Here is a 231723-nt window from a genome sequence, read left to right as displayed (position 1 = left end):
CCCTCGCGATGAACCTTTAACAGTGTCAATTTTCGAAAGGGAACAGAAGCGTTTGCTTCACGCAAGTGTGTCTCAAACACTTATTCAACTTAGGTATCATTACTGGGTACCGAGCGGCAGAGCTACGGTACGAAAAGTTCTTCATAAGTGTTAATTGTGTCGTCGAGTTGAAGGCGGAGCGTACAAAATGCCTCCCATAGCTTCGTTGCCTCGGTCAAGAGTTACAAAATCAATACCTTTCAGTCATATTGAATTGGATTACCTCGGAACATTATACATAAGGGACAATCAAATCAGAAAAAAAGTATGAGTGTGCCTATATACATGTATGGTCACACGTGCAGTTCATCTGGAAACATGACATGACAACAGGGGCATTCTTTAACAGTTTTCGGAGATTCATAGCATGCAGAGGAAAACCTAGGGAGGTTCTCAGTGGCAATGCGTAAGATTTTAAGCTAGCGCAATGTACAATTGAGTTGTTATTGATCTTAATTTTGAAAAGTGATGATGTTTAAATCTACAGTTCATATGAAGGTATTAAATTGAAGTTCATTGTAGAAATCGCTCCATGGATGGGTGGTTTCTATGAAGGACTTGTTGGTTTAACTAAACGAAGAGGCAGAAAATTATTGAACAGCGACCAGCTTATTACTGTCATAAAGGAAGTTGAACCTATTGTGAACTGTCGCCCATTAGTTTATGTTGGAGAGGATATAATATCCAAAATCACGCTGACACCATCACACTTCACATGTTTGGACCCCAATGTCGGGATTCCTGAAATTGAAATATCATCAGATGACCCAGATTTTAAGGTGATAGAAAGTTCAGAGGATAAATTAGTGCAATATGGAAAAAAGGACAGCGGCTTTTGGATTCCCTCTGGAAAATATGGAAGGATGAATATTTAAGTAGTCTTAGGCAAAGAACACAAACAAATCAAAAACAAGGAAAGCATAAAGTAAATGTAGGTGATGTAGTACTGATCAAAGATAACACTACTATAGGTAGCTGGAGGCTAAACAAGTCATAAAACTGTTTGTTAGTTCCGATGGTTTTGTTCATTCTGCAGATATTGAAACTGCATCCAAAAAGTTGCTTAAAAAACCTTTAAGCTAACTAGAACCTATTAAAACTTCAAAACGTCTTATTCCAGAGACAGAGAATATAAGACCAACAGCAAAGAAAGAAATTGATACACGCCCCGAGAGAAAGGCAGCAAATTTAGCGAAATTACGCTTTAAAAATCTTCTTCAGTTTTTATCAAACCATAGATATTTAAAAGCAATACTTTGAACATTATGTATGAACAGTTGAATTATTTTTGAAAATACAGTGTAAATAGTTTTATGCACGAATTATAAAGCATTAAGAATAATATGATTTCATCCTGGAAAATATTGTACTAATAAAATAGGGGAATTATTATTTTATATAACGTGACTGTATCCGCGAATTACTTGGAGCATAGTTATAATACATGGTGATTTTACGCGCGAATAATTTTGAGCAATATAATACTAGTAAATTTTGGCGACAAAAACTTGTGATATCCGTGCAACTAACAGTATTCTGTACTATTGTGTTTCAGTAGCTCTATTGCGGTAACCAATATGTTTAAAAACTGATTACAAATAATTGCTTATTTTTAAAACATAGTAATAGATGGATCGGCACGCGTTTGGCTTTTGGACTTTAAGGACTTTAAGCAAAAGAGGAACTTAGTTAGACACATGATGGAAAACATCACAGCCATCTGGGTTTTTTCAAGTGCCTGTCAAAGGCTGTAAAGCGACAAGCATAAGGAAGGACTATCTTAAAGAACATTTGAAAAGAATACATGGCATGGACGCAGAAAGTGCACGATATAGTTCTTATTTATCTCGTAGAAATGGAGATTTTACATAACTTGCATAGGAAAACATTGACAATGATACTTCAGAAGAAAGTAAATTATTCCTTAAACGTGTTCATGTGAATATTGCCACACCATATAGTGATCTTGAGGAGATTAGCAGTGACAGTCTAAATTCTGAAATAAGGGATGGCGATTTGAGTGAGATAACAGAAGAGGAGTTACAAGGTAGTTCTCATGATAATAACAATAATATAGAGAGAAAAGTGGTAATCGATTTTGATACAAGCATGCAAAGCATCATTGATGACGTGCCCCGTGCAAATTGTGATTATATTGTAAGTGATGACGCGTCCGGTGCAAACAAGGATATTGAAGAACAAAGTGTAAGTGATGACGCGTCCTGTGCAACCGATGATATTGAAGATAAAAGTGTAATTGACGACGTTTCGTGTGCAAAAAATGACTTTGAAGAACAAAGTGAAAGTGATAACGTGTCTCGTGCAGATAGTAATTACATCGTAAGTGATGACGTGTCCTGTGCAAACAACGATCATAATGATGATGATGAACAATATGTAAATGATGGGATGTCTTCTTCTTCCAATGAGATCACAGCAATGAAGACGACACAAATGATGTGCTTAGTGCTAGAAATGATGAGAACATAAATGTTGACCATAGTAAATTATACATTGAAGATTATGATGCAGATGACAATATGTGCAGTAGTATATATGATGGTGTTGGTGGTACAAATTTGGAGGCAAACGATAAAGATATCGATATTATTAATGTACTTGATGATGATGCAGGCCATGAAATAGAAAATAGAGAAAAACAGAATCCTTAAAGAAAGCCCAACACCACAAAATTGAAATTGTTGCAGGCTCGGTTCGTTAGAACCTGTTCATGGACGGTCTAGGAAAGTGCAAGTTACCTCCACGCCCACTAGCACCAGCTGAAGCAGAATTTAACAATTAGACACGAAAAATGGTGAAATTGTGAGTTTATACGGCGTTCATCATGTAACCTTCGATGTGACACAGTAATGTCATTCCATTAAAAGCAGCGACTGGTCCCGAAGTAAAATAATTCGTTTGTGTCCTAAACGAGAAAACAATGGGCGCAACTAAATAAAGTGATTTTGAAAGGGGAGTCTGATGTTATGAAGCCTGTGTATTACAGGCAAGACGTCAAAAGACAAATTAAAAACGCAGGCAACATATCCTAAGGGTGATTATACAGTATTTAACTTAGTATGAATACTGGAAACACCCAAGTTGAAAATTGCCAAATGGAAGAAACTATAAGTACCACATAACATTTATACACAAAAGGTTCAAGGTTCGAAAAGTGTAACATCATTGATTAAATGTACGGAGAGACTTTTTACAGCCACCACACGGCACAAATAACACGGATGTGACAATAAAATAGAGACACACGTTGCGCACAGAAGTAAAATTGGTCTAGGACAGGTTATCGCTTTACTACATATAGAGGTGAAGAACCTGTGTTTTGTCGTGTTAAATATAAGGATGATTACCATTGCTATACAATTCAATGAATAAGTCATAATGCACTGAGAAACTGACTTTTAGTTCAACTGATTTCAAAGAACAAGGGATGTTCTTTATCATATGTTGTTTAGACATTCATATGAGAGATTCAATTGAAACTATATGTATTGAAATGTTAATACATACATTGCTTTGAAACAGATATTGTCAATGTTTATAAATTGAAAGATTTTTTTAAGAAAACATGAATTTGTTTCGTTCATAATGATTAAAAAATATGTTTGCGGTTATGCCTATTTGTTTAAATCTATATGCGCAAGTATGGATTTAATTTTCTTAGAAGAAGATTGTTTCAATTCGTGCATTTTAAGAATATTTAAAGAGCAATATGAACTTTATTTAGTGAAAGATATCATTCCTTAATTTTTGTTGTCCGGAGAGTCATGAATTACACGGTTTTGTATGATAAATACATCTTAAAAGTTACATGGAATTTAAGTTGCATAGGTTTGCTTTTCAACGATCATACATTATGTAATTATTATGTAATTATGTAACTTAATCCAGGTTCGTATTACTGCTAATCATGAGGATTATGTCTGTTTGTATTTGGCGGGAAATTATTTTATTTCTTTTTACTCCAAACATAAGGATTGTGTATTTTTGTATTGGCGGCAATTTATTTCACTTATGAATTACTCCATATCATGATATTTACCTAGTTTTAATGGCATTCATGTCTCATTAAATTGGCGGGATTAAACACTATAAAAGTGAATTACAATATTTGTTAAATAGTGTCCTAAAAGGTTCGTTAAAAGGTGATTAAAAAGTGAAGTTGGATGTAAAAGTGAAAATTAAATCTGAATTTAAAAGTGATTGTTGATGTCTTCAATGTAGTAAAAGTTAAAAGGAAAAGAAGTTTAGAAAATATACTACAACTAACACTTAGTGCTGTATTTTTAGATCATTGCAGATTCCTTCGTGATTTGTTAACACGTGACATTCATATATTCTGGTGGTAACCGTTTAAAGCTTTGAAGGTGTGCGTTGATTTTTTTATTGTCTGCACTGGAAACCAATTAAGTTCTTTAAGAAGAAATGTTATACGGTCATAAAAGCGAGGTTCTGGTAGTGATGCGGATAGCAATGATTTTAACGATATGCCGTTTTTCGGTTATTTTTTAGGTATTCTTAACAGTAGTGCGACGCAGTAATCAAGCTATGCGCGAGGTACTCAATACCGCCACAAGTTACTTTCATGCATCAATTGTCAGATAGATCTGATTTACCTTTTTACCTTATAAGCTGAGCATTAAACATGGTTATGTGTGAATCAATTATGTATTACATTAATAGATGGTTAATTTTCAATTCATCAACGGTAACCAACAAAATGATAGTCAATGTATTTATAGTCATGTGGATATGAGAACAGAGTCTAAGATAAGATTTACATTTGATGGTTGCAATTTTAGAAATGTGTTTATTCACTCATTTTCTAGTGTCTTTGATAGTAGTGTATTTGTTTGAAACAGGCTTGTTTAATAAATGTTAAGATCAAACTTGTTACAAGATGAACAATTGTACATTTACTGCATATATTTACAGTTATTGAGATAATTTAAACGATCACAACTTGTTTTTATATATCAGTTATCTAAAACTCATTGATGCCATCACTATTTGTTGAGAATTGAGTACCGCTCAAGCCGGTGCTAGGGGCGTGAGGGATGTTGCACGTATGCATTATCCCTCATGTACAGACTCAATCAAACCGAGTCTGCAATTCTCCTGTAATTTTGTTGTGATTAATGCTTCCGCGGGATCATTTTGTCTCCAGATTTTTTGTTATTTCAGATAACAACAAAAGCACCGCTTAGGCGGAGCATTATATGCCCGAAAGTTTCTTTTTTTTTTTGGTATTAAGGATGAAACATTTGTAAGGCATGGGAATTAAATACCGTATTACCTCCTTCAAAAAGCAATCCTTCTTTATAGCTGAGGAACCTTCATATATATACAGTTGCTGTTTTTAAAGCACCAGCATCAAGTTGTAATTATGCTCCAAAAACCACAACTTTCAGTGTAAAGATCATTGTGACCCTGACCTTCGACCTTATGACCCTAAAATCAATAGGGGTAATGTATTGGACATGACTGTTCATCCTTTAAAATTTAACAGCTGTAGGTTGATAAATACTTGAGTTATTGAGCGGAAACTGATTTCAGTTTTAAGGTAATAGTGACCATGACCTTTGACTTTGTGACCCCCAAAATCAATAGGGGTCTTCTACCCAATATGGACAATCATCCTATGAAGTTTGAATACTGTGGGCCAAATGGAACTTAGGTTCTGCTCTGGAAACCATTTTCGGTATAAAAGTAATAGTGACCTTGACCTTTGACAATGTGACCCAATATTCAATAGGGGTCTTCTTCTCAATATGGACAATCATCCTAAGTAGTCTGAATAATGTGGGCCAAAAAGAACTTAAGTTATGCTCCGGAAACCATTTTCAGTTTTAAGGTAATATGACCTTGACCTTTGACCTTGTGACCCCAACATCTATAGGGGTGTTTTACCAAATATTGACAATCATCCGATGAAGTTTGAATACTGTGGGCCAAATGGAACTTAAGTTATGCTGCGGAAACCATTTTCAGTTTTAGGGTAATAGTGACATTAACCTTTGACCTTGTCACCCAAAAATCAATAGGGGTCTTCTACCTAATATTGGCAATCATCCTATGAAGTTTGAATACTGTGGGCCAAATGGAACTTAAGTTATGCTCCGGAAACCAAATTGCTAACGGACGGACGGACGGACGTTCCAACATTTTGAGTTTAGGGGCTATTTTCTTTGTTATTTTCTTTGTTTTCTTACGGGCTACTTGCCCCTAAACCCTTTGATCACGGAATGAAGCTATTGATCTCTTTTGTTCTCTGTACTGTTATATAGCCCCTAAACCCAAAATATTTGCTCGGACTGACGGACAGACGGACGGACGCCAGGGGGTATAACATAATATGCCCGAAATTCTTTCGGGCATATCAAAATGAGATATCACAATTTCTTTCTCATACATTTAATTCATATCTGTTTAAAATAAGTAATCTAGTAATTCAAAATCTTGGTAAACATTTTCACTGTTGTTAATTTATCGGTCGTTTTAAGAAATAATTACAGTTTCATACTTTGTGTTTTACTAATTAAAAGCTAAACGATAGGAAAATGTAATGCCTCGATGTTGAAGAATAAAAATAATAAACACATATTTACGTTTTAGTATTCACAAGTCTTGCTATTATTTCGTATTCTTATGAGTACTTATAAATCAATAAGATAATCGTCATCATATAGCTATTCTACTCATAAGTGTACTCGGTCTAAACCCTCACCGCATATCAATAAGTAGCACGTAACCAATACAGTCCTACGCATAAAGCCTTCCAGCCTGCTGAATCTCAGTTAGGGCTTATCAGCTAGTAAATCACTATTAACTGTATGTCTCCAATTAACACGTCCACTGTGTTGAGAGTTTTTTCATAATTAATTGCCCCTCTGTATTCTTATCTAATGGCCCCAACGTTGAAGGATCAAATTTCTGTAGAAGATACACTCACTAAATTTATCAATATTTTTTCTCCCAATGGAATTGTGAAACTTACTTACTTGTAAATATACTTTATAACATACGATAATTTTTTAATTAATACAAAATAAAGTTCAATAGTTAAGTGTCACTGTTACTCATGTTACTGACTGAACCCCCCTCCCGGTCCGTTAAAAAACAAAAACAAAAAACTGTTCATAGATGACTTTTAACTTTTACTGCAAAGTGAAAGACTCTTAAATAAAATGACCAGGTAAGTGATATTTTTTTATTATTAGCTCGACTATACTAAGAATATGGTGAGTTGTCCTGCTCATCTCGGTTTGCAAGTCGATGTCAGCGTCCATAGTTTAAATTAATGTTTATGCACCTATAACTTCTTTATTTCTTAAGGTATCAATTTCCAATATATATTCCTTATCATCATCCACATCATTTGATAAGGTTCAAAACTCTAAAACCAGGATTTCCAGAACTATATCCCCTTAACTTAAAATGATGTTATATTTTACTCTCAAATCTTCATTTCATATTAAAGTATTGACTTTAAACTTCAAACATGTGTTCCTTATCATCAACTACATCATATGTGACAATGCTTTTTTAACTCTAGCACCAATTTTTCCAGAATCATCTCCCCATTATTTTTTTTCTCTCAAAAAATGTTACTTTTTACTTTCATTTTTATTTCTTAATGCATCTACTTCTAACTTCAAATATATTTCCTTATTATGTGTGACAAGATTCATAACTGTAGCATGAATATTTCCAGGATTATTTCCCCCATTAAACTTTTTTAAAATAAAAATTGATATTTAATAACTTTAAACAATAACATGGCAGGCTTCATAACTCTAGCATCAATATTTTCAGAATCATTATCCCTTTATACTCAAAATTTTCCTTATTAAATTCGGACTTCAACAAGAGCTGTCACACAAGTGACGAATTCCCCCGAAAAGGTTTCTTAAGCATGCAGGACTGGTAGTATGAAAAGAAAAGGGGATGAAAGTAACTAATTGCTTAATATTTTTCTTTGTATTATTGTTCCTATAATCTCTAATTGTGATAGCGTGAACCTTCAAAATATAAGTGTGACCTTGACCTTTGAAAAAGGGACGTGGTTCCTGGACACGATGAGATAGTCATTTGTTCCAAGTTATTTCAAAATCCCTCAATGCATGACAAAGTTACATACTGGACATGATTGTTGTTTAAGTGGGGACGCACGGACGGACAAACGGACATGAGCCTTAGCTGTGATACATCGTCCTGATGTGGTAGACATTTGTGCCAAGTTATAATAAAATCTTTCCATGCATGACAAAGTTACAGTCCGGACATGAATGTGTATCAAACTCTTCTCGAGAGAATGAATACCTTCAAACTGTAAGTATGACCTTAACCTTGAAAGTAGGGATATGGGTCTTAATCGCGAAACGTCGTCTTGATGTGGAAGATATTTATGCCTAGTTATTTTGTAAACCTTCGATGCATGACAGTCCGGACACGAATGTGTGTAACTATAAACTCTAATTTTTGTATAGTGAACTTCAAAATGGTAGTGTGACCTTGACCTTTGAGGTAGGGGCGTGATAAGTGGACGCGGCACATCGTCTTAATGTGGTAGACATTTATGCCAAGTTATTCTAAAATTCTTCCATGCATGACAAAGTTACATTCCGGACACAAATGTGTGAACCCATACCTTGACCTTTGAGGTAGGGAGGTAATTCTTGGACGCGACACATCGTCTTGATGTGGTAGACATTAATGCCTAGTTGTGTTAATATCATTCCATGCATGACAAAGTTATAGTCCGGACAGGAATGAAGTGGGGACGCACAGACAGACGGACATCCAGACAGACAGAGGGACGGTGCGATTTTAATATGCCTCCCTTCTGCGGCATACAAATGTTTCTTATCAACACCTATATCAGTTGCGTTTAGATTTATAACTCAAGTCCTGTATTTCTAGAATTATCTCCATTTCATTTTTGAACTAGGGATTTATTGAAAATTAATATATTTCTAAGAATTATCTTTGTTATTATAAATGACATCAACTCTAGACTTAAGATTATTGCCCTTTGTCATTACTTACATTATGCATGACAAGGTTTATAACTCTAGCATCCTTATTTCAAGAGATATTTCCTCTTTGAACTTAGAACTTTACTTTAAAAACTTTATTTACTTTTTGCTTGTATCATTTTGGTACCTTTTTTAAAAAACAAAACAAAAAATCACATTTATCTATTTTCCTACTAGATTGAATGATAAGCTTCAATAATGCTTTGAATCAATTATTATTATTACTAAACATTATTTTGCTCCTTCTGAAAAAAAGAAAAATAATGTAAATCACTAAGGTATGATATGCCTTTAATATGAAAGTAATTTACACAAGTATTTTCATTGTGAGTTGCTAGTGGTTAAAAACCTTTTTAATGTAATCCAACTTTTTTTTGTCTTTAACTATTATTAAAAATTGTATGTACCTCTTTACACTAAAAAGTTAAATCTTTTCGTTACATCTAAAATGTTCGCTATGTCTTCCAGCTTAAACTATACATTCTTGAAACATGATAGGATCATAAAACATTCAAGGGTGCTGCTATCAGTAATACAGTGACAAGCCGTGTAATTATAATTAAATGCTCATCACTGACCAGTACGGAATCCTATTTCGTCCACAATATTTCGCTAGTTACACGCGATAATTATCACCTCTTAAGGGCGAAATTTAGTGCTTAATTTCGCATGTCTTAAATTTCGCGATCACTCTTTTTAACAACATTTCTCGAACAAAAAACAGTGTTTGTGGCCTAAATAGCGCATGTTTTGCACTATTTGAGGCTTCAAAAGGGCTTCAAAAGGGGTGAGATGTAAAGCCTTCTTAACACACCTTTATGAGGTAAAAGGTTACGAGGAACATAACCTTTTTATTGCATCTGCTGCCCTTTATCATAATCTTATCAAAATCTATTATTCGTTTTTTTAGCTGTACCCGCTTAACTTATTGCTAATGACGTAACAAATTTCACGTGCAGACGGTCTGCCGTTGCTAGAGTGCAGGTGCAAAATGACCGAAAGTTACCTCTATATGGATTTTTGGCATAGTAGGAAGTCGGTTGATATTAGATATTGGCACACTTGCTCAAAACAGTCTAATATTAACAATCTTGAGGCAGCATTAATGCACTTTCGATGCATTTTTTTCTATTTAAAGTAAGATATGCAATAATTATTAAGGAATTCTGGAAGGGTTGATCCTTTGATAGCAACGAGAACTTTTTAAACACAGAAAATTGCTGAGTTCGTTCGACTGAGATTTTTTATGAGCAGGAATGAAAATCTGGATTATTTCAGTAAAGTATCGCCGAACTCTGCATATTCTGCACATATAGTGTAAATATAAGTATACACAATAAGAAATATTTAAAATTAAATGTAGTAAATACTCTGTGTTAACTACTTATATTTACTCTGTATTGATAACCAATACTCGTTACAATAAAAAGCAATACTCGTGACACCGGCGGGCAACTCCAATGCAATACTCGGTACACTGACATGTGTATTTATTTTCAAAATGCACCGTCATCTGAGGTTCTATTGTTGATTGAACATTTACAACATAAACATTATCATCATTATCACATTTCACTCGATTCAAGTTTTTTTTCTTTTAAGGAAGCATATGTACAAAAACATCAAATTTGACTGATCCTAGCTCATTTGTCACGTGAGCAAAGAGACGAATTTTACATCCTAATTACATTTCAAAGCTATTTCTCAACATTTTTGGGTTTTCAGTAACTAGAGAAATTACTAGAAAGTATTTGTTTTTCTACAAAATTTATATGAAACCAATTCAAAATGACGAACTATCGCCACTTACTTTACCTTCTTTCCTCGTTGAAAGTCGCGAAATGGGATGAAAGTCCTCATAATATCGAGCAATATCCGGGGTTCGGTATACTGCAGTGAGTAGGTGCATATGCTAATAAGTTACTACAATAACGGTTAAGACTTGGGATTATGTTGGGTTTTTTTGTTGTTGTTTTTTTGTAATGACTTTCCGATATTGTATTTCTCAACAAAGATTATGTTAACCGTCACAAAGGACAGACCGGTTTTTAAACACATTTTTAATGTTCTAATAATAAAGAAGCAGGAATTGTATATGAGCTCATATTACAAAAAACTCTGTGTCGCCCGGAGCGGGGCCAATTTTGACCCAATAGCTATAATTTGAGCTTTATTATAGAGTTATACTAGACAATGTTTCATTCCTGTCCAAATATATAAGCTAAAAATAATTATACATCAATTATAAAAAAATTTAATGATCCCCTGGGAGGAGCCACTTTTGGCCGAATGACTATAATTTGTACTTACATAGTAGAGGTCTACTAGATAATGTTTCAGGTAAAAAAAACTAAGCTTAAGCTCTTTTTGTTTTGAAGAAGACTTACATAATAATAAATACATAATTTATAAAGAAAATCTATGTTCCCTCGGAGCGGGGAAAATTTTTATTTTATGGCTATAATGTGGTTAATTTTTGTACAGGTTCACCAGACGATGTGTTCGATAAAATATCTATGCTAAAGCCTCTATAGTATAATAGAAGGAACATTCCTTTTTTATTATATAGATAAATCCATGACTACCTGGGACGGGGCCAGTTTTGACCTAGGCTATAATTTAAACAAAGTAAGTAGAGGTCTACTAGGTAATGTTTCGTGTCAAAAAATTGATCTTCGCATCTGCTAGTTTAGAGAATATTTCTTAAGTATTTCTTAAAAACGGAAAAGCCATGACACCCCATAACACCGGGCGGGCCAATTTTGAAAAAAGGGGTATTATGTGTAAATTTTTCGCAGAGTCTTATTTGATGATGCTACACACTACATATCTAAGGTCTAGACATGCTCGTTGAGAGAAGAAGATTTTTAAAGATTTTATTTAAAAAATCTATTTATAGCCCATCTAACCCAGATGTTCAATGGAGCAGAACTATTTGAACAATTTCAGTGGAGCTTAATGCTTGTAGCATCATAGGAAAAATTCTTTTCAATTGACTTGGTGGTGTCTGAGTCAGAAGTAATGATGACAGTTATCAAAGAAGGTCAAACAATCCTAAGCGACATGCTGCTACATAACAGGTTAAATTGCAACTGTCTCATTCTTATCTATAATCATCGATAGGAAACAATTTCAAGCAACAGTCACCTTCACCCTGTAGTGTCAAAACACGATTTTTAGAGCAAGGTTATAATTCATTTCAGAACTGCAACAAACACGGCAAATTTCAGTTCTGTAGTCTTAAGAATGAACTATTATGTCATTTATAATGCATTGCGTATTTTCATAATAATTATGTTTATTGACAATCAAGGCTTGTGGTTTAATTAATCTTTGGAATTTATTTAAAAAAAGCAACCAAATAAAACCGATACTATTTAATAATTATATAACAACTGTTAAATGTTGTATGTTTTGACATAAAGGTTTTGTTCAAAAATACGCAATCAAGCGCCATAAATTAAACAGAGCAAAACTATGCTTAGTAAATTGATGATATAATACAATGAATAAGATATGTTTCTTATATTTCATTCGAACGATTTTTAAATGCATTTTAACACAACCGTACTCAATTCGATTGTTTCAAATTAACCTTTTACCCCAAGAGCATATTGCGAAAAATGGCCATTTTCATTGAAAACCCTCCTGTAACAAGTTCAAACTGCTATGAAACTATGGAAAATGCTTCAATACTGATGAAACTTAGCACAAATGTTGACTAGACCTTAGCCTCTGTAACAGCATGCTCAATTGGAAATTTCCTGTTACCATGGCAACGTGGGGACGTCTCAAAATTGCCAAAAATCACTATTTTGCATTGTCTTTTTACATCGAAACTGATTTCAAAGTGCTGCAACTTCTCAATGAATTGAAATAGAGTAAATTGCTTTTCAGCGTCGGGTACAAGTTACCCTAAGATCGTCCTGAGGCCATTTTTAGCCTGTCACATGTCCAAATTTTATTGGCGATGAGGGGGACTGTCGCCCCCCTTCAAACCTCATAACAGAAGGGGGCACGTCCCCCTTCTGGCAACCCCCTGTTGTAACATTTGGATGGGGGACGCTGCCGAAAAAGTGGTCACTTTTTAACAACATTTCTCAAACGAAAAACAGTGTCTGGGGCCTAATTATGGCATTTTTGCACTGTTTGAGGCCTCAAAAAGTGGGGGGGGGACAAAAAGCCGTCAAAACACGCTTATATGAGGGAAAAGGTTAAAATAAGAAATTAAATGACTAAATTCATTTTTAATCAACTATGTTTCCAACAAAAGAGCAATATTATTAATCGGTCATTTTGCGTTGGTGTTATTCAAGGTTATTTATGCACGTTATATGTCGAACTCTAACATTGCAATATATGGTAGAAACATAGTTAATAATAAGACCTTATAATTTCAAATATCAAATATGTATTTTAATAAACGAAGATGTTTACATTTTTATTTATGGCAAGACAAAGTAAACAAATTTGAAAGACCTGAAATTCGACCAGGTAACGCATTGTTGTTCAATATAAATGTCTTCAAATTATGATTATCATCGGGCGCTTTATTGTCGTCTGCATTGTAAAATAAGATCAAATATGTGCAAATTTGTTCAATCTATTCAAAAATGATGTAAATAAAATGCACAATCTAAAGCATAATAAAGGCCGATTTGTTCATATGTTTTGCCAAGGTTTGCTATTCCGATATTTGTTTTTGTATTTTCAAGGTTATAGAAATAATATTAATATTAATAAGGTTTGTACACATTTTTTGGACAAAGCAATTTATCATGCACAAAACATAACGGTATGGTATAAGTATATTAATACAGAACCGTACGTGAAGTACGGAATTTAGATTATCTTCCTTTCTGGAAAACACCATGAAGAAAAGAGTCAAATTCATTTGCAGCGAAGCATTTCTTTTCCAACCCACCCTCCCATTTTTTTTTTTGTGAGACATACATTCTACTTATTCAATGAAATATTTTTGTTCTCTGACACATGATAGGCTTAGTATTCACTGAAGCATATTACTGCCGAAAAGAATTTTAATTTTAGGATTATTTCTGCAAGAATATTACAGCTTATACTTAAGAAGTAAGACTTTCAATTTCATCTTCGTGGCTGCATTGTCAAATGTTTTCTGGAAGGTACAGCATTTGTTAATCGAAGGTGCTATACTGGAAAGAACTTTACTATCTTTACACCAGGCTGTCAGTAACTCATGGTGATGTGTTTTTCAAAATTGTCAAATTTTAAGATTTGAGGGGAAAACTTGAAATGGTGTGTTTTGGAGGCTGCCCGTTGATAGTGATATAAGGCACCTCACTGTTGTTTTTTGTTTAGCAAAATGTTTGCAATCACCAGACTGTCCTGCATATTTAGGCAATGAACATTTTATATTTCATGATGCAGTATCTGATCACCAGGCTGTTTTCATGTGTTTTTTTTTTCAGTTGATAAAGTAGACTTTGTTATGTTGTTTTTGTAGGCTATCAGTTGTGCCTCACTATATTTGATTTCATAATTTGCAAGCAGCCATGCACATAAATTGCCAATACAATTTAAAATAAATTTATAGAAATGATTACATCTTTTTGTTTTTATCAAGTTAGAATGTATTTTGCCCCAACCTGTTGTGCTGATAGTTACTGTGATTAAGTGCTCACACTTAAAGCCTAATCAGTAGTATTTTCTATTTTGTAATATATCATAAGAGTCAATTTTTATTTTTTTAATTGAAAACTATGCAATGTATTACAAATTTTATTTGACCAAGGATAATAAACAAAATAAAAATAATCAATAAAGCATAGTTACTGTAGGTTATAGCATAACGTTTTTGTTTTGCTCTTTTTAATGCTTTTCAGAAAGGTGTTTCGGTGCTTTCATTATTTTTTTTCTATTCTATTTTAAGGGACTGAATTAGGGGTGTTAAATAATCATAATATGTAAAAACTTTGGTTAGCTCCAAAATACTTGCACCCTACTGCATGGGACTTAATCCTGAAAAGGATGCAAAGGATTTTGGATTGTTATATTTGAAGAGCAAACCAACTGTCTAATTGAATGTCGGTTAGTCTGATAAGGTGACTTAAATATTGCAGGGAGCGAATCTATAGGCCTTTTTTCAACATTTAACTGAAATTTTGAAATATGACCTCTTCATAATTGTTGCGACGTTACATTCTTATCGAGCATAGGTTACTGAAGACTCTAACTAATTTCAAAACAAAGATAAACAAAAATAAGTCAATTAATAACACTGCCTTTAAAGCGTTATAAATGATGAGTTTAATCTGACTGTCTCTGCAATCAAGACAACTTTGTTCAATTACAAGACATTCTAACCAAATACTGGTAAATTAATGCAAACTAAGACAAATGAAAGTGGATTAAATTGGAAAGAACCTACCGAATACAAACAACTATTTTAAAACGTGGTGAAAACAAACACACACCTGTGTATTTAGGTTGTTGTTGTATTGTTACTCCTAATTTCTTTCATAGTTTATTTTTCGCATTTAAGTCGTCATTTAATTAAATTTACTAAATTAAAAGAAAAAAATGTTCTGGCTTTTCCTATATTTTATTCAAAACATTAAAAAGAAAAAAAATAATATAAATATAGCTTACATTTAAACTGATACTGAAGCTCAGTTTTCGTTTAGTTTTCTGCATTAAAGAAGAAAAGTTATTTAACTTCGATATTTAAATTTGCAACAACCCTGTTCGATCGATATAAAAAGTTTGTGTTTGTATTTATACCTATAAATAGACTACCTTGACACACTATATTTAAACATATTTACATACCTGAATGTATTTGTGTCCTCTTTTTAATAAATTTGTCATAAACTAAATAACAACCAAACATAAAATTACCTGTATTATACTTTTAAATTTATAAATTTTATTAAACCGTCACATTTTTCAATGACGATACTTCTTTTTTAAGTTTTCTCCATATTAACTCCACATAAAAGTTTACTTTATATCTATTTATCTAGAAAAGTTGACTTTATATTTATTCATCTAGAAAAGTTGACTTTACATTTATTTATCTAGAAAAGTTGACTTTATATTTATTTATCTGGAAAAGTTGACTTTATATTTATTTATCTAGAAAAGTTGACTTTATATTTATTTATCTAGATAACTTACAATGATAAATCCCGTACATTATGAAATATTTACTCCAGCACTTGAGTTGATTGGACTAAGTAATACCTAGTTTACATGACCAGACTATTTGTTCTTATAATTTAACATATAACCTCGAACCATCGATGTTTAATGAGATTGATGTGCACATTGAATATTTATTTTTAACAATTAAGCATCTCATGCGCCAGCAAAAATATATTGTGTTAAAAACCTACTTTTCTCGTTTCAGCACCCTGTTGATATTTTCCTCAGACTACGTCAGTGAACCGCATTTCTTGATTTTAGTTTTTTTTTATTGTAGAGGTATCTATTTATTATTTAAGTATAAGTTTATATCACGTTTATGATTTTAGTAATTAAACTTATTACTATATTTAATTAAAACAATTGTTTAAACTTTGACAATTAAAGTATTAGTTTCCGTAATTCATAAGTTATCATTTATGTTTTTATTTTCAATTTCTGTTAATGTCATCGCCATTGTGGAAATGTTCATACGGTTTAATCTGTTTTTTTTAATAGCGCTTCGCAGTTCGAGGTTAATATATTAAGTGGTAAGTACACGTAGTGTTAACAAACAAAGGCCACGCGGTTTAGTATAATTCTCTACAAAAGACAAAAAATATTTTTAATTTCAGTATAATATGTCCACGTTTGCACAAATATTTTTCATGGAAAATAGAGGAAAATGCCAATAATATGATAATATTGCTGTTAACTTTACGACAAATCATTTATCATTTACTTGTCAATGATAATGTTTATTGACAATCAAATTTAAAAAGACAATGTTTGTATCTTTTTAAAACTTAAGAAATAATAAAATCAGACCGATAGTATATATATAACAACCTTTAAATGTTATATCGTTCCAAAATAGGCAACCAAGCACCATAAACAGAGACATATATGCAAATAAATTGGAGATATAATATTATCAATAAAATATGTATCAAACATGTGCCAAAATCATTTGAACGATTTCTTAAATGCATTTCAGCAAGTATCAACCATATACAATTCGATTGTTTCCATTCAAAATATGAAATTAAATGACTTACGTTAAAATCCATTTTTCATCAAATTTACTATGTTTCCAACAAAATAGCTATATTAGTTACCGATTGTTTTGCGTTGATATTACCAAATATTATATATGTACGTAGTATTTCGAACTCTAACATTGCACTAGGTGAAAGCTAAAGTTGATTACAAACTATTCAGCACCTCCCAAATATCAAATTACACTACATTATTAGGTTTAATTGTTATATACCGTATCATAAACGAATCGTTTTACATTTCTATGCGTCAAATGACAAACTTAACACATTTTGTATGACCAACTGAACTAAACGACATGTTATGTTACGGAAATCAGATAAAATTATGTTACTACTTATCACACGGCTTCCTTATATTGACTCGTTTATGTATCTTTTTTTACATTATGTTGTCATGTAAATGAATACTTTGACATGACTGTCAATATACTTTTTGATTTATATTTTTATTTCTGCAAATTCAAGTAGAATAAAACATATAAATAATATACATATAAGTAAGTTACAAATGTGATTGAATAGGTAACAGATTTTGCTAAATAATTGACATGATTTTATGTATCTAAACGGATGCAACTTGTTTTAAATGTTTAAGATTTTAACATTATAGTAAACCACTAACCTTTAAATGCATCACTTGTTTGATCGTATTCCCCATAAATAGATAAACAATCATGGGAATTTTAATCATAATTATTAAGACTATTTAGCTTGTTCTGAAACTAAATTACCCAAGAATATAATAAAATGCATTAACTTATATGTAAATAATGTCAATTTTGTTAGTTTAAAATTCATTTTTGAAATTGTGCACGTTTGGGTCACACGTTGTAGTCACTCGGCTAACAGCATGGATTTATACAAAACATACGAACCTATCTGATTTGTACGAGAGGCGCGACATCACTGAGCATAAATCATCTTGCCAATAATTTTATGTTTTCTCTTTTGTAAAATTATCTTAATATGATTTTACTGTCATTATTTACTTCCCTGTAGTCGTAATTAGAATACTCCCAACAATGTAGCTACTTATGCTCGACAAACAGTTTGGTAACTTCTGTGCTGTTACTAAGTATATGTACGATTTAACTCTTGCAAGTTTCCAATTGAATGTCTCCAAACTATGACATTATAACTTTTGAATCATTCGGCGTTTATTTTTTTTGTCGTTTACATTGCAGAATAAGATTTAAAATGCACCGCATATTTTTGTAAATATTCTATACAAGTAATGTTAATCTAGGAAACACATTAAAGCGACCGATTTTGTTTATATGTTTTGCCAAGTTTCTTTTTTTTTTCATTTCTAATGTTTTATATTACAAAGTAATATATTGATTAAATTAAACATATATGAGTCCTTATACTTAAACAAGTTTAGTACTATTAAACATTTTGAAACTATGTTTTTGCAATATTTTCCTGATCATTATTTTAAGCTTACAGGTATAGTTAATAATTGGTGAAATGTATCAGAAAACATACCTTTTGTGGCTTCATGCAGATGAATACCTACCGTCCGTCAATTGTGTTTCCTGCGCCGACATGTATATACCGTTACAGCTGTCGACGCTTGAACTGCTGTCTGCCCATTTGATTGTACGGTGTGTAGCTCATGTGAGTTAAAAAACCTTGTTAACATTCTAGTAATTACATTTCTGACTCAATTATCATCAAACGTGGTCAGGATGCTTGTCTAGGTAATTGCTCTCATGAGTTTGAACATGGATCATCTCGGATGAAAAAATAGGTCACAGTAGCTAAAAACAGAAAAATCTTGTTAACACTCTAGTGGCTACTGTTTTGATCCAAATATCCTGAAAATTGGTCTGAAAGATTGTTATGATGATTTCTATGTCAATTTTGAATATGGGTCACCTGGGGTTAAAAACTAGGTCACACTGCTCAAATATGGATAGTCCTTGTTCTTCAATTCACCAACGGTAAACAACCAATGTCCAATGTTTTTTTAGAGTTGAGTGGAGATGAGAACCTTTGCTAATCAGTGTTAATTTTGAACATGTTTATATTCGTTTTATTATGTCTTTAAGGTACGATTATAAATGCGTGGTAATGTTTTGTCCTTAGAAATGACTTTTGATAGTTTAAAAAATAGAAAAGTGTTCATTCTTTCTCTTTTCTAAACGTTTTTGATAGAAAAGGTAGATTTGATACATGTCTTTGCATGTTTTAATATTTCAATCTAGGTTTTGATAATTGAGCAATATTTAAGATTTACATGAGGACAAAAAACAACACATTTTCTTCATACATTTACAGCAGCTATATGCAAAAATAAAAAACGGTCACAAGTTCTTTATGAATGAGATGCATTTATGTTTGCTTCAAATGTGTGACATTAAATAAAAGTATAAATATAATGACGTTATTACAATTTCTTTCAAATACATTCAATTTGTATGTTTTAAAATAAACAACAAATAATTTAAAATTCTTGCAAACATGTTCAAGTTTGTTAACTTGTCGATAGTATTAAGGAATAAAGATGATTACAGTTGATAGTAACCGATATAGATATGAACCTTCTCATTCTCTTTCATATAATACAAACACATACACCTATTTAAAAAGTTCCTTGACCCAAATATGGCATGTATAATGATCGATATCTTGATTGTTCAAGTTTTATTTACAAAACAAACTTAAACTCAAACAATTTATAAAAAAAAATGTTCATGGCTAGTAGCCAACCACTTATTACACTCAGGTGACGATTTTGAGATAATGAATTCATTTTACATGTATATATTTTCAAATCTCACTAGGAAGACCGGATATTATTGAAAGTCAAGCATAAATGAATCAATCTTAATAATTTTTATTCAAATATCTTGCCAAACCCTCATGTACCGCATCCATACCTAGAATGTATTAGTCAACTAAAAGTTTAAATTGGAAAAATAAACTCCCTAAAACACACACTTTAAAGCCAATGTGGTAGTGAAGTCAAAACAACTAATTTAAGGTAGTACACTTCTAATGTATTTTCTCCACTTTGAAAAGTATTTAATTAGGCTAGAATCACTGTCAAGTGTATTGAAAATGAGGGGCATGGGTTCAAGCCCCAGAAGGGCCACCTTTTTTTACTTTTTTTTTCTTTTTAACATTTTTATATGTATCTCTCAGAACCCTTATGGAAGAAAAACGTGTTTGATTTTAATTATATAATTATTGTAGGTATTTATTTGCTGAAACATGACAAATTTAATGGCAAATATGATACCAGATATTGTCATAGTTTAATAAAAATAAAAACTACACCGTGACGGTAAAAGTATATTATATTTTGCAAGACAACTAAATATACATTTAAGAAAAGTTAGGCAAACTTTGAAAACTGCCCCTCATTTTGGTAAACTTAAGGGATATTTTGAATAAGGCTTTTTACATAGGGAAATGGTCAAATAAGTGTTTAAAGTGGGTGGGGTAGGGTTACATTTTTATTTAAACATTATGTAAAACATTTTGTTTAGAAACAATCATTTTGATCGTTTAATTTGTTACCTGAATGTAATGTCATTTTCACATATTTTCTCCCCCCCCACGACATTAAATGACGTTGTTCTACTAGCACCATGTTATTATTGTCCTCAAACAACGTAAATGAACGCCTGAATATAAAAACTTCCCATGACAAGAAACAAGTAGCATTGTAAAGTATAAACAAAAACAGATATAAAATTAACATGTGAATCTTAAAGTTATATTACAAAGTTCATATTTGCATCTACACTAGATCATTTCTAAATAAAAAACATTACATGTTAATAATGTAAAGGGGAAACAACAGTTCCAAAGGAACCATTTTTGACCCTAGGGCCTTTATTTGAACAAACTTCGTAGACACCCACAAAAAGATGTTTCACTCAAATAGATAAATAGATTGTGTACGTTTGTCTCACACGATGCATGTACCGTGGGTAGTGACCTGACTTACAACAAGGATTATAATTACAAAACAGTAGCTTATTTGATTTGTACGAGGGTGTGTAACCCCTGAGGATAAATCATCTTGCGAATAATTTGATTTTTCTCCATAATCTTTCTCTTTGGTATCAGATTAAGCAAAATGAGAAAATACTTTTCCTGTCCTGTCCCCAATATGGAATCTGGATATGATGTTTCATTATAATCCCATTCCCTGTCGTCGTAATAAGTAAATCCCCCAAAAATAGATCAATCAACGGTATGGTCTAGTTTTATCTACGATAAACAGCGCGGTAACTGCTGTGTAGGTAACACATACACAATGAACCTGCACTCCTGTTAACGCACTAAACCTTTGTTGATACTTTGAGACATTTTCAAAAGAAAGCTTATCATCGGGCGCTTAATTGTTTTGTCGTCTGCAATGCAAAATTAGTTCAACAATGTACGGGGTATGTTAATTACATTTTTTTAACAAAATGTTAATCTAATAAATAATCAAAAACATAATGGTGGCCAAATTTGTTTATATGTTTTGCCAAGTTTCTCCATTCCGTTTTGTGTAATATTAGTATTAATTACAGTTTAAATAAAAGAGTACTTACACATAAAGCTAGTTCAGTAGACTAAGTGTTTAATAGTTTGAAATATGTTATAATAGTCATTTTTAAACTGACAACCTATGCATTGTGCATTACAAATTATATTATGACAAGGGATCGTAAGCAAAGAAGAAAAAGTCATAATAACATGATTACGTTTAAGTTTTCTTTTCATTCATTTATTTTATAAAATGTGTTACAGAAATGTGTATCAGAGCTTCTATCATTTTATTCATTCTATCTTTAAACGTAAATATAAACTATATTTTCTATTTCCAAAGAATGTGTCACATACAAAATATCGACCAGACAAAAAATAACCTAAATAACAATTGAACGTGATCCAGAATGACGCTGCTGGCGTTATGCTAATTAACTTTATTATAACGCGAGCTACCTATGACTCGAGAAAACAAATACACTGCACTAAATGAATAATATTCCAATTATCTACTACGTGCGCCAACGATAACTGTACATGCGCTTGCGATTGTACTACGTGGCTGATAACGTGACATGTGATAGATGTAAGGCGATAACAATCATGTCTATTGTTTTATCATCATCCAGCACTAAAGTATTTAGTGGGGTATTGGTCTGAGAATATCTGTCGGTCCGGCCGACTAGCAATCTGGCTCTCTGTACCTTAGGCTGTCTGTGTTGATTAGCATAAATTTAAATAAAACATAAAACAAGATATAATGGCAATAAATGTGTTATACAGTTATAGATATACATGTTGTAAGTACATAATATAGTAACACATATTAAAACTATGTAATTGTGTTAGAACTGAGCAACTATATAATTATGGATGGACAAATTAGATTTATACTTACTATTATGATAAAAATAAAATCGATAACTATGACATGTTGTGAAAGTAAGTAATAAGACATATGTCTACAAAGTATTGAACAGGAACAATTTGAAGACAAAGAACACATAAGCAATCAAATAGAATAGAGTAGATTAAAACAGAATCCCTAAAGAAAGTTATCAAGCCATAAACACTGTATACAATTATTTCAGTCAATTTTATGAGTCCTATCTTATTGAATATTACATTATAATGGTTTAAACATCTCTTTACAATGTTCAGTGATACAGTTTCAGATTTAAAGAAGAAATGTACTAAGATTATAACAAAGTAAAAATATTCAAGAATATATTATGATAATTTACATTATTTGCAATTAATGATTTGTTTGCCATTTTGTCATCATTTGCCACTTAAATGCTACTGCGTTACTGTTTCAGAAACGGCTTTTCAAACAGTATTTTACCTCTTCTAAGTAATGTATCTTGATTGTGAGTGACGTACGTAATGTTTAAATTACTTCATTATTCACCTCACAGTATTTTTCTTTTCAAATACATTTTAAAAATGGTCACGCAAATGAAAATGTAGCTGTTAATTAAATATTCACCTAATAAAGGCACAGTAGTTAACAAGCAGGTCACATTTCTAGATTTGATATAATGCAATGTGATTGGTATTTTTGTAGTCTGGACAAACTACAATATGATGAAATGCTTTTAAAAGTGAAATGTATGTACCTTAATATAAGAAATCATATAACCCCAAATCTCCCACAATTAAAATTGGCGTGGAGACAAAGCACGCTAATTAGCTCGGCGGGGATGCGGGACGAAAACACACTAATTAGCGAGGGCGCGCGGCGAAATTTTATTTATTTAACTTTGCCCCGCGCACCCGCTAATAAGCGTGTTTTCGTCCCGCGACCCCGCCGTTTTATTTCTTAAATCTCGTTCCGCGCCCCCTTGGGGCGAAGTTTTATTTATTAAATTTCGCCCCGCGCCCTCGCTAATAAGCGTGTTTTCGCTGTGCGCCCCCGCCATTTTAACTTGTTAATTTTCGACTTTTCGCTTGGCCGGGTCGCGGGGCGAAAACACGAATGGCACAAATCAGCCACCATACGTGTCTCATACTCGTAAGCGTTCATAATGACTTAACATTCCACGATTTAAAAATAAGTTGATATCCTATTTCGTAAACATGGTTACTATTTCATTCATATTAGATTAAAACGTTGATAATTAATGGCTTATAGCCAACCAGATATATTGTATAAATAACAACTAGAATAAAGAAGGTTAGTGTGCTCCGCCCACATTTAGATATTTTTGAACAAGAGATTACGCAAAAAAACTGTATCAATGTCATGTAAATTTGTGACCAGGTGCGCTCAAGCCCATATACTTAAATAAAAGTAATGGCCAACCACACTGGCCCCAGCCAGCAGTCAGTATAAGGGTCCAATACAACAAAAGGCTGTGATCGAGTATACAATATATATTTCTCAAACCCTGTAAATTAAACAAATAAAACATATTACTAAATAACAAAAGTACAATACATTTATTGATGTATGATATATGAGTTTAAACACATATAACTATATTATGTTATAAATTCACACTGTGGTCAAGTCAGCCAGCCTAGAAATATCTTTAGTCCTTACTTAAAATAATTAATGAACATATTGACAACCTTAAATGAAATTAAACAAAGAAAACATATATTTACAAACCAATTGTGGATCAGGTTTCATATATAGGTAATACACCTCTCCTCACTGACTCTTACTGTGCTCTATTAACTGTAAATGGTTAAATGACAAGTGATAATACAAGATAGTAAATAGTGATGTACCAATTACCAAATTATTAGAAATATAAGCTGCCATCTTGATTACAATGTACATGTCCAATATACATGTTTACACAAATACTAATTTAATACAAATAAAGCATTGCACATTTGTGACTCAAAAAGATGAATCAATAGTAATAAATAAGACCAACCAACCTCAACCTTCAATTTCCAAGAAACACCAAAATAGTTATAATAAAATTGATAAAGTTCAGCAAAGCTTGTTCACTTTTGACTTCTCAGAACCAAGACTTTTGCAAGAGTGAACACTATATCACATGACCACAATAATTGGTTCAAAAACAGCGATAATTCAAATGCTTGACTAATCACTCAAATTTACAATGAAAGGGAGATTATAGACAACTCTGTAAAAATAGAATGCGAAAAGTTTAAAATAAACGAAAAGACCAAAAACACGAACTGGTTACACACTTTTCCTCTTTCTAGAATGACGTCCCGTCATTGCCTTATCATAACACGTAGGGCACAAAATGGGCGCAATTTAACGAAACTATTGCCATTTGTTACAAGCGTAACACTAAGTAACTCCTACGTAACGCATGTGAATTCCGTAACATTTGTAACAAGTTTGTTGCTTGAATTTCTTATCTGTGTAATTTCATTTCACTCGAAACTCTCGTAACATTTGTAACAATGCTTTAACAATGCTGTAACAACCTTGTAACATCTATGCAACCTTATTAATTCCGATTTTTGGTCATTTTCAAGGCTTGTTCTGTAACATTTGTAACAACCTGTAACATTTGTAACAATTATCTGTGAAATTTTCATTTCACTCCAAATTCTTGTAACACTTGTAACAATGCTGTAACAATGCTGTTACAACCTTGTAACATCTATGTAACCTTATTAATTCCGAATTTTGTCCTTTTTCAAGGCTTGTGCTGTAACATTTGTAACAACCTGTAACATTTGTAACAATTATCTGTGAAATTTTCATTTCATTCTCAACCTTCGTAACATTTGTAACAATGCTGTAACAACTACGTAACAACCTTGTAACATCTATGTAACCTTATTAATTCCGATTTTTAGTCATTTTCAAGGCTTGTTCTGTAACACTTGTAACAACCTGTAACATTTGTAACAATTATCTGTGAAATTTTCATTTCATTCTCAACCTTTGTAACATTTGTAACAATGCTGTAACAACTACGTAACAACATTGTAACATCTATGTAACCTTATTAATTCTGATTTTTGGTCATTTTCAAGGCTTGTTCTGTAACATTTGTAACAACCTGTAACATTTGTAACAATTATCTGTGAAATTTTCATTTCACTCCAAATTCTTGTAACATTTGTAACAATGCTGTAACAATGCTGTAACAACCTTGTAACATCTATGTAACCTTATATATTCCGTTTTCTTACCATTTTTAAGGCTTGTGCTGTAACATTTGTAACAACCTGTAACATTTGTAACAATTATCTGTGTAATTTTTATTTCATTCTCAACCTTCGTAACATTTGTAACAATGCTGTAACAACTACGTAACAACCTTGTAACATCTATGTAACTTATTAATTCCGATTTTTGGTCATTTTCAAGGCTTGTTCTGTAACATTTGTAACAACCTGTAACATTTGTAACAATTTTCTGTGAAATTTTCATTTCACTCCAAATTCTTGTAACATTTGTAACAATGCTGTAACGATGCTGTAACAACCTTGTAAAATCTATGTAACCTTATTAATTCCGTTTTCTGACCATTTTTTAGGCTTGTGCTGTAACACTTGTAAACAACCTGTAACAATTGTAACAATTATCTGTGAAATTTTCATTTCATTCTCATCCTTCGTAACATTTGTAACAATGCTGTAACAACTACGTAACAACCTTGTAACATCCATGTAACCTTATTAATTCCGATTTTTGGTCATTTTCAAGGCTTGTTCTGTAACACTTGTAACAACCTGTAACATTTGTAACAATTATCTGTGAAATTTTCATTTCAATCTCAACTCTCGTAACATTTGTAACAATGCTGTAACAACTACGTAACAACATTGTAACATCTATGTAACCTTATAAATTCCGATTTCTGACCATTTTAAAGGCTTGTGCTGTAACACTTGTAACAACCTGTAACATTTGTAACAATTATCTGTGAAATTTTCATTTCATTCTCAACCTTCGTAACATTTGTAACAATGCTGTAATAACTACGTAACAACCTTGTAACATCTATGTAACCTTATTAATTCCGATTTTTGGTCATTTTCAAGGCTTGTTCTGTAACACTTGTAACAACCTGTAACATTTGTAACAATTATCTGTGAAACTTTCATTTCATTCTCAACTCTCGTAACATTTGTAACAATGCTGTAACAATGTTGTAACAACCTTGTAACAACTATGTAACCTTATTAATTCCGTTTTCCGACCATTTTTAAGGCTTGTGCTGTAACATTTGTAACAACCTGTAACATTTGTAACAATTATCTGTGAAATTATCATTTCATTCTCAACCTTCGTAACATTTGTAACAATGCTGTAACAACTACGTAACAACCTTGTAACATCTATGTAACCTTATTAATTCCGTTTTCTGACCATTTTAAAGGCTTGTGCTGTAACACTTGTAACAACCTGTAACAATTGTACCAATTATCTGTGAAATTTTCATTTCACTCCAAATTCTTGTAACATTTGGAACAATGCTGTTACAATGCTGTAACAACCTTGTAACATCTATGTAACCTTATAATTCCGTTTTCTGACCATAAACGGAATAAGTAAGGTTACATAGATGTTACAAGGTTGATACGTAGTTGTTACAGCATTGTTACAAATGTTACGAAGGTTGAGAATGAAATGAAAATTTCACAGATAATTGTTACAAATGTTACAGGTTGTTACAAGTGTTACAGCACAAGACTTAAAAATAGTCAGAAAACGGAATTAATAAGGTTACATAGATGTTACAAGGTTGTTACGTAGTTGTTACAGCATTGTTACAAATGTTACGAAGGTTGAGAATGAAATGAAAATTTCACAGATAATTGTTACAAATGTTACAGGTTGTTACAAGTGTTACAGCACAAGCCTTTAAAATGGTCAGAAATCGGAAATTATAAGGTTACATAGATGTTACAATGTTGTTACGTAGTTGTTACAGCATTGTTACAAATGTTACGAGAGTTGAGATTGAAATGAAAATTTCACAGATAATTGTTACAAATGTTACAGGTTGTTACAAGTGTTACAGAACAAGCCTTGAAAATGACCAAAAATCGGAATTAATAAGGTTACATAGATGTTACAATGTTGTTACGTAGTTGTTACAGCATTGTTACAAATGTTACGCCAACTGGGATTGTAATGAACATTTTTACTGACTTTTAACCAATGATTTCAAAACACATTTAAATATAGGACCTTAAGTGTTACAGCCTTTATATATGTTACATTGATGTTACATACATGTTACTTAGAGTTATTCTTGTAACATATTAGAAGAGTTTCATTAAATTGCGCCCATTTTGTGCCCTATCTCAGCATTAATATGTATTTTGTTTATCATAATAAATAAAAGTACTATTGTTAAATATTTGCTTTTCATTGACACAATGAACGATTTATTTATATAAGATATAAATATAATATCAATTATTATACAAAACAATAAATTATTAATATACTAAAGGTATAAATGCTTATCAGTTGATAATATTGTAGTGTTAGAGAAGTTGATAGCATTAGATGTAGCAGCGTCATTGTAGTGACGTTGAGCCATGACATTTCATGACATCATTGGTGACATCATAGTACTTGACGACAGACATTAGGATAGAGATAGGGCACAAAATGTAATCCTAATGTCTGTCGTCAAGTACTATGATGTCACCAATGATGTCATGAAATGTCATGGCTCAACGTCACTACAATGACGCTGCTACATCTAATGCTATCAACTTCTCTAACACTACAATATTATCAACTGATAAGCATTTATACCTTTAGTATATTAATAATTTATTGTTTTGTATAATAATTGATATTATATTTATATCTTATATAAATAAATCGTTCATTGTGTCAATGAAAAGCAAATATTTGACAATAGTTCCTTTTTTTATTATGATAAACAAAATATATATTAAACATGTAACATAATACACTTACATATGTGAATACAGACAAACCTGTAATAAAGGACATATGACAATATAGACAAACCTGTGATAGGGGACATATATAAATACAGATAAACTTGTAATAAGGGACATATATAAATACAGATAAACCTGTAAAAATACATATCTATATACAGACACACCTGTAAAGAAAAACACAAAATGAACATTTCATTACTTTTCCTCCCCTCTGTCAAAATAATGCGTGCTCGCTGATGAAACTATATAGTTTAAAATGTATGGCAAAAAACAGCTAAAAATAATAAAATACAATTTAATATATCAACACTTGACAATACAAAATAACATAAAATGAAGCTACCACTTCAAAGTTACATCTATTACTTTCTTTGCAACATCCTCATCAACATTATCAAGGACACCTGAAAATGTAATGGCACGAAGAGCATGAAGTTTCTTGTCGAAAGCTTGCGTTCATTGAACGCCGCCTTTCCTTGTTGATCTTGTTTATCATATTTTTTGAATTCCTAACATGACATACTCATTATATTTCTCCGGTGCCTTGCGGTGTCTTTCTGAGCGTCTTGTTGGCTCTGTCGGTAATGTTCGTCTTCTCTTTCTTTTCGGTATGACATCTTCTACTGTGTTGTCAATATTCTCTTGTTCTTCTGTAGTGTCTTGTGTAGTTGTTACTGTGTCTTCTTGTGTATCTGTTTCATCTATATGTAGAGGTTCTTGACATACCATACCATACCTGTATTACTAAGATCATCTTCCTCATGATGAACTTCATCACCTTCAACTCCATCAATATTGGTCTGTGTTATGCCAATGTCTGGCTGATCTTCGATGCTCGGTTCTTCCATCCCTGACTTTGAGTCTCTGACCCACGGGCGTCCCCGTGTAAAACTGTCTGTTAGACAAGCAAAACACCATCCTCATCGTCAGAACTCTCAATGGTGACGTCACCTTCTCTCACTTCTTTGGATGCATCCATTTCATTTCTGTCTTCTGTAACTTCTATTTCTTCTTTGTCATCTTTCATTTCACCACCTCCTGTTTTCCTCACCTGGTAGTTCACCAGATATAAATGATTGCGGTGCAGCTTTCTGACCTTTCCTGTTTCATTTCCTTCCAATTCAAATACTGGTATGTCTTCTATAGGTTGCCTTATTACTGTCAACAGTTCTCTTCATATTTGTCTGCTTTTTTATGTTTTCCTTCTTCTCTAGATAATTTCTTGACTAAAACTTGATCTCCTTTCTCTAGTTTAACTCCTCTAATCTTCTTGTCATAGTAGTATTTTTGTTTCTCTTTAGTTTATTACACAAGACTGTACTATCTCTCTGGTTTTCTTCATCCTTTCTCTAAGTTCTTCAATGTATTTCTGAGTGTGTCTTGTTTCTGGTTCTTCTCCTGCCAATTCAAACATAGCATCTATTGGTAGTTTTGGTTTCCTTAAGAACATCAATTCAAAGGGCGAAATTCCTGTAGATACATGTGGGGTACAATTGTAAGCGAAGACTAATGGATCGATGTATTTTTTCCAGTCAGGTTTCTGCGAGTTCTCCAGTGTTCCCAGCATGCTTAGCAATGTCCGGTTAAACCGCCCTGGACCCGAATTTCCTTGTGGGTGGTAAACTGTTGTGTGTTAGTGGCTGACTTTCTTCGCAAGCATCTGTCACATTTTTTAACCCATTTCTATATACATGAAGTCATTCCTGGCCAAAAGAAACGCTGACGAATTAGTCTTGTTGTTCGTTCTATACCAGGATGGCCAATGTCTGTGTGCATGCCCTTTAAGATGACTCATCTATAGCATTCAGGAACTATCAATTGTTCAATCTTTTCCTCATTATCTTCTTTTTTCCTAAACAAAATACCTCTCTTCACCCTAAAACTCTTGAAATTCATCTTCATTATCTGGTCTTCTTTGGTAAATACAAATTGTCCTAACCACCTCTGTATCCATGTTGCTATCATCATCAACCTTTTGATAGAGATAACGACTTAGAGCATATGCATCTACATTGCTTGTACCAGGACGGTAAAGAATTTCAAAGTCGAACTCCCCTAAGGCTGCAGCCCATCGCTGACCTGTTGCATCTTATTTTGGAGATGTCAGAATGTGTGCCAAAAGGGTTGTTATCAGTATAGCATTTGAAATGTTTTCCTGCTAGGTAACATCTTAACTTGTCCGTAATTGTTCACTTTAAAGCTAAAAATTCGAGCTTGAATGCAGAATACTTCCTTTCTGACTTAGATAGTGAACGGCTGGCGTAAGCAACCACACGTTTACGATCTCCATCTTGTTGGTAAAGAATCGCACCGAGACCAAGGATCGAAGCATCTGTATGAAGTTCGAACGGCTTGTCGAAGTCAGGGTAAGCGAGTATTGGAGGGGATGACAGGATAACCTTCAACTTATCAAAAATCCCTTGCTCGTGCTCTGTCCAATTCCATTCCTTGGTGTTTTCTCTTTGCCTTGGACCTTTCTTTGTAGATGGATGTGGGATCAGTTCCGCAAGAGGACGTGTTATTTTTGCGAAGTCGTTGATGAATCTCCTGTAATATCCAGCAAAGGCTAAAAAAGAAATGTAATTCCCTCTGGTGTTGATGGTGTTGGCCAATTTTCTTACCTTGTCAATAATCTAAGAGGGGTCTGTCTCTATAGCATCCCATGCTGGACAACATGTCCAAGAAAGTTAACTCTTTCCTTGAAAAAGAAACATTTCTCTTGTGCAAGCTTTAAATCACATTCCTTCAATCTTGTCAAAATTTGGTCCAATCTTTCAAGGTGTTCCTCAAATGTGTTACTGTAAACTATCAAGTCATCTTGGTAAATTATATAAGTTTTCAAGTTCATATCCCCTAAACAATCCTCCATGAGACGTTGATATGTTGCTGGGCTATTAGTAAGTCCGAAAGGCATCTTGTTATATTCGTAGAATCCCAATGGTCCAACTGTGAAACTTGTCCGCTCTTTATGTGACTCTTCAACCTCAACTTGATGGTATCCACTCTCCATGTCAATGGTAGTAAAGTAGCGGGCTCCATGCAGAGAGTCATGTACTTCCTCAATTCTCGGTAAGGCATAAGAATCCTTGACTGTTCTTTCATTGAGCTTGCGATAATCCACACAGAGTCTGATCTTTCCATTCTTCTTTCTAAGTAAGACTGTTGGTGATGCGAAAGGTGATTTGGATGGTCGTATAACTCCGGAAGACAAAAATTGTTCAAGATGGTCTCTAACCTCATCAACCATAGTTGGTGGGGTTCTTCTATGCCTCTCTTTGAAGGGAGTTGGGTCTATCAGGTCGATCCTATGTTTAATTCTATTTACATTGTCCAATATCTGTGTCACTTGTACTGAATATGTCTTTATGTCTCATCAATAATTCTCTAAGTTTCTCTTGTTGTAGTTTATCAAGGATGTTTTCCTGATCGATGTTCAATTCTGTGACTATCTTCCTTCTCTTCTTTTCTTATTCTTCTTCTTCAACTCTATCAATAACATCATCTGCAATTGTAACAGGCTGTAACTCACAAAGTGTTGATTTTGGTGAAATGGTTACTGTATTAGTTGTTAAATTAGACAGACTTCTCTTGAGTTTAAATAATTGTAGTTGATGATACTTGGTTCTACATCAATGAAGTCTGGTAAAGCTGTATCACTTGCTTCTTGCATTATAGCTACAGTTGGTTTATAATCAATATTCTTGTCAATGTATCCCGTAATAGTAATTGTCTCATTGGGTTTGATGGTAATCTTGTGAGGCATTGCACTCTTCACTATTCCTAATCGGTTCTTGTTCTGTCTAAGTGTCCTTTCTCTTATTGTCATTGTCCCGAAACATGCGTACCAAGGATATATAAGTTTTGCTACTTGTAAATATCTCTGACCATATTTCTTTTCACAATCTTCTTGTAGTTCGGTGAGAATGTTGGTTCCAATAATGACAGATGCTGTAGTTGGTGTCTGGTGAGATTAAAAATAAAGCTGGTTGTTTCCTATTATATGTGATTCCTTCTGTTTCTATTTCTGTTTCAATGTATCCTTCATATGGTAAGATGTTTCCACTGGCACATTCTATGTATAAAACTTCTGAAACTGGTCTAATTTCAATGTCCTTCAAAGTATCTTCATAAAATGATTTCGATATAACGCTGACTGAGCTGCCTGTGTCCAAGAGTACATTGACGGTATTACCATTGATGTTGATTTTGGCTGTGTAAGTATCTCCAACTAATTTAGGACCTTGATGTTTGCCTGTGCTCATGTCTGGTCCTTCGACGAGAGCACTTATTCTTTTAAATTCTTCTTTATCTGTATTTCCTTGAATCTGTCTGGCAGTCACTAGCATAGTGCCCTTTCTCACCACATCTGTAACATAACAATGATGGAGTATTGTATCCAACTGGACAATCTCTGGCAGAATGTCCTCTTCCACCACATTGATGGCAAGCTCCTCTAAAGGTATTGGTGGCTAATGGTCTTGATTGTTCATAGATGCCTCTTCCTCTACCTCTACATCCTCTTGTGCTATTTCCTCTACCTCTTCCAAATGGTCTGGTAAATTGTTGATGTTGATATGTGTATGCAGGATTTTTCTTATTCAATTCTAGTTGCTCTATTTTCTGCTGAAGTTGTTTAACAGTGTCTTCAAGTCGGTTTAAATCACTCTTCTCATCAACCTTCTGAGCTACATTGCAAGTCTTTGGTTTGGAATCTTGCAACTTCAATTCAGCTTCTAATTTTCTCAGTTCCATTTTAAATCTGTCATAGTCTGGGATTGTGTCGAATTTATACTGTCGCAAATATGATTTCAAGTCCTCGATTCTCAATCCTTGGTAAGCATTGTATCAAATATTGTTTTTATTGCTTGACAACTAGCTGTGTAATTCATGCTGACGTACATCTTCTAAATTTCACAGATGTACCTTGAGCTGTCATTATTCCTTGTGTACATGAATTCAAACTTCCTCGTTCGAACTGTTTCTTGCTTGTCAATACTTCCAGTATTGTAACGATTAAGTTGTAATGCTTAACATCTATCAACTCTTGCTTCACCTGTTCCAGTCTCCTTACACAAATTACTCACTGGCGTAACTTTGAACGCTACTTCTAACTCCCAAGTAAATGTTCATCAAATTTAAGAAGTTGTATGCCTCCTCCAACAAAGATTTCTCCGACCCTCAAAACTGAATGCTTCTCCATCGCGCTTCACCTTAATCTCGCACATTCTCCTGAAAAATATGAAAAGTTTGGGTAATTTGTAGGCTCCTGTGGTATAGGTATGGTGACTGCTACGCGGGAGGAATTTACTACTTAGGTTAATATTAGTTTGATAGGTTTCTGAGAGGTATAGTGCGGTTGCTTGGAGTATCGCTCCAGTGGTGACTCCAGTCTGTGCAATACAGAATGTGCTCTTCCTCATATGTACACCAAATTAATGTAAATAAATAATAGTATGAGCCACACCACATGGCTCCAGCTTTAGCATAATCCAAGTATGAATGTGTCCAGGTACAAACAAAAGAGCTCGTGATCGGTTATACTATGATATATTTCTCAAACCTAGTATATAGAAAACATAATATACTAAATAACAAAAGTAACTATAACACTATTATTAGAATGATATGATATATGAGTTTAAACACTATTAGAACTATATTAGTTTGAAAGTCCACACTGTGTCAAGTCACCAGGCTAGTATACTTTAGTCCTTATAATATTAAATTTGTTAAAATGAACTCTGATACCCTTAAACAAGAGAAACATTAATTTAGCTACCTAATTTGTGGGATTCGGTGTGGTCATATCTTCAGAGTAATTCGCTACTTCTCTGTTACACTTTTTTACGCTCTTCTTGCTCTGCTTGATTTAACTGTAAATGGTTAAATGACAAGTGATAAATACAAAGAATATAAAATAGTTGATGTACCATTACCCAAATTATTAGAATATAAGCTGCCATCTTGATATTCAACAATAGTACATGTCCAAATATATACATGTTTACACAAATACTAATTTGTAATACAAATATAAGCATTGACTCATTTGTGACTCAAAAAAGATGAATCAATAGCAATAAATAAGACCAAACCAACCTCACCTTCAATTTCCAAAGAAACACTCAAAATATGTTATAAATACAAATTTAATACAGTTCAAGGTCAAAGTTAGTTTCATTTTGACTCTCAGTACCAAGAACTTGCTGCAAGAGCTGAACACTGATATCACGATGACTCACAATTAAATATGGCTGCAAAAAACAGCGGTGAATTCAAATGCCGTTTGACTAATCACTCAAATTTACAATGAAAGGGAGATTATAGACAACTCCGTAAAAATAAAATGCGAAAAGTTTAAAATAAACGAAAAGACCAAAAACACGAACTGGTTACATATTTATATTACCGGACTACGTCATTGTAAATAAAGTATATCTCAACGTCAAATGATAGATGTAACAAATATCCTATAATAAGTGATATTTGCTCAATTACGCCGTTTACATGACACAGATATTTGTTTCTAAGATTAAACATATTTTCTCTCACCTGATATATTTATTTAGTTGTATGTTTCCGATCTATAATTGTGAACGTTAAGTATATAATCAGCATCATATGAGGCTTAACATTCAATGTGCATTTAATAAACTACTCTTGGCGTACTTGTCCAACACCCTGTTAACATTGCCCTTGGACATCAAATAAACCGCATTCTGTATTTTTATTAAGTTAAGTTATCTTATCTATTTAATATTCGCGTTTTGTATCCAACACTTTAACTTTATATGATTCAAATATAACCAAGGATATGTTGACATCTTCTTACGAAGTTGTTTAACACTGATGTAACATAGTCCTCCCTGATAGATTATAATAATGTTCTGTTTTAATTACATCATTTCTCTACTTCTTGATTTTCACTCAATATGATGGCATGATGTTTTATCATTCGAAATTAACTTCAAGTTGAACTGTTTCTCTGGTATTTATATACTGTATGCATTTTTAATATACGGGACTTAATGTATAACATGTTTAAATACAAATTATTATTAAACACTCAAATTCGTTTTTGCAAACAAGCCAAAACAAATATTATCTTTATTAAAGACAAATGCAAAAAAAGATGTGAATAGAGAAAGATATATTAATCAATAAATTGATTGGTTTCTTATCTTTAAATACATCATTCATTTGTTCGTCTCCTCCAAAATGCGTTAACAATCAAAAGGAAATGCATTAGACTTTCTTGGTTTACTGGAGAGTTAAAATTGTTACTTCATTTTCATATTAACATTAATCTGAACACGCTTAAATATTACAGGCTGCTTAATGTTTTATTATATGAACGCGATGTTTCCGTAATACAATGTGAACGGGCGTAGAACACAGTATTCGTCTCCTGTTCATTTATTTTATTAGAAGTTAACGTTAGCTGGGTGCTGTGTGTGGCGAAACATGTATGTATCAATTTCTGGTTATTGACCGATACTGTAGTCGAACCGATCTGTTTTTACATTAAGATCGGTACGTCCCTTATTATATATGAATGGGTTGTGCATAGTTATTCAGTTTAGTTACATTTTGCAATTTTAATGATTGCAACTAAAAGAAAGAAAATCAATATGTAATACATAACTTATCTCAAGCTATTTTCGAATTACCTTTGAAATATGTACGTCTTTGTAGAAGTTATCGTAGCGCGAGGTGTGACGTTATTCGAGATATCTGACAATTTTTTCAATTATTAATACCTTTAAGTCGTTCACAAGTTTGTTTTTATTTGTGCACAAACATTTTTTTTTTTTTTACATTGAGTAAGTTTTCTGTACTCGCAACCAATGAAAACTCTTCTTATATCAGTTGGTGCTTTAAACTCGTATACGCTAATATAAACTTATATACAGACAACGGTTTGATAAATAGCTATATAAGCGGTGCAAGACATGCATAAAGCACAAATCCTGGAAACTCGTCCATGCATTTTGTGAATCGATCTGAGTGAAGAAAATATATTATACATATAATTGCTTTTACTTGTCTACTGTTCTGGTCGATTAGTTGAGTCTCTTTAAATTTTCATGATCATCATCTTTTGTTATTGTTATAGGAAGTATAAATTCTTCTGCTAATATAATCTCTCTCAAGTTTCTATGTAAATAGTGTGTAACATCTGACTCCTTATTTCACCCATTTTTATAAATTCATTTTGAGCCAAAACTATAAGCATACATGAACAAGTTTTTTATAGTAAAACACGTGCGTACACGACCTCCCCGGACGCATGGTGGACAAGATTTACTTTAGTATTGATTTATAGCGGTTTTCAGAACCTCTGATATAGACCATTCATTATAAAATTATGTATTAATTGTTGCTTTTGGTAAGATTTGCAGTGTATATTTTCTATTTTAACATTAATGACAAGCTATGGTATTTAATCAATTTCTGGTCTGATTAAAAATCCGTTTCAGCTTTTTAAGTAGCATCAAATTCTTGCTGTAGTATATTAATAATTTAATTTTCGTATACATTGTACTGGAACTGCAAGAAGTTGTTTTTAGATGTTGTATGATCTAAAGCGTGGTGTTGTAATGAGATTGCAGTAGAAGTAATGGTGATACGATTTCTCAATGTGCATACGCGACGTGGACTTTTCGGGTAGTAGTTATTGCACGTCCTTTTCAGTTGCTGATTTCTGGCTGTGTGTTTTTTTTCATAACTTTAGTTTAATTACTCAACCCGATTTTGATAGACTACATTGTTATAATCTGTATATATCTCTACTAGTGATACCAACGGGTATCGAGTGAACAGCAGTGATGTTTTAGCTATTTTATGAAGTTATTTTGTATGGGTTCGGAGCACACTGTATTAAAGAGTACGGTAACACACACAACTTTCTGTCTTGAATAATTCTAAATAAGGAGTATATGAAAATTAATCTAAATTATAATGTAAGTGATTTTTTCTAGTTATACATTATTGTTAAATTTTGGCTATTAGAAATGTAGAAATGCTCTATAGTGAGCACGCCGATTCACCTGGCATACTTGACATTCAAACAGATATTTTATGTTTCAATATGTATTTTGTCTGTCAATTAGAAAGCAATATTGCCGTGCTGTATTTTCTCGAATATATAACTTATTGTAATAATTCCCTATAGTGACTATCTGCGATGTTGGGCTTATTGCTTTCATTTTTTATAATTGTTCGAACTAACTTATTATCATAAAATACGCTGTCTCTTTACTCTAGTTATTGAATAAAAAAAAAGCAACACGTTAGAGTAATGTTTGGAATATATAGTTCCTTGCAAATTAGTGTGTGGCTTTGAATATTATCGCATAATCATAATTTTGTGTGAGGAAAAAACGCTGGGTTTTGAGTGGGCCGAAGTAGGATATTTTAAAGCTCGAAAGATATCTCTATAGTAGTTTTTTCTTGCCACAATGGATATTCTGGTATGACATTTGATTCATCTGCCAGGTCCTCTGAACTGACTAACATTATAGTTAAATTATCAAAATTATCTACATATGGACAAAGATATCCGCATTTTTATGTGCAATCAAAATTAAAAAAGCCGGAAATTTGAAGAACACCATATGGTAACAAGGCTGTTAATATAACGTAACGTAGTTTATACAAGGCAAAAATTGTTACATAAACAAGTAAGAAATTTTAGTAAAAATTATGCCTATCTTTGAACTTTCATTTAAAGATGCTTTAAAACATGAGTTTCATGGATAATATGTGCTTGCGTGTTTGTGTTAAAAAATTAAAAAATATTTTAATCAATCAAAATCTATAAGATTTTCGAGGCTGCGTTCTGTTTAAAAAATAAATAAGTAGGTACGAACCACAAGGACTTCTCTCGATTGTTTCGATTTTTTTATGGCGAACGTTTCTAACTCCCGTAAGAACGTCGGTAGTTCTACCCAGGTGCCGTTTGTATTCTTTACTAATATTACCCAAAGAGGCACTTGTAAAAACTGGAACGTCCGCCACATGATCATGTCAGTTTTAGTGAGCCGTGAAACCAAACCAAAAATGACCTATGATTTACCCTGAATTCAAAAAGTTATTTTTAAGGCTTCATGTCTTTTAAACATTAAAAATTCAACCAGGGCAACTACCATTTTTTATTTGTTGTGTCGTCAGACCCTGATATGCTTATTTGCAAAATCAAAAGTAGTCCGAACTCCTCTAAGGCGGTTACTTAAAAATAAATACCTAAGCGCCGAAAAAAATAAGGAGATCACTGCTTAAGATTGTCAAATGACAGGCACATTAATTTTCAAGCCTTCTCGGGGGGAAGAAAAAGAGTTCCCGATGGTCGAAGATTTCAAATATTGGTAATTCTTTACAGATATACATATAATATTTAGCTCCATGATATTTACATCAGTGTTAAAACCGAAAAAATTTAATAAAGGGCCACTGACCCTAATATTAAGAATGATATTTTTTCTTCAGGCTGTTTCTTTATAACTTCCCGTGGCGAGTGGTTACACGCTCGTTTAGAAAGAGAGAAGTCTGAGTTCAAAATCCTAAGTTTAGGCAACTCATTGTGTTTTTAATTGTTTAAGCCAAAAAGATTGAATTGAAATATCAATTGCAATAAGCCTTTATAGCCAAATTTACTACAGTTATATTACTGGAAACAGCATTGGTGGCAACTATACAAAACAAATTGATTAATAAACTCAACAACATTCACCTTTCTGACATTCTGAAGACCCAACAAATTCAGCGCCCTTCTGTGCTTTGATTTAATTTAAAACATGACCATGATATTGCAAAATTGTACATAGTGACTTACTTATTATTAACAAATTATAAATATAAAATCATTATATAATGTTATCAAGTAATGATATTCTTCAGCGATTTAGGTCATGACCTTGTTTTATTTTTTCAGGATGAAGCGAAAAGACATATCTTACACTTCACTAAAACTAAAAGAAATCAAAAAAACAACAACAACAATAAACAACATTAAACACACCATTATAACAACCTTTTTTTTCTATAGAACAATCATTTTAAACGCAACTACCTGATTATGTGAAGATCGAAGTGTTTAACATACCCTAGGTGATTTTAAATGGGGCACTTACATGGAGGTTTTAAATGTTAAGCGTGATCTCTTGAAATATACTGCACAAACACATATTAACATTTAAAGTAAGCATAATGATACATTGCAAAGCAGGTCCCAGGGTTCTTGTTTAAATTAATAAAATGTATAACTATGAAAAAAAATCACTCACATTATAATTATGCCCCCACTTCGAAGAAGAGGGGGTATATTGCTTTGCACTTGTCGGTCCGTCGGTCCGTCCCGTCCGTCGGTCCGTAGACCAAATGCTTTCCGAGTGATTACTAAAGAACGCTTAGGCCTAGGAACTTCAAACTTGGAATGGTGATAGGTCGTGACCAGTAGATGACCCCTATTGATTTTGGGGTCAAGGGGTCAAAGGTCAAGGTCATATTGACCTTGTAAGCAAAAACGGTTTCCGATCAATAACTAAAGAACCTTAAGGCCTAGGAACTTCAAACTTGGTATGGTGATTGGTCATGATCAGTAGATGACCCCTATTGATTTTGAAGTCAAGGGGTCAAAGGTCAAGGTCACATTGACCTCTTGGGTAAAAACGGTTTCCGATCAATAACTAAAGAACTCTTAGGCCTAGGAACTTCAAACTTGGTATGGTGATTGGTTATGACCAGCAGATGATCCCTATTGATTTTTGGGTTAAGAAGTCAAAGGCCAAGGTCACATTGACCTTGTAGGTAAAAACGATTTCCGATCAATAACTAAAGAACGCTTAGGCCTAGGGACTCTAAACTTGATATGGTGATTGGTCATGATCAGTAAATGACCCCTATTGATTTTGGGGTCAAGGGGTCAAAGGTCAAGGTCACATTGACCTCTTAGGTAAAAACGGTTTCCGATCAATTACTAAATAACCCTTAGGCCTAGGAACTCCAAACTTGGTATGGTGATTGGTCATGACCAGCAGATGACCTATTGATTTTGGGGTCAAGGGGTCAAACGTCAAGGTCACATTGACCTTGTAGATAAAATTGGTTTCCGATCAATTAACTAAAAACGCTTAGGCTTAGGAACTTCAAACTTTGTATGATGATTGGTCGTGACCAGCAGATGATCCCTATTGAGTTTTGGGTCAAGGTGCCAAAGGTCAAGGTCACATTGACCTTGCTAGTAAAAACGATTTCTGATCAATAACTAAAGAACGCTTAGGCTGGTGATTGGTCATGACCAGCAGATGACCCCTATTGATTTTGGGATCAAGGGGTCAAAGGTCATGGTCACATTGACCTTGTAAGTAAAAACGGTTTCTGATCAATAACTAAAGAACGCTTAGGCCTAGAAACTTCAAACTTTGTATGATGATTGTCATTGCCAGCAGATGACCCCTATTGATTTTGGGTCAAGGGGTCCAAGGAAGGTCAAGGTCACATTGACCTTGTAGGTAAAAACGGTTTCCGATCAATAACTAAAGAACGCTTAGGCCTAGGAACTTCAAACTTTGTATGATGATTGGTCATGACCAGTAGATGACCCCTATTGATTTTGGGGTCAAGGGTCAATGTCATATTTACCTTGTACTTAATGACGGTTTCCGACAAATAACTCAACAACTCAAGTTGCCTTGGTTGATATTTTATATTAAACTAAAAATGCTTTTGGTATACACATTTGAAGGTCTTATGTAAATGTAACAACTTGGCTGTCATTAATGAGGCCTACATGATTCATAAAATTTATGCATATAATATTGGTAAGATTTGTAATAACTTAAATTGCTGCACACAACCTATGGGTCACAATAATTATTACCTTGTGTCTAGTCCATGACCAGTAGATACTAGATAACCCTTATTAATTGTTTGTTCACTGGGTCAGAAGTCATGCATAATAACCTGGTCACATGACTAATTGGCTGCCGATAGGGGGCATACATGTTTTACAAACATATCTTGTTTAAATTAAATTTTCATATATTTTATTTTAGAATTATTTCAAAGACAGAAATTGTGTGTGTACAGTATCTTTTGAAATAACAGTGTGCTCCGTTCCATTTCAACATAACTTAATGAAAATATGCTAAAACATCACTGCATTCACTCGATACATTTCGCATAGTAAATATATCAGATTTCACATGTATTTTTCTATGAAATAGCGACAAAAAAACACATGACTTGCTAGAAATCGCTTGTTATGACAAATGAGTGTGTACCGTTTCCCTCGGCCCCGGCTATGAGAAGAAAACTGTACTCGAATGTTCTCAAAAACCATTCAGGGGTTTTCAGAATGTTGATATACCGTGGAAAGCTGATATAATTACGGGTAATCTGCGCCTTATCTGATCAAAATCGGTTAAGTAATAAATAAGTTATGAATAAAAAAAGTCACGTGGTATGGCCACATTGATAAGTTCCTTGATAAGCTATAAAGGAGTGCTACTTTGTAATCTATGTCCGAGGTTAATTATACTGTCACAAGCTGTGTTTATGCATCAGTTTTTAGATATATCTAATTTATGGCTATCATCCTAAGCTGTCTGTACATAGCAATCTGGATAGGGAATTAACCTGTTCATGTCTGAATCAAAGATATGGCAATAACAGAATGATGTTAATATTCAACCAGCATATATTAAATATGTTAAATGTATTAAGAGTTACATGCATGTGGAGATGTGAAAATGATGACTGCTGTTTCATCAGTGTTAATTTTGAGCATATTAAATTTTCATATATTTTATTTTAGAATTATTTCAAAGACAGAAATTGTGTCCTATGTCCATGGTTTTGTGTTTCGAAGTCACGACTGAATGCGTTGTATAGTTTTTTGCTTCTTGATCGAAAAGGTAGATTTGAAACAGGTCTCAAATGGAAATTGTTTTGAAATAGTGTTTGTATTTTTCGAAGTTTTACATTTATAGCAAATGTTAAGATTAAACGCTTTACATGGGGGACAAAATATATTTATCATAGGTTAAAGTAAATCATCTAGTTTTAGTGAGTATCCCCCTTTAAGGTTGTAGTATTTATGGTATTCAATTTTGCACGGATTTTCCGTGCGTGTAAAGTATTGATAATCGTTGTTAAGATTTTTTCATCATTCGAAGTCTTTGCATTGTGCAGTAAACACATACATTACGATATTATAAATGGCTGAATCAGAAGATAGAATAAGAGATAGTTCGTCCTTCAGTGATAGAAATGGGAATACAGATGGCTCTGTAGATGAATATTCCATTGAGCAATTTGGTTTGATGCGCTCTTATTTCGACCAGCATTTCAAGTCATTGAAAAGAGAATTGGGAGAAGAATTACACTCTTCTTTGACTTCCACACTAAAGCGTTTCAAGGACGTTTCGTCATCCAATGACTTCAAGTATCGAAGTAACAAAGAACAGTTTGTTTTCAATCTTGACGTTACTGAGGGTTTGGACGACATTAAAGAGGCTACTAAAAGGGGCGAGCAGAATAAAGTCCTAGAATTATCTGAAGCCCTGCGAAAGAAGGTATTTCATAGAAATAAGCTCAATAGAATTGCTGATAAATCTGCAGGCGACTGGGACACAGTCAAAGAGTACGAGTCAGACGACCTAGCCAGTGACAGTGACGATGATAAACGTCTTAAAAAGGCAGAGAGCAGGGCGCTTGCCAAACTTAAATCTGAGCAGCCACGGAAGCCTGCCAGCGCTACACCTAGCCCAGGGTTTGCTGATCTTAGTGGGTCTTCTACTTCCACTGGTGTTCCTCCTTCAAATACCAACTTCATGCCTAATTTTCGTGGCTCACGACGCTTCAACAGGGTTATCCAATGTTTTTCATGTGGCGGATGTGGGCATACCCGACCGGATTGTCCCTTTCAACATTCTGGACCAGGTGTCGCCTCAACTTCCGTTTCCGGAACCTTGGGTTTCCCTTGGCAATTCGGACAACAACAACCTCAAGTCCCGCAAGTTCATGCAGCTCAAGCAGATCAACAGTCAAAGGCCGCCATTTTCAAAGCAGTGATGAGAAAGATGAGTATTCATATCTAGATATGATTTACAATAATGATAAAGACTTTAAAATATTTTGTTACAAAACAGATATTTTGAATATCAAAATTTATCCAGTCAAAATAGTATTAATAAATGTAGCGATCTTCTAATGTTAAAGGTAGATTGGCGTGATCATTATAGATTTTGGGAAGATGCCTTAAAGGCACCTGCTTTTATTTTGGATGTAATAAAGAACGGCTACAAAATTCCGTTTTTAGAAGTTCCAAAAAGTTATTTCATGAAAAATAATAAGTCCGCTCTTAAACATTCAAAATTTGTCTCTGAAGCCGTGGCAAAATTAGTGAGTTCCGGTTCTGTCTTGAAAGTTAGTTTTGTGCCTTATATTGTTAGTCCTTTATCTATAGCTGAAAATAGCCAAGGTAAAAAGCGTCTTATTTTGGATTTAAGTGTGTTAAACAAATATGTTTGGAAAGAACATTTTAAATTTGAAGACTGGAAAGTTGCATATGAATATCTTTATAAAGACGGATTTATGTTTAAATTTGTTAGAACTTCTGCTTACCATCACATTGATATATCCATTACTCATCAGTGTTTTTTAGGGTTTTCTTGGTCAGAGAACAATGTTAAAAACTATTACGTTTTCACTGTTTTACCATTTGGTCTTTCACCGTCCCCCTTTTTTTTACCAAATGTTTGAGATATATTGTTAAATACATCTGGGAAAATGGGGTCAGGTTAGTGTTATTTCTAGATGATGGCTGGGGTGTAAATAAAGGATCTCCACTAAGGTTCAGACAGCCTAAAACATTTTTTTTTTCCTCTTACATAGATCACCTGGCGCACTTCAAACAGAAAAATATGTAAAAGATAGTTAAGAATATATAATTGGTATCAGAAATGAATTAAAAATAGTATTTTTGGGTTATTTTCGCCCGAATTGAGGGAAGAACGTGTCAATTTTGGGTCATTTTTCACAAGTAAAATGAACGATTGATCTGACATTTTGCGTATATGTACATCAAACTAACATATATTTCTGAAAATCGTTTCCAGTCCCCTCATGTCAGAAAACGTTTAAGTTAGTAAGCACGTTTTATCGTTAATTAGAGTTAAAAGATAATCAAATCAAAGTGAAATTCCGTCTAAGATAAGCCATTGTCATTAATATTCATTCATACACAATACAGCATTGTCACCCCATTTCGTTGAAATAAGTCAAAACTTTTGAGCTTGCAAAAGAGGGGTCGGAGGTCATTTTTTTTAATTGTGTAAACATCACATTTAACAAACAAAATACAATAACGGTATATAAAAACTAACATTGTGGAGAAAATAAACTAATTTAGTTTTTCTTTATAAGCCAGTTATAGTTATTTATTTGCAGAAAATATTTAATAATTACCATATATTTGTGCTTTATGATTGCCGGAATGAAGAAGCAGTCAAGGCTTTAGGAGTTTGCCAAAATGCTCTAAACTTTACTTACCTATATGCATGTATATCATGCCAGTGTGCTGTTTGGACCAATTAAAGAATGTCTGCATAAATAGGCAACAACATTCTGAGAAAAAATGAAGCATTTGGAATTGAATGGAATTGGAAAGCTTAGACATGCTGGAAATGGAAATCATTATAATATCGTCTGTGTACCGCAATCCATTTTCTTTTTCTTCAAGGTTAATAATATTGTGGAAGAAGATGTCAAAAAAATTATTAGATCGCGTGATAAAAGGACTATTTGTATATAAGTATAGACATTCATTTCTTGTAATGAATAATTGGTGAGATTGGACAAGACGCCTGTACAGAGGACAAACACTCGTTATCGTATAATGGAGCTATTCAGAACATTTAACAATGGCTATTTTCTTACAAGACATTGGCCTTTGACAAGTAATTTCGTCTGAATTACACTTAATTACTGTCTTCAGAAGTGTTTATTTTATCATTTACATTACAAACCGTGAACGCGTGACTGGAAAGCAAGTAATTGGAGTTATCATAAATCACGGGGAGGAATCACGCCGTTCGTTACCCAAACAAACAAGATGGCGGATGAAGCCAAAAAGTAGGTTTTTCCCTTTTTTCTCTGAAATTCATCATGTTCTTGTGAAAAGGTACATATAACAACCTTCTACACAATTTTCCTGGCACACAGAAATTTATTTCATGGTGTTTCGTCCCGTACTTCTTCTGAAATGCGCGTCACCAGATTCGAAGCGAGAGAATTTTCCACCGGTTTGAACGTGGTAACGTACGGCTTCTTCACTCAAATTCGCTGTTTCTTTACATATATGTTTATTAACTGAAACCACTGACTTTAAAAATTTGTAATATGTTGTCAAGTAATCATTCTTGCCTATTTTGGCTAGATTTACTGGTGTAAATATTAATATCGGGGCATTTTCCGGAAATGATAACGTATGGCGTATAAAATATCAATGATAACGTACGGCGCATTTTTCTACTTGGTGGATTTCTATTTGTCCAGTCAGCTGATAATAAATTATTTGTATGTAGGAAATGATAGATATTTGAAACAAAAAGTTTGCCATTTCAGAAATAAATTATTGAACAATGCTGCACCATCGGGTATCAATATCTTTCTAGCTGGTGGCATAATAGATATTCGTTGTAAATATACCAAGTAAAACACACGTTTATAGTTTGAGAATATTTTTGTATAAAATGCAGAATGGAAAGAAAAGCCTCCACTTTTAGGAAACATTTGTGTATTGTTGACTTCACATTAAATTTCGCCAGTGCTGTGCGATAATTATGGTATTATCCCCTTATCAGAAAGAAGAAATGCATTCACCAGAGCAAAAATGTTAAAATGGTACAGAAGACTTGATATATTTTCTTTTCCAAAATTACTTTAACAAATTACTGATAAGAAAATCTTAATATTTGAACCACGTCAAACATAAACAAAACGAAAAGTGATTGCGACTAGCTTACACCCAGAGGAGATGAGCCTGTGTTTATACAATCTGGTCGCTCATTAAAAGAAAATTCATAAAAGAGAATAATGAATGAGTATAGGTTCTATATTGAATTTATTGAATTAGTTAGAAAATAATGTTTTGCGATAAAGTTCAATAAATTTATTACATAAGAATTCCAGTTTATTTGACGAAACGTTTTTTATTTAGCGTGACGTTGTGCCACTATGACGTCAGATATATTTGCACGACATATCCGTACAGTTTTTTATACCCCCGCACAACAAAGTTGTAAGGGGGGTATACTGGAATCAGCTTGTCCGTCCGTCCGTCCGGCTGTCCGTCCGTCCGGCCGTCCGTCGGTTTTTTCTTGTCCGCCCAATAACTTAAGATTCCTATGACCCACAGTCTTCATATTACTCATGGTGCTTAGTCATGATTAGTAGATGACCCCTATTGATTTTGAGGTCACCAGGTCAAAGGTCAAGGTCACAGGGGCCTTGACTTTAAAAAGCTTGTCCGCCCAATAACTTAAGATTCTTACGACCCACAGTCTTCATATTACGCATGGTGGTTAGTCATGACTAGTAGATGACCCCTATTGATTTTGAGGTCACCAGGTCAAAGGTCAAGGTCACAGGGGCCTTGACTTTAAAAAGCTTGTCCGCCCAATAACTTAAGATTCTTACAACCCACAGTCTTCATATTACGCATGGTGGTTAGTCATGAAATAGTAGATGACCCCTATTGATTTTGAGGTCACCAGGTCAAAGGTCAAGGTCACAGGGGCCTTGACTTTAAAAAGCTTGTCCGCCCAATAACTTAAGATTCTTACGACCCACAGTCTTCATATTACACATGGTGGTTAGTCATGATTAGTAGATGACCCCTATTGATTTTGAGGTCACCAGGTCAAAGGTCAAGGTCACAGGGGCCTTGACTTCAAAAAGCTTGTCCGCCCAATAACTTAAGATTCCTATGACCCACAGTCTTCATATTTGGTACTAATGTTGATTTTGATTTGTTCATTTTTATACCCCCGCACAACAAAGTTGTAAGGGGGGTATTCTGGAATCAGATTGTCCGTACCGGCCGGTCCGGCCGTCTGGCCGCCGGCGTCCGTCGGTTTTTTCTTGGTCCCGCCCAATAACTAAAGATATCTTGACCCCACAGTCTTCATATTGGCATGGAGGTTAGTCTTGATTATTAGATGACCCCTATTGATTTGAGGTCATCAGGTCCAAAGGTAAAGGTCACAGGGGCCTTGACTTCAAAAAGCTTGTCCGCCCAATAACTTAAGATTCCTTTGACCCACAGTCTTTCATATTTGGGCATGGAGGTTAGTCATGATTAGTAGATGACCCCTATTAATTTTGAGGTCACCAGGTCAAAGGTCAAGGTCGCCAGGGGCCTTTGACTTCAAAAATAGCTTTTGTCCGCCCAATAAACTTAAGATTCCTTTGACCCACAGTTTTCATATTTGGCATGGAGGTTAGTCATGATTAGTTAGATGACCCCCTATCGATTTTTGAGGTTCACCAGGTTCAAAAGGTCAAGGTCGCAGGGGCCTTGACTTCAAAAAAAGCTTGTCCGCCCAATAACTTAAGATTCCTTTGGACCCAAACAGTCTTCATATTTGGCATGGAGGTTAGTCATGATTAGTAGATGACCCCTATCGATTTTGAGGTCACCAGGTCAAAGGTCAAGGGGTAGCAGGGGCCTTGACTTCAAAAAGCTTGTCCGGCCAATAACTTTAAGATTCCTTTTGACCCACGTCCCTTCATATTTGGCAAAATGGGAGGTTTAGTCCATGATTTAGTAGATGACCCCTATCGATTTTGAGGTCACCAGGTCAAAGGTCAAGGTCGCCAAGGGCCTTTTGACTTCAAAAAGCTTGTCCGCCCAATAACATTAAGATTCCTTTGACCCACAGGTCTTCAATATTTGGCATGGGAGGTTAGTCATGATTAGTAGATGACCCCTATCGATTTTGAGGTCACCAGGTCAAGGTCAAGGTCGCAGGGGCCTTGACTTCAAAAAGCTTGTTCCGTCCCAATAACTTAAAGATTCCTTTGACCCACAGTCTTCATATTTGGCATGGAGGTAAAAGTAATAATTAGTAGATGACCCCCTATCGATTTTGAGGTCACCAGGTTCAAAGGTCAAGGGTTCACAGGGGCCTTGACTTCAAAAAAGCTTGTCCGCCCAATAATTAAGATCCTTTGACCCACAGTCTTCATATTTGGCATGGAGGTAAGTTATGCATTAGTAGATGACCCCTATCGATTTTGAGGTCACCAGGTCAAAGGTCAATGGTCACAGGGGCCTTGACTTCAAAAAAAGCTTGTCCGCCCAAATGACTTAAGATTCCTTTGACCCACAGTCTTCATATTTTGGCATGGAGGTTAGTCATGATTAGTAGAATGACCCCTATCGATTTTGAGGTCACCGGGTCAAAGGTCAAGGTTGCAGGGCCTTGACTTCAAAAAGCCTTTTTTCCACCCAATAACTTAAGATTCCTATGACCCATAGTCTTCATATTTGGCATGGAGGTTAGTCATGATTAGTAGATGACCCCTATTGATTTTGAGGTCACCAGGTCAAAGGTCAAGGTCACATATTTGGCATGGAGGTTTGTCATGATAAGTAAAAATGATCCGTATTGATTTTGAGGTCACTGGGTCAAAGGTTCAAGGGTCACAGGGACCTTGTCAAAATAAAGCTTTTCCCTCAATTGCTTCAGAGTGCCTGTCCAGAGTGTATTGATTTTGACATTTTCACATTTGAAAGCATGTTAGAATACATAACTTAGCAAATGCACTGGGCTTAGTAACCTCAGATTTGGCAGGGAGGTTGTCCTTGAGTTCTAAATGGCCACTGTTGATTCTGACAAAGTGGTATGCGGGGATATTCACGCCATGATAGTGGCAGTTCTAGTTATTATAAATGATTTGATCAAAACAATTACATCCAATTCATAAATTTGCCTATCATATTTTGGCTTTTTTTTCTCGCAAACGCCCCAACAAAAACAATCAATCTCTTACAAAATAGTATTGCAGGTATCAGCAATAAAAAAGTGTCATTGAAATTTGCGGTAAACATTTTACCGACCATGATAAAGTTTCAAATCGGATTTGGATTTCGATGTTTTATCCATGTCCGAGAACCCGTCTGAAATCATTAAAGCTAGACCGCTCATGAATGCGCTCAGATGACGTCATTATCTTTATGAAAGAACAGCTGTAAAAATTACTAGACTACTATGATAATAGTGTTTACGAAGTATATGTTAGTAACATATACTTCGTAAACAATATTATAATAGTAGCGTAGTAATCAGTTATTGTTCATCTGTGTTGTTCTACAGAATTTAGAAACTTTGACAGGAGCGATAGCGGCCGGAGAATGTTTCTTATTTCCGTAGAACAGCTACGGATGAATACTAACATATACACTTAGTGTCAAGCTTTATTTGGCTTCATTAATATTTACTTTCTTTCGTCACTATACTTGTCTATTTCACGAACACATTTCTATGAAGCACTATGAAAAATAGAAGTTTATGTAGTGTCCAAATTTATTTCTCACCCAATGAAAGCGCTGTATTTCTAAAAGAAAATCTGTGCGTTAATTTTCAGACGATACTTTATCGAATTCCGTTTATAGTCAATTTCTCATTTTCATAATAATTCATAGAACAACATAGTGACGTAATAAAGTGCCAAAACAGTTTGACGCTTAGTATGTTAGTTTTCATCCGTAGCTGTTCTACAGAAATTAAAACATCCTTCTGTCGCTATCGCTCCCGTCACAATCTATAATTTCTATAGAACAGTACGGATGAGCACTAACATATACATAGATATTTGAAATTTGGGATCAAGTTTCACTTTTGACGAAAGTTTAAGATCACCAAAGGTGGAAAAGTTGCTCTATATTCGACTATGATATGCAAGAAAACATATCACTCGTGATTACCTATCGGATTTTAATATCCATCCCACTGGCACCTGCACAAGGGCTTAAGTTAGCAAGACTCGTTACAGCCCAATGCGAAAGAACCCTTGGATCGGATATTTCTATCCGATACAAAAACACATGACAGATATTATGCAAACACTAAATAATATTCAGTTTCTTTATTTGGTTCTACACATCCTCTTATGTCTGGTAACTGGTAACTTAACATTTCTCTTATATAGAAAATCAATTAAGCAGACAAAAATGCGCCGTACGTTATCATTGATATTTTGTGCGCCATACGTTATCATTTTCGGAAAATGCCCCGATTTTAATATTATCAGCGGTTATTCTAGCCAGAATGGGCATGAATGCTTAGATGCCGACATATTACAACTTTTTAATGTCAGTGATTTCAGTTAATATACATATATGTAAACAAAACAGTGACTATTAGAGAAGAAGCCGTACGTTACCACGATCAAACCGGTGGAAAATTCTCTCACTTCGAATCTGGTGACGCGCATTTCAGAAGAAGTACGGGACGAAACTTCATGAAATAAATTTCTGTGTCCAAGGAAAATTGTGGAGAAGGTTGTTATATGTACCTTTACACAAGAACATCACGAATTTCAGAGAAAAAAGGGATGAACCTACTTTTTGGCTGCATCCGCCATCTTGTTTGTTTGGGTAACGAACGGCGTGATTCTTCCCCTTGATAAATGTTTACCAATGGGAAATGTAGCTTACTTTACATTCCATAAGAACTAAATAAAGACATTTGGACATTCTACAAAAGAATATGTCAAAGTAATTCACACTTTTAAAATGTATATTATTGATAACCGTATATTAAGATCAATAACCAGAACGTGTACTTATAAAAACATGATATCCCAAGTTGAACGTAATAACACAACGTTCATTAACTGTGTCACTTTCGTTAATTTGTTAAGTTACAGATTTACTTCCCTTTATCCACTATGACATGTATTGTTTAAAGAATGCATGAAGAACACCTGTAATCTTTCTTTCTTAAATTTATCAAGGTTGGCTGTAAGCCATTGACATTTTTGAATTGGTTGTCTGCCTGTTAAGCCTTTGTAAATAACACGTGAACAATCAAGATAGCGATCATAATGCACGCGATATTTGGGTACGTTTTTTTACTCTATGAATGAGAATGAGGAAGTTTATTGCCATATCGGTTACGTCCTACTTAAAACTTATGTACATAATATGATATTCCGTCGTCTTGCGTAATCTCATCATACATGTTTCATAAAAACATGGCATATGTTGATCTAGATACCCTTGTCGTATATCCATTTCCCCATACATCTGTCTGCTCAGTGATAAACAGAATATATATAATCAACATGATCCCCCTTGTCGTCTTACATGATCCCTTCATAGATGTTTGATAATAAACAGAGTATATGTTAATCCAGATAATCTTCTGACCATCTCCCACGATCCCTTCATATATGTTTCATATTGAATTGAGTATATGTACAAATATATGATCCCCTCAAATATATGTTCCATAAGAACTCGAGTATGTACATTTAGACGATTTCCAGGTCATCATTTAGGATCGCACTTAGATTTCTTGTAAAATCTACAGTAATATTCATCTAGATAATCTAGATGATCCGATTGTCAGCTTACATAATATCCAAATACATATTCTAACTAGAGCACAGGAACGTTTTATGATCTTTTGATCATTTTAACTGAACTTATAAACATTTTCTTTTGAGAAAAAATAAAAACCTGCATACAGATGCTCAAATAGGCATTACGTGATTCCTTATTAATGTTTTAAAATAAATAGAGTAAAGAGTTGTTAATTTTAACTGACATGTCTACATCTTAATATTGACCAACAAATGATAGGATGGAAATCAATAAATAGATAACAGAAAACGGTTAAAGCTAACAATATTGTCAACCTACAGTGCAATAATATTTTAATATGCATGTAACTTGTTGTTGCGGACATAATGGACACAGACGTTAGATATATTATAATTGAAAAAAAAAACATGCTAAGCATGCCTTGGCATTAGCTTTTTATGCAGCTGGAAATACGAACTACTTTGATTATGAGGTGGTCTTTCTGGACAGCAGATCAACAGGTGTTTCCATTTTTCGTATTATTTTACTTCAGATTCGTTTTAAAGAAAAAACGTAGGAGAAACATAACACTTAAGAAACGAAGAAAGTACTATGTAGAGTACCGAATGTATCGTTATTAAACATTTTAAGCCATTAAGATACTTAACAGGGTCGGGCTTAAGAAAAAATAAATATTTTAGTGACTTCACCCTTAACTCACATAAGGGTAAAGTGAAATTATTTTCTCTCAGCCCATTTACAAGCTGCAATTAAAATATACTTTGTCGTACACCTTTTAAAATAAATGTTTTAACTTTTATAGACTAACATTTTCAATGAATTGATGAATTATTTTATTATTGTCTTTAAAAAGAAGGGAAATTTGAGTCAAACATAAACAACTTATTCTATTCATTGTTGTATCATAGTTTGGAGACCTTTCTGTTAAAAATGTGTCAGGGTTAAATCGTATACATAAACATGCACAGTGCGTTAACTGGAGTGCGGGTATTAGTTACCCGCACTCCAGAGCATGCCCATTGATTGGCTCATTTTTGCTGGGGTTTACATACTGTGACGGCAGAGAAAGGGAAAGCGACAGAAATGTCATATTCAGATGTTCGTTCATTGGTTCATTTTTGCCGGGGTTTCATATTGTGACAACAGGGAACGTGCTTTTATGTTTGACTATGATACAAAAGAGAAAGAACACCAAAACACTCGGCAATCTGATTAATACTCGGGGGCTACGCCCCCTCGTACAAATCAGATAGCCTCGTGTTTCGGTGCTCTTTCTATTACTTATTTGACTTTATTCTATATGCATAATATAACCTCCCTGTTCAAGCTCTTTTTTTGGTATTTATTTTTAACACAAATTAAGTATAATTATATTACCTTTTAAAATAATCTGACTTGGGCAATTTGTGGATATTTGACTTATTGTATAATAAGATACCTACATTTTACATTTAAAGGCATTTTAAAGATAGAATACACTAATAAACATAATTATTATGATATTAATATCCGTTTAAACATTCATACAATTTGCACCCTTGAAAGTTACTTAATAAATTAATTAAGAAGTTACTTCTGATTTTAGAACGAAGAAAAGACTTTAAATTGGCTGGTTGCATCTTCAATTGTGCAAGTTATACTTTTGACTCTCATCATGACATGGTATGCTCTCAGACAACGGCCAATGGAATCTAGGTTATGTTTCAATGATGATAGTCTTAAATCTGCTGGCTGGAAATCTGAAATTCTGCAAAATCTGATATTGACATATGGCAAAGACACGACACAGAATGAAAAGTGATTTGAAACAATTGAGGTGATAAACAATTTTGTTATGCAGGTAGGTAAATATATATGCTATCATGTTTCATTTTCAAAATATTATATCTGTTTGGTTAAACACCATTGCTACAGATTAAAGAAAGGATTTTATATTATTTTCATGTAACTGTTTTCTTAATTTCATATAGTGTCTACTGGCAGTATAAATTCTTATAAGATTATGATATTTACTTGAATCGATACTTTTTTATATTTTTACTTATAAAAAATCAATGCGTGTTTATTACTATTAATATGTTGCAATCAATATAAAACAAATTAAACAATAATCGCAAAACAGAAATACAAAGCAAAAAGCATATACCAACTCATGCACACATACGCATACAGTAACCCAATGTCCAGCCATATTCAAAACGCCGAGATATATCAGCAGATTCAAATCCGTATAAAATTCCATTACAAAAACTGTTGTTCTATTGTTAGTTATAGAACTGGAAATATGCCAACGATGTTCAACTACGGCATGCAGTTTAATAAAAATGAAGATCAAATATTTCGCAACTTTAGTGGATTTAATCTGCTAAATGGGAGTTTATGAGAAAAACAGAAACAGACGAAATTTACAACTTATCCAATTAAGCTTTTTTGGGTAGATGAGGTGTGCATATGTATCACTTTAATTAAAAAAAATCAATGCAAAGCGCTTAATTATTATGTTAACAACTACTAGTCAAAGCGGGTTTTACTTTTATATATATTCACCTCAACTGTAGTACAACTATTGGTGTCGAATTTGTAGTATCAATACAATATAACTTGATTTATTAAAGTATAATATATTAACTTAAAATGTGTGTTTTTTAAGTAGTTGTTATATATCTTTTGAGTTGTGCTGATTGTGATTTAAATACGTTTAAAATACGTTGCCATTCAAAACTTCATAGATGAAAAACAAGCATAATGCTTAAGCACATATAATATGTTTAAAAGATTTTACCTGCCACTTAATTAGTTTTTAAAGCTGTTGTATATAACGGTCCGCAAATCGGTAACATATAAACATTCACTGAGCAAGCTTAATAGAAAATAAACAGGATAGACCTTAAGCATTGGGTTACATAGAATTGATTGTACACTTGGATAAACATTCGTTCAAGGGGTACAGCCATAACTTAATAGTGAATACATTTGACGAGATTATCTTTCACAAATTATGTCAATCATTTCAATGAATTTAGTTTAATCAACGTTGCATTTTGCTGTCAATTTTGTAACAAACTTATCTTTCGATGAAAAAATAGTATCAACATAGAGCCGTTATTTACTTTTCAATGATATAATAAAAATTAAACAAGTGACTGTTTAGAGATCAAAAATGTGTTTTTGTCGGATAGGACTAATTTAAAGTGTTATTTTTGAATTCATTCAGAAATGGTACCAAGATTCTCCGTAAAGAATCTTCAAAAATCTTGTCTGCCTAGTGCCCTGTCCTGTTTTTGTTTGCGGTCTGCCTGGGCTCCTTGCCACTGGTTCTTGTTGCTTGGTCGTGTTGGGGTTGCGTTCATTGAATGCCGCCTTTCCTTGTTGATCTTGTTTATCATATTTTATGTGACTGCAAATTTAACGAAAAGCGTCTTAACAATTCAGTCTGTTGGTAAAAAATTGTATGGTCTTATTTTCTAAAATGATAAATAAATGAAATTTGCGCTGTGCCTTATACATGCACTTAACACTTACATGATAGTGTTTACTGCTACAATAGTATATTAAAGTGACCTTATTTCCATCTTAGGGTATATAGTGAGTAAACGGGTTAAAGTCAAAATACGTTTACATTTTGCCATAATGTTTTCAATATTATAATTCACTTTTCATGAAGTAATAATAACACATATGGCCCAAAGAAATTTCTACAAATATCCATCGAAATTTACCTGTGACGTTCAATTTATAAAAAGAGTTGGGCAGTCTTTTTTATATTTTAGGCAAATTAATATTTTATCCTAAACATTTTCCAATATTCACTGTTGGTCAATCACCATTATAACAGTAAATTTTATGAAAAAATATATAATCTATTCAGCTCAACGTGACAAAGATAAATTGAGCATAATGTCACTCTAAGCAAACACATGTGTGTAATAAGGGTGAATATTATATTCTTCAATTCTGTATAACTTGAAATTGCCTAAGCAAAAGGTTTTCAACTTTTATTGATGAAGTGTTTTTTTGTTTTTTGTTTTTTTTTTCATTTTATTTCTAGCATAAATGGTGATGAGTTAAATGAGTTTTCAGATCAGTGACCGATTGAATTTGGATTACAATGTGATAATATTATATGTTTTTGTATCAGTTGGATGTATAAACTTAATATTTAAGTTGTATGGGAAGAAAATGATCATCATTTATTGGATAATACCCTTGTGGAAAATAAACAATTTTATACAAATCTCGAGGCTGAGGAATGAGATGTTATTTTGTCTCGTCTATTGATGACTTTTTATTGATTGTTGTAATTAATGCTTCCGAGGGATCACATTGTTTCCAGATTTTTATACTTCACAACAGCAGGTGTCAAGTGCTGTGTGGCAGCTGTAAAATGTTGCCCCGTACTTCACTTCACTTCAGTGTTGTTATATTTTTCTGGTCCTTCGGGATCATTGATGCCAGCACTATTAAGTGTTGAGAATTGGGTACCACTCAAGCCGGTGCTAGGGGGTGTGAGGGATGTTGCACGTATTCATTATCTCTCATGTACAAACTAAATCAAACCGAGTCTGCAATTCTCTTATTTTTTGTTGTGATTAATGCTTCCGAGGGATCACATTGTTTCAAGATTTTTATCTAAAGTTATTTTTGATATATCTGTCCAACTACAATGTACATGGTCAAACATTTAGCATGAAATCAAACAAAAATGTACTGGTTTGATTCTAATTGTAAACATACTATAAATATTTGTATTGTGACAAAAGAGTTTTAAGAGCTGTCCCGTCTAAAAGTCGAATAAGACAAAAAAACGAATGTCAAGCTGAATGTTGTGCTGTATGTCTAGCCAACTTCACATTCAAGCTCCACATTCAAATAGAAAAAAAAACGAATGTCGAGATGAAGGTCGTGCTGAATGTCTACCCTTCTTCACATCCCAGCTCGGCATTAAAAAACAACAAATGAATGTCGAGCTGAATGTTGTGCTGAATGTCTAACCAGCTTCACATCCAAGATCGACATTCAAAAGGAAGACAAAAACGAATGTCGTGTTGAATGTTTGCTGAATATCTAGCCAGCTTCACACCCCGGCTCGACATTCAAAATGAAGACAAACGATGGTGTGCTGAATGTCTTGCCAGCTTAACATCCCAACTCAACAATGATTAACCGAATGCAAAGCTGAATGTTTTGCTCAATATCTTGCTAGTTTCCCATACCAGCTCAACAGTGACATCTCGAATGTCGAATGTCGAGATGAATGAATATTTAATGTCGATATCTGTGCCAATTGCATGGATCTTTGATCAAAACATCTAAACAGAGTTTCTTCATTTTTAATTGTTCACAAAAATCAGAACTTACTTCGTTACTTTGTGAGTGTATATATTGTTGTAAAGAAGTAAAGGTTCGTGGTATGGTATATGCTCTTCAGTCAAAACCAATTCATGTGTAGTGGGTGTTATTAACTGTGTACTAATTATTGTCTTTATTTTCTGCTTCTTTATTCAAAGTAGACTGGGATCGATAGATACATGAAACATTGACTCTTATAAATATTAAAACTTTCACAAGTCTTATAAAGTCACAGATTTTAATTAAATGATGCAATATAAAATGTGGAACTAAAATTTAGACAAGTCTCTTCCTTAGAGTTTACCGTTTGCAAACTCTAAGACATGTAATGTAAAATGAAAGCTGTGGCAATTCATATACAATATCAATTTAGACATAGATTTAAGAAAAGGAAGTCTTTTTTAATATTTCAATTTTCGCATGCTTCAACGTACACTCAAAGAAAAAGAAGAATGGATATGTCTAATGATATGTTTTATGTATTTTCACATTTTGTTTAAGACATATCAGGAGTCACCATTGTATGTCCTAAAATTATCTGATTTGCAAATAATTATATTACTTCTGACAAGTAAGAATTCATTGTTTGAATAACACTTTTCGTTTGATCTTAGAAACCTGGAAGCATGAAGCGTCTTATTCAATCCGTTAAAATAACAATCACGTTACATTTGCACCCCTTTATAATTTGATAAAGATGTTATTTTTATTGCAATAACGTTGAATGCTGGCGGTAATAAATACCAATGTGATAAGTTCGTTCTTATGTTTAAACATAATGACATAGTAGACTAGTACCTAAAATGCAATATCGACGTATACTTAGTATAATATAATCAACATCATCGAGTTTGGTATATGGGTTGATATTGATTAGTTTTGTTTTTCTCTGATGAAAAGACAACGTTAATATTGTCCGTATCTTTTTGTTATACAAGTAAACGAAATGTAATTATTAACTATTTAAGGTTTTCTTTTGCCCGCATTCACTTTCATATATGTAATCCTTTTGCAAGTTATTAAGTTGTCAATAAGCTTAAATTGAGAAAATAAGAATTAACGAAGTGTGTCTAAAACGGCAAATTACAAAAATATGACGTAAGTTTTGAAGAGAAATTGACATTGATTTTTTGATTAGTGAATATATGCGTAAGTTGCTTTGTGTTTTTTAGCCGCTACAGAGAGCAATAGACTACCGATTGCATGCACATATATTACATAACTTTATTCCAAATAGAAAGAGGAACATGTTTTGTGAAGCCCGGATATCACAGACAGTTTTAAAATGACAAACAACATTTTCTACCAGTGGTTATATTTAAAATGAAGGCATTTCATCAATGTATGTTACCGTAAACACATCCCATCCCTTAAAAAACACACAGCTGTCTAGTGCTGCTGATGTAAATTAGAGACAATCTTAAGATATTTTAATGCGAACAAAATTTTGATTTACATAATTGATATCGATTTCCTATCATTTCGGTATACCTCGCACACCGATATACATTAGATTTTAACACTAAACATGGCGCAACAAACATTTACGCGATGTTTGGTATGGCAATTTGGCTATATCTGAGTTTTTTATAAGAAAATATTATGACTTCTATACCTCACATTAGTATGCTTTTTTTATGAAAAAGGTAATACAGTGTTTATGATTCCTTCGCCACATTATGTCGGAAAAGTACAAATCTTACATGACATGATAATGTTAAACGACAAAACATTAACTGTTTTTCTGATTATAGCAATACCAAGTGTTCATCCTAAAAATTTATGAAGACATTCTTTAATTTGTCCAAACATCACAGTGGCATAGTGTTCATGTATACAGTTATTTTAAGTTTTTAGCATTTGGGCAAACTTCTAAAATCTTGATTGCTTCTTCATAACAAATATTGTTAAGCACACATATATGGTAATAATTTAATTATTAAATGTAATTTGCAAATGGATAACTTTACCCGCATTTAAAAAGATGGAAAAGATAATTTTATTGAGTTCAATTTTTCCACAGTATCAGCTTTTATATATCAATCCTGTATTTCATTTGCTTTTAAAAAGAAAGGTTCAATGCGGCAAAATGGCAATAGGCTATGTTACAGGTTTTTTATTGTTTACTCAATGAAAAATGACCTCTTATCATTTTTTTGCAAGCTCAAAAGTTTAAACTCATTTCACTGAAGTGGGATAAAAATGCTGTATGAATTGCGTATGGATATAAAATGACATTGGCTCATCCAAGACGGAATTTCACTCTGATTTGATTATCGCTTAACTCTAGTTAATAATAAAACATAATTAAAAAATTGTCCGAATCTATTAATACAACTGTTCTTTTTTAATAATTAGGACTGTTTTACGGTATTATTAACATCATGTTGCGTTATAGAAGCACATTATAAAGCCAGGAACTACTGGAATCGAAAGTCGATTGACCTAAATACGCATACAGTAACCCAATGTCCAGCCATATTCAAAACGCCGAGATATATCAGCAGATTCAAATCCGTATAAAATTCCATTACAAAAACTGTTGTTCTATTGTTAGTTATAGAACTGGAAATATGCCAACGATGTTCAACTACGGCATGCAGTTTAATAAAAATGAGGATCAAATATTTCGCAACTTTAGTGGATTTAATCTGCTAAATGGGAGTTTATGAGAAAAACAGAAACAGACGAAATTTACAACTTATCCAATTAAGCTTTTTTGGGTAGATGAGGTGTGCATATGTATCACTTTAATTAAAAAAAATCAATGCAAAGCGCTTAATTATTATGTTAACAACTACTAGGCAAAGCGGGTTTTACTTTTATATATATTCACCTCAACTGTAGTACAACTATTGGTGTCGAATTTGTAGTATCAATACAATATAACTTGATTTATTAAAGTATAATATATTAACTTAAAATGTGTGTTTTTTAAGTAGTTGTTATATATCTTTTGAGTTGTGCTGATTGTGATTTAAATACGTTTAAAATACGTTGCCATTCAAAACTTCATAGATGAAAAACAAGCATAATGCTTAAGCACATATAATATGTTTAAAAGATTTTACCTGCCACTTAATTAGTTTTTAAAGCTGTTGTATATAACGGTCCGCAAATCGGTAACATATAAACATTCACTGAGCAAGCTTAATAGAAAATAAACAGGATAGACCTTAAGCATTGGGTTACATAGAATTGATTGTACACTTGGATAAACATTCGTTCAAGGGTACAGCCATAACTTAATAGTGAATACATTTGACGAGATTATCTTTCACAAATTATGTCAATCATTTCAATGAATTTAGTTTAATCAACGTTGCATTTTGCTGTCAATTTTGTAACAAACTTATCTTTCGATGAAAAAATAGTATCAACATAGAGCCGTTATTTTACTTTTCAATGATATAATAAAAATTAAACAAGTGACTGTTTAGAGATCAAAAATGTGTTTTTTGTCGGATAGGACTAATTTAAAGTGTTATTTTTGAATTCATTCAGAAATGGTACCAAGATTCTCCGTAAAGAATCTTCAAAAATCTTGTCTGCCTAGTGCCCTGTCCTGTTTTTGTTTGCGGTCTGCCTGGGCTCCTTGCCACTGGTTCTTGTTGCTTGGTCGTGTTGGGGTTGCGTTCATTGAATGCCGCCTTTCCTTGTTGATCTTGTTTATCATATTTTATGTGACTGCAAATTTAACGAAAAGCGTCTTAACAATTCAGTCTGTTGGTAAAAAATTGTATGGTCTTATTTTCTAAAATGATAAATAAATGAAATTTGCGCTGTGCCTTATACATGCACTTAACACTTACATGATAGTGTTTACTGCTACAATAGTATATTAAAGTGACCTTATTTCCATCTTAGGGTATATAGTGAGTAAACGGGTTAAAGTCAAAATACGTTTTACATTTTGCCATAATGTTTTCAATATTATAATTCACTTTTCATGAAGTAATAATAACACATATGGCCCAAAGAAATTTCTACAAATATCCATCGAAATTTACCTGTGACGTTCAATTTATAAAAAGAGTTGGGCAGTCTTTTTTATATTTTAGGCAAATTAATATTTTATCCTAAACATTTTCCAATATTCACTGTTGGTCAATCACCATTATAACAGTAAATTTTATGAAAAAATATATAATCTATTCAGCTCAACGTGACAAAGATAAATTGAGCATAATGTCACTCTAAGCAAACACATGTGTGTAATAAGGGTGAATATTATATTCTTCAATTCTGTATAACTTGAAATTGCCTAAGCAAAAGGTTTTCAACTTTTATTGATGAAGTGTTTTTTTTTTTTTTTGTTTTTTTTTCATTTTATTTCTAGCATAAATGGTGATGAGTTAAATGAGTTTTCAGATCAGTGACCGATTGAATTTGGATTACAATGTGATAATATTATATGTTTTTGTATCAGTTGGATGTATAAACTTAATATTTAAGTTGTATGGGAAGAAAATGATCATCATTTATTGGATAATACCCTTGTGGAAAATAAACAATTTTATACAAATCTCGAGGCTGAGGAATGAGATGTTATTTTGTCTCGTCTATTGATGACTTTTTATTGATTGTTGTAATTAATGCTTCCGAGGGATCACATTGTTTCCAGATTTTTATACTTCACAACAGCAGGTGTCAAGTGCTGTGTGGCAGCTGTAAAATGTTGCCCCGTACTTCACTTCACTTCAGTGTTGTTATATTTTTCTGGTCCTTCGGGATCATTGATGCCAGCACTATTAAGTGTTGAGAATTGGGTACCACTCAAGCCGGTGCTAGGGGTGTGAGGGATGTTGCACGTATTCATTATCTCTCATGTACAAACTAAATCAAACCGAGTCTGCAATGCTCTTATTTTTTGTTGTGATTAATGCTTCCGAGGGATCACATTGTTTCAAGATTTTTATCTAAAGTTATTTTTGATATATCTGTCCAACTACAATGTACATGGTCAAACATTTAGCATGAAATCAAACAAAAAATGTACTGGTTTGATTCTAATTGTAAACATACTATAAATATTTGTATTGTGACAAAATAGTTTTAAGAGCTGTCCCGTCTGGAAGTCGAATAAGACAAAAAAACGAATGTCAAGCTGAATGTTGTGCTGTATGTCTAGCCAACTTCACATTCAAGCTCCACATTCAAATAGAAAAAAAAAACGAATGTCGAGATGAATGTCGTGCTGAATGTCTACCCTTCTTCACATCCCAGCTCGGCATTAAAAAAACAACAAATGAATGTCGAGCTGAATGTTGTGCTGAATGTCTAACCAGCTTCACATCAAAGCTTGACATTCAAAAAGAAGACAAAAACGAATGTCGTGTTGAATGTTGTGCTGAATGTCTAGCCAGCTTCACACCCCAGCTCGACATTCAAAAAAAAGAAGACAAAGTTAACGATGTTGTGCTGAATGTCAGTCAGCTTTACATCCCAACTCAACAATGATTAACCGAATGCAAAGCTGAATGTTTTGCTCAATATCTTGCTAGTTTCCCATACCAGCTCAACAGTGACATCTCGAATGTCGAATGTCGAGATGAATGAATATTTAATGTCGATATCTGTGCCAATTGCATGGATCTTTGATCAAAACATCTAAACAGAGTTTCTTCATTTTTAATTGTTCACAAAAATCAGAACTTACTTCGTTACTTTGTGAGTGTATATATTGTTGTAAAGAAGTAAAGGTTCGTGGTATGGTATATGCTCTTCAGTCAAAACCAATTCATGTGTAGTGGGTGTTATTAACTGTGTACTAATTATTGTCTTTATTTTCTGCTTCTTTATTCAAAGTAGACTGGGATCGATAGATACATGAAACATTGACTCTTATAAATATTAAAACTTTCACAAGTCTTATAAAGTCAAAAATTTTAATTAAATGATGCAATATAAAATGTGAAACTAAAATTTAGACAAGTTTTCTTCCTTAGCGTTTACCGTTTGCAAATCTAAGACATGCAATGTAAAATGAAAGCTGTGGCAATTCATATAAAATATCAATTTAAATACAGATTTAAGAAAGTGAAGTATTTTTTAGTATTTCAATTTTTGCATGCTTCAACTTATACTCAAAGAAAATAGAAGAATGGATATGCCTTATGTTTTATGTATTTTCACATTTTGTTTTAAATATGTATATTGTATGTCCTAAAATTATCTGATTTGCGAATTATTCTATTACTTCTGAAAAGTAAGGCTTTATTGTTTGAATAATAGTTTTCGTTTGATTTCAGAAGCCAGAAAGCACGGAGCGTCTTATTCAATCCGTTAAAATAACAATCACGTTACGTTTACACCCCTTTGTAATTTGATAAAGATGTTATTTTTATTGCAATAACGTTGAATGCTGGCGTTAATCAATACCAATGTGATAAGTTCGTTCTTATGTTTAAACATAATAACATAGTAGACTAGTACCGAAAATAGAATATTGTATACTTAGTATAATATAATCAACATCATCGAGTTTGGTATATGGGTTGATATTGATTAGTTTTGTTTTTCTCTGATGAAAAGACAACGTTAATATTGTCCGTATCTTTTTGTTATACAAGTAAACGAAATGTAATTATTAACTATTTAAGGTTTTCTTTTGCCCGCATTCACTTTCATATATGTAATCCTTTTGCAAGTTATTAAGTTGTCAATAAGCTTAAATTGAGAAAATAAGAATTAACGAAGTGTGTCTAAAACGGCAAATTACAAAAATATGACGTAAGTTTTGAAGAGAAATTGACATTGATTTTTTGATTAGTGAATATATGCGTAAGTTGCTTTGTGTTTTTTAGCCGCTACAGAGAGCAATAGACTACCGATTGCATGCACATATATTACATAACTTTATTCCAAATAGAAAGAGGAACATGTTTTGTGAAGCCCGGATATCACAGACAGTTTTAAAATGACAAACAACATTTTCTACCAGTGGTTATATTTAAAATGAAGGCATTTCATCAATGTATGTTACCGTAAACACATCCCATCCCTTAAAAAACACACAGCTGTCTAGTGCTGCTGATGTAAATTAGAGACAATCTTAAGATATTTTAATGCGAACAAAATTTTGATTTACATAATTGATATCGATTTCCTATCATTTCGGTATACCTCGCACACCGATATACATTAGATTTTAACACTAAACATGGCGCAACAAACATTTACGCGATGTTTGGTATGGCAATTTGGCTATATCTGAGTTTTTTATAAGAAAATATTATGACTTCTATACCTCACATTAGTATGCTTTTTTTTATGAAAAAGGTAATACAGTGTTTATGATTCCTTCGCCACATTATGTCGGAAAAGTACAAATCTTACATGACATGATAATGTTAAACGACAAAACATTAACTGTTTTTCTGATTATAGCAATACCAAGTGTTCATCCTAAAAATTTATGAAGACATTCTTTAATTTGTCCAAACATCACAGTGGCATAGTGTTCATGTATACAGTTATTTTAAGTTTTTAGCATTTGGGCAAACTTCTAAAATCTTGATTGCTTCTTCATAACAAATATTGTTAAGCACACATATATGGTAATAATTTAATTATTAAATGTAATTTGCAAATGGATAACTTTACCCGCATTTAAAAAGATGGAAAAGATAATTTTATTGAGTTCAATTTTTCCACAGTATCAGCTTTTACATATCAATCCTGTTTTTCATTTGCTTTTAAAAAGAAAGGTTCAAATGCGGCAAAATGGCATAGGCTATGTTACAGGTTTTTTATTGTTTACTCAATGAAAAATGACCTCTTATCATTTTTTTTGCAAGCTCAAAAGTTTAAACTCATTTCACTGAAGTGGGATAAAAATGCTGTATGAATTGCGTATGGATATAAAATGACATTGGCTCATCCAAGACGGAATTTCACTCTGATTTGATTATCGCTTAACTCTAGTTAATATAATAAACATAATTAAAAAATTGTCCGAATCTATTAATACAACTGTTCTTTTTTAATAATTAGGACTGTTTTACGGTATTATTAACATCATGTTGCGTTATAGAAGCACATTATAAAGCCAGGAACTACTGGAATCGAAAGTCGATTGACCTAAATTCGCTGTTGGTAGCTTCGTTTTTGGTTCACCATTTCAACACCTGGTAATTTGAATCGACTAAATTTAAATTCAAAGAACATCGCACATATTTAACAAAATTCAAAATGATGATAAAACATGCTTTCTTATTAAAGAAATGTGGACATTATTACGAGTTGAATAACTCGGTTTTTTTAATATATGGTTTATGCTTTCTGACATAATGACATAATTTTTAGACAGTTTATTAACAACCTTCTCTAAAACAGTGCTGAGAACAATAAATGTCTATGGAAATAAAAGAAAATGTCTATCAAATGTACAGCAGCCAAAAAACATCTTAGCTAATCAATAAAATACAATATATTGCTCTTCTAAACGAACACTTCTAACTTACACCTTGGCTAAATAAACACACATCTGCCTTTAGAATTTGAACCTCACATGGCTAAGTTAATTAAGTAAGATTGAAATGTAAATATTGTACGTGGATGTATAAGGGTTAACACGTTTTTATGACGTCAATTGTAAAACTTCATTTAAGAAGACATTAGATTTATTAAGGCTGGGATTCTTGCTTGTAAAAAAACAACAAAATCTGCATAGCTGTTTTCATTGCAACACTCGTTGTGTTCTCCTTATATTCCCCATACCCTAATGTTTCTCAAGTTATGTAATTTACAGCACCTTAATAAGATCACAATATTATTACAATTTTGAATAATGTTTATATTAATGTTGTTTGTAATAAAACATTATCATGTTAAAGTTATTTGATTTTTTTATTGTTAACTTTATCGAATAAAAACCTTTCTTTCACTCATTGTCAAACTATATCTGAATATATGTGTATGGTTTGCACATACATACGTATAAACGACCATTTAAGGTTGATCATTCTAGAATGTACTATTCTTTTCAAAGAATAATGAGAAAAGAACTTGAATGATACTGAACTTTGCATTAAATAAAATCCTGTAAATGACAAATGATCCAATGCTTTGTTAGTCTCTTAATTGTTTTTATAACTTTTTCATAAAGCTTCATCACCGTCATTTTAGATTATAAAACGTTTTGTCAAAATATTCTTGTATTCATTGTCTGAACAATTCGCTAAGAGCTCGTACAAGCAATGTTAAATCTATCAAAATTTATATAAATTTTGTCAGTGTAGTTATACGTTACAGAACGAATGATGGATATACTGAAAATCAAACCCTTAAATTTACGATATTTTAAAACCGAAATTGTAATGGCTATCTTTTCCTCAATAAAATACTTATTCTTATTCTTACAGTTATGGTATTAATAAATCATATCTTGCTGATAGTAAATTTTATAGCGATGTCTTTCTTTCACTTACTTCATATCATGCATGTCAATGCATTTTGAAATTGCTTGTTATAACCAAGACATGCTTCACTTTCAGATAAGATTAATTTTATTTTCAATATATTACGTTATTTATCATCATTTTCGTTTAAAGTGTAATTATCTAGCTTTTTTCTCCATTATGACAATATGTGTATGTAATATCCTTTCATCTTAAGGGACTCTATTGAGGTTTTCTGACATGGAGTCTGGAAAAGATTTTCGATAAAAATGTTTCATTTGATGTTGATATATACCAATAACCTGTACGTTATCTTTCAGATAAGTAGCTTGCTTCGTTTGTTTTCCTGAATTCTAATTGTGAAGAATGACCCAAAATTGCGTTTAACGCTTTTCACTCAATTCGGGCAAAAATCTCACAACAATATGATTTTAATTTATTTCTGAAAATATTTCTTAATTTATCTTTTGCAAAGCTATCCGTTTGACGTGCACAAGTTGGTCTTTGTAAGAAATTCAACTTCATGTTTCTTAAGCTTTTTGGCCTTGGTGGACGAAGATGAAGTGAAATATGTCATTGAAAAAGTCTTTTTTTAAGAATTGATTACAATAAAGACGGTATCGCTCAGTGTTACTCCGTGTTACTTAAAGTTGACAATACTAGTTAGATTAAATTGCAATATAACTGATCAACAAAAGACATTTTTGCTATCGTGTTCCCGTAAAGGTGTCAATTTAAAATATAAAATTTGTTAATTTTATGTTATAATAATATATAAGCTGTGTGTTAGTTCGGATCTATCAATTTTGATGCCTTATCGTTGTTGTTAGTAGTCCTCTTGTAGCATGTAATTCAAATAAAGGAGTGTCATCAAAATAAATGTCCCTAAATGTATTGACAGTTTATTTAATTCCATCAGCTTTATTAGCATAAATATACTTCAAAAGCAAAGCATTATTAAGATTCAACAGAACTAGCACATTTCGTCATTTTATATTCGTTATTGTGAATATATTATAATGGTCATATTTATTGAGATCTAGAAATGAGAACATAACTGAAAACTCATAAAGTATAAGAAGTAATAAAACTATTTACATAATGTGACTTACACAATGTAAGCTTAAGGTCGCGTAAAACATTAAAGTTGGAATACTGAAGAACACACAACGTGTTGCGTGAAATCATTAGTAATTATTTCATGTCAAATTGATACAAAATGATAATGATGTTAGAAAAGTATTTCAAGATGAATCAAACATTTTGTTCAGAAATGATTATTGTTACATGAGAAAACTTGATTGCATTAATAATAACGCTATATTATAAAATCTGAGGAAAGCCTGAAATAAATTTCAATCGTTATTTTTACCAGACATCGTCAATTAATATGTATTTAAAATCAGATGACTTCAACTTGAAGTTTTTTTATATGAGCTTAATGTCAGTTTGTTTCGATCAAAACTGGGCTCTTGCTAATAACTTATTTTACATAATCAATAGTAACGTTTACCAGTGTATTCTTAGCGGTTATTTCAATCGGTTTTATCTATTTTAATACAATGCCATGAAAATTAAGAACTGGCGAAAACATTTTTTAAAACTTAGGACAATTGTATGTAAAACTTCTTTTTCTTGATAAGGTTCAGACATTGGAGTTTTTAATGTCATGTAGATTCATCTATTCTAACGCAATTGTTCACTTTCTGTCAGAGTTAGTCTTTCTATAACTACATCAGTAATACATAGACGTATCGTAAACTACAATTTACAACTGAATACTGTCAAGCATTATTCACATTACAATCATTATGGTGAAATAATGTTAAAGCTTCTCATCTTTGTTATAATTGTAACTTGTAGATCATATAATGACATTTAGTAGAAAAATAAAGTACAATTTTCCTCCATACATTATGTATGAATGTTTTGGAATGTGCAGCTACGCAATTATGTTGTCGTGTTTGTCATTATCAATTATATGTTTTATACTGCACCGTTCTGCTTAGCAAATCCGAGACTACGACATCGTGAAAAGTTAAGAGAAATATGGCTGTTATTGTGAGGGAAATGCCTTTTATTTTTAAGCATGCCAAGCTTGTGGGTAATTTTACTGATCTGTTAACTTGATAAAAGTCATTGAATAAGGTTTTTTTTTAATTGATAGTTCTCTCAAACGCTCATTTACCAGCAGTACAAAATTGTAATCATTGTTTAAATAATGCCGGTAATATTTTATTGTTTTTAAAATATCATTGGCCTGGAAAGAAAATGATTTTCGATGCAATAGAATTTGTAAAAAATCAATTTCAAAATCATTTTTTCATAGTTGTCAAAGCAATTCATTTAATGTTCACTTTGTCATCTTGTTGTTTAGTCTTTTTTATTTTTTTTATCATAAGAAGATTTCGTTTTTAAGTATGTAACCAAATAAACAATGAAACACACAAATAATTTCTTATGCGCAATAATGAAATACGACGGACACTTAATATTTTGAAATAAGTAACAGATGTTACAGTAGTATTTCGTGATGGGAAACGGTTCTTACATCAAGTAGTCACATTTGTTTCTCGTGAAGACAAGAGTTTCTGTCATTAATCCCATTTTGTTGTCTTCTTTTCTGAAGTAGCGCTATCTCTAATGTATAGAAACAGATTTATTACGTTTCACCCTTTCTTTCGAATCTGTACAAAGAAAATAACAAATGGTGTGTAATAGTTCATCCCGTACTCAGTCATATACAAGTGTGAGTTTAAATTACAGGCTATTACATATAATTATGACAAAAGGGTTAAGGTTTTCACTTATAATATGAATTCGTTAATATCCATTGATATTCAAATCACACCAGTTTCCAAATCAAATGAACCTGTAAAAATTAATTTAGTGTCAGAAGTACTACAGGAGGTATCGTGAAGAAGGCGATTACTGTCTAAAAAGAGTAATTACATGTGATGGATGTGGATTCACTTTTTTAACCAGAGTTCTGTCTGGAAGCATCCTTCCTCGCCTTCCCCTTCAAAAGCGATAATTTCCAAGTCAGCCGGGAAGGTTATGGCCATTATATTCTGTGATACATACGGGGTAGTGCTAAACCACTTTGTTCCTTCGAAAACGATAGTGACTGGGAACTATTATGCACAATTACTTAGAACGGAACTCGTGGCGGCAATAAGGAGAAAGCGCCAACATCTACTTAGGTCCGGATTTATATTACATTACGACAACGCGCCGAGCCATTCAAGTCACGTTGTCATGGATACACTCGAAAAAGTCGACGTCGAACTGTTACTGTACCCACCCTACAGCCAGGACCTATCAATTTGTGTCTTCTGGCAGTTTCAAACTTTCAAAAACAGTCTTCGTGGTACAAATTTGAAATTTGAGTAAAGAGAAGAACTGAGGTGTACCGTGGACAGACAGCCTCGGGAGATGTCTCGTGACGGGCTACATCACGTGGCCGAGTCATTGGTCGAGAGATTGGACAAGGTCTGCATGGTACGTTGCTTTGAGAAGGAGTTATCATTTTAGGTACTTGAATGGAATCATTTCCCCGCTATTGAATTAGTTTACGAATGTATTGATGCACCCTTGTATATAAGTTTTTATAGTTTAGAGTATTTGGCAAACTCCTAAACCTTGATTACAACTTAACTCCGAAAATGATTAAGCACAAATTAAATGTTTTCTACGAAAAGATAACTTTATCCGACTTATATCGAAACCATTAATAGGTTTATATTTCCACAGTGTAAGCTTTTATATCAATCTTGTATTTCGTTTGCTTAAAAAGGGTAAAGAAACTAGATACCACATAGGAGTATACGAGTACACATGTTAATGTGACACAGTGGCTACTCATTTACATAAATATAAATATAAGCTCTGGGCCTTTTTGCAAGTTCAGAACTCATTTCAACGAAGTGGGGTAAAAATGCTTTATGAATTGCGTATGAATATAAATTAAATTGGCTCATCTAAGACAGAATTTCACTTTGTTTGCTTATCATTAACTTAATTTATAATAAATTAAACGTTTATGAAAAGTTTGACCGACAATGTTTTTTTTTTTTCTAAATTATTGAAATGGCGACCAGGACCTGCTTTACGATATTATTCACATCATGTTGTTATAAAAGTACATTCTGAAGCAATGACCAGCTGGAACGGAACGTCGTTTGACCCGCATCTTCACTGCGGGTACCTCTTTTTGTGTTTTGCCATTCAATCCCTACAATTTGAATCTACTTCTTCAAATTTAAACACAATCGAGCATATACAATATAATTCAAGAGGTCAAATAAGGAAACATGCTTTCTTATGAAAAAAATTTAGACTTGAGCACGGGTTTAGTAATTCTGTCCAACAGATAAATTCGTTTTTGGAATATAAGGTGTATGCTTTTTGACATAATTATATAATTTGTAGACATTTGATTAACAACCTTCTCTGAAAACAATGCTGAGAACAAAAATGTCTATGAAAAAAAATAGAAAATCAAAATGTCTTTCAAACGTACATCGGCAAAGAAAATCTAAGAAAACCAATGAAATACAATATAGTTGTTTTTAACACTACTAACTTTTAATTTCGTTAAAACTTCTCATGGCTAAGTTAATTAAGGTAGATTGCAATGTAAATATTGCATGTGCATGTATAAGGCTTATCACAGTTTTATGACGTTAATAGCAGAAATACATTTAAGGTATGACCATCATTTTGCAATACCTCCGCTTTGAAGAGTATTCAAATAGGCTAGAAGACTATGGGTTCAACCCCAAGAAGAGTAATTTTTTCTCTTTTTTTTTTCCTTTTAACATTATTTTTTGTCTCATATACGTCTTGGGAAGAAAAAAAAGTGTTTTATTTTAATTATTTAATTAATATAGGTATTTATTGGCTAAATAATGCTAAATATTGTAACATATTTTCAAAGTACAGTCAAAACAAAATCAGGCGGTAAAAGTTTTTAATATTTAACAAGATCATCCAATATACTTTTTAATTTGAAAAAAATAGGGAAATTTTGAAAAAAGGCACTCATAATAGTAAATTTAAGGGATTATTTAATTAGACTCTCAAAGTAGGATACTGGTCAAACACGTATTAAAAAGGGTGGGTAGGGTGATATTTTTATACATATTTCGTAAATTTTGATTAGAAACAATAATTTTGCTTGCGTGGATTGTAAGCTGAATGTTACATATCGTTTATAATCAAAATATAATGGGAAAACATGTTTCATAAAAATGAAATTGTAGATTATCTAAGGGATCCTTATTTCTAAAAACGGTCCTTCTAGCATCCAAACTTAAATAAGGAAACGTGGCCATAACTTGATTACCGTACGGTGAAGTTCTTTTTTAATTTTGCATACAGGTGTCCTTTAAGGTATATATCTGACCTATGCTGTCAATTGTTTAGTTCCTTATAGTACCTGATGGGATTGTCATAGTTTAAAAAGGGTTTAGACCTCAGATTCATTTAAGCAGAGATTATTGCTTTTTGTCACAATGAGTGTGAAACACAACAAATTTGCAATACCCCTTTTTAATTATCTTATATTTTTTATGCTCTGATACTTCTCAAGTAATCTAAATTTATGATACCTCTCATTGAATCACAATTTAATCACAATCTTGAATACTGTTTATATTAATATTGTTTATACATTATCATGTTAAAGTTATTTCGTAGTTTACTTATTGCATCCTTTACTTTTTGGAATAAAGAAACATTGTTTCTCACTCATTGTCAAACTAAATTTTATATACATGATATATGTGCATGGTTTGTACATAAATAAGTATAAACGACCATTTAAATTTGATCATCCTGGGATGTATTATTTCCTTTCAAAATGTTATGAGAGAAAATAATCAAATGATACAAAAATTTGCATTAAATGAAAACGTGTAACTGACGACTGATTCAAAACGGGATATTTCTTTTTGGCTAGCATTTTAATTATACATCTCACAATGGGTTTAATATGTTTAACACTATCAGATCAGTCATGTTCATCTGCAATTTAATATAAAGAATTTATTTCTCATGAAGTTTCATCACCGTCAAACGATATTATGGTTTATCTTTGTCAAAAGGTTCCGTACGCTCATCGCATGTATCGTCTGAATTTCTCGCTAAGTGCTGTACAAGAAATTTAAAATCAAAATATTAAAATCAAAATGAAAATAATATCAGGTTAGTTATAACGTTACGCTAAAGAATGAATGCTGTTTATACTAAAAATCAACCCCTGAAATATCAGTTATTTTGTTTTTCATATTAAGCCTCTAGATCTTTTGATATTTCACGAGAATTATTTCTTTTCCAAAGTGTCTTTGTCTTTTTCTAACATTCTGTTTTCATTATGCAGCATTTTGTTTTCTTTTTCTGCTTCTCTGAAATATCAACATGTTTTACAGTATCTGTATTTGTGTTTGTTTAGTAAGATTAGCTGAACTGATCATCATATATTAATTATTATCAATTTGGTGTCTGGCTGATTCCTCAAATGTTCGAATTCTCTTCAAATGTTTTCCTTTCGTTCAGTCTTCACAAACTGTATTTTGAATGCCTATTTCTAATGTGATGTTTACCGAAATTGATTTGATATATTTGCCTCAAAAAATGATATTTATAACATAGGGATTTTGTTGTATAGCCGTTATATTTAAATATTCCGAATGGATACCGTTATCCGTATCAAAGTAAAACAAAAAATATTGTAGTAATAAATTTGAAATATAACCATCGTCAAAATATGTTCTATCAAATACAAAGTACAAAACCAAACAGGAGAGGACACAAGAGCGAGGCAATTTAATGACAACGGTGTAGGATATGTGAACATGGAGTAGAGGGCGGGCAAACTTTTGAAACATTTTGGGACGCGGACGAAAAAATACACGGAGAAATAAAAACAGTGTTAATACAAAAAGCATGTAGCAATACACATGATATACATCTTAAAAAACAGAGAGGTCGCCGCCTTGGAACAGTCATCAACATAAGCAATGCTGTAAAAACTTTAATGATTAAACCTGACTGTTAGTCTCAAAATGTTTCCGTCCAATCGTTATTTTCATTTGTTTTCAAAGCTGCAGCCATGTAACAAGACTGTTAATATAACAGGCATTTGACATGTCCTCATCCGTTTTTCCTGTTTTCGTTAATGATAACTAAATTAAACACATTCAATTAAAATGTGCATAGTTCGATCATGTTATCATGCTATTAGTATATACAATATAGTTACTTTGAGATATGTATTAATAACAAAGGCAAAATATTTATATCTCAACAATACTGAAATAATGTCCTCCATTACCAGATACAATTTTGTACGGGTGAGAGAAGGTCACAAAAATCCTATCGCTTTTCTCAAGTTTAAAAGCTGCAGCCATGTAACTTGTTTGTTCATATTGGTTGACAGCCATATGACATTGGGCGCTAATGTTTTCTAGTAAAACTGATTCTTTATCTGTTTTATCTGAGATGCGGATAACCTGATGTGAAGCTAGTTCATCATCGGCTGAAATGGTTTTGCTATCTTTCATGACTGTCAAATGTGTAGTGACATGATAGTATCCTGACTTCTGTATATCAATAACTCCCTCTTCCTCAAAATAGTCGAGTCCATCTCCTTGCGTTATGGCAGATTTCCAAAATAACTTTGATTGTTTGTCTTGTTTTACTGAAAAACAAACCAAACACAAACAAATTCAAATAGGTATATCATTCTATTTAAAATCCTAGATTGATTTGACAGCAACTGCAAAGTATTGATTTTCTTAAATAAAATTTATCGTTAAACGTTTACAAAAAGAAAAATATACATATTAACAAACCTGAAGTTTCATCCGTCTTTATGTCATTGAGGTGCAATAAAGCAGGTAATTCTGTTGATACTGTTTTGTTAAAGATGGTAAAGTTAATCGTTCGATGTTCTGTAATATTGACAAAAAGGGGAATTATATAAATTCAAAATTCTTATTATTGTACTATTAACAATAAGTTTTATTTTTAAAATCTTCAGTTGTTACGAAAAAGGACTTCTTCAAAATCATTTACTAACTACGTATATCGCAGGACGGATTATACTTAGTCTAATAGAAATGAAAGTATCAAACATGTTTGAAAAAGAACAAAAACCTTAGTGATAAGACATTACTTTCAGCGGAATTTCAGAGTGATTTTTTTTTCATTTACGAGTGTGATGTAAAAATACCGAAATCAAAACTGAATTCACCGGGTATTTTTTTCTTTTTATGTGTGTTTTTTCTGTAAAAGTTTTTAGTAATTTAAATAGCATTTCGGTTATTTCTATGACATACGTGATAATAAGTATGTCAAAGTGTTATTGTTTGGTTTGCTGTGGCTTTAAAAAGCTTTTGAATATTTTCCGGAGGGTTTGTGGTTAGGACTAAAGTTTAAGTTTATGGTCTTTAAATGGATATGGCGTAATAAAACTTAATCGTAAAAAATGCCATGCATTGGCTTTCGTGACTTCCTTTTTCCGAATATTTGTATAGCGCGAACACTGTACATTTTCGCGGTACTATAATTGATGTCACGTTGTCGAGATCAAAGACGAAATTTGGACACTACTAGTAATATCCCCATTCAAAAACGTGTCTTCCTGTTTGCCGCTCAAAGGACATGTTGTATATTGAAATCTTACTAAGACAGAGTGCCTCGTGGCAATGCATTTATATTGCTTAGCAATAAACAATTGATATGTTTTGATAAGAAATATTAATCCATTCTTATGATTAAAAGTAAATCACGTAGTTATGTAATTTTCATTGTAAATGCATGTGTTTAATCTCTTCGCCATTAAAGATTGCTAAATGATTATGCTATCGATACTGGACGCACATAGTTTATGAAGAGGAACATTAATCTGTACACTCACAAACTTGTTTCTGTTTAAATTAATAGATTTATACATGTATGTAATGGCTGCACAGTGTCATACACAGCAATGATGTGAATGTTATAGATATATATGTGGTATTCGGCTCTAACATCTTTGATCAGCAAAATGCTTAAAAAAAGATATGATATTACGTACGATTACGTCAGTATCAAAGGTGCTCTTTTTATGATTGATATTCGGTTAATCCATTCCAGCTGGACTTTATTGGAAATAACTAACTGACTTAATTAATTATACTTCTGTCACGAATATAGCATGTCACATAAATTAACATTTTGATGCTGTATACTATGATGTATGTGACCCGTTTTCCAAGTACAAGAATTGCTTGTTTGTCAAAAGTTAATACATAAATTTTGTATACACTAAAATCTAACTTTAATGCATTAATATTTTTTTTAAATCAGAGATAGATCTTTAGAAATGTTTTCTTTTGTTTTTTATCGTGGTGAATTTGTAATGATAAGATCGGCTTAACCTACTCTATTACTTGTTTCTTAGTTTTTGAATCATATTGTTTGAGAAGTGTAATAAAGTAGTAGACGTCCAATAATGTTATAAAACAATTAGGCGGCCGTTTTCCAAGACTCCGGAATATCGATATTAAAGCACATAGCTCTTAGTGCGAGGATTTTAGCAGAAAAGTACGACTTTTCGACTGGTAAAACACGCTATGAGATGTTTCATTATTTATAATCAAACGAAAATTTCGACCATGATCTAGATTTGAAACTTACAGTAGAAATTATAACGAAAATAATCAAGTGTTAAAATATAGTGTAAAGATATGACGAACCTGGACTAATATCCGTATCAAACTTGAATATCATCAGCTGTAAAAAGATAATTAAATTACAATCAGTTACAATATTTATATGTATAAAGGAAATAGGCAATTTGTTGGTTTATTTCTTCTTCTTTTTTTTATAAAATCGCAACGTTCTGAACGGCTATTTTAGAATGTTGGTTAACCAAGATGAAGAAATATGTCTTATTCCTGAACGCTTATCGAAGTGAATGTACGATTATTCCGTATAAGAGAGCTTCTTACTGTGAGAAGCACAATTTTTGTTACTGCTTACCACATGTTTCCGTTAATTGTTTCCATGTAAGTGATTACCTTTGAAACTTCGCTTGATTTGGTGATTTGACATATTAAAGGCCTCTTTAAAGGAATTAATTACAAAGATATAAACTATCTTATTTACTCAAATCACGCTAAAATGACATTTGTAAAAGTCCCAGCATGAATTTCTGTATAAATTCCATTTATTTTTGGTTTGAAGCATAAATATATCTATATATGTTGGACGAAATATCGCCGCCGACAGAATCACCGAGTTGTTTTAAAACTAACTTGAACAATAACTGGAAGTTACAATAACAGATATTGTGGATATTGTATGATTGAAACAAACCTAATTCATTCATTTGACGACTTTAACGTTTCCAGAGTTCACTGTGACGTGACTGTGACGACAAATGTGAAATATTTACGCTCTAACCTTACCCACGTGGGTCAAGTTAAAACAAAACACCATTTTATCCTTATAAGGAAAAAAAATTGTTCCTGTGATTGCCAAGTGTATTCAGTTTGAGGACATTTACAGATTAGTGAATGAAAAATTCAAAACGAAGAAATGAACATTTTGCCTGTGTCTCCCTTTAAGAAGAATATACCATACAAGTATAAAAATATTTGATATTGATTTTTATGAATTGCATATATTCTATTAACATAATGCGTATGGAAACGTTGTTTTAGCAAATTTCCGTTCCATGACTTTATAATAGAGATTAAAACTCTTGCATGCGTGTGGTGGTGGTTGTTTTTATTGGTTTTTTTCTTTTCAATTTCTATATTAATCACCTTCATGTTACATGATCGTCATGAACACGCTTAAATTTGTGTAAGTAAAAAATGATAAAACATGGAGTATCTACTAACTTTGTTCAGTTTACGAAACGCAATTTTAAAACATAAACGTATTGCAGGTTCAATAAGTTGCTAATAGACATCAAAGCAAATTAGAAAAAGCAGTTAGTAATACATTGGATATCGTTAACCTGTAACAAAGACGTTTTATCTAAAATATTCAAAAATTTTGAAAATCTAACACGAAAGCATATCTTCACCTACCTGTCGAACAAAACCGTTTAACGCCTCAACTGTTTCAAAGCAATGCTCTTTCTGTTTCGTGTCTTTGCCATATCCCAATGTCAGATTCTGAAGAATTTCAGATTTCCATGTAACAGATTTTAGACTCTCATCATTGAAACATAGCGTAGATTCCATTGGCCTTTGTCTTAGAGCATACCATTTTATGATAAGAGCCATAAGTATAACTTCAAGCACAATTGCAGATGCAACCAAGCACTTAAATATCCTTTTTGTGTCCTGAAATCAGAGGGAACTTACATTTTCTAAATGTATAAATTATATTAAGAAAGGTGCAGAGGGTGAAAATTTCATATATGTTTGAAAGGTTGAACACTATAATGATATTTTCAAAATTGAACAGAGTATAAACTGATGTTTATTGGTGTAAAATCCTTCAATTGCTAAAATGTAAAGTAAAATGTGGGTATTTAAATATAAAAAGACATTTATCCAAACTTAATATTTCTTTAAAATTTAAAAAAAACTTTATTTAAAGAATGAATACGAACAAACGAGCAAAAGGGAGGTTATATAATTTATAAAAAAACAATTATGCTAAAACCTACAATGAACGTTATCTTTATGTTGTAAATGTTTAACTCATTACTCCATTCTTATTCAAGATAAAAATTGAAAATTCAGCATTTTATTTACTATTAGAATGTACGCCGAAGACTATTTGTATACGGATGAAGTCACTCAAGACATAAAATTGTGTTTTTTATTGGAACAGAATACTTAATAACTATATAGTAGAAACCCAACGTCTCTGATTAGATGAAATGTATGTTTTAAGAAATATTTGTTACTGTAGTGTGTGTATGTGTGCATGTTGTGCTGTTGTTGTTGTTTTTCAGCTGTTTATCTCCGTCAACAATGTAAGTGTTATGTTTCTCTGAATGTTTGTCTTAAAAAGAACATTAAGTACAAAATACGACGAATGAAGGACGACATATCGTCCAGAACGACCAAGTAAATATCAAAATTGTTTGTATTACCAGCTGCATAAAAGGCTAGTGTCGAGGCCGGTTAAATTTTAATACAAAAATAGGAAATATATGACAAACTTCGTTGCAACTTTAGTGCAACACAGCATTTAAAACGATTTTTGAAGCCATTTTAATATTAAAAATATATAATCTACTTTATAAGTTTACAGCAGCTGTAATTGAATTGACAGTTATTGATGGACAGCAGCATGACGAACTACAAAATTTTAACGGCGGTCACAAAGTTCATCATCAGCATTTTGCCCTCATATGATGTAAAGTGTTCGGTTTACTTTTGTATATTTAAAACTTGTTACTTAATTAAAGATTAAAAAGTCACATTCTAATCACAATTATTTTATCATACATTTGAATTATATCTAATTGATAATGACCACCTTGTAATAAGTTAAAAAGCAAACACACATATGAACTTTCTAGTATGTAAAGATCTTATTATTTGATGTTATATTATTTTGATTATTTATCAATCAATGATATCACGGTCATCATCTAAATATTATACAGTCACTAACAAGTTAAATGTTGATGCTGCACACCAAAGATGCCGCCAAATGATGCGAACGGTCAATAAGCATTAAAAATCGTTCTCTATAATTACAGTTGAATATCCGAAGCACAAACAATACTTTTCTCCATGTCCTTGGTATGTGCTCGTTGTTATAATAATTTAGTTGCATATTTTTGTAAAAAAGTAAAATCTAATGCATAAATTCACAAAGTAATGCCATGTCTGTAATTCTGAAATGTTTTTCTGTTGCGACAGAGATTTAAACGTTTGGTCGAAGCAAAATAAATTGGAAAATTCGAAAAGTAAAATTGAAATGTTTGGTGAACTAAAATAAATGCAAGACAGAATGTGCCCATAAATATGTCCATTTAGATATTTGTACAAATCGCAAAATGTTCGAATGATTTTGAGAACGAACTTTTCTGCAGTGATCTCCCCTTACTGACAGTAGAAGTGTTTGGCGTACTTTCTTATCGGTTGAGGGAGAACCGCCTCTCTGATAATGGGCGTGGTTTAGGCTTTGTAATTTGTAATTTAATGTTTCGACAAGTGATATTGATCAAAGTTGTCCTGGTTTCCTTCCGCCCCGTCAACGAAAACTTAATGCTAGCATATGAAGCATCATATTGAATTTGGTGACAATTTAAGGCGAACTTAAACAGAGGCGGGACAAATGAAGTGAGTGACTCTGCCTAAGCCGTTACCTCTCTCAACGGTAAAGTTTTAGAACGATCGACTATAGACTGGCTCATTTGCACGCTATTTATCATGTAGATAAAATTAGATAATGATAAAAAGAATATGATATTCAAATATAAATTAGTGTGATTTTGTAAAACAAAAATATACACAAAATCAAGTCTAAAAGTCTCCCCATTGCTGTATGGACATATGCATTTCTACTAGACGCCGCGTGCACGCGGCTTCTAATAAATATACTCGGTCTAAATCTATACCGCATCTATTATAAGCTCGTGACCAATATAGAAATTAACTTCCGTGCGACATTCATAAAGTTTATACTCGTAAGCGTTTTAACATTCCACGATTTAAAAATAAATTCCTGTTGTTGCATTAGGATCGATATCCTATTTTTAAACATTTTTAATATTTCATTGTCATTGGATTATAAGCAAACAATTTAAAAGTATTCATGGTTTATAGCCAACCCAGATATATTGTATAAAGAACAAAAAGAATACAGTTTAATGTACGGTCACCCCATTTAGATATATTTACGAACAAGAGAAAACGCAAAGAAACTTTAAAGTTGTATCTATGTCATGTATATTAATATTTCCTGACTACATCATTGTAAAGTATATCTCATCGTCCAATAATAGATGTAACTAATCTCCTAAATTATGTGATATTTATTCCAGCAGTTGATTTAAGTACCTCGTTGACATGACAAAGATATTTGTTCCCAAAATTAAACATACTTTCTCTCACTTTATGTATTTTCTGAGTTTGCTGTGAACACACCATATAATTGTGAACAGTTAAGCATCTCGTGCGCTCGTCTAAATCATATTGTGATCAAAACCTACTTTGTTCATTCCAACAACATTGTCCTTTGACTACGCAAAATAACCGCATTTTTATTAAGTTATCTATCTATTATTTAGAATCAGTTTAAATATCACTTGAACCTTTATGATTAAAGTTTACAACTATGTTTTATCCAACAAATTGTTACAACTTTACAACTGAAATTTAAACAATGGATTATCCTTATTTATCAATCATGTTGTTATTTTTCTATTGCTGTACTGATTTGCATTTCAAAATATGAATGCATTGATGTTGTATCAACGAAGTTGCCTTGGAAATTCTTTGTTTATATAAAGTTGTATTTAAAAAGATGAGTAATTATAACATGTGTTAATACAAATAATCATTAAAAAATCTCAAATTCATTTTTAGCAATCAAGCCAAAATAAAGATAAATGCAGAAACATGTTAGTAGAAAAATTAATTAATTAATGTCTTAGCTTTGAATACATTAATCATGTGTTCGGTTCCACCAAAATACGTAAACAATCCACAGAAATTCTTTATTGTTTACTGAGAGTTTAAAATGCTATTTAGTTCAATTAAAGCTCAAAAAGCGGTAAAATGGTCCGTATGTGACAATGCAGGGGTGTTTCAATTCAAATGAACGCAAATGGTTTCGTAAAGAGCAAGGTAAGCGAGCATACGGTATTATCTGAATACGTGTACTTTATTTATAGAGTTACGTAGTTGGCGGTGTGATGTAACTATGAATTTATCATTTTACATTGTACTTAAGCAGTTCACAGTTCGGTTTATGGAACCTATATCTTTGTGCACATATAAGCTATTTTTTACATTTACATTGTCGATTGCATTCATTTTTATGCGGTGTCCATTACAATATTAAGTGTTAGGAAACAAAAGATCCTTGAACTACTATCGAAAGAACTATAAACACAAATCACAACTTCCCATGCGTTTTGAATAAATCTTAATGAAATGTCATTTTTTACTTGCTTTGTCGGCAGACTATAATTTTAGCTTTTACTGAAAACCATTTATGCTTATTCATAAACTGATTGTCATTATATCATTTGTGGCTAAATGTTCAGATGCAAATATTTTAGTTTCTAAGTCTGATTGTGAAAATGGAACATACATAAAGTTGTCTTTTAAGAAAATAGGGCTTCAACCGGGTCTCTCCCGGCGCATGGTTGATCAAGCTGCATATTTCATATCGCCGGCCACCGATATGACATCACTTATATCTAATGTTCCAGTTTGAGATTGCAGATTTGTTTCTGATTTGTAAACACATGACATTTCTTACATATGTTCTGGTGATTAACTGTTTAAAGCTTTGTATGCATGTGTAAATATTTTAATTTAAATTTGTACTGTACTTGAAACCAAAGAAGTTGTTTAAAAAGAGATATCATGTGATCGTAAAGCGTCGTTATGGCGATCATGCAAGAAGCAGTGACTTGAACAATTTGCAGTTCCTTGATAAATGTTTGAAATACGCTTTACAGTAGTGCCACTCCGTAATCTATCTATGCGCAAGGTGTTTAATACGGTCACAAGATGATTTGTTTTAATGCATTAGTTGTTGTTGGATATATCTAATTTATAGCTATATACCTAAGCTGTGCATAACAATCTGCAAAGGGAATTAACGTGATCGCCAATATTCATGTTTGAATAAAAAATAACGCCTAAATTCTGTAACATTAACGTGTAATTAATGTTCGAATCACCAACAGTAACTAACAGATACTCAATGTATTTTCAGTTATGTAGAGATGAGAACATGATGAATTTTGTTTTATTAGTGTTAAGTTTGAGCAGGTGGTATTATATCTCGAATGCACGATTAATTGTGTCGTAATTTTTCTTGTTTAGAAATAACATTTGATGGTTTGAATGATAGAAACGTGTTTATTTACTCCATTTTCTAGTGTTTAGGATAGAAAGAGTACACTTGGTCTATATGTTCGTTTTAAATGTGTTGCCCTAGTGTTTGACTTTTGTAAGCTTAAGTTTCCATTAAAATCCTACGCATTATATTAGGGAACATGCATTAACATCATATATTTACAGCATATGTTTGAGATAACTAATACGCTCACAAGTTGTTGCTATGCATCAATTGTGACATATGTTTGCTCCAATTTGTTACTTGAAATGAAAGTATACATTTAATCACGTTATCACAATATCTTTCATTTATTTGTTTTAAAATTATTACATAGTAATTTAAAATTTTGGCTATCATATTTACTGATATCATATTGTAAAGGTTGTAATCCTGTCAATCAAATCAAGAAATAAAGAGGTTTACGGTTTCCTAAAGCTATAGGATAGACAAATACTATTTAACAGGGTCATGACCTCGATATTACAGGACCGCATATTAATAAGTAGCACGTCTCATTCACAAAGTACATACACTTTGTGGGGAAAAATACAATGTTCCTATTGATTCAAATATGATCGATATTTTGATTGTATTTTAACAGGCTTACAACGCTAATAATTAAATTATATATTTATAGTGTTCCTGGTTTATGGCAAACCATGGCAAACCATGATACTTTGTACAGAAAATAGTTTAGAGTATAATTTGGAGATAAGGATTTCATACTATATACCTTTTTTTCTCACTAGCAATACCGGGAAAAATTGAAAAGTAGATTAAATAAATCAAATTCAATAATATGCTATTTAACAATCTAGCCAAACGCTTATGTAGCGCATTCCTGCCTAGAATGTTTTATTATACTTAAAATTAATACATAAAATCACTAACAAATACAATTATATGCCAGTGTGGAAGCAAAGTCGTTAGACTTAAATTTCATGTTATCTCATTTAATCGAAACTATAAGACTTCGGAATGATTATTAAGTCTTTTGTGTACGGTACTTAAATAATACATGTAATAGCCAAAAGTTTTAAATCATTTTGTCAGATATGCATCACTTGCGCACGAGTTGCCCCATTCTGGAAACAAGCCCACTCTGTCTAGTGTCTTTTCCAATTAAATTAAAAAAATCAGGAAAGGATGATCCCTCGGAACCATTTGAAGCAACAAAATAACAAGACAATTTTACAGATTCGGTTTGATAGGTTATTAACATGAAAGTGACGTTATATTTATGTGTCTAGATAACAATGATAAAATCCGATATTATGTAATATTTAATCCAACACTTGACTTAATTAGACTAAGTAATACCTAGTTTACATGACCAGAATATGTGTTCTTATAATTAAACATCGATATTTAATGAGATTGATGTGCACATTGAGTATCTATTTTGAACAGTTATACATCTCATGTGCCAGCAAAATATATTTTGGTCAAAACTTACTTTTCAGCAACATGTTGATATTTTCCTCAGACAGACAGACTGAAGGAAACTCTAAAGTTAATATTTGAAAAATCCCTGTTACCAAAATATAACATTTATTAAAAGCAAATTTCTTAAAGAGGAGATAACTCTTGAATTAAAGGTGCAATTTCATAAAAAATGTCAGCTCTTTTTGACTAATCACAAATATTGTTATATTTGCCATGTTTTAAGCCTATTTGTTACCAAAGCAACCAATATCTTTTCAAAATAGGCAGAAAAGATTAGACATGCATAATCTCCAGACTGCAATCTACCCATATGTCAGGTTATAAAAATATTTCTATTACTTTTTGCGTTAACACTGGGTCCAGTTTATGTGTAAAATGTGCCATATTTTCAGTCTATTTGTTGCCAAAGCAACCAGAATTTTCAACATAGGAAGAAAAGAAAAAGACGTGCATATTCTCCAGACTGCCATCTACCTATATTTTAAGTTTCATAAAAATATTTCCAGTATTGTTTGCGTTATCACTGGATCCAGTTTATGTGTAAAATTTTCCATATTTTTTGCCTATTTGTTGCCATAGCAACCAGAATTTTCAACATAGGAAGAAAAGAAAAAGAAAAAAAATTGCATAATCTACTTACTGCCATCTATCCATATATCAAGTTTCATAAAAATATTTTCAGTACTTTTCAAGTTATCGCGGGATCAAGTTTTTGTGGACTGACGGACTGACAGACAGACAGACGGACGGACGGACGTACCAATATTTCAGGTTTATGAGCTATTTCTATTGTTCTTTTCTTTTGTTTCCTTGTGGGCTAACTATTGTTTCCTTATGAGCTAACTATTATTTACGGAATGAAGTCCTTTGTTCTCTTTTGTCCCAGTGTACCGTTAGTTAGCTCATATACCTAAAATGTTTGTGCGGACGGACAGACAGACAGACGGACGGAGGGTAAACCTAAAGTCCCCTCCGGTAAACCGGTAAGGGACTAATAAAATATTATCAAACATGTGCCAAAATCATTCGAACGATGTCTTAAATCGGTTCAGCAATTGTCAACCATATATAATTCGATTGTTTCAATTTAAAATATGAAATAAAATGACTTACGATTAAATCCATTTTTCATCAACAGTTACTATGTTTCCAACAAAATAGCAATATTAGTAATCGGTTGTTTCGCGTTGATATTACCAAATATTATATATATACATACGTACTATATCGAACTCTAACACTGTTGCACTAGTTGAAAGTACGAAAGACCGGTTGGGACATTTCAGCTTCATGAATTCCCGATTTCAACTTCACAAATTCACGACTTCAACTTCATGAATTCATGATTTCAACTTCGTGAAGTTGAAATCGTGAATTCATGAAGTTGAACTCGTGAATTCACGAAGTTGAAATCGTGAATTCATGAAGTTGAAATCATGCATTCACGCAGTTGAATTCGTGAAGTTGAAATCGTGAATTCATGAAGTTGAAATCGTGAATTCGTGAAGCTGAAATCGTGAATTCATGAAGTTGAAATCGTGAATTCATGAAGTTGAAATCGTGAATTCGTGAAATTGAAATTGTGAATTCATAAAGTTGAATTCGTGAATTCTCGAACCTGAAATCGTGAATTCCGTATGTTGAAAACGGGAATTCACGAAGTTTAAATTGTGAATTCATGAAGATGAAATCGGGAATTCATGGAGGTGAAATGGCCCTACCGGTCTTTCGTATGAAAGATATATAGTTGGTCACTAGTCAGCACTTCCCAAATATCAAATTACTCTACATTATTAGTTTTAAATGTGTTTGACATTTCTTTATGTCAAATGACAAAAAAATGGCATGACCTGCCTGGATTTCGTCCAACTGAACTAAACTACTTTGTATGTTACAGAAATCAGAAATAATTATAAATATACATATAAGTAAGGAGCAAATGATTGAATAGGTAAAAGATTTTGGTAAATAATTGGCATGATTTCATGTAACTAAACTGGTTTCAAATGTGCCAGATTTTAACATTATAGCAAATCACTAACCTTTATACATTATTTGTTTGATCGCATTCCCCCTAAATACAAATAGATAAACAATCATGGGAATTTTACCAATAATTATAAAGACAATTTAGCTTGTTCTCAAACCAAATTACCCAAGAGTATAATAAAATGCATGAACTTATATGTAAATAATGTCAATTATGTTAGTTTGAAATTCATTTTTGAAATTTCTGAGATACGCTGTACAGTAATCTATCTATTCGCGAGGTGACTAATACGGTCACAAGTTAATTTTATGCATCTGTTGTTAGATATATCTAATTTCTAGCTATTTGCCTAAGCTTTGAATAACAATCTGCGTGATCGCCCATATACATGTTTTAATAACAAATATCACCTAAAGTCTATAACATTAACATATGTTTAATTCGATTCACCAACGGTAACCAACAGATAATTCAGTGTATTTTGAGCTATTTAAAGATGAGAATAATAATTATGATGACTTCTGTTTTATAAAATACGGTATTTTATCTCGAATGCACAATTAAATGCGTTGTACTTTTTTTGCTTAAAAATGACATTTGATGGTTTCAATGATAGAAAAGTGTTTATTAAATCCCTTTTCAAGTGTCTTTGATAGAAAGATAGGACTCGGTATGTATGTTGTTTTTTATGTTTAGTTCTAATGTTTGTCTGTTTTAAGCTTACGTTTTCATTAAATAATTAATATTAAGATCGTACACATAATATTAGGAACACATACATTTACGTCATATATTAACAGTATATGTGTGGGATAGCAACGGGGTCATTATCTAGACATAAGAGTGTTTTCTGTCTTAACCAATATCGCATAATAATATGTAGCACGTAACCAAAATAGTGACTCATTTACAAAATACATACTCGTAAATCGTCGACGTAATCATGAGATCATGAGATTATTTATTTTTAAACTTGGACAGTTATAATGACTAATAGCTACGTATTGCTATCTTAATACACAGCAATTTCAATGCTATGGTTAAAAATAGTGACAATGCTCAATTAACCTTTTGCAATGGTGATAAACATTCGAGACTATGGCGCTCAATTTTGACAGACAAATGTCAATTGAAAGCTAGAAGTGTGAAAAACATAATTCTTGTGAAAATGAAAAAGTCTTTTAATTCGGTCATAGAAATGTAACGGGACGCTAAAGTTAAGGTCGTTAGTCGCGTCAGACAGGGAGTCGTTTAATTCAGTGACTTTATATAGTGAGTTACGTTGGGCGGTCTAAAATAAGGTCGTATACGACAGGAAGTCGTTTAAATCAGTGAGTCGCTATGGCAAGCTTGACTGTAATTGAATTTTAAAGAGGGATCAGATGTTAAATCGATGATGACATATAGCTACATACATGTATGTATTAGCTTAAATAGATGATTTACAGATATTCAATACACGGAAGCAATCCTGGCTGTCCAAAATGTTTAATATCATTAAGGAGCAATAAGGCAGGTTTATGTCGGTAGATTAATTTAAAAGATAGTTAATCAAAATCAAACACGACAGGTTCTGAAAATGCAATGAAATATTATGATTTCTATATTTGATATGTTGTTCCAACATGAATTGTCCGGCAAAATTAAGTTTCATGTAATGTTTTGAAGTATGTCAATAATTCACAATTATTATTTTATTTTAACGTCAAAAATTTATTGCATAACAAATCTAAAATATAATGCTTAAGGAAAAATACAATTGAACATTTTACGATATAGAGCGCAACAGACATGCTCAGAAAATAGTATATTATATTACCATTTACACAACATTAAAGCCATTATCAGTCAATCTGTTTGATCGGTTACATTAAATCATTCCTTAAATATTTATTATTTAAGTCAATCACATGATAAAGCGATTTATGTCCGCTTCTAAAACATTGTTAGTTAATCAAAGTGATAAAACATGCGTGTTTACATTACTTCATTTTGTTATTTGAGATACCGAGACTATCTTGAAAAAAATACCCATACTAGCATGTTTTTTGTATCTTCTTGACTATAACATTGTAATAAATGCAGTATAGAAGAAACCAATTAGAACTACCGTTTTAAGTGCACAGTTTCTTAATATATAATTATTTATATGTATGAATAAGAATGAAAATAGGACGAACATGGATTCATTTCGGTATCGTAGTTGGATGTCAACAGCTTTGAAAAAGAAGATGATAACATGAATAATTTTAAAATCATAAATATAGTATATTTCAGTTGTTATTTTTTTTTTTTTTTGGAGGGGGACATTTAAATAATTGACCTCAAGTTAATTTCTATGAATGCAATTGAAATGTGATAACAATGTTTTTTTTTTTATTATTTAAAACATTATCTACAAAGATAAAATGTGAGGGGTCTGCACATTATTTATCATTATTAAAGTGTAGAAATATTAAGCTGTACTATGACCTTTACATATAATGTTTTCATTGCCTCAGAATGTATGTACAATAAACTAAAAATAGAATTATCTAAAGATTATAGTCAGTGTCCTATTTGTAAGATGATAACTTAGCGCTTTTGTTAGCATAACAACAAAAACAATGAATTTAAGTATTTGGTAGATTAAATAAATGAGACCATCGACAAACGGAAGGTATATCATCTACATTTTCGCCTGCTATATTAAGGAAATAGATATCTATTTTAGGTGCAATATTGTACATAGAATAATGCATGGTTCAAGTGAAAATGCGTAGGAATATAATCATGAAGGCCGATAGTCCCGGGTGATTAAATACAAAGCCTTTGAACGATAAACCGTGCACTTTTATATTTTAATGCAAGATACTTGTATTATTATGTAATATAAAAAGGTATTATCTATTTCCATGCAAAGAGAATTGATGAAATATTGTTAAACTACTTAGAGGGAAAGGTATTTTCATGACGTCATTTGGTTCAGGCAATGTCGTGCTAGCATTTCTTGTTTTTCGATGTGTATACATCGTTCAATAATGCGCTTGAGTACCCTATCTGCTTGATAGGGGAAGAATGTTAAGAGTATTAGAATATTAAATTCTACTCTGATTTAAATAAAAAATTGATAGGAAAACATAATGAGTTTGTCAGAAGATTAACTGTATAAGCACTTTTGTTTGGTTTAAACATATGTAGTGGTGGGATTTATGTTAAACCAATACTCAATGAGGTTTATATGTGTTTATTCAATAAAGAATAAAACCTGTAACAAATAAAATAAGTATGAGACATCACATTACAAACAAATATAATACAAGACAAATACATTTCACAAAATACATAAAACACACTATAATACAACAATTCAAATTACAATAAAAACAATTTCACAAATAAATATATACAGATATACATACCAGGCTTGATAGAAAAGATTCGTCAAAATAAATAAATTGAATACAAAATACAATAATTTATTATTAAGCAAGTATTTCTGTAAAGAAATAACTGATAGTTAACTAGTCTAATTTAGATCTTTTCACTTTGAAAGCGAGACAAGGTGTGGTCTGAGTTACTAAGAAATGTTATATTCCAGAACCAAATCATCTAAAAATAACTTGCATACCAAAACCAATCATCCATCACTCAACTTGAAAAACCAGTTCAATCACCCATAACAAAAGGAACAAAGACAAACATAAACACATAACACCACAGTAGATTTGGTTTGGCCGTTAAGGGAAAATAACTACCGTAAAAAGAGAACTTGGCTTAATTTAACCTTATCTACACATATTTTATTCCTTTCAATTTTGTACAAGATGTACAATGCAAATAAATAGACAAATAAAAATAAAAATGCATTTTGAAAGAAAAAAGGGTTGGACCACAAAACATAAGTAATTCAGTCGATGCCTAATACTTAAGTGACATTTTATGTTGATATAACTGATAAACATACAAATGAAAGTATAACAGTATACAGTCTTTTACATATAAAACAAACATTGTTTGACTATTTTATACCATGACGTAATGTATAACTCGCTAAAGCAGTAATGATTCATTGTGTAAAAATTATGATATTTATATATCTTTATGAAGTTTGAAATAAATGTGCTGTTTTAATGGATGTATACCCATGATCCTTGTTTCTCAGTACAAGCAATTCATTGTACATTGTACTAAAATCAAAAATACAAATATGTGTTTCTATATAATTATTTTGACGCTGTTATTCATACAATACAAACATTCATCATTAAAAACAAGCTTTTTGTAGTTAAAACTGTCAAACATGTAAAACGTACTAGGTGTGTGTTTCGGTGCTATATATTGGTATGTAGAGCCGCTCCGTATGATCCAATATTCCCTTTATTATATTATGTCATTCTCACGAGTGAGAATACTGTTTTTAAAGTTCACGAGATGAAATAAAATTACATCTTACACAACAAACAAACACATTTTCTTTTTATTTTATGCTAAAAAAACAAGTTAAAACGAAATTTCCATAATTTTAACGTTAATATTAAAATTTGTTTCCCCCATTGAGAGCCCCATTTAGACGGATTTCACATTAAAAACAAGAAGTCTTGAGCTGAAAAATAAGTCCGCCAATCAAGGTTAAATGACGGTGATATTTATTCATTTTATTAAAAAAATATGAATGATCGCTTGTTTTAATAATAAAAACAAACAATTCTTGTAGGAGAAAAAGTCCAACCATCCATCCATATTTCTGTTACTTACTGCGAATTTATATTAGACCTAGCTTTGTAAAATGTAAGCGGCAGCCATTTTTTAAAGTTGTGTATTTCATGGGAGGAAAATAATTGTGTAAGATTCAGAGGGATATAATTTGGATTTGTTAGTCATACACCTTTTTAAAAGAAAAAAAACTTATTTGAGGATTGTAACAGACAAAAAATAAGTGTTGACAGTAGTGAAAACATTCAGAAAAGGAGCTAGGAAAATGGAAAACTTGGAAGCTTGCTAAGGAACGCTGGGTTGTTTTACTTATTCTACGAGTGATGGCTGTCAATGCTTTTCAATTTTTCATAAAGCATACGGCAGTTATTGCTCGTAGGATACTTTAATATGCCCAAATGTTATCAAGAGCAGTTTTGCATGGGGAAGGAATGTATTTTTCAGACTGTAAAAACGAAACAAAAAAAATTAGAGACGAAATTTGGTAATTGGAATTTGAATGAATATAAGTAAGTTTTCTCTCTTTATTACTTTTGACATTTAAGTTATTTATCTATTTCAGCTTTGCTATTTCTTTTAACAGCCTGACATTGTCAGAATTGTCAGTACAAATAAAATTGAGGTACCACATGGGGAAAATCCTAAAACAGTAGTTTCGTCATTGAAAAAAGTGAAATTATATTTTGATAATTTTCACTGTGAAATTATCAAATATAATTTTCACGGATAAATCAGTAATCCACTGAAAAGCATAAAATAAAAAAATGTCTTTTTCTAAAATTTGTTTCTTCATTCAATTAATGTTGCGTAATGATTTTCTTTATGTTTTATATCATTTTATTTCCAGAAAATATTGTCAAAAGGTAGTTCGCAATGAATATGATAAAAGTGGTTAGGTCGTCATTTAACATGAGATCCACCACACTTGAGATATGATCTATTACTTGATATGCCAACTGTACTTATTTTTACCAGTAAGGACTCTAGAGTTATTCAAATATGATTGAGACTTTGAACATTGTCGAACTGAAATACACGCATTGGAACGAATATGGTTATAATAATTGTAATTGTTTTGTCGATATCTTTCAAATGAAAATATGCTGGATTTGACAGATGGTAACGAAAAGTCTACAACGTTATCCAAATGAGATAGCATTTGTCGTGTGTGTACTAAAATAAATGTATGTTCATTTGCTTAATGTTTATGTATAACTCTGTTACAGCATTGTCTAGACAAAAGTTTGTGTTTATCTTTCATTTACGGCTAGATGTTCATACACTTCGTTATAAAGATGTGAATAAACGGAGTGTCATCCCGATTAACAATGCAATCATTATGTTAATGTGTGGTTGCAAAACAATTTACATAAAATATACGACAGTTTATTATTATATACGTTTAAGCCTTTACAACGGTATAAGCATTGTATTATCAACATTTTAGAAACAAATCAAACGTACAAAACAGAGTTACAAAAGAAAAATCCAAAACAAAACCAAACTAAATTAAAACTAACCAACAGGCAAAAACTATACGGATTCCACAAACATATTTTCTTTCTTACAAATATTATCATTTTGTAACTGTAAGCATTTTATAAATGTAACATTTTTATATGCCCGAAATAATTTCGGGCATATTATGTTTTACCCCCTTGCGTCCGTCCGTCTGTCAGGGCGAACATCAAATGGTCTATGAGCTTATTCCGTCCATAATTTCAGTTAAAAAAGAGGGAAATCCCATAAACCGACTAGTTTATGTGGTAAGATCAAAGAAAGAAACACATAAACCCCAAATGTTGGCACATCCGTCCATCCGTTAGCAATTTGTTTAACGGAGCATAACTTAAGCTCCATTTGGCCCAAATATTCAAACTTCATAGAATGATTGTCCATATTGGGTAGAAGACCCTTAATGATTTTGGAGTCACAAGGTCAAAGTTCAAGGTCGCTACGGTCTTAAAACTAAAATTTGTTTCCGGAGCATAACTTAAGTTACATTTGGCCAACAGTTTTCAAACTTCATAGGATGATTGTCCATATTGGGTAGAAGAATCCTACTGATTTTCGGGTCACAAGGTCAAATGTCAAGGTCACTATTCCCCTTAAACTGAAAATGGCTTCCGGAGCATAACTTAAGTTCAATTTGGCCCACAGTATTTAAACTTCATAGGATGATTGTCCATATTAGATAGAAGACCTCTATTGATCTTGGGATTACAAGATCAAAGGTCAAGGTTACTATTACCTTAAAACTGAAAATGGTTTCCGGAGCATAACTTAAGTTTCATTTGGCCCACAGTATTCAAACTTCATAGATTGATTGTCCATATTGGGTAGAAGACCCCACTTTGTTTTTGGGGTCACAAAGTCAAAGGTCAAGGTCACTATTTTCTTAAAACTGAAAAGGGTTTCCGGAGCATAACTTAAGTTTCATTTGGCCCACAGTATTCAAACTTCATAGAATGATTGTTTATATTGGGTAAAAGACACCTATTGATTTTGGGGTCATAAGTTCAAAGGTCAAGGTCACTATTACCTTTAAACTGAAAATGGTTTCCAGAGCATAACTTAAGTTTCATTTGGCCAACTGTACCTTAACTTCATAGAATGATTGTCCATATTGGGTAGAAGAACCCTATTGAATTTGGGATCACAAGGTCAAAGGTCAAGGTTACTATTACCCTAAAACTGAAAATGGTTTCTGGCGCATTACTTTAATTCCATTTGACCCAACTTCATAGGATGATTGCCCATATTGGGTAGAAGATACCTATTGATTTTAGGGTCACAAGGTCAAGGTCATTCATTATCACCTTAAAACAGAAAATGGTTTCCGGAGTATAGATTTAGTTCCATTTAGCCCACAGTATTGAAACTGCATAGGATGATTGCCCATATTGAGTAGAATACCCCTTTATGTTTTTGGGTCAAAAAGTCAAAGGTTAAGGTCACTATAACCTTAAAACTGAAAACAGTTTCCGCTCAATAACTTAAAGAATTAATCAACCTACAACAGTAAAAATTTATAGGATGAACAGCCGTGTCCAATACATGACCCCTTTTAATTTTAGGGTCAAAGGTCAGGGTCACAATTATCATTACACTGAAAATGGTGGTTTCTAGAGCATAACTTAAGTTACATTTGGCCCAAAGTGTTCAAACCTCATAGGATGAATGCCTATATAGAATCAATGTTGGGGTCACAAGGTCAAAGGTCAGTATCAAATGACCTAACAACTGTCAAACTTCATTGAATGATCTCTTATATTAGGTACATTACTTATATGCCCTGAAAAAATTGCTTATATTATGTTATACCCGTAGCATTATCTCTTACAAGATAACAACTTGATGACGGTGCTTTGAAAACAGCAACTGTATATAAATGAAGGTTCTTCAGCTATTAAGAAGGATTGCTTTTTGAAGGATTTAAACTGTATTTTCTTCCCATGTCTTACAAATGTCCCATTCTTACTAATTAAAAATAAACACTTTCGGGCATATAATGCTCCGCTAAGCGGTGCTCTTGTTTCCTTTATATTTAACACAAATATTTATATTTAAACATTGAATATGCGTAACAAACAATATTGACTTTCTAAACTAAAATAAAGAATAAACACCATTTGTAAGGCCAGACAAGCGTTTATTTCATTACAATTAGCACACAAAATGCAAGTATATAAACGCACAACTTCGTTTTTACCTAACACAAGGCAAATTTGAACGAAAAATTAATTAGTTACTTTATTTCCATTGCAATATGTTATCAAAGATGAAATTATAATCATTAGATAATGATACTACCATTACTGCCAAATTTACAGCATAAGTACAATGATTACAGCCTGAATAATCTTTAATAAAACATGATAGCATAATTGTCTATTTTCAAAATTTAATGATATACGAATTGAAACATTGGCTTGTAATGCAACCTGAATCGTCCAAGACTCACCGCGCGGATACAGTAGGGTGAACGTTTCGGTTGTCAAAAATAGCGTTTTTCGTGCGTCCGTTTTTCGTGTAACGTGCGTGCGTATAGCGTGCAACGTGCGTTTGCTGAAACGCTTTCTCAAGCGTGCATCGTTTACAAGCGTTTAACGTTTATCGTTTTCCGTGTATCGTTTTTCGTTTATCGTGCGTCTGAAAGCGTGCGTTTCTTATTCCCAGAAACGTTTAGCGTGCGTCTGCGATCGTCTAAGAGCTTAAGTACCGTGTTTTGCGTCTGTTACTATTGAGAAGTAAAAGAATTTCTTAGATAGATATATTATGTAAATTTGTTGTTTCTTAAACATGTAAGAGATGTTCTGTGTCCCTGTCAAAGAATAGAAATATTATATAAAGAAGTATTATTGTGATATTTACATTAAAGTTTTAAAGTTTGTGACCTCGCGGTGAATACTTGTCAGATTTCTACATGCTTAAAGCCGAAGATCAATTAGTTTTAATCCTATTTTACATACGCATAAGATATAATTACTAATTAATTGCAACATTTTTGATATTCAATTCAGCAAACAGATGTTTATATGCGTACCAATATATATTAGATACGAGGTTCGTCAGACATCAAATGATGTGATCAGACTAGCACCCACCTCCTTTACAAGTTCATCTTCTGACTTTTCATCAAAGACTGTCCGAATCCTATCCGAATTCTATTTAGGGTGATAATTATTTTAGACAGTTCCTTCCTATTTTTCTTGACGGATTTATATTGATATGTAACAGCCTGGCAGGCACTCGAACCCCTGACACTCGGAATACGATTCCGCGGCTCTTGAGTTCCTCTGAGCTATTCGGCCGCTTACACGTTTTACTTGTTTAAATACTGAATAGTTATAAACCTACTGTGTATGCAAATATTTCTTCGAATTTCCCAGGCTTACTTAGCATTATGAATTAATTTCTAGCTGGGCTATACAAATGTTTGTTCAGTCAAGGGTGAGAAAAAAGTGCATCCTGACATGTACTCGAACCCGTGACCGTCTAAATACTGTACCGCAGCTGTACCGACATTTGTTAATAGTTTCATTATTTGTACATGTATAGTGAACATTTTACTAATTATACATTGTACATTGTACTATTTCTATATTTTGTACAAATAAAAATAACTAGATATTTTCTAGATAAAAAATTCTATGGTGGCTTAAATATAGCATGTTGAACTTTTTAGACATGTAATCACAACAGACAGGCTAAGCCACCCTTTACAAAATTCCCCTATCTGTCAGCTCATAATCAAGCCATAGACTACTATTTTTGTATGTGGCCTGGGCTTTTACTGGTCACTTACAAACCGTATAACACTGATAGCGTACAGATGCCCAGGCTGGTCTGGATCCATGCTGGTCGCAAACCCATTATGTTGCTTTTATCGTGACAGGGCTCAAATATATCTTAATCTTATATGAGGTCAATGATATAACCCACTTTGATAAACATATATAAATTTCTTGATTTTTATTCTGTATATTATCTAAAATCACTTTTAAGGTTTATCAATCCGTAATCATTACTTAACATAATACCCCTTTGAGATACCCGAGATGAGCCTGTGTCGCCCTTTGCTAACTTAAAAGTATATAACCTTTCCATATATAACCATATAATTCTTTAAAGATTTTTCTCAGCTGAGTAAGATAGGTATGCTGTAGTCCCAAGTCACTTGTTTAACTTCCCTCAAGTAAGTTATAAACCTAGACATAACTGATAAAATTCTAACCATAATATACTTAAATATCACCTATGTATTTATATAAATTTACATAAACCCATTTTGCATACTAATATATCTTTTGGGACCTGTACAATTTCAATTGATTGTAATTTTAATTTTCCTACAATATCAATTTTATGTAGGTAGGTCAGTTCATTAAAAAAGGCATAATACAAGATCCCTATGAAAAGTAATGTAATAGATAACTCAATCCAAATCAACTTTATTAATTAAAAGCTTTCATTAGATGACTTATAAAAGAAGATTTCAATAATTGTCCAGGAAAAATATAAATGTTATAGTAAATTTTATCTGGACCCCAACTATTTAAGAAAGCAGTGCCACATAAAATGTTGATACACCGGGTAATTTTACCTTAAACTTAACCTATTAGGAAATGATACAGAATTTTTTATATAACATAAATCTATTATATTAATTAACAAACATATGTAATTGACTAAAATAAGGTAGTCCTAACAAATTTCATTACAAAATATGAGAATTATGGCAAATCTCCTAAGATGCCTAAATGTCCAAGATAGTGCACTAAATCACAACAAAATATGAAAATTTTACCTAATTAAAAGAGCCTTGGAAATTAAACAAAGCTACAAGAGGAACATTAATCTATCATATTAATTAACAAACGTATCTAATTGACTAAAGTAAGGAAGTCCAACCAAATTTCATTACAAAATATAAGAGTTATTGCAAATTTCCTAAGATACCTTACTGTCTTAAGATAGAACACCAATTCACTACAAAATGGGGATTTTTTACCTTATTATATCAGCCTAGGAAATGAAACAGAATTATAAGTGCAACATAAATCTATTATATTAATTAACAAGCATATCTAATTGATTAAAATAAGAATATCTCAATAAATTACATTGAATATTCAAAAAATTATGGCTTATTTCCTATGATGTATAACTATACAAGCTAACACACTAATTCATTAGAAATAGGAGTAATATTACCTGATTATAACCTCATGGTAAATGAATCAAAGTTATATAAGCAACATAGTATTATTATATTAAGTTAAACCAACATCAAATTGACTTATATAAGAAAATCCCAACAAATTTCATTGCAAATTAAGAAATAATGGCTAATTTTCTACAATGCCTTATTAATAACTTTACCACACTAAATCATTGAAAATTTGGGTAAGTTTACCTTGTTATAACCTTTTGGTCACTGAAACAAAGTAAGTAAAGCCAAATAATGTTATACTATCAAGTAACTACTACATCTAATTGACTAAAATAAGAAAACCCCATTGAATTATATTGACAATGACGAGAGATAAGGTAAATTTTCTATGATGCCTATTTGTTCAAGCAAATACATTACATATTTAAAAATGGGGGTAATTTTCCCTTATTATAACCTCCTAGGAAATGAAACCAAGTAAGTAAGGCAACATATCACTATAATATTGAGTAACAATTACATCTGTTTGATTGATATTGAAAAAATCCACCAAATTTCATTGAAAAATTAAAAAAAAAAGGTATGGCAAATGTCCTATAATGCAGACAGAGGTGTTCAGATCCACTATCAGTAAGGAAGTGTTCCCTTCCCTGTCAGGGGACCATTACTGGCATGGTATATGGAATCACAAAAAAGATACTGTAAAACTGATTTTTTTCATTTTTACAGCTCTGAACTATTCACTAATGAGGGGACATAAGATAAGTTAGTTAACATAAACCCGTTTAAAATACATGAATGGCTAACTATCATTTAACCCTTTCTCTGCCAGAGGGTTATTGTTTTATTGTTCACCTATTTGCCAGAGGATTTTCTAAGAAATTACTATATTATTAATTAATATAATTATTATTATTTGTTATTAGTATTATAATAATTATATATGTTTCCAAATCTGTTAGTATAATAATAATTATTGTCGATGGTATAATTTCTTTATATTTATTATTATTTTTATTATTATTATCATTAATTTATTATTATAACTATTATTTTTATAGAAACGGCTAAAGCCGTCCATATGGCAAATACGCCGAAAATAACAGGGACGGCTTAAGCCGTCCCTATGACAGTGAAAGGGTTAATCAAATCACTAAACGATCTAGCTTAGAAGTTGTTAAAAATTTATATGATAAGGATATTTTATTAACGTTTAGAAACAATTTCTATTTTGCGTGCCTTTTAGCTTGCGTATATATCGTGTAGCGTATTTTGTTTTGCACGCGTTTGCGTATTTCGTTTCATAAAGGGTGCGTGTAACGTGTGTTCATATAGCATGTAACGTGCATGCGTTTTTTCCGCAACGTGTGTTTTGCGTGTAAACTGAATCGTTCACCCTACTGTATCACATACACAAAATAAAGACCGTTTAAAGTGAAATAAGAGTAGTTTTTCATTTATACGCCTATAGTACATGTATAACGCTACCATTTAGCCATCTTTACATAATGTTTTTATAACGCTAATGAGGTCATGTCAAATTATATGCATGGATGTGCAATACCATATTTACTGAGTGGCAAAATGGGCACTGGTGTGTGATAAAGCATATTAATACGGGGAAGTCAAAAACCGAGGGTCCGGGCTTTGACTTGCCCGGCTATAGATTACATGTGTATATTTAAAAGAAAATCAAATAAAAAACAATTAAAAAATATATAGAATTCTATACCTATCAATGATATTTTCAGTGTCAGTTCTAGTCGGGGGCCACCATTTACAATGTAACTCAATGATAAAAGGCGGTGTATTCCGATAACGGAATAAATCTCAACTTTTCGGATAAATAATAAACGTCGAGTGTTCCGAGTGAAAAGGGAAGCGGTGCATGTAATACCGAATGACAATTTTAAAAGGGAAAGAAAGAAAGGAATTTTTTAACGACTTCCCCGTTCATGGGCTCTGCCTAATTTCATATTACATATTAAGCGCTGATCAATAAGTTTCAATTTTAAGTGATATGAAAAATATTTTCTGTTGTGCTGTCTTTGTAAATCCAATAATTGTTCTCATTTTTTTCCTCTTGATTACAGTTTCAGACCTAAAATAAAATTGCGTTCTTAATATTTATAAAGATCTATACTAATATATTGTAATGTCCTAGAAATTTTACCTTTTTTAGTGATTTCGCTGATTATTTCTACTTTCACATTCGTTTTGAGAAGCTTTTACTGGCGACAAGACAGTAAATCAATTGCGGTGTCCTAAAGAAACATACAGGACATCAACTTAAATCTACGTATTGTGCCAGCAATTTAATCATTCTTGATTCTGGAAGCTTTTCCTTTAATGTTATCCATTTCCCTCAATGTTATCCGTGGTAGAATCCTGTGTAATCTGTTTTCGTGACTTCTGTCAAAATAGTTAATTCCTTTATTTTACACTCAAGATTATATATTTCGATTGTTTATGATGCAGCCTCACTTAATATATAGATTTGCCGCATAAATCCATCTGAATTTAATTGTTACCACTGTATATTTATAAAAATTTGCAATGAATTTTTCAATGTCGGCCATTTTGGAGAGATTACGTAGTGAATGCAAGGGATAGTTCTTTATCCAATTGCGTATAAAAAGGAACACTTTACATTAACATTTTTACTTTCGATATTAGCGCATGATAGCTTATAAATATATCTAAAAATCATTTGTTGAGGCTGTGACAAAAATTTATTTCGGTGCTAGGTTGAGTGCATTTCAGTTCTTACATAAACTCGTTTAAAATACATTTCTAGCTACCTTCTGGAACATACGATACGTTACAGTACATCCCAGCTACCTTACAGTATAGATCTACATGTATATGATGATCAAAATTTATCGCTTAAACGTTCTACATGTAGCTATAGTTGTTAAAAACTTAAAATGATTACGATGTTTTAATAAAGGTTTAGAAACGTTTTCATTTTGCGTGCGTTTTAATTAGCGTGCGTATATCGTTTAGCGTATTTCGTTTAGCGTATATCGTTTTGCGTGCGTCTGCGTATTTCGTTTCGTTTTGCGTGCGTATAACGTGCGTTCGTATAGCGTGTAACGTGCGTTCGTATAGCGTGTAACGTGCGTTTTGCGTGTAAACTGACACGTTCACCCTACTGTACCTACGTCCATATGTCAAGTATCAGTTCGCTAATGTTGGACCACATATTGCGAAGACGTACGTATTCAACGAAAAATCAAACATATATAGAAATTTCATCAACAATGAATTTTTAATGGTGTATCTGTAAAAAGGTTTTGTAGAATGACGCTCTTTATACAATACATGGTTTAAGACTGTGTTAGTCACGATGCAATAAACACGATTGACCAGTTAACACCTTTCTGAACGCGTGACTGGGTAGGCAAAACCTTAAGCTATTATTACCGAAACTCATGAAATATTTTTTCCGTAGCAGGTTGTCCTTATGTATGATAAATTTTATTACGAATCATAAGGCATATAGAAATATAGTATTTAAAATGTGATAGTGTTTCGTTTTATTTCTCAAACTAAATAATCTAAAACTGATTACCCATTTACTGTCAAATTGTAAAGATGACAACCTTTCGTCCTTATTTTATATACTATAATGTTACTTAAATTATCCTCATAATATAACAGTCAATTTATTCATTGACTATTTCATTTTGTATGAAAATATCATAATGAAAGACATTAGAAACAATTGTTACATGTACAAACCTATCAATGAAACGCTTGACTGTCATAAGTGTCAAATTTTGAATAAATTTGACCCATTTTTACATACACCAACACATAGGATCAATAATAACAAAAACATTGAAACGTTGCAACAATCTAAACGCTTTTAACAAATACAAAAAAAAAAGAAAAAAAAAAGAAAATAATCAACAATGTCTATTATTTCAATGTTTTCAACAGTGTATACAGTTAAAAAAGAATTATTATTAAAACTGTCAGCTACCAACTCGTTGCGAATATATTAAATAAAATCTTAACATTGATGTAAACGAAGAGTGTTAGACTATGCGCATATGAAATATATGAGAAAAGAAAAGATCAGATATGCCGTTTTTACATCTGATGGAAAATGAATTATATTTATACTGCTTCAAAATACAGAATAATCTCCGCAAGTGGCCTCATGACTGGATAATTTGACCAATAATGCCAAATCTAAATTTAGCTTGCTAATGCGTTTTTCTAAGGAGTTTGTGTTTATTGTAGTACAAGGAAATCATGATAGACGAAATAAAAATGCAAGTTTTCAATAAAAATCGGAATGTATCATCTGTGTATAAAATATGAACTTCACAAAAACATGCATTAAAATCCGTTGTTTCAAACACTACAATAATTGTTTACATCCTTAAAACTAATTTACGTCTAGAAATAAATCAGTTTTAATGCCTATCACTGAGCACTTCTATACTAATAAATTATTTTAAAGGACGTCCGTGATAAAAACATATTATGGTGGCTTAATCTGTGGATATGTGATCGTACGATCAATCAATCGATCTTTATAATGGTTTTTGATCATTTATATTATCAGACTGATTATAATCATTATTATTGTTGTTTATGGCTGTAAAAAAGCAATGACACTTAAAGGTTACAAAGCGATTTAAAAACTGAACGTATGGAGAAAGAACTTAGGTGCTCCTCTGTGCATTATTTGAGGTCCGAACGGGCACCTGATTAGAACAACCAACATTTAGTAAGCTCGCTATATAGTTTCTCACTTAAAATAATCCCAAAGGATCCCTGAAAGGCATTCGCATATGACAAGTAGTTCGTAGTCAACTACTTTAAGCATTCGGTCACTAACTACGCTGACAGAATATAAACATACAGGTAGAAAACCAGTTGTATCATTGTAGCAAATGTCCAATTCGTGTTAAAATATTAAAATATTTTTCATAGAGTGTTTACAGTGGCGTATCACGTTGCGGGGGGGGGGCAAGATTTGACCCCCTAAGCGTCTGTGATTAGGTGAACTCATTGGCTGCTGGTAATAGTAAAAACTACATAATGTTAATTTTATCGGACACATTTTGATGAGGATATATTTGACTATCATTATCCTATTTTAATTTTGATATGTGACAATTAACAACCGAATTGGTTTGTTGAACACACTAATTATATAATTAAGCAGTATATATCCTGTCATTTCTGTCATAAATGTACTGAAAAATTAATAACTGCCTTTTGTAACGCATAGGAAAATGAAGACAGTATGGTGTCATTCTAAAACTGTCCAAACCAGCAGATATATAGAAGGAAATGTATATCATCAAATTATCATAGTGTTTGACAAAATAGGAGCGTCTAGACGGATACGTTTTTATCAAATATTAATCTGATTTGGATTATTTCTAAGAACATTTTTAAGAACATACCAATAACATTTAATTTACATGAATTAACTTCTTTTATGTATACATCTTGGTTCTGCTGGACGAAAAGTTGTTGTATTGGTGAGTGTTTATATTTATGTTCAGTTCAATTCCAATACAATCTTGATTTACCCTTCACGTTCATGGTTACCTTTAACTCGAAAATCATTAAACAAATGAATCATTATTCGACAAACCTTGGTATAAACACAATTATTTAATTTCAATGTGCAGTGTTTAAGAAGTATTACGTTGCGTATAATTATGTATTTTGATTATTATTCAATTCATTCAGGTTAGGTTTTGTTGTGCCCCGTCTTCACTTTAGTTTTGTTATATTTCTCTGGTCCTTCGGGATCATTGATGCCATCACTATTAAATGTTGAGACTTGAGTACCGCTCAAGCCGGTGATAGGGGCGTGAGGGATGTTGCTTTTATTCATTATCCCTCATTTACAGACTCAATCAAACTGAGTCTGTAATTTTCATGCAATTTTGTTGTGATTTAGGCTTCCGAGGGATCGCTTTGTTTCCATATTTTTTTGTCTTTAATTTGATTTTTTAGTTATCATCTATGCCACGTCAAGATTTAATCATAATTACGTTTTTTGTTAATCAATAGATACATATTATTTAAGGTTATACATGTGCACTAAAGAAATAATTCCCTCTTTCTTTTGATCAATATATTAAATGTGTGATATGGCTTGGCTATATTTATTATAATTGATGATGTAATTTATTGATTTGTCTGAAACATGGCTTAGTCTGTTTGTTAAAATATTAACATTAATTTAGTTGTCATTAATTCAGATTTGTTTTATTTTCTTCAATAACTATTGTTTATAGGTACCGTAAAATATTCTTCATTTTAAAATAGAGAAAATAAGAATCCCCAAAGAAAGTCCAACACGGCAAAATTGAGAATGTTGCAGGCTCGGTTTGATTGTGCCTGTTCATGGACGGTACTGTCAAGTGCAAACTACCGTCCACGCCCCCTAGCAACGGCTTAAGCAGAATTCAACATTAAAACATGAAATGGTAAAATTTTGAATTTAGAAACATACGCAGATGTGTTCATGAAAAGTAGTTGTATTGTGTTCATTAAGTCATAAGATATTAAGTCATATCATCAATAAGCTATGTAACACATTTTCCATCGGATATAAGTATTATTTGACAATAGATGAAATAAAAATATCAATTTATAAATGGGAACGTTTTCTACTGACAAATATCACAATTGTTGATGACTGTGCATTTAATGTATTACATAGAGCTGATTGTTATTCATGTATACTTTCAATAAAAAAACCGTTATTGTAAATTCTATCAATTATCTTTTGAACCCTTGTGTACAAATATAACGCCCCTACTATCCTATTATTCCATGTGTTTTCTTCTTTTCTTCGCGTGCATAATTTTCTTGGCAACGTGAGGAGACTTAGACCTCTATATCATGACCATGCTTATCGCTATAACGTGTGTGTACGTTTTGCTGTGTGACGGGTTTAAAAAGTGTCCCCGTACATCTAATAAAGATGTTATTTATATTTTCGATCATTGAAGATCGCTCGGTACGACATTATTGGTTTTAGAGTATGATTGTGGTACTTTATTTTCTTTCCAATTTTAAGTTTTTCCTTACAGGGTGGTTTTACTATTCCCTACTTTAATACTCTTAAATCACCATATGGATATGTTACCTGCTTTTTTGTGTTGTCTTTTCACATTTTATCTGTGATATCCAGACTTGATTACCTCTGTTCCTTTTTCTCAATTCCATTATATTTAGTTTGGCCTATTGTTGTCGCGTTAAGGGTTCATGCATATTGTTACTTTGGGACCGCCACATAAAAACACATGCGGATATTTCAAAGTTTTACAGGTTCATTGTTAAATCGTGAATTCAACCTAAGTGCTAGAGTACGGTGACGAACGATTGCACTTTCTAATACCGTCAATCGCCCATAAAAAGAAAGAAACGGAAATGCTAAAGAATGCCCAAACGACAAAAAGAAAATGTTGCAGACTCTGATTAATTGAAATTTTTCATGGACAGTAATGGAAAGTGCAAGTTTCTTTTATGTTTGTTTTCTATTTTATAGTGTTATATTTTTACAAAGAGAGATATGTTCAGTGTTATGTTTCAACATTTTCAGTGAATTCCATGATGTTTTTTTTTTCAAAGTATGTAATAATGCCATTGGAACTTCTGCTTTAACTATTTCCTGGACAATTAATGTGATACTTTTACATTTACGCTGTGCACTTTCCGCTTTTAAAAGACAAACATATTTAATCACATTAAAACTAAAATCTATCTCTTTCCGCTTTCCTAATTTAACATTTCCTTTTAGTGCTGTCTAGACAGCGTGATTTCCACTGACCTACCGCGGCTTTTTATTTCCATTCTTGCATAATGGAATGCCGCCTCACTTCCTACAAAATATGCTGGTAAAAGGAACGTGTGCAGTGTAGTACTCCCAGAACGGTCCTCTGTCCAACAACGGTAACAAGTTCACCACACAAAGTACAAGGCTTTGTAATTAATATGTGTATCTTTCAAATATATAACTGATATTCAAATTGGATTAATAGATGTTTGTCTGTGTTCATTTGCTTTAGTTACTGGAGAAATTATAACATAATTTCTTCAATGAATTGTAAAATTAATAAAAAAAATGTCAATTTTGCTACGCAGTAAATCAATATACTAGGAAAAAAGTGTATCTTACAACTAAGGTAAAAACACCTGGAAATTGTATATATTGTATATGAACGCAGATAGTATTTTAAAAATATTTTCCAATTATTCGCCATAATTTCTTAGAATATTCTAATGTAATATGTTCAAATATCTTTTTACTTTTAATGGAATGTAAAGTACCTACATCTCTCATAATGCTCTTAAATTGGTAGACTTTTATGAAAAGAATTTCCAATTACTTGCCTTCCAGATACCAAGTTTTTTGTCAATGACAGTATATTTTCTGTGATGTGTCCATGTAATTGATGAGAAAATTGTGCACTCTTACTGAGTGTAAACTGAAATATAATTTTCTATGACAAACTGGTGTGTACAATATATTGCAGTACTTTTAAAAACAACAAAGTCAAGTAAAGATCGTATTCTACCAAAACTAAAAGAGCATAATAATTTGGTTTAAATCTTTATTATAAAAGTTGACTTAATAAAACAGTGAAACTTTTAAAGCGTTTGTACCAAATAATTAGTAACGGATTTCAGTTAATAATATGCGAAATCTGTGTATTTGCTTCAAAAGTGGAAAGCAAATATACTTTAAAGGTAAGTTATTGATACTTTACATTTTTATTTTGCAATTCAAACAAATATATGATAAATGATTAAATATGTGAGGTTTCCCTCTCTGCATTTTATTCTGGTTAACAGCATATTTTACTTCATTTTTTGTACTAAGTGTCAAGAAGATAGTATCACCTTTAACACAATACATTACCGCATGTGTACAACATTGGCATATTTGTAATGAAATTTTAGATACATGAATATATAACTATCATTTTAGATAGCAGCCTTTCCCCTATGCAGATACACGCTCGTGCGTTCTTGAAATAATGCAAGACGGATCATGTACGGTCTTTCACCACCATTTAAAAGTTTGAAGTCTTTCTCCACCACTTATGTTTTTAAATCGATGCATGACATTGATAGAATCAGGTTGACTTTATTTCAACAAACTAAACGTGAACAAGCTGTATTACTTAGCCCTGTTGCATTGACATTAGCGTTTTCTCAGTAATAAGTATTTTACTTGGCTTTTCGCACATTTCAATAAATTAAACATTATCACCTATAATATCACTGTTTATATTATTGGTATAATCAAGAGATTTTTTTTACAACTTCTCCAGACAACTCGAGTCCATTTTATCCGACAAGTGTAATTCTGTTTTCATCCTTTATTACAAATAAACGTAAAGGGTTACTGTTGATAAGTTTAGGTATTTAGACTTTGATCAAATATTTAGACAAGGAGTCCTTATATGCACATAACAGTTCACTGCTTTTTTTCAAGAAGTGCTTAATGGCAAATAAACGTTTAGAAATATATATTACAAATTAGCTGAAAGCTCTATCTTTCTATACTCAGTTTCATAAAAATGTGTTCCGTTTGAACTGTAAGTTTGTTGTACTTTATACTTTCAACTGAAACAGTGTAACAGTTAAAACGTAATAAATATCATGTCGATCTATATCTATGTTGAGAATTGTTCTCCATTTCTTGAATTACAAGGTCAATGCTTTCTTTCATAACGCAATTATTTGTAGACAGTGTATTGATGTTTGTCTCAGAAAACAAGAATGAGAACAATTAATGCCAATACTTATTAAAGAAAAGACTGCCAAATATATCTGCTCAAACTCAATTACATAGAGATAAATATATGATAGGTATATCTGCTTTGATGTATGGTTATTACGATTATAAGAAACAAAGTTAATCTGTTATAAGCTACGAATAAAACATCTTAACATATTACTTCTATCAATAAACTAAACTGTAACCACATTCCGTAATGACAGTAATTGGTGATTTGTTCCTAAATAGGTTTTTGTTATTGGGTGTTAATAGATGTCTAGACAAGGGGATGGGGATTGTCTATACCTTAACTGAACACAAAAATGTCAGATAAATACAACAGTTACTTCAGATGTCTCTATGTTTTCACTGATTTATTTCATATAGCAAACGTTTGCTGCAATTTTGTTCCAATATCCTAAGCAGACATTCTATACCCAAATGGACAACTCTACATTTTCTTAAAAATTATATTAATATATTTCCCATACAAATTTCCTTGTAGCCAACACTGACACTTGAGTGCGGTTTATTAAAAGCATGTACAATACGTTTCTGTACAATTTGTAAAATATCGGCTTTATATGTCTATCATTCTTTTCCCCCTTTTTATCATGCTAAATATAGAAAAGGTGTGTCTTAAATTACAGCGTTATAAAAAACATTTCTCCAACGTCAATTATTTTCTGATAGTTTTAATGTTAATATATGTAGATAATGTCATAATAACATTATCTAGTAGACAGTTTACTTTTAATATAATTCAAAGATTAGAAATAAATGTTTAATATGCCAATTTCCGTGAAAGAAAATATTTGCGCCTTACAGTTAACCATTGCGTTTAAAAAAGTTTAGGTGTTATATTTCAGTTCACTGCCACGATTATAGTTTTGGACTGCAAAATAATGTGTGTGAAAACTTGACATGCAGGGATAAACGGAGAATTGCAGCTACCGTTTATTCCTGCGTTATCGTAATTGCTGTTAGATTGTAACATCCGATATAAGCTAAAATCGTTTTTCCTGGTTTGGTTTCATTTGACTTTAACTGTGTTGGTGCGCCGCAAAATCAAACAAAACAAACAAACAAAGTTGACCTGTAGCATTTCTTAGCAAATGTCTACAAATATTTCTAATCATTCAGTGTGGGTAGAACATGGCGTCCCAAATGTGAACTTATTGCTTACTTTTGCATTTGAATTTTGACCTTTTCAAGGAAAGTATTTAGGAAGACAGACCAAGGCCATCATGTCACTCTTGTTTTCTATTAAAACTTTAGTTGGAAAATATTTCGTTAGTCCCGAAGAATCGTATATATCTTTTATAACTATTGCTATTAATGTTATAAGTGATATTTTTGTTTGCTTACTCGTTTGTCTGCTTGACGTATGATATGGTTAGTTGGTTTGTTTTTGTTTCAGTGTTTTGTATTAATGTTTACATGACAATAAGGAAATAGATGTTTCTCCAATACAACTGCGTCAGTGTATCTATAAACTTAGTGTGTAATATTTATTCTAAGCACACAAGCGGTTCTTACATAAGACGAAGAAGGGCTCAGGTTTTACTAAAAAAATCAACAAATATTCATTATTTTGTTTTATGTTACAAGAACCCGTTTACTTATTTTGTGTTGTTTATGTTTTAATAGATCATGTTTGTCGTCATCAAAATTTTTATGTTTTTATTATTGAAATATTTTACATTTAATTATTAATTTGGCATCCTCAAATTTTAATGTATAACAACCCTTTTTTTCTTTTCAGTTATTTTGAGATCACTCGTCCTGATTTACCAATGATTGATAGTCTGCAGAATGCCACACAATACACTAAGTTAATGCAAGTCCATCATTCTATTTGCTCTAAAGACTGTTTTGAATGGACAAACAATTGTTTTGTTTGACATGTGTCATCTGAAACAAAATAGTGCTTATATATGTTTTCGTACAATTAACACTACGAGACCAATGTCTTTGACAACAATTGCCTATATTTTCTCGAATTACTACATTGTTTCCGTATAAGTGTACAGAAACACTTAAAGACATAGGTTTATTGATTTTATATCAGCAAAATATGCCATGTAATCAGTGGATTTTCATTCTGATGAATATTTTTAAAGCGCAAATTACCATATAGGATTTTCTTTCGTTACACATTTAATCGAAGTGTACCATATGTCTACTATATTAGCCAAGCATACAATGTTGTATGAAAGCTCTTGAAATTGGCCTATAGACTTTTTTTTGTTGTTTATATTATAAATTATTTTGCCTTCAAATTGCCATGGACACAATTCACAAAGATTGACATCACATTTCGAAAAGTAAATAAAATAAATGAGAAAAAAAAGTTTAATATACTTCTGCAGAAATAATTTCCATATTGCAAGGCAAATAATATATTTTAAACCGAATGTATTAACCTTAAATGTATCTACCCGATAAACAATAAGATCGTTGATCCAGTTTAATCATCATCTGGAATTATATTATTACAACATTGCATAAAAATTATAAAATGCCACTTTAATATAAAATTAGAATGTGTTACACACCATTAACAATTAACCCTAGGACAAAGAAAACTGATTTGTCATTAAGAATTATGACTGTATGGAAAGACAATTAATCAACTTTGTTTAAAATGATACAAGTTAAACAAGGCATGGAAGAACTAGACCGATAGACCTATGGCTGTAGTTTTTAATGCCGTTGTTTCCCTTTTTATGTTTAACTCGTTTAGTCGTTGAGTTCGCGGTAGGTAAAAATGGGCGCAATGTTTAAGACATTCAATGTAAATGATTGATTTAACACCTTTGAAGACTGTTAATAAACGCCAAATGTTCAAATTCAGGTCTTTCATGATATTTGGCGATATGACTGACTAATGTCTTGTAAGAATAAAACACACATTGTTTTATGTTGTAATATAGCACCATTACGGGGATATTTCTATCGCTATCCCTTTCTCTGTCGTCACAATAATTTATCCACAGAAAAAAATGAGCCGATCAGTGGACATGCTCTAGAGAGTGGGTAACTAATACCTGCACTCCAGTTAAAAACACTTAAATGTATATGTATACGATTTATCGCTGACACATTTTCAACAGAACGGTCCTCAAAATATGATACAATGAATACATAAACCCCTTTGAAGACAGTTAAAGACGTTTCCGGGAGTAGTCACTGCGCACATAAACCGCGCATGTCACTTTCCGTTACTTGTTATTTATTTCGTTTTTTTGCGTTGGGTTTAATTAAAGTTGAGTAGTCTTCAGATAAAAACACAATTACAGCTAAACTGTCAAAATCAAATATAAATCGCCGTTTAAGATGTCTTTGCGAAAGAGGAGTAAGTCAGGTTCCTTTATTTCAAAGAAACGATCAGAAAGTATCGGAAATATCAAGTTTTTTGCCAAGTCCCATGTACCGGAGAGTGAAAATGATTGCGTAACAGAAGTCAACGCTGATTCGGACGAATCATTTCAGTGTTCTGTTGACAACAATGTGGATTAAATTGGCGTCGATGTGCCATCTTGGAGAGAAGGTCGTAGAATAGTTGAACTAGGATATTTAGCGGACAAGTTAAAGTGCACTGAGTGCAGTGAAAACCTTATTCTAAGTAACATTTCAAGGGAAGTGATATATGGATAAGGGTCACTGCTATATATAGACTGTATATGCGGTGTTTCTAATTCTGTCGAGACGAGTAAACGTCACCGTGTAAACAAAAAAGGACCATATTATTGAAAGTGTTTTCAATTATGCACATAAAATTGTGTAAATCCAAACGAAAATATACAAAAAAAGTATATTACTGAAAGGAATTTCAGCAGACTTTTCAAACATAAGTTGAAGTGTAAATTATAATAAAAAATTTTGACTCGCTATTTTCTACCAAAACATTTGTGACATCATAATTTGTTGATATTAATAATGTGGCATTTGACTATTTAAAAAAGTATAAAAGCATGTAATGAATAGAAAAAAATGCTTTATATCATATTTCATATTGTTTTTTCTCTCATGAATACAAGTTGTGAACATCTCATTGAAAGATGTAATAATAACTGAAACAAACAAAAATCATGTTAAATTATTTATTTTATATGAAGAATAATAATTTCTATTAAAGAAACATGTAAGACAAGGAAATCTAGTCCTCATGGTGTTGAAAAATTATGGAAAAATAGATACATTATAAAATGGCTATGTTTTACATATAAAGGGAGGTAATAAAATTGTTGTATGAAAAGACAGCCACTTCTATTTTTATGCAGTCTTAAGAATGTATTAATTATTTTAAAACTTTACATTCTGTACCCTTTATAACTGCTACAAATCATGAAAATGATCATTTAGCCACATTTTACTATTAAAGGGGGGGGGGGGGTAATAACTTGCCATTTTACTCAGAAACGAGCATGGTAAGGCATATATTTCTTTATATTTTCTGTAAGCATACATAATTAGAAATATGGACAAATTCTCTGCGTTAGAATTTATTTTACAGACAAAAATGTCAAAATTTTGTCTGTTTATCAACCCTTCGGTTTAAGTTTTTAGACATAAATTCCATCATTTTTTATCCAATATGTACTGATTTTTATATCTGTTGTATTTTAAAAAGCTCATTAAATATAATTTGAAGAAGAAATCATGACTTTTATGTATATTTCTTGTCTTTTATTACAATTATTGATTATAATTGTCTGAATATCATTTTTTAAAGACATACAGAGTAATGGCCCTTGAAAAAGCGACATTGTGAAAAAACGAGCATGGTGACCCCTAATTTTTTAACCTGATTTTTGTTCTATGTAACCCATAGAACATATGTACAAAAAAAGAAAACAATCTCCGCGTAGAATCTTACTCCAGGATATGTCTTTAATACGTACTTGTTGTTCAATTTACTTAATATGTAATTTGGCGAAATAGCTGATCAAAGACCAATGTCTAGTAAGCGTAATACAGACATTGTTTTATGTTACGATATTGCACCGTAACGATTACAAGTGTGTTTGTCCTCTGTACAGGCGTCTTGTCCAATCCCATCAATTATTAATTACAAGAAATGAATGTCTATACTTATATACAACTATTACTTTTATCAAGCGATCTCGTAATTTTTTTGACAGCATCCTCGACAAACTTATTAACATTGGAGAAAAAGGTCAATGGAATGTGGAAAAAAGGCGATACGAGTTTAATGATGATTTCCATTTCCGTCATGTCTTAGCTGTCGAATGCAAATGCTGACAATTTATGCAGACACTCTTGAATTTGTCCAAACAACACATTGGCATGGCGTACATGTTTACATTTATTTTGAGTTTAGAGCATTTGAGTAAACTCCTAAAATCTTGATTGCTTCATCATAACAAATATTATAAAGTACACGTATATGGTAATAATTTATTTTTAAATGTAATTAGCAAATGGATAACCTATACCCGCATTTAAAGAAGGAAAAGATAATTTTATTGAGTTCAATTTTTCGACAGTATCAGCAGCTTTTATATATCAATCCTGTATTTCATTTGCTTTTACAAAGAAAGGTGATACAAGGGCAATAGGCTATGTTACAGGTTTTATACTGTTTACGCAATGAAAATGACCTCTTATCATTTTTTTTGCAAGCTCAAAAGTTTCAACTCATTTCACTGGAGTGGGATACAAATGCTGTATGAATTGCGTATGGGTATAAAATGACATTGGCTCATCCAAGACGTAATTTCACTTTGATTTGATTATCTCTTAACTCTAGTTAATAATACAACGTGATTAAAAAAATTGTCCGAATCTATTAATACAACTGTTCTTTTATCAAAATGAAGACAAGGACTGTTTTACGGTATTATAAACATCATGTTGCGTTATAGAAGCACATTATAAAGCCATGAACTACTGGAATCGAAAGTCGATTGACCTAAATTCGCTGTTGGTAGCTTCTTTTTTGGTTCACCATTTCAACACATGGTAATTTGAATCGACTAAATTTAAATTCAAAGAACATCGCAAATATTTAACAAAATTCAAAATGATGATAAAACGTGCTTTCTTATTAAAGAAATGTGGACATTATTACGAGTTGAATAACTCGGTTTTTTAATATATGGTTTATGCTTTCTGACATAATGACATAATTTTTAGACAGTTTATTAACAACCTTCTCTAAAAACAGTGCTGAGAACAATAAATGTCTATGGAAATAAAAGAAAATGTCTATCAAATGTACAGCAGCCAAAAACATCTTAGCTAATCAATAAAATACAATATATTGCTCTTCTAAACGAACACTTCTAACTTACACCTTGGCTAAATAAACACACATCTGCCTTTAGAATTGAACCTCACATGGCTAAGTTAATTAAGTAAGATTGAAATGTAAATATTGTACGTGGATGTATAAGGGTTAACACGTTTTTATGACGTCAATTGTAAAACTTCATTTAAGAAGACATTAGATTTATTAAGGCTGGGATTCTTGCTTGTAAAAAAACAACAAAATCTGCATAGCTGTTTTCATTGCAACACTCGTTGTGTTCTCCTTATATTCCCCATACCCTAATGTTTCTCAAGTTATGTAAATTTACAGCACCTTAATAAGATCACAATATTATTACAATTTTGAATAATGTTTATATTAATGTTGTTTGTAATAAAACATTATCATGTTAAAGTTATTTGATTTTTTTATTGTTAACTTTATCGAATAAAAAACCTTTCTTTCACTCATTGTCAAACTATATCTGAATATATGTGTATGGTTTGCACATACATACGTATAAACGACCATTTAAGGTTGATCATTCTAGAATGTACTATTCTTTTCAAAGAATAATGAGAAAAGAACTTGAATGATACTGAACTTTGCATTAAATAAAATCCTGTAAATGACAAATGATCCAATGCTTTGTTAGACTCTTAATTGTTTTTATAACTTTTTCATAAAGCTTCATCACCGTCTTTTTAGATTATAAAACTTTTGTCAAAATATTCTTGTATTCATTGTCTGTACAATTCGCTAAGAGCTCGTACAAGCAATGTTAAATCTATCAAAATTTATATAAATTTTGTCAGTGTAGTTATACGTTACAGAACGAATGATGGATATACTGAAAATCAAACCCTTAAATTTACGATATTTCAAACCGAAATTGTAATGGCTATCTTTTCCTCAATAAAATACTTATTCTTATTCTTACAGTTATGGTATTAATAAATCATATCTTGCTGATAGTAAATTTTATAGCGATGTCTTTCTTTCACTTACTTCATATCATGCATGTCAATGCATTTTGAAATTGCTTGTTATAACCAAGACATGCTTCACTTTCAGATAAGATTAATTTTATTTTCAATATATTACGTTATTTATCATCATTTTCGTTTAAAGTGTAATTATCTAGCTTTTTTCTCCATTATGACAATATGTGTATGTAATATCCTTTCATCTTAAGGGACTCTATTGAGGTTTTCTGACATGGGGTCTGGAAAAGATTTTCGATAAAAATGTTTCATTTGATGTTGATATATACCAATAACCTGTACGTTATCTTTCAGATAAGTAGCTTACTTCGTTTGTTTTCCTGAATTCTAATTGTGAAGAATGACCCAAAATTGCGTTTAACGCTTTTCACTCAATTCGGGCAAAAATCTCACAACAATATGATTTTAATTTATTTCTGAAAATATTTCTTAATTTATCTTTTGCAAAGCTATCCGTTTGACGTGCACAAGTTGGTCTTTGTAAGAAATTCAACTTCATGTTTCTTAAGCTTTTTGGCCTTGGTGGACAAAGATTAAGATATTGACAAATATGTCAATGAAAAAGTCTTTTTTAAGAATTGACTACAATAAAGACGGTATCGCTCAGTGTTACTCCGTGTTACTTAAAGTTGACAATACAAGTTAGATTAAATTGCAATATAACTGATCAACAAAAGACAATTTTGCTATCGTGTTCCCGTAAAGGTGTCAATTTAAAATATAAAATTTGTTAATTTTATGTTATAACGATATTTAACCTGTGTGTTAGTTCGGATCTTTCAATTTTGATGCCTTATCGTTGTTTTTAGTAGTCCTAATGTAGCATGTAATTCAAATAATAGGAGTGTCATCGAAATAAATGTCCCTAAAAGTAGTGTCAGTTTATTTAATTCCATCAGCTTTATTAGCATAAATATACTTCAACAGCAAAGCATTATTAAGATTCAACAGAACTAGCACATTTCTTCATTTTATATTCGTTATTGTGAATATATTATAATAGTCATATTTATTGAGATCTAGAAATGAGAACATTACTGAAAACACATAAAGTATAAGAAGTAATAAAACTATTTACATAATGTGCCTTACACAATGTTAGCTTAAGGTCGCGAAAAACATTAAAGTTGGAATATTGAAGAACACTCAACGTGTTGTGTAAAATCATTAGAAATTATTTCATGTCAAAATGATACAAAATGTTAATGATGTTAGAAAAGATGAATTTCAGTTTCAAGATGAATCAAACATTTTGTTCAGAAATGATTATAGTTACATGAGAAAACTTGATTGCATTAATAATAACGCTTTATTATAAAATCTGAGGAAAATCTGAAATAAATTTCAATCGTTATTTTTACCAGACATCGTCAATTAATATGTATTTAAAATCAGATGACTTCAACTTGATGTTTTGTATATGAGGTATAATGTCAGTTTGTTTCGATCAAAACTGGGCTCTTGCTAATAACTTATTTACATTATCAATAGTAATGTCAACCAGTGTATTCTTAGCGGTTACTTTTATCGGTTTTATCTATTTTAAAACAATGGAATGAAAATTAAAGACATTTTTCAAAACTTAGTACAAACGTATGTAAAACCTTTCTTTCTTGATAAGGTCCAGACATTGGAGTCTTGAATTTCATGTAGATTTATCTATTCTGACGCAATTGTTCACTTTCTGTCACAGTTAGTCTTTGTATAACTCCATCAGTAATACGTAGACGTATCGTAAACTACAATTTACAACTGATTACTGTCAAACATTATTCACATTACAATGATGAAATAATGTTGAAGCTTGTCATCTATGTTATAATTGTAACTTGCAGATCATATAATGGCATTTTGTACAAAAAAGGTAAAATATTCCTTTATACATTATGTATGGATGTTTTGGAATGTGCAGCTACGCAATAATCTTGTTGTGTTTGCCTTTCCTTGTTGATTTTGTTTATCATATTCTAAAAGGTAATACGAGTATATGCTATTATATTCAGCTTCACTCGTCGTTGCAATTATTAAACATCTTTATAAACATACATGGATAAGAGGGAGAAAGATATTACTTTCACCCAATAATCAGACAAAGCATACCACATGGTTAATGAAATTTATAACAAAGTCTCTGTTTTTATATTGATTTTATTTTAAAATTATAATCTTATTCTTGAACATTTAATTTCTGAAGCAAATGAAATGTTTGGATATTGATTAGTTATTATCACAGTTTAAAAAAATCACATCTTGGCATTTTTGTTATTCTCATTAATTTAAGGATCATCAAACAATTTTGAATAGTCAAAGCGTTGCCATTCAACATAGGTACTTACTGATCTTTTTTGCCTATCTTCTTTCATTTTAATTCCTTCCTTAATTAACACCTAAAACAGTTTTAAAATATCCGTGTTTCATCATTCATTTCAAAAAGTCAGATACGAAATGCGCATTGTCAAATATTTTTGCACAAACAGAAGAATATAAATCAATGATATAAAACATATTAGCTTTTTCCGTGGTCATATTTAAAGGGAGACAAACAGAGTATTATCTCCTAAACTTTTAAAATTATTTATAACAGTTATCGTTTATGAAATAACACTTTTTATGACAACCGTTATAATCTAAATATATAAAATGAATGTGCTTAACACTAGTCTGTATATTTAAATTTATCTTACATATGCTTTTTTCACATATAATCATTTGCATTGTTGGTGTTTATTAGAAACAGATAAATATTTTACAGATGGTAAATGATGTGACTATATACAGAAAAACATTTCGGTGAAGGCGAATTTCCTATTTACAAAGATACATGGTAGGTGTTTCCGGGGTAGACAACTAAATGCTATTGAACTGAACATGTCTTTTAATAGAAAAAAGTAAATTTTATATTGATTTGGAAATATGACTGTCATATTTTTTTTATTATTTCCCTTAAATGCAACGAGTTGGAATGTCTGAGCACCTTAACGCTTAGATGTTAGTTTATAATTAAAGGACTTCTAAATATTTATACTGAAACACTAAAAGCTTTTTGTTGGACGGTAACGCATTCTTTAATTATTCTGTATTCTCTTTTGTATCTATATAATATCAGATTGTGATGTGTACGCTAACACATTAAATCTCAACAACGCTGAAAAAATGAGTTCCGTTACCAGATAAAATCTGAAACTTGTGAGAGACAGTCACAAAAATCTTATCATTCTCTTCAAATTTGAAGGCTGCAGCTATAAAACTAGTCTGTTCGCATTGCTTAGCAGGCATTTCACATCTTGACATGGTACTTTCTAGTAGGATTGACTGTTGATCTGTTTTGTTAGCAATGCGGATAACCCGGTGTTTACCTATCTCGTCTGAATTGGTTTTGTTTTCTTTCAAGAATGTTAGTTGTGAAGTGACAAAGAAGTATCCTGTTGTCTGTATAGCAATCATTCCCTCTTCCTCAAGATAATTGAGTCCCTTACCTTGTTTCGAGACAGCTGTCCAAAATATGTTTGGTTCCTTTCCAAGTTCTACAGTAACAAAATACTAAATATTACATGCACTTGATTTGATTCATGTACTTAGAATATGCAATATTGTGAAAGAGATTTGTTATGTGACAGATTTATTTATAAAAAGTCACACTCACAATACGTTGCATTCATTATTCATAAAAGCGTACTCTGTTTTGAAACATCTAATTGTTTAATTTACATGCCTAACAGACATCAGAAATATCTAATATAAATTGTTTAACAACTTTTTTTTATTTTGAGGTGTTTTTCCACTAATTTGCAATAAACAGTATATCAAGTAATGTACAATGAAACTACATTCTCTAATAAAGAGATCGAATCAGTTGATATATTTCTATTATTTGTCATACTTTTTTGTTCAACTTCAGGGTTTACACGGACTATGCACTATCTAAAACTTGAATATATCATTTTAAAATCATACAACATTACTAACTATTAAGCACAAACCTGACACATCTGGTGCATGGACTAATTTTATATCCGTGAGTATTAAAATTACAGGTTTTGGAGATGATATTGTGCAATTTAAGGTGGTTAAATCAAATATAAGAGGTTCTGAAATTGATAACAAACATATATGAGATTAGAATCAAACAACTCTAGTTACAGTTCGAACTAAATATAGAGCTACTCGTAACTTTGTTTGATCGACGTCGCATTTAAGAAATTCTAAATGTAAATAAAATTTTGTATTGTCTATAAACAACATTAAAGCTTTGAGTTAGGCTATTCAAATAAACAAAAGCAATTATTATTTAAAAATGTGATGTAACTTATTATATTCTAGGTAGAAAAAGATAGTTTGCATCTAGTAATTAAAGTAGTTTAAGTGTAGCAACATTGAAACATACACATAATTATAAAAATATATGTTAAATTTTAATTTTCGACATTTTAATACTTCCTAATCTATAACATTTTTACAAGGATTGACTTTTACTCGTTCCAAAATATACGCGTTGATAATTGCCTTTTTCTAATTAAGTAAATTTTAGTTTCAATGTATATATATTATATCAGTATCCTCTTTTGTATTTAATTGTAAGGTTTTAAACTGTTTCAATATAATCATGATAATCTGACTTACCTGGGTTTATGTTAGTATTGTAACGGAATGTCATCTGCTGTTAATGAATGGAAAATACAAATTGCATACTTAAATATACTTTAAATATACTTAAATATAAATAATTTAATGTATCACTAGAAATTGTCACAAATGCCGACACGTGTTATAGATTTGTTTTAAAATGTTTTTGATTATTAAACATAAATCAATAAGATAAATTTAAAAATTGGATTTGAAGTTTCAATGACTTTTTTAAGGGCAATACGTTCTTCCTCACTGAGATTTCTGCACATCTACTCAGTAAGATATCTACCTACATAGCTTCATATTGATACCTTTTATAATTCTCAAGTTTTGTTCCGACAAAGTGAAAAGTGTGAAAATGAACAAAGGGTAATAACTGCATAATTAGTTAGGCATGGTTACGATCTTTTTACACTGTACCTCTACTCAGTCAGATCTATCTACCTACACAATTTGAAGTTGATATCTGTTGTACATTCTGAGTTATGTCCCAGACAAGAGATCCCGGACGGACGGACGGACCGACCACCAGCGGAGTCCAGTACACCCCCTTTAACCTCGTTTGTTTGGGGTATAAAAGTAACACCCGCTTTGACTAGTAGTTGTTAACCTAATAATTAAGCGTTTTGACTGAAAATAATTTTTAATTAAATGATACATATGCACACCTCATCTACCAAAAAAGCTATCTTGAATGAGTTGTAATTTCTTTACAGAATGATGTAAATAGTCCATTTCGTCTGTTTCTTTTTTTCTCATAAATGTCCATTTAGCAGATTAAATCCACTAAAGTTTCAAAATATTTGATCTTCATTATTATAAAATGCATATCCTTTGTAAACATAAAGCGTTCTGAACATATAACTTACAATAAAGATATTATTCCCTCCGACAGATTTTGTAACGGAATTTTATACGGATTAAAATCTTGGCGATTTTAACAAGACTGGACATTGGGTTACTGTATGCGTGCATGCGTTCGTATATGCGTGTTGTGTACTTTGTTTTCTTTTCGTAGCGATTATTGTTTAATTTGTTCTTTATTGATTACAATATATTAATGGTAATAAGCAAGCATTTATTTTTTTATAAGTAAAAATATAAAAAGTATCGATTCAAATAAATATCATAATCTTATAAGAATTTATACTGCCAGTAGACACTATATGAAATTTAAAAAAACCAGTTACATGTACGTAATTTAAAATCTATTCTTTAATCAGTAGCAATGGCGTTTTACCAGACAGATATAATATTTTGAAAAACAAACATGATAGCATACTCGTATATTTACCTACCTGCATAACAAAATTGTTTATCACCTCAATTGTTTTGAAGCACTTTCCATTCTGTGTCGTGTCTTTGCCATATGCCATTGTAAGATTCTGGAGAATTTCAGATTTCCACCCAGCAGATTTAAGACTCTCATCATTGAAACATAACATAGATTCCACTGGATGTTGCCTAAGTGCATACCATTTTATGATTAGAGTCACAAGTATAACTTCAAGCACAATTGCAGAGGCAAACAGCCCCTTAAATGTCCTTTTTGCGTTCTAAAATCAGAATCTTCTTAATTTATATATTTAGTAACGTTCAAAGGTTACAAATTGTGTATCTTATTATGAAACGTAAATTATCCACAAATATCCCCAAGTTAATATTATCTTAAAAGGTTATTATACATACTTACTTCATGTCAAAAATAGATACCAACAAAAGGGCACTCGGGAGGTTATATTATTTATATAGAAAAAAGGTCAAACTATAATGAAAAGAAAATGTTTTTATCTTTGACTCAAATTACCTTTCTTTCTCAATACAAGACTAAAATATTTCTTCAATTCAATGAGAGATGTTTATCTATAAAAAATATATAATCTTTTTAAAAAGGTGTACGACGAGGAATATTTGAATTGCACCAAGTAAATGAAAATATTTTTACTTTGCTCTAAAGATAATTAAAGGTGAACTCACAAAAACATAAAAAAAATCCTTAAGAACGACACTCTTATAAAGTATTTTATTGGAAAAGAATGTTTAATAACTACACAATAGAACAATAGAAACCCAGCATATTTGCTTCATTGTTAAGTGTTACGTATCTCTAAAGGTTCGTCTTTAAAACGAAAAAAAGAAGGAACACCTGCTGACCTGCTGCCAAGAAAGACCACCTAATATCAAAGTGGTTCGTTTTGCCGTGTTGGGCTTTCTTTAGGGATTCTGTATTTATCTATGCTATCGTATTACGAGCTGCATTATAAGCTAGTGTCGAGGCCTGCTGAGTATTGTTAAATGATAATATATCAAACTTCCTTGCCCATTATTCTGCAACACCCAATAAATTTGCATGTATATAACAATATCATTGCACTGTAGGCTGACAATAAATTTAGCTTTAAACGTTTCCCGTTATTAACTAATTGCCATCCTATCATTTTTGTAGGTAAATGTTTATTAACTAATTGCCATCCTATCATTTTTTTGTGTAGGTAAATGTTTAGTTGTAACTAAAATTTTAGATGCAAACATTTTTGTTTAAATTAACAACACTATACTTTAGTTATTTTGAAACAATAAAAAGAAATCAAGTAATGCCCATTTGATCATCTGTATGTAGAAATCTACTATTTCTTAAAAGAACAAGTTATAAGTTCGTTTAAAATAACCGAAGGATCATAAAAGGTTCCTGTGCTCTAGTTCATAGGGACCCAGCAGTGTTGGGATACTGTAAAATAGTAATTCTAGAAAAAAATATAAAAAGTATATATTATAATTATATAGACAAGGGGTTGAATTCGCCAAATCGGTCTAATGCCACTAGTCCAGTATAAGTCAAAATTGAAAAGTCATTTTTACAAAAATCATATAAAGCTATATATCGAATTGCAACTAAATGACATCACTAGATGTTGACAATAACATTATTGTCCCCACCGCTTTTGAACAACAAGCCGATATTTCAGATAGCATGTTGTATTTTCGCTAGGTCGGACACGATCGTGTAACCTGTCCCCGTGTAAAAACGCCATTTCGTTAATTTCATTAACTTCCTCATTCTCATTCATAAAGTACAAACACTTAAACCTATTCAAAAAGTTCCTTTAGACCATAATAGTGCGTGCATTATGATCGCTATCTTGATTGTACACGTTCTATTTACAAAGGCTTAACAGTTGAACAATTTAAAATGGATTATGGCTAAAAGCCAACCTAGATACATTTATTAAAGAACAGAAAGGAACTATTTTAGAGTAAAATTACGTACTCTTATTGCAGTTACGGGTTAAGTCATTCTAAATGTGACAGGTGTTAATTAGGAATTACACTAAGGTGATAATTTGGAGCTACATGTATATACTTTTAATTTTTAATAGCAAGACCGGGTATAAATGTTTAGTACATGTAGTAAATCAGTCTTAATAATTTTCTTTTCCACAATCTTGTCGAGCTCTAGTGTAACGTATTCCTACTAAAAATATAATTCTACTAAACGTTGACAAATCGGGAAAATAAAATCCCTAACTCATAAACCTTTTAGCTAGTATGGTAAGTTGATACAGCTTAAAATTTTATTTTATCTCATTACAATATAAAATAGACCTCGGGATGATTATTAAGTCTTGCGGATGTTAAATGTAGTGTCCTTTTTTGCCCTCTAAAGATATTTCCACCAAAATACGTAAAAAATCGTCGTAAATGCTTTACTTTTTTACTAAGAATAATAAAGAATGAATATTTAAACCAACGGTGGAAAGGTGCTTTAATAGCCTGTCAATTCAAGATTGTTTCTGATTAAAATGAATCGCCATTGATAAAAAAATCAAAGCGGATTTACGTACTTTTGTTCTTCCTAACTCTTCGTAAGTTGAGATTTATGTATTATTCATGGTAATAAGGAGCAGAAATGTTTTAATCTATAACTATTCACGATTTAAATGATTTAAATGGAAACTTACGTTGATAATAAATATAAAACGTGATGCTGATGATGCAATATAAATCCTCCTTACAGTATATACATTTGTAACTTAAGACTCCCGCATATCAGCAGAGACGGATGTATATATCACCATTATAACAGCAAATATTTTTAAATATGTTATACTGAGTCAATACAACAAAATTTAAAAATGAAAAATTAGGCACAATGCCACTTTAAATTTAACCAAGACTTACAAAATTTTGTTTCAAAATTCTCATTTTTACCAGTTTTGACAGTACCGTCCATGAACAGGCTCAATCAAACTGAGCCTGCAACATTTTCAATTTTGCCGTGTTGGGCTTTCTTTCGGGATTATCATTTCTCTCTATTTTATATAAAATACCAAGAATGAAGATCAACAAGACAAAGGCAACGTTCACATGACGTTATGTCTTACATAAGTCTTGTTTAGAGTTCAAATGGCAATGGCTTACATGATACAGAGACAATTATACCCTGAGAACAGAAATAGTTATTCCTTAATTTTTTGAAGTAAATTATAAAGGAAAAATGAATAAAATAATAAAAACGGTGTTCTTTATCAGACTGAACATTCACGGTCCAAAACGCATCTTACACACTAAATGTTATTGATATCGCAAATAATACATTTGAATTTTTGCCAAAGACATGCATCAGTCATTTCAAATTTGCACTAATAAATGTTCTTAGATTATGCCACACTTAAATCATTTTGGAGTAACGTTAGTTTAAACACTTTGATACTAGAATGAATTAAATACATACATAGAATGATGTTTAATAAATTATCTAGCTAGACCTTATTTGAAGTAATATTTTAGATCATTTATAAGGACATTATTTTTTGATGGTATTCCAATATTCCTAAATGAATTATGTTAAATTAAGGACACCAATAAAAAATTAAGCTTTTTTGCCCAATCCCCAAATTAAATTGTAAATATTGTTCACTTGTTAAATGTTTTGTTGAATTAATATGTTTAAACCAACCTGAGCATATATTTCCTGCTTTTTTATATTTTGACGTCTGTAATATTCAAATGTTATAGACTCTGATACCTTGTCAAAATTTGTTTACTTTTGCCTACTGTTTTTTGTTTAGGGCATATGCATTAATCTTTTTGGTATTGATTGAAGTCTCCATTATGACAGCCGTATAAAGTAAAAACATCCGGAAGCGATTTTTAGTGACTTCAGTATTCATTTCAAAACGTTTAATCAACACATTAAACAAGAATTTTTGTTAAATGAACTAGTATGTCATAAGTAATGCAATGCGTATTTTCAAAATATGTTTATTGACAATCAATGTATATGCCTTTACTAAACTGGAAATAACCAGAAAGGAAACGCAACAGATCAGACCGATAATATATAAAATATTTTATCACACACCCCTGCCGACTTTGCGACTTCATTAAAATGGTATTGCACGGCCGTCCATATATTTTGACGTGGCGTTAAGTAATACAAGCACAGTGTAAGACGCGCTAAATGTTCGCGTTATACTATAGGCGCGTCAATAAAATGATTCTTTTTTACTGTTAACAGTCCTTATTCTAGGTATGTGATAATATATTATTTTTTCTGTAGGTGCTTTACTGATTTTACTGTATTCGTTGAATAAATAATAGTTTGCCAGAGGCTCGCATAATATACTAGTAATTTTTTTGAACTCGTGCAATACATTCAGTTTTGAACCTACACACATTCAATATCCTGTATATATAACAACCGTTTATTGTTAACACAAACTTTGACTTGTTCTTAAATAAACAAGAACTCGTCATAAACAGATTAAACACGCTTAGTAAATTGGTGGTGAAACAATATGTATTATGTATGAGGCAAAATAATTCAAATGCATTTCAATATTTCTCTACAATATTCATTTTGATTGTTTTAGAAAATGACTTGCGTTTAAATTCATTTTTTCATCCACAATGTTTCCAACAAAATAACGATATTATTTATCGGATGTTTTGCGTTGATATATATTCACATGTAATATATTTAACTATGCCATGATGACTAAGTATCGTTGATAATTTCGTATACCAACATTGACAACTTCGAAATAATCCAACTGTGGAATACAATACTTATAATGATTTTGTTTATGTACGTGAAGTTAAAAGATCTAAAGGTTAATTCGTTTAATTTGATAAAATATGCCATTCTTTGTTATTAAAGTTATGCATTCGTTATTCAAGTTCAACAGTCCTTGAATTTGAATTTTTAATAATCTTGAACCGCAAGGGTAGTAAATAGGCCATTTCTTTGTAAAAAAAATAATGAAGGACAAACATAAACAAGCTGAACAAATCTAAACAACTTACAATAAAGTTATATAATTACAGAATTCATAAAATAAATAAATCAATCAATAAATAAATAAATATGATGGTTTTTGCCAAATACTTGAAAATTATTTACCTTTAAATACATTGTTTGTTTCATAGGCCAGGAATAATGAAAGATATGGTTAAACTAATCCTTTCATAAACGTTTTCCCGATAAAATAATGATAAACATTATCTACATTTTGAGAAAAAAATCTCAAAAAATCACCTTATGTAAATATTTCTTTTCTATGGAAGCATATTGTGACCAAAATCACGAAAAAAAAAATGAAATATTAAAATGACTTGTTTCAAAGGGTTGTTGGCATGCTTTATGAATTGTGGAAATCATAATTAAATGAAAATATATGTTTACTTCATGTAAAGAAAACGTATTGGTTCATACATAATACATTTTAATTGAAATGTTTATATTTCAGCATGTTAAATGAACATAGAAGGCGTATCTAAACAGGGTGTAATCAAGCTAAAACTGTTGCCTTTTAATGAGGAAGTTGTTGCTGGTAATTTATACATTACCTTTTCTTCTTTACAAAGTTTTATATATTATGTTCATACTTTTTTATTCTATCAATCTAGAAAACTTGGATAAGTCTGATCTAATTTTATTGTCAAAATGCAAAAGAAGTGGTTTGTAACACAGAATTTAAACACAGGTGTCAAGTGCCGTGTGGCAGCCGTAAAAAATAGCACCGTACGTCACTTCAGTGTTGTTATATTTTCTGGTCCTTCTGGATCATTGATGCCAACACTATAAAGTGTTGAGAATTGAGTACCGCTCAAGCCGGTGTAAGGGGGCGTGAGAAATGTTGCACTTATTCATTATCCCTCATGTACAGACTCAATCAAACCGATTCTGCAATTCTTATGTTATTTTGTTGTGATTAATGCTTCCGAAGGATCACTTTGTTTCCAGAATTTTTTACTAAAATACTAGAATTACATTTTACGTCTTCTGCCTTGCTTCATCGGGCCCTTGTAGGTGATTTTCTTGTTGCTCTGTCTTCCTTTAGGACATTGAGTACTTTTGTTATGGTCATTGGGTTTACTTTTATATGTTTCTACATGATCATTTTAGTGTTTTACTTATTTAACCTTTTGTAACCATGACAACTGTTAGAATTTCACTTGGCGGGGATTCATTTTATTTACACTGTCTCGTTTATAGGAACATGGTCGGGCTAAGAGCGAGATTTGGTGCACCATTAACCGGTTTAAACTCCCCAGCAGTCATTATTATGCTGCTGACCGTTCCAAGGCGGCGCCCCTCTGTGTTCCTCAGATGTATGTCTATATTGTTTCATACTGTTTTGGTGACACTTTTGCTTGTGTCCCTTGGTGTTTTCTCGTCTACGGTAAGTATCTTCCCCATTGCCTCTAGTTTTTATTTCTTTGATTAACACCCCCTTCCCCCAGTCTCCTGTCCCCTTTGTGGGCCTATTATTCTTTTCTTTGAATTCCTAATCAGTTACCAATTATTTATCATTTAATGCTTAACCTGTCCGTGCTCTGTCTTTGCCCTGTCCTGTTTTTGTTTGGGGTCCGCCTGGGCTCCTTGCCACTGGTCACAATTGTGGCTGGGTCATATGGGGGTTACGTTCATTGAACGCCGCCTTTCCTTGTTGATCTTGTTTATCATATTTTACATATTCGGAGAGAAAATTAAAACGAGGTGCCTACAAACGAGTCTTCAAAATTACAAGGAAATATTATTGTTTTTAGTTTTTATTACCAGTATTAATGTAAAATAACAAGAATAAAGATCAACAAGGCAAAGGCAAAGTTCACAGGACGCCGCCCCCGGACACACCCAAGCAGGACACCCAGAAGACACCAAACAAGTACCTGGAGTGGACACAAGGGCGAAAGGAGCGGGACATGTAATGTGAAATAATATAAAGAAAAAACAGGCCCATAAGGGAATTAAAGGGAAAAGGGCTGTACGGGTGAAAAGGTGGGGGGGGGGGTAAAAATGGAAGGGGGAGAAAATACCTACCGTCAACGAAAATCCAACAAGACAGACATCACAAAACATGTAAACATCCAAAAACAAGTAACATTACAGACAAGAAAAACACGTGAAGGAACACAAAGGGGTACCGCCTTGGAACGGTCAGTGGTAGTTAAACCACTGGGGAAACTACCACTGGGGAGTTTAAACCGGTTTTAGGCGCGCCAAACCTCACTCTTAGCCCCAATATGTTCCTGAATGACACGAAAATGTATATAAAATTAATCCCCGCCAAGTGAAATTCTAACAATGGTCATGGTTACATTAGACGAAATAAATAAAACACATACAAAATTATGTAAATATGTAGAAAAAGTTACTGCCTAATGACCATTACCAAAGTACTCGATGCCTTAAAGGAAGGCAGAGCAACAGGAAAATCACCTACAAGGGCCCGACGAAGCAAGGCAGAAGACGAACATTAAGACAATTCAGTCCCCAAAGGGCTTTAAGAACTGTCCATCATAGAGTCTCCCACTTGGTCCGTCAGATGTAATCAAAAGAGGAAAGCGTAGCGTCCAACTGTAAAAGGGTTGAACACCAAGCATGCGGTATGCCTTAAAATAATTGGGTCATAACCTCTTTTAATAAACCGTTTGATAATTTTAGTGAAGACGGCAGAAAAATTACTATGACCCATGATCCTACGAAGTTTGTAAACCACATCTCCATAGAAGTCAGGCCTGGTAATACCTTGTCGTAAAAGAGTTTTTAAATTACAATTAAATTTTAAAACTAAGTCTGAATTACGAGTTATTAATAATGATGTATACATGCATTTGTACCACACTTAAGTAATAAATTATCAAATAAATATGTACACGCATCCAAATTTTCCTCAAAATAGAGAAATACAGAATCCCTAAAGAAAGCCCAACACGACAAAATTGAAAATGTTGCAGGCTCGGTTTGATTGAGCCTGTTCATGGACGGTAATGGAAAGTGCAATTTACCGTCCAAGCCCCCTAGCACCGGCTTAAGCAGAATTCAACATTTAACATGAACTTGTAAAATTTAGAATTTTGAAACATCCGCAGATGTATTCATATGGCGGTTATCGTGGAACCTTCAATGTGACACGTTAGTGCAATTGCATGAAAAGCGGCATATGGTCCCCAAGTAAAAAAAATGCGTGTGCCCTAAACGAGAAAACAATGGGCGGAACTAAATAAAATGAAATTTTGTAAGGGGATCTGAGGTTATGAAGATCGCATATCACAGATATGACGTCAAAAGACAAATTTAAAAAGCAGGCAACATATCCTAAGGGTGATTATACAGTATTCAAGTAGGAATACTGGAACCACCCAAGTTGAAAAAGGCCAAATAGAAGAAACTTAGAGTACCACATAACATGTATACACAACAATAATGTCGTTTTGAACGATTTTCAAGGATCGGAAATATAACATCATTGATTAAATGTACGGGGAGACTTTTTACAGCCGCCACACGGCACAAATAGCACGGATGTGACAATGAAATAGAGAAATACAGAATCCCTAAAGAAAGTCCAACACGACAAAATTGAAAATGTTGCAGGCTCGGTTTGATTGAGCCGTTCATGGACGGTAATGGAAAGTGCAATTTACCGTCCACGCCCCCTAGCACCGGCTTAAGCAGAATTCAACATTTAACATGAACTGGTAAAATTTAGAATTTTGAAACATCCGCAGATGTATTCATATGGCGGTTATCATGGAACCTTTAATGTGACACGTTAGAGCCATTCCATGAAAAGCAGCATATGGTCCCCAAGTAAAAAAATGCGTGTGCCCTAAACGAGAAAACAATGGGCGGAACTAAATAAAATGAAATTTTGTAAGGGGATCTGAGGTTATGAAGCCTGCATATCACAGATATGACGTCAAAAGACAAATTTAAAAAGCAGGCAACATATCCTAAGGGTGATTATACAGTATTCAAGTAGGAATACTGGAACCACCTAAGTTGAAAAAGGCCAAATAGAAGAAACTTAGAGTACCACATAACATGTATACACAACAACGCTTATTTGACAAAATAACTTGAATAAAAAGAAACTTTACCGTCTAAATATCATTAAATTAAACGTCAATTTCAAACACTATGAACTGTGGCAAACTGGATCTGCCAAAATGCGTCAGTATACAGCACAGTAGCTATATTCACAATTAAAATCTTCTTACATTCTCATTTAGAAATCTGTATTATGAACACCATTTATTAAAATATTTGGAAAAAAATTATTTCTGAGAAGTTTTGCACCATTATAATGGTTTTGAAGTAATTATCAAGTTTTAAAGCTGATAAAAATCACACTTCTCCAAAGTCAAATTATCATTTTACAATATTATATAAAAATAATCTTTTAATGATTAAAATATATCCAATTTGTAAATGAATACAATTTGTATTATTACAAAACAGATCACTCCAGATAGAAAATGATTAAAATATGATAAACACGATCATCAAGGAAAGGCGGCGTTCAATGAACGCAGCCCCCACCCGACCCAGTGGTAAGGAGCCCAGGAGGACCCCAAACAAAAACAGGAAAGGGCATAAGGCAGACTACGGGCAGGCAAACCACTAATTAGAAACCGATAAGGTACTAAATGAAAACAAATAAATGATTGAATATTAGGCCCATAAAGTCAAAAGGCACAGGTGAAGGGGGCGTGAGACCCGGGGAGGACGGGAGGGAATAGAATAAATAAAAAACAGGGACAAAGGGGAAGATACTTACCCTTAATCAACCTGGTATGGGTCAACTTTGCCCACTATCAAAATAGCTATCAAAATGTTTATTCTATCTTCTATTTTAAATTGACTGTAATTTTGTAAATTTGTTGTCATTTATTAAGTCCAAAACATCTATAGCGAATGCATATCATACCCCACATAGCATTTTTTCATTTACAAAGCCCAAAACATCTATATCAATTGCATATCATACCCCATATAGCATCGTTTTCATTTACAAAGTCCAAAATATCTATATCAAATGCATATCATACCCCATATAGCATTGTGTTAATTTACAAAGTCTAACATATTTATATGAAAAGCATATCCTATTCCATTTAGCCTCATTTTGATTTTTATGGTCAAACAATTAAATAAATTCCTTATTGTACTTGAAGTAACAAAGTTTTGACAAACTGTCAAACAAAATGTGAAATAATGAGGTTATTATACATTTTGTTTGGAACAATACTGATTCTAGTACACTTAAACACAGTTCAAAAATATGTATCATAAATTATATACATATCATATACATATAAGGATTATCCATGACACTTTTTGGCGGGGCCAATTTTGACATAGGGCTATGGTTTGAACAAACTTAGTAGAGGTCTACTAAATAATGTTTCAAGTAAAAACACTCAGATAATGATCTTTTAGTTCAGAGAATATTTTTTTAAGTGTTATTTATAGACGAAAAAGCCATGCCCCCTCCCCTTTGGCGGGCCATATTTGACAAAAGGGGTATTATTTGAATGATTTTCGTCGAATTTTATTTGATGATGCTACACACAACATATCTAAGCTCTAGACCTTGCGCGTAGAGAGAAGAAGATTTTTAAAGATTTAATTTCAAAGATCTATTTATAGCCCATCTAACCCAGATGTTCAATGGAGCAGAACTATTTGAACAATTTCACTGGAGTTTTATGCTTGTAGCATCCTTTGGAAATTTCTTTTAAATTTACTCTCAGAAGTAATATTGGAATTTATCAAAGAAGGTCAAACAATCCTAAGCGACGTGTCGAGATTAGATTGCTATAGGTTAAATTGCAACTGTCTAATAATTATCGATGGGAAACAATTTCAAGCAACAGTCACCTTCACCATGTGGGGTCAAAACACGATTTTTAACAATGTCATAATTCATTTTAGAACTTGCAACCATCACAGCAAAGTCAAATTCTGTAGAATGGACTATAATTATGCCATTAATAATGCATTGCGTATTTTCAAAATATGTACATTGACAATCAATGCTTGTGTTTTAATTAATCTTTAGAAATAATAAAAAATAGAATACAACCAAAATAAAACCAGTAATATATAATAATTATTTAACAACTGTTGAATGTTATTTGTTTTACAAAAAGTTATTTTGTTCCAAAATACGCAATTAATCGCCATAAACAGAGCAAACATATGCTAAGTAAATTGGTGATAATATTTTAATATAATGAATAAAATATGTTAAATATATTTGTCAAAATCATTTGAACCATTTCTTAAATGCATTTCAACACAACCGTACTGAAATCGATTGTTTCAAATTAAAATGACTTACGGTTAAATAATTTTTTAATCAACTATGTTTTCAACAAAAGAGCAATGGTATCAATCTGTCATTTTACGTTAGTGTTATTCAAGGAAATATACGCAGGTAATATATCGAACATTGCAAAATAAACATATTCTGTTAGACCTAAAATCTGTCCAACAGAGAATAATAAAGTTTGTTTAAGTGTAGTCAAACCATTGATAATTCTATTTCTGTTACTAGTATGATAGTCTCCTACAATAACAATAGTCAGGAAGATTCTTGTTTAGGAAGTTTGTCAGTCAAGCAGTCTGCGTGCGCTTCTACTCCAAAGCAGCTTCTTTAGTCTAAATAAAACAAATGTCAGAAGTAATTGGAATTTAGGGGACTTAAATGGCCTTTATTAACAAATGACCTTGATTTTTAAGATTATTTCATTAAATGTGATGAAATTTGCTCTTATTGGTTTTAATACTTGAAAAGAATTTTATAAAATACTTTATGTACGTTATCCTCAACTTGCCCTTGACCCTTAAATGACCTCTATGCATTTGAAAAACGTTTCATTTTGCAATTCTATTTTTATGGGGAATTAAATTCACACTGTGAAAGTTCACTAAGCGTATGGATCAAATGTCACCTGATCTGAAATATGATCTTCATATCCACAATTAAATGATTGCTTTTAGCTTAATTTGGCAATATGTTTGTTATTATGATTGTATTGTATTCAACCTGGGCACGACTACCGTTTCAAAACTTAAAAGAAGTTCATCAATATTTGTTTTTGACCTTAAACGTATCTTGATCTTCTTTGTACAACTGTTTAACATTTTGTTGTTTTTAAAGATGTTATATTGATGTTGTCGTATAATGCCAATATCAACACTTGACGATAGATGTATGGATCTTCATTCGATAACAGTTACTATTTCATTAAATACATTTTCTTAAGTATCTGTACATCTTAATTTGAAATGTATTTTTGAAATTGTGCTCGTTTGTCTCACACGATGCGTAGTGCACCATCGGTAGTCACCTGACTAACAAATGATTCTAATTACGAATCACGAGTCTATTTGATTCGTACGAGGGGGAGGGTCCCTGAAGATAAATAATTCAATAAAATATATTGCGTAGATTTTGACTTTTTCATGCTCTTTCTCTTTTGCATCATAAACAAAAATAAATATGCTTTCCCTGTCCCCACAATATGTAAGCTGTGAATATGACTTATTTTCTTTTATTATCCCATTCCCTGTCGTCGTAATAAGTAAATCCCCGAGCACGAATCAATCAATTTACATGCACTAGTTTTATCTATTATAATAACAAACAGCGCGGTAAATGCCGTGCAGGTAACTAATACCCGAACTCCTGTTAAACGCACTGAACCTTTATGGGTATACGAATTAACTTTGACACATTTTTCAAATTATATGTCTCCCGAGGTATGATAATCATTGGGCGCGTAAATGCTTTGTCGTCTGCATTTTAAAACCAGTTCAAAAACGGGGATTGTTTGTTCTATAATGGAGACCGACTTTGTTTTTTATTATCTGCCAAAATTCGGTATTCCGATCTTGGTTGTCTATTCATTGTGTTAATTACAGTAATAATAGTTGAGTGCTTATTTAGTAAAACTTAATATATTTCAAAATAATGTTTTGATCTCTGTTGATAGTATCAATTGTCTAAACTGTAAACTTTTACTAATTATTTTTAACCACGGGTAATAAGCAAAATAAAAAAAAATCATTGAAATCATAAATACTGATTTAAGGAAATTAAATCTTAACACACCCGGTTGTATTCCGGTTGTATGCTTATTCCTAAGTAGTTATTGATGATTGTAGCAATAAAGAATCAAAATATGCTTCGTATAATATCAAATTTAATTTTCAGTGGAAATTGTGATGGTAAAAGATAATGCACGGTCTTGCCTCAGCAGTAAAGCTGAAAAGCCGACATATGATATCTACTAATTGGTGTGAAATACAACAAAACATTATAAACACATTAACAATCAATAACAATACAAATAGCGTATAAAAAAGAAATAGATCCTTCAATATGTAATTCACTGTAAATAATAAATAAATTCAAATAAATGTATAATTATCATTTCACACCATGGGGCGTCCGTGGCCGAGTGGTTAAGGTCGTTGACTTTAATCACTTGCTCCTTCACCGCTGTGGGTTCGAATCCCGACGGGGACTTTGGATTCTTTCATGTGTGAAAGCTATCCAGCTAGCTTACGGAACGTCGGTGGTTCTACTCAGGTGCCCGTTCGTGCCTGAAATAATGCACGGAATGGCACCTGAGGTCTTCCTCCACCAGTATAAGCTGGAACGTCGCGATATGACCAATACTGTGTCGATGTGACGTAAAACCTTATCAAACAAACGTTACACCATATTTTTGTTCACTTTTAATTCTTTAATGATATGTTTCATTTGTTAAACCAAATTATAAGAGCATTATCTATCAATTTGTTTTATGAGTGTTACATTGTTCATATAGGTAACTTTAATGAAAATGAATAATCAAGGATATAATTGCTTCATACTAACTTTAAAGTATGCTATATATCTGTTAGACATTTTTCTAACAATGACTATGACGATTTTGCATGTAAGAGAAAATGAGAAAAGTAGAAAAGACAAAATGTTGACTTTAATGACTAAAGGCAATTTTATTTGATCAGTTTCTATAAAGTCACAACATTATTTGTAATGCATGAAATTCCTTTTTTATCTTAAGTTATAAACTAATAAAACTAATTTGATTAATTTTGGAAGCAAACAAAATGAATTAATCTTGTTCAATCATTATAAATATATTTTTTTTAATTTTGATGATTTTGTTTTGTTTGATGTTTTCTGTTCATCATTGATATTGAAAGTATTTTCAAAATTACATCGGAATCTAAGAATAACAGTTTGATATCGGTACACACTGTTCTATTTGCCTCCTATTTTTATTTATTTTTCAAGTTGTTTACAATTGCAATTACTTGGAAAACAATCATTTACTAAATATTAACCATTTCAATAATAAACACATGAAAAGCCATTTGTCAATAATTAATAATGTTATGGTTGAAAAAATAATTTAAATCTTCATATAGATTTGTACTCAGTTTCATTTTATAAAGCAGTAAGCAAAATGGAAAATAGTAATATAATTCATTCAAGGACGTTTGCTCGTAAATATGAAGCTGGTACTTGTATAGGATACTAGTCACCCACATTTACAATTGGTTTGTCTATCTGTTAAAGTGTACATATATTCTCAATTAGCTGTATATCAATAAATGGCTTCTTGCTTTCTTACATGTAACATATTTCAACATTAAATAAGACATAAATGAGACAGGCATCGTCTTTAAAGATAAAACATATGTTTGAACAATCATCTTGAGACAATGTTATGTGTAGCACAAATATATACATGTATTAGTTTCATTAATGTCAGTATTTCGTTTTGGATGAAGTTATATTTATACATTCGAGTAATATTAACGCTTAATTAGTATATCATTGTTTGCCGACTTTGAATACAAAATCTGAGAAATATCAATTACAATTAAACGTCTTATATTATTCTTTCCTTTGTCATTTTATAGTGAGACAAACAGAGTATCATCACTTAAAATACTTAATTAATGTGTTATTATTCGTGCTTTAGAAATGAAATACTTACTCAATCATTGAAATGATGAAGCACACTGTATATTTGCATTACGGTACTTGATAGGACAATTGAATGAAATTTACTCTTGTGTTGGCAGATTACTTATTAACAAAGAGAGTATGGGGATGCTTCAGGGGTGAACTACTTAAGGTAATAAATAAAACACTGAACATTTCAGCCGATGAAAATTTACATTTGACTTATAGAAAGACACATGCCTTATCGTTGAAATACTAACTTAATATAAAATTATTCAGCCATTTCTTTAACACGCGTATTTTAAGCATCATTTGTAACAATGTTTAAAAATCAGTTTCTTAATTTCATGTTCACTTAGAGTCGTCATACACACAGATAATGTTTTTTTGTATTGTTAGCTTGTGATATGTAACGTTTGTGTAAGGAAATATTATATTTCAATAATGCTGAAATAATTCATTCCGTTGACAGATAACATCTGAAATGTATGAGAGACAGTGACGAAAACCGTATCGTTTTCCTCGAGGTTAAAGGCTGCAGCCATAAAGATAGACTGTTCGCATCGCTTGGCAGGCATTTGACATCGAGAGCTGGTACTTCCTAGTAGAATAGACCGTTGATCCGTTTTATTAGCAATGCGGATAACTTGGTGTTTACCTATCTTGTCATCATTGGCTAAAATGGTTTTATTTTCTCTCATGATTGTCAGATGTAAAGTGACAAAGTAGTATCCTGTTTTCTGTATAGCAACCATTCCCTCGTTTTCTAGATAAAAAAGTCCCTCACCGTGATTCGAGATAGTTTTCCAAAATATGTTCGATACTGTTCCGAGTTCTAAAGCAACAAAAAAACTAAATATTGCATGCAAGTGATTTGATTCATCTTGTTAGAATAAGAGATTTGTTAAGTGACAAATCTATTAATAAAAAACACAATACATTGCATTCATTATTAAAAAAAACTATTCTATTTTAACACATTAAATTGTTTAATTTACATGCCTAACTGAAATGAGAGATGTCAATTATAAAAAAATGTTAAATAGCATTTTTTTTCTTTTTATTTTATGTTGTTTTCCCATTATTTGTATAAACAGTATACCAAGTAATGTACAATGAAACTACTTTCTCTTATCAAGAGATCGTGTCAGTTGATATATTTCTATTTTTTGTCATACTTTTGGTCAACACGGACTTTGCACTATTTAAAACTTGAATATATCATTTTAAATTCATACAACATTACTCACTATTAAGCACAAACCTGACATACCTGGTACGTGGACCAATTTAATATCCTTGAGTATTAAAATACCAGGTTTTGCTGAAGATATTGTGCAATTTAACGTGGTCAAATCAAATGCAATAGGTTCTGAAATTGATGATAAATATATATGAAGTTAGAATCAAACAACTCTCATTCCATTTCAAACTAAATGTAGAGCTACTGATGACATTGTTTGATCTACGTCTCATAAATTGTGTATTGTCTATAAACAACATTCAAGCACTTTCGAGTCAAGCTATTGGAATAACCAAATAGAATTTTTTTGTAAAAATATGATGTAACGTAATATTATATTCAAGGTAGAAATAAATAGTATGCATCCACTAATAAAAGTAGTTTAAGTGTAGCAACAATGGAACATATACATAATATTAATAAAAGTTTTTTTTTGTACTTCCTTATCTAGAACATATTTACAAGATGGACTTTTACTCGTTCGGAAATATACAAGTTGATAATTGCCTTTTCTAAGTTTTAAAGTATATATGTTATAACTTACATAATATTTTGCATCTTATTGTAAGGTATAAAATTGTTTCAATAATATAATCATGATAATCTGACTTACCTGGATTTATTTTAGTATTGTAACGGAATGTCATCTGCTGTTAATGAATGAAAAATAAGTTTGCACATAGGGAGAATGCAGACGGTTATAGATTTGTTTTCAAATGTTTTTGGTTATTTGTCATAAATCAATAAGACAAGTCAAAAATTGGATTTGAAGTTTTAATGACTTATTTAAGAACAATACGTTCTTTGCGTTTTTAACAAGACTTGACATTGGGTTACTGTATGCGTATGCGTGCATGCGTTGTTATATGCGTTTTGTGTGTTTTGTTTTCTTTTTGTTGCAATTATTGTTTAATTTGTTCTATATTGATTATAAAATATTAATAGTAATATACACATATTGATTTTTGGTAAGTAAAAATAAAAAAAAGTATCGATTCGTGTTGTTAAATATCATAAAATTATAGGAATTTAGACCGCCAGTAGACACTATATGAAATTAAGAAAACAGTTACATGTAAGTAATATAGAATCTATCCTTTAATCTGTAGCAATGGCATTTTACCTGAAAGAAAGAATATTTTTAAAATCAAACATGAAAGCATATCTTCACCTACCTGTCGAACAAAGGCGTTTAACACCTTAACAGGTTCAAAGCAATGTCCATTCTGTGTCGTGTCTTTGCCATATGCCAATGCCAGATTTTGAGGTATTTCAGAGTTCAAACCCGCAGATTTAAGAATCGCATCATTGAAACATAACCTAGATTTAATTGGCCGTTGTCTAAGAGCACACCATGTTATGACAAGAGTCACAAGTATTACTTCGAGGACAAGTGCAGATGCAACCAGCAACTTAAATATCCTTTTTGCGACCTAAAATCAGAAAACAAAAATTAATTTCTAAATTTACACGTAATGTAATTTTCAAAGGTTGCAAACAGTGTGTGAATATTTGAAAAGTCGCACTGTGAACAGATACTTTCAAAATTGTCTGGACAGACTTTAATAAGATGTTTATTGATGAAATGCTTTTAAAAGTAAAATGTATGTACCTTAATACAAAAAGTCATATATCCACACAAATACCACAGTTAAAAAGAATGTAAAATATCATATATGTCAAAAATGGATACCAACAAATGAGCAACAGGCAAGTAATATTTTGTAGATAGAAAAATAAATGAGCTCAAACTCCAATGAACATATTATGATGTTTATCTTTTACTCAATATTCTCTTCTTTTCAAAGAATTTCAGGATTTTGTTGAAAGATGTTAGTGAATAGAAGATATTGCATTTATTATAAAAGGTGTAACTATGTCAATGAATATTTGAATAAGGGTGAAACAAATTCTGGAAACAATGTGATCCCTCGGAAGTATTTATCACAACAAAATTACATGAAAATTGCAGACTCAGTTTGATTGAGTATGTACATGAGGAATAATGAATAAGTGCAACATCCCTCACGACCCCTAGTACCGGCTTGAGCGGTGCTCAATTTTCAACACTTAATACTGCTGGCATCAATTATCCCGGAAAAATATAACAACACTGAAGTGAAGTACGGCCAACTTTTTACAGCTGCCACACGGCACTTGACACCTACTGTTGTGAAGTATAAACATCTGGAAACAAAGTGATTCCTCGGAAGAATTAATCTCATCAAAAGTCACACAGTTTAAATGGGCGCTGTTGTGTTTCTAATTGAATAGAATACTTAATAAATATACAGGAAATATCTGTTACTGTAATGTTGTGTATATGTGTGTGTTTTGTTGTTGTTGTTTTCAAGTTGTTTATAATACATCAGTGTCACCAAGTATAATTATGTTATGTTTCTCTAACGGTTTATCTTTAAAAGAACTTTTAGTAAAAAGATACCTTCAATGAAGGACGGCCTGTCGTTCTGCAGGACCACCTTAATATCAAATGTGTTCGAATTAATTACAAGCTGCATAAAGAGGCTAGTATCGAGACCTGCTATGTATTAATTTAAAAACAGTTATATAACAAACGTCTTTGCCAATTATAGTGCAACACAGCAGAATAAAAAACGATTTTTGAGGCCGACTTAATATTAAAGATATATAATTTACTCTATAAGTTTACAGCAATTGTGTGAAATGACAGTTATTGATGGACAACAACATGACAAGATACAGCATTTAAATGGCGATTACAAAGTTCATCATCAGCATTTTGACCTCAGATGGTGTATATTGTTCCTTTTACTTTTGTTTATCTCAAACTTGTTACTTGAATAAAGGTTAAAAAATCACATACTAGTCACAATTGTTTTATCAGACATATCTGTTTGATAATTACCACCTAGTAATAAGTTATTAAAACAAACACATATATGAATTTATGCCAAGGTCTTGTTATTTGATGTCATATTCGTGTGATTATTTATCAACCAATAATATCACGGTCATTCATAACGTATGTACACTTAAGCGTTCATAATGACTAACATTCTACGATTTAAAAATAAGTTCCTATTGTTGCATTATGATCGATATCCTATTTCTTAAATAGTTTTACTATTTCATTGACTTTATATTAAAACGTTGATAATAAATGGCAAATAGCCAATCAGATATATTGTATAAATAACAAATAGAATATAGGTTAGTGTACTGCGCCCCCCATTTAGATATTTTCGAACAAGAGATAAGGCAAAACAAATTTAAACCTGTATCTATGTCATGTATTATATAATATAAATATTTCCGGACGACTACGCCCTTGTAAAGTATATTTCATCGTCAAATGATAGATGAAATGAATACCCTATAATACGTGATATTTACTCAATTACCCTGTAAACATTACACAGATATTTGTTCGCCAGATTAAACATATTTTCTCTCACCTTATACAGTATATTTATTACGTTTTCTGTGCAAACACAATATTATTGTGAACAGTTAAGCATCTCATGGTCTCGACTAAAATAAATTGTGCTCAAAAACTACTTGGCTCATTCCAGGACCCTGTTAATATTGTCCTTAGACTATGCAAATAAACCGCATTCTTTTCTTTTTTTATTTAGTTAATTATCTATTATTTAATATCAGTTTTAATACCACTTGAACTTTTATGATTAAAGTTAACAACTATGTTTTATCTTTGGCGGTTATTTGGCGATGAACATGTATTTGTTTTTGCCAATAAAATATTTGACTTGACTTGACTTGTTAAAACGTTAAACAATTGTCTTCCCTTATTTGTGAATCATGTTTTTATTTACCATTTCAGTACTTTTGATTTACACTTCAAAATATGAATGCATTGATGTTTTATCATCGAATTTACCTTCAAGTTGAATGTTTTTGGTTATATAATGTAGCATTTAAATACGAGGAGTAATTATAACATGTTTAAATACAAATTATCATTAAACATTCCAATTCGTTTTTGCAATCAAGCCAAAACATATATTCCCTTTATAAAAAACAAATGCAAAAAAAGATGTGACTAGTGAAAGATATATTAACCAATTAATTAATTAATTTCTTACCTTTAAAAGCATCATTCATTTGTTCGTTTCCACCAAAATACGTAAACAATCAAAATACAAATGCTTTATTGTTTACCGAGAGTTACAAATGCTATTTATTACAATTAAAGCTGAAAACGCTTAAATGACAAGGCTGTTTCTATTTTCTCGTAAATAGCAAATAAATGTAAAACGAGCGTACAGTTTCGTGTTCCTTTATATATAGAGTTACGTAGTTAGAGGTGTGACGTAACCATGTATTTATCATGTTTATTGTCCCACTTTATTTGTCATCCAATGGAAACGCTGTTTTTCTTCAAAATATTGAGTGTCAATTTTCATTTTCAAAAAGTCGATACTATATCAAATTCTGTTCATAGTCGCCTTCTATTTGTCATAGTGCTTCATAGAATCGCGTTTGTAAAAATAGTCATTTGCATAAATTTGCACATGCGCTTTCGTTGGCCGCTTTTGAATATTAATTAAGTAAGAATGACATCAAAAGGTCAACCTACATTAATTTTCCATTAATTTATAAAGGATATACCGTACATGCAGTTCAGTTTTAAATCCACTGATACTGCAAATACAAAATGTCAATTAATATTTTTATTACGAATGTAGAAAAAGGTCTTAATTAATTTGTAACTAAGAGGAAACTCACGTGTGTCTATTCACTTTTTTTTCGGTAGACAGAAAGTGAAAGTAGACATTATGTTTTTTTGGAAAATATATTACGTAACCTCGTGTTAACACATGACATTTAGTGCACATGTATAAATCATATACAATATTAGCTAGAATCTACTGAGTATCAGTCATGTCAGTTGTCCAATTCATCAAAGTTTATAAATCATATCAGGAAACAATTATCAAACTCATCAAAAATGTTTTCCGAACATAATTAAATAGAAACTTGCATTAGCCATATGCCGCCAACTGAAACACAAGGGGTACACGGGTCTTCTCGCGCAAAGTAACGTAAATCATGCATATTTATGAGGCCAAATCTAAACCCAACAATTCAGGTAATTGATTAATAAAGTGCACTGGTAGTGACGTAATAAAGTGGATATTAATGAGGCCAAATAAAGTTTGGCACTTAATATCGCTATTGCTCCCGTCGAAGTTTCAAATTTCTGTAAAACAGCGAGGATGAACATATACATATACATAGTTCGCAGTTCGGTTTATTGAACCTATAACTGTAAATCGAACACGATCACATTTACATTATCCGGTCTTCCCATTATGATTTAATGGGTTGTGCAAGTTATTCAGTTATTACATTTTGCATTTTTATTGCAATATAGAAGAATAGAATGTAAACAAACATGCATACGGTATTATCTGAAAACATACTCTTTATTTGTAGAGTTACGTAGCTGGAGGTGTGACCTAACTATGAATTTAATTTAGACCACAAGTCATTCACATTTGGTATATCGAACACTTATAACTTGGTGCACATATTCTTTTTGATTTCATTTATATTGTCGATTGCATTCATGCTGTGCGGTGTCACTACCAATATAAACTGTTAGAAAACTATCACCTAAATTTCTGGCATTAACAGATGTTAATATTCAAACAGCATATATTAAACATGTTAAATGTATAAAAGTTACATGTATGTGGAGATGAGAACATGATATTTATGACTGCTGTTTCATCAGTTTTAATTTTGAGCATATTAATCCTATGTCCATGGTATTGTGACTCGAAAGCACGACTGAAGGCGTTGTATAGTTTTTTTGCTTTTTCTAGTGTCATTGATCCAAAAGGTACATTTAAAACAGGTCTATTAAAATGGAAAATGTTTTGAAATAATGTTTGTATTTTTCGAAGTTTTACTTTTATAACAAATGTTAAGATCAAACGCTTTACATGGGGGACAAAAGTATGTTTACTTCATATACTTAAAGCAGCTGAGATAACTTATTTTTCTGGATCAAATGTCATATATGTTTATCTAACATTGTTAAAACTCTAGTGGTCACATTTTTGACTCAATTATCACCAATCTTGATCAGGATGCTTGTCTAGGTAATTGCTCGAATGAGTTTGAACATGGGTCATCTCAGATGAAAAACTAGGACACAGGAGTTAAAAATAGAAAAATCTTGTTCACACCCTAGTGGCTACTGTTTTCATCTAAATATCCTGGAAATTGGTCTGAAAGTTTATTTTGATGATTTCTATGTCAAGATCGAATATGGGTCACCTGGGGTAAAAAAACTAGGTCACACTGCTCAAATATGGATAATCCTTGTTAACACTCTAGTGGTCACATTTTTGACTCACCTGTCATAAAACATGGTCAGAATGCTTGTCTAGGTAATTGTGTTGATGAGTTTGATGGGTCAGGTGAGCGATCTAGTGCCATCATGGCCCTCTTGTTTTTCTACTTAGCACAGCATATCATTTATTAAATCAAATTTGGGGCAAATATTACTAATCATTACCAATAATCATCAATATAATAATTTATTGACACAGTTCATATCTAGTTAAATACAAAAAAAATAGTATTAAAAGCAATTGTCTCATATTCAATCCATTGGTCAGAACTGAAAAGGTCGACCCGGAACAGACATAAAAAATGCCGGACAGTTCAGCCATGGCCTTTCCTGTTACATATATTGTATTCGTCGTTTTTAAATTGCCAGCTGAAAACAAGTGTTCTGATGGCAAGATATCTATTTTTTATCTATAGTAATCGACAGGAAACAATTTCAAGCATTATTGACATTGATCCTGTGGGGTCAAAACGCGCTTCTTAGCAAGTTCTTTATTCATTTCAGAACTTTCAATCAACATATTAAAAAAGAAATTCATTGAAATGAACAAGTATGCTATTAATAATACAATGCTCATTTTTAAAATATGTTTATTGACAATCAACGTGTGTGTCTTTATCAAACTTTAGAAATAATAATAAAATAAAATACAACCATATCAAACCGATAGTACATATATAAGAACATGTTAGTTTTCTATGTTTTGATATAAATTTCAGTTTGTTCCAAAATCAGCAAGTAAGCGCCATGAATAGAGACAAAATAAGCTTAGTAAATTGGTTTTACAATAAAATCACGAGTATAATGAATAAGATAAGTACCATAAATGTGCCAACATCATTTGAACGTTTTTTTAAGGCAGTCCGACATGTGTCAACCGTATTTAATTTGATTGTGTCACATTAAAATAACAAAAAAAATGACTTACGGTTAAATTTATGTTTCATGTTTCCAACAAAAAAGCAATTATATTATTAATTGGTTGTACTGGACAGTATTCAACGTATCAAAGTACACTAATATATGACAGTGGTTAAATTGTGATATAAAAGAAGTGTTTTACATTCGAAATAAACAAATTGTTATAACCTTTAATTCGTCCAATTACGTATATAAATGAAGTTTATTTAATTGTAGGTAGACTATTCTGTTATGATAGTCACCGCACAATGACAATAGTAAGGGAGATACTGGTTTATGATGTTCATCAGTCTAATTTGAAGAAAATAATGTACTGTTACTGGTTGTAAGTTGTTTATGCATTTGTTATTTAAATCTTTGACAATATTTTAGAAAATATTTAATGTAGGTTAAACTCAACTGGATTTTGACTCTTATATGACCACTTTGCAATTGAATTCCGTTACAATTTGCCATTTCAATGTTATGGGGAAACTAAAGCCACGGTAAAAATACACTTAGATTTCACCTGAACTGAAATTTGATCTTCGTCTTTACAATTAAATTATTATTTTTAGCTTAAATTGGCAATAGGTTTGTTATTATGCATGTATTGTATTCAACCTTGAGCACGACTACCGTTTCAAGACTTAAAGAAAGTGTATCAATCTTTGATTTTGACCTTAAACTAATCTTGATCTTCGTGGTTTAACTTACTAAATTGACTTTAACTTTGTATTAATTAATAAAAAGATTTTACTCTGTCAAACCTAAATCATGTACAAATAAATTGTCATGTTACGAAATTCATAAATAAAAAATGAATAAATAAATAAATTGATTCAATAATTAAAAAGTAAATAAATACAAGTAAATAAATAACGAATGATTAAATAAATAATGCATGTTTTTCTTGCCATATAATTGACATGTTTTTAATGTATCTAAACAGATGTAACGAGTTTTTTACTGTGTCACATTTAAACACTTTAGAAAATTATTTAGCTTAAAATACATTTTTTGTTTGATCAATTTACCATAAATGAGTAAGCAATTAAGAGCATTTTACTGAGAATTACAATGACTGTTTTAACTTCCTTAAAGCTTATAAAGTGAGAAGATAATCATTACGTTAAAATGTCATAGTTATTTTTAAAGGGATGTTTTACGATTAAATCTTTATAGATAAAGAATGGTGTAAAATGATTTTATGTGGTTATCTTAATTGTATGAGCTCAAACTATTAACTAAAAAGTTTATATGAGTTCTCAGGTTAATCATATTGCAAAGACTTTGAGGTTCTTAATGATTTCATTCTGTGTATCATAAGCAAATTTAACAATAGTTTCCTTGGCCCCTTATTACGAAACCCTAGAATGAATGAACTATTTAATGATCGTCTGAAACTGATTCCTTTAGCTGTAGTCGTAATAAGTAAACCCCTTAAATATAGCCAATCAACATGCATTTTTATCCACGACAAACAATGCGGTAACTATAGTGCATGTTGCTTATACCTGCACCCTACTTAACGCACTGAACCTCTGGGTAAACGAAATTATTTGGACACATTTTCAATAGAAACGTCACTAACTATGAGAATCATCGGGTGCTTTATTGTCGTCTGCATTGTAAAACTATTTTAAAAATGCGCAGGGTATTTTTGTTAATTTTTTAACAAATAATGTAAATATAACACATAATCTAAAACATAATGGAGGTTGTTTTTGTTCATATATTTTGCCAGGTTTCGGTATTCCGTAATTGTTGTTTGTGGTTTGTGGTTTGTGGTTTTTCAAGGTCATATATTAAGGATATTATTATCAATTACTGTCATAACAAATCAGTGCTAACACTTAAAGCTTTTTCAATAGTATCTAACATTTAGCGTCAATTTTCTTTTTCTATTTTTAAATTGAGAACTACGTAATGCATTACAAATTATATTTGACCAGGGTTAATAATCAAAACATAAATAATCATTAACAAAATAGAAATAATCATTAAAACATAGTAGGTTATAAATTATGATAACGTTTTTGTTTTTTCTCTGATTTTTTTAAAATACGTTTTATGTCATAGGTTCACTTATTTATACATGTATGTATATGTATATTATAGTTTGCCTGTCATGTTTGTCTACTTGTCTTCTATAGTTGTCATGTGTTTGTTGTGAATTCGTCCTATTAAAAGTCCAATATCTTTAATTTTCATCACTACGTTTCATTCATCCTCATATTAGTCAAATACTAACCACCATTACAGGCCATTCTATCTAACTTTATACTTCATTAGTTTAATACACTACGCATGCGCACTGTTTTGAAAGATTTTGTTGGCAACAGCCGAGATTCTTGATGTCTAATTAAATAATTTGAAAGCGCATAATTTGCGTATTTACAGGTAAATTGGTATATGTTTTGATTCCCTGATTCATACTTTCCATTTTGACATTCATCATTTTCATTTATATTTTGTATTTTGTACTTTTTTTAAGATTTTAATGGCGGGAGCGGCGATTCTTGATTTTCAATAAAATTATTTGAAAGCGCAAATTTTGTGTATTTACATACCCTCTGTCCAGGCCCCAAGTATTTAAACCCACATCAGCCATCAGACCTCCTTATCCTTTGGACTGCGACAATTATAAAAGTGTTTCGGAGCATTTATCTTTTTTTAAATATTTTGGGATAGAATTAGGTGTTAATAAATCACAATATGGAAAAAAACTTTGTTGTTTTAATTAGCAATAATAATTCCTCGAATGAACCTCTGTCGCCAAGTGGCTTCAACTCTATTGCACCCTACCACATGGGATCAAGTCCTGGAAAGGAATTTGGATTCCTTTATTTGAAGAAGCAAACCAGCTGGCTAACTTAACGTTGGTAGTTCTACTAGAGTGAGTTAACAATTTCAGGGTACGAAACTTTAGGTCTTCTTTCAACATTGAAGCTGAAAAGTTGCAATATGACTCCCTCCTTGTTGTTGCGACGTTAACTTCTTATCGTATATACGTTACTGAAGGATCTAACTAATTTCAACACAAACAAAGATAAACAAAAAAGTCAATTAAATAACGCTGACTTTAAAGCTTAGATTCGTTGAGAATAATCTGACTGTTCCAGGTATCAAAACATTTTTGTTCAGCAAACTTTTATACATGTAAAAGTGAGACATTCTAACTTAATAATAGTATTTCAAGGTAAGAAAAATGAAAGTTTATCAAATTGAAAATATATTCCGAATACAGACAATAGTTTTAAAAAGTTTTAACACATAACAGTAATTAGGTTGCTGTTGAATTGTGCATTTTGACTTTAGAATTCCTAAATAATTCATTTCATACATTTCACCCGCAATTTTATAAGATTTTAAACAAAAAGACCATGTTCGTCCAATTTTATAGGTGTTTCCTGTTTTTTTATTCAAGACAATGAAAATTAAAAAATGATATAAATATAGCGTACATTTAAACCGAGACTGAAGCTCATTTTTCGATTAGTTGTCTGCATAAAAGAAGAACATAATTTAAATGTATGAAATTCATAACAACCCTGATCGATATTTTAAATTTGTGTTTGTATTAATAATACCTATAAATGGACTACCTTGACAAACTATCTTTAATGTAAAACATAATTACATGTATATACTTGAATGTATTTTTTTCTATTTTCAATGAATGTGTCATACCCGACAGAAAATTAACTACAATGTACTTGGGCGTGATCCGGAAAGACGTTGCTGGCAATGAATTTTTATTTATTAAACCGTGATTTCTTCCTTTGGGTTGAGGAAGGGTTCAGAGGGTCACGATGAAGAGTGCTAAAAATAGTTTTTTTCACGTTTGCTTAATATACAACATATACTGTCATTTTATACACTTTATATGTATTTTACCAATGTCTCATAACACAAGGAACATACCTTAAAGTTTGGATTGTGTTATATTTGACGCTAATGTTTTTATTGCAGGTGCATAGGTACGTAAATATACGAATTATCTTAAAGCTCCATTGATAAAAAAAAACACTTTTTGCACAATAGTATATATATACATGATATTATAATAACGTAATAGGCTTTTTTGTCATAATTAAATGGATCATCTACTAAAGTATCTTGATTTGTTTTTATGACAACCGTCATTATCTAAATATATATAAATATATGAAATAAATGTGCTTAACGCAAGTGCTGTATATTTCAATTGATTTTACATACGCTTCTTCACATCTAATCATTTGCATTGGTGGTGCTCATTAAAAACTGATAAATACGTTAAAGGTTGTAAATGATTTGACTATATTCTGAAAAATATTCTGGTGTCATTTCTATTTTACATAGATAAAGGTTGGGGTTTCCAAGGTAGTCTTCAAAACGATATAATACAAAATGAAAACATTGAAAATGTAAAAGAACATTTTCGTTAGGAAAATCCGATTGTCATTATACATTAATTCTTAAAATGAAATGTCTAAGTTCTTATGAAACGAGTGTTATTATCTCTTAGAATACTTATATGATTCTGATAAATTCTTAGAGTTAGTTAATCATTAAATGTCTACTTAATATATTCTTCTTACACACAAATAAAGCTTTATATGTATAAATGATTAGAGTGTGATGTGTAAACAAACACATTAAATCTCAACAATGCTGAAATAATGAGTTTCGTTCCCAGATAAAATCTGAAACTTGCGAGAGACAGTAACGAAAATCCGATCGCTTTCCTCAAGTTTAAAAGCTGCAGCCACATAACTAGACTGTTCGCATTGCATGACATGCATTCTACATCGATAGCTGGTACTTTGTAGTAGGATTGACTGTTGATCTGTTTTATTACAAATGCGGATAACCTGGTGTTTACCTGTCTCGTCATCATTGACGGAACTGGTATTGTTTTCTTTCATGATTGTTAGGTGTGAAGTAACAAAGTAGTATCCTGATTTCTGTATAGCAATCATTCCCTCTTTTGCAAGATTGATAAGTCCGTCACCTTGCTTTGTGACACTTTTCCACATTATCTGCGATGCATTTTCATGATCTATAGTAAAACAAATCGGAACCGTTATAAGAATGTGTTGTTAACATAGAGCGCCTTATCTAAGATAACCAAACAGCATATACAGTAGACATAAAATTAATCTATTGCCCTCATCATTTTATCTGAGAATTAATGGGCAACATGAATTTTCCTTCTTTTCTATCAAGAAATTGTTATAATCAGGAGTTTATCAATAACAGTATACAAATAATATATCGTTTAAAAATTACAGTAACAACAAATTGATGATAACTTATAGTTACATTATTATAGCTTATATTATTAAGAGATAATTAATACATAAAAGAAAACCTGATGGTCCAAATGATTTTATATCATTAAGCAGCATTAAGGCAGGTTCTTCTGTAGATTCAGATAGATTAAAGATTGTTAAATCAAACTCAGCAGGTTCTGTAAATGCAGAATGAATGAAGACATGATTTAAAATCTCAGTAGACTATGCATTACTTTATTTCATATGTTGTTCCAAACATGAATTCTCTGTCAAAATAAAGCTTCTTGTAATGGTCCGAAATAAATAAAAAAAATCACAATTACTATTCTATTCATAATAGTCATAACATTTATTCATAAAGCATATAACTACAATATAATGCTTTAGAAAACTACAGTTTCATCTTATGATATAGAGCACAATACGCATGTGCAGAAAATAGTATAATGTAATAATGTACAAACATAAAGGGCATTGCCAGTCAATCTATTTGATCGATAACATTTTATCGTTCCTTAAATATTTATAAGTTCTCTAATGATGAAAAATGCATAAACATTTGTACTACTAAAACAATGTTAACTTAGTTAATCAATGAAAGTGATAAAAACACGCATGTTTAAATCATATCATTTTCATGATCGAGATTCCGAGACTGCCTGATAAAAGAACGCCCATACTAGCATTGTTTTTGTATTTTCCTGACTCACTTTGTAATAAATACATTAAAGTTGAAACAAATTATAACTACCATTTTGAGTGCACAGTTTCTTAATTACATACTTATGTATATGTATGAATAAGAATGAAAAAAAACGACGAACCTGGATTCATGTCTGTATCATAATGGGATGCCATCAGCTGTGAAAAAATAGTAACATGAATTATGTACTATCATTAAATTAAATGTTATAGTATTAAGAAACATAGATATCATACTACGACCTTTAAATATAATGATGTCATTGCCCCACAAGGGAAAGTATGTATAATTAAGATTAAATTATTGAGAAAAAACATGATGACACCTTGTTGAACTATTGTTAGCATTACAAAAATATAACAATGGTCAAATTAAATAAATGAGACAATCGACACACGGAACGTTTAATATCTACATTTTCGGCTTCCATATTTTGGATATACACAAAACACTCGGCAATCTGATTTATACTCGGAGGCTAAGCCACCTCGTACAAATCAGATAGCCTAGTGTTTCGATGGTCTTTCTATTACTTACATAATGCAAGATATGATACTATTATGCAAGAAAAAAATATCTATTTCCATGCCAATTAAAATGAAAATTAAGAAAATCCTGTTGAACTACTTTGAGAAATTTTCTTAATGTCATCTTACTAGTTTATTGACGTCATATCTGACGTCAGATGACGTGTTGGCATTTATTTTTAAGCTACGTATATATCGTGTAATAATGCGCTCGGTTGCCCTATCTGTTTGATAGTGGAATAGTGCGAAGCGTGTTAGAATGTTAAATTCTTCTTTGTTTTAAATAATGTTTTAATGCTAGTAAATAACAATGAATTTGTTAGAAGGACTTATCCGTATAAACATTTATTTGCTGTATTACTTACTAATCAAGTATTTTTCTCAACCTGTGGCACAAATCTTCAAATCTTATATAAAGGTATCACACTATATGAAACTGTTCACTATTAAGACTGGATTATGGTTATTTACGTTTGCAAACGTATATACTTGACCATAAAATCAGGTCATAAATTGGCATAACTGGCAATATTAACATATCGCTTAACGTCGTTATGTCTAAATATTAGTTATATCCGACAACCGATATTCATATTCTTAAAATAGACTCTATGTTTGCAAATAAAATGGCATGTATAATGTGCTTTACGGCAGATTTCATTTATCAAAATATTTACATTAGAACAGGAAGTATACACAGAAGAAAATGTGAAATCAATGTATTACTAAGTTTAGATAAAGACCTTAACCACTCAGGTATTTTATTTTTGTTATCTTTTTTCTCAAAAGAGAATGATAAGTTATGCATGACACATTCGTTATTTTTGTACATGATGTTATATATTTTTCATCCATACGTAGATTAAGGTTCATCAATTTACCAATAAATATTAGCAATCAGGATGTTTTTTACATTCAAAACAGATAATATGCTTAAACAAACTTTATCACATACCCGATTTTGCGACTCCGTAAAAATGGTATTGCACGACCGTGCATATATTTTTACGTGACGCCATTAGCGTTTTACAAGCATAGTGTAAAGACGCGCTAAATGTAAGCGTTATACTATAGACGCGTCAATAAAAAATGACAATTTTGTCACTTTAAACGGTCTTTATTTTGGGTATGAGATAAATAGAATATTAAATTCATGTAAGCTCATTACTTAATTTATTGAACTCGTTAATTTTTTTTCAACTCGTGCAATTAATTCAGTATTGAACTTTCATTCTCATTCAATATCTTCTTAATATTATATTTTGTTCAGTGAAATATAAGTATAAATATAAACTCAGATTGTCCTTAAAATGGGAAACAGTGTACGAGTTGTATTAAACCTTTGAATTATTGCCATAATCCTCGTCGAAAAAAAACAGTATTGTCTTAAATGAACTATTAACTCTGACTGAATGATGCTTTTATGCTTTGAGTTATGGGATAAGCAAATTTATTCTAGTTCAACATGGCGTATGACAAACGTTTATCATTGCGTTATATACGTTTAAAAAACAGGAATATCAAATCGTTTTAAAAGTTGGCATATCACACCTTTGAAACGATGGCCTTTAAGGCGTCCAGTCCTTTAAAACATTTTCATTTCGTTTTTTGTCTTTGCCATATGACAATGAGAAACGCTCGCGAAGTTCAGGGTGCAAACTGTCATCAGTTAAACATAACTTTATTTCAATTGCTCGTTGTCTTCGAATGTACCATATGGCAATAAAACAGATGAGTATTACTTCAAGGATCATTGCAAGACATACTGATCCTATGAACAACGTTTTGCATTCTGAAAAAAAACATGTTACATATTAATTTTGCTTTTTCAAAATTTCATTTTAATGCGTTATCAATATATTTCAAAATAAGATATTATTGTCTACAGTCTAAATAATTATGGTATTTTATTTTTTCCGATTAAATGTTCTTGCATCAAGAATAAGTTAGCATTCCAAAAGGTAGTTCTTTACCTCGTCTACGAACGACATAATTGAGATCTTGCGTGAAACACTATATAACTTGAAAATCTTAATCATAGTTAAACGATTGTTTTCTGTTCATGCACTTTTTATAAATTATCAAGCAAACCATTATCGTGGTTAAAACGAAGGAAGTGATTATTTTTCAGTTAGATATTAAAATAATGTAACTTAAACTGATGTTATATTTACAAAATGAAATAAAAAATGGTTCGGATAGAAATCAATCTGTAACTTTAAAACATGAAGTAAAATTTTTTGACAACACGGCAAACTACCTGTATGAAGAAGTTTTAGAAATGTAGTTACTATGTAAGATACAGTTTTATCCAGATATGAAACAGACATTAAATATGAAGAGATTATGCAGGAAACTACGTATCACATTTTTGTATACTTTTATAGACATATTTTTAAAAAAAATGTAGCCATGTCCTTGAGAAATTGATACACTTGATGAACTATTTTCACGCAACGCATTACGACACCGTGACTTGAGTTAATTTGAAACTTAAATACGCTGGAATAGGGATTTTCACTATTGAAGTATTAACTATCATGTAATAAGCAATCGTCATTAAAATACGTTTATCATGATAATAGAACATTCAAATTCAATTGATTTCGTTAATTGTTTCAAAACCGACACTTTAATATTACAAATCAATAGAAATTAGTACGAAACATAGATAACTTTACTGATACACGGAACATAAAATATAATATTATTAAAAATAAGTGGGAAAGTTTTTTTTTAAAGCTATAGAAATGCATACTTAACGCGAGTTGCTTTAAAAATGGAACCAATCATGGAACGTCTTGGTGAACTTAGTGAACATTAACATTCATTGTAAGTTATTTAACATTGTAACTAAGTTATAACATAGACCTATTCATTTAAAGGAAAATAATAACGTACCCTTAAGGTCATGTTTATATCACTCCAAGACAGAGAGTTCATATGTATATATTTGAGTAATACGCTGTGTAAATCAATTTTACCAATTACAATCACTGAAAAAAAATCCCATAATGCAACTTTTACATATCAGTTCTTCGTCTTTTCTGAGGTAAGGATTTATAAACGATATTTACACTTGCAGTAAAAATAAACTTAAGATAACAAATGAATGAATAAAGGTTTGCCTTACAACATATCTTTTCAAATAATATGATGCCTATGATGTAGTACCCACTAATTCAAAAAATAATGTAAGTTTAAAACTCACAACAAGTAAAGTATGTTTAACAATCACATTAAATAAATTTTAAGTACTTCATATCTAGATTTCCAGCTTCGTGTATCATTGTATTAAGAAAGAAAAAATGAAAGAATATCAGCGGTGCAAACTTGGCTTACAAACTTGTTTAATCCTAAACAAATTAAAGTGTACTGAAATGTCAGTTTGTAACTTATTATTCAAAATTGATTACTAGAAAGGCGGCTGAGTGAGTGAGTCCGATTTTAGATTTATCTCATAATGACAGAAGCATGGTTTTCAGATAACCTTCACATTATAAGGTGGAAAGTGTTTATGCTTTTGACTTATGTGTATTGTAAATTTGAAATTGCCTTGTATTTGCATGTTTTGTTTTTTTATTTAGTGAAATGACTTACTTAATGTTTCGATAAACATATGTATAATACTTTGCACATTTTATACAGTGTTTTCCAACACCTTGTTAAGGTATTTATCATTAAAAATATTAATACTGGAAAAAATTAAACACATGCATCAGCCAGGCACAATGATGACAGTTACATGTCAAATGTCAGTGACTTTAATGTTTAAATTAACATACTTATATCTTTGGCTTGGTTCTGACTAGCTTTTACATACCTCCACGCATCGCATAGTGTCATCTGCACTCAATGTATGACAATATGTTATTTAATTAGTAACAAAAATCAGGAACAGACAGTTTCCTGGTAAAATAACATGATAAGCTATCTTATAAAAGAATAACATTATTTATTTGACAGTGTAAACTATTTATACAATGACGTCATGTGTCACTAATCAAAGCAGTGATTGCTTATTTTGTAAAAATCATGATTGTTAGAATATATGAATTGGAACAAATATTTAGAAAAAGGATTGTATTTTATATTAATCTGTATGACAAAGTAATTTAAAAAAAGATTGTTCGGCTGAGAAAGCATTCTGAAAACATGAAATTTAAAACATGAGTTTGGTTTAAACATATTGAATGCTTAGATAAATCCTAAAATATTAAGATATCAGCATATTTTCCGAGTGTCTACCTTAATGCCGTTTTTAATAATACATGTGGAAAAGGTTTCAAAGAATATCTTTAATTAAAGCGCATACTTCGGATTTTTGTGTGCATGTAAACATTTCTGATCAATGATTTGTATAATTACATAAACATGACATTTTTTACAGGCTTAGTAAGTAAATATTTCACATAATTACCCCTCGCTTTTTTCGTATAGGCCTCTGGGAGTAATTTTTACTGTTAATGCAAGTGTACCGCGTGACTAAGAATTTTGTACTGTTACATGGGTAACAGTTTTTTAACAGTATAAAATCTGGTCGCGTGGTCTATTTACTAAATAAAATGAAATAAAATGGCCGCCATATTATTCTCGATTCATTCTTATTTTCGACGTTAAACCCGATAGGACAAAAACATCATCTTTGGAGTAACTATGACACCCATAACATTTAGTTGTTTGCACCCTGGTGTGCTTTTCGCGTATAAGATAACTTTTTGTTGAATAATCAAAAAGTAAACATATGTTTTCAACGGAAGTAATTGCAATGTAAATAATTATGTGTCAAACTTGAGCATGCAGACGATTTAAGCATGCAACAAAAGATTATTTAACAATTTTAACCAGTGAAACGTTACAGATATTGTGGACAGACATAGGATATCATCATTCTGTTGTCAAAAACCATGCGACGAATATTCTGGAAACAGAAGGATCAGATTTCACAGATCATAACCGTATATAAGGGTTAGTGTTTTGTTTTCTAAATAAAACACAGCTTATTGTATTTTTATGACTAGTAGATTTCATCACTTGCTTAAAGTATAAAAGAAAAAGAAAACTTCTCAAGTCGGCCTAAAGTACACTTGAAACTTAAAAGGTAAGGGCAGTTTAGTTATTGTTACTTTTGGTTTGTTTTTGTTACAGTTAGATTTAGTTCAGATCATCACAGTATTTTTGTTTGGGGTAATAAAATAAATAACACATGGGTTTGCTACGTCTCGGGTTACAGTATTTTCCTCGGGTTGTTATTTTTACTGTTACCCACAAACCCATGTATTATGTATATACTGTCACGGGTAAGACTAAACCTCGTAATCATTTACTGTAAGCTACGCAAATTATAACCCATCTTTCTTCGTACGATATTCAGTTACAATAAATGAACTGACGCCACAAATGCTACGAATTCCATTTGAACGTGACAAAACAGCAGGACGTGTTTGATAAACCGTACAAAATTCTGTCGTGTCCAGACATTTCTGAATTACGTTTGTCATCACATTAAGGCGAGCACCGAACTTTTCTGTTAAATATTTATAACGTTGCTCGGTAATTTCATTCATTTCTTTTTGCTTGTAGGTAAACGTATCTTAAGGTTTTGAAGATGAACGGTGCCGTTTATCATACTGCTGACGGAAAAATAAAGTGACATAAAATATGAGAAAAGTAAAACTTTATTGTGAAGAAGTAAACATGTACATCCGTAGTATAATTATATTATAAACGAGACGCACCTCAGTCAAAACTAAGACATGTATAATGTGTGTTGTAAACTGTATAAAAATAATTATCTAATAGTATTTTCATTTATTTATTTTGTCTGCGTCTCCTATTTTCTTAACTAAATTAGACTGGCATTGCTAGAAACATATGACTTTGAATTTAATAAAAATGAATTATTTGATTAGAAGCATATTTTAAAAAAGTAGCAACAAAACGTCTCGGTCTTATTGACTAAGTTCAAAGATCGAGCACCTAGGCGCCTGGGAGAAATTGTCACATGGGATGAAACTTGTTTTTTTAGCAGAAGCGATAAACGAGTTATAATACCAATTCGTTATATTATAATGTATCTAATTATAATGATATAATAGGAACAAAATATCATTATAAATTATGTAAGTTATGAGTTTCAGTGAAATACTGATTTATGTGTGAAAATTATATTTGATAATTTCACAGTGAAAATTTTCAAAATATAATTTCACACTTTTCAATGATGAGAGTGCTTTTTTTTTCTACGATTTTCCCCATGTGGTACCTCAATCTTATTATCGTTGACAATTCTGACATTGTCAGGGCTGTAAAGAGAAAAGAAAAGCTGAAATTGATAAATAACTGAAATTTTAAAAGTAATAAAAAGAAGAAAACTTACGTCAATTCATTCAAATAACCAATCACCAAATATCGTCGCTATATTTTTGTTTCATGTTTACAGACTGAAAAATACGGTTCCTTCCACATTCAAAACTGCTCTTGATGACGAGTATCCTTCCCGCAATAACTGCCTAATAACTTGACAAGCAAAGACAGACATCAGTCTGAAGAATAAGTAAAAAAACAGCGTTCGTAAGGCAGCCTTTTAAAGATTCCATGTTTTTCAATTTCCTAGCCGCTTTTTGACTGTTTACACATCTGTCAACACTTATTTATTGTCTGTAACAATCCTCAAATAAGTTTTCTTTCTTCTTAAAAGATCTACGGCTAACAAATCCAAATGGTGTCCCTCTGAATCAAACACAATTATTTTCCTCCCGTGAAATACACAACTTTTAAAAATGGCCATTTAACGTTGACTGTCAAACTTATTTTTCATTCCGAGACTTTTTGTATTTTATGAGAAATCCGACTAAAAGAGGTTACCAGTGGGGGGAAAACAGATTTTAATATTAAAGCTAATATCAAGGAAATTACTTTTTATCTTGTCTTTCAGCAGAAAATAAAAATAAAATGTGTTTGTTTGCTGTGTAAGATGTAAATTTATTTTATCTTGTGAACTTTCAAAACAGTATTCTCACTCGTACGCCACTCGTGAGAATACTGTTTTAAAAGCTCACTCGATGAAATAAAATTTTATCTTACACACAAACAAACAAATATCCTCTATGTATACTCAAAATCGTGTGACATAAGGTTTGTTATTTGTTTCGTTTCGTTTCTCAATTCATCATTCAAGAAGGTACACATAGAGGTTCCTAAATGATGGTAAGATAACGTTAAAAGTGCCCGTATCTATCTGTTATACAAGGAAACAAAATGTGATAATAAACTTTATTTTATTTCACACTCGCAAGTTATTACGTTGTCATTTACATTAAATTAAGAGAATAAGAATCCCTTAAGAAAGTGCAAAATAGAAAAATTGACATAAAAATGTAACATAAACAAATATGACGTTGATTGTGAAGAGAAAATGACTTTAAATATTGATTATTGAATAAATGCGAAAGTTTTATTGTGATTTCTTGCCGTTACCGAGATAAATAGATTTTGCGATTACATGTACATAAAGTACCTAACTTTTATTCCAAAAAGATAAATTGATGGTCAAATATAGTCTTTAAAGTGTTGCTTTAACACGTATTTAAGATTAAACAAGGTCTAATAGCTTAACAAACATACCATTTACTTACCACAGTAATGGTGTGACGAACATTTCAGGCGATTTGATCTATAGAATGATTCGGAATATTGTTCACGTTATACTTGAACAAACCTAGGCCTAGTTTCGAGCAATACACAATATAATATACCCTTTGATACTAAAAGTGTATTAGAGTATATTATGTTTATTTCACTGACTTCTTTAGACAATTAATTATCAAGCATGAAATGTGTGTTTATGTGTTTTACCTTATGACAAATCGGCAAAATCTAATATATCGCACCCTTTGTATGATTGAACCTATTCCAAACGACAGTGTTAAATTTAAATGCAATCTTTTGTTTATGTCCGCTTAACCAGAATTTAACATTCAATTCAGGAATTGCTAAAATTCAGATTATGTGACAGTATTGCCTCTACAGGCAAAAGTTAATGGTCGGAAGAGGAAAACATTGGGCGTGTCACTAAATAAGTATAACTATGAAAGAGGGACAGAGGTTGTGAGCCTGAGTATTACAGACAGTTTTCAAAAGATAACCAGTATGTTCTACCAGTGGTTATACATGTTTTTAAGATGAGGAAGGTAAAAAAGATTAGGCACTTAATCAGTGAGGCTATGTTATCGTAAACACATCAAAACACAACTGTTCAATGCGGTTGTAAATTAGAGACAATCTTAAGAAACTGTACAATGTCAAGCACACATTGCACAACGCTGTACAGATTCGGTGCATTTTAACGTACAAAGCACATTCAAATATTACTTGAAATTAGTTGACAAAGCCAAAACAAACATATCGTATTAAAGCCATTCATACATAAATATAACGTAATGTATCAATTTAAATATAAATTGTGAAATGATAAAGATAAAATTTATGCATTAAATGAAATAACGCTCTTGCTCCTAAAGCATAAACCTGTTATCATAATTATATATATGTTTTTTATGCTGTCTGTATTTTATAAATCAATTTCATTTGTTTGGGATTTTCGCTTGTCCGTGCGTGCGAGGGCTCCAATAGTGTGCCACATATAGCTCTAATTTTAAAGTGCTTAGGATATGATAAACAGACTTCATAGGAATATTAATCAGCATGTGAAGTCGTGCACCTGCAGTTTCATTCTGGTTTGTTATTGTCGGACTCAAAAAGAAAGAGCCACGTTTCATCCACTGTGACAATTTCTCCAAGGTGTCTAGGGTCTCGATCTTTGAACCTAATCAATAAGGCCGAGGCTTAATTTGGTCAGAGGAATCCAATGCGCGCAAGCTTTCCTTAACTTTAACATTTCTTTTAAGATGGAAAACACATATGACGGACTCTAGTCTTACTTATCTCCTCCACGTAGATCTTGCATATTAATCAACTGTGACTTTGAAAGTGCTGATGTATTTTTCAGAGATAGCTGAAATTGACCTCCCAGGGAATCACATGTCAAAACAAGATCACCGCAGGGCGGAGCATTATATGCCCGAAAGTTGTTTTTAAGTAAGGATGAAGCATTTGTAAGACATAGGAATTAAATAAAGTATTACCTCCTTAAAAAAGCAATCCTCCTTTAAAGTTGAAGAACCTTCAAATATATACAGTTGCTGTTTCCAAAGCACCACCATCAGGTTGTTATCTTGTAAGTAAAAATGCTATGACGGATGGACGGAAAGACGCCAGGGGTATAACATAATATAAGCATATTTTAGGGCATAATAAATGTACTCAATATAAGTGATCATCCTATGAAGTTTGACGGTTTAAAACAGATAACAATGTTAAGGTCATTTTATATTGACCTTTGACCTTGTGACCTCAATATAGATATGTATCTTTTATTTAATATACGCAACTATAATCTGAAGTTTGAACACTGTAAGTCAAATGGAACTTGTTTTATGCTCAAGAAAGCACAATTTTCAGTGTACAGATTATTGTGACCCTGACCTTTGACCTTATGACCCTAAAATGGCTATTCATCTTATAAAATGTTAGAGCTGAAGGTTGATTAATACTTAAGTAATTGAGCGGGAACTGTTTTCAGTTTTAAGGTTATAGTGACTTTGACCTTGTGACCCCAAAATCGATAGTGTCTTTTTAGCAATATTGACAATTATCCTATGAAGTTGGAACACAATGGGCTAAAGAGAACTTGAGTTAAGCTCGAAAAACCACAATTTTCAGTGTAAAGATCATTATGACCCAAACCTTTGACCCCATGACCCTCAAATCTATAGGGGTCATGTATTGGACATGGCTGTTCATCCTATAAAATTTTGCAGCTGTTGGTTGATTAATACTTAAATTATTGAGCTGAAACTGTTTTCAGTTTTTAAGTTATAGTATCTTTGACCTTTTGACTCCAAAAAGAATAGGGATTTCTTACCCAATATGGACAATATTCCTGTGAAGTTTGAATATTGTTGGCAAAATGGAACATAAGTTATTCCCCGGAAACTGTTTTCAGTTTAAATGTTATAGTGACCTTGACCTTTGGTTTATACAGAATTAATTTTAGTTCGAAACCAATTTGCTAACAGGCGATAGGATGGACGGACAGACGGACGGACGCCAGGGAGTATAACATAGTATGCCCGAAATTCTTTCGGGCATATAACTAGATACACACAATGTTCGTATTAAAAATCAGAATATTGTTTCGTTTCATTACATTTCTTTTTATCTTAATTAAATAATATTAAACATAATTCCCAATTTACTGTCAAATTGAAAAGATGGTACTCTTTGGCCCCTTTTATACAACGTTTTTTATACTTAAATCATCCTCATATTGCACAGTCAATTTTTCATCAAATAATGACTGGCATTTGAATATTCTGTTAATGAGTACTTCATTGTGTATCACCGTATCATAATCAAGGATATTTGAAAAAAAACTATTACACGTACAACAGAAACGTTTCTGTTAAATATTGTCAAACCTTATAAAGATCTTGCAAAACGAAACGCTTGTAACAAGTGCCAAATCTTGTATAACCCGCTTTTACTTACATCTTTTTTCAAATTTAAACAAACACTTCTGATAAAAAAAGTCATTGAAATGTGGCAGCAATTTCAACGTCTCTTACAAATGGGGAAAAAACAGAAGACTGCCAACAACATCTTTTATTGCAATGTTTTCAACAGTTTATGTAGCTTAATAGCCAATATAATTTATAATTGTCATCTAGTTACTCTTTGCGCAATTCCACCAAATCTTAAAATTAATGTAAACGGAAGAGTGTTAGACTAGTTGCATATGAAATAAATTGGGAAAATCATATTGCATGATATGCCGTTTTTGACATCTAATGGAAAATAAAATTAATGATATTTATACTGCTTCGATAAGCAGAGTAATCTCCGCAAATGGCCTCCGGACTAGATGTTTTTGCCAATAATGTTAAAATGCAAATCTTAATTTATCTTGCTAATACGTTTTCCTAAGCAGTTATTTTTGTTGATTGGAGCATAAGGAAATCATGATAGCCGAATTACATGCAAAATTTTCAAAGAAAATTGTAATCTGTGTACGCGTATTAAAATATGAAACACACGAAAACATGGAATACATCCGGTTTCAACACTGCAATTATAATTGTTTACATCCTTCAAACTTATTCACTATTAAATATATAAATAAATGTTTATGTCTATCACGACTTCTAATCCAGTTACCTCTCTGGCGTGGGTTCGATCCCCGGGAGATGCTTTGGTAGTTTAGCGCAGAGGAAGGAAGTCTAGTACTGGTGTAACTCTCCAGGAACGATGGTTAGGAAACTACTCGCCTATATGACTGAAATACTATTGTGAAAAGGCGTAAAATAAACAAAAACATACAAAAATAAAATTATTGTTGGTATCATTTATTTTTCAGACACATTATTAGGTCTGTTACGGTTAGTGTTTGTCAATTTATCAAGATTAGTTGTCATTAATTCACATGGACTTCGTCAATAAATATTGAATACAATCAAAAAATATTCTTCATTTTAAGTCATAACATCAATAGGCTACATTACACATTTTCCGTTACTTCACAGTAGTTGTAATAAAAATATCAATTTATAAATGTGAACGTTTTCTACTGACAAATATCACGATTGTTGATGACTGTGCATTTAATGCATTACGTAGAACTGGTTGTTATACATATATTTCATGTATTGGTATTCGTTGTCATTTCTTTCAATTATCTTTTGAAACCTAATGTGCAAATGTAAAAACCCTAATATCCTTTTAGTAAATGTATTTTTTTCTTCACTTGTATAATTTTCTTGGCCACTTAAGTAGCCGGAGACCCCCACCCATATCATTATTATGCTGATCGCTAAAACGAGAAGTGATCGTTGAAGATCGTTCAGTACGACATAATTGGTTTAAATGTATGCTTGAGGTACTCTTTTCTTTGCGATTTGGAGGTTTTTCTTAAAGGGTGGTTTCAGTATTCCTTACTTGAACTCTATTTCATCATCCTAAAGATATGTTGCCTGCTTTCCGGTTTTGTCTTTTGACATTTTATTTGTGATGTGCAGGCTTAATGACCTTTCATCATCTTTCTAAATTCCATCTTATTTAGTTTTGCACATTGTTTTCGCGTTCAGGGTCCATGTATAATGTTGCTAATTGACCCCATATGAACACATATGCGGATATTTCAAAGTTTTCCAGCTCATGCTAAATCTTGAATTCTGTTGTAAGTGCTAAAAAGAGAGAAACTGAAAGTATTACAGACTCGGTTTGATTGAGCCTTTTCATGGACGTTATTGGAAAGTGCAAGTTTTAAGCGATTCTGTTGCTGTAACTATCAATTTTTTCTTAGGTACTTCAAACCTGACAGATAACCTGAAACCTAAAAGAAATGAATTTTGTTTTAACACTTTCTGAGAATTCCATTTTTTTATCTTCTTTTTTACAAAGGAGGTCATTATGCCATTGGAACTTCTGCTTTATTTTTTGATTTTTCTTAATGGACAGCAGACATATTAACGTGATACTTTTACCTTAAGGCTGTGCACTTTTAAAAGATAAACATATTTAATCACATTAAAATTGAAATAATTATATCTCTTTTCGCTTTCCTGATTTATCATTTCTTTCTAGTGTTGTCTAGACAGCGTGCTTTCCACTGACATACTGCGGCTTGTTATTTCCATTATTGCATAATGAAGTGTCGTCTCTCTTCCTACAATAATTTATGCTGGTAAAAGGAATGTTTAAATTCTTAGAATTATACAGTGTAGTATTTCCGGAATGACATCTGTCCAACAACAGTACCAAGTTCACTAAATGTGAGGCCTATTTTTAAATTTTTCGAACGCAAGTTACTATACATTTCTAATAAAAGCTCTTGAATAAGTTAAATATTATGAAAACTCCTATTACTTGCCTTCCAGATATCAAGTATTCTGTCAATGAAAGTATGTTTTTGTGACGTGTCCTTGTAATTGACGAGAAAATTATGCACTATTACTGAATGTTCCTTACATAAGTGCAAACTGAGATATCATTTCTGAAACAGTTGTGACAGACTCTTGTGTAATATATCTTGAAGTACATTATAAAACAACAAAGTAAAGTAAAGAGGGTATTCTTCCAATAGCTAAAGTGTGTAATAAGGTCATTTCAATCAATATATAAAAAATATTTTATGCTTTTGACTGCATTACTGATCTTTTGATTTCTTTTGTTTTTTATATGCCCGAAAGAATTTCGGGCATATTATGTTATACCCCCTGGCGTCCGTCCGTCCGTCCGTCCGTTAGCAATTTGGTTTCCGGAGCATATATTAAGCACAGTATTCAAACTTCATAGGATGATTGCCCATATTGGGTAGAAAGACCCCTATTGATTTTGGGGTCACAAGGTCAAAGTCACTATTACGGTAAAACTGAAAATGGTTTCCGGAGCATAACTTAAGTTCCATTTGGCCCACAGTTTTCAAACTTCATAGGATGATTGTCCATATTGGGTAGAAGACCCCTATTGATTTTGGGGTCACAAGGTTAAAGGTCAAAGTCACTATGACCGTAAAACTGAAAATGGTTTCCGGAGCATAAATTAAGTTCCATTTGGCCCACAGTTATTATACTTCATAGGATGATTGCCCATATTAGGTAGAAGACCCCTACTGATTTTGTGGTCACAAGGTCAAAGGTCAAGGTCACTTTAACTGTAAAACTGAAAATTGTTTCCGGGGCATAACTTAAGTTCCATTTGGCCCACAGTTTTCAAACTTCATAGGATGATTGTCCATATTCGAAAGAAGACCCCTTTTGATTTTAGGGTCACAAGGTCAAAGGTCAAGGTCACTATTAGCTTAATACTGAAAATGGTTTCCGGAGCATAACTTAAGTTCCATTTGGCCCACTGTATTAAAACTTCATAGGATGATTGTCCATATTGGTTAGAATACCCCTATTGATTTTGGGGTTACAAGGTTAAAAGTCAAGGTCACTATTAGCTTAATACTGAAAATGGTTTCCGGGGCATAACTTAAGGTCCATTTGGCCCACAGTTTTCTAACTTCAGAGGATGATTGTCCATATTGGGTAGAAGACTACAATTGATTTTGGGGTCACAAAGTCAAAGGTCAAGGTCACTATTACCCTATGACTGAAAATTGTTTCCACAGCAGAACTTAAGTTCCATTCTGTTCACAGTATTCAAACTTCATAGGATGATTGTCCATATTGGGTAGAAGACCCCTAGTGATTTTGGGGTCACAAGGTCAAAGATTAAGGTTACTATCACCTTTAAACTGGAAACAGTTTTCGCTCAATAACTCAAGCATTAATCAACCTACAGGTAAAGTACTTTTGGGCATATAATGCCCCGCCTAGCGGTGCTCTTGTTATGTCCATGATATAGTACAGTTTATTAATATAAAGATTTAAATGCCTTTTGAAAACTGTTAATTATACACCCTATACCCTAACTGTAGAATGGTTTAGACTTCAGGTTTATTTGGGCTGAAATATTTATCACAACAGGAATTGCAATAACATTATAATTGCAAATCCCTTGGTGGTCCCCTTATGTTTCGCACACTCTGAATTTCTCAAGTAATCTTAATATTGGATCACATGCTTGAAAATTGTTTATAATAATACAAATTCCTGTATAACTAATTCCATAGTTACTCATTCATAACTAAATCAAATAAGGAAAAAAATCTCTTTCATTGTCAAACTATATTTTTATATATGAATAATATTATGGTATGCAAATAAAAAAAGTATAAACGACCATTTAAATGTGATCATCCTAGAATGTACTTTTTTCTTTTCAATATAAATAATGGGGGAAAACCGGAAATGATACTTAACATTGCATTAAAGGAAAACTTGTAAATGACAAATGCTCCAAGACAAAGAAGTATGTTTTGCTAGAGTCTTTATCGTACAGCTCATAATGGGTTTCAAATGTAAAGATATCAGATCAGCCACGTTCATCTGCATTTTAAAATGAAAAATATGGAGTTATATGTCATGAAGCTTCATCATGTTATAAATTTTTTTTTCAAAAGGTTCCGTACGCCTCCCTCTTGTATTGATTGTCTGAAATATTCAAATATTCATTAAGAGCTCATACAAGAAATTTTAAATGGAAATCAAAATAAAAACATAAATCATATCAGACTGAGTTTAATTATACGCAACAGAACGAATGAATCAAAACCTGTAAAGTACATTATTGTAAAGGCGATCATTTTCTCAGTAAGATACTAATTCTTATTTTAACAGTTATGGTTATCAAATTAATGAATTAAAATATCTTAGTTAAGTGCATTTTATTGCTCTTTTTTACTTTCAATAACTTTATTTCCTGCATGCCGATGCATTCCAAAATTCATTGATATTATAAATTGGAAGTTGTCACCACATCATGCTTCAATTTCAGGAGAAAAAAATCTTTTAAATATTTTACGTCATTAATCATCATTAATCAATAAAATTGTAACCACCTAGTTTGGTCTTTCATTACTGACAATATGTTTTTGTAACATTGTTCCATTTAAAGGGATTCTACTAACTTAAGGTTTTCTGACATGAGGGGACTGGAAACGATCTTCGGAAAAGATTGTTCAATTTGATGTTTATATATACGTAAAATGTCAGATCATTCATTCACTCTGAATTTTCCTGAATAATTATTTTTACTTTCATGTTCCTGTAAAGATGTCAAATTTGAAATATTTAATTTGTTACTTTTACTTTATAATAAAAAAGAGGCAGTGTGTTTTCCGGATCCATCAATTTGATGCCTTATCGTCGTTGTAAGTACGTTGTAAGTAGTACTCTTGTAAAATGTAATTCAAAGAACAGGAGTGTCATCGAAATAAATGATTATAAATGTATTGACAGTTTATAAAATTCAATTACCTTTGTTTACATAAATATACTTCAGCAGCAAAGCATTAATGAGATCCAACAGCAATAACACATTTCTTCAATGTATTTTGAGTATTGTGGATATATAAATATTTATTGTGATCTAAAAAATGAAAATTTACGTTAAAATAGTTTTCCTTTCAATTAGATAAATAATTCGAAACAAGTCTATTTAGTAAACTATACAGAATGATTTTTTTCCCTATTTTTCTATTTTGGAAATGCCATACTATACAGCAGATTAATTATATGTTCAACTGAAAGGCCTATAAACTTACAGACAAAACATACATTTGTCATGACTAAGGTCGTCAATATAACAAACTAACACGACAAACAAGAGCACAGCTTTATAACTCGGCTATCACCGAGGAAAAAGTCACAAGGGGCAAGATCTGGCGAACAAGGAGGGTGAGGAAGCTCGACAACAATTTCTTGTTTCAGATATGCTCGTACAATGGCCACTTTGTGTGACGAAGCATTGTCATGCAACAATCTGAGACCATTCACTGGTCGACGGTTATTGAAATATTTCTTTAATTTATGAAAGACCTTGCCTTTGTAAAACTTGGCATTTACAGATTTACCCTTTGGTACGTCAATTTGAATAGCAGGACCTTCATTGGTAAAGAAAATTATATACATGACCTTTTGACGCTCATGGTGCGTTTTACTATGAAAAGTATTTGACTTCCATTTTTTGCCGATATTGTGTTAATTATCTTTCGCAAGTAATTCCACGTTTCATCGCCAGTGATGAAATTTCTGAAAGATCGATTCATGTGTTTAGAGAACTGTTTCAACAATTGTTTGGAGATTCTTACCCAAGCAAGTGTTTGTTCTTTAGTAAGGAGATGGGGTTAATTATTCTTATTTTAAAATCACGTCTGACAATTGTATGAGTGAGTGGCTCCTACAGAGATACCAACGCATTTAGCTATAAACATAGTCGTAAACCTTGCATCAGTAGCAATCAATCCTTTACCTTTTCAACCATTTTTGGCTAAGTTGCAGTTTTTCTGACGGCGTGGTTAAGGAACATCTTTTACTAAATCAACATCACACTACCGTGTGACAGAAAAATAAAAAAATATTGTTCCCATAAACACGACTTATTTCATTAAGTATGTCCTTTGCCTGCATACCAAGAATACAGCAGTTCTTGATATAAGACCGTATTTTGTCAGTGAAACGAGATTTTTTCCCAACCATTTAACCCTAAGTATGCAAGAGTAGATAGCGTTAATCGATCTATAATCAAAGCTAGACTAAACTGATTTACACATGTATCGTAATAATTGAAAGCTAACACAACCATACATGCGATACATGTAGAGCGTTCGTGCAAAACGTTACTAAAAAGAGATATTGGCCTAATTGCATTCATATTTAAGCAGCCCTCTTAAAATCGTGAGAATGTGAAAAACTTCAAACTGTAGCGTGACCTTGACCTTTGAGGCAGGGTCATACACCTTAGATCTGACACAACGCCATGGGTTCAACATTAAAGCCAAGTTATTTTAAAATCCTTCAATGCATGACAAAGTTACAGTGTGACATGACCTTTAGAACAGTGACATAGGCTTACGGCACGTCGTTTTTATGTGTTTAATATTTGTTTGAAGTTATTGTAAAATCCCCCCAATTCATGAAAACGTTTCAGTCCGGACACGAATGTTGTGGAACGATTTTAATATGCCGTTCTTCGGAAGCATAAAAGTATCAAGTATCAAGACAATACCATAGCACATAACTTATGTTTATAATAATATCAAATTTCATAAGTAACATAATTATGGAAATACAACAAGAAGGTAAGCATTCTTCGACACTTAAAACATGACATGACACATGTTCTAAATAAAATATTAATTTAAGTACTAACAAAACATAATCGTAATTCGTTTGTGTAAACTAACGTGAATGATTTTCAGTCACGTCTAGCAAAATACTTACAATCGATTGAATAATATAATAAGAAATCAATTAGTTTGCTGCAATAAACTGACTTTGTTCCTCCACATACAATTCCGAACATGTATACCCTTTTTGTCTATTGCGTTGGTTATATAAACATGATAGTTAAGTTATGAACACGTGATTACCATTGTTTTGATAGACTAAAATTTACTCGTTTACACTATGTCATCTCTCGACACACTACAGTATATATAAAAAAAAGAAAACATGTTTTTTCAATGACTCTTTCAATGTTCTATTTCCGATTTTTTTTATTGTTGCCACCTTTATAATCACCCTTACAGTCCGAAAAGTGTTACTACCGTTCACTTAGAATGTTTTTGTTATTCTTCCCTGGTAATGAAGTAAATTTAACTTTATCTTCAGATGATGTTAATCCTACAGCAATGTGATAACTCCTAGGGTATACATAGGCATGTCCAAGCTGAAAAAAACAACAACAAATAATAAATAAAATACAAGAAAAAAGATCAATAAGTCAAAGGCAACGTTCACAGGACGCAGCCCCCCACACCCAAGAAGGGCACCAAAACCAAACCGGGAGTGTACATAAGGACAGCGAAAAGAGAGGGACCCGACTATTTAAGGAAAAAAATCAAAATAACTAAAAAAACATTTATTAATTTAATATTAAAAATATTAACATATATGTGTATCACAAAAATGGTTTATGCTATACCAGCTAATAATATATTATATGAAATTTTAGTTACACGTACTCGTCTATTTCAATTCATCAAGGAAAGTGTTTCATTTTCATAGGAAAATTATAACGGTATATTACCAAGTTGCAAAAAGAAAGTCAAAGACAGTACAAAACGTACACAATCTTGAACTGTAAAAATGATTTCTTAAACATTGTTCTGTTTAAAGCAATTTTACTGTGATAAAATTCATGTACATATACACCTTTAGAACGACCGTCCATATAAACTATAACGACTAGATAAATATATATGCCTACTGTACATTGGTCCTCCATTTGTGTTTTGTTCTATATAATTTAATAAATTCTTATGTTTTACTATAATTCTAATTTCTATACACTATATATTGCCTTTTTCTACACACATATACTGTTCTAAAGATGTACATCAATTTGTTATCACTATGTTCCACTTATTTTAATATGTCGTTGCATTTTTTTTATTAAAATTGTTTACGAAGCATTCATTTCACCATCACTTGACGAGAAACAAATTGTTGTATATTACATGTTGTTGTAAATATTAATATGTCCTAAAACAACCAATATTAAACAATAATTATTATATTTGATAAATGACGTTGCTGATGACGTCAAATGCTTTTATTTTCATATAAAATTATTTAACAAATATGAATTATCGCCTGAACAACGACACGCGATTCAGGTATCTTATATCAAATATTTACTGCATTAAAAATAACCGTCAACGTATGATAAATAAATTATGAAAAATTGTTACAACATGGACTGATCAGATCATCATTTTCGTTTTCAACAAACTGTTAACGTCTAGAATGTATGACGACTGATTTTGATTTCTTTATGATGCCAGTTATATGTCTCCAAGATGATGAATTTGGAAGGTAAGGATATGTTAACTTTTACAAGTACAATCAGGAAATTTCAAAAAGAAATCAAAATATAGGTAGTCTAGCTCAATTCAACATTTGTTTTAAAGCTATTAAAGGATCTTACCTCTTTTTTATTGTGCATTAATTTGAAGTATCTGAAAGCATAAAAAAATAGTATTTAATCAATTACAAAATTCTAGATTAAGAATAAATAAGAAAAGTAAGTGTTTTCTGTTCCTAATTTTAAAATATATTCTTTATTCTATTCGTATATGATTTAGAAAACTTGTTTACCTTTGATTAAAATCATTGACAAAGGAATCCTAATATTCAGCGTGATTATTTAAAAATAAAAATAAAAAACCAATAAAAATAAATATTGATTTCTTTGTGTAAATGAAGTGTCAAAAAACAAAAATCTAAATTAATAGATTAAAAGGTAAAGAAATAAATGTCAGTTTTTCTAAAGTCCTAATGAAGTTGAAATAATTTTCCTTGCGTAATATTACAAAACTGTTATTATTATAGTGTCTCTTTATTTTCATCAAGTAATACATTGTTAATTCACTATTTTCAGCTAGTAGAAAACAGAATCACAGATGCAATATAAAACTGCCACGAACATTTGGATCCATTTGACACTTTTCTTTTATTAATGTTTTCTATGCATTCACTAAAACAGAATTATTTTCATTAAGCGTAAAAAATAAAAAATGTGTGTGTTGAAATGCTTTGGCATAATCCTTTTACTATCAAATAAATTTCCATATTTATTGACCTCATTTATTAAGCAGCAATATGATATATTGTAATAAAACTAAACAGCATTAGTAATCAAATTTAGTTTAATCCCATTGAACAGAATAACGAGTATGGTAGAGATTGTAAGAGATGTTGTACATATTATATAACAGTGAATGTCATTTATATTAATTATGGTTATCACAATGTTGTTGAATATAAAGAGATGTTTTGAATATATAATTCAAATTTGTATAAGTTGTGTTTTATTGATTTACCTAGTTTTTTATGTTTTTGTGTGATGGTACTGATCAAGTATTGACTAAGGTTGATACATAAACATGTATTGTTAGATAAATATAAATCTGTAGTGTTTACTTCAAATAAAGTAGGGTATCAGCTGTTTTTAGAAAATCAGCTAAAATATTGGTTCCGTAGCTGCCCCTTTTGTCAAAAGAAGAAAGCGAATAACATATCAAATCTTTTCTGACTGATAAATTTAACTTTAAATAAATGCACGGTAATTTGTTAAGACTAAGAAAAAAAATATATATCTTACAGGCAATAAACAATCAACTAAAATATACAAAAAATAATTGTATCTAACGTTCCTTTGAAGTTTTAATATTCAAAAAATAGCATTATGGAATATTTATTGTATAAAAGTGGTATGTTTTAAAATATACTTACATTTTGTTCGTGCTGGAAAACGAGATCCATATTGAAATTAAAACATCAACATATAAGTGTTTTTTAAAAACATACATTGACGTTAAAAAATGATAAACACATCAATATATATATAAATGAAATATTTATATAAGGATTACTACAGACAGACCAATCTTGTAATATTATTGAAGTTGCATAAGTGATATCAGAGAAGTAGTCAGAAATATGAAAATCATTAAAGGGCCATAACTCTGACAAAAACCACTGACCAGTAAAATGCCGACGATTTAGACAACTAGACTGAGTACTGAATAATCCTGTAAATTCTGGATGAAATTGCCCCGGTATGTTCGGGCAATCGTCTTTGTAGCAGGCAACACACAAACAAACGCACGCATGCACAAACACACAAGGTTATTGACATAAAAGGAGCAGTCATGATAAATTTTTGAAAAAAACAATTCAAGGGCCATCACTTTGACAAAAATCATTAAACCATAAAATACCGACAGTATGAACAGCTAGATTTAATACCGATCATCCCTTTAAAGTGGGGATGGAATTGCACCAGTAAGTACTGAGGAGTAGTTCGGACAAGTTTTGCGAAGGACATACAGACATAAAGGCGACGGAAAAATATCCCTATATGTTGCCACTACTCTTTAGGGGCGATAAAAATACTGTGTGAATTTAAAAGGCAAGTCTGTTTTTGTAAATTTATTTGTTACATTGATGTGGAATTATGATATAAGAAACCATTGTTTAACGTTGTTTAAGATATAATTATGAAAAAGAACATGTTTGACAGCACCCGTAATATATTTTATAGTTGTAATGGTTTGAAAAAAAGCGTTATATTAAAATAATTATAAATTGTTTGGAAGCATGAATAAAGTAAAAATATTAAAGATATAGGTTCCCTTCCTGTTTTGTTTTAACCGATAAATATTTTGAAAACGCATAATCATATATGAAGGATACAGTTTTTTTTTATATTATTGTTACTTTCTATGTAAACCCTAGATCATTGCGTGCTTTACTGGCAAGAATTGTGGTTATAATCTGTCGACAGATTTCAGATGAATAGAAAGTTTTATATTTCACTTCATCGAGATAATCGGGCCTATTAAAATGACATTAAAATTACGTGAGGTACTTGTTTCGTTTTGAAGATATTCTTCGTAAATGTAACTGACAAAATCAACGCCATGCTTACTTATTACTCAAATAATTATTTTGTTTTATTTAGTATTGCCTTTACTGGTTATCCCACATTTTATATATTTTCCAATATGCGAACCTAAATTGCTTCATTTGTAACCAATTCATTATCGAATAATGAAGCAATGGCAATATGTAAATATTAAAAAAAACACCTATACATGAAGTAAATCAATTATAATTATTGATATAGTAGATAAGTTGTTTAAGTGAAGTAACTATTTTTATTAACACAGGTATCTACTGTGCATATCATAGTTTTTACATTAATTCACAAGTACTGTTAGAAGTGTTTGATTTTTTTGTCGCTTTGTATTTAATAGTTTTAAATAATGTCATATGTTGATAAGAAATTAAATTTAAAAACAAACACAAAAAGTACACCTTACACCGATGACAACGATAAAGTACTAATTAATATGTAAGAAGACATTTCTATATTTCATACATATTATATTAATCATACTATTGAGCCATATGTGATAACTACGCCAATAGTATAAACTAGATTAATAATGATCATTGCCATACTCGTGTAACAGGTGTAATAATATAGAGACATTCAAAAGTCATGATAATATGTTAAAGCAACTTAAGCAGTACAAAGACTTTAAAAATGACCATTAGAGACATATTAATTTTATGTACATGCATTGTTAGTTATCTGACAGTCACAGTTAAACAATATTTTTTTGAAATGATTTTTTTCTTTTAATATTAAGATACAGATAAACTAATAAAACGTCGTAGGAGATAGACGCCAAACAATTGAGCAGTTAACTGAAGGGTAGTTTAAATAAGACAAAGGTCAAGAAAAAACATATATGTAATAGACAACCGTAATGTTTGATTTTCAAATAAAGTTATTTAGATTACGCCAGACATTGGCTGTTGGTTTTTAACTGTATAATGTATTGAATGTATTTCCTGTTCATTCATACCCCCTTGCGTTATTATAATAAATATGTTACATACAAATATTTTACACATACCGACGAAAATTCCACAAATCTAATACATCACGTCTTAAAAGAACGCTTAAGGAAGGCAATATATTATTAAAATGCTCTTCTCCTGTATGTGTGTATTAATCAAGTTCAACATTATATAACAATTATAGTGATAATGGGGACAATAATTTCAACAAAGATTAATTTTTGAAGGGCATTCAACCTCGGTTTAAAACAATTCATACACGTACTAGACGAATCATATAAATCAGTAGAAAGTTATCCAAAATTTATTTGAAGTTTTATTAGCATATCAAGCTTAATATTTATCGAATATATATTATATAGCTAAGGAGAATGTACCAGAATGTTATTAAAAGTATACTTACTCCTTAAAACGTCTAAAAAAGAGAAAATGATTTACATTTAAGTTAATAAAATTACAATAAAGAGTACTTGTAAAGACATTTATTTACTTATAACAGACATTTAGTAAAATGACTGGATGAAAAATAAAACTACAAATAAAAAGCTTGTAAAGTGCAGTTTTAATTTTGAGTAATGTATATTGAACAATGTTCCCGACACAATTTTGTAACAAGGACATAACTTCAAAAGCTAACAGGCTGTTGGAATTTTATGCATTCATTCGGATAGTGTATCATGTATAACATCAGTGCAGATTTATGTCATTAATATTACACAGAATAAACAAAATATCAGCACATGATTACCGGTAAAATCGTTATTTATTTTTCTTTCACTTGTTTTTTTTTTTACTTTTATACACTTTTTATGTGTTCCAGCGCATTTTCCCTCTATTTAGGAATTAGATTATATATCTAAAAAAGGTCATTCACCTCCCTCTTAAAAGCTTTAAAAATAGATTGTTTCAAAGACATGTTTAGACATTGTACTCACCCAAAGGAACTGAAAATAGAAAATAAAAATATAAGAATGATAAAAAATCGATATGTTGTAAAAAATAAACGCAGTCGTAATTAATGTAGTAAACATAAAAAAATAAGGAACCATAAACGTATGTAGTACAATCATCATATCCATAACATTTATTTATAACACATAGTTCATCTTAAAGTTTCAAAGAAGATCCTTCTCTAGAATAAAACATATAGGGCACACATCAGTTCATTGCATTTCCTAACACAGGGCGTTATTTTGTTTTCTTTCAATTCTTAACTTAATAAAATGCGTTTCAAATTGTCTTTGCATTTTAAAGTATTAGTGTTGCTTTTATCTGTTTTTTTTTATCTTTTTCATCATGTTTAAGAATTTCCATGTTAATTTTAATAACGTCAGTATATTCTTTGTTTTTCGGATTATATGTTGAAATATATGGTAAAATATTTTGTCCTTTGATGTTTCTTTAACTTGATGTTACGGTGTCGCAGGAATTTTTAATGCTTTCTAAATACCATATGTTTAACTTCAGTCTTTAATACGTTTTTATCAGATACAACCGCGCACATTTTGCTTTCAAGCGAAAAAGAAAAATTGAGTTTGTATATATTTTGGATGATCAAAAATTTAAATATTGTTTAGAATAAGTGTTTTTAAAATATAACTTAGTGATTACATTATTGATAAGAAAGATTTAGAAATTTTACCTTACTTCAAGTTAAAGACAACTCAAAAGATCAAAAGATTTTAAATGACAATTTGCCGAAACAAGGTAAACAATATACTAAACTAGAAATGTGTCGTCATGCCACAGATGCTCCTGCATGCAGTCAAAATTTCAAATGATATAATATTGAGTTCAAATATTGTTGTATAAACTATCAAATTGATAAGTGCAAAGCCCTTCAACTATTCAAAATTCACGCAAACCATTTTTGTTTTGCAAAGTTCAAGGCCATGAAACTTTTCTGTGTTAACCTTTTGCATATTGCTTATTTGTAGCCGAGATAATGACTACATACATATCCAGAAAAGTAAAAGTGCGGAAGTTGAATTTTATTCCAACGCGATATAACAATCATCATCGAACCATGACCACATTGAAATTTGGTCTGCTTATTCAAAAGATGTATCAATGTGCCAAATTTGAGTTGAAAGTATATAACTGTTAAGGAGATAATAAACGGAATCTAAAATATCTTCTTTTTTCAAAGTTATGGGCATAACTTTGTCAAAAAACATAGAACAATTACCAAATTCGAACGGGCCCTGCATATTTCTATGCCATATCCAAATATTAAATTTGAGTTGAATGTGTTGGTGGATAATGGACAAAAACTAAAATGTCTTCTGTTTCTAACTTAAAGGGGAATAACTCTGCCAAAAATCATCAAACCATGGCCATATTTGAAGTTGACCTAATAGATGTATTTCTGTGACGTATCCATATGTTCAGTTTGAATGTGTACAGCTGTTGGAGAGAAAATGAACGGCACAGAAAATGTCTAAGACTTTATTTTTCAAAGTGAAAGTGGCATAACTCTGCCAAAACTTATGAAACCATGATTAAATTCGAACTTAACCTACGCAATTTTTTGACGTATCCATATGATTATGAACTTTTAGCTGAATGTGTACTACCGTTGAAGAGATAATGAACGGAATTTTTTTCTTATTTTGACTCAAAGCGAAATGGGCATCACTCTGCCAAAAATCATCTAACCATGACCAAATTCGAACTTGACCTACGCATCCCTATGATGTATCCATATGTAAAAATTTAGATGAATGTGTACTACCGTTTGCAAGACAATGAACAGAAACGGAACATTTCTTAATATTTAATCAAGGAGTATCACTCGGTCAAATACCATGGGACCATGATCAAATTCAAACTGTGCCTGCATTTCCTATGATTTATACATAAATTATGTCAAATTTAAGTTGAATGTATGCAAACATTACTAAGATAATGAACGAAAACTGTTGATTACGGAATGACGGAATGTCGAAGGGACAGAATGACGGTATATGTTTGGTAAAGCTTTATTTACTAAATTAGAGATTTTTGTGATCGGATTTCTGAGATAGACAAATTTCTACCATTATTCTAGACATGTTTAAGAACATAATACAACAAGTTTGAGAGAGGAAATAAGAACGGCGAGTACATCTGTTATTTAATATATCACGCTTCCGTCCTTAGTAAAATCTCAAATTGTGTTAGAATTGTTGGTATAATTTATGAAATATGATAGTTATGTAAGTATTAGACGACTTACGGTGGTAGATGTTATTAGTTACAGATGATTGATCAGAGTCGATATTTCAGCAATAGATTATTGATGATAGTCGATGTATAAGTTATAGATTATTGATCATGGTCGATGCATTAGATAATGATAATTGATGTTGGTCGATGCATTAGTTATAGATGAATTATTACAGTCGATGTATTTGTTATACTATATGGCGATTGATCTTAGTCAATGAATTAGTCATATATAATTGATGAAAGTCAATTAGTTAGTAATACATGTATATGATTGATCATAGTCGATGAATAAGTTATAGATAATTGATCATAGTCGATGAATTAATTAGTTATAGATAATTGATGAAAGTCAATTAATTAGTAATATATGTATATGATTGATCTTAGTCAATGAATTAGTCATATATAATTGATGAAAGTCAATTAATTAGTAATACATGTATATGATTGATCATAGTCGATGAATTAGTTATAGATAATTGATCATAGTCGATGAATATGTTACAGATGATTTATGACACTAGTTTAACTGTAAATGTATTAGTTATGGATAGTCAATGTATCATTATATAACTAGTATAGGTATAAATCAGTTAATAATGTTAGATTTGCTAACATTTCCGTTCCTGACATTCTTTAAATGTTAATATGTGTCATTCCGGAAAATTAAAATTCCATTTTTACTCTAAAAACAATGTAGCATCACCTTTATACTTTTTAAAAGTTTTATATTGATAAAAACTTGAAAAATATTGATCTTTGATATTTTTTTATTAAAACAACATTTTTTCAATTAATGTATATTTTTACCCTATTATGTAAACTTTTGAAGTTAAAATAGTTTAATAATTTGATTTTTGTATCACATTTCGTCAAAAATCAACATAGAATAAACAATTTGTTCATTTGAAATAAAAGAAAAAGTCAGTTACCACTATTTTGGCAAAAAATATACTAATATTTGATTTTTTTAATCTTAAAATATAAGGAATTGTGCCTGTAACGGTTAGAAATTCATAAGATTTAAAACAACATTACAATCATTTGAATATGATATTATTTGTTTGAGGGAGTAAAATAAGCATATATAGCCAGTATACTTAATATGACAAACATCGTAATCGAGGGAAATATTAACTAATAATATTCTTAACATTACCAATTTAAAGTCACTGTGTAAATTAAACTACAGCTTAGATGATATTTTGAGTATTAAAATGCAAAACCAACTTTGTTTATGATTAAGACGTGTTATAATTAAGTTTGAAGGATAAACATAATCGATTTCCGTAAGTTGTGTATATAGACTAAGTATAAATAGCTATTAACATATAGCCAATTTGTATAGTCAATGAATTGTCAAAAAACGGAAAATACCTGACACTTCTTTTAATTTCAGTTTCTTAAAGTTCAATAATGCTTCAGAAATGTCATTAATTTCGTTTCTTAATTTTTTATCTTTCATATCTTGTTTCAGTTCCGAAAAATACTGGTTTGCTATATGCTTGAAAGTGTGTTGGCAATAGCTATAAGTAATTTGTATGGAAGTCAAAATATGTTTACAATTTGCTACCTTTGCAATACATTAGGGAACGTTTAGTCGTTCTTTTATTTTTAGTTGTTTAACATCTTAAATGCTTTTAATCTAGTATTAAAGCATTATTAAACAAATGTTTGACATTTATTTCTAATGAACTGAAAAATATGAATTTGTGAGGCATAATGTACTTTTAAGCAAGTTCACACATTCGATAAAATTAATTTTTAGTCTCAATGGTATTTTTGGCTCTCTATTAATATGGAATCCATATCTATTTGCATTCAGTTTATGAATAGAGCATCTAAGTGCTGATTAAATAATTGATTTACATGATTGTATCATTTTGGAAAAGAATATACACATATGTGAGAAGTCTGATTCCAAACTGCCTAGAACGAAGGCTAAAAAAACTTATTACGTACTCATCAAATATGAAATTGATCCGATCGCCAACTTTCCATTCATCTCCAGATATTAAACACAGTTTTCCTCCCTGAAAAATCCTTAAGATAAAAAGATCATTTCAAATTATAGGAAAATACAATTTGCTTTTCCCCATAATGTGCATTCCTAATTATTGATTTGCTTACTGAAATGTAAATTTTTTCTAACAGCATTAATGCCCATGCTTCATTGCACATTGCTGCTTATCTAACAAAATTAACATTGCAAATGCGAATTCATGATATTGCTTCATTGCACAAAAGAATAAAATATGTTACCTTTTTCTGATCACACATCAATTGCTTCTTTTTATATTAAAATGTATGCGCTATTACTTAATTACATATTTCTATATATTCAATAGAATCATTTTTCCAATAACAAATAATCATGCTAATATTGCTTAATTACACATAGCTTGTCACTTAACATAATTCATGTAAATGATAACCCAATAACGTTTTTGTCTTTAATTATAAAAAAATGAAACTTTGTATGAGTGACAAACAATTATTAAGCTACTAATTGACGTAGAACACGTTCCCGTGCGATATATATATATATATATATATATATATATATATATATATATATATATATATATATATATATATATATATATATATGACGTAATTTGAGCGTCGCACAAGCGTCAAAGACGCGGTAAGCCTAGATAAATAGCGAGTATATATATAAAGATATAGAATTAGAGAAAGAGAACGGGAAAGAAAATCCATGAATAGTTATGTGAAGTTTACAGTGAATTAGATGTTTCATTTAGTACAGTTTATAAATGCATTTCTAGATAATCGACACAAAGTAGTTATGAGTTATTAAAAAATAGTTATGAACAAGGGTGTATCTAGTGTAACACATTGAAATCATAACTTGCTAAAAGCAAACATAAAAGCTCACGCAACGGACCAAACGCAGGATCTGGCTTTTCGTAAGGTACTCATTCATTTTGTTGACTTTTAGAATCTTCAATTTCATAACAATAACAAGACATGCATTTTTATCAGACGACATATATTTCAGATTGCAAAAGTTAACTATACTTTAAACTGAATCACTTAAACTTAATAAGTATCTTGAACTTCAATGTGCATGTATCTTTATGAGTCTGGCAGAGTTATATTAATTTGATATCATATTCCATTCAATCGCCTTAAAATCTACGGTAAGACTGAATCCTAACAATATAGCAATAAACACGTACTCGCCGTTTGAATGGTATCCGTAAGAATTAAGTCCTAATCCGGGTAGACGATTAGTACGAAAGCCATCCGGTACCAAACCTAAACCTGGAATAGAATTATGTCGTTTGTGTTATGTTATTCTGATAAAATGTAAAACAGTCATACATTGAATTAAAATGAAAACACTCGGAAAGCTTGAATGGCTTACGTATACTATAATGCATATGTGTAAAAACAAACAAAAGAAATGGGTCATGGAGTTCACTGTTGACAAGTCAAATTGATAATCAAACAATCAATTAAAACAATTATGATAAAAAAAATGTTAATCTTCATGAGTTTTTTGCTTATATTGCTGACAGATTATAAAATTCAGCGTTTACTTACATTTTAAAATGAATTAATTATTACTCTAAGTCATTCGGTAATATATTCTAAAGTAACGTTCATTGTTCCATTAGTCATTTTTATTTTTTGTTTGTTGATAGGGTACCCTTGTTTAGCTCAAATTTATCATACAAGAGCGATCAGTTATCTGATCACATGTGTCGCCTCATGATGGCCAATTTCATGTTGGGACAAGTTTTGTGACAGACGGACAGACAGACGGACAGTGCACAACTAGACTTGGTACTGATCATTCCTGTAAAGTTTGGATGAAATTGCACCGGTAGTTTATGAGGAGTAGTCCGGATAAGCTTTTGTGTATCTGGCAACACACATAAAAAACACCTTTTTATCAAAGGGCCAAAACTCGGCCAAAAGTCATTCAACCGGAAATCCCCTGCAATATGCGCAAGGACTTAAGCTACAAATCAATCCTGTAAAGTTCCATTGAAATTGCATCAGTGGTATAAGAGCAGTTGTCCGGACAAACTTTAAAAAAAAATTATTAAAGGGCCATAACTCTGACAAAAATCATTGAACCGGGAAATGCTGACAATATGCACAACTAGACTTGGTACTGATCATTTCTTTAAAGTTTGAATGAAATTGCACCAGTAGTTTATGAGGAGTAGTCCGGAAAAGCTTTTGTGTATCTGGCAACACACAAAAAAACAAGCAATTGTCATAGTATTGCAAGCAATCCATAAGTCCCCTACCAGTTAGAACCCCATCAACATTCTGAAGGGCCATTGGCCATTCACTAATGTTTCAATTTTTCTCTATTTTAAGAAAATTTGTTGGAAAAGTTCTTTAAAAGTGATCACAGGATACAGTTTTTATGAACAGACAGACAGACGGACTGAAAGACACTCTAAAGTTAATATTTGAAACATCCCTGTTACCAAAATATACCATTTTAAAAGCAAAATTCTTAAAGAGGAGATAACTCTTGAATTAAAGATGCAATTTCATAAAAATGTTCAGCTCTTTTTGACTAATCACAAATATTGTTATATTTGCCATGTTTTAAGCCTATTTGTTGCCAAGGCAACTGATATTTTTTCAAAATAGGAAGAACAGATAAGGCATGCATAATCTCAAGACTGCTATCTACCCATATGTCAAGTTTCATAAAAATATTTCCAGTACTTTTTGAGTTATCACTGGATTCAGTTTATGTGTAAAATTTGCCATATTTTCAGTATATGTGTTGCCATAGCAACCAGAATTTTCAACATAGGAAGAAAAGAAAAAAACGTGCATAATCTCAAGACTGCCATCTACCCATATGTCAAGTTTCATAAAAATATTTCCAGTACTTTTTGCGTTATCACTGGATCCAGTTTATGTGTAAAATTTGCCATATTTTCAGCCTATTTGTTGCCATAGCAACCAGAATTTTCAACATAGGAAGAAAAGAAAAAGACGTGCATAATTTCAAGACTGCCATCTACCCATATGTCAAGTTTCATAAAAATATTTCCAGTACTTTTTGCGTTATCACTGGATCCAGATTATGTGTAAAATTTGCCATATTTTCAGCTTATTTGTTGCCATAGCAACCAGAATTTTCAACATAGGAAGAAAAGAAAAAGACGTGCATAATCTCCATACTGCCATCTATCCATATATCAAGTTTCATAAAAATATTTTCAGTTCTTTTCAAGTAATCGCGGGATCCAGTTTTGCGGACGGACGGACTGACAGTCAGACAGACGGACAGACAGACAGACGGACAGACGGACGGAGGGTAAACCTAAAGTCCCCTCCGGTAAACCGGTAGGGGACTAAAAACACCTTTTAATCAAAGGGCCATAACTCGGCCAAAAATTATTCAACCGGAAATCCCCTGCAATTTGCGCAAGGACTTGAGCTACAGATCAATCCTGTAAAGTTTCATTGAAATTGCATAAATGGTATAAGAGAAGTAGTCCGGACAAACTTTAAAAATAAAAATTATTAAAGGGCCATAACTCTGACAAAAATCATTGAACCAGAAAATGCTGACAATATGTACAACAAGACTTGGTACTGATCATTCCTGTAAAGTTTGGATGAAATTGCACCAGTAGTTTATGAGGAGTAGTCCGGACAAGCTTTTGTGAGGGACGGACAGACAGACGGACAGACAGACGACGGAGAAGTGATCCCTTTATGTCGCCACTACTCCGTAGAGACGACACAAAAAGAAATGCAAAATGTCGCGCTTAAGGTAGTGGAAATTTAGACGAATCTACATAATTTTAAGATTCCTTAAGCATTTAAACAATTGGCTCATAATACTTTTGATAAAACGTAATCGTATATAAATTGTTACCCATTCCTTTGCCACTACCAAGGCTCACAATTTCGACTTCAAAATTTTCATTTAAATACACCGTCTTCTTGTCAATAAATAAACCGAGGTCACCTTTTGCCTTTTCAGCATAACTGAAAAGCAAGTATAAGGTTAAGAGTTCCTGCCAAAATGGCAACTTTCAAGAGATGCATGTCAATAAAATAAATTAGTATCCTCTGTTTTCCTTCACACGAATTTTTATATAACCTGGCTATATTTTATTTTCAAACAATATCTACTGATTCCATTTACAGGATTGAGTTGGTCCACAATAGAGGTTCTGTAATAACAAAAATGGTTTATTGAAAGCAGGTAGCATCATACTTCGCAACAAACTATTGATAATTTATCCATGTGTTTTCTTTGTTAAAAGACAGATGCATTTTCATGATGCAATATTACATATTAATTCATGGAGGATAACATGTGCTGAAAGAAATAATTATCATTCATTATAATTTAAAAGCTTATAATAAATCAACATATTTTTTTCAAGAAATATCCAAATAAAACATTAACATGTAACTAACTTATTTACGTTGTGCGCATTGTATACCACTAATCCCTTTATCTTATATTATTCCACATATACGTATATAGTCACTCGTTATAAATACCAAATCTCACTAGGGTGACAAAACAGTATGTTCAAACAAAAGAGATGATGCAATCGAGGTGGTATTATATTTTCAGGATGGACATATTGTTTTACAACTCGCAATGGTTTGTGATATTTATTTCATTATAATACCGAATATTTGATATTAAAAACGATAACATCTAGTTACTAACATTTATCAAGTGGTATACACATAAACTCGTCTAGTGGAATCATATTTCCATAAGTTAGATACTAAATAAGATGCTTTACTTCATCATGTGTAAATCCTAATATGTAAATGATCATGTATGATAGTAATTTATCTTTGTTCTGACAAACTTAGTTCATTTCTTCATGTTTGATGTATTAACAATTATAAGACACCGCGCATGAAAACAGTTATATATTTTGCAGGAAAAAATTATATGATTTATAATAGAACTGTTTGTTTACCCATTAAACACTTACTAGTGAAATTAGTTGTTTTAAGTTACCTGATAAATTCCCCGTCAATACTGAGGTTTTTGCAAACAAGCTGCCTGCCCAGGAACGGCTGAAATCAAAATATAATGCAAAATAAGAAAATTTTAATTTCTGTATTAAAACAAATAAGCACACTTAACATTAACAATATATTCTATTCTTATTCCGTGATGATTTGATTCGTCGTTTGTGTAAATTACAGATGAAAGTTACAACACATGCAGATAATATAGGATACTCACTTGTTTTTTTGTTGAAGACTGATCCGATGTAACCGATGTCGCTCTATTTGCTTTTACTGTTTCTTCTCTAAGTGCTGGTTTATGAAAAAAGAAGGGACACAAAATGAATATAGCAATGTCCAAAGTAATTATAAAAACGTTTATTGAAACATCGGCTTACTGTACACCTTTTAAGAATATTTCTTTGATTAATCTTAAAATTAAATATAGTAAATGTAGCTTTAATTTGATAACATGTTTTATTTTACGCGTTTATTAATAGGACCCGTATATCATAAATATAAAACAATAATATTGTTTAAGCATGCAAGTATCATCCAAAATTATTTTGACGATTAGATATTTACCGGCAGATTTATTTAGTGTATGTATTGTTCCTAGCTTATTACAAGTTTTTATCAGCTGTTCGAGTTTATAGTCACGCTTGAAGTCATACGATTTGATCGTATTGTTTTCTTTGATTCTTTCTAGCTGTTCGTGGACAAAATGAAGATTTTGTTTGTATGACATGGAACTGATGAACAATTTGTAGGGCTGATCAGCGTCAGATTGCAATGTGTCTAACATACCAGTTGTTTCATCAACAAGTCTTTTATTTTCTGTTTCTATGTTTTCGAGATTTTTCATGTCTGCTGCCATGATATCATCACCATATTTAAGCATTACATCGGTATGTCTCCTGATAAGTGATATAATTTTATCACTGTACAATTTGACGTCACGAGAAAACTTTTTGTTGACGTCTTTTACGTGGTCCTTGTTGTGCTTGATGCTTCCCAACATCGTGTTTGCTTCACTGTTATACTTCACTATGTCCTTTTTCAACATTTTGAAATGTTTACTGTCTTTATATCCATCTGAGTGTTCAAGTATAAACTGTACTTTACAGGGTTTGTGGGAGATAACCATACAATCGCCACAACCTACTTGGCTATGTTCGGGACAGACAAATTTGATAATCTCGTTCAAATGTTTAGTACATGTATCAAAGCTTGTTGCATTTCCTTTAATAGATGTTGCCTCGACAGATGAGACACGTGTATGTGACTGATTAAGCTTCCACTGTTTATGTGTATCAAAACATGTTAGACACATTTCTTCTTCACACTGTGAACAGAAACCATCTGAGAATGTCGTTGTCTTGCGCTTCTCACAAGGTGCACAGTAATTACGCTTCTGTTCCGATACCTCCATTTTGCATGGTCAAAGTTCTGAAAATAGCATTTTCAATTTCATATAAATGAGATTTTTTTTACCTAATTCTACATTTCATTTTATAACATGGCGTCGTGATGGATTTTGATTGTCCCTCTGACATTCCTTGATAGAAAATTGCCAAAGTCAAAGTTTGGTAAATAAACCTGGAAACAAATAAATTCCCCGGAAGCATTAATCACAACAAAATTATACGAAAATTGCAGACCCTGTTTGATCGAGTCTGTACATAAGGGATAATGAATAAGTGCAACATCCCTCACGTCCATAGCACCGGTTTAGGATATGTGGCCTGCTTTTTAAATGTGTCTTTTGACGTCATATCTGTGATATGCAGGCTTCATAACCTCAGATCCCCTTTCAAAATTACATGTTATTTAGTTCCGCCCATTGTTTTCTCGTTTAGGGCACATGCATTTTTTTACTTAGGGACCATATGCCGCTTTTCATGGAATGGCACTAACGTGTCACATTGAAGGTGCCTTGGTATCCGCCATATGAACGCATCTGCGGATGTTTCAAAATTCTAAATTTACCAGTTCATGAAATGCGGCATATGGTCCCTAAGTAAAAAAATGTGTGTGCCCTAAACGAGAAAACAATGGGCGGAACTAAATAAAATGGAATTTTGAAAGGTGGTCTAAGGTTATGAAGCCTGCATATCACAGATATAACATCAAAAGACAAATTTAAAAAGCAGGCCACACATCCTAACGGTGATTCAACAGTATTCAATTGACAAATACTAGAACCACCCAACAAGAAAGATGCCGAATAGAAAGAACTCAAATATCACAAGCACAACAATAATGCCGCGCTGAGCAATCTTTAAGGATCTGAAATATAACATCTATGATTTAATGTACGGGGCGACTATTTACAGCCTCCACACGGCACAAACAACGCTGTTGTGGCGACAAAATAGAGAGAAATAAGAATCCCTACAGAAAGCCCAACACGGCAAAATTGAAAATGTTGCAGGCTCGGTTTGAATGTGCCTGTTCATGGACGGTACTGTCAAGTGCAAACTACCGTCAACGCCCGCTAGAACCGCTTAAGAAGAATTCAACATTCAACATAAACTGGTAAAATTTAGAATTTTGAGACATCCGTAGATGTGTTCATATGGCGGTTATCATGGAACCTTCAATGTGACACGTTAGTGCCATTCCATGAAAAGCGGCATATGGTCCTCAAGTAAAATACTGCGTGAACCCTAAACGAGAAAACAATTGGCGGAACTAAATAAAATGGAATTTTGAAAGAGGATCTAAAGTTTTGAAGCCTGCATATCACATATATGAAGTCAAAAGCCGAATATGAAGCAATTGTAAAGTTTTGAATTTGAAACTTCCTGTCAGATTTGTTTAACAAACAATATATGGATCAATTTTCCCATTATGTTTTCCTCCCATAAGTTGTAATGGGGTATTTATCAAATTACATTTAATGGTGTATTTCGATTTTACCCCATTCTAATTTTGGGACATTTCTCCAAATTCCTTAATGGGTTAGTCCCGCTAATGGGAGGATTATAAATCCCTTACATACTTGTAAGTTTATTGTAAGCATACGCAGTGTATAATCATTACATGTGAAAATATTTTTTCATCTTTTATGAAATTAGTGTTTAATCGAACTGGAGCACCAATGGGACAAGTAAACTCCAAAGGGAGAATGGCAAAATCCCATGTGATGCCACCCTTAAAATGCTTGCCGAGTGCTTAATTTCTGTGCTATCTTTTTTATTCTTTATTGAATTTATATTAGAAAAGGTAGTTGCGTTTGCGAAAATTCCGGAGGCTGTTTATGTGTTAGTACAGATTAACTCATCAAATACTTCCTTTAGTTTATGGTAACTATGAAAAAACAATCAGAATAATGACAATAATTGTAAGCGGTGTTCGGTTTATAGAGAATTAATTTTAGTTTAATTGTGTAGGAAGCTATATGATAATAGACGCACTTTCGAATCCGTTCCCGGAACCAACAATGAGCAATGAGAGTAATGATTCTTGATAACGGAAACAACGGTTTGCTCCTGATGGGGTTTGAACCCATACGGCTAGCGACTTCTGCATTACTAGCCGACGGGTTAACCACTCGGCAATGCCGCTATTTCTAAATAACTTTACGTTGAATATATATTTATCTACAATTTAATTGAGAGGAAGTAGAGTAGATATAAACAGAGCTTCATGTAATATGTTTATTTGGAAAAATAATAAAATAAAGGATTATGACCTATGCTTCACATTGAAAGTATATGTCTGAGATTAATATTCTAAAAAGAACTTAACAGTTACCTTAAATTTTACATGTTAACCGTTTAATGTTGTTATATCGTATAATTTATCAACAATAGATTGTTTAAACTATTATATTATTTTCACGCTTATAAATCATTTTAAAGTTTACCCTGCCCTTGAAAAAGTCTACAAACCGTTTCACAATCAAACACACACAGATCGATTTGTTTAAAACATGACATACGACACTTCTTTATTTCAAATCATTGTAATATTAAACCAATTCTTATGGTTTTTGTCATTGATAAGCTTTAGCAGTATAAACTACTGATTTGGAAATATTGACACCATTTTCATGATATAACGTAAATAGACTTACTGTGGAATTGAGAATACATGCTTTTACCAGCTAATATCGTAGGTACAAAAAAACGTTAACAGTAACAGCTTCGAAATAAGCGAAACAGGTGGACTGATATATTGTGATGGGATGTACATTGTGAAGCTAAAACGATAAAAGTTAGTTTGTACCTACAGATTAGTTAGGAAACCCCAATTTGCAAAATTCCGGATAAAGTTTATGATGTAAAATTGTTTTGATAATCATGTACCTTGGTATAGAACTTATAGTTATTTCATGTCGTCATTATAATATTGACTATCATGCATGACAACCTGCGTATCTTGATTATCTGATATATTCTCATGTGCATTTCTTCGTATATTTATGTATATTCTACAAAATATGTTTATAATGGTTAAAACCCGTATGTTCACGAAAGAAAAACAAACAATAATTATCACTGTTCGTTTATATTCTTAGACTTTAAGAAAGATGTTAACGTGGAATGCTGTTCAAAGAACAGTTCATTCACGTAAGAGTAAATGGTATGTGATCAAGAAAGAATGAAAAACATGACATCGTTTCAACATTTCTTTGCAAAATTATATCTTACTATAGGTAAAATAATCAATAATCAACGTAACCAACGAACATTTATATAATATCGATTAGAATGTTTCGGCAATGCTACATTCTTAAAAAGAGTATGACTGCTTTCCTATAATTCATGTTAGCTTAATGTAATTATATAATAAACATTGTTCATTATCAGTTATAGTTCAATCGCCATTACAAGAGCACATCTTTTAAAATGTACCATTAATTCAACATTATTTCACAACGAAAAAAGAAAAATCAATAGTGTTTATTCAAATTTATTCATTTACGAAACGACGTATTTGCATACATCGACAACATGGAATAACTGACTAAACTCCTCTCAACTGTGATACAACTATTGGTGTCGAATTTGTAGTACTGTATCAATACAATATACCTGCTTTAAAGTATTATATATTCACTTAAAATATGTGTTATTTTAAATAGTTGTTATATTAAATCCTTTGAGCTGATTGTGAGTTACATACGTTTAAAATACGTTACCATTCAAATCTTCATAGATGATAAACAAACATAATGCTTAAGCACATCTAATATGTTTAAAAGTTTTTACCTGCCACTTAATTAGTTTTTAAAGCGGTTGTATATAACGGTCCGCAAATCGGTAACATATAAACATTCACTGCGAAATAGAAAATAAACATGATAGACTTTAAGCATTGGGTTACATTAATCGATTGTACAGTTGGGTAAACATTCCTTCAAGGGGAACAGCCATAACTAAATAGTGAATACATTTGACGAGATTATCTTTCACAAATTATGTCAATCATTTCAATGAATTTAGTTTAATCATCGGTGCATTTTGCTATCATTTTTGTAACAAACTTATCTTTCGATGAATAAATAGTATCAACATAGAGCCGTTATATACTTTGAAAAAATCAATAATATAATAGAAATTAAACAAGTGACTGTTTTGAGATCAAAGAATGTGTTTCTGTCGGATAGGACTAATTTAAATTTTGTTGATCTTGTTTATCATATTTTATGTGACTGCAAATTTAACGAAAAGCGTCTTAACAATTCAGTCTGTTGTTAAAAAATGTTATGGTCTTATTTTCTAAATTGCATTTATAACAATGATAAATAAATGAAATTTGCATTGTACATGCACTTAACACTAACATGATAGTGATAGTATAATAAAGTGACATTATGCCCATCTTAGGGTATATAGTGAGTAAACAGGTAAAAGTCAAAATAAGTTTACATTTAGCCATTATGTTTTCAATATTATAATTCACTTTTTTCATGAGCTATTGATAACACATATGGCCCAAGGAAATTTCTAAAAATATCAATGTAACGTTCAATTTATTAAAAGAGTGGGGCAGTCTTTTTTATATTTTAAGCAAATTAATATTTTACCCTAAAAATTTTCCAATATCCACTGTTGGTCAATCACCATTATAACAGCCAATCTTATGAAATATATAATCTATTCGGCGCAACATGACAAAGATAAATTGAGCATAATGTCACTTTAAGCAAACACATGCTTGTAATAAGGGTAAATATTATATTGAAAAGAAACTAAACTATCTGATATTCAATTCTATATAACTTTAAATTGCCTAAGCAAAAGGTGTTTAACCTTCATTGATGAAGTAGTATTTTTTCCATTTTATTTCTAGCATGAAAGGTAATGAGTAAATGAGTTTTCAGATCAGTGTCCGATTGAATTTGGATAACAATGTGATAATATGTTTTTGTATCAGTTGGATGTATAAACCAAATATCTAAGTTGTATGGGAAGATAATGATCATCATTTATTGGATAATACCCTTGTGAAAAATAAATAATTTCATACAAATTCTCGAGGCTGAGGAATGAGATGTTATTTTGTCTCGTCTACTGATGATTTTTTATTGATTGTTGTGATTAATGCTTCCGAGTGATCACATTGTTTCCAGATTTTTATACTTCACAACAACAGGTGTCAAGTGCTGTGTACTTCACTTCAGTGTTGTTATATTTTTCTGGTCCTTCGGGATCATTGATGCCGCCAGCACTATTAAGTGTTGAGAATTGAGTACCGCTCAAGCCGGTGCTATGGGGCGTGAGAGATGTTGCACGTATTCATTATCCCTCATGTACAGACTCAATCAAACCGAGTCTGCAATTCTCTTATAATTTTGTTGTAATTAATGCTTCCGAGGGATCACATTGTTTCCAGATTTTTATCTTAAGTTATTTTTGATATAATATGTCCTACTACAAAGTACATGGTCAAACATTTAGCATGAAATCAAACAAAATGTAAAAAAAGATATATCTCTGGTTTGATTCTAATTGTAAACATACTATAAATATTTGTATTGTGACAAAAGAGTTTTAAGAGCTGTCCCGTCTGAAAGTCGAATAAGACAAAAAACGAATGTCGACTTGAATGTTGTGCTTAATGTCAAGCCATTTTCACATCAAAGCTCACCATTCAAAAAGAAAACAAAAACTGAATGTCGAGCTGAATGTTGTGATGTATGTTTAGCCAAATCATATTCAAGCTCGACATTCAAACAGAAAAAGAACGAATGTCGAGCTGAAGGTTGTGCTGAATGTCTAGTCAGCTTCACATCTCAGATCGACTTTCAAAAAGAAGTCAAAAGCCGAATGTCGAGCTGATTGTTGTACTGAAAGTCTATCAAGCTTCACATCCAAGCTCGACATTCAAAAAAGAAGACAAAAACGAATGTCGTGCTGAATGTTGTACTAAATGTCTAGCCAGGTTCACATCCCAGCTCGATATTCAAAAAGAAGTCAAACACCGAATGTCAAGCTGAATGTTGTGCTGAATGTCTAGCATTTTTCACATCCAAGCTCGACATTAAAAAATAAACAACAAATGAATGTCGAGCTGAATGTTGTGCTGAATGTCTAACCAGCTTCACATCAAAGCTTGACATTCAAAAAGAAGACAAAAACGAATGTCGTGTTGAATGTTGTGCTGAATGTCTAGCCAGCTTCACACCCCAGCTCGACATTCAAAAAAAAGAAGACAAAGTTAACGATGTTGTGCTGAATGTCAGTCAGCTTTACATCCCAACTCAACAATGATAAATCGAATGTCAAGCTGAATATCTTGCTCAATATCTTGCCAGCTTCCCATACCAGCTCAACAGTGATAACTCGAATGTCGAACTGAATGTGTAATGTCGATATCTGTGCCGATTGCATGGATCTTTGATCAAAACATCTAAACAGAGTTGCTTCATTATTAATTGTTCACAAAAATCAGAAATTACTTCGTTACTTTGTGAGTGTATAATTATATAGTTGTAAAGAAGTAAAGGCTCGTTGTATGATAGTGATAATATTTTATTATGCCTGCGCTTCAGTCAAAGCTAATACATGTACAGTGGGTGTTGTAAACTGTGTACTAATTATTGTCTCTATTTTCTGCTTCTTTGTGTTCATATTCAAAGCAGACTGGGATAGATAGATAGATACATTAAACATTGAATCTTATAAATATAATTTTTACAAGTCTTATAAAGTCAAAAATTTTAATTAAATGATGCAATATAAAATGTGAAACTAAAATTTAGACAAGTTTTCTTCCTTAGCGTTTACCGTTTGCAAATCTAAGACATGCAATGTAAAATGAAAGCTGTGGCAATTCATATAAAATATCAATTTAAATACAGATTTAAGAAAGTGAAGTATTTTTTAGTATTTCAATTTTTGCATGCTTCAACTTATACTCAAAGAAAATAGAAGAATGGATATGCCTTATGTTTTATGTATTTTCACATTTTGTTTTAAATATGTATATTGTATGTCCTAAAATTATCTGATTTGCGAATTATTCTATTACTTCTGAAAAGTAAGGCTTTATTGTTTGAAATAATAGTTTTCGTTTGATTTCAGAAGCCAGAAAGCACGGAGCGTCTTATTCAATCCGTTAAAATAACAATCACGTTACGTTTACACCCCTTTGTAATTTGATAAAGATGTTATTTTTATTGCAATAACGTTGAATGCTGGCGTTAATCAATACCAATGTGATAAGTTCGTTCTTATGTTTAAACATAATAACATAGTAGACTAGTACCGAAAATAGAATATTGTATACTTAGTATAATATACTCAACATTATCGAGTGTGGTATATGGGTTGATATTGATTAGTTTTGTTTTTTTTTTCTGATGAAAAGACAACGTTAATATTGCCTTATCTTTTTGTTAAACAAGTAAACGAAATGTAATTATTACCTATTTAAGGTCTTCTTTTGCCCTCATGCACTTTCATATATGTAACCCTTTTGCAAGTTATAAAGTTGTCAATTAGCTTAAATTGAGAAAATAAGAATCAGTGAAGTGCGTCTAAAACGGCAAATTAAAAAAAACTTTCAGCCGATATAGAGTAGATTTTAACACTTAACATGGCGCAACAAACATTTACTCGATTATTGGTAGGGCAATTTGGCTATATCTGAGTTTTTTTATAAGAAAATATTATTTGACTTCGGTACCGCACAATATGTTTGTTTCGTAGCTTTTTATGAAATAGGTAATACAGCGTTAATGTTTCCTTCTCGACATTATGTCGGAAAAGTACAAATGTTACATAAAATCAATTGACAAAACCAAGACTACACTTGGCACAGCAAGGCCATTTCTCTTAGTATTGTATCAATTTATTGTTAAACATCATTTGTAACAAAAAAGATTAATTCAAAGGGAAATTAATACCAAATTTAATGCATTAAAAGAAATAACCTTTTAGCTCAAAACACGCAACTTATTATTAAAGGTAAATAATTGTATGCGCTCTAAATTTCTTCTTAGCGATGAACAAGAAAAATGCAGTTAAATTCAAATGAGATGTAATCGTACTTAATTGTGACCGACGGACGGGCAAAGGCGTTTATTGCTTGTTTAATATGCACGGTATTTTGTACGCGTGACAAAACACGCCATTATCATAACCTCAATCCCGTTGTGGTTTCTATCTCGCTTTCTTTTCTTTTTTACTGGCTCTTTTCTTTGATTGGGTTTTACGTTTAACAAAACAGTGATGTCAGATGGTGACTAATCAGCCTTATTGTTTTTTCCCTTACTTATGATATTTTTCTGGTCCTTCGGAATCACTGATGCCAGCACTATTGAGTGTTGATACTTGAGTACCGCTCAAACCGGTGCTCAATCAAAACGAGTCTGCAATTTTCATGTAATTCTGTTGTGATTTATGCTTCCGATGTAATTATGTAATTATTATAATAATAATAATAATAATATTAATATCATTGTATGCAATCATTACAAATTGATTTTCCCTTACCAGTGCGTGCGTGCGTGTGTGCGAGCGTGTCCGTGCGTTCCCATGTTGTGTCACATGTAGCACTAAAATGCATGATCATTAATCAACAAACTTTACAGGAATGTTGATCAGCATGTGAAGTTCTGCACCTAGTGGTTCACGTGTGTATTTATTCAGTTTTCAAAAGTGTTATAATTATTGCACTTCACAATTTTCTATTCGTGTCGCGCGTAGCTTTATAAGCTTTTTACCAGGAGTCATGAATCTTTACAGGAATGTTGATCAGCATGTGTATTTTTGCCCCTGGGGTTTGCATTGTGAATTTATTCAGTATTTGCCTTACCTTAGTAGAAGATTTGCAATTTTTAACTTGTGTTTTGCGTTTCTCAAAAGTTATTTCACCTAGAGTCATGAAACTTTACAGGACTGTTAGTCGGCAGATGGTGTTGTTGTGCATCTGGGGTTTGTCTTTTCTTTTCTTTTATATTTTTTAAGAATATAATTATGTTAGGATATAAACTTGTGATTTTAAATTCTTGCAGCTCAATACCTAGACAATTCAACATGTCAACATTGGAAAAGAATGACCTCGTCCTTATTCTCCAACTACTTAAGTGTAAGGGGAGTCATGTAGAATTTATTTTTTATGTCCGTCTGTAATACTTTCCTGTTGCACGTCAGAAGACTAACAAAAGGGAGTATCTGTGTCCTATTGACACACATTTCTAGTTTTATAAAGGCCTAGATAGAAGTTAATATAATATCTAAATCAAATCAGCAGCATGATTCTAAAACTTGCTTGTATCTATGTATGTTAGTCAAGTGAAGGTAATAGCAGAGTGACAACTATAATTGCTGCTAAACAATGAAAGTTTGTTTGAAAGAAAATTGAAAAACCTTTTTAAAGAGTGTTCGTTATTGTTAATTTGCGATATAAATAATAACTTAAGGAGCGGTAGCTTAGTGGTTGAGGTCGTCAACATGAGATCCGGCACACCTGAGTAAGGATTTATTACTTTATATGACACCATCCATTCTTAGTACATGTACCAGTATGCGGAATCAATATTGTGCAAATATGATTCAAGCGTTGAACATTATGAAACTGAAATGAACGAAACGAATATGTCAACTGCTTTCTCAATATCTTCCAAATGAAAATATTATGATGCTGGATTTGACAGATGGTAATGAATAGTATGAACAACTTCTTTAGGGGTTCTTACTTCACTCTATTTTATCCAAATGTAATAGCATTTGTCGCGTGTGTGCTTAGATACTAGTATGTTAATTGGTGTATTTATAAAGCATTATCTAGACACAATTTTGTTTATCTTTCATTTACGGCTAGATGTTCTTATACTTCATATAAAGCTGTGAATAAATCGTGTGTATTCCCGATTAACAATGCAATTCTACGTAAATTTGTGGATGAAATACAATTTGCATGAAATATACGACCGTTCATTATTTAATAGGCTAATATATACATAGTCCATTTCAACGCTGTAACGCACGCCAATTTTAGAAACATAGCAAATATACACAACAGACGTGCAAAACATACGTACAAAACAAAAATACAAAACAAAACCAAACAAACAAGCAACTAAACGAAATCCATATGCATATTTCATTTCATATAATTATGTACAGTTTGTAACTGTAAGATTTTTGTTATTGTAACATTTTGTCTATATTAAACACAAATAGATTCAGATTCAAATATTGAATGTCCGTTACAAGTAATATTGACGTAATCATTTGAATTGGGTAAACTAAAACAAAATCACAACACCCTATGCAACGCCAAACGGACGTTAATTTCAACTCTCTATAATTATACAATTTTGCAAATTTAAAAACGCAAAACTATTTGCACCTGGCATAGGGAAGATTTGTTTGAAAACACAATTAAACTCCTTTGTTTCATTGCAAATTTTTTATCAATGATACAATTAATGCAAGTATTCAAACGAATGAGATTATACAGCAATTAAAATCATAATAGTTAAGAATATAACTAGACAGAAAAGTCAAATTTGCTGCAAAATACAATGAATATAGCCTTAATAATCTTATAATAAGTAAAACAAGCCTTGCTTTTTTTCTAAAATTAATATAAAAAGACAGTAGCATGTTATTCTCTATTAGTGTTATCTAGGCAGCGTGCATTCCACTGACATACCGTGTTTATTTAATTTTCATTCTTGAATAATGAAGTTTCGCCTTACTTTCAACAATTTATGCTGGTAAAAGGGACGTTTGAATTCTTAGAATATAGTGTAGAATTTCCAGAATGGACCTCTGTCCAGGAACAGTATCAAGTTCACCAAATACAAGGCTTTGTAATTAATGTGTGTATGTTTCAAATATATAACAGATATTCGAACTGAATTAATAGATGTTCGTTCGTGTTCATTTGTTTTAAAAAATTTTACTTTAATTATTATAACGTAATTTCTTCAATGCAATGTAATTTTAAATGAATTGTAAAATTTATAATAATCTGTCAATTTTGCTACGCAATATATCGACATATTATAATAAAAGTGTATCTTATGTCTAAGGTGAAAAAAAACTGGAAAATAACATATTGTGAACAGTTTTAACATTGGCAAAACATGTTCATTTATTAATATCCAAATATAATGATAATATTGTATATGAACGTAGATAATATCTAAGAAGAATATATGAAAATATTTAATTTTCCGATTATTCGTCAGAATTTCTTACTAGACTTAATCGTATGCCATATGTTCAAATATCTTTATTTAGTTCTTATGGAATGTAAAGTACCTACATCTCTCATAATGCTCTAAATTGGTAAACTTTTATAAAAAGAATTTCAAATTACTCGCCTTCTAGATACCAAGTATCTGTGTCAATGACAGTATATTTTCTGTGAAGTGTCCATGTAATTGAGGAGACAATTGTGCACTCTTACTAAATGATTCTTACATAAATGTAGGCTTTGATATAATTTTCTTGGACGGTTTAAACAGACTGTTGTTTTATATATCTTACGGTACATCAACAAACAACAGTTTGAAGGTAAAGTAATGATTGTATTTCATTACTAAAAGATCGTAATAATCCATTTTATAAAAAATTCTTTATTTAACAGTGAAACTTTTACTGCGTTTGTATCAAATAAATAAGTCACTTATTTCAGTTAATAATATGCGAAATATGTGTACTTGCTTGAAAACTGGAAAGCAAATATACTTCAAAAGTAAATCAATGTAACATTACATTTTTTTTTTTTTTTTGGAATTCAAACAAATATGTAATCAATGAGTAAATGTGTGAAGTTTCACCATTCTGCATTTTATTCTGGTTAACAGCATAGTTTACTTCCTTGTTTGTACTAAGTGTCTATATAGAATCACCTTTCACGCAATAAATTAATGCATGTGTATTTGTTATGACATTTTAGATACTGTAAACTCGTATATTTTTGTTTTATAACTATTGCTAATGTGTTATAACTGCTATTCTTGTTTGTTTATTTGTTGTCTGCTTGCTGTTTGTGTTGGTTCGTAGATTTGTTTTTGTTTTAATGTTTTGTTTTAATGTTTACATGGCAGTTAAGAAATAGATGTTTCTCCAATTCAACTGCGTCAGTGTATCTAATTACCCATTGTGTAGTGATTTATGGAGGCTATTCGTTGTCAAAAATCCAGCCTTTTTTTTGATCTGAGTTGAACAGTTTGTTTACGGACAAAATACGATTGTATTTCTGTGTATGTAAACTCCAACTCCAATGTTGCATTCTTGGATTGAGTTTGCCTATTTAACATTGTAAACATGTATTTCAACAAAATATATTTTGTTAAACGACAAAACATTAACTGTTTTTCTGATTATAGCAATACCAAGTGTTCATCCTAAAATTTATGAAGACATTCTTTAATTTGTCCAAACAGCACATTGGCATAGTGTGCGTGTATACAGTTATTTTAAGTTTATAGCATTTGGACAAACTTCTAAAATCTTGATTGCTTCTTCATAACAAATATTATAAAGTACACATATATGGTAATAACTTATTACTAAATGTAATTTGCAAATGGATAGCTTTACCCGCATTTAAAGAAGGAAAAGGTAATTATCTTTTATTGAGTTCAATTTTTCCACAGTATCAGCTTTTATATATCAATCCTGTATTTTTCATTTGTTTTTTAAAAGAAAGGTTCAATGCGACAAAATGGCAATAGGCTATGTTACAGGTTTTTTATTGTTTACTCAATCTTATCATTTTTTTGCAAGCTCAAAAGTTTAAACTCATTTCAATAAAAATGCTGTATGAATTGCGTATGGATATAAAATGACATTGGCTCATCAAAGACGGAATTACACTCTGATTTGATTATCTCTTAACTCTAGTTAATAATAAAACGTGATTAAAAAGATTGTCCGAATCTATTAATACAACTGTTCTTTTTTAATAATTAGGACTGTTTTACGGTATTATAAACATCATGTTGCGTTATAGAAGCACATTATAAAGCCATGAACTACTGGAATCGAAAGTCAATTGACCTAAATTCGCTGTTGGTAGCTTCTTTTTGGGTTCACCATTTCAACACCTTGTAATTTTAATCGACTACTGTAAATTCAAAGAACATCGCAAATATTTAACAAAATTCAAAAGGTCAAAATGATAAAACGTGCTTTCTTATTAAAGAAATGTGGACATTATTACGAGTTGAATAACTCGGTTTTTTAATATATGGTTCATGCTTTCTGACATAATGACATAATTTGTAGACAGTTTATTAACAACCTTCTCTAAAAACAGTGCTGAAAACAATAAATGTATATGGAAATAAAAGAAAATGTCTATCGAATGTACAGCAGCCAAAAGCATCTTAGCTAATAAATAAAATACAATATATTGCTCTTCTAAACGAACACTTCTAACTTACACCTTGGCTAAATAAACACACATCTGCCTTTAGAATTGAACCTCACATGGCTAAGATTGAAATGTAAATATTGTATGTGAATGTATAAGGGTTAACACGTTTTTACAACGTTAATTGTAAAACTTCATTTAAGAAGACATTAGATTTATTAAGGCTGGGATTCTTGCTTGTAAAAAAACAAGAAAGTGTGCGACACAACAAAATCTGCATAGCTGTTTTCATTGCAACACTCGTTGTGTTCTCCTTATATTCCCCATACTCTGATGTTTCTCAAGTAATGTAAATTTACAGCACCTAAATTTGATCACAATTTGATTACAATCTTGAATAATGTTTATATTAATGTTGTTTGTAATAATACATTGTCATGTTAATTTATTTGATATTTTTATTGTTAACTTAATCGAATAAAAAACATTTCTTTCACTCATTGTCAAACTATATCTAAATATATTGTATGGTTTGCACATAAATACGCATAAACGACCATTTAAAAGTGATCATTCAAGAATGTACTATTCTTTCCAAAGAATAATGAAAAAAGAAGTTGAATGATACTGAACTTTGCAATAAATAAAATCCTGTAAATGACAAATGATCCAATACAGTTTATTTTGTTGTTTTTTTTTTTGTTTTTTTTGCTTTGCTATGGTCTTCATTTTTTATAACTTTTTTATAAAGCTTTATCACCGTCATTTGAGATTACATGGATAATAACACTTTTTGTCAAAATATTCTTGTATTCATTGTCAGTACAATTGAGCTCGTACAAGCAATGTTAAATCGACCAAATATAAATTATGTCAGTGTAGTTATACGTTACAGAACGAATGATGGATATACTGAAAATCAAACCCTTAAATGTACGATATTTTAAACCGAAATTGTAATGGCTATTTTTTCCTCAATAAGATACTTATTCTTATTTTTACAGTTATGGTATTAATAAATCATATATTGCTGATAGTAAATTTTATAGCGATGTCTTTCTTTCACATACTTCATATCATGCATGTCAATGCATTTTGAAATTTTAAAAGATTAATTTTTCTTTTCAATATATTACGTTATTTATCATCATTTCCTTTTAATGTGTATTTATCTAGCTTTTTCTCCATGGTGACAATATGTGTATGTAATATCCTTTCATCTTAAGGGACTCTGTTGAGGTTTTCTGACATGGGGTCTGGAAAAGATTTTTGATAAAAATGTATCATTTGATGTTGATATATACCAATAACCTTACGTTAACTTTCAGATAATTAACTTACTTCGTTTGTTTTCCTGAATTCTAATTTTGAATAATGACCCAAAATTGCGTTCAACGCTTTTCACTCAATACGGGCAAAAATGACACAACAATATGATTTTAATTCATTTCTGAAAATAATTCTTAATTATCTTTTGCAAAGCTTTCCGTTTGACGTGCACAAGTTGGTCTTTGTAAGAAATTCAACGTCATGTTTCTTAAGCTTTTTGGCCTCGGTGGACGAAGATTAAGATATTAATGAAGACAAATTTGTCATTGCAAAAGTCTTTTTTAAGAATTGATTACAATAAAGACGGTATCGCGCAGTTTTACTCCGTGTCACATATAGTTGCCAATACTAGTTAGATTAAATTGCAATATTACTACTCAACAAAAGACAATTTTTCTGTCGTGTCCCCGTAAAGATGTCAATTTAAAATATTGCATTTGTAAATTTTATGTTATAATAATAGATAAGCTGTGTGTTAGTTCGGATCTGTCAATTTTGATGCCATTTCGTTGTTGTTAGTAGTCCTATTGTAGCATGCAATTTAGATAACAGGAGTGTTATTGAAATAAATGTCCCTTTATGTATTGACAGTTATTTAATTACATCAGCTTTGTTTGCATAAATATACTTCAACAGCAAAGCATTATTAAAATTCATCAGAACTCACATTTCTTCAATTTATATTCGTTATAGTGAATATATTATAATAGTCATATTAATTGAGATCTAGAAATGAGAACATGACTGAAAACACATAAAATATAAGAAGAAATAAATCATAATGTGACTTACACAATGTAAGCTTAAGGTCGCGAAAATACATTAAATTTGGAATAATGAAGAACACCCAAATTGATACAAAATGTTAATGATGTTAGAAAAGTATTTCAAGATGAATCAAATTTTTTGTTCAGAAATGATTATAGTTACATGAGAAAACTTGATTGCTTTAATAATAACGCTATATGATAAAATCTGAGGAAAGTCTGAAATAATTTTCAATCGTTATTTTTACCAGACATCGTCAATTAATATGTTTTTAAAATTAGATGACTTCAACTGGAAGTTTTTTATATGAGCTATAATGTCAGTTTCTTTCGATCAAAACTTGGCTCTTGCTAATAACTTATTAACATAATCAAGAGTAACGTCAACCAGTGTATTCTTAGCGGTTACTTTTATCGGTTTTATCTATTTTAATACAATGTCATGAAAATTAAAAACTGGCAAAAACATTTTTCAATACTTAGTTCAAACGTATGTAAAACCTTTCTTTCTTGATAAGGTCCAGACATTGGAGTCTTGAATGTCTTGTATATTCATCTATTCTGACGCAATTGTTCACTTACTGTCAGGGTTAGTCTTTGTATAACTCCATCAGTAATACGTAGATGTATCGTAAACTAAACTTAACAACTGATTACTGTCAGGCATTATTCACTTTACAATGGTGAAATAATGTTGAAGCTTGTCATCTTTGTTATAATTGTAACTTGTAGATCATATAATGACATTTTGTAGAAAAAAAGTACAATTTTCCTTCATACATTATATATGAATGTTTTGGAATGTGCTGCTACGCAATTATGTTGTTTGTCATTTACAATTATATGTTTTATACTGCACCGTTCTGATTAGCAAACCCAAGACTACGAAAGCGTGAAAAGTTAAAAGAAATATGGCTGTTATATCGAGGGAAATGCCTATTATTTTAAGCATGCCAAGCTTGTCGGCAATTTTCCTGATCTGTTAACTTGCTAAAAGTTATTGAATAAGGTATTTTATTACGCACATTTATCAGCAGTACAAAATTGTAATCATTGTTTTTAATAATGCCGGTAATATTTTATTGTTCTTAAAATATCATTGGTCTGAAGAGAAAATAATTTTCGCTGTAATAGAACTTGAAAAAATTCAATTTGAAAATCATTTTTTCATAGTTATCAATGCTACATACATTTAATGTATGTTTACTTTGTCATCTTGTTGTTTGTTTTTTTTATTATTATTTTTGTTATCTTAAAAAACCTGAAGATTTCGTTTTAAAGCATTTAACCAAATAAACAAAGAGACACACAAATAATTTCTTATGCACAATATAGAAATACGACGGACACTTAATAGATTTAATCAAGTAATAGATGTAGTATTTCGTGATGGAAAACCGTTCTTACATCAAGTAGTCACATTTGTTACTCGTGAAGACAAGAGTTTCTGTCATTATTCCCATTTTGTTGTTTTCTTTCCTGGTGTAGCGCTATCTATAATGTATAGAAACAGATTGATTAGGTTTCACCCTTTCTTTCGAATCTGTACAAAGAAAATAACAAATGGTGTGTAATAGGTCATCCCGTACTCAGTCATATACAAGTGTGAGTTTAAAATAACAGGCTATTACATATAATTATGACACAAGGGTTAAGGTTTTCACTTATAGTATGCATACGTTAGTATCCATTGATATTCAAATCACACCAGTTTCCAAATCAAATGAACCTGTAAAAATTCATGTAAAATTTGCATTTTCATTCCATTGTAAATAAATAAAATGTTGTTATTATCTCTTTGACATATTTTAAAACGAATAACAGGTGTTTTCTATGCATTCACGTAACAATACATGTCATAGTGTATCAAGGGATGTAAATCTGTAACTTTACACATTTACGAAAGTGACATAGTTAATGTTCGTTGTGTCGTTACTTTCAACTTGGAATATAATTTTAAATCTGGTTAGTGATCTTAATATATGGTTATTAATGATATAAATTTTAAAAGTAATACTTACTTTGACTTTTTCTTATGTAGTATGTCCAAATGCCTTTATTTAGTTCTTATGGAATGTAAAGAAAGCTACATTCCCATTGGTAAACATTTATGAGAAATCCAATAACTTGCTTTTCAGATACGAAGTATTGTGTCAGTGACAGTATATTTTCAGTGATTTGTCCATATAATGTATGAGAAAATTGTGCACTCTAGCTTATTGAATGTTTCTTCTCATACACAACTACATTGACTTACACTTCTTTGAGATAAATATATGCTAGGTATATCTGCTTTGATATATGATTATTACAAACAAAGTAAAACTGTTATATATGGAAAGGAAAAACATTTAAACACATAACTTTCTGTAAATAAACTAAAATGTGATCATCCGTAATGATAGTAATTGGTGATTTCTTCCTTTTGTTATTGGGTGTTAAGAGATGTCAAGACAAGAAGATTGTCTTATCCCTAACTAAACACAAAAATGGCACTTTAAAGCCTAAGATAACAACGACTCTCAGTGCAGATATGTCTGAGTGTTAATTGATTAATTTCACATAATAAACGATTGCTGCAATTGTGTTCCAAGAACTGCATCACTTTTAATTTGAGTAACGGGCAGACCCTAAGCAGATCCTAAGGATAAACGGATAATTGCAATTACTCTTTATTCCTGCGTGATCGTAAGCAGGTCAGGTGATTGATTTTGACCCCTGGTGTTGCTTTTTAATTGTAACACCCGATGTTACCTAAAATCTTCTTTCTTGTTTCGGCGCCAAAATTGAACATAATTGTGTTGGGGTGCCTTAATATCAAACAAAACGAACAAACAACTTGACAGGTAGCATTTTACTTCTGCATTAAGAATGTTGACCTTTTCTAGCAATGTATTTCAGTTGAGCAATCAAAGGCCATCATGTCCCTCTTGTTTGCTATAAAGAAGTCGTTGGGATAACGTTTCGTGTCTCTATACATCCTAAAGAGTCGTATCTTTTTTGTTCTATTATAACAATTGCTATTAGTGTTTTAATGCTGTTTGTGTTTGTTTAGTGTTTGTTTGCTTGCTTTAGTGTTGGTCAATTGATTTGATTTAGTTTTGTTATAAGGTTTACATGATAGTTAATGTAAATATAATAATTATATCTATTAACTTATTGTGTAACGTTTATTCAGTACACAAAAGCGATTCCTACACAGGACGAAGCATCGTCTAAGCTTTCTTGAATAAGCAAAGTTAATGTTCATATTTTGTTTTTGTTTTATGTTACAAGAAATCGTTTACTTCTTTTGTTTTTCATACATCTTTCAAAATGTTATGTCTGTCTTTTTATCATAACTTTCATGGTTTTATTATTGAATTATCTTTATTTAATTTGGCAGATATCAGTGTCCATACCGACATATTATAACCCTGTTATTTCTATTCTGTTTAGTCGTTTCGTTTGCGGTTTGTAAAATACAAGCATCTTGAAGAATGTAAATGATACAATAAACACTTCTGAAGGCAGAAAAAAACATAAGTAATAAATGTTCAAATTCAGACGAAATCACTTGTCAAAGGCCAATGTCTTGTAAGAAAATAGGCATTGCTGAATGTTCGTATATAGCTCTATTACGATAACGAGTGATTGTTCTCTGTACAGGCGTCTTGTCCAATCTCATTAAATATTCATTACAAGAAATGAATATCTATACTTATATACAAATAGTACTTTTATCAAGCGATCTAGTAATTCTTTTGACACCAATTTAAACAATCTAATTAACCTTGGAAAAAAATATAATGGAATGTGGTAAACAGACGATATTATTATGATTTCCATTTCCAATATTTCTAAGCTTTCCAATTCCATTCAAATGCTGCAATGTTTCTTAGAATGTATGTTGCCTATTTATGCAGACATTCTTAAATTGGCCAAAAGAGCGCAGTGTACGAGGGGTGCATCAATAAATTCGTAAACTAATTCAATAGCGTTAAAACTACTGGTCCGTTTAAAATGAAAATTTAAATGCTGTGAAAACAGATTATTTCAAATCGAATCGTACTATGTGCAGAACTTTGACGTCATCAATTATGACGTCATAAACCGTAAATGACGTCACGTTACGGAAGGCGTCCGTTCGAAAATGGCGTCACACAGCGTCAACGAACAGAGCATCGTTATAAAATTCTCATTAAAAGAACTCATTTCAACGAAGTGGGGTGAAAATGCTTTATGAATTGCGTATGAATATAAATAACATGGGCTCATCTAAGACAGAATTTCACTTTGTTTGCTTATCATTAACTTTATTTATAATAAATAAAACGTGGTTAAAAAGCTTGACCGACAATGTTTTTTTCTCTAAATTATTGAAATGACGACCAGGACCTGCTTTACGATATTATTCACATCATGTTGTTATAAAAGTACATTCTGAAGCAATGACCTGCTGGAACCGAACGTCGTTTGACCCGCATCTTCACTGTTGGTACTTCTTTTCGTGTTTTACCATTTCAATCCCTACAATTTGCATCGACTTCTTTAAATTTAAACACAATCATGTATATACAATATAATTCATGAGGTCAAATAAGGAAACATGCTTTCGTATGAAAAAAATTTAGACTTGAGCACCAGTTTAGTAAAACTGTTAAAATGGGTGCGGTAGGGTAATATTTTTATACATATTTCGTAAATTCTGATTAGAAACAATAATTTTGCTTGTGTGGATTGTTAGCTGAATGTCGTTTATTACCAAAAAATAATGGGAAAACATGTTTCATAAAAAAATGAAATTGTAGATTATCTAAGGGATCCTTATTTCTAAAAACGGTCCTTCTAGCATCCAAAATTAAATTAGGAAAGGTGGCCATAACTTGATTACCGTACAGTGAAGTTCTTTTTTTAATTTTGCATACAGGTGTCCTTTAAGGTATACATCTGACCTATGCTGTCAATTGTTCAGTTCCTTATAGTACCTGATGGGATTGTCATAATTTAAGAAGGGTTTAGACCTCAGATTCATTAAAGCAGAGATTCTTGTTTTTGTCACAATGAGTGTGAAACACAATAAATTTGCAATACCCTTTTTTTTATTGCAAAACTTGTTGTGTTTCCCGTATACTTTTCATGCTCTGATACTTCTCAAGTAATCTAAATTTATGATACCTATCATTGAATCACAATTTAATCACAATCTTGAATACTGTTTATATTAATATTGTTTATACATATCATGTCACAGTTATTTCGTAGTTTACTTATTTCATCCTTTACTTTATTGAATAAAGAAACATTTTTCTCACTCATTGTCAAACTAAAATTTATATATGTACATGGTTTGTACATAAATAAGTATAAACGACCATTTAAATTTGATCATCCTGGAATGTATTATTTCCTTTCAAAATTTTATGAGAGAAAATAATTAAATGATACAAAAATTTGCATTAAATGAAAACGTGTAACTGACGAATGATTCAAGACGGATATTTCATCTCACAAAGGGTTTAATATGTTAAACACTATCAGATCAGTCATGTTCAGCTGCAATTTAATATAAAGCATTTATTTTTCATGAAGTTTCATCTCCGTCAAACGATGTTATGGTTTATCTTTGTCAAAAAGTTCTGTACGCTTCTCGCATGTATTGTCTGAATTACTTGCTAAGTGCTGTACAAGAAATTTAAAATCAAAATATTAAAATCAAAATGTAAACTATATCAGGTTGGTTATAACATTACGCTAAAGAATGAATGTTGTTTATACTGAAATCTGCGCCTGAAATATCAGTTAATAAAACAGTGTTGTTTGTTGTTGTTGTTTTTTGTGTTTTTTGTTGGTAATCAATGAATCAAAATATCTTAGTTAAGTGCATTTGATTGCCTTTTTTCAATAACATTCATACTCTGCGTGTCAATGTATTTACCATAACTCATTGATATTTTACATTGAAAGTTATCACCACTGCATGCCTCATTTTCAAACAAATTATTTTTCCCCAATAACTCACGAAATTTATCATCAAATGTATATGTATATTTTTATCCTATAGAGGCAATATGTGTATGTAATATCCCTATATCTAAACGGACTGAGATTTCTTTTCTGACATGAGGGGGCAGGAAAATAATTTTCCAGATAAATATTCCATTAGTTATATAATATAAATTACTTGTGCTCACAATTTCTGGTCATCCTCTTCCTAAATAGTTAATTTAATTGTATGATATTTCCCAAAATGGAAAATCGTTGGAACGATATTCACTTTATTCGGCTATTTATTTTATTTCTGAATATATTTCTTTACTATCTTTTACATACCTTTCTGTTTGCAGTGCACAAGCTGATCGCTGTTAGAAGTATATTTTATGTTCCTCGATGGACGAAGATTTTTTTTATTGATGAAGACAAATCAGTCGTTAAAGATTATTGATCAACAAAAGTCAACTTTCTATCTTGTTTCTGTAAAGATGTCATTTTCGAAATATTTAGTTAAAAATAATTAATAAGTATTGTAGTATTCCGAGTCAATCAGTTTTGATACCGGATCGTTATTGAAAAGAAGATTACGTTCTCTCGTAGAATGAAATTCAAATAACATAAGTGTCATCGGACAGAATGTCCCTTAATGTATTGAATGTTTATAAAATACCATTGATTTTGTTTGCATGAATATACTTTGGCAACGAAGCATAATTGAGATTCAACAGAAATAATACATTACTTCAATTTACTTTTTCTTTTGTGAATAGATCTTAAAATGAAAATAAACGTTAAAACTGAAAATGCATTAGGTACAATAAGTTAACGTATTTAGCCTTTTCCCAGGCGCTTTAAGCGCCGCACTCCCGCTGTGCCTTAATCTTCAAATCAATCTCACCGTTGTGCCATAAAAGTCACCGCGGCGCTTGATTTTTCCGATCCCTTTCTCCTTAAACACAGCAGTCGTCAATCAGCATGTGTGATAACGGACTAACAGGTTGTTTATAGGGTGCAATTAATAATTGCACCATATAAACAACCTGTTGTATTCACATGCGCAAGTCCGTCGGTCCTCGGTCCTGGCTGAATAAAAATTATGCAATCCGAGATAAATTTCGTTAAGGTCAGTCCTTATGTTCGAATAAATTTTCAAAAAGCTAAAAATTTCAATGATCTGCTTGATAACAAGCTACCAGTGACCAAAGAAATTTGTTAAATTGGGCGATGATCAGCAACGGTAAATTTTGCCGTAAATTACAAATTTTAAAATTTTGTTTTACGATGCCTCTTGAAATATTTGATGAATAACAATCTTGTAATAATCAAAATATATTTAATCTAATATTATCAAAACCAGCAAAAACTAGAATTGTGAATGCTTTTTGCAGGAAACAGACAAATGTAAATTGCATATTATGACTTACACGATGTCAGCATAAGTTCACTAAAGACATTAAAGTTGGAATATCAAAGAACATTCAACGTGTTTTTTAGACAATTTACAAAAAAATAAAGTCAATATTCCGTGTCAAACAGATACTGATACAAAATGTTAAAAATGTAAAGAAATCATTTCAATATGAATCATACTTTTTATTCAGAATTGATAACAGTTAAATGTACAGCTTTGGAAAATTGGATAACTTATGTTAAAATGTCATATGTTTAAACTTGAGGAAAGTATGAAATAATTTTCAATCGCTTATTCTAAAAAAAAAAATCAGAACAAGACATTGTCAATAAATATGTTTTTTTAAGTCAGATGACTTATTTTACAATGAAGGTAATATTTTACAATTTAAAAATAAATCCAATGAGGCCGAAAAAAAAACGATAATAGATCAAGTGTTCAACTTAAAATGGAATATCTGCAAAGCATAATTATGAAATATACTCAGAACTAAATCAAAGTTCAATTTATATGCAATTTTAGCTCGATTTGAGTGCAACGCTTTTCATTGTGTTTTGGTCTATTTGTACAATAAATATTATTTCTGGAAATTAGCTAATCTTAAAATAAGCTCATAGCATAACAAGTTCATATACAAGTTCAGACGTACATAATATGGTACAAACATAGGAAAAATATTTCCAGTCCCATCATTTTAATAAACCTCAGTGTAGCCCCTTTAAAAGTGCAACATGGTAAACAAGACAACATTAAATTTATTTTCGCATACACCTCATCCATTGTTGATTTCGTTATCACTTATATTTTGAGTAAACAATATAATTATTTATTTGACAACTTCAGCAAAAAAAAGTATATTGCTTTCTGTGTAGACGATTAGCAATATGGAAAGTTCAATATTTTTATGCTTTGTCTAAACTTTGATTACCAAATTGAACTGGCTTTCAATGGATTTCCCTTTTAACTTAATTGTATCGTTCTCACTGCGGTAAACCGTACCCCGGATATTGCTTGATATTATGAGGACTTTCATCACATTTCGCGACTTTGAACGGAGAACGAAGGTAAGTTCAACGACGATTTTTTCCAAACTAATGGCTATTTCATTTATTTCAACGGGTTTTATATATCTAGATGTATTTTTGTAGCTCTAAAAGACGTAAAAGTATTACAGGTATTTGTAAAATTGATTAAACTACCTCTAAACGATCTGCTGCTCACTAGGAAATACTGACCGCGATTCTGTAGAATCGTTAGAAATCATTATATTACCAATATAAAAAAAAATGAATCGAGCAAATTTTTTATTCACAATCCAAGTATGCTTTGTCCAAAGTTCAGGCAAAAAGTGTGAAAGTACAAAAAGATACGGGCCAAAAAAGATACAAGAAAGTGTACCGAGTATTGATTTTAAGTGTACAGAGTATTGCAAAATAGCCCAACTTTAGTGTACAGTGTATTGCAAAACAAAATGAGCGCATTAGTATGGAAAATCGATATTTTTGTCTAATTTTCACGTCTGTTTATCGATTCCATTACATTCTTCTGCTGATAATGTACTGTTCATATGATATTTATTCAAATATTCAGATTCAACAATGCATTTTCAGTGTTATTACTGTTCTTTTCCTACGGGCAAATACAGAGATTTAATTTCCCATTTGATTGAAAATCACACTATGGATGAAAAAGTGTGTGCAGGGTCGGAAGCAGGGTCGGAGCAGGGTAGAACCATCAAAATTGACGATAAAAAATCTTTTAAATGCATGTCTCAAGAGAGACCCATCTCTGAAAAGAAGGAGAAGAAAAAAACATATTTAGATGACATTAATAATAGGTTTTTACAGAAGAAACATATCGACACACTTAGTAAAATATTGGCCCGAGGGCTTATGCCGTCCAAGCATGCCGATATCGTCTAAACCTTTTACTGCATGAGCATATTGCGAAAAAATCCTGTTTTCATTGATTTAAGCCTCTTTTACAAGTTCAAACTGCTATGAAACTATAAAAAAATGCTTCAATACTGATCAAACTGGGCACAATTGTTGGCTGGACCATAGCCTGTGGAACACCATGCTTAATTTTAAATTTCCAGTTACCATGACAACGGGGGGACGTCTCAAAATTGCCAAAAAAACTCTTTTTTGCGTTGTTTTTTCCCCTTTAAGGTGCAGAAACTTCTCAATTGATTGAGATAAAGTCTAAGATTTTCGGCGTTGATTACACGGTACGTAGGCCATTTTAGCCCCCCCAACAAGTCCCAAATCTTCTTGGCGATAAGAGGGGCTACTGTCCCACTTCCAACCCCCAAACAGAAGGGGGCACACCCCCCTGTGGCACCCCCTTGATGTACCTTTTTAATGGGGGGTGGTGGCGCCGAAAAAGTGATCATTCTTTTGAACAACATTTCTCAAACTCAAAATTTCTAAATAGCGCATGTTTTACACTATTTGAGGCCTCAAAAGGGTTGGGGTGTAAAGCCTTCAAATATGATAAACAAGAAAAGGAAAGGAAAGGCGGCGTTCAATGAACGCAACCCCCCTACGACCCAGCAACACGAACCAGTGGCAATGAGCCCAGGCGGACCCCAAACAAAAACAGGACAGCACAAAACAGCCCTAAAACACGTCTTTATGATGTAAAAGGTAATAAGGAACATAACATTCTAATTGTATCTGCTGCCCTTTATCATAATCTTATCAAAATCCATTATTCGATTTTTTGAGCTGTACCCGGTCGGCAGTCATACGGTAACTCATTGCCAATGACGTAACACATTTCATGTGCAGACAGTCTGCCGTTGCTAGAGTGCAGGTACAAAATGACCGAAAGCTACCTTTATATGGATTTTTGGCATAGTAGAAAGTCGGTTGATAATAGATATTGGCACACTTGTTCAATACCATCTAATTTTGACAATCTTGAGGCAGCATTAATGCACTTTGGATGCTTTTTTTACTATTTAAAGTAAGATATGCAATAATTATTAACAAATTCTGGAAAGGTTGATCCTTCGATAGAAACGAGAACTTTATTAACACAGAAAATTGCTGAGTTCGTTCGACTGAAATTTTTCATGAACAGGAATGAAAATCTGGATTATTCGCAGATGTTTCCAGTAAAGTACCTCCGAACTCTGCATATTCTGCACATATAGTGTAAATAAGTATACACAATAAGAAATATTTAAAATTAAATGTGGTAAATACTCTGTGTTGACTACTTGCATTTACTCTATATTGATAACCAATACTCGTTACACTAAAAAGCAATACTCGTGACACCGGCGGACAACTCCAACGCAATACTCGGTATACTGACATGTGTATTTATTCTCAAAATGCACTGTCATCTGGGGTTCTATTGCTGATTGAACATTTACATCATAAACATCATCATCATTATCACATTTCACTCGATTTAAGTTTTTCTTTTAAGGAAGTATATGCACAAAAACATCAAATTTGACTGATCCGAGCTCATTTATCACGTGAGCAAAGAGACGAATTTTACCTCCTTATTACATTTCAAAGCTATTTCTCAACATTTGTAGGGTTTCAGCAACTAGAGAAATTATCGAAGTATTTGTTTGTCTATAAAATTTATATCAAACCAATTCCAAATGACTAAATATCGTCACTGAACTTACCTCCTTCCTCGTTCAAAGTCGCGAAATGGGATGAAAGTCTTCATAATATCGAGCAATATCCGGGGTACGGTATACCGCAGTGGTTCTATTATAAAATTAGTTTCAGTCTAAATTATATGACAACGAATGCCAATTGATGTTTATAACAATCAAAATCTTATAACGAAACAATAATGATAATGATGTGGGTGACTTCGCGTGGGTTCGATAAATTAATTGGAAGGCTATTCTTTCTATCATTTTTTTTTCCTTTTAGATCAATTTTGTAAAAAGAACTAATCTCACTTAAACAGAAAGAATATATTGTATTTACGAAAATGATAAAGAGCAGATTGATTACTTTGTCTTCTGATATACCTATGAACATATAGTCAAACTATACATATTCAATTATGTTCATGGTTAATTTAACAAGCATGGAGGATAGACAAGTACGCTGCTATATTAGTATTCTACACATGCTGGTATGAGATATGGTGTCAGAATGTTTCCATCAAAATAAGTCGTTTGCTTATAACTTATTTCCATAATCAATTCTAGTGCAATCGGTACATTAAGTAGTGTAATCCGTATCGGTTACTTATAATAATCGGTTTTATCTATTTTAATACAGTAACATAAATATTAAAGAATTGCAAAAATATTTTTCAAAACAAAGAAGTTACGTATTTAGAACTTCTCTTTCTAAATAAAGTCAGACATTTACGGTCTGATTGAGCCTGTTCATGGGCGGTACTGGTTAGTGCAAGTTACCGTCCAAGCCCCCTATATGACGTTTTTTTTTTTTAAAGCAGGCCACATATCCTTAAGGTGATTCAACATTAATTAAACAGCTGTAACGCATAACAAAATTGTATAGTAACTAATAATTAACAAAACAACCAATAAGCGTACATCGGGGGACACGGAGGATTGTATATTTTATATTAATGACTCGAATAAAAAAATGGAAAAGCAACAAGCAATAAAAGTTAAATTAATTGCTGCTACACTGTTACGTTGTTTGTAAATGATTTCAAAATATGAAAATAAAAAAACAACTAAATAACCGTTAGAATGTCATAAACATACCTATAATTGTACAGATATAACACCGTTGTAAAAAATATAAGATTTGTTTTTCTTTGTTAAAGAGAAAAGAATAGGAAACTGATACTGCCTACAACAATTACTAATTCGCTGCATTGTAAAAAGGTTATTTATAAGATTAGTGAGATAACAAATGGTAAAAAGCTAATTCAATAAAAATACGAAACCCTAAAATCAGTGAATTCAAAAATTTTAACATCCAGATTAGTATGTCATCAAACGTATAAGATATTGCTTAATATTATGAACATCACATAATAAAATATAGGGGACACCTGCTTCATAATTATCAAAATAAAACGGAAATGGAAAGAAAGTCGATACATTTGATGTTTTGAAAGTCTCTTTGAAATGAATACTAAGATCACGCACATTAAATACAATCACATCCTACTTACAAGTCATTTGATAATTTTGTAATTTCACTATTTAAAGCATTTACTTGTTAAAACACACATAATACATTTTATAAACATGTTTTTTGTTTTTTTTTAAGTCAACTTTATGATTGTATTATGCATATATATGATATAATAATCATGTTTTTTTCCTCCAAAGATTGTGGATATTACAGAGTATCAAATTTAAACATATATATGACGTTTAATAAGAAACATTTTAAAAGGCAAAAAGTCGTACAATAATATACTGTACCAGTATTATATTGCAAGATACTATGTAGTTAGGGTTAGAGAAAGTAACGTAAAATATTTAACAAAGATCAAAATTGAAGGGCGACATTCTATGAACACAGACAAGCAAGGCACAAAACCAAACAGGAGAGGACACAAGAGCGAGGCAATTTAATGACAACGGTGTAGGATATGTAAACATGGAGTAGAGGGCGGGCAAAATTTTGAAACATTTGGGGATGCGGACGAAAAATACACGGAGAAATAAAAACAGTGTTAACACAAAAAAAGCATGTAGCAATACACATGATATACATCTTAAAAAAACAGAGAGGTCGCCGCCTTGGAAAAGTCATTAACATAAGCACTGCTGTAAAAACTTTAATGATTAAACCTGACTGTTAGTCTCAAAATGTTTCCGTCAAATCGTTATTTGCATTTATTTTTAAAACTGCAGCCATGTAACAAGACTGTTAAAAATTATATATCAGGCATTTGACATGTCTTCATCCGTTTAGATTCTTGTTTTCGTTAACTAAATCAAACACATTCAAATTCAATTAAAATGTGCATAGTTCGATCATGTTTCATGCATTGTTATACAATATATTATTTTTAGATATGTATTAAAAACAAAGGAAAAATTTATAAACCAAAATACTGAAAAAATGTCCTCATTACCAGATACATTTTGTACCCCGGGGAGGGGAAGGGGCACGGAAATCCTTTTCGCTTTTTTCAAGTTTAAAACTCGCCATGAAAAATTGATTGTTCACCTTCCCTTTACAGGCATTGACAAAGGGCGCTGGGTTTTTTAGTAAAACTGATTCTTTTTAAACTTTTTATCGAGATGCGGAAAAAACCTGATGTGTAGCCCGTTCGGATCGGCTGAAAAAGGTTTTGTTTTCTTTCATGATTTCAAATGGTTTGTGACATATTATCCGACTTTTGATAGCAATAACCCCTATCCTCAAAAAAAATTTGAGTCATCTCCTTCCTTATGGAAATTTTCCAAAATATATTCGATTGATTTTCTTGTGGAACTGTCAAATAAAACAAATAAACAAATTCAACTAGTTATAGCATTCTATTTGAAATCCTATAAGCTAAGATTGATTTGAAAACAACTGCTATGTAGTGATATTTTTTAAATAAACAAACATATTATTATAAAATGAACAATAAATCTTAAATTAGTATAATATTGTAACAGACCTGATGTTTCCACAGTCTTTATTCCATTGAGGTGCAATACAGCAGGTAATGTTGTTGATATTATCTTGTTGAAGACGGTTAAGTTAAACATAGGAGGTTCTGTAATATTGACAAAAACGGGAACGCTATGACATATATAGATTTCGTCAAGTAACATTTTAAAGAGAAATGACACCTTTTTAATATGTAGAGAAAGTGTTGTGGAAAAATTCTGATAACGCATTTACGTTCCAGATAATTTCTCGGTTGTGGAATTTATTAGCTTTTAAAACTAGAACAATAGCCATCCTGGGACACATTTGATGCCTTTCGAGCTTGGCTATAATATACACGTAGTTGTATTGTTAAATTAGTTGATTATTATTTTCTAAATATCTCAAATATAGACCAATACAATTAATTAATTAGCACCTTACCGAAGTTGACGTACATGGGGTATTATACTTTACATGGTGCTTTGTCTGTTAACTGATAAAGAATTCGTAAAAAAAATCATAGTTCAATAATGAACACAGCATGAAAAGTTAAGATATATACAGTAAACTATATTTCAAACCAATAAGATGAATAATCATATGTTTCAGAAAAAGTATTGTAGACGTCAGAATTGAGACATAAAAATCAGCGGAATTTCGGAGTGTATCTTTTTATTTAATATGTTTGATATAAAAACTGAAACTATAATTTTATGTTTGTGTTAGTGTCCAAACATACCAAAAGCTTGTTGGTCAACACTAAAAAAAAAACTAAAAAAAAAAAAAATTTTCATAAAAGCATATGTCTCTGTTTTCGGTAACTCCGGAATATTGATATTTTTTAAACACACGAAACTTATGTTTAGCTTATATTATGGTAGACATTTAATTAATTTGACAGTCCTAGAATATCACTTCATTTTTAATATATTTCAATGTAAACATTATGGCAATTTAGATACACATATCTTACAAATTGAAGTAATACAGTTTAAGATCTTCATTTCCGTTCATTTTTATAATTTTCCCCTTGAGTCGGCAATGTCCACCTTATGATTGCCATAAAAGTGCGACAATTCGTACTTGAAAGGGTCTGAAACCGACTTTTATGTAGATATTATGACGAAAATAATCAAGTGTTGAAATATATTGACATTATAGATATGACCAACCTGGATTCATTTCAGTATCATAATGGAATACCATCAGCTGTAAGAAAAGACAATAAAAATTGCAATCGTTTACAATATTTACATGTACAACTGTATTAAGTTAATAGGCATGTGGAATTTATGTTTTTCCTTTTTATAATATCAAAATGTTCTGAACGGCTATAATAATAGAATGTTTTTAACCAAGGCGAAGAAATGTTCCACAAAATGTATCTTATTCCAGAACGAGTGTTAACGAAGTACGATCATTCAGTACTAGAGAACTTCTGACTGAAAGAAGCACAGTCATGTTGCATGTTTGTGGTTGTACTTATGTTACTGCTTACTACACGTTTCCCTTAGTTGTTGCCATGTAAATGATTGTCTTTGGAACTTCTCTTAATTTGGTGATTTTCACATATAAACGACTCTTGTAAGTAGAATATACCATAAAGGTATCAATATATTTGATATTGTTTTTATGCAATGCATATCCTTTGTTTACATAAAGCGTTCGAAACATCTCTGTTGCCTGACTTTAAATAGGATAAAATCACCTGTATGCATGCGTGTGTTGGGGTTGTTTAGTATTTTTTATTTTTATGTTCTACATTAATAACCTTCTGATTAAATGGTCCGTCATGGACATGCTTGGAGTTTTTGTCAGTAAAATATGATAATAATATCGAATAAGTTTTGTTCAGTCCACGAAAACACCATTTTAAATCATAAAGTTAACATATAGCAGTTATAATAAAATGCTAGAATACATCAAATTAAATTAGAAAAAAAATGTAGCAATACATTGTTTATTCGTTAACCTGTAGCAACGACGTTTTATCTAAAATAAATAAAATAAAATAAATACTGAAAATCTAACACGATAGTTCACCTACCTGGCGAACAAAAGCGTTTAACACATCAACTGCTTCAAAGCAATTTTCATTTTGTGTCGTGTCTTTGTCATATGCCAATGTCAGATTTTGAAGAATTTCAGATTTCCACCCAGCTGATTGAAGACTCTCATCATTGAAACATAACCTCGATTTCACTGGCCGTTGTCTTATTAGCCCATACCATGTTATGATAAGAGTCACAAGTATAACTTCGAGCACAATTGCAGATGCAACCAAGCACTTTAATATTCTTTTTGTGTTCTAAAATCAGAAAGAACTGACATTTTTCTAAATGTATAAATTATATTAAGTAATTTTCAAAGCTGGCAAATTGTATTTATGTTTGAAAAGTCGAACACTGTAATTGACTTGACAGACAATCAATTGATGTTTGTTGGTGTTAAAAGTAATTTTAAAGGATAATGTGGATATCTTAAAATAAATATAAAAAAATAGTATATCCACCAATCTTCCACACTTACTATTTCTTTAAAATTTTTAAAATACTTTATGTAAAAAATGAATTCCAACAAACGAGCAACAGAGAGGTTTTATAAACAAATTTATAAAGAAAAATAAATAAGCTAAAACTAAAATGAATACAATTATTATGTTGTAAATCTTTTACTCATTATTCAATTCCTTTCAATGACAAAAATAAAAAAATCAGCATTGTATCAAAAAAAATTAAAATTTTGCAGATATTACATTTATCATAAAAAATGTATGCCGACGACTTTTTAATAAAGATGAAGTCACATAGACATAAACTTATGAAGAAATATTTGATACTGTAGTGATGTGTATGAGTGTGTTTTGTTGTTGTTGATTTTTTTTTCAGATTTTTAAAATACATCTTTGTCACCAATGAAAGTGTTATGTTTCTCTGAATGTTTGTCTTTAAAAGAACTTTTAGTAAATAATCACGACGAATGAAGGACGACCTGTCGTTCAGAAGGACAACCTAAATATCAGCTGCATAAAAGGCTAGTGTCTAGGCCGGTTAAGTATTAATATAAATCAAAAAAATAATAGTAATATAACAAGCTTCTTTCCCCATTATAGTGCAAGACAGCAGGAAAAAAACGACTTTTGAGACTGACTTAATATTACAAATATATAATTTACTTTATAAGTTAACAGCAGCTTTTTGAATTGACAGTTATTGATAGACATCAGCATGACGACATACATAGTTTTAATGACGGTCACAAAGTTAATCATCAGCATTTTGCCCTCAGATGCTGTAAGTTGTTCGTTTTACTTTTGTTTATCTCAAACATGTTACTTATATAAAGGTTAAAAAGTCACATTCTAGTTACAATTAGTATGCCCCCCTTCGAAGAAGAGGGGGTATATTGTTTTGCTAATGTCGGTCTGTCGGTCTGTCTGTCTGTCTGTCGGTCTGTCGGTCTGTCCGTCGGTAGACCACATGGTTTCCACTGATTATCTTGAAAAGTATTTATCACAAAGTCTTCATATTTCACATAGTGATTGGTCATAACTAGTAGATGACCCCTATTGATTTTAGGGTCACTAGGTCAAAGGTCAAGGTCACAGGGACCTTAAATGTCAAAATGGTTTCCGCTGATTATCTTGAAAAGTATGTATCACAAAGTCTTCATATTTAACATAGTGATTGGTCTTCACTAGTAGATGACCCCTATTGATTTTGGGGTCACTAGGTCAAAGGTCAAGGTCACAGGGACCTTAAATGTCAAAATGGTTTCCGCTGATTATCTTGAAAAGTATGTATCACAAAGTCTTCATATTTCACACTAAGATTGGTCATCACTAGTAGATGACCCCTATTGATTTTGGGGTCACTAGGTCAAAGGTCAAGGTCACAGGGGCCTTAAATGTCAAAATAATTTCCGCTGATTATCTTGAAAAGTATATATTACAAAGTCTTCATATTTCACACAAAGATTGGTCATCACTAGTAGATGACCCCTTTTGATTTTGGGTGTCACTAGGTCAAAGGTCAAGGTCACAGGGGCCTTAAATATCAAAATGGTTTCCGCTGATTATCTTGAAAAGTATGTATCACAAAGTCTTCATATTTCACATAGTGATTGGTCATCACAAGGGGATTACCCCTATTGATTTTGGGTCACTAGGTCAAAGGTCAAGGTCACAGGGGCCTTAAATGTCAAAATGGTTTCCGCTGATTATCTTGAAAAGTATGTTTCACAAAGTCTTCATATTTCACATAGTGATTGGTCATCACTAGTAGATGACCCCTATTGATTTTGGGGTCAATAGGTCAAAGGTCAAGGTCACAGGGGCCTTAAATGTCAAAATGGTTTCCGCTGATTATCTTGAAAAGTGTGTATCACATAGTCTTCATATTTCACATAGTGATTGGTCACAACTAGTAGATGGCCCCTATTGATTTTGGGGTCACTAGGTCAAAGGTCAAGGTCACAGGGGCCTTTAATGTCAAAATGGCTTTCGTTGATTTTTCCTTAATTGAACACTTCCATGTACCCATTTTTGGCAAGTTTCTGTAATAAAATTACCAATTATGTGAGTCAATGGCTAGAAAGGGGGGTATATGTGTCGTTCAACATTCTTGTTTTATCATATATTTGAATGATATCTGTTTGATAATAACCAACTAGTAATAAGTTATAACAAGAGGGTCATGATGGCCCTGAGTCGCTCACCAGAAACAACTGCTTTTCGGTGTTGGAAATTATTTTTCAAAAGAACTTGCTGAAAGGCAAGTACAGCTCTTTTGGCAAGTTCAGCTCAACTTTAACTTGCCCCTCTAGTAATATACTTTCACAACACTGATTGTTTCAGCTTGTTTTTCATAATAAACAATGAGGCCACTAAGATGGCCTAGATCACTCATCTTACCCATCATTTCATTATTCACTATATAAATTGTAATATTTTGCCCTAATATTTTGGAAAGGCTTTGTTAGAAATATGTTTGTTGCAAGTTTGTTCCTATGAGACTATGCAGAACAAATGACCACTAGAGCAGGATTAATTTTGACTGGACAATTTTTTATAACTTTCTTTTAATGAAAACTCAAAATGTCACATGCAAAACATGTAAGGTGTAGATGTTTGAAGTTAACAGTTTTTGGACAATAATTTTTTTATACATTCTATATGGTAACATAAATGTACCTAAAAAAGACAATAGGTCAAACATTGTAAAAAAATATGAAAAGTAGGCCAGTTGATATCAAAAATCTATTCAACATCAGAAATTATACCTCTAGTCCAAATTTCAAGTCTCTATGTCAAAAAACACAAGAATGAAGGTCAAATTATATTAAAAGTAGGTCAGTTGATATCAAACTTCATTTCGGCATCAGAATTTACAAACCTGGTCCAAATTTAAAACCTCAATGTCAAAATACAAGAAAGTAGGTCAAATGGTGTAAATAATACCTAAAGTAGGTCAGCTGGTATCAACATTGAATTCAACATCAAAAATTACACAAATTACACCCATAATCCAAATTTCAAGTCTGTACATAAAAGACAAAAAAAGTAGGTAAAGCGATATCAAATATATCAAGTAGGCCAGTTCATATCAAAATTCAATTCAGGATCAGAAATCAAACCCCTTGTCCAAATTTCCAGCAGGTACATCAAAAAACAACAAACTAGGTCAAACAATATCAAATAATAATATCAAAAGTAGTCAGTTGATATCTTAATTCAATTCGCATCAGAGATTACATTCCTGGTCCAAATTTCAAGTATCTGTACATCATTCCAAATTTCAAGTCTCTGTTCATCAAAAACAAGAAAGTATGTGCAATGGTTTCAAAAATATCAAAAACAGCTCAACAGATGCCAAAATTCAATTATGCACATGAAACTCAGGTTCAACAGTCTGTCCCAAAATTAATTGAAATGTGCTTTCTCCACGTTTAAATCTAATTCAACAAAAAAAATAAAACAAATACAATTTTTAACAACATTCAATAAAAAAATGAGCATACAAACTCATCCTAGTTAGTAAAGTACAGGAGAAACAAATTTTATGTTCTTTAGGCCTAATTTTTTTCCTGGTTAATGACCTACAACTGACCTTACAATGATGCAATATGATGTCCGAATTCCAGAGCTGAAAGATATTTACACATCATAAACAGGTCATGACCCAAACCATTGAAATTTATGAAATTCTTACTGAAAATGTCTTATTTGGATAAAAGAATGAATAAACTATGTATGGGAAGCTGCAAATGCTATTATAGGCCAAGTAAAGATGGTGTTTGTTATAAAAAAAAAACAAAAAAACAAACAAAAAAAGTTTTTTTAATGACACTATCATTATATTTATAATGTGACCACCTATAGTGTGAAGAGTTTTAAACATAACATATCTACTTTGAGTGAAGTCAAAACACGTTTATTTTATAAGAGACTGTGTATCCATTGTCAATATTTTCTAATATTAAAATTTGAGCATAGAATATCTTTAAACTTTAATTTGAAGAAATGCCATGTGCTATTGCATTTAAGCTTTAGCTTTAACAGGGCCAATCATATTAATATGGGCAAACTTGATAAAAGACTACCCAAGAATGCTACAGACAAAGTTTGGTCATCATCCATCAATTAGTTCTGTAGATGAAGATGTCTGATCGTTTTTCTATTTTTAGCCCTAGAGACCCATAAAAGGGGCCAATCAAATTAATATGAGCAAACTTGATAAACGACTACATAAGAAGGCTACAGACAAAAATTAGTGATCACCCATCGATTAGTTCTGTAGAAGGAGATGTTTAAAGGTATTTCTATTTTTAGCTTCGGCCAATGGAATTAATATGAGCAAACTTGATAAGAGACTACCCAAGAATGCTTCAGACAAAGTTTGGTGATCATCCATCAATTAGTTCTGTAGAAGAAGATGTCTAAAGGTTTTTCTATTTTTAGCCCTAGAGACCCCTTAAAGGGGACAATCAAATCAATATGAGCAAACTTGATAAAAGACTACCCAAAGAATGCCACAGACAAAGTTTGGTGATCATCCATCAATTAGTTCTGTAAAAGAAGACGTTTAAAGGTAATTCTATGTATAGCTATTGCGGCCCTTAAAAGGGGCCAATTAAATTAATATGGGCAAACTTGATAAAAGACTACCCAAGAATGATACGGACAAAGTTTGGTGATCACCCATCAATTAGTTCTGTAGAAGAAGATGTCTAAACGTTTTTCTATTTTTAGCCCTAGAAACCCCTAATAGGGGCCAATCAAATTAATATGAGCAAACTTGATAAAATACTACCCAAGAATGCTACAGACATAGTTTGGTGATCATCTATCTATTAGTTCTGTAAAAGAAGACGTTTAAAGGTATTTCTATTTTCAGCTATAGCGGCCCTTAAAAGGGGCCAATCAAAATAATATAAACAAACTTGATAAAAGACCACCCAAGAATGCTACAGACAAAGTTTGGTGATCATCCATCAATTAGTTCTGTAGAAGATGTTAAAAAAGGTTTTTCTATTTTTAGCCCTAGAGACCCCTAAAAGGGGCCAATCAAATTAATATGAGCAAACTTGATAAAAGACTACCTAAGAATGCTACAGACAACGTTTGGTGACCATCCATCTATTAGTTCTGTAGAAGAAGACGTTTAAAGGTATTTCTATTTTAAGCTTAAGCGGCCCTTAAAAGGGGCCAATCAAATTAATATGAGCAAACTTGATAAAAGACTACCCAAGAATGCTACAGACAAAGTTTGGTGATCATCTATCAATTGGTTCTGTAGAAGAAGATGTCTAAAGGTTTTTCTTTTTTTAGCCCTAGTGACCCCTAAGAGGGGCCAATCAAATTAATATGAGCAAACTTGATAAAAGACTACCTAAGAATGCTACAGACAAAGTTTGGTGATCATCCATATTTTAGTTCTGTAGTAGAAGATGTTTAAAGGTTTTCAATTTTTAGCTCTGCTGATCCCTTAAAGGGGCCAATTGAAATGATATGGGCAAATTTAAGTGTGACTGTCACAAAGATGCTACAGACCAAATTTTAGTTAAATCTGCCAAGCAGTTTCAGAGAATAAAACGATTGTTGACGCATTACGACGGACGACGGAGTATCCCCCTTTTGATACTAATAGCTCACCCTGAGCCTTTGGCTCTGGTGAGGTAACAAGTATACATATGAACGTTCTAGTATGCACAAGCCTTGTTATTTGATGTCATAATTATTCTTTTGATTATTTATCAATCACTAATGTCACGGTTATCATGTAGATATTCTACAGTAAGCGATAAATATACTCGAACTAAATCCGTACCGCAGCTATTTTAAGCTCTTAACCCATATAGAAATTAACTATCGTGCCTCATTCATAAAGTATATTCTCGTAAGCGTTAAAAATGACTTAACGTTCCACGATTTAAAAATAAGTTCTAGTTGGTGCATAATGATCGAGATTCTATTTTTAAACTTTTTTAATATTTCATCTAAAACTTCGAAAATTAAATAATAGTTTTCCCTTATTAATAAATAATCAATATGCTCTTATTTTACATTTCTGTACTGTGATTTTGTTCATTTCAAAATATGAATGCATTGATTTTGTATCATCGAAATTACATATTATACTGTTTTTGTTTATATAATGTAGTATTTTAATACGATGAGTAATTATTACATATTTAACAAGCAATTATCATAGTATTGCAAGCAATCCATAAGTCCCCTACCGGATAGAACCCCATCAGCATTCTGAAGGGCCATTGGCCATTCACTAATGTGTAAATTTTTCTCTATTTTAAGTAAATTTGTTGGAAATGTTCTTTAAACGTGATCACAGGAAAAAGTTTTTATGAACAGACAGACAGACGGACTGAAGGACACTCTAAAGTTAATATTTGAAACATCCCTGTTACCAAAATATAACATTTTAAAAAGTAAAATTCTTAAAGAGGAGATAACTCTGGAATTAAAGATGCAATTTCATAAAAAGTTTCAGCTCTTTTTGACTTATCACAAATATTGTTATATTTGCCATGTTTTAAGCCTATTCGTTGCCAAGGCAACCAATATTTTTTCAAAATAGGAAGAACAGATAAGACATGCATAATCTCAAGACTGCCATCTACCCACATGTCAAGTTTCATAAAAATATTTCCAGTACTTTTTGAGTTATCACTGAATCCAGTTTATGTGTAAAAATTGCCATATTTTCAGTCTATTTGTTGCCATAGCAACCAGAATTTTCAACATAGGAAGAAAAGAAAAAGACGTGCATAATTCCAAGACTGCCATCTACCCATATGTCAAGTTTCATAAAAATATTTCCAGTACTTTTTGCTTTATCACTGGATCCAGTTTATGTGTAAAATTTGCCATATTTTCAGCCTATTTGTTACCATAGCAACCAGAATTTTCAACATAGGAAGAAAAGAAAAAGACGTGCATAATCTCCATACTGCCATCTATCCATATATCAAGTTTCATAAAAATATTTTCAGTACTTTTCAAGTTATCGCGGGATCCAGTTTTGTGGACGGACGGACTGACGGACTGACAGACAGACGGACGGACAGACGGACAGACGGACAGACGGACGGAGGGTAAACCTAAAGTCCCCTCCGGTAAACCGGTAGGGGACTAAAAACAAATAATCATAAAATAAACTCAAATCCACTTTAAACAAACACGCCAACAATATTATTTCTAAAAATATAAATGCAAAAACAAAAATGAATAGAAAATAAATTAGTTATTAATCAATTTATTAATTAATAAATTAATTTCTTGCCTTTAAATACATTATTTATTTGTTCGGTTCCACCAACATACGGAAACAATCGACAAAAAGCTTTATTGTTTACTAATAGTTGTTAATGCTATTTACTTCAATTAAAGCTGAAAAAGCACTTAAATTATCCTTATGCAACAATGTCAAAATTTAATGTCAAGGTTGTTTCTATTTTAAAAAATGCACATTTTCCCGTAAATAGCAATGCCATCATCATTGTCAAAACAATCAAACGGTTTTATCTGAATACTTTTTATAGAGTAACGTAGTTTGAAGTGTTACGTAACTATGTATTTATCATGTTACAATGTACCATTATTTAAAATCTTAAGCCGCTCACTTCGGTTTATTGAAGCTAGCCACGGAGTGTTTGGCCGCAATGTTTATAATCAATATACAATAAATACACAAAAAAGAACAACATAACCTTTTTTAATGAATTTAGAAACGATTTTGTTTCATTGTGTTACGAAGAAAACAATTTGTGCGTTTTAACGACGTAACTCCAAAATACAAAGTCTATTAATAGCTATATCTATATTAATAGCTATATCTATAATTAGGTGTTCAAACAAAATATTCATTTACATTGTCGATGACATTCATTCTGTGCGGTGGTGTCCCCCTCAATATTAACTGTAAGAAAACAAACAATCCTTGAACTGCTATCGAGAGAACTGTATATACAACTCACACTTTCCATGCATTTTTATTAAATCTTAAGTAAATCAATTCATAGTTTCTTTATTTGAACTGTCGGCATACTTTTACTGAAAACCGTTTTATGCATGTCATCTTATCTTATTTGTAGGTTAATGTTCTATTGCAAAAAATTTATTTTCTTTAACAAACTTTATTTCTCTTTACATTTATATATCAATTGAACATATATAAAGTTATAAATAATAAATATAATTATAAAAAATGGGGCTTTAACTTGGTCTCTCCCAACGCATGGCAGATCAAGTTGAATATTTCATATCGCCGGTCACCGTTATGACATCACTGGTGTCGTAAATTACACGACTTTATATTACAAATACATCTTACAAGTTACATGGAAATTTAAGCTGAGTAGGTTTGCTTTTCAACGGTCATACATTATGTAATTAGTATGTTATTATGTAACTTACTCCATGTTCGTATTACCCATAATCATTAGATTTGTGACTGTTTGTATTTGGCGGAAAATTATTATATTTCTTTTTACTCTAAAACATAAGAATTGTGTATTTTTGTTCTGACGGGAAGTTATGTCACTTATGAATTACCCCATATTAAGACATTTACCTATTTTAATGATATTCATGACTCTTTAAATTGGCGGGAAGAAACATCCTTGTTAAATTGTGAGTGTTAAAAAGGGTTCATTAAAAGGTGATTAAAAAGTGTAGTTGGATGTAAAAGTGAAAATAAATTAAATCTGGATTTAAAAGTAATTTTTATTGTCTTCAATGTAGTAAAAGCTAACAGGAAAAGAGTTTAGAAAATCTGCTACTTTGAAATTTGGCGCCGGAACCCGGGATTTGAGAAATAACATGTTTGATGTTTTTTCGACAAAATAGAATTTCTTCACAACGTATAAATGATGTTTCTGTGAGATGCGAAAACACATGTCTTACAATTTCGCTTGAAAGGATTCTCGATTCAGTCAAAGAAAATAGTGATGTGTGGTATCCTGAAATGTGTTTATGTTTGAATACAAAGGCGAAGAGGTAACCAGAGGTAATCAGAATAGGTGTTTCTCAAATGAATTTAAAAGTGAAAAAAAAAGGAATAAATTCAAGGAACCACTTACTAGGTAAATTCTGAATAATGTTACTCTGATTTTCTTGTGTGTTTATAAATATCTACATTGTCATCATAAGTGACTTACTATATCTAAAAGGCGTGCGCACACGCTACTTCAATTTCCTTGATGAGGAACTACGAACTAGAGATAATTTATTAGAAACAAGTATTTAGAGCATTAACCCAGAAGAAAACAAGAAATTTGAACATTCTGTCAATGAAACTAAACTAAAGATTGATATTTATATAGATAAGCTTACTGTTAAGTCAAAAAAGGTAGCGCATGCAACTGATTATCCAGATAGTGAATTTATTCAGGAGATGCTTGAAATTGATTCGGTCATGCGTGATAGGGCTTTGTCTATAGCCTTTAAACTGAAAAATGTACAGACCGACCTGAAAAGCAAAATAGCAGAGAATTTTGTAAAAGAGGAGTCGGACGAAGAAGGGTCAGCTTTACAAAATATGTGTGAAGTTCAGATGAAACTTCAAAAAGCCTTCTTTGAACGACAGCAAGAGCGGACAGAAGAGCAACTGATAATGCAACAGAAATTCTTTAACAAGGAACACAGTCTCAACATTACGAGTGTGAATACTGTCAAATTGCAAAAGTTAGACATGGTTTCCTTTAATGGAAATGAACTCAAATGGATGGAATTCTGGGACTCTTTCTCTAGTGTTGTACATGAAAATGACAAGCTGTCGCCAAGGAATGAGTTCAGATCGTTGATCAAGAATCTTGGTCTAGCAGATGATATACCCAATGAAGAATACACAGATTATATTGATTTGCTGTTGGGAAATGAAAATGATTATTACTTATATATAGTGTTAGGACATAAAATAGAAAGTCAGCCAGGCTTATACTTTTTGTCATCGAAACTTGGTTGGATTCTTTTAGGGAGAACAAATGAAATCGATGACAGTGTGACTGATGCCAATATGCTAATATTATCACATGGCAATAACATTACTAAGACACAAGTGTTTACAAACGTTGACAGATATGTTCCAAAATTACCTGACATAGAAAACTTTTGGAATATAGAAACAATACGATTGAAAAACAGCACAAATGGAAGAACTGAGGATGAACAAGCGACAGAAAAGTTCAAAGAAAGTCTTGTGTTCAAGAATAACAGATATAATGTCACGTGGCTGTGGAAAGGCGAAAATGATGAAGTTCCAGAAAATCGTCCTCTAGCTTCTGGACAACTTAAAATATGATAAACAAGATCAACAAGGAAAGGCGGCGTTCAATGAACGCAAGTCATTAGTGTCAAGGTTCAGAGACAAACCAGATGTATTACAGAGATATGATTCGGTTGTACAAGATCAGTTGGAAAAGGGAACCATAGTAAAGGTTGAGACCTCTGAAAAGAATGGACATATCCGTTACTAGCCCCATCACGCAGTGATAAAGCCTGACAAATCAACGACAGAGCTGAGAATTTTGTATGACGCATCAGCTTATACAAAGGTTGAAAAAAAACATTCTGAACGATTGCCTCAACAGAGGACCCGTGCTTTTAAATAACTTGTGTGGAATTCTGCTAAGATTTCAACAAGATAAGATCGGTATTATGTCCAATATAGAAAAGGCTTTCTTCCAAGTTGACTTGCAGAAAGATCAAAGATATGTCACTCGTTTTATATGGTCAAAAGATATTGAACACCCAGATGAATTGCATAATCAGATACAAGAACACCGGTTATGTAGGATCCCCTTTTGGAATTGTGTCAAGTCCTTTTTTATTTGGAGCAGCAATTGATTATCACTTGGAGTGTTAATCTGTAAAAAAACTGAAACGAGATATTTTATGGACAATGTTGTAACGGGAACAGAAAACATTGACACTGCGAAAAATTTGTATATTAAGTCCAACAGAATTTTCGACGATGCCAGCATGAATCTTCACGAGTGGGTGTCTAAAAACTAAAAACAGAGACCTGGCGGAAAGTATATCACATGAAAACAGAGCGAATTAAACTGTGATTAAAGTGTTAGGTCTAGAATGGAACAATCAAAAAGATACATCGGCGATACAGACAGTGAATATATCGACTACTCAGGGTGTAACTAAACGTGTCATTTTGAGCAAAATGGCCTCCGTATTTGACCCTCTAGGTATATTTGCACCAGTTACGCTTAGAGGGAAATTACTCATTCAAACACTGTGGAAGAAAAAGGTCGATTGGACGAAGTAGACCTTGTATGGCATGAAATTCAACGAGAGCACAGTGTACTATATAGACATGCCACCCCACGATGCATTGTAAGTGAAGGTGATAACAAAAATAGTCTTGTGTGTTTCTATGATCCCTCTACCAAAGCAAACGCTACAGTTATATAATTGATGAAGTAAGAAAATTCAAAACAGCACATCGAAATGGTGTTTTCAAATGCTCGACTTGCTCCAACTTCAAACATCAGTATTTCACGACTTCAACTTATTGCTGTACTTATAGGGGTACGATATTTAGCCTTTATACAAGAGCAAACAAAGATGCAGATTGACGAAGTTGACATTTGTTCTCAGATTCTCAGTGTGCATTAAAATGGATTATGTCGGAAAAACAGCTTCCATTGTTTTTTAGAAATCGAGTTAATGAAATAAAAGACCACAAACATGTTGCCTTCAATTTTGTCAAGTCTATAGACAATCATGCTGCTATAGCCAGTCGGGGTTGCTCTACAGAAGATCTTGTGAAAATTTCTTCATGGCGGCATAGTCCTGAGTGGCTATTGCAAGACATTTTTCCGAGGGCCATCAGAAGAGTTAACCTGTAATGAAAATGACGGAATGGACAAAACAATGGTAACAGAATGTAAATAAAAAGAAAAGAAGAGGACTGAAAATGTGTGTGTTTCTGCATTTTGGGCAAACAATTAATGTTTTCCTTCGTGTGCTCCATTTGAAATAGATCAAACAAAATATTCTCCGGTGACGAAGCTGTTACGTGTCACAGCATATGTTAAAAGAGCAATCGGTAAAAAAATGAAAAAAGAAATCTATAATCCATATATTTCCAACATCAGTAGAAATTCAAGAAACTGAAAATATGTGGATAAAACATGCGCAACACAAACATCTTTTTGAAGTTAATGAGTCAATCAGGGGAAAGAAAGAATGCAATCTACAGCAGTGACTTGATGTGTTCATTGATATTAACGGCCTTTTAAGGTGCAAGGGTCGTTTAGAAAATGCTACTTTAACGGAATCAGCTAGACATCCATCACTGCTACCTCGCGATGATCCTTTAACAGTGTCAATTTTCGAAAGGGAACAGAAGCGTTTGCTTCACGCAGGTGTGTCTCAAACACTTATTCAACTTAGGTATCATTACTGGATACCGAGCGGCAGAGCTACGGTACGAAAAGTTCTTCATAATTGTTAATTGTGTCGTCGAGTTGAAGGCGGAGCGTACAAAATGCCTCCCATAGCTTCGTTGCCTCGGTCAAGAGTTACAAAATCGATACATTTCAGTCATATTGGATTGGATTACTTCGGAACATTATACATAAGTGACACATTATACATAAGGGACAATCAAATCGGAAAAAAATGTATGAGTGTGCCTATATACATGTATGGTCACACGTGCAGTTCATCTGGAAACATGACATGAAAACAGGGGCATTCTTTAACAGTTTTCGGAGATTCATAGCATGCAGAGGAAAACCTAGGGAGGTTCTCAGTGGCAATACGTAAGATTTTAAGCTAGCGCAATGTACAATTGAGTTGTTATTGAGCTAAATTTTGAAAAGTGATGTTGTTTAAATCTACAGTTCATATGAAGGTATTAAATTGAAGTTCATTGTAGAAATCGCTCCATGGATGGGCGGTTTCTATGAATGACTTGTTGGTTTAACTAAAAGAAGAGGCAGAAAGTTATTGAACATCGACCAGCTTATCACTGTCATAAAGGAAGTTGAACCTATTGTGAACTGTCGCCCATTAGTTTATGTTGGAGACGATATAATATCCAATATCACGCTGACACCATCACACTTCACATGTTTGGACCCGAATGTCGGGATTCCTGAAATTGAAATATCATCAGACGACCCAGATTTTAAGGTGATAGAAAGTTTCAGAGGATAAATTAGTGCAATATGGAAAAAAGGACAGCGGCTTTTGGATTCCCTCTGGAAAATATGGAAGGATGAATATTTAAGTAGTCTTAGGCAAAGAACACAAACAAATCAAAAACAAGGAAAGCATAAAGTAAATGTAGGTGATGTAGTACTGATCAAAGATAACACTACAAGAGGTAGCTGGAGGCTTAACAAGTCATAAAACTGTTTGTTAGTTCCGATGGTTTTTGTTCATTCTGCAGATATTGAAACTGCATCCAAAAAGTTGCTTAAAAAACCTTTAAGCTAACTAGACCCTATTGAAACTTCAAAACGTCTTATTCCAGAGACAGAGAATATAAGACCAACAGCAAAGAAAGAAATTGATACACGCCCCGAGAGAAAGGCAGCAAATTTAGCAAAATTACGCTTTAAAAATCTTCTTCAGTTTTTATCAAACCATAGATATTTAAAAGCAATACTTTGAACATTATGTATGAACAGTTGAATTATTTTTGAAAACACAGTGTAAATAGTTTTATGCACGAATTATAAAGCATTAAGAATAATATGATTTTATCCTTGAATATATTGTACGAATAAAATAGGGGAATTATTATTTTATATAACGTGACTGTATCCGCGAATTACTTGGAGCAAAGTTATAATACATGGTGATTTTACGCGCGAATAATTTGGAGCAATGTAATACATGTACTAGTAAATTTTGGCAAAAAAACTTGTGATATCCGTGCAACTTACAGTATTCTGTACTATTGTGTTTCAGTAGCTCTATTGCGGTAACCAATATGTTTAAAAACTGATTACAAATAATTGCTCATTTTTAGCTCGACTTTTCTATGAAAAGGGGAGCTATCCTACTCGCCCCGGCGTCGGCGTCGGCGTCGGCCGTCACACCTTGGTTAAGTTTTTCGTACCACCCCCTTTTATTTCAGAAGTATTACAAGTATGGCTTTGAAACTTACCATACTTGTTTCATAACCTCCATCTACAGACAAAT

General features: G+C 31.7%; 4 protein-coding genes across 5 annotated transcripts; all 4 read right to left on the bottom strand.

The window, feature by feature from the left end:
* Positions 1 to 73847: 73847 nt before the first annotated feature.
* On the bottom strand, positions 73848 to 217337 carry LOC132737394 (uncharacterized). Its single transcript, XM_060724673.1, has 5 exons — positions 217081 to 217337; positions 216206 to 216242; positions 215059 to 215157; positions 214841 to 214886; positions 73848 to 74713 (listed from the first exon to the last, which is right to left on the bottom strand). The coding sequence occupies exons 2-5, from the start codon at positions 216237 to 216239 to the stop codon at positions 74356 to 74358; spliced, it is 537 nt and encodes a 178-aa protein (XP_060580656.1). The 5' UTR covers positions 216240 to 216242; positions 217081 to 217337; the 3' UTR covers positions 73848 to 74355.
* On the bottom strand, positions 136302 to 141210 carry LOC132737392 (uncharacterized). Its single transcript, XM_060724669.1, has 5 exons — positions 141199 to 141210; positions 138289 to 138546; positions 137727 to 137763; positions 137135 to 137242; positions 136302 to 136636 (listed from the first exon to the last, which is right to left on the bottom strand). Exons 1-5 carry the CDS (start codon positions 141208 to 141210, stop codon positions 136302 to 136304), a joined length of 750 nt encoding a protein of 249 aa, XP_060580652.1.
* Positions 148876 to 153951, bottom strand: LOC132737393 (uncharacterized). Of its 2 annotated transcripts, none has more exons than XM_060724670.1 (4): positions 153791 to 153951; positions 150484 to 150520; positions 149737 to 149835; positions 148876 to 149424 (listed from the first exon to the last, which is right to left on the bottom strand). In XM_060724670.1, exons 1-4 carry the CDS (start codon positions 153830 to 153832, stop codon positions 149021 to 149023), a joined length of 582 nt encoding a protein of 193 aa, XP_060580653.1. In that variant the 5' UTR covers positions 153833 to 153951; the 3' UTR covers positions 148876 to 149020. The 2 variants fall into 2 exon arrangements, with proteins under 2 accessions (XP_060580653.1, XP_060580655.1); XM_060724672.1 differs by lacking the exon at positions 153791 to 153951 and adding an exon at positions 152441 to 152670.
* On the bottom strand, positions 180323 to 189493 carry LOC132737395 (uncharacterized). The gene is made up of 6 exons (XM_060724674.1): positions 189417 to 189493; positions 184783 to 185646; positions 184436 to 184509; positions 184205 to 184263; positions 183089 to 183201; positions 180323 to 180489 (listed from the first exon to the last, which is right to left on the bottom strand). The coding sequence occupies exons 2-6, from the start codon at positions 185627 to 185629 to the stop codon at positions 180323 to 180325; spliced, it is 1260 nt and encodes a 419-aa protein (XP_060580657.1). The 5' UTR covers positions 185630 to 185646; positions 189417 to 189493.
* Positions 217338 to 231723: the final 14386 nt, after the last annotated feature.

The sequence above is a fragment of the Ruditapes philippinarum genome, unplaced genomic scaffold, assembly GCF_026571515.1.
Source record: "Ruditapes philippinarum isolate M1 unplaced genomic scaffold, ASM2657151v2 ctg423_1_1_1_1, whole genome shotgun sequence".
NCBI classification, from domain to species: Eukaryota; Metazoa; Mollusca; class Bivalvia; order Venerida; family Veneridae; genus Ruditapes; species Ruditapes philippinarum.
This window is presented reverse-complemented; position numbering and strand designations above follow the sequence as displayed.

What these genes read in the sequence shown, in the direction of transcription:
- LOC132737395 (XM_060724674.1), bottom strand. Translation starts at nt 185,629, where the DNA reads ATGGAGGTATCGGAACAGAAGCGTAATTACTGTGCACCTTGTGAGAAG. An exon ending in TACACTAAATAAATCTGCCG is followed by an intron (nt 184,510 to 184,782) that starts GTAAATATCTAA and finishes TTCATAAACCAG; the next exon opens with CACTTAGAGAAGAAACAGTA. An exon ending in TGGTAGTGGCAAAGGAATGG is followed by an intron (nt 180,490 to 183,088) that starts GTAACAATTTAT and finishes ATTCTATTCCAG; the next exon opens with GTTTAGGTTTGGTACCGGAT.
- LOC132737392 (XM_060724669.1), bottom strand. An exon ending in TAAACGCCTTTGTTCGACAG is followed by an intron (nt 137,764 to 138,288) that starts GTAGGTGAAGAT and finishes ATTCATTAACAG; the next exon opens with CAGATGACATTCCGTTACAA. An exon ending in CCACGTACCAGGTATGTCAG is followed by an intron (nt 136,637 to 137,134) that starts GTTTGTGCTTAA and finishes TTTTTTATCTAG; the next exon opens with AAAACGAGGGAATGGTTGCT.
- LOC132737394 (XM_060724673.1), bottom strand. Translation starts at nt 216,239, where the DNA reads ATGGTATTCCATTATGATACTGAAATGAATCCAG. An exon ending in AAAGACTGTGGAAACATCAG is followed by an intron (nt 214,887 to 215,058) that starts GTCTGTTACAAT and finishes TTTATTTGACAG; the next exon opens with TTCCACAAGAAAATCAATCG. An exon ending in TTTTGGAAAATTTCCATAAG is followed by an intron (nt 74,714 to 214,840) that starts GAAGGAGATGAC and finishes ATCTGCCATAAC; the next exon opens with GCAAGGAGATGGACTCGACT.
- LOC132737393 (XM_060724670.1), bottom strand. Translation starts at nt 153,832, where the DNA reads ATGAACTCTCTGTCTTGGAGTGATATAAACATGACCTTAAGG. An exon ending in TGATACAGACATGAATCCAG is followed by an intron (nt 149,836 to 150,483) that starts GTTCGTCGTTTT and finishes CTGCATTTACAG; the next exon opens with AACCTGCTGAGTTTGATTTA. An exon ending in AAAATCATTTGGACCATCAG is followed by an intron (nt 149,425 to 149,736) that starts GTTTTCTTTTAT and finishes GTTTTACTATAG; the next exon opens with ATCATGAAAATGCATCGCAG.